Source organism: Ursus americanus, chromosome 32 (assembly GCF_024610735.1).
Source record: "Ursus americanus isolate L20-20 chromosome 32, mUrsAme1.1.p, whole genome shotgun sequence".
In the NCBI taxonomy this organism is placed as follows: Eukaryota; Metazoa; Chordata; class Mammalia; order Carnivora; family Ursidae; genus Ursus; species Ursus americanus.
The window spans coordinates 8,698,581-8,986,938 of NC_142158.1; the positions used below are offsets into that span (position 1 = coordinate 8,698,581).

General features: G+C 41.7%; 4 protein-coding genes and 1 long non-coding RNA gene across 29 annotated transcripts; 3 read left to right on the forward strand and 2 right to left on the reverse strand.

Moving 5' to 3' along the window:
- The first annotated feature begins 11,516 nt into the window (after nucleotides 1–11,516).
- On the forward strand, nucleotides 11,517–49,119 carry PRP4K (pre-mRNA processing factor kinase PRP4K). 17 transcript variants are annotated; one of them, XR_015722510.1, is made up of 17 exons: nucleotides 11,517–11,706; nucleotides 19,299–20,498; nucleotides 23,236–23,412; nucleotides 27,111–27,266; nucleotides 28,654–28,735; nucleotides 30,110–30,320; nucleotides 33,899–33,972; nucleotides 35,501–35,591; nucleotides 36,243–36,390; nucleotides 37,314–37,451; nucleotides 38,069–38,222; nucleotides 41,100–41,214; nucleotides 41,810–41,961; nucleotides 43,317–43,403; nucleotides 44,464–46,757; nucleotides 47,148–47,193; nucleotides 48,937–49,119. XR_015722510.1 is itself a non-coding variant. In XM_045811516.2 (15 exons), the coding sequence occupies exons 1-15, from the start codon at nucleotides 11,570–11,572 to the stop codon at nucleotides 44,665–44,667; spliced, it is 3,126 nt and encodes a 1,041-aa protein (XP_045667472.1). In that variant the 5' UTR covers nucleotides 11,517–11,569; the 3' UTR covers nucleotides 44,668–49,119. The 17 variants fall into 17 exon arrangements, 1 of the variants encoding a protein (XP_045667472.1); XR_015722512.1 differs by having other exon boundaries at nucleotides 44,464–46,694; XR_015722513.1 differs by having other exon boundaries at nucleotides 44,464–46,364; nucleotides 46,622–46,694; nucleotides 47,148–49,119.
- A 3,762-nt stretch (nucleotides 49,120–52,881) lies between these two features.
- FAM217A (family with sequence similarity 217 member A) lies at nucleotides 52,882–66,688 on the reverse strand. Its single transcript, XM_045811602.2, has 9 exons — nucleotides 66,671–66,688; nucleotides 64,857–65,089; nucleotides 60,839–60,964; nucleotides 59,676–59,763; nucleotides 57,752–57,836; nucleotides 57,574–57,587; nucleotides 56,897–56,971; nucleotides 56,743–56,810; nucleotides 52,882–54,304 (listed from the first exon to the last, which is right to left on the reverse strand). The coding sequence occupies exons 1-9, from the start codon at nucleotides 66,686–66,688 to the stop codon at nucleotides 53,086–53,088; spliced, it is 1,926 nt and encodes a 641-aa protein (XP_045667558.2). The 3' UTR covers nucleotides 52,882–53,085.
- Nucleotides 66,689–67,188: 500 nt separating this feature from the next.
- LOC148107311 (testis expressed protein 56-like) lies at nucleotides 67,189–83,182 on the forward strand. The gene is made up of 3 exons (XM_087857898.1): nucleotides 67,189–67,381; nucleotides 76,766–76,964; nucleotides 82,387–83,182. The coding sequence occupies exons 1-3, from the start codon at nucleotides 67,189–67,191 to the stop codon at nucleotides 82,685–82,687; spliced, it is 693 nt and encodes a 230-aa protein (XP_087714024.1). The 3' UTR covers nucleotides 82,688–83,182.
- On the reverse strand, nucleotides 82,233–104,044 carry ECI2 (enoyl-CoA delta isomerase 2). Of its 5 annotated transcripts, XM_045811611.2 has the most exons (12): nucleotides 103,892–104,024; nucleotides 102,798–102,873; nucleotides 101,861–101,941; nucleotides 100,953–101,103; nucleotides 99,055–99,153; nucleotides 98,640–98,828; nucleotides 96,273–96,342; nucleotides 91,008–91,107; nucleotides 89,808–89,928; nucleotides 85,624–85,713; nucleotides 83,859–84,002; nucleotides 82,233–82,969 (listed from the first exon to the last, which is right to left on the reverse strand). In XM_045811611.2, the coding sequence occupies exons 4-12, from the start codon at nucleotides 101,073–101,075 to the stop codon at nucleotides 82,814–82,816; spliced, it is 1,092 nt and encodes a 363-aa protein (XP_045667567.1). In that variant the 5' UTR covers nucleotides 101,076–101,103; nucleotides 101,861–101,941; nucleotides 102,798–102,873; nucleotides 103,892–104,024; the 3' UTR covers nucleotides 82,233–82,813. The 5 variants fall into 5 exon arrangements, with proteins under 5 accessions (XP_045667567.1, XP_045667569.1, XP_045667570.1 ...); XM_045811613.2 differs by lacking the exon at nucleotides 101,861–101,941; XM_045811614.2 differs by lacking the exon at nucleotides 101,861–101,941 and having other exon boundaries at nucleotides 102,798–102,952; nucleotides 103,892–104,018.
- Nucleotides 104,045–104,126: 82 nt separating this feature from the next.
- LOC123801481 (uncharacterized) lies at nucleotides 104,127–228,654 on the forward strand. 5 transcript variants are annotated; one of them, XR_015722522.1, is made up of 9 exons: nucleotides 104,127–104,297; nucleotides 107,939–108,026; nucleotides 108,436–108,604; nucleotides 146,764–146,856; nucleotides 210,940–213,934; nucleotides 214,136–214,200; nucleotides 214,850–214,990; nucleotides 215,205–215,371; nucleotides 222,682–228,654. It is a non-coding gene; the product is annotated as an uncharacterized LOC123801481 (long non-coding RNA). The 5 variants fall into 5 exon arrangements; XR_015722521.1 differs by lacking the exon at nucleotides 222,682–228,654 and adding an exon at nucleotides 215,517–216,842; XR_015722520.1 differs by lacking the exon at nucleotides 222,682–228,654 and having other exon boundaries at nucleotides 215,205–216,842.
- Nucleotides 228,655–288,358: the final 59,704 nt, after the last annotated feature.

Here is a 288,358-nt window from a genome sequence, read left to right on the forward strand (position 1 = left end):
CATAGCAGAGGAGCCTGATGTGGGGCTTGATCCCACAACGCCGGGATCACGCCCTGAGCCGAAGGCAGACGCTTAACCGCTGTGCCACTCAGGCACCCCGCAAACATCTATATAATTACATTTTATAATAATTTCAACAAGAAAACATTACAGAATACATTAAAGCAAAATGATTTAACAGAAAATAAAGTAAAGCACATAGCATAGACTACTAAAGAGAAGCAGCAGGGAAGACATAAGCATTGGGAAGGCAGTCTCATGCCCACAGTCCTTCCACCCCACTCAGCCACATAAGAACAGGCCTTGGGCGGGAACATTTCCTTACCAAGGCAAAGAGTCCACATAGCCTGTGTTGATCTTAGCACCTTGTGTAGGAATATATACCTCTGTTTCAGGCTCAGTGTGTGCTCCTTTGTTCTGCTGAAGTGGGCACCTCAAAGGCCCTCAGACATGCCCCCAGCTTTCAGTATTTCCGTCTCCACAGGGGAGGTGTCAGTGTCCTTCTCCCGCAGCACACGAGGGGTTGGTGCAGGCCATTTGTCCTGCATTGGCTGCCAGGGGACCCACTGGCCAGGCAGAACCAAAGCACACTATTAAAGCTGATCTTGTTCTGCCTCTTCTATACGTGAATCAAAGGATTGTTCCATCCAGTGCTTGACTGTGTTGTGTTTTCCTTGGCGACTCTGATACTAAGATGCAGCAGGCAGAAGTGTTTGGACTTCTATTCCTGGTGGCTGGCAGAATGATGAGCTTTGTTATGCTCCATATAGTTGGAGTCTTCTCCTGGCATTGGCAACCAGTACACAGTGTTCTGCTTAACAGTAATGGCAAAAGTAATCCTTTCCTATTTTGTCTATTTGATTAACTTTTCTAACTACCATTGTTGTTCTCAAAGTATGGTCCATGAATCATTAAGGGTTCCCAAAAGTTTTCTGTGGGGTTGACAATGTCAAAACTACTTTCATAATACAGGTTTCCCTCATTATCTGAAAGCAGAACGTTCCTATGAAACCTTCCATTAGGCAAAATGGGGCAAGCAGAAGTGATTACCATTAATTAAAAAAAAAATGTTTTAAGCGTTCCCAGACCCAATAAAACCCTCTTAGCCTTTTCTGATGCTTTACAACACATCTTGCTAATGGGTGCACAAAATAAATTGAGATACAGCACAGGTGCTCACAGACACAGTTCAAAGCTATAGCGGCTCTGCAGAGAAATGGTCAGTGTAGTTCCTGGAGAAAGGGCTTGGCGGTGCTACCCTTCCTACTTGGGGTGCACAGCCTCTAAACTGCTTGCTGCAAAACAGATGCTGACCACTATTTTTGCTTTACATAAAAGTGGAAATCCTCTATGGCTTTTTTTCGGTTAGTAAGGAAAGAATAGAACCTAGGTTTTTTCATAAATGCAAGGTGGCTTAATGCAAACTTTCAAAAATAAAGGAATACCTGATACCAAGATGCTGTTTGCTTTTGGCTGTGCTGACATTGTACTGATGGCACAAAATCAAAGGTGGAAAAACTGCTGGCACCTTAGTACAAATCAAGGCAGTGGCACCAAACTATACAAGCAATTCTTGGATTCTTCACCAGTTTTAATTCACTATAAACAGACTGTAACTCTATTGAGATATGTCTTTAACTCTACAAAATCAGGGACATATATACAAACATAGATTAAAAGGAGACAGTGTAATACATACACTAGAAAATCATTTTCTACTCCCACGTACTTTGATTATACCTAATTGTATCAAACTGCCTGAAATTATGCAAACGACAAGTGGCTAATCATACAGTTGCACTAAGACAGGCAGGTGCCATGACTGTTCATGTCTAAAATACAATTTGCCAAATATCATCCAAGATAAATAAGAACAGCAACAACAAAAAGAAATGTTCTAAACTTACCAGTAAAATTACTGTGCAGATTTAAATAGGTTATCATAATGAGAAGTCTCCCAAGATTACTTACATGCTCCGCTTCACAGAAAGCTAAACATTCTGGACACTAAAAAATACTATGATGACTGATTTCTTTTCTTGGTAACTGATTCCTATGCAACCCCCCCCCCAATCCTTTTGTGTTAAGAAAACTTTTTCCATATCTAGCACTCTTACTAGCATGTGAAATTTTAAGTGTCTTCCCTTTGAGTTCTATTCAGTCTTTTGTCAATTAAAATAGAAATGTACAAATCCAAAAAGTCTCTTTTGACATTCACAGTGTAAGTACAACTTCAGTCTAAGATATCAGGCTACATAGAATGCTTCTTTCATCATAACATTTTAACAGGTGAACTCTTGTCATTTCTTCCTTCTTTTCTGCCTTTTACTAATTCTCTGTTTTGAAACTACTTTGGACACTTAAGTGTACCAAGGTTTTGAGATAGTATACTATAGACTCATCATAAACCAACAGTTGTAAAGCACTCAGACTAGGTCTTTTATCTTTCCAACCTGATTTTAGCTCAGAGGATATTAGCCACAAGACAGAAAAGCCCTTAAGCAGGAATTGTCCAGCTTCTGCAAACAGTGTGCTTGCTTCACGTGTGTGGGGTACATGAGGACTGTTGTTCTGACCACCTGGGGTTAGAATCTGCACACAGAATTCAGGTTTGGGTGTACTCTACATTGATAACAGAAAAGGTCTCTTTCTCAAGTTTTCTTTGTTTTCTGACTAATCTACACTCTGAAATTGTTGATATTTCATGTGAGTCAAAATTCATTTCTAGTTCAAAACAGTAATGCCACCTATTCTCTAGAAGAAAATTAAAATGTGGTTCTTGAGGTTTTTCTTTGTGCTGCTGGTAAACGGGCAAAGCTTACACCTTATATCTAATGAAAGTATTTCAACCAGTTGCAACTTGAGCTTCAAAATCCTTCCCTAGGGAAGAAAAAGGATTGGGCATTATGTGTCCTCTGATAAGTGTCAGGATCACATGAAATTTACTAGAATTTAAATTTTAATTCATTAATTTAACAACACAGACCTACAAATTAAAAAAACAAAGCAATGAATGTATGGTAAGGCATTTTAAAAGACTGGTGTTAAATTCTTTTGTTCTCACAGATTTGTTGAGATATAATTAACATACAAAAGGGCTAATGTTAAATCTTCACTACAAGGCATAAAATTTAAAAAATAATCTATCATGTGGCTCAGTCCATTAAGCGTCGAACTCTTTGATTTCAGCTCAGGTCATGATCTCAGAGTCATGAGATTGAGCCCCCTGTTGGGCTCTGCACTCAGTGCAGAGTCTGCTTGAGATTCTCTCCTTCTCCCTCTCCCCTCCCCTGCTCTTCTTTTGCTCTCAAATAAATAAACAAATAAAATCTTTTAAAAATAATCTATTATGAATGTGAAGGGAATAATGTTGCTGAAATGACATCTAGTTATCTGTGATTCTACCCACTAACCCAATGATACACTTATAACATATACAGGTCTACCTCACCATTTGCTAGCTGGGTTGTTTTTTTTTTTAATAGATTTATTTTTTAGAGCATTTTAGAATTACAGAAAAATTGAACAGAAAGTACAGTTTCACCATATACAGTAGTCTCTCCTTACCTGCAAAGAATACATTCCAAGACCAACAGTGGATGTCTGTAACCTCAGATAGTACTGAACCCTGAATATACTGTTTTTCTCCTACACATACATACATACCTATGGTAAAATTTAATTAATAAATTAGACACAGTAAGAAACTAACAATAACTATAATAAAAGCTATGTGAATGCGGTCTCTCTCTCAAAATATCTTATTGTATTGTACTCACCCTTCTTCTTGTGATGATGTTTGATGATCAAATATCCATGTGATGAGTGAATGATGTAGGCATTGTGACATAGTGCTAGGTTACTACTGACCTTTTGAAGATACATCAGAAGGAGGATCGTCTGTTTCTGAACCATGACTGACCACAGGTACCTGAAACTGTAGAAAGTGAAACCATGAATGGGGGCAGGGAGGACTACTGTGTTCTCTCTTCACACCCACCCTCAGTTTCCCCTATTATTAACATCTTGCATTGGTGTGGTACAGTCTTTACAATTAATGAACCAATATTGATGAATTATTACTAACTAAAGTCCATAGTTTACATTAGGCTTCACTCTCAGTGGTGTACATTCTTATAGGTATGGACAAACGTATAATGATGTGTATCCATCACTATAGTATCATACTATGCTATGACTTCTTTCACATACTAAGACTTCTTTCACTTAGCACACTTAGCAATGTGCACGTAAGATTCTTCCATGTCTTTTCATGGCTTCATAGTTCATTTCTTTCTATCACTAGTTTCATTTCAGTAGTATTCCATTGTATGGATGTACCACAGTTTCTTTATCCATTTACCTACCTAAGAACATAGCCAAAGAAGAACATAGCCTATTGAGAGCATAGCATACAGTACATACAGATGTCTATTTCAAAAATTGGTGCAATTAAAAAATTTTTAAATACAAAGTACTTTAAATTCTAGGCAGATTTATTAAATTTTAAAAATTTTAGTGAAATGAAATTTATTGAATGAATGAAATGAATTTAATGAAAAAGTAAATCATAATGTATTGTTGAGCCTATAACACATGGAAATATAACATATTTGCTAAAGGAGGTGGGTAGGAGCAAAGCTGTACTGGGCTAAAGAAATTACTCCAAATGGTAACATGAACTCAGAAGGACAAGAAATGAAGAGAACCAGAAATCATAAATAAGAAGGTCAAGGTCAGGGGTGCCTGGTTGGCTCAGTTGGTAGAGCGTGTGACTCTTGATCTTGGAGTTGTTAAGTTTGAGCCCCAAGCTGGGTAGAGGTAACTTAAAAATAAAATCTTAAAAAAAAAAGTCAAGGTCAATATAACAAAAGCTATAAATATGTACTTGCTCTCCTTTCAGCTTCTTTAAAAGATATAAAGTAATCATTATAACAAGTATTGTTGGGTTCGTAACATCTATATATACAATATGTATAACAATTCTGCCACACACAAAAAAAGAGGGCGATATGGAATAAAACCACATTAGAGTGAGGTTTTTAATCTCATTGGAATTAAGTTAGCATAAATCTAAAGCTGAGTCTAGAAAATTAAGATGTTTATGGTAAGCCCTAGAGCAACCACTAAAAAAAATGCTTTAAAAAAGTGAAAAAAAAAACCTATTAATAAACCTAGCCAAGGAGGTGAAAGACTTGTACTCTGAAAACTAAAAAACACTGATGAACGAAATTAAAGATGCCACAAATAAAAATAAGGGTATTCCATGCTTATGGACTGTAAGAACCAATACTGTTAAAATATTCATACTACCCAAAGCAATCTATAGACTCAATACAATCCCTAACAAAATACCAACAGTATTTTTCACAGAACTGGAACAAATCATACTAACACCTGTGTGGAAACACAAATGATCCCGAATAGCCACAGCAACCTTGAGAAAGAAGAACAAAGCTGGAGGTATCATCAGTTCAGAATTTCAAGTTATACTACAGAGCTATGTAATCAAAGCAGTATGGAACTATCACAAAAATAGACATATAGATCAATAAAACAAAATAGAGAGCCCAGAAATAAACTCATGCTTATATCATAAATTAATCTATGACAAAGGAGACAAGAATATACCATGGAGAAAAGACAGTCCCTTTAACAAATGGTGCTGGGGAAAACTGGACAGGAAAAAGAATGAAACTGGACTCTCTTACACTACACACAAAAATAAACTCAGAATGGATTAAAGACCTAAATGTGAGACATGAAGCCATAAAACTTCTAGAAGAAAACATAGGCAATAATTTCTTTGACATCGGCCATTACAAAATTTTGCTAAATATGTCTCTTTAGGCAACAGAAATAAAAGTAAAATAAAACTACTGAGACTATACCAAAAGAAACAGCTTTTGCATGGCAAAGGAAACAATCAACAAAATGACAAGGCAACCTAGTGAATGGGAGAAGATATTTGCAAATGATATTTCTGATAAGGACTTAATATCCAAAATATATAAAGAACTCATACAACTCAACACCAAAAAACAAACAATCTGATTAAAAATGGGCAGAGCACCTGAATATTTTTCCAAAAAAGACACTCAAATGGCCGATACATGAAAAGATACTCAACGTCAGTAATCGCTACATAAATGCAAATCAAAACCACAATGAGATATCACCTTACACCTGTTAGAATGGCTAGTATCAAAAAGACAAGAAATAGTAAGTGTTGGCAAGGATGTGGAGAAAAGAAACCTCTGTACATTGCTGGTGAGGATGTATATTGTTGCATCCACTGTAGAAAACATTATGGAGGTTCCTCTTAAGATTAAAAATTATAAATAGAATGATCCAGTAATTCCACTACCAAGTATGTATCCAAAGAAAATTAAAACACTAATTTAAAAAGATATATGGAGGGGCGCCTGGGTGGCTCAGTCAGTTAAGCGTCCAACTCTTGGTTTCAGCTCAGGTCATGATCTCATGGGTGGTGAGATCAAGCCTAGCATCAGGCTCCACACTCAGCAGGGAGTCTGCTTGAAGACTCTCTCCTTCTGCCCCTCCCCCCACATGCATGCTTTCTCTTTTTCTCTCTCTCTAAAATAAATACATCTTTTAAAAAAAAAAGATATATGCACCCCTATGCATTATTTGCAATAGCCAAGATATGGAAGCAATACAAGTGTCCATCCATAGATGAATAAAGACAACGTGGTACATATATACAATGGAATACTATTCAGCCATATAAAAGGATGAGATCTTGCAATTTGCAACATGAAGGGACCTAGAGGATATAATACTAAGTGAAATAAGTCAGACAGACAAAGACAAATACCATATGATTTCATTCATATACAAAATTTAAGAAACAAAACAAATAAAGAAAAAAGAGACAAAGAAAAAAATAGACCCTTAAATAGAAAAACTGATGATTGCCAGAAGGGCGGTGGATAGATGGGTGAAACAAATCAAGGGGATTAAGAGTACACTTATGGTGATGAACACTGAGTAATGTAGAGAATTGCTGAATAATTATGTAGTATGTCTGAAACAAATACAATACTGTATGTTAATTATACTTCAATTACAAAAAAAAGGAAGAGAAAAAATCATTAGGAAATATTCACCTGCTGCAAAATAAAGCAGTAAAAGAGGGACAGAGGAACCAAAAACACATTAGACATATGGGGAACTAAGAAACATGGCAGACATAAATCCAACTTCACCAATAACATTGAATGCAAATGAATTAAGCATTCTAATCAAAAGGCAGAGGTCATCAGATAAGACTAAAAATATAAGATCCAACTATGTGCTGTCTATAGGAGACACTACCACAATGATCTATCATGCAAGCAGCAACCACTGGACAGCTGGAATTGCTGTATAAGACAAAGTAAATTAAAAATTTTTTTAAAGTTACCAGAAGAGTGGTGAAGCCCAGGTTAATTCCCCTCGAATGGTCATGTTCTAAATACTATTCTAAATATTGCTTCATCATAGTCATATATAATAGTGCAAAACTGAAATGACATACACATCCACCAACAAAGGAAAAAGGAGACATCACCTAGTTATAAAAATGTTTACTGAAACTAGAATTATGCAAAAATAGGTGGGTGTGTTACATGAAAAAGCCAACTATCGCATTATACTCATGAGTACAAGAAAACTAATTTCATTTGGAAATAGGTCAAAATAAGCCAATACATTAATGTTGGTTCAGTTTGGACAACAGAACTCTGGGTGGTTTGGTTTTGTTTTCTTTTGCTTTTTGTACTTTCCAGATTTTTATGAATGGATCAGAACTGTTTTTAAAACAACAAAAAACTAAATTTCATGGAACAAAAGTAAAAGTTTTAGTTTAGTGATAAAAGAAAATTCAGTCTCCAGTGTATTCCCAGCTACGGATTCGAAGTCTAGATCTAAACTAGATAAAACCTTGAGTATTATGGAAAAGGCGATCTATATTCTTTTAACTGACATCTGAGAACTCTCCATGGACCAGTAGTTTTCTTCAAAGAATTTTATGATACTCTTTGTTTGTAGCCTCCGTTAAGATAAGCCAATTACGAGCATATCGGGATTGATGACTGTGTAGTTTAGGTGGTCCAAACGTAATAATCTCTTTCCATAGGAGGAATATAATTCAAAAGCACTTTCGAACTACCCCTGGAGTGTGTATCTTGCACGAAAATAATAATACTTAAAAGGAAGCAAAGATGGGGAAAAAGAAAGAGAAAGAAAAAAACTGCGTGCTTGTTCCGAAAACCTTGATTCCGGGCCAAAATACCTTTTTGGTATTGTTTGGTAGTGGGGCTCCAAGCGTTGTGGGTTTTACGCTCCCTGCCTGCAAACCAGAGTCAACGTCCGCTTTTTTTGAATTTGGCTTTCGCGGGAGTCAGCAAAGCGTGCCAGGTCCCCGGAGCCCCAGGCCGCGGCTTTCGGATCTATTGACTAGTCCGGCCGACCCCGCGGCTCCGGAAAACCGCCTCGGATCGAAAGGTGGCAAGAGCCGCGAGGCTGACAAGGGAAAAAGAGCGCAGACTCAGCGCCCGAAGGAGGAAACGCAGAGGCTGGGCGGCTCCTCCAGGCGCGACGAAAAGGCGCTGTTAGAGAAAATCGGCTCTCAGCCTAGAGCCGCAGCTACAGGGCGGGAACTGCCGGGGACCGCGGGCCGGTGCCCCCCTCAAGCACTCCCACCCCTTTCACCAGGCGCGCACACACACACGCACGCACGCACGTACGCACGTACGCACGCACGTACGCACGCACGCGCGCGCTTCCTGGGGCGCGCGAAGAGAGCGCCTAAGGTCGGGAAGCGCGTGCTCAGTGAGGCCCCGCCTCTTCGGGGACTTCCGGCCGGTGGATTCAGCCGCTACGCTGTCACTCCCGCGCGGACCGGGTATAGCTGTGTATGCACCTTTTCGGTGTGCCGGTTTGTGAACTGTGGGAGGAAAAGCGGAAGAGTGAAAACTTGGACTTAAGTTTGTCTCTCAATCAATGTTTGCTGACTTTAATTAAAGTAGTAAGTGATGGTTGCCTTAATTTTAACTCCGCCTTCCCTAAACCCCATTCTTCCAAAACTGCAACACAGTTTTGGGTGAATCCTTGACAAATCCCTCCTAGTGCGGTCCAAACTGGTAGTAACCGTGCAAGGGAAAGCGAGTTGGTGAGAAAATCTTAAAGTTTGCCAGCATCATTTTCTGAAGTGTTTTGTTTTCGTTTTTACTATGTTCTTTTTTAAAAATTTGAAGGATTTGCCCAAGTCTAAATATGAGCCAGTCAAACATGAAGAGCTTAGCGTCTGTTCTCCCCACCTATTCTTACCCACACTCGTACAGCATGGTGGGCATTGTCAAATCACTGTTATACATTTGAAACTAATAAAACATTGCATGTCAATTACACTTCAATTAAGAAATTTTTTAGAATCCTACAGCAGAGGTGACAAGGGAGATAATACTGTGGTTGAGGAAGTTGAGATTTGCCTATGAGCTCTCAGCAATAAGCTACTCAGCAATAAGGAAGAGACTATACAGCCTTTGGATCCAAAGAAAATAGAGTATAATCTGGATGCTCTTCCAGTGCCCTTTCCATTACCTTTAACTCAAAACACATTTGAATATCAAAGACTTGTGTGGGTGGGTGGCTCAACAAGTAGATGCTAAACAAATGGCATTTCTGTGGGAAGTAGCAGGGTAAGGACAGAGCACAGACGGGAGTTAGATTTCATTTCATATCCTGGCTTGGCACTTAGGAACTGAGTCATCCTAAGTTACCTTACCTCCTGGTGCCAGTGTGCTAGGCTTCTTTTGCCTTAATGTATATTCTACTTTATATCCAAGATGAGATGTTACAGGTTTGCACTTATTTCCAAGAATAAATCTGTAATAGGTTTGCACATACATACACTATGTTTATTTTAATTTTAAAATTTATTTTTAAATTTTTTTTAATTTTAATAACATTTGAGCCAATCTGGATACAATAACACATGGCCTTGCCTTCATGGGGGGTGAGGCAGAGAATATAATAAACCATAAATATAAGACTGAATTCACACTACTTTTGAAAAGATATATAGGGATGAGAATCTAGAGGCAGAAAACAGAACTCTGAAATCCCAACCTACACACTATTAGTACATAAATAGATATATGGTTGAAGATATAAACCATCTTTAACATATTTCTGAAAACTTTTTCCTATGAAAAAAGTCTTCCAAGTTATTATACCTGAATCTCATTGTTAAGGAGAAAGAGAAAAATCCTTCGCAAAGAAAATTAAAAACCATAGAAAGAAATGCTATAGTGGAGTTCGGGGAGGAGAGGGAATCCACAAAAATAAGTAATTATCCAAGGATTAGTGTTCCATATAATAGAGTCCACGAAAGTAAAACGTTTAACATTTTTTTTTAAGATTTTATTTATTTATTTATTTGACAGAGAGAGACAGCCAGCGAGAGAGGGAACACAAGCAGGGGGAGTAGGGGAGGAAGAAGCAGGCTCCTAGCAGAGGAGCCTGATGTGGGGCTGGATCCCATAACGCCAGGATCACGCCCTGAGCTGAAGGCAGACGCCTAACTGCTGTGCCACCCAGGCGCCACAAAACGTTTAACATTTTAAACACGTTTAGGATTAAGCCAACGAAGGACTCATTGTGTAAGAATATTTGTATATTTTCCCCTCTGAAAACCAAGATATGTAACAAGCCCAGATATTCTGAGGTCAAATTTCTATGGTGAAACCAAACTCAGTTGATTACAAGAATGAAAGCGATCGTCACCCTGATTTCAGGTTCCAAAGTATAAAGAAAGATATTTTTGAAAGAATACAAAGAAACCTACGTAGTGTTAAAAGCTCTCCAAGAGCCAGTAAATATTTTCTCATAAAATATTTCATTTAATCGATTACTATAGAATTCATTATAGAAAAACAAAATCACATAAAGTGATTTGGACCAAAAATATTACTGAACCAGCGAACCTAACGACTCCTGAATCAATACCCCTAAATTAAGCAAAAGCTGAAAGGAAATGCAAAAGTTTCAAATAAATGTATTAATAATAACTCCATATTAAAAGACATTTACGTTCTAGATACAGTCCTAACTTCCCAGTATTCTCAAAATGTCTTTCTACAAACTTTCCCTTAATGCTACTTCACATTGGGTTATCTAGCCAGTAATAAGGCATTTACTATGCCTCCCACACAGCCCAGCAGCAAATCATCTTGTTTGCCCTAGTTGGAGAATTAACTCAACTTGTGGGCCCCTCAGTGAAAACTAGTTCTCGGAACCGCACACAGAATACCGTTATCCGACTCCCTCTGTCCCTTCCCTAGCAAGTTTTCAGAACCAAATGTTCGGTGCCAACACTGACTGGCGGGTAAGCCTAAATCACTCACCCCTAAACCCTCAGCAGATGCCGCCTATACCTCCTCACGCCCAACCCCCGTCCCGGAAGTTGCGTCATGGCGCTCGCGCGCCCTGTCCCCGGATGCACTTCTATATCCGGATTCTTAGACCGGACTCAGAGCTCCACGGTTCCCTACGCGGTTAGCACATGCGCGACGGCTCTGCTCCCTCTTCCTCCACTTCCACTAGCTTCTGCCGTCCGGGAAGCCGCCGCCACCGCCGCGGAGGAGTCAGGAAGTTCAAGATGGCCGCCGCGGAGACTCTGTCGCTGCGGGAACAGCCAGAGTAAGTAGTCTCTGAGCGGTGCGGAAGGCCGGCGCCCAGGAGACTGCCGAGTGGGAAACCGCGGAGACCTGCACGGGCGGGCGGGAAAGTTCAGGCCTAACGGCGGGAGCCAAACTTTGCCTTTCCCCGCGCGATACGTTGCTGGGCGGGAGGCGTAGGGGGAGTGCGGCCTTCGAGCTTCGCTCTCCCGGAGGCCGTGGCTGTTGGGTCGAAGGCGGCCGCGGCCTGCCGCGCGTCGTTGCCCTGGGAGGCGTACGCGCGAGCGGCCTCTACAGGTCCCGTGCGCGAGGTGGCTGCCGCGACTGTGCGGTCGCGCCTTCGTATTCCTCCCTCTGGGACCGAGCGGAGCTCCCTAGCTGCAGCTCTCAGTGGCATCGGTGTTGGGCACCCAAGGAGCAGTGGTGGGAGGGGGGCAAGCCATAAGACTTTGTAAGTCGTAAGACTTCTTGCCGTCCTGCTGCCGGTGTCAGTTTTAGGACCTGAAAGCAGGGAGGAGAAGGGATGCTAGAGCCACCCTCATTGACGATCCCAGAGCTATATAACAGTTTGTCGCTAGCGGGGTACTTCATCTCCCCACCCCTGTGCTCTTACTCCAGCATCATTCGATATATTTCCCCCCTCTGCCTTTTGGCAGCTTATTTGCCAACTTGCAAACTTGAGGCAAAGTAAGATCAAGTTCTTGGTTTTGAGACCTGACGTTTTTGGCCTGAGTTTGTAGGGCTTCTTTGGAAGTACAAGGGGAAGTAGTAGTAGCTACTTCCAAACCCAAGCACTTTATGTCTATAATTAAGCTAACGTAAGAATCGATGCGGCCAAGTGAAAACATAACTTGTATATGCTGCAAATTCTAATTGTTGTATAAAAGCAGTATTTTGTTCTTCTGTTCTTGTTGGGAAAACTCAAACAAGAATCCAAAATAGAGTGGATTTTAAAACAATTCATAGAGCGATCGTTTTGTGCATCAGCATTATCTGATTTTTTTAAAAATCCATTTTAGTTAAGAGGTAGATACAGTCTCCCAGCAACTAACGACTGAGAGGAGAGATTTTTACTACTAGGGGCCCCAGCACTTCATTGCTGTGCATTCAGTTCTGGGCTTCTCAATCATTTGCTCTATTCAGAGAATTATATTAAGTTTTTCATTAAGGGCTTTTGAAGGCTGCTCTTTTATCTTCACAATTTGACTTAGAAGAGAGCAGATGGATTCTAAAGTTTTAGCTAGACTTCATCTCTTTTTGTTTCTCATCAAGTTCACAGTGTGGCATGTTCCAGTATTTATGCCAGTACAGTACAAATATTATGCAGCTGTTTTTTTCTAGCAATCTCTTCAACGTTCTGTAGTATCGTGTCCATTTATTTGATTTCAGGGACCGTTCAGATTAATTTTGAGGAGTGCTTGGGTCATATTTTATATGTATATTCAAATACTAGACTTAATAATTAGCATTTATTTATGCTTCTGCAATATGAATGCCCCTGAAAGAAATAGCCCTTAATTCCACCTCGCCTCCCCACAGAACTCTTGGTATAAATGGAGTATTTAAGTTCCCTGAAGGGTTTTTAGTGGATTTTGCACTTGTCCATCTCTTTAGCTCAGCCTCTTTGAGGCTTTTAAACATTAAAATTTTTATCTGCATTCACTTATTTGCACTTACCAAGTACCAGGTACTGTTCAAAGCACCGAACAAATATTTTATCCTTATAACGACCCTATGAAGGTAGATCCTGTTATTTCCTATATTTTACAAATGATCAAATTGAAGCACAGAGAAGTTAACTTGCTCAAGGTCACACTAAGTGACAGGCCCAGGATTTAAACCCAGGTAGTCTAATTCCAGAGCCCTGCTCCTAACTATTGTACTGTCTAGTCGCCCACTATACAATGTGGCTCCTTTTAAAAATAGCCTTTAAGGTTTGAAATCCTTTTTATTGACTTCCAGTGTCCCAGAAAGGTCCATTTTTTTGATGTGACGGTTCTAATTCTTTGAAGCTTAATTTTCCACACCCGATCTAGAAAAGGATGGGTGGAGGAGTTCATTTTAAGACTAGTTGGTCTTTTGAATCCATTCTTATTTTTACATCTCCATTAATTCTGTATTAAGGTAGTTGAAGTTGTCAGAGAAACGGCTTAATTACTTTCTTTGTAAAGAAGTAATGGCATTCACTTTGCTCACCATTCTCTGTTTCCAGAGCATACATTGAATTCCTCCCAAATAAGATGTCATTAAGAGTAATCTTTTTTAAAAATTTGAAGAGGAAGTTAAAATAACACTAGTGGTTTGTAATTAGTCTTTATTTTAAAGTTGTTTCATTGTGCCAGATGCCCAGAGACCCTTATTTGAAGGATGTAACTACACATTGCATTTAACAAAATAAATGGTAAAAGCACTCTTAACACTTCCATATAGTCTGCACTTCAAATCAGCTTCGTTTCCAAATATTGTGATTTGAAGGATATTACTCAATTCTCAGTAAGTACTGTTTTATGACAAACTTGTTGTAGACCACGTTGGTTTAAACGTAGACCTGCTAAATGTGTACATTGCAAAAGTGTTAAATTGCAAAACGTAAATGTTAAAATGTAAATTTACATATATGGAACTTAAATACCTGTATTTATTGTAAATGTGAACTATGCAAAAAGACTGTCAGGTTTCTTATCAGGGTACCTTTCCCTAAAGTTTTAGAAGAAAGTTGTTGAAGATGAACCTTAATTAGCTGCTTTAACACAATCTTGTTATGTGTAATATGCCACCCAATCATTGAGTTCACGTTTTCCTGATTTACCTAGTCAGACTTCAATTGGTATTTTCTATGGAATTTGCATTGAGAGAGCAACTTGGGAGGGTGAATGTCTACTAACCGCAGTGTAGGAGAACTCTAGAATTATTAAGGTTAGACTAATAGGCCCTAAGTGCTTATAGCATCTTTATCAGTAATGTCATTTCTTCAGATAACATTCATTAAGTTACATTAGAAACTAGGGTCACTCCTGGAAATAACTCTTAAGTGACTCTGGACATAATGATGTAGCTTCTGATTCTTAGAAGCTTTAAGAGGTAGATTTTCTTCTGAAGGAAATTACTTCCTCTGTGGGTAAATTCTTAAGAATTTTGATTTGCAACTCCTTGAAGACTTGTAAATTGTAGAAAGCACTAGAAAAGGGTTCAAAAAGTAGATTTTTCTTGGGAAGGGAGGTAATTAAATTTAAATCATTTCGGGGTATTGCATTCACTAGATAGGCGTGTGAACTGTGCGAGGCACTGGAGATATAACGGAGCAAAAACAAAATGTTTCCTGTCAAGAGATGAGTGTAGTATAGCCAGTATAAGCCCAGCTATAGTCTAGTGAATATAATTTTTATGTGTTATTCTATACAAATCATTTCATTGACACAACAAATTACTTTTTGAGTACCTGCTTAGTATAGGTTAGAAAGTTTACTAGGCCTTAGAGATAGAACAGTGAACTAAATAAATAAAAATTTTGCTCTCATAGGGCATATGTTACAATACGGAGAGACAAACAAGAATTAAGTCATGGCACCAATTTTTTTCTCTTTAGAGAAAAAAAAAAGAGAAAGGGGTATGTGGGTGGTAAGGTGAGGGTTGTGATTAAAATGAATTGGTGAGGAAAACTTGACTGAGAAAGTAATTTAAGCAAAGACCTGATTAGGGAAAGGAACCAGCAATGTATATGTCTGGGGAAAGTATTCCAGGTGGAGAAACAGCAAGTACAAGTACCAAGGCACTGAGGTACGGGTTTATCTATTGTTTAAGGGGAGCGGTGGCTGAAGTACAGTGAGTGTGGGCGGAAGGTAGTAGGATCAATGTGTTGGGGATGTTGGGCAGATAGTATGGGGCATTGTAAACAATTTTTATTTTTACTCTGAATGTGATAGGAAGCAATAATCAAGTTTCACACGGAGTAGTGATATGATCTGACATATTCAAAGCATCTTCAGTCAAATGGAACAGCCCTTGACTGACTTGGAATGTAATACTAGCCTTCTCACTAGCTTGATGTGTGTTTGACCGAAGGCAGGACCCTTAGCTTCCTTGAAACTTAGTCTCCTTTATCCTGGAGACTTACACAGTATTTCGTCAATACTTTGTGTGGTAGCCTTTTATATATGAACTTATCGCTACAACAAGCCTATCAGAACTGTTATTTCCCCAGTTCGTCGTTGAGGAAACTGAGGCATGGAGGAGCGACTTGCCTAAGGTTACACTAGGTGTGTCATGTTGGAAACACCATTTGAACAAGGTAGTTTGACTTAATCCATGCTCTTTGACCATGTTACTGAAAATAACATTCTTAGTATCAGCCCTGACAGCTCCACAGTCTCATGGTGAGTAAATCTATTTATCCAGTCTCTGAGGAAGAATGATCTCTTACTTTTGAGGGACTTGGTTTGTGCTAGGCACTATTACGAGCCTTACTAACATCTGTTAACAAACATGCAATCCTCACAGCTTGCTTTGAGGTAGGACTATTTTCTCCATTTTGTAGATGAGGTGCCTGCAGACCAGAGATCTTAAAATTTGCCTGAAGCTACACAACTTGTAAGTATTGGAATCAGGATTTGAACCCAGATAGTCTGGCTCTGGAGACTGGTTCACATTAGAGGATCTTTAGATAGTTTGAGTTTTAGCTTATTGACTAGAATTTTGTACTTGGGGCACTGAGATTTTATATACCTGAAAATCATTGTCATCCTTTAAACAGGTTCTCCATACTTGTCTCCGTATCTTGATTTAGCCTAATTCAGTTTTTCTCACACGTTTCCCCGTGAGTCAAGTTTCAGGAAAAAAAGACATATACCACCACTTTCTAGGTTGTGTGATGGGAGATTTCAGGGGAAGGGATGTGGTTACTTATATGAGAATATAGCCTATATAAGGAACAAAATTGAAATGTCTTTGTATTGGGGCACCTGTGTGGCTCAGTCGGTTAAGTGTCTGACTCTTGGTTTCAGCTCAGGTCCTGATCTCAGGGTCCTGGGACGAGCCTGTGTAGGGCTCCGTGCTCATCGGGGAGTCTGTTTAAGGATTCCCTCTCCACCTCCTGCTGTCCCTCCCGCTGCTCATGCGCGCATGCTCACGCTCCCTCCATGTCTCTCTCAAAAACTTTTAAAAAAAAGAAATGTCTTTGTGTCTTCTACTTAAATCTGTGATTTCCCCTCCCCTCCCCCCATAATGGAACCATGTTGGTTTGTTTTTTGTTTTTTTCACATTAAGATATTACACTTTCTTTTTCTAAGTCTTTGAGAAAATTTGATGACCCAGAGAACCCTGCTGTATTTATTCTGTCATCTCTGTTCCCCGTTAGAGAGAAGTCAGTCCAAACCAAAACCTCTCAACCAGAAGATATAGCTTTCTCTGCAGCTTTCTTCAGTACTTTCTTCTTTCTCACAGTCCACAGTACCAGAATGGAGATTGGCAGTCTGACAAAAATTTAAAGTTCTTGCCATGTAGTAGTTGTATGTTTTTCATGTTCTCCACACCACCTCATTGTTACTAACTAACAACTTCAAGCATACCTCTGGTATGTCCCCTCCCTCCTCCAACCCTTCTAAGTTTACTGAAGACTGAGACCTGGCCGGAGGACCAGACTCTTCTCTGACTCCTGCTGTAATGGCAGTGTCCTTACAGACCACTGTCTAGCAACCCAACCCTGCAGTTCCTGGGCCTCTGACCACAGTGAGCTTCTGTCTCAACCACTCACTCCCAGAACCTCCTGCAATATCTTTTCATCTCCTGAAATTGGTCCATTTGAGATCTTAACCATTAGACCAGTTTCTTCACAAGTTTGATGCTCTGGCAACACTGATTTGCTTATAGTTTGCTGTTTATAATTGTACCTTTTGTCACCTTTTTTTTTTTCCCCCTATCTAAAGTAGTGTTTTCCCTTCTGGTCAATTTCTTATTCATTCTCTAGGAAATTTTTAGCCTTTATTTTATAATCCAGTACCTTGTCAAACATTCCTTCTCCCCTTTCAACCTCTCTGCTTAACAAATATTTTGGGTTTTTCTGTGATCTTGACCATTTTCGGAATGATTTTAGGTGGTCCTTCAGTGTTCCCATAATGCCCTTATTTGTGTCTTTGTCATTGCATTCTTCCAGTGTTTCATATGACTTTCTTTTCCTTTGGACCAAAATTTCCTTGAGGGTGGCAGATACTGGTCTTGTACATCTTTGTTTTCCTGCTACCTTTCTTAATGCCTGCATTAGGTGTAGTGATTTAAAAAAATATTAAATTGAATTCCGGAGCACCTGGGTGGCTCAGTCAGTTAAGGGTCTCACTCTTGATTTTTGCTGAGGTCATGATCTCAGGGTCATGAGATTGAGCTCCACGTCTGGCTCCACGCTGGGTATGGAACCTACTTAAGATTCTCTCTCTCCCTTTCCCCTCTCTCCCCTCTCTCCCCTTCCTTCTGTTAAAAAAAAAAAAAATTGAATTCCTTAGTTCTTTGGCACAAATAATAAATTTACTAAAAGTACAGGAGCACATAACTTGAAGGACTTGGACAAAATAATCCATATCTTCCTCCAAAAACAATGTGATGGTCTGAATCCAGATGATTTAAACTCTGGTGTTAGTCTCATATTCTGGGATGTGATGTTTTAGTATAGAATGATTTTAAAGGAGAAGGTTAAAGTTACTGTAGTCTGTGTTTAATCTGTGATTAATGAACAGCAAGGATTTAGCAAAATAATTTAGAATCATAAATTCTTTCAGCATAGTCTAAACATTTAAGCACAAAAGCTACCATTTGGTGTAATTAATTTTATTAATATTTTTTTTGAATGGCAGCAACCAATATGAGCATATTCTGGGAAACTAATCTTTCATTTGAAATTTAAAGAGATTAAATAACCCAGTGAACAAATATTGGTTGAAGCATAGGCTTTTGCTGATATTGGACTATTCTTGACCTGCAGGAGACCCTTTGATGTGATTCAGTCTAATACTGCATGGTTATTCAGTGGCCACTACAGGCTGAGCATCCTTACTCCTGGTCAGCTCACTTTGAAGTTTTAACCCTTGAGGGTGTGTTACACTCAACATCAGCCACCAGTGCACATTAATAGAGTGCTTATTTTGGCGATAGCTGAATATTGGTTGTAAAGATTTTAAAAAGAAAAAGTATACTTCTTAATTTAAAGTGGAGAAAGAGATTAGTCTCCCAATATATGGCAGTATGTTTTATGGAAAAAGAAAATGGGGGTGGCTTTGGTGTTAAGGCTATGTGGGAAATTATGGTTTAAAAACAAGTTGCTGAGTGACTTTAAATCAATATTAACATTTTACTGATTAGTTTTGGATTTTTTTAAATTAAGTGTGATTATTTTAACCTCCCTCATAATGTATGTATTCTGTGTATTGGAGTTCAACCATTAGAAACAAAATAAAGTTAAATCACTAAGTTTTTGCCAGATATCTTTGCAATAAAATGTCTGAGGCTATTCTGAAAATATTTCAGTGACTAACTTCATGTATTACATTGAGATGTATTTTATCATTATTTTATTGTGACTAAATGCTTGATAAGTGATATAATTTTGAAATGTGTTTGATACATTAATAGGATGGAAGATGCTGATAATTCCGAAAAGAGTGTAAATGAAGAAAATGGAGAAGTATCAGAAGACCAGTCTCAAAATAAGCACAGTCGTCACAAAAAAAAGAAGCATAAACACAGAAGTAAACATAAGAAACATAAACATTCCTCAGAAGAAGACAAGGATAAAAAACATAAACATAAGCATAAACATAAGAAACACAAAAGAAAAGAAGTTGTTGATGCTTCTGACAAAGAAGGTATGTCTCCAGCAAAAAGAACTAAACTCGATGATTTAGCTTTGCTGGAAGACTTGGAGAAACAGAGAGCCTTGATTAAAGCTGAACTTGATAATGAGTTAATGGAAGGAAAGGTCCAATCTGGGATGGGGCTCATATTGCAAGGTTATGAGTCTGGCTCTGAAGAAGAGGGGGAGATTCATGAAAAAGCAAGAAATGGAAATAGGTCTAGTACCAGATCCTCAAGTACAAAGGGGAAACTTGAACTAATGGATAATAAAAATAGTACGAAAAAGCGAAGTAAAAGCAGATCCAAAGAACGGACTAGACATAGGAGTGATAAAAAGAAAAGTAAGGGAGGTGTTGAAATAGTTAAAGAGAAGCCAACTAGGAGCAAGTCAAAGGAGAGGAAAAAGTCCAAAAGTCCATCCAAGAGAAGTAAGTCTCAAGATCAAGCAAGGAAATCAAAATCTCCTACCCTTAGAAGGCGATCTCAAGAGAAAATTGGGAAGGCCAGATCTCCTACTGACGACAAGGTTAAAATTGAAGATAAAAGTAGGTCAAAAGATAGAAAAAAATCCCCAATTATAAATGAAAGTAGAAGTCGTGATCGAGGCAAAAAATCCAGATCCCCAATTGACTTAAGAGGTAAATCCAAAGACAGAAGATCACGGTCCAAAGAGAGAAAATCAAAACGGTCTGACATGGATAAAGAAAAGAAGCCAATTAAATCTCCTTCTAAAGATGCTTCTTCTGGGAAGGAAAATCGGTCACCCAGTAGAAGACCTGGTCGAAGTCCTAAAAGAAGAAGTTTGTCTCCAAAACAACGGGATAAGTCAAGGAGAAGTAGATCTCCACTTGTAAATGATAGAAGGTCTAAACAAAGCAAATCACCTTCCCGAACTCTGTCTCCTGGTAGAAGAGCCAAGAGCCGATCCTTGGAAAGAAAACGAAGAGAACCAGAAAGGAGACGACTTTCTTCTCCAAGGTAACTTGTTTTCAAAATGTTAATGCTTTTTACCAATCCACCAGATTTTTAAAAGGAGAAACTAGAACTTGTGGACAATAAAAAATGAGATAGTGTAATCAGTCTTAATGGTTTTAAGTAGTTTTATGGGTTTAGTTTTTTTTTTAAGTTTTTATTTATTTGTCAGAGATTGAGCACGCAAGCAGGGGGAGCAGCAGGCAGAGGGAGAAGCAAGCAGAGGGAGAAGCACGCTCCCATCTGAACAAGGAGCCCAATGTGGGGCTTGAACCCAGGACCCTGGGATCATGACCTGAGCCAAAGGCAGATGCTTAACCAGTTTTATGGTTTTAAGTAGATCCTGTCCACTAACTATATTAATACTTGTACTTTTTTCAATGAGGAACTTGACTAAAAGATTTACAAATATTGAACTTGGTGACAATCAAGTTGTTTTTTTTTTCAAGTTCTTAGTTTAGTATCAAATTTGCAGAATCACTCCTTTAAATCAAGTAATTTGGCTGATAAATCTATGTATACCCATTTATGGGAAGTGAGGGGAATTTCTAGAGCAAGGATTACTTCATTGAACAGTATAGGCTGAAATTTTTAACTTCAAAAAAGGAGGTATCAATTTAAGGATTGTGATGTGTCCATTCTTTTGAATTGGCATGATTTTGAATTCTAACAATGTACATTGGATCTATGAAATTTTTTTTGCCCGAAAAATAAAGTTAAATTGAAAGTAGACATTTTTTTGTTACTAATTCATATACCTATAATCTCATTATTTTAAAAAATAGTATGTCTTAAGTTTAGGAAGAATAGTATAAGAAATGTTTTTTTTTTTTTACCAATAAAAATGAAAATAATTCATATTTGTATAATACTTTTAGCCCATCGGTTTTTTCCTCAAATTCTCGTGATTATCTCACCTCATAAAGTGGAGTGACTCTCCTTCAATTTATAAATGAGAAAATAGATTGAGAGATTATTCAATTTACCTAGTATCCTAGAACTAATAGGTAATTAAGGCATATGAAGGATTTTAGCAGAGTGGGTGGGGATTGTTTAGTCTAAACTACTTCAGAAATTGATTTTTTAGTATCTTTATATTGAGTAATTGGATTTGAAGTTATCAGCCAAGTTTAGCTTAAAAGAAGGTTGGCTTATACTATGTATATAAATTCCTAGCTACGTGTCGTGTGTGAGTATAAATACAAACTGACCTTGAAGTTTAAATCATTTTCTGAAAAACTTCAAGAATGCTATTTTCACCAAGTGCTGTATCTTAGATACTCTTAATTCTTCCAAGTGGCATTGTAATTAAATGGCCCCCCTCTTCCTTTAGCTTTCTAAATTGAGACAGTTGTTAGTGTTGCTGATTATGTCCTCTAAAATGTCCCTAAATGATCTTTGTATCTTTGAATTTGTCTTCCATTTGAAAAGGAAATTCTGAGCAGTTTATTAAGGACTAGAGTTGAATATTTGAAACATAATTTTTTAATTACAGAAAAGATACTAATTAAAGAGATTCAGATAAGGCAGAAGCCTGTAAAGTCTCCCTTTTCATCTCTCCACTATCAGTCATAAGAATGTCCTTCTAGTTCTTTTTTTATGTACATAAAATTATATGAATGTTCTTTCTTACAGAAATGGAGTCCTACATGTTAAAATGTGATTTGCTTTCTTCATAAGACATTTCTGTGACAGTAAAGATCTCTTTTAGCTCTTTATATAGCAGTACCATATTTCGCAGTATAGATAGACAAAGTTGAACTTTGAACAACACAGGGGTTATGGGTACCAAGTCCCCCACACAGTCAAAAATGAGCATACAACTTTTGACTCTCCCAAAACTTAATTACCTATAGCCTGTTGCTAACTGGAATCCTTACCAATAACTTAACACATATTTCATATGCTCTAATATCACATATACTGTATTGTTATAATAAAGTAAGTTAGAGGTAAGAAAATCCTAAGGAAGACTAAATACATTCACAGTACTGTACTGTAAAAACAATTTGCATGTAAGTGGACCTGTGCCGTTCAAACCCATGTTCAAGGGTCACCTCTAATCATTCCCTTACTGAAACATGAAAATTTTGGTTGGTTCCAGTTTTTCAGGATTGTATGCAAAGATGTCCACTGGTTATGTGTGAAGTTTTTTGTAGGATAGAGTCACAGAAGTAAAATTACAAAGTGTAAGGTAATGTATGTTTACATTTGATAAAGTGTTGTCAAAAGTCTTTCCAGGAAAGTTATACCAGTATGACCAGTATGTATTTCCTTGACTAGATGAACTGTCCCTTTCTCTAAACCCTTACTTACATTTCCTTTGTTCTAAGGTCAACAGTTACTGTAAGATGCTGTTATATGTAATATATTAAAAATAAGATTCTGTATTACAAAAGTGCCAAAACTTAGAATGAAAAGTCTTCAAACTGAGGAGATGCAATACTGTTACTTAGAAAAGTTTTATTTGAGTTGTTTATCTGGAATTAGAATTAGTGGCTTAACAGCGTGAATAACCTTTGTAATTTTTCAAATTGTGAGACCAGAGGTGGTCTGTCTGTGAGCGTGCCATAACCCCAAAACGTCATTGTGATTTTCTGAATTCGTGTTTTGTTGCAAAACATGTTAATCTGTGTGTACTGTCTTCAGGTTAGTGTGCCCTTTCTTAAGACGTTTTTTATATGCAAAACAAATTCATTAATTTAATGTATTTTTCTGTTAACCTGTATTTGGTCCCCTTAAGAACACGACCTCGAGATGATATCCTCAGTAGACGTGAAAGATCAAAAGATGCCAGCCCGATCAATAGGTGGTCTCCAACCCGAAGAAGAGCAAGTAGATCTCCCATTAGAAGACGGTCTCGTTCCCCACTCAGACGTAGTAGGTCACCCAGGAGAAGAAGCAGGTCTCCTCGGAGGAGGTAGAGATAATGTTACATATGTTGACCTTTTTAAAAAATTCATTAAACTCTGTGTGCTTCTGAAGTTTCGTATTAGCTCATTTGGTGGGTTTTCTTAAAGACCATTTTTCTCTGTGAAGAATCGTAGCTGTGATCCCATATAGTTTCTTTTGTACCAGCATGTGATATAGTTCACACACACTGATTTTTCTTTATCTTTTTTTCAAATTTAAATCAGTGGTTCAGTAAAAACTCAGTCTTTGGAAAGGGAGATGCTTTTTTTTCCTACTTCTTAAGAAAGATAAATACTACATGTGCTATGCCTGCTGATTTGTTCTGTTTTAAACAGAATAGATCATAAGGTAATAAAAGTAGCCCAGTTTTCAGTCATTATGTAATTGCAGTTCTCTATTTTTCTATTAACTTGTATTTTGTCCCCTTAGAACATGACCTCAAGATGATATTCTTAGTTGTTGTGAAAGACTCCCTGGGCAAACACTTGTTTAATTCACAGTAGTAGAAACCATTTTATGTGAAGCATATTTAGTGAGTTGGTTAATCAAAATGTTGGTTTGTAAAGCAGGAATCATTTTAAAATATATGCATTAAGTATTTTTTTAAAGGTGTATCTATTTTAGAGAGAGCATGCAAGTAGTGGGGAGGGCGGAGGGAAAGAATCTCAAGCAGATTCCCTGCTGAGCTCAGAGCCAGCCTCAAGCTCCATGAGATCATGACCTGAGCTGAAACCAAGAAACCAACTAACCGACTGAGCCACTCAGGCAGCCCTATGTGTTAAACTTTTTAACTCAAACATAAGTGGACTTCCGTTTGCCAATTTTTTAACATGTTTAATTGAACTAATACATGAATGTAGTTTAAAAAGACAGTGCACCAAAGGCTTATGTTCCAACCAGTGAATGCACCTGTACATTATCTGTGAGTATTTTTGTATACTAGATTTCTTGAAGTAGAAGTGCTTTGTCTGAGGTTGTGTATGCTGAAATTGTTTAAGTTATTGCCATATTATCTATTGATTTCTTACTTTGGACAATTATGTTTCTCTTTCTTTCTTTCTTTCTTTCTTTTTTTTTTTTTTAAGTAGACTCCACGCTCATAGTGGAGCAGTGTGGGGTTTAAACTGAAAACCCTGAGATCAGCACCTGAGCTGATATCAAGAGTTGGACGCTTAACAAACTGAGCTACCCAGGCACCCCAAAAATTACTTTTTTTACTTCCACCCATCACACTTTCTCTTCTAATAGTGTTACATTTCTGTATAATGTTACGGTCATTATGCTCTTCTCCATATTGCTCATTGCTGACCAAGTAGTCAGGGGAAGGGAGCAAGGAAAGATCTTCCTCCTAATGCCTCTAGCCTCTGGCTCCAAACTGACTAATAGGCCTGCTTATACAGTTACTGGAGAATTTGTTTTCCCTTTTCTGTGCTCTGGAGATTCTCTCGTTTCGGTCTTACTTTGTGCTTCCCTTTCCTGTATTCAGCATCTTCAGGTTTTACTTCCTGGCTTTGTTAATGCATCTCCAATAGCTTCCTATGAAAAGGACATTTTTGGGGACCTTTGTTTCTTAAAAGCCTTTTTTTTTAATCCCCATTGCTAATTTGATTTGTCAAGGAGTAGAATTGCAAGTTGAAATAATTTTTTCTTAAGAATTTTGTAATTGTTATTCCATGGATTTCTAGTTTCCAAATTGCTATTGAGAAATCCTGTTCTGATCCCTGGGCATTTCTTAGAGGACTTGCTTTTTCTCTCACCCTCTCTTTTTATAAAAAAATGTCCTGCGTTCTGGAATTCCACTATAACATGCCATGGTGCATGCCTCTTTTCTTTTCATTGATTTTGCTGGGCACTAAATAGGCCCTTTAAAGCAGGAATATTATGGCTGCCTATTATGGGAAATTTTCTCTCTTTTGTTTTGGTTTTGGTTTGCTTTCTTGCCCATTGTTCTTCCCCACCATTGGACCCTTCTGTATTGTTCACTAATTGCCCCCACAACACAGGCATCTTTTGTGTTTGTCGTTTTGTTCTACTTTCAGTCTAGGAGATTTTACCGTTCTCCCTTCTTACCTTTCTGTTGATTTTTTTCCCCCTCTGCTCTTGTATATTTATTTTTATTTCTAAAACTTGCTGGCTGTTTAATTTTTTATGCCATTTTATTCATGTTTTATAGAAATAGCATCTCTTAAGTCAGAGATGATAATGAGTTTATTTTATGGAGTTTTTGTTCTTGATAGTTTTCTTACCTATGCTTTGTTTCTTCCCAGATTCCTTTTGTTGTTTCTTTACCTTTTTCATTTGAGAACTTTACTCATAAACAGCTGGATCCTTCTTGTTGCCTATTCTCATTTCAAACTTAGCCACTGTGAAAGCTGAATGGAAGCTTTCTTCCCTTCTGAGAATGTAGAATTTGTGGATTAGTGGGTATCATTTCAGTGTAACTAAATCTCTTTAGCGTATCAATGACTGTAGCCCTATTCTTTTGGGCTAGTGATTTTCTAGAATCCTCTTATCTGCTGGAGAATATTGACATGGCTGCCAGGAGAGTTGTGGTTCTTCATAATGTAGACTTCCCCTTAATCCTTTAATGTTCAGTACTATGCCTCCCTGCTACCTTGGGTCAGTTTTTATAACACCCAACACCTCTCCATAAAATAAATTTTAAGTATTATGCCAGAATGTGAAGGGGGATCGTTGGCATTTTCTACTGAGTCAGGAAGGGGACTTTACAGAGTCAGGCTGTTCCTAAGACTTTCAACCAGTTCTTTTTAGCTTTTACCTCACACCACATCCAACAGAACATGGGGTCTCCAAGTCTTGAGGCTTTCTTGGGTTCTGTGGCATGCATTTACTTGTTTCTTACTTACCTTGTCTGTTCCTGTTGGACTAAAATTTAGATTTGATTTGTTACTATTCTGTCCAATTTGCACATCAAGATTTTGTTGACATTTCTGTATAATTCTTTGCATTCTCTTTGCCTGAGGATTTTCTTTTCAATTGTTCATTTCATGTTATTTTAGTAAGGTTTCTTGAGAAATGTGACATAAGCATGGTAGTTAGATGTGACATTAACTGGGAGTTTGCCAATTCTTTGTAGCCTTTTCTGTTTGGAGTTCCACAGCATCTTTCTAACATAAACTTCACCTTTAATGCTTGAGCTATAATAGCAGTTTTTGTTACACGTGAGGCAAGACCTTTATGCACTTATAACAATGTCTGAGGGCCATATTAATTAGACTGGGAATTTTTGTCACATTGTCTTTCCTATACCTTATTAGCAGTGATCTGTTTTTAAACTTGGTTTTATTGAAACATATTTACATAAAGTAAATTCACCCTTTTTGGTGTAAAGTTAAATGAGTTTTGACAAACAGATAATCACATAATCACCATAATCAAGAACATTTCCATTCCCCCAAAGTTCTTTTGTGCCCCTTTGCAGTCCAGTAAGAACAATAGCTGTGTTTTAGTTATCGTCAATTAAGCTGGTTGCTCCAATCTTTCTGATGTTACTTTACTTCAAATTTTTAATTAACCCCTTTTTAAATGATTTCATTTTTAGAACAGTTTTAGATTCCCAGCAAAATGAGCTTTTGAAAAGTACAGAGAGTTCCTGTGTACTCCTGCCCCCAAAACACCCACAGCTTCTCTACCTTTAGTTGACCTTTAAAATGTGTGTATCTATAATTTTTCCTCCCCAAATAGGGACAGAGGTCGGAGGAGCCGGTCACGCTTGAGAAGGCGGTCTCGATCACGGGGTGGTCGTAGACGTAGGAGTAGGAGCAAAGTAAAGGAAGATAAATTTAAAGGAAGTCTTTCTGAAGGAATGAAAGTTGAACAAGAATCTTCATCTGATGATAAGTAAGAATGAAATTTCCCATAATTTCCTTTTTCCAATTTAGACAAGTACTGTTTGACCTGGAAATCTTTTAATTTCCACCTGGACATTGTAAGTGAATCTATTAATTAGGTCCTGAATTTAAAAGTTAATTTTTTGTGCATATATTATAGGTTATGTGGCAGAGGTCATCGTTTTCTGAATTTAGAGGTTTCAGTTTTGGCTGGAGTGAATATCCTGAGCCTTCCCTTTTTCATTTTTGTTAGAGACAACAGGTCTGTTAGATAGCTGCACTAATCTTGATTACCAGTTTTGTGTGGTTGAGTGTGGGGGTTTAGTAATTTTTAAACTTTTCAGTTCATATAAAATGGTACATATTTTGCAGTTGAGGCTAACTGGTGTTAGGTATGTCTGTTATAGTGTGAAAAATACGGAAACATTTCAGTGTCCAGTGGACAAAATTTTTTTAATGTGAATCTAGTTGTCTGGATGGAATGTCTCAAAAAATAAGATAATTTAGAGCTGTGGTCCTCAGCCGGGGTAATTTGCCTTTCTGAGGACATTTTGGCAATATCTAAAGATATTTTTGGTTGTCATCTTGTGGCTAGAGACCAGAGATACTGTTCACCATCTGCTAATGCACAAGACAACGCCCTCTTCCATAATGAAGAATTGTCAAAATGTCAGTAGTGCCTAGGTCAAGAAAGCCCAATCAGAGCTAGGTGATATGCAAGTAAGTGAGGGTGTTAAACGTAGATCCTGATACCTTGAGAATGCAGTTTGCTTTCTGGTCTGCACTGAAAATTCAGCAGATCATAAAAGAGGCTGTGTGGGGAGGAATTGTAAAGATTTGGAGTTCTTTGGGAGGAAATTGGGACCAGTCAGGGGCAGTGTCTGGAGGTGGAGCCACATTCCCCGTCAGATTGTATGCGAATATTTACATGTGCATTTTTGATAGGGAAAGGATCCATAGCTTTCCAAGAACCTATAGCTTTCCGTGACCCGGAGAAGGTACTAGTTTTCTTATATGTCTCACTCTTGTTCTGTAGGGATTAAAACTGAGGCTGGCTAGGTGACATGATTTTAGTAATACCAAAGTCATGGTAGAGCCAGGGGTCACTTTTTTGAACTTAAGAATCTTTCTTTTGTTCCCTAGTTTGGTGCCATGAAACAAGTGAGGAGAAAAATGGGACACACAGGGTTAAATTACTTGCCAGGATTCCAAACCAGGCAACTGAGAGTTCAGAAACAGGATAAAGAGAGTAAGATGGCTTAAGACTTTTGCTGGAACTGGCAGATGACCGACGTTTTCTAGCTTTTATTTTTAAACTGTGTAATAGTTATGGCTTGTGACTCTCTAAGTATATGTGAAATTATTAATGTTTATATATGTGTAATTTTTTTTTTAAGCCTTGAAGACTTTGATGTAGAGGAAGAAGATGAAGAAGCCCTAATAGAACAGAGAAGAATACAGAGACAGGCAATTGTTCAGGTATGTGATATTAGTAAGGGTTTATGCAATCCTTTTTAAATATTTACTCTTAGTGAAAGGGTTTTTACTTTAATAAAGAATCGATGGGTAGTAGCATTTGAGTAAGTCTTAAAGAAGCATATATGTGAAATTATCTTTATGAGATTTGAAAAGATAATAGTTTCTTAAGTTGAAATGGTTGCCCTTTTTTTGTTTTATATAGGATTCAGATATAAACCTTTTATAAGATAAAATTTGAAGGTGTTTTTTTTTTTTTAAGAAAAGCCTCATAAATGAGTATAGAATAAATTAGAGGAATTTCATTCAAAAAAAATTATGCAATTATACCTGTTTCTATATAGGGGGAAAAACCATTTTAATGTCTAAAAAATAGCAGATTTTCTTGTGTAAATGTGATTGCTTAAATGCAACATCTCAAAAATAATTTAAAGTAGTTTAGAGGTAGGTGACTAAGAAAATGGGGTGGGGAGAGGGTGTTGTACATAGGTCTTTGTATAGTCGTTTAATGATAAGATTACCTGCCTTGGAAGATTGTCCGGTATGCCTTGGCCATCCTGAGATAAAGCCATGGCCATTAGACCTTTGTGGATGGCAGTCCCTGTAAAGTGTAACGTTTTCTCCTAATAATGGGAAGGTGAGTGATGGAGTTGAGAACACATTCTGGAAGAAGCGAAAAATTACTTAGATGCTGTTAAGAAAGACAGCAGGCAAAAGGAAAGAGCAGTTGTGCTAGCTTACCTGCACGTACAGAGCAAATCATAAATCAGGCACTGGTAGGTCAGAGCAAAGGAAAGAAGTTGAATCACCAGAGGATGTAGGGCAAAACTGGAATTCCAGGGAAACTTTTCTGGGGCACTGATGAAATTGTTGTTATTAAACTGATATCCCTAGAGACTTGGTTGAATCTTTTTTTGTTCTTGCCCAGGTCCACAATCCCTTATCTCCAGCCCTTGGGGCCAGATGTGCTTCAGAACTCAGAACTATTTGAATTTAGAAAGGTAATATGGTGCATCTATGTATATTATATAGCCCCCATCAGTGGGGTCTAGAACAGTACCCCACTATCAAACACATTAGTATTTCTGCAGTGAGACATATTATGTTCACACTGGGGGAGATAAAAATAAGACTACAAATAGTATCACATCTGTTCGGGTGAGGTTTTGTCACCTAATGAATGTGCACCAAACATAGAACACCTTTTTTCAGAGTTTTGTGGATTTTAGAAATATATGTAAGGGATTGTGGATCTGATTCAATCAAGACATCAATACCTTTTTAAAATTTTTAACATTGACAGTCTTTTCAGTGCAATACCTGTTAGCAGATATGCATCCGATTTTATGAAAATAATACGTTGTATCGTTGTTACAGAAATATAAATATCTTGCTGAAGATAGCAATATGTCTGTGCCATCTGAACCAAGCAGCCCCCAGAGCAGTACTTGTACACGGTCACCTTCTCCAGATGACATTCTGGAAAGGGTAGCTGCTGATGTGAAAGAGTATGAACGGGAAAATGTTGATACATTTGAGGCTTCAGTAAAAGCCAAGCATAATCTAATGACCGTTGAACAGAATAATGGTAAGTTAAATTTTTGTTTTGACACGCTTTCTCTGAATTCTTAGCTCTGTAAATAATGAAAGAGATTGTTATGGGATGGGTAAAAGTGAAAGGGATAGAAATGTTGCCCCTGCTAAATCTTAGGGTAATACAATATTAAATGTGTCCCAGTGAATGTCCTTTATAAATGTTTTTGATTAGTTCACATAACCTAAACAGTATTATACTGAATCTCATTTATTTATTACCTTCTGTTTGGGGCACCTGGCTGGTTCAGTTGATAGAGCATATGACTCTTGATCTTGGGTTTGTTAGTTCAAGCCCAGTGTTGGGCATAGAGCTTATTTAAAAAAAATAAAAAAAAATATTGTCATTACCTTCTGTTTTGCCTGCTAGAGTAATTTAAAGCAAATCCCAGCCATGATTCCATTTCATCTGTAAATACTTGTGTATCTCTTCTAGATAAGGACTTTTTAAAAGAAACATTACTTGGGTGCCTGAGTGGCTCAGTTAAGTGGCCAGCCCATGATTTAGGTTCAGGTCATGATCTAAGGGTCCTGGGATTGAGCCCAGTTTGGGCTCCACGCTCAGCAGGGAGTCTGCTTGAAGTTTCTCTCTTTTCCTCTCCCCCTCCCCCTGCTTGTGCTTTCTAAGTAAACAAATACAATCTTTAAAAAATAAAAATTAAAAAACATATCTTTTTTTTTTTTTTTTAAAGATTTTATTTATTTATTTGACAGAGATAGAGACAGCCAGCGAGAGAGGGAACACAAGCAGGGGGAGTGGGAGAGGAAGAAGCAGGCTCATAGCGGAGGAGCCTGATGTGGGACTCGATCCCATAACGACGGGATCACGCCCTGAGCCGAAGGCAGACGCTTAACCGCTGTGCCACCCAGGCGCCCCTTAAAAAACATATCTAAAGAATTGATCATTTTAAATATCTTTCTAATTATAGTTGATTGTTTTGAATCAAAATCCAAATAAGATGCACGTATGTCTTAATCTCCCAGAATCTTTAATAGTTATTCTCATCCTTCTCTCTCCCCCTTTCCATTTTCTTGTGAAGATACTGAGGCCATGTGTCCTATAAACTTTTCTTTCCATTCTGATTTTGCCACATCATTCTTGTTTCATTTATTTCCTCTATCCTCCATGTTTCTTGAAAACTAATATAAGTGTTAGAGACCTGAGTAGATTTAAGGTAATTTTTTTTGGCAAGAACACTGCCTAAGTGGTGGGTGTTCTTGTATCACATCAGGTGGCATGTGGTGTGTGCTTGTCCTATTTTTATTGATACTGAGATTGTGTGTTGAGATAAGATGATCACATCTGTCCACCATGAAGTTGTCCTTCAGCTGTTCATCTGGCAGTTTCATCAGCCATTGGTGATCATTAGTTAGATCCACTATTTCATGGGGAGTAGGGACAGGCGGTGGGCACAGTCCAAAGTGGTGATTCTTAAATTTCCATAATTCTTTTTGTATTAGGTATAATTCCATAAGAGAAGAGGTTTCCATTCTTTGGTTATCCAAGAAATACAGTTTGTACAGGAAAGTCAGGATAAATGCTTGGCTATTTTCTTTTACTGACTAATACTTAGCATAGAATAGAATTGGCACATTAACAACCTCTGGAGATGACCAGTGAGGTTCGGGTTGTTTTTGTCAGGCTTTTATTATTTGGTATCATTATGTACTTAAATTCTCTCTGCAGCTAGATGGGGAAAGAGGAAGCATTTTTGAGTTGGTTTTCAGTGTCTTTTTGATCCAAACCCTACAGGATTTATTGGTATTAATATATTTATTAACATGTTTCTTTCTAGGAGAGGTTGGCAACTGTCTTTTTAAGGTCAGGTAGTCAATATTTTAGGCTTTTGTAATTTATGCATTTTTTTCTCTGCTCCAACTACTGAACTCTGTTGTAACGCAGAGGCAGCTGTGTTCTCAAAAAAACTGTGTGGACACAAATTTAAATTTCGTATAATTTTCATATGTCACAAAATATTCTTCTGTTTTTCCCTAAAACCTTTCAAAATGTAAAAACGGGCCATATAAAAGCAATCAGGGGACCAAATTTACCCCACTGTTTTGTTTGCAAGCTCCGTTCTACCACATTGTAAGATATCCCAGGCTCACCTTGTGCATATCTTGCCCCAGAGCAGAAGCAGCTGTTGCTTCAGGGAACCGTAGTTCCATTTAATAGGAAGTGCCATTTAGATTTCACAAAGCACTTAGGAGTGCCCGTTATTCATGGGACTTTTCAGTGGACAAAGCTAGGACGTACATACATTTTTGGAGAGGGGAGGTTCATACTGAAAAATCGCCAAATCAGACTTGAGATTACGGGTTTTTATTAACGTCTTTGACTTTCTATTTGTTTCTTTTATAGTGAAAAACGTGATTCCTAATAACGTGATTATTTAGGTTATTTTGAAGCTTTTATTTACTTAGTTATCACCAATATTGAATGTAGTGAATGCAAATTGAAAATTTAATGACTCTTTTTATCCTTGGAATACATTCCAAGGTTTCGTGAAGTCATTTGAAATACTTCTGTGTGGTATACCCCTCATTTGATAGATTAGGCTTATTTTATTTGCTTTTGATTTTTAGGAATTTTCTGTTTGATTATTAAAATGTCTTTCATGTGTGTGTATTTGTATTCTGCCTACACAGGCAAACACAAAAATAGACACACACATTGGTATGAAAAGATCTTCATTCCTTTTTACAGCTCTGTGCTATTGCAGTGTAATGAATGTGGTAAGGTTTATTCACTGTGTCTTCTAATGGTGGATGTTTGGGTTGTATCCAGTTGTTGATTATTCATTGAAGGCTTAATTATAATGACGTTGCGCATTAAGTCCTTTTTTTAATGCTTACCACTGCGTCTTTGAAATTATTTCCTAGAGAAGTAGGGTTGCTGGGCCAGAAGAGTATAATTGTGCTGTGTTTCCAAATTTTAGTCTGTAAGGCTTGCACCGTTTTGCCTCTCGCAAGTAATGTCTGAGTACTTGCTTATCAGGGCCTTGTTACCAGGATGTTGTCATACTTTTGTTTTTTTTAGCCCGTCTCAAAAGAGAGAGGGTATTTCATTGTAATTTTAATTTGTATTTCCCTTACTGTAAGTGAGATCGGGTGTATGTTCATATGCTTAAAGCCATCGCATTCTTTTTTTCTTTCTTTCTTTAAGGAACTCCTTTTATTTCTGAGGTTATTGGACTTTTTAGGGGAGAAATACATAGAGATCTAGATCTATAGTGGGGCTAGTAATCTTTTGAGATTTAAGTTGCAATTTGGAAATAGAATTTTTTAAAGAGGCACTTTTTATTTTAATACATAATCGGTATTTAAAGGTAGCGTATTAATTTAACAATGGAGAAAGTACTGACGTTAGGTCTTCCAACTTTCTAAAATGCATCCTTTTTTTAAAAAATGTATAGCTTTATATATCTTAAGTGTTACAAAGTGACTTTAAGTTGGGTATTAATGAAAAACTCATGTGCAAGTTTAATTGCTAGTGATATTACATTGATGACTTATTTGTGTTTTAATTTGTATCCCTTCGTTTTTCAAATATTACTGTTAATTTCCATTAAGGTTCATCTCAGAAAAAGCTCTTGGCACCTGATATGTTTACAGAATCTGATGATATGTTTGCTGCCTATTTTGATGTAAGTAATTTTAAGTCATAAAAACATAACTGTTAAAATATATATAGGGGCGCCTGGGTGGCTCAGTCAGTTAAGCATCTCCCTTTGGCTCAGGTCATGATCCCAGGGTCCTGGGATCAAGCCCCACATCGGGCTCCTTCCTCAGTGGGAGGCTGCTTCTCCCCTGCCTGTTGCTCCCCCTGCTTGTCCTTGCTCTCTCCTCCTCTCTCTGTGTCAAATAAATAAAATATTTATTTAAAAAAAAATATATATATATATACAAAATTATGTCTGTGTTGTATAGAGAGAGAGAAAAGGATAGAGCAAATGAGTAAATGGTAATATTTGGATAGTCTGAGTGAAGGGTATCTGGAAACTCTTTGTACTAGTGTTGCAACATTTCTCTGAGTCTAAAATTAGGTCAAGATTTTAAAAACAAGTATGGCAGAACAAGCTGAGAGCTTCAAAAAAGTTAAACACCAAATGACTTAAACATGTAGTTATTTTTTTGAAACATTTTTTTGGATTTACACACCGGGGCGGTGGTGCTTAGTGAGTTGAAACAAGATGATGATAATTTCCAGGTCCATATTAGGACAGAGTCCACTTAAGGCTTTGATATTGTGGGTGATTGAGAACTTAGGACTTGGATCATTCACTGAAGAGTTGGGAATGTTAATTACAAGGAAGAGGTTAAGAAATTTTCGTTTTTTAGCTATTAGTGACTTTTCTTGAAAAAGTCTTAAAAACATGTTTAAAAGTATGAGACCATTTTCATTATAAATTCAAGAGAACATGAGAAGTAAGGAGGCTTTGGCAAGGGAAAGCGGAGGGGTAAACATAAAAATAGAGTAAAATTAAGCAGTCTGTGTCCAGGACCCTGAAGACATTGGTCATTGGCTTAAGTAATGTATCTGTATTTTGCAACAGGAAGAGGAAAACAAAGCTAGGTTAAGAGAGGATGAAATGATGATTAAGCCAGTGAAAGTATCAGCACCTGTCATTTGCTTGGACAATAGTGAAGGGTCTTCCAGGTATCATGGAAAGCGAGGTGTCGTACTCTTCAGAAGTGCCAAATACTCTTAATTTCCCACACAAACTGTTAGTGCAGCGTATATAAGAAGAGAAATTAAAGGGTGTTCCATGGACAAAGCAGTAAAAGTGAAAATTGGTAGGAGAGAGAATTGAACACTGTTAACTGAGTGCCCATCTGTAATTTTTGTCCTCCTTTGTCTGTTAATAGCTATAGAAAATCAAATCTGGTTTTGAGTTTTTGTTTTCATTTATAATCCCCTAGTCATATTCTTAAGAGTTTTTGAAGATAACTTTGTTAATTTTTTTTCTGAGCATTATTGTGGTATGAGCCTTTGGTAATCATGTTTCCAGCTGTATTGCATTTACAAAGGTGACAATAAGAGTTGACTTAATTTGGCTAAAATGTTTTTATTAAATTATAGCTGGTTTTCCCCATTTTGGCTTTAAAGGAAGTGCTTTAAATGTCTGCCTGATCAGTAAGTCAGTGGCTGTCTTGTTGCCTCCTTCATTTCAGAGTGCTCGTCTTCGGGCTGCTGGCATTGGAAAAGATTTCAAAGAGAATCCCAACCTCAGGGATAACTGGACAGATGCAGAAGGCTATTATCGTAAGTTCACAGTTCTGATTAATTTTAGAGTTCATTACAACATCTTGTGGATGTTGCTTGATGCAGTCACACGTTGGAGATCTCTGAAAGTCACATCACAGTGCCATCACTTAAAATGTGTGGCACATCTAATAGCTGCATGAACCCATGTTGTATTCTAGTAAGCAGCTCAGGAGCTTCGTGAAAGAAGTGAGGTAAAGACTTGATGTGCAACTTAAATCTATTCAAAGTTGTTTTCAGCCATGAGATAATCCTCCAGGAGGAAGGGGGAACGTCACTTGCTCGTCTTGATCTGAAACCAAGAAAAACGACATACAAGGAACTTGGGATGCCAGTCATGCAGTATTTGTCATGCAGGACTACAGTTGGAAACACTTCAGTGAGCACATTTCTTCCCTACTCAATGTTAAAATCCTCAGCAGTTGATAGGAAATGGGCATGCAGCTTGAACCACATTATGAAAGAATGACTGATGGAAGCTCGTCTTTGATTCTCCGTGGCGTCTAGAGAACCAGGCACACAGTAGAGATTTGACACATTTTTTTACGTGACTGCACCGTGTTTCTTTTGCTTTATTACGTGTATCTCATCATTTTGTTAAGTGAGTATTAATTATAGTCAGAATTCCCATTTCTTAATTTACTTTTTTAGGTGTGAACATAGGTGAAGTCCTAGATAAGCGTTACAATGTGTATGGCTACACTGGCCAGGGTGTCTTCAGTAATGTTGTACGAGCCAGAGATAATGCAAGAGCCAACCAAGAAGTGGCTGTAAAAATCATCAGAAACAATGAACTCATGTAAGTTCAGAAGACTTATGTAATGAAACCTAAAAACACAGGTATTCACAAATGAACATTTTTAAAAAGTAACACAATCTGTAAAAGTATTGCAGTTATAAAATCACAGAAGGCTGGTAGCGAATCTGTTGCCTTTTTTCCTTTTATGTAATAGAGGTAATTGCCATACCCATAGGTTTTAATAAGCACAGTCTATACCACACACTGAGCTGATGTTAAAGTCAACTTGCCATCGGCTTTAAAACACTGGAAGGAACTGTTACAGATGTATATTAACATCTTCAGCTGCCCTAGGCTTAGAAAATATTTCAAAGCCATTTTAAAAATATGACCTATTGACAAATTGTAACTAGAATTTTAGAGGAAAACCAAATGTTAATATTTGGTAAGACATCCATGTAGTGTGGTTCCATTTTTGTTAAAATCCGATTTACATCAAGACGTTTTTGAAATAAAAATGTACAAGATTGGGGGCACCCACGTGGCTCAGTTAAGCGTCCAACTCTTGATTCCGGCTCAGGTCATGATCTCAGGGTTGTGAGATTGAGCCCTATGTCTGGGTCAGCGCTGGGCGTGGAATCTGCTTAGGATTCTCCCGCTCCCTCTGCCCCTCCCCCCTCCCTGGAAAGAAAAAAGAAAATGTGCAAGATTGCATTCCCTTCAAGCAAAGTGTGTTTGTTCCTGCAGTGTTTCTTTCTGTTAATTGTTGTGGAAATAAGCTCCATGGAAACAATATTTGACTAAATATAATGTATTGTGTGAGTTACATACAGATTTGTCATTCCTCAGCAGATTTATCATTAGTAATTTAAAAATCCAAACTAGTTATCATATATGATACATCAGACTGGAACTAGTAAATATTGTTTAGTTTTCTTAAATTTCTCTATTCAGTTTTGAACTAATTTTCTTTTTCTTTTCAGGCAGAAAACTGGCTTAAAAGAACTAGAATTCCTGAAAAAACTCAATGATGCTGATCCTGATGACAAATTTCATTGTTTGCGACTTTTCAGACACTTTTACCACAAACAGCATCTCTGTCTCGTATTTGAACCTCTAAGGTATGCTGTCAAACTTTTACATTACTAAAAATTTAGATAAACACCATGACAAATTTCTGTGTGTTAATTTTTTCCGGTTAGCTCTGGTTTTGTTTTTTACTTTGATTCAGAACTAGCTTCGTGACAATCATTAATGTAAAGACAGTGATTAACCACATCCCATGTCAGACACTAACCTCATATAGCCTTCGGCTCAACAGAGATTCTCTGAAAGTTAAATACTTCCAGGAAGAATCACAGTGTAATAAAATGAAATGAGAGTAATGGAGTAGAAATACAGTTTTGATCTTCAAAAGTATGGCTTCAGTTTTGGGCTTTCAAATGTAAACCCATTCTAAAATCAATAGGAATTTTACCATTGTATGTCTTCCCTTCCATTTATTTTGAAAATTGAGTTTTATTGGAAAACTGTCTTATATACTCATGTTCCTGTGCTCTCATTTCCATGTAGAATAATTTATTAAACATCTGGGGGTGCTCACGAACAGATACTTTCCTTTTAGTTAATATTTTGGATTTGATTTTACTTTATGCTTGAACATGTTTTTACCTTTTTTATTTCCATTTTGCATTGTAACCCCTAATTTTGTGGGCTTTTTTTTTCTCTCTCCTAAAAGTATGAATTTACGAGAGGTGTTAAAAAAATATGGTAAGGATGTTGGTCTTCATATTAAAGCTGTAAGATCCTACAGTCAGCAGTTATTCTTGGCATTAAAACTCCTTAAAAGATGCAATATCCTTCATGCAGATATCAAGCCAGACAATATCCTGGTAAGTCAAACAATCAGGGTGCCTTGCACATCCATATAAGTTCTTACCAGTAATGTGATAACCACTGTATTATTCTAGAAATGATGTCGTAATAACTCAGCATATTAATTACCCATTACAAAAGACTTAACCAGTGTTTACTTTTTTGGAAGTTGGTCCATGAAATTTTATAGTAAAGTATGAAGAAAGAGAGAATAGGTTATTGTCTTAATTTTTTCCTTTAGATTGATGGATTTAGAGTACACACAAATCCCAAGAGTGCCTTAATGTATTAACACTGGGCTTCCTCTGGTATCTAAACAGAAAAAATGCGCATGTTGCTGTTTCGAAATAGTGTTTACAGCTCTTTGTTCTCTGATTTGTGGTCTGACAGGCTAGGAGACATTTAAAGGAACTATCTCTTAAATAGATGTATGGAGTAGTGTTTTTTAGGTGCTCGGGAGGGACCCAAAGACAGCAGAGCTCAGTTGTGATTAGGTGTTACGTTGAAAGGCTTTCCTTCCACATTCTTCATCTCTTAACTAAAGACTTCTGGCTAGGTAATACGCAGCTTTCATAGGGTTTGTTTGTGTTATTTAAATTTAGAAGTAATACGTTCTCATAGGGGAGCGATAAATGCACACATAACGCTTCCTTCCCTGGCCCTATTTCTTCACCCCTGTTCTGAGGTATTCAGAGTTGGGAGTGTGTTCACAGCTTGGGGAATTCCTAGCTTGTCTACTAATAACATTCTACACTTTTTTTCTTTTTTTAAGATTTTATTTATTGAAGACCGTGAGAGAGAGCATAAGCAAGGGGGGAGGGGCAGAGGGAGAGGGAGAAGCAGACTCTCCATTGAGCAGGGAGCTCAACTCGGGGCTTGATCCCAGGACCCTGAGATCATGACCTGAGCCAAAGGCAGATGCTTAACTGACTTGAGGCACCCAGGTACCCTATATTCTACACTTTTAGAAGATTATGATCTCATTAAAGTTTGTTAAGGACTCCTCATCAGTAGCTTAGCTCTTGGTTCAGATTTTTCTTCTTTTTTAATATCTTAAAGTATTTCCTTCCAGACAACCACGTTAATGATGAGACATTCCATCGTAATAGGTTTTGACTTTACAATGTGTTACATATGTTATATAACCTGGGGTTAGAGGAGCTAAGTAATTACAGTGAAATAAATGAATTATAGACTTCATGTTAGGAATGAATTGTAGACTTGTCAACTTCATAGTTAATTTTTACCTCAGTTTTGTTTCTCTTTTTTAAATTGTGAAATACACCATCTGTATCAAAGAATGTATAAAATATGTAAAATTTAATGGTAACTATGCAGTGAACATCTGTGTAACCACCGTAGAAGTTAAAGAATAAGACATTTACCAGTGTCTTAGGAGCTCTTGTCTTTAAAACTTCATTTTCATTGAGTTCCTGCTACTGTAGTGTAGGTTTACACATGGACTTCAGACATTGGCTGTTGTCTCCTTCCTGAGAAAGGAGGAAGTAGACATCAGAAACTAGAGCAAGCTGTTTGTGAATGAAAATCCAAAGCTTTTAGCCCAGGATCTCAACCATCAGTGTGGTAGGAGTACCACGTTCCTCATGGAGGACAGACGTTGTGTAGCCAAACTGGAGAAGTGCGCATAAGTGTGGATACCCTGTGACTGTTGAAGGCATTTTAGCCAGCCCGAGTCCTACTGATAGGTTCTCATTTTAAAATTGTTTTGGGATTTCTCTGGGTTTTAAACTGCATCTTAAGTAGCTAAGTGCAGTTCAGACTTTAAAAAGCTTCAGAAATACTTTTGCATTTGAAGATCCTGATTTTCCTGATCCCCCCAGGTGAAGAGAATGGTTATGGATATGGCAGTGTAAAATAATCATTTCCATTAATAGCTTAATTCTGTGGATATCATCTGTAATGGGCCAATTGGTAACACTGACCAAGCTTTATGATATCCCAGTAGAAAGTTCCTAGGACTATTTATTTAAAGTATTATGTTACTTTGGGGTGGGAACTATAGGCCAAGTTCAAGTCCCAACTCGGAATTTGTGTGTGTCTCTTTTGAAGGGGGGAAGGGACTCTGGAATATGAATTATCTTCACTTGTTAATCCTGAACATGCTTCTGACTCATGAGTGGCAGCAGCCATGGGAGCAACTCCAGCCTTTCTCAGCAGATGTCACTGTTACTGTGTATGTTGAAGTATTTACAAAGGAAAAAAGAAACAAATAACTAATATAGAGTTCATATTTATCAGTTGTGCCAAATATATTTAACATTTTGTTGACTAATACCTTCTTTATATTTAAGGGATTTAATATTTTTTAGACTTGAGGTGAATGCTAAATTTGGGATGGTCTAGCAGCTTCGGATGAAGAATGTTTTCATTCTGTTTTTGTCCAGATTCGGTCTGAATCATCCTCTGCTTTCATTGCTATCATAATTTTCTGGCAACTGAAAGTTAATATCAGTCAACTGAAAGTTAATCTAGGTCTGATCCCTTATTAATGAGTTGTCTTCATGTTCCTTTAAATAGTAACTTGACATTATTCAGGTATTCTGGGGATTTTTTAGAAGATGCTTTGCTTCAAAGAGATTTTTCTCTTACTACCCCTCCCTTTTCAAAGTAGCATTGGTTAAAATTAAATGTACTTGGTATTATCCCATATTTCCTCACTGAAAAAAGTTCTTTTACTAATTATAATCAAATATTTGATAGCTCTTAATTTTTTATAATTAGGAAATTGAGTTATAATTAGAAAAGGAATTATAAAATGGGTAACTTTGTTTTCAGTATTGGAAGTAACTTCTCAAAGCCAATTATTTTTATCTGATTACTTGTTTTAATTATTTCTGGCATGAATTAAACTTCCATGATAAAATGTTTTGCAGGTTAATGAATCAAAAACTATTTTAAAGCTCTGCGATTTTGGGTCAGCTTCACATGTTGCGGATAATGACATAACACCTTATCTTGTCAGTAGATTTTATCGTGCTCCTGAAATCAGTAAGTTTCTTCAAATGTTCTTTGACCTGGGCCATCCTATGCAGTGGAAACAGCATATTTAATGTCTAAGTACCGTTTTCCATCGCACTTCAGCAGCTGCACGAGGTCATTGATGAGGAAGGGAACCGTAGCAAGTTCATCCTCCTCAGGTGGAATGGTGGTAGTTGTGACAGGAGTCTTGATCATGTCTGGCAAGAGTAGCAAAACAGTTGTGGAAAATCCTCGGCTTTAGAAGACTGCTCTTGATTACTCAAGGTCTGATTATCACATTTATGGATTGTATGGGGCCTTTGTTTTTGCTCTTCCTGTTGCCTTGGTTGAGGCTGGTTAGCACCTCCACCAAAGGTGAAATGAGAAAAGACGTACACATTTCCTTTTGCCCCCTCCTTCAGTTCCTTCCACATTCCCTCATTTTTTTAAGGTTTTTAAGTTTAAGAGTCTGTTAAGAATTAATGGGGAAAAAACCTGAAGCTAATGCCAAAGTGAGGAATTAAGATTGCAGTTATGTAGGCCAAGCTAAATTAATCCCCTATTAACGAGAATAAGTAGTTGATTGTTTCTGTCATCCTGTATTAAGCTTCCATTTTGTTTTCAGTTATAGGTAAAAGCTATGATTATGGTATAGATATGTGGTCTGTAGGTTGTACCTTATATGAACTCTACACTGGAAAAATTTTATTTCCTGGCAAAACCAATAACCATATGTTGAAGCTCGCCATGGATCTCAAAGGAAAGATGCCAAATAAGGTAGGACATTAACGTGAGCTGGTTTTTTTTCAAGGTCTTAGCCATAGTTTACAGTAGACCAGTGGATTGCTGACACTTCACTCATCACTAGTGGCTATAAAACCATTTCAGAAAGGCAGGTATATGGCTCCTGTGATTCCTTAGCTCTTTTTCATTTCTGCTGTTTAAAAACAGTGGTTCCAACCAGCCAAGAGCTATCAGAAGTGAATAAAAGAACTCCATTTTCCTGTTCCCCTCTGATGTCCCTCTTTGCTTTTCTTTATTCTCTTAAATTAAGCAGGAGGGTAGGGGCCTATAATTTAGAATAGAATTGGAATTTAGGAAAAGGGATTGATCAGCATAAATTTGTTAAGCACCATACTTGTATATATGACTGTTTCATATCTTTGTTCTTCCCTTGTTCCATTTATTATCCTTTAATGATGGGCAGAGAAGCAGCCTTGGGAGCACACCGTTATTGGTAACAGCACCAAACATGCTTGAGAGGTGGAATGAAAAAAGATGCAGGTCAGGTTAGTTCAGATGTGAAGAAGGGCTCAGTTGTCAGAGAATGACGGGTGAATACTGGAAAAGGAACTTGATGGCCATCAGTTTATTAAAGATTGGAAGTTGTTTGGGAAAGGAAGGTACCAAGAAAAACTCACTTAAAATTGACCTCTTTCTAACATAAAACTCACCCTTAATGCTTCAGCTACAATAATTAGTTTCAGAAATGAAGCAGAAACTTTAGGCATTTATAAACCTGAGGGCCGTATCTTAAACTTTGATGATTTCCGCTTATTTGCTGAATTTCTGAGAGATTACAGATTTCTCACCTTATAGGTCAGAAGCCATTATGTTTTTTAGGTACTGTCCAAATTCTTTCATGTTGGACTTCTTTAGAATAAGTTACACAGAAATCGGTACTTGTTGGTACTTGTTTTAATGAGATCTGACCTGTATCATTTCAGGGCTATTGGAACGTAATTTGTAAAATGTCGTCGGGTCTCTTAAACTGCCAAGAGAAAAGGCCCCAAATGTGTATTATTTTTCCTGTCTAAGAACAAATGATTTTGTCTTTGAGTCTCAATTTTGAATAGTAAAAGCACAACGTGATATTATCATTGGTTAAGTCACTGCCTGGGAAAATATGATTTCAAGTTATTAAGTAGTTTCAGGCACAGCGTTTATATTAGCTTTTTCAAAGATGTTGAGCTCTCCAGAGCAAGGAATCTAAGAGATTCCTTAAACGAGAAGACAAACCCAGAGAGACTGACTAAATAAGTCTTATTTGTGACTTGTTATGTTAAATTGTTGGTAGGCCAGACTGTTTCATAATAGTTCAAAACCCAAGTTTTATTTTGCTTTATTGCCAGATGATTCGGAAAGGCGTATTCAAAGACCAACATTTTGATCAAAACCTCAACTTCATGTATATAGAAGTTGACAAAGTAACAGAGAGGGTAAGTCTCTTTTAACTGCTACGTTAAATGATTGTCTTATTGTGAATGAGCTGAATACTGGGTGGTACTAGGAGGTGTGAATAGTTAAAACACTAAAAATAATTCCTTTTTCCTGGTGGCCAATTCCTGAATAAAACACAATGAGGTTATGAGAAAGAGGAAAGGATTTAAAAATGTTTGTCTAGTATAATGAGTCTATTTTTATCATAGGTCATGCTTAGGCCCTCTTCCTCTGTTCTTTAGATCATTTTCTTTCTCTGGCCTCCCATCCAGCTTCTGGACTGCTTACCAGAGTGATCTTCTTGAAAACAAATCTGATCATGTTATTCTCTATTCATTGGGTTCCTCTCTGAACTCTGCCGTCTTGAGCAGTTTGCACACCCCCTCATGGTACTCTGTAAACCCCCTCCGTCCACACTTGGCAGTCAGCTGAAGGGCGTGCTGTGTCATACCTCTCTGCCTTTGTTCACAGACCATCCTGACCTTATTTGCCTCCTCTACTTCCTCATCCCCTAAAAATAATTTATCCAACTTCAGGCCTCAGGGGAAATACACATTCTATATGAGCCTTTCCAAATCCTCCAGGTTGAAGTAAGGACTTCTCTGTTTTTGCCCCATTATATTGTCTGTTCCTAACTTCGTCAGAGCACTTAACAACAAACACTTCCATGTCTGTCTGTCACGATTTCGGGGTAGGGAGAGGACAGTTCAAACAATAAGTGCTTACTGTGAATTATTATTACTTACTTAACAGTGTGGGGATTTTCGTAGACTTCCTTTCTGTTAGCATTTTGATCTTTTTACAAACTTATAGTATGTTTTTTAAAAACTATCATAGCTAACTTGGGGTTGATTTTTTTTTTTTTAATTCAAGTTTTTTGGTTGCTTCTTAAAAAGATGTGGAGAATAGAGGAAGCCTTGTAGAAGTTTGAAATGAGTAGATGATGATATATATATGTGATATATATATTAGAAGTTCTGATAAACCAGGCAGTCTGATTTAAGGTACATATGCTTAGTAACTCATGTAGACGTACACGTTTTTAAAAATTATTTTTAGGAGAAAGTTACTGTCATGAGCACCATTAATCCAACCAAGGACCTGTTGGCTGACTTGATTGGGTGCCAGCGACTTCCTGAAGACCAACGTAAAAAAGTACACCAGCTAAAGGACTTGTTGGACCAGATCCTAATGTTGGACCCAGCTAAACGAATTAGCATCAACCAGGCCCTACAGCATGCCTTCATCCAGGAAAAAATTTAAATGAGATGAAGAAGCTCCAAGGGTTTGAGTAATTAAATACAAAGACTGAAGAAATTTCACAGCAGTTTATTAATGTATATAAACTTATAAATATTTCTCCAGCAAATTTGAGGAAGCATGATATATTTGAATTAACACCAAGGGTGATATTTCTTTTAGAAATGTTAGTTAATCTGTTTTGTGTCTTATGTGAAATTTCACTGTAGAACTGTTTTAATTGCCAAGACTGCACAAAATTACAGTGCTAATGTATATGGTTGCAGTTCACATAAAAGACAAAAGCATCTGTTATAAAATGAGTAGTAAGACTGGGTGGTTGATTTATTTTTAGCAAACTTGGCTTCATTTTGGTCTTCAGATAAAATGGCCAGCATAAATGCTGTTTATATTCACGTTTTCCTAGGTGTGTGTGTGCAGGCCACAGCAGCATGCCCTTGGTGTAGTCAGTGCCGAAAGGGGTCTGTTCCTTCTTGAGCCTGCCTGCAGGGATGGTCTCCTCTTTTAAAGCAGGTTGTGTACAACATTCAGTACACTGAAGGTAAGCTAAACCATCAACATCACTGGTGTTTTAAGATGTTATTTTATTGGAACAGTTGACAAATGAGGGATATTAGCTTTGTGGCGGAATTCCCTGCATGTGTGATAACTGATCTTGTTTTATTTTTTGGCATTGCAACTGTGGCATAGTTACAGTTTCTGTTGTGTTCATCACATTTAAAATTGGAAGAGCGTGCGCTTGATGGATAGAGCGCCTTCAGTGTACTGTTTCTTATTAACTTTAATTTTTTAAAATCAACTTGCTATAGACTTTATATACATTTTGTTAAATACAGTTCGTAGTGACGTAGAAAAAAGGCATAGTTTTCCTTTACTAATTACACATGTTGAGGCCTAATTCTGAAAGTCCTCATATTTAAAAGTTAGACAACATAATGAAATTTTTAACTATTTGTATGTCATTTTGAAAGTGTACTGCTTTATGGTAAAAGTGTTTTTCATTTGTTCATTGTTTTCATTATTTGTGATCATGTTGTCTTTCAATACAGGCATAAACCTTCCACTCTTGAACAAAGCAGCTGCTTTTTAAAAGCGGTAATTGCTTCTTTACCTTTTATTTCTTTTGTAAATGAAGCTTTTCTTTAAGAATGTGACTTTAAAGTGTTGTCTATTGCATAAAACAGTTGACACTCACTTACTGTAAAGTGAAGATTGTGCTCCTGCATGTGAAGTGGACCATGCAGATTTCTGTATGTTCTCAGTATGCATCACTAGATAATAAAGTCTTTTGTGAACAAGGCATTTGTAGCCATTTTTAAAAGTTTTTGTCTTCAGTGCTGGTAAGTCAGGTAAACCATAAATAGTTTAAAAGCAACCTTTCATTTCTTCCTTTAAGTCTTTGAAAGATTTATTTGTTAAAGCTGTAAGCTTGGCCACAAGTTGATTATTTTATTAATAGTCAGGATCCTAACTATTTCATCAAAAAAAAAAAATCCTACAAATAGTGTCAGCTTTCAGTATAGTGAGATAATTCCTGTAGGTTGCAGGGTGTAATTCAGGATTTAACTAATGTTTCTGCTATTTTCTCACTTTTCCTTTTGATGGTGCGGAAAGAGAAAAGGAAAACGGGGCACAGGCCACTCACCGCCTTCTCCAAGGGGTCTGATTTGCTGAGACACCAGCTTCACCTTCTTAACAAGGTTATTTCTGACAGCATGTGTAGATAAACATTTAGCAACGATTTAAAACAAAATCATGTAAATCAGCTTGGTTTTGCAACACAAAGGAATTTGTATTTTTAACATGGTAGGAGAGAATTTTCAGAAATGTATGTACATCTTTTCTGTTTGGGTGGTAAAATTAATGCTTATCTTCCTGAGCATTGTGGAAAATAACCAGATTTTGGGGGTTTAAATAAGATTTTTAAATTGTAAATGGGATTTTTTTATTCACCCAGGCACCTAATTACAACAAGCATGCACATTTTGGTGCGTTCAAGAATGGAAAATCAGAATAGCAGCATTCTTCTGGTGGGTTTTGCTCCATTTAAAGACATGAAATGAACTACAGCCAGGAAGGTGATAGATGATATAGTAAGCCAACTTTGAGTCTACACCCGTCCCTTCATGATTTAGACTTACTAAAAATAAATAAAAGGTGGTTTCCATCTTCAGGTAGAGTGAAGCCTTTTAAATAAGGCATCACAGGTGCAGCTTGTCTACCTTACCAAAATGGGTAGTGATTTTCCCACCATGACTTACTTTATTTTGGTGATAATATGCTGCATATTCAAGTCTTTTGTAGTTATTTTCACTCAAAATAGTTTACATTTTGATGCTTCTGGTGATTTTCATGGCTTCATTTTGTATAATTATTTAATAAGTAAGTTAACTTCCACTAGAAACAGTTCATCTTATGCCTTCAAAACTATTACCTATTATTTAAAAAACAAAGTTGCTTGTTACTTGTTCTTTGTGTTTTAGGTGCAGTTCAGTGGAAGATGATGACAGCCAGAAGACATGAGCTAAGGTTTCTGTCCTATAAAAGATTTAAAAAAAAAAAAAAAGAAAAAGAAAGAAAAAGAAAAAAAAAGGAATTCTCCATTTAATTTTTTGTCTACTTTTAGTTTTCAGCATTATGATTTGGATTTTGTTAATGTTTGGCACTTAGAGTAGTAGTGCTATTGTGCTGTTTGTAAAAGTGCTTGTTTTATCATGCTTCCTGCCTCCCCTCCCCCAGTATAAACAGTGGTCAAATTTAGTGATACTATGAAAGATTCTTGAATGGTGAGATTCCACATAACACATGGCCATCAAAATTGGTTCCTAGGGGTTACTAGGAAAATAGAAACCACCAAAATTACACACATCAAAAAGTAGTCTTTAGGTATCTTATCTCCTTGCAGATGCAAAAGACTAGAAAGGGAAACTTTAAGAACACTTTTATTCAACTCCTTTAATACTCTATTCCCCGACTTTCCCTTTTAGTAACTGTTTTTGCAAGTGCTCCAGTCATGGTCCTAAGATAGGCAGAATATTTAGACCCACAGTCAGTTTTTCTTCTTAAGTGAGAGAAGTAGATTTTGTTCCCAAATTTAGAATTCTAGATTTGTCTACTGGAAAGGAACCCTGTAAACATTCTTTATATACATATACATGATTTTATTTGAATTAGTAATTTTGCTGAGGCAGAAATTTGGAACTTTGTAAGACCTCTGTTAGATGATGGTCATAATTTAGTGAATTTCTTTAGCCTGCATTCATATTTCAAAGTAGCTGTATAGTTTTCAAATAAGTTAATCTCTGATGAAGTATTTGTTTTATTATACTTCAAAATACCACGTGGTTGTCAGATGTCAGCATTCCTAAGTCTTAGGACATAACCCTCAAAAAGGTCATAGTTCTTTCTGTAATCAGGGTAGGTGAGATCTGGAAAACAGATACACTGTAGACCCTTTTCTCTATATGGACCTTATTCTTGAAAGTATCAGACATCAGGTTGTGAAGTATCGAGGTTTTGAAGGAGGGGAGCATCTTGTCATAAATTTTAAAGACCCCCCCCCCAAAAAGACCTTCCCAGTATTCATATTCGTCCCCTAGTCCTTATTAGTTGCATCCTGTTTATTCCCCAGTATATAATTCATTCCACTCCACTACTTTCAAAATAAGTTGATTTTTTTTACTGTAATTTCTTTTCTATTACAATAACCAGCTTTTTTCTCCAAAACAAATACTCAGGACATTTCTACAATACAAAAAATGTATGTTTTATGGTATGTGGTAGAGGCAGAGAAATGTAGTGTTCTCAGGTCTGTTTCATATTTGCATTCCTCCTATGCTTTACCTGTTCTTTGTCATCATTTTGTAACGCTAGATGGCTAGGTAAAAATACAATCTCTGGAATGAAACAGAGGAATCCCATATCTTCAAATTTAGGCCAAGTAGTTAAAGAATACCCTTTTAAATGTTGGAGATAGGAAAGAAGTATATACTCAAGTAATTTCCTTTGATTAGTTATGATGACATCATTAGAAATTGGGCTTCATAGAAAGTTTCTTGTAGTATCCTAGTTCAAGCATATATTCAACATGAGTTTTATCATCCTCCTAGATGGAATGTCTTCTTTATGGAAATGTTTACTACAAATTCATTTGTGTTTTTTTACATGTCAATAATGTACACTAAATTGACTTTTAAAATGTTTTCCAGTTATTTGATAGGTATCATCATGGCATCTTTAATTTTTTTTTTTTTTTTCTCCTTCTGTATGTAGGGTAAGGGACTGTTCTTCTGAAGAATCTTTCCATTTAGTGATCAAGATTTGGAAGCTGGTCTCTGAAAATACTCAATATGTATCCCAGTTACTCATGGTATCATTTGAATTGTAACTTGCAATTTAGCAGTAATGTTTCCAGTTATTGGGAAAACTTAATAAAATATGCCTCTTGTTACCGTATTGTTTCCTGATTTTTCCTTTCTGGAGTTTGCTATTTTACATTTAGTTTTAAGTTAAAACACCCATTTCCTACCTAAAGTTTCTTAGATGCTATTTCACTGGTGTTCATAGAAGTGCTTTGAAAGGTATTCCGTGCCCAAATATGATTGGCAGCTGCCAGACTAAAGTTAGATATTTATGTTAAAACTTCTCAGAAGATACCTGATGTGTGTTTGTGAATCTTGGTGAAGGAGAAAGGTGTAGAGAGAAGCGGAACCTGCTGCATGGAAACGGCCAGTTTCCATGATCGTCCTTACAGAAACATCAAAGTGCTTCCTAGCAACTAAGTGCAGAGCGCATGCCCAAGGGTGGGGTGTTCCTGTTGTCGTATGTGTATTTCTGATTTGGTTATCCTAATAATAGAAACATCATAAGTAATGAGATAACTCCCATAACTCCCTTTTCTGTAATGATTGAAATCAATTGGTTCATTGTAGATGGGGAAGCCTGACAAATATTGGACTACATCCTTAGTCTGTCCACACCTCATTTTCTTTTAAGGAAGTGTTCTCACTTAAAAAACTGTAAAATACTTGAGGGATGGGGAGATTGAGGGAATCTTTAATGCAAAGCAGGACTGGAGGAGGCAGGGCCAGTGTCCGGCCGTGTGGGATACACCTGACCTAGCAGGTGCTACCTTCACGTAGTGGTCGAGTCCTGGCTTTTGTAAGAAATAACGGCAGTGGCTCTGGACAGCTGCCTTGCAAAGGCCCCAGTTGTAGTTCTCTACTTGGGCTGACAGAGTGTTAAGACCTACATATTCCTCTGTCTAAAGCAACTGACCAGGGTCGTGAGATCCTGTTTATTAGGGAAGGTAGTATGCAGGGTGCATTGGGTTTAGGAGGGGGTTATGGCAAATTTTGAAGAGAACTTTTCTACGTGTGCTTTCTTTTATGAGAAAGAATCTGCCTTGGGTAAGATCCAAAAAGGAGCTAAGAAAAGGTGTCAGTACTGGACAGCCAAAACATGGGGAATTTATGAGCAAGCCAGAAAGCCAAATTCAACTAAAATTTTCTGAACAGAATTACTTCAATTTATATGTGTCTGTTAGAGCTGCCAAGTGTTTCTTCAAAAATAGTGGTAGAAGTTTGCTTCCAACAGGTTTGAAAGATAGCCAAGTCTTTCGAGTTTGTTGGTAACTACAGTGCCCACCCCCAATGATAAGTTTTTCTCTTAGCCAAATATTGCCTGTTTTACTCCCATCACTTTACAAGACGAACTTAAGATGGCTACATATACTTCCTATGTATGTGCTGCTTCTGGCCTCATTTTAGGGACTCCATTTAAATAAAAAATTTCGACTATTTTTACTAATGATCATAACGTTAAAATAAGTACCTTTGCGTCATAATTGAAGTCAGCATTGCTGCTAATGCATTTTTTACATAGTTATATTTAAAGCAATTTGGGACTAATTGAGAACTCTGATAGGTGTTGCAGTAACTAGCTCCTTTTTTAGGTCTAATGGCATCCTAAATAAAGTAGCATGGTTATGCTTCCAGTAAGAAATTTGCCCTACCTCTCTCGAAGACCTCAAAGCCCAGAATCTGTCTCCTCCCACCCCACAAAGCGGTCCTTCCATACAGGCATCTGTTTCTTGGAACTGCTGACACACGGATCTTCTATTAACTCTACCTCTAAAATACTCCTTCCTGCATCGTTTCCCATCTCCCATGTCCACTCCCACTCCTGGTCTTCCTGGAAACCAGGGCTTGTGTCTTCATCACTCCATGGCATGTTCCTGGCGCCGGGCACATGCCTTACAAGGAGAGGCAGCTCATTCCATCCAGTGTGCCCTCCTGTGTCATTCCTGTTTCCCCCTGATCTATTTTTGTAATTTGCCAGGCACTTGACTCAATCCTGACATGAGTATATGAGAGAAAAGATCGTCTGCCCACCTGACACATTAGGAAAGTGAAGAACCGAGGTTAAGGCACCCGCCTGAGGTGCAGATCCGTTAAGTGGCAGAGCCCGGCTGTGGGGCCAGTGCTTGTCGCTGCTGTGTCACATAACGTCCCAAGGCTGGGCCACGTCCTTTCCTTCGTCGAATACTTTGAAGGGTATCTACGTGCCAGGCAATGATTGTTCAGGACAGAGTGAACAGAACAGGCATGTCCCTTTCCTGAAGCTTTTACAGATAAAAATTACATCATTACAACCCTAAAGGTGAGGGGATAAAATCCAAGCAGGTAAGGAAGGTAGAAATGAGAATGGGTACAAGGGCTGCCAAATAAGGCTCAGGACTCAAGTTAGAATTGTTAAGAATGAGAGGAAAGGTGGTTGACAGGGGAAACGAGAGACCATTATAAGCTGGGATGGAGTGAAAGCGTGAGTCCATTTTTACATTCTGTTCTGTGAAAGGAATGTTCTACCACTTTGTATAATGATACCAACTGTATGGGATTTAGGTAAAATTCTGTTCTATGATAAGTTATCCTGAACAGCTAAGTTTATTATTCTATTGCCGTGTTGATGCAGTTCCAGAAAATTCTTTGAAATTTATCTAAAAACTAAGCCTATTCTCTTTGACCTCTGCTGCTAAGAAAATTCTTTGAGCCTTATTCTTTTACTAAAAATAGAGGAAACTGAAGTCACAGTTGCTCTCTTCAACATGTATTTGAATTGTCTTTTAATTGATTTCCCCCATCCCCATCTCGAATATTTCATCTTGCTTGTGGCAGGGAAGACAATACACAATATTGACCATGCCTTGGCAGGGGGCTGGGCTTTTACTTCTCGTTTTCGTTTGGGCAACGCTTTAAGTTTTCATTGTGTTATTTTTTTTTTTAATGTTTAAGAAAAACTCAGTTGAATTCACCAACCATCCACTGAAACCAAAGTACACTATCCCCTCCGCCGAACATCCAAACTCTGAGCTATGCATCTTACATCAACTCTTTCCTCGACAATGTTTTTCCAAGTGCGATCCAAGAACCACCTGCTTTAAAATCCCCTGGGACGTTTGTTACAATGCAGGTCCCTGAGCCCTACTCTCGTGTTCCGTGTCCAGGGGTCTGCGACAGAACCCCGGACTCAACTTTTTTGTTTCCCTGATTCTTAGGTGCAGTAAGGTGTGTCAGTCAGATAGGCTCCCCTACACGCACACACACTTTTTTTTTTAAATGAGTTAAGCAGCTTTAGCTGTTCGCGTTTCAACTAACTGGGGTTAAGGCTTGCAGCAACAGAGAACTTTGGGAAAATGTTACATTCACATGAGATTTTAGCTGCTCTATGGACAGCAACCTTTTCTCATTTTTTCCTTTGACATTCTAAAACCGTTAGGTCTGCATGGAAGAGGGTTGTTTCATGCCTACATCTACCATCAGGCCCCAAGAGAACTGATCTCACTTTCATGGAGATGACAAAAAGGACCCAGGAAAGGAAAAATTCTTAAGATTCACTAGACGATCTGGAGGATCTTGCATATTAATTCAACAAAATCACAAGTATTTTAGCTTTGAATGGTCAAGCAAATACTCAAAAGATAGGGGAAGATGACAAAGGAGATTTTAGAGATAGTAAAGGAAAGAAAAAAAGGTACCAGAGTGGGAAGAACTAAAAAAATTAATTTGCTAACAGAGGTAATGTAGTCTTAAGACTGTAACAGAACACAAAATACACCAGCGATCGGTCGATTACAGCATTTACTGATGATGGAATTCTACTGGGAAACACAACAAAAGAATAATCTTTTGAATAGTTTACTAAGTGAAACATTCTTTTGAAACACGACATGCAAAAGATTGTCAAATACGTCAGGATGGAAACCCCTGGATTTAGATATAGACATCTCAGCAGTGCCACTCACAAGTTCCACTCCACATCACATCACATGTGTGTAATACCTGTGTCTCAGCATGATGAACCGTATCTTAGCCAAGCTTCTTGGAAATAGATTTGCTCACATTGAGATGTAGGAGACAGAAGTTATTTTTGGTCAATGGATGAACACTTATCCTTCCCTACAAAGGAAGGTGACAAGCAGTTTAACTTCTGAATATAGAATGGTTTGTTCAATTCTATGTTTTTTTGATAAGGTTTCTTTTTGGTCCTTGGTGCCTTAATGTCTTCTCTCTGATTTTCGGGAAAAGACAGAGGTATAGGTGAAACTGGTATTGGGGACCTTGGTGGCAGACATCTTGTTGAGACCATTTTAACCAACGATTGAGTTGTCTGCGAAGTAGTGGGCTTGGCTGAGAGTTCTTGGCATGGATTTAAAATGGAGCTTTTGAGGTTCCTAGTGTCATCACAAGTTGTAATCAATTGTTTGGTGGTGGATGGACTTTTTAGAGACGGTGGTCTAGAAGTCCATCTGTATGTGCTGCCAGCATTGCTCCAATTCCATTTTGAAGCGTTTTGTTCCAGCTTGCAAGATCCAGAACTGCTTTTTCTTTTTTCGCGACTTTTATCTACACAAGTTGTCTGAAGACTCAAAGAGTCTGAAAGTTTTGGCTGTCTCATTTTGGGGATAGCTTTGGAGGAAAAGGGTCGTTCAGCAGCTGCTGGAGCACAGAAGGTAGTTTGTAGTCTGGGCCTCTCTTTTTGTACAGTCATATGTTGTAATCTTTCCATTTCCAGTAAACGAGTTATCAAGTGTTCGACAGGGCTTTCTGGAGGTTCCACGGTCGCTTTCCAGTTTTCAGATTTTGAGAGGGCTAATTTGTGCAGGTCCAGAGTGTTGAAAGGAGAAGGGAGAAAATCAGGATATGGAGATACTGCACTTGGTTCCTCTGTGAAAGATTCCTCAACATTTTCTATTGTTTCTGGCTTTAAGTTCAGGTCCATCTTTTTAAAATAGCTAAGCAAACTATCATTTGCTTTTTCATTTTCTGATAAATCACTTTCATCTGTTAAGTTTTCTTCCACCCTGCTGTTTCCATATTTCAGATTCCAGTTTGGGGCAGATAACGTTTCACCATTATTGTTTTCCACAGCTGAACATAAATTAATATAAGGCTCATTTCTGTCCTTAAAAAAGTCTCCATCAGCATAGGGCCAGCAGAGACCCGATGGCATCTGTAGTCCAGGGTGAGAACCAACTTGCTTATCAACCGAAGCACTTGTCAGTGAGTGGTTCAGAGTGAAGAGCCTCATGGGATTCGTGCTTACATTAAAGCCAGTTTCCACTGCAGACTTCTTGAAATCCCTTTAAAAAAATGATTTGATTAGTGAATGGTTTGTCGACTAGAATTAAAATGCTGTTAAAGTGATAATCAATAAGCAAAACTATCAAAGACTTCCTAATGGCCTACGTGTATCTATCTGTAACAGATATATGTTCATTTCCAAATATGCTCAATTATATAAAACTATATACATTTTTTAAAGTATAGATTAGAATATTAACTGGACACCCCCTTGGGCATGCACAGGTGACTAGATCATTCTACCCACAAACGGCTAGCTATGTCTATGAATGGCTGCTAGGTTAAAAATGGCTAATTATATCTATTTGCCTATGAATATATTGTACATGAGTGATGATGTCTGAGAAGGGGGCTCTCCAACTCAAACTGAAATTATAGTGAAACATTTATGGACCCAAGATTAGATAAAAGGAAACTGATAGAATATAATTAGGTTACTCAATAAAGCTTTCTACTTCAGCCATTGTGGTTTTAAAAAATTATGTTAACATAAAAGGAAGCAAAACAATGTTTACCAAATATTATCCCATAGTAAAAAGAAAGAAAGTATACAATTAAAAAAATTATCCCATAATAATTTTCATCCGATGGTCTTTCATTTTATGAGTAATATTTCCAGGTAGTGTATTAGAATGAAAACTGCAAAAGAGCCACGCCATAGAATACTGAGTTTATACTTTGTTTTTTTTAAAGCTTATTAGAAATACTGACATTGGAGGAGCTGAAGCATTAATTAACATATACAGTCTCATTATCTTCTTGCTTCCTTTAATGCCAGTTTACAGTAAAGAGAATGAAGTATTCTTGAAGGATTTTGAAAAATACTTTTATTTCTATAGAAAACGTAAAAAATTATTGATTTAGCTAAATATTAAACTCACTTATCTTTGTAAAACCAGGGAAAAGTCACTTTAAATCTACAATTGATAAGAGACACAATCCATGTTGTTTAGTGAAAATAGCATGGAATCTGGGGGTGAGGACCTAGGTTTGAACTCCTTTGCCACCAGTGTGCAGAATGGTAATGACAGTACCGACCTTGGGGTAGTCTGAGAAGCCAGATGATTACATGAACGTACTTTATAAAATGTTCAACACTAAATGAAAGGTATCACTTTTATTCTCTTTGCTTCTTGATGGCATACCGAGGAGAAAAATTTCAGTAATAGAATATTTCACTGATACTGGACCTCTAATACTGCAACAGACTTAGGCTTCCCCAGTATTAATAACAAATACCTATCAAACACATTATTCTGGTTAGTCCTCACAACGACCTCATAAGATAGGCACTTTCATTTTCTACCTTTTATGGGTAAGGGAACTGAGGCACAGCGTGGTTGAGGTCACACATCCAGTAAGTGGTGGGGCTGGGATTTAAACCTGCGGAGTGGCACCCCACGTTGGCAATCCCAGCCACTGCCCTCCACTGACTCAGTTTACGTTTGTTGTGTGTTAGTACGATAAAATTCAATTCATTTCCTTTGACCTCTTACCTTGAAATCCTTGTTCCCAGCGGCGTTTTCGTTGTAGTAAAAGTAGCCCTTCCTATGCCCCTCACACTGACATTCCCTTGGGACATTAGTCACTACGGTCCCTGTAGCACTTCTTGGATTCACGCCTCGAATTTCAGCATTAGGGTCAGTTTTGTCCTGAGCCTCACCGAGGTCAAGTCCTCTGACTGGGAGACGGCTATCAGTGAGCCACCCTACCGTCAAACGTGGGCACAAAACTGAGCAACTAATTCTAGTTCTGATCCAGAACTCGGGATTTCCGTGAAACAACACACTGTGTGTAGAAGTGACACGGTGTCCAATAAATGGAAACTTCACGTAGTAGTGACCTGTGTTTGTGAGAAGCGTTCCAGCTGATTCTAACACACACTAAAGTTTAAGAACCAAAACATAAGCATTTAAACCCAAGTAAGGCCTTAGAAGCAGCACACTGTTGAGCTTAAGACCATGAATCTGGTCCCACCATTCATTCATTGTAGGACTTTGGGCAAGTTACATACTTTGTCACCCTGACTCAACGTCCTCATCTGTAAAACAGGGATGCTGACAACAGTGCCTTCTAAGATTGTTGTGATGGTTAAATGAATTAATATACACAAGGGACAGAAATCATTCCTACCCCATGGACTATTATTTTTCTATTACAGTTCCTTTTCCCTTTGACAAGAAGCCCAACTCTTTCCATGGAAACTCTCACTGTAAGGGCACAGGAAACTCTGAATTCTTCATATACTGATGATCTCTGTGGTATATGCCAGCCACTTCCTATTTCAGGGTGAATTTCCATAATTTCCCACAAGTGGCACACAATACTTTTTCTTCCAGTTGTTTTTTCTCCTTGTATTTCAGACGAGTTGTTAACTCATTTGTATTTAAATGTATTTCACTAATTTAGGGGCTTATGAAAATAAATATTCTCTCACCTGTTCTCCATGGTACTTCCTTCGTTAAGAGGATAACTCCATAGCTGAAATATCCCTTGTTTACTATTCTGATAACAGAAAAACCATGGACAACATTTTAGTAACTGCATGCGTTAAAAAAAAAAATACTTTGAATATGATGAATAAAATTCACCTGTGTTCTTTTGTGAGCGTGCTCCGACAAATTTAGTTCTAGCATCAGTTGCTGTACTGGAATTTCCAAATGGTTCTATAAAGCAGCAGAAGACTTTTAAACACAATACATCTCTATTCCCTGTTATTGTTCTAAGAATGTATAGTTCTTGTTCTAACTGAGAAATATATAGTAAAGGCATATAATACTCCCTTTTATACATACAGATATCATTTGTTTTTACTGCCTTTAGCAGGGACTAGCAAAATCGGTTACAAATACCAACAGCGTCAACAAATGAGCCTCGACTATTACTAAGATCATTTTACTAACAGTTAAGTGTTTTATATTTTGATTAAAAAAAAGTAGGTGAAAGGTTAATTTCCTCACTACTTCAAAACAAAATATTAACCATTTTAACTGCCTCAATATATCTTTTTGGCGATGACTACAAAACACAGTAGTCACTACAATGTTAATTTCCATTTCTGGTATTGTTGTATTGAAAAAATATACAATAAAATATTAACTCAATGACCAGTTTGCAGCCCTGTAGAACAGACAAGGCTTTGACTTGTTTGAAGAACTCTACAGAAATGAAATTGGAATTTTTAAGGAAAGAATTTTTTTTAATGAACGCGCATATAATTTTTAAATAACGTTTTGTGAATTATTTAAAACCAAACATTTATCCTTACCTTGTTAATTTTGCCTGAAAGAACGTATGCAGAAAAAATGACAATTAATAGTTACATAAAACTGGTTGTATTAAAAACAAGCCCCCTTTAATATGAGTGGTTATTCATATTATAAATATGAATGAACATAAATTTGCAATATTTATAAAGATAAACACACACATCTAGGATTTCTTACCACCTGCTGCACTATCCTTTCCAGGTGGGAGATTTTTATTTTCGGGAGCAGGTACTTCTGAATCCAAATTCCAGTGAGACAAGTTCTAAAACAATATTTGTTTTAGGATAAACTTAACATTAAGAAAACTTTAAAAGTTCAAGTACATACTTTTTCATGTCTGTGGCTGAAGTACGAGAAAGGCACAGAGTTTCATGACCCACCCTCCTTCCTATAAGGACACAACCAGCATTTTTGAGAAGAATGCCGTGTTCTCTTATCAAACTATTATCAGCTTGGTAACACCGATTAGGAGACAGAAAGGCTTTCACAATAATTTAGAGTTTCGTTCTCATTTTGTTAAAAATAATGACACACAGGTTTTCAAAATTGATTTTAAAAATATAATAAGATATCCAGTTCAGTGTGTCCCTGGTACCCAATGGCACATTCACCCAATTTTCTGGAGCTGAACACCAGAAGTGATAGCCTATAAAAATTCCCTAATCTTCACATTGTACTCAACACTGACCTACCCCACTACTCATTCTAGACTCCAAACATTGAAACACACTCAGGAAATATTCAAAAGCAAGCCAAAAAATGGATAGGGAAAGGTACTGATATGTACTGAGTGTGTATGTTCCAGACGTTGTGCTGAATGCTGTGGGGGAAAAATGTGGGATGCGTGCAGGAGAAGATTGTAAGAATTTATCCTGGAATAGGGAAAGTGAAGAAGTGAGGAGTTTATTTAAAAAAAAAAAGAAGTAATTTTTTTTAAGAGCAAACTCTGTTGTTTTCTGTCTCAAAAGAGAAAATCCTTTGTAAGTTAAACTCTAAGCAGCACACAAATAAAATGTTAAGTATTATCCCCCAAACTAAAGGAGGCGCAGGGAGAATAAGCTTAAATACACTATGAGGATTTAACTGGCCCACAAGAAAAGTATGTCCTGCTGGGAAGGGTAGTTGAACATTGGAAGGTAGGCTGCAGATTATCCGTCTCTGGAGGTTAATTCCCCGCTCCCCGAGATGACACGTAATTAGGTCTAGTCTCTACGTGAGAATCACCTGGGGAGCGTTTTAAAAATGATACTTGAGGGGCGCCTGGGTGGCTCAGTCAGTTAAGCATCTGACCCTTGATTTCGGTTCAGGTCATGATCTCAGGGCTGTGGGATCGAACCCTGGTTTGGGCTCCGCACACAGTGGGGAGTCCGGTCAAGATTCTCTCTCCCTCTGGCCCTCCCCCGACTTGGGCGCGCTCTCTCTCTAAAATAAAATAAATACATCGTTAAAAAATAACACTTGAAAAAAATTACAAGATCTGACTCCGTGGGATGAAGGTAAGTCTCAGTTATTTATATTTCTAAAACATCCCTGACAGATTTACCAGGCTTCTTTCAGCTCTCTGACCCTGGTCCGCTAACATACAAAATAACGTGACAGAAATCCCCTTACAGGGACATGTAAAGGCAAGCTGATGAAAACTGCAGTTGAGATCATATAATAAGATTAATATAACCAAATCTGTCGACTGGTGAGGGAGGCTATCAACTACACACGTAGTCTGCTAGATTGCAAACTCCTTACAGCTTGGGAATTGATTACGCTTTCTGATGTCCCCCCTGCCTTACCAACGTTTTCCACAGACTGTGTGTGAGAGAATAAAAGAGGTGAGCACAGCCGGAGGGAGCAAGGTCGCACCTTTCAGGAGCTCCAGTTGCAGTAAGAACCGCTTTGAGATTTGGAGAGAAGCTGGTTAATGTTTCCTTTGTTCAAAGAAAGAAAAAACTTCCCATCTGATATTCCAAATGTGCCAAGAGGAAAACTCAGTTCAAAATGCTCAAAAAGAGAGAGAGCAGCAGGGATCTGGGCAGTCAGATTCAGTGCGAGTGAGGTCTTGGCCAGGGGAGACGCCCGAATGCTCAAGGGAATGCATCAGCCTTACCTCATGGGAGATGTTGGACGCTCGTGGGTTGGTACCACTGTTCTCACCATTTCTTCTCCCCAGTTTGCTCCTCTGTTTCCTTAAAATCCTATATAGGTTGTGGGATAGGCACATTTATGGGTAAGGTACAACAACGATTGTTTTAAAAGCTTGAGCTTTGGCTCCTTGTCTAAAAGAGGTCCAACAAGGCTTGGAGCACAGGAGAACGGGACTGTGAGGGCAGAGGAGGGCTAACAATATGAAATCAACCAGAAACAAGGGGCAAGCCAGCCCCAAAAACCCAAACAACAACAACGACAACAACAAAAAAGCACTAAGAAAAGCAAATTGTTAAGATCTGACTGATGGAAGATTAGGAACTTAAGGTCTTTGGTGAGAACAGAGACATTATCAGACAGAAAGATGAAAAACACAAATTAGAAAAAACATGATGAATTATCTGGAATTTATAAAGCAGGGCCATAAACTCTGCTTTTCACTATTCAAAACAGGTGCTCCGTTTGAAAGCAGGGTCAACCTTACAGGCAGCGCAGGCACCCCATAGGTGTTTCAGGGACACTAAAAGGCCCAACGGGCCAAGCGCTACTTTCCACGCCAAATTATCATGGTATCTAAGCCCACTACTGTTTAAGGTAGAAGTATCAGAGAACTATCAGATAACAGGTAAAACAAGCATTGGGTTAAGGGAGGGCTATCCGGAATCACAAATGAAAACCACCTCAGGAATCAGTATATTTGCGAATCGTTTACAATGTATTGCCTCCTAGAGGGCAAAGTGTATCCCGAATAGAAAATACAGTTCAGGGAAGTTTGGAATCAGTAGGTATCGCTCCACCTGTTCTATGCCGGGCCTGGGATGCAACAATGAAGGAGGAAGGAGTTTGCTGGATAGGTGGCGCTGCCTGGGGGACACCCCAGTGTGCGCCACGGAGCAGGGCGCCTGGAAAAGGCCGCCGCACCTGGAGGAGGGGCCGAGGACAAGGGAGCCTTCGGGACAAAGCGTTGGGAAAGCAGCCTCGGGGCAGGGGAGCAGGGGGGTGCAGGTGGGCGGCCCAAAGCCCGCGGACGAGCAACCCCTCCTTCCCCTCCCTCCGGGGCCCGGGCAGCTCGGGAGCGCAGGGCAGGGGGGGCTCGCGGGGGCGCCCCGGGCCCCGGCCTCTTACCCCACGGCGCCGCAGGCCCACGTGTCGTCCTCGGCGTCGTCTCCGAGGGCGCTGCCGCCCCGAGGCCCCTGCCCCTCCGCGTGCGGGGCGAACGGCTTGACGGGCGCCCCCTCGGACTCGGCCTTCCTGCAGCGGGAGGACAGGGAGGGCAGCGGGCGGCGGGCGGCCGGGAGCACGGCCTCTGCGGCGCCGGGCCGCCTGCGGGCCGCGGGGACCCAGGCCGGGCCCAGGGAGGCCAGCCTCGGCTGGGGCTGCGGCTCCGCGGGCCTCCCCCGCGGCCGGGTCGCCCGGCAACTACCATAGAGCGCGGGCGCCCCCGACGGCCTCGCGTTCCACCGGGGCCACCGGTATTCGGGGGTCGCCAGGCCGCCAGGCTCGCAGAGTGGGCCGGGCCGCCGGAGCCCGGGCCCCTGAGCCCCTCCGCGCCTCCTCAGCGGCGGCCCGGCCCACTCGGCCATCGCGGGTGCAGGGGCCGCCCGGGGGCTCCGCACGGGCAGGGGTCACGGCCACTGGGCCTTCCCAGGCCTTCTCCCGCCCTGGCGCTGGCCCTGACCCTGACCCCGAGCCGAGAGCTCTGCGTGGCGCCCAGCGGGTCCCTGGCACCTGTTCGAATAAAGCCAGGCGCTTGGGCGTGTAGCGCGCTAGACAGAGCTAGCCGTATGCACTTGCACGGATATATGTACAGTTCTAGCTGTGCTTATAGTACCAATACTTAAATGATTAAAATGGAAGAAGGAAGTATCCCAGCGGAAAGCAAGCCCAGCTCCGGCCGTTCCAGATCAGTTATTGGTGTGACAATAAGAACAAAAGCTGATTTTTTTTTTTCTATCTGGGATACATGTAGATGATAGGAGGCCAATTTTGCCTTCCAAATGCCTATCTCTTACTTCAGTTCCCTGAAATAAGTGTGTGGGGTGGGAGGGGAAGGAATATATATACACATATATAATATGGATATATTATTATATACACATTATTATGTACATACATATATAACATAAGTAAATAGGTTTTATGACTGATATATGTGTATAAGTAAGTAAACGAATACAAAAAATGTCAGAGATATTCTTTATAATAAAGGGTGGCTCAGTCGGCTAAGCATTTGCCTTCAGCTCAGGTCATGATCCCAGGGTCCTGCATGAGGCTCCTTGCTCATTGGGGAGCCTGCTTCTACCTCTGCCTGCAACTCCCCCTGCTTGTGCTGTCTCTTTGACAAATAAAATCGTTTTAAAAAACTGTGCTAGGCACATAGTAGGAGCACAGTAAATATAGGAGAATGATTATAAGATTAGCATAGGCCTCCTTGGAGGTCTCCCCCCTAGGCGCTCTCCTCATTCAGATTGTTTTCCATTCTGCTGATAAAAAACACAGGTCTGCTCTAATGCCCTCCTATTCCCAAAGAAGGAGCCAGGCTTTAAGTGTCTGCGTATCATTTTCAGTGCCTGTATGTCCAACGCCTCAGATATTTTGCAATTTTTCTAAACACTCTGTCTCCTCCAGGACATACATCATTTTTCTTTTCCTATAATAGCTCCTCCTTTTTTTCCTCCCTCCTCCTTTTACCCACCTAGTTAAGTCCTATCCATATAAATCTAGCTCACAAATCATCTTCTCTGACCCCTCAAAGAAGAATAAATTGCTACCTCTTCCAAGATCCCTCAGTCAGGTTATTATTATGTACTTGATTACAATTCCCTTCTCACGGCTACCTTATAATGATTCATTTACACTATCTCACTATCTTTTCCAATACCTTCAAGGCAAGACCTGGCCTTATTCTATCTGGTCTGGCACCTGGCATATAGTAGGCACTCAATAAATGTTTGAATTAATTACTCCAATAAATAACACATGCTAGAAATAACATTTGCTATGATATGGTTACCATGTGGCAGGCACAACGCTGAACATTTTATAGAGATTAACCAATATTATACTTTGAACCACACAATGAAGTTGGTCCTACTAGTTATTCCTATTTTATAAATGAGCACCCTGAGCCTTCAATATATTATTTTCCCAACTTACAGTTACTTGAAAAATAGGGAATTGGGTAAATATGGGGGGTTCACGTACTCCCAGCTAACACTTTCTACAAGTGTATGTAGCTGGGAAATTTTTTCCCTGTCCTCTGGATAGGAGACAGAAGTGACATGTGTATATGTGTATGCGAGCATGTCTTATTTAGCGCCCGCACCTCCCACCTTCCTCGCTTTATGCTGGTTTCTGCGTTTTCCTTTTGTTTCAGAACAGGAACTGATCCCTGATCCCTTAAAGTCCCTCTGAGATTTGTCATCCATAAACACATCCTCTAAGATTTTCTCTCTCTCTTTTTTTTCCTTGACAGAACATATTCCTAAAAAACCTTCTTTATCAATTTGACTCTTCTCCTTTTCTCTGGAGACTTTCTGAATGCTTTCACATCAGCATAAAAATCACGCCCCCCCCATCACTTGTCGAATTTAAAGTTGTTAGTATTGCAGGTTTAAAACTATAGTGACAGCCTAGTCCCTGTAGAGAGTTCGACAAGAGAGCACGCAGACTAGGCGGTGGGGAGACAAGGCTGAGAGAGAGGAAAAGTAAGCGTGAGATGGTGTGGTCGTGGGAAATACAAGGGCAACAAGGAAGAGAATCATACCTGCTCCAAGCCTCTGAGTCTGGGTTGGTCGTCATCCAGCCTTGAGGGGAGCCATTGGACAGGGAGCTGTTCTCCATAGTAGCTCGGGGGCAACTCTAATATCAGTCCTTAGCCCAACAGACCCCACCTTCGTGTCAGGCCACCCCAAGACCCCTCTGGGAATTCAGCTTTTAGAGGTAGCATCAGGCTTGTCTTACTTTAAATCTGTACCTCTTTAGCTAACCCAGTGAGGTAAGGTGAGGTAGATGTCCTGTCTCGTGGCATTTAACAAGCTCTTACATCCTTTACCACGAGGTGGTCTGAATTGGTGGAAAGAAGGAAAGCCTTGGGCCAGTCCCTTGGTAGGTAAGCGTGCCTGCTGCTCACCTCTGTTTCCCCTACTCTGAGAGAGGTGACAATGTGGGCCCACAGGAGACTCTTTTGGAAAGCACCTGATAGACATTCCTTTTTGTACCCCAAGGTGATGCAAAGAAATGTCATGACGACCGCACTTAGCTTCTAATTAACCTTCGGGGAAATCCTTCTATTTTGGTCCATCTCTTTCAAAACCTTTCGTATTTTTATATTATCCGCGCGTTTGCCTCCGCTTCCCTTTTTTGGCCCTTCTGTGTTATCAATGTCACGGCTGGCTATTTACTGCAATGGAATCTTGTTCAGTGTAATTATGTAAAGATTTTCAGAAGGTCAAGGCCATATTTTCTAATTAATAACATGCATTTCTGTTCTCAAGTAAATAAGATGTTATTCAGTGGGAAACATTTCAGTCCGGTTCTGGGCGGTTTGTACTTCCTGTGTGGTTAGATAACTAGTCCTGGGCCTCCTCTGCTTCCAGCTTTTCTTTTCTCTCTCACTCGTGACCGATTACATTTATTGTAATTGTAATTAGGACTCCATTTCTGTGAGCATTTACCGGAAATGTCCTAACTTTCTTGGGTGTGTACAATTTTTTTTTAGGAAATATGTTTAAAAATATTTTTTTTAGTTAGAAGTTGTGTTTCTCTTTGAAAAATTAACCTTGAACACTGTGCTCCCTTGTTTGGGAGACTCCCATTTTGTTGCAAAAATGTAACAAATCTTGTTTAAAATCTATTCATTCCTAGAAGGAACGTGATAGCCCTGGCTAGGAATATCTTTCCAAAAGAGAAACAGACGCATCAGCAAATTCTATACCTGGAGAAGTTGCAGCCAATAGTTTCGGATAAATTCTCAATCGTATACGTCCACCTCTATCTAGATTTTTCTGCAGGGCTTGATGCCTGCAGTTGGAATAGCTTTATGGCTTCCTGTCCTTCATACGCCTACGCTCCACAGTCGTGTTTTCTTAGCCTTCCATCACCAAAGTATTTGGAAGTTTTAAGTTGCAGGATCAGGACTTACTTTCTGGTGCCAGGAAAGGTGTGGCCTGGGTCCTCCTTCTGGCGGCCGGAACCCTCCCACCTCATCTGCTTTGAACGGAACACTCTCTTCAGAACGCTTTCTTTAAGGAACTTGGAGATGATCTTTTCCCTTTGAACATTACTGAATACTTTGCCTTCTGAAACCCAGCTGGTCTTGTCACAGCCACCGTGGCAGAGGGGAAGGGGAAGGTGTTCGGGAGACACGACAGCCCTCTTTGGAACAAAAAAAGGAATTGCCGTTTACCTAAAAGTCGTGAATAAGAGATCAGCCTGACTAGAAAAACAACCCCGCGTCCTGCAGGTGCTATGCCGTGGGATCAATTTAGCTAATAACACAGAGCTCCTGCCGGAGCCGCGTGGCTGGCCCCTCCTAGCAACTCCCTGTCGCAATAAGAAAGGGAGCGCGGGCTTAGGAGGATTCTCTCTCGTCTTTTCTTTGAGAAAATAACAATATATTACCACTGTGCTTGTGGAACTGTAAATGTATTGATCATGCAAGAACAGAATTGGAAATAAGCTGAATTCCAAACAAGATAGAAACTAGAAGGCTCTGTTTTGTGAGAGCACATCATTAGTAGGCTGAGACCTGACCAAGGTCTCACAGCTAGTTAGCAGCAGGGGGTCGCCAGCGTCCGAGGGCCAACGCTGGTCCTGAACGGTGTTTTTCCCACTGCAGCACGATTAGAGAGAACATGAAGGAGATGGATTCCTTGGAGACGTCTTATCCATTGCAAAAGACATTTATCCATCAGATAGTTGATTTACAAATAAAATATAATTGTGGCCTACTTCTGATTTCAGCCAAGGTCAATAAACCAGGTAACTAGAAACATTCCATCAGTTGCTACTTAGATGATTAAGAACGTACGGTGGGGATGAAAGGCACAGTATAGGGAATATAGTCAATGGTATTGTAATAGCATTATATATATATATATATCTTATATATATATCAGTTTATATATATATGTATTGATACGTCTCTCTCTCTCTATATATATCAATTTACATGCAGTGTAAAAAATCAATTTAAATGTATCACTTCCTTGGCCTGTTGAATGGCTTAAAACATGGTTTGTTCTTTTCGATTTATATAAATATTTAGAGTAACACACTCAAGTTTGCTTGGAAGAAAGAAGTCACCGTCTATCAACGTATTCTACCCCCCTCACTTCCACCAGTTCCCTTCTCTTTCTAAAAACATCCATGACATGATGAGACTCACATTCTATTCAAGCAGTTCTGATTCTATAACATATTTTAAATATGTTTAAAGTATACCTTTTTGTGTATTTTTAAAAGTCTTACCTTTTAAGCTTGCAAATGGAAAATGAACTTGAAAGTTACGGAGTGAAAGTTGGTATCTTCTGCTCTGGGCGCTAATGTAGCCTACAGTATAATCCTGAAGTTTTTATACTCTTGGCCAGGGGTTTTTTAAGTTTGGTAAAAAGCTGGCAAACACTCCCAGCTGTGCCCTGGCATGCCTGGCGCCCATTCCCAGCCAGCTCTTGGGACAGAGCGATGACGGTGACCCTGGCTCCTTGGGTGGAGCATGCTGAAGAAGTAGCTAGAACAACCCTGATTATTTGCATGTTTGCCCCAAATCTGGGAGTAGCTCTCGGCACCTTCTATCTTGCTCAGGGCTGTGCCGTCGAGTGTGGCGGCTTAAGATGATTGAGTACTTCTGCTCGGGGTCCACCGTGAAGAATGGCTTCGGCCAGTGGAGCTGGAAGTGAGCATTTTGTTTTCCTTGTCGGATTGGATAAGAGAATAAGGACCAGGTCGGCTTCTTACCTGTGTTAATCTGGACATTTCCTCAGTTTGGAACGATGGAGCTCTTTCCTCGGTTCTGCTCGAGAACTGTGTTGATGTAACCGCTCTCCCTCAGGGCCCTGGTGGCCTTGATGACATGCGCCCAGGGAGCATGGCCCGTGCGGAGTGCCAGGCGAGGAACAGCGCCGGAGGCGTGCGCACTGGCTTCCCCTCTTCCCTTCGGGAAAGCACCCTGTTTTCGTCAGGTACGGCTCATGTTCAGACAGGAAACCGGAGTTTCTGCCTGAAATCCCTGTAAGACTTGGCAAGGTGTTTTGGACTGGCTGATTTCCTCTGGTTTGAAGGTAGGCTGAGCACTCAGGGTTCCAGGCGAAGGTCCGGGCCATTGTGACTCTCAGAACGCTAAGCGATCAGAGAGCAGAAAAGGGGTTCCATGGCATCTCCTCAGAGATGGAGAAAAGCATGGAGGAAGAGCAACCGGGAGGGGCTTCAGCCTCCCAATTCTTTGTTCGTTCTTCTCTCTAACTCAGCGGGTCGTCATGGGGACAGCCAAGAACAAACACTGCATGCTGAAACTTCCTCTCCTAGACAAACCCAAGACACCGAAAAACTACGCACAGCCTGAGGTCCTGCGTCACACCTTTGAGACTCTGTCCAGCCTTCACAGACTGCTGCCAAACCATCTGATGGAGACACTTCATTCCTACAAGAGGGAAGAGGACAAACAAAATTGTATGTGGGCAGAGGGTGGTGTGAACTCTTTTAACAAGCACACGCTTTATATTGGTGCAAACTGCTTCTTTTAGCCACAAGTAAGAACTGGACTTTTTTTTTCGAGAGAGAGAGAGAGCAGGGGAAGAGGCAGAGGAAGAGAGAGAATCCCAAGCACACACCCCCGCCCCCACTGAGCATGGAGCCCTACAGGGGGATCGATCTCATGACCTTGAGATCATGATCTGAACCGAAATCAAGAGTTGGTTGTTCAACCGATTGAGCCACCCAGGTGCCCCAAGAACTGACTCTCTACATGGAGGGTGTGGCCCTTCCTTGAGACCCATGGCCCCGTGCCTACTGATGATGCTGTAGGGGCCCCGGGCTCTCAGAGCATGCCCAGTGATGGACTCCACCATCACTCCTTCACATTCCTTTTCTTTCACTGGTCTTTTATGAATGGAGATAAGGAGATAGGTCTGTCACTCTTCTTTTAGCAAAAGCTGATCTGTGGAATGATGGAAAGTGGACTAAGTGGGAAATGACCACTAAATTTACAGGAGTAGATGTGATTTTGAGATGAGTGAGAGAATTTCCAAGTTGAAGGTCAGGTTTCAAGTTTATTCCTTTGCTCTATTTCCTGTTGCTGCTTCTTCCATTTGTACCACCCTAGAGAGAAGCCGGATATTCCCCCCGAGTATTACAAATGACCTTCCCTGTCTGGAGTTTGGAGTGGCCCACCACTTCTGAAATTCTGTCAGGACAGTTGATAACTGGACTGATTTGCAAAATTGGGTGGAGCCTGCCTCCTGATTTATTCATGCTTCAATGAAGGACAAAGGTAGCTGGTAACCCCTTGTGCCCATGAACTTAGAAAGCAAAGTAGCAGTTGCCACAGTGATTAATACACAAGTCATGGGTAGGAAGGTTTGATGAGAAATTTGTCCATTTGTATTCTGGTTGGTCCCTAGTCCTTGAATGCACAGTATTATGAATTGACCCCAATATCCAGATTACACTAACAATTACATAAAAATAGTCAGGGAAACTATGAAGAATCTTCTACAAGTGATACATGTCATAGACAGGCAATTCACAAGATGAAAAGCAAACTATCAATAAGCACGAAAGATGTTCAAACACTCTGGTAATCAAGGAAGTAGAAGATAAATCAAGGTAATATTTTTTTAGGCCAACATACTGGTCAAATCTTGAAAGATCAATAAAGATGAACATGTGGGGAAATTAATACCCTCACAATCATTATTAGCGTGCTTATTGATTCAGGCTTTTTCAAAGATAATTTGAAAGTCTTTGTCAAAATTTAAAATGTATGTTACTGGCCTATTAAATGAGTTGATCCTGGCAAAGAGTAAGTAGAAACTAATTTTCTTTTTTCTCACAACTTCCCCCTTTGGCCCATTCTGTTGCTCTTTGCTCATCATCTTTGGGTGAAATTACAAGCAAATCTCATAGCTTTCCTGGTCATATTCATTCAGATAACAAAAAATCCACTCTAATGTCCAAATTCCAAACCCTCATCCAGAGTAAAAACCTCCTTGCTCCCCACCGCTCAGGCCTGATGTAGACTCAGAGACTGGGAGTCGGCCTGTGATTTGGTGGTTTTTTTTTTTAATCATTCGATCCCTGCTCACTGGCTGCTGTTGGGTCGACAAGGGTGAGTGTAGGAAGAACTGAAAAGATGTCCTTGACTGTGAAATATCAGATTGTGACCTGTCATTCGGGCCTTCTAGGGGTGGCAGCTTTCCAAAGTTGGCCTCTTCTTTCCCGGGGATTTGGTGGGTTCCCTTGCTGGAGATCTCTCATTCACTCAGCCTCTTGCTGACATCTCCCCTCCCCCAACCCCACCCCTACGCCAGCTTCTGTAGGCTATGCTCCCAACGTATTGTAGTGGAAATTGCATCACTGGTTGATGGAAGCCCTCTTGGGAGCTTATTCAAGATGACTCAAAACTAACCCCTTTCCAGGGGGTTTGCAGATAGCATGTAGAAAACTTGACCCCCTGTCCTTCATACCTTCACCCAGCTGGTGAAAATACAACTGGCTTCCAACACGGACCTTTTGTCTCTGTGGCCACAGGCAGCTGTGGTCCTAGCCAATTATACTTTCTGAGGTATTAGGGCTGAACTGTGTCCCCCAAAATGATATGTTGAAGTCTTAACCCCTAGTATTCCAGGATGTGCATTTATTTGGAAATAGGATCTTGAGAGAGGTGCAGGTGTAATTAAGCTGAGGTCAGACGGGAGTGGGGTGGGTTCCTAATGCAATATGACTCTCCTTGTAAGAGGACAGAGACACGGAGGGAGGGGATGGCCATATGACAATAGAGGCAAAGATTGCACTGATGCATCTGTAAGTTGGGATAACACCAGGGATTGCCTGCAAGTAGTGAAACCTCAGAAGAGGCAAGAAAGAATTTTGTTTATTTTATATAGAGAGATTGAGAGTAAGCAAGCCCGTGCAGGGGCAGAGGGGGGAAGGACAGGGACAAGCAGACTCCATTCTGAACAGGGAGCCTGACAAGAGGCTTGATCCCAAAACCCTGAGATCATGACCTGAGCTGAAATCAAGAGTGGGGCACTCAACCTACTGAGCCACCCAGGCACCCCTCCCTCTCTGTTTTTATCTTATTTTATTTTTCCTTCCCTTCCTCTATGTTCATCTGTTTTGTTTCTTAAATTCCACATATGAGTGAAATCATATGGTATTTGTCTTCTCTGACTGACTTATTTCTCTTAGCATTATACTCTCTAGTTCTGCCCACATTGTTGCAAATGGCCAGATTTCATTCCTTTTCATATATATATATATATATATATATATATATATATATATATATATATATATATAAGCTATATGCCATATCTTCTTTATCCATTGTTGATAATGCTGCTGTAAACATTGGGATGCATGTGCCCCTTCGAATCAGCACTTTTGTATCTTTTGGGTAAATACCTAGTAGTGCAATTGCTGGATTATAGTGTAGTTTTATTTTTAACTTTTTGAGGAACCTCCATACTGTTTTCCACAGTGGCTGCACCAGTCTGCATTCCCACCAACGGTGCAAGATGGTTTCCCTTTCTCCACATTCTCGCCAACAGCTGTTGTTTCTTGTGTGTTGATTTTTACCCATTCTGACTGGTGTGAGGTGGTATCCTATTGTGGTTTTTTGTATGATTTTTGTATTTTTGTGTGATTTGTATTTCCCTGACGCCCAGTGATGTTGAGCCTTTTTTCATGTGTCTGTTGGCCATTTGAACGTCTTCTTTGGAGAAATGTCTGTTCATGTCTTCTGCCCATTTCTTTTTTTTTTTTTTTTTAAAGATTTTATTTATTTATGTGACAGAGAGACAGCCAGCGAGAGAGGGAACACAGCAGGCGAGTGAGAGAGGAAGAAGCAGGCTCCCAGCGGAGGAGCCCGACGTGGGACTCGATCCCGGAACGCCGGGATCATGCCCTGAGCCGAAGGCAGACGCTTTAACGACTGTGCCACCCAGGCGCCCCTTCTGCCCATTTCTTGACTGGATTTTTTGTTTCTTGGGTGTTGATTTTGATAAATTCTTTGTAGATTCTGGTTACCAGCCCTTTATCTGACATGTCATTTGCAAATATCGTCTCCCATTCGGTAGGTTGCCTTTCAGTTTTATTGACTGTTCCCTTCGCTGTGCAAGAGCCTTTTATCTTGATGAAGTCCCAATAGCTCGTTTTTGCTTTTGTTTCCCTTGCCTCTGGAGACATGTCTAAGCAAGAAGTTGCTGCCTGTTTTTCATCTCTTGTTTTTTGATGGGTTCCCGTCTTACATTTAGGTGTTTCATCCATTTTGAGTTTATTTTGGTGTATGGTGTAAGAAAGTGGGCCAGTTTCATTCTGCATGTTGCCATCCAGTTTTCCCAACACCATTTGTTGAAAAGACTGTCTTTTTTCATTGGATATTCTTTCCTGCTTTGTTGAAGAGTAGTTGACCACAGAGTTGTGGGGCCCAGGGAGTTCTCCTGGCGTACCTTCAATTGCCAGGGGGAGGAGAAATGCTACAGTGCACAGTGTTACAACTCGGCCTAAGGAAATCCCTTCATGCCTTAAAGAATGCTTGGTTTTTCCTTGTTTTTTTCTCAAGATTTTATTTATTTATTTGTCAGAGAGAAAGAGAGAGTGCATAAGCAGGAGGAGTGGCGCGCAGAGGGAGAAGCTGGCTCCTGGTTGAACTGGGAGCCCAGCGTGGGACTTGATCCCAGGACCCTAGGATCACGACCTGAACCAAAGGCAGATGCTTCACCGACTGAGCCACCAGACGTCCCATGTTCAGCTTTCTCTTGTATAGATAGGTATGTTGTACGTAGGTGGGTAACTGCCACCTACCAGATTTTTCTCAGACCGTGTGGCCTTAGGACAAAACTGAGAAGCACAGAAAAACTCACATTTTAACATCCCATTACATATGCATGCCTTTCGGCTTAGGAATTCCACTTCTAGTTAGTGTCCTAGGGAAATTCTTGCACCTGTGCCCACAGATGCAGGAAAGAGTGTGTGCGCTGAAGCGTTGTTTATCATGGTGACAAACTGTAAACAGCCTCATGTCATTCAACAGCAGAACAATTAAATAAACAGATACATCCATATTGTGAAATATTATTAAAAAGGAAGTGATGTTAAAATATTTACAAAACGCCCTGTAGAATATTAATAAATAAGCTGCAAAGTAAGAAACACTGATTCCATTTATACCAAAAGAAGACCGTCTACCTGTACGTACAGACATGTACATACATGCAGAGGAAAGAGTTCTGGAAGGAGACACCTCACGTTCAGGCCAGCGGCTGGCTACCGCTGGAGAAAGAGGAGTGAAGACCTTCCCTTGAACTATGTATACTACTTTACGTTGTCTGATTTTCCTTATTCCCATGGAAATCCTTTCATGTATTTTTGTAATTAAAATACAATTTTACCACTGAAAATGCATTCAGTGCTTATGTGAGTTTGGAGAAGTAGGTTTTGATTTTCTAGTGATATTCCAATTCTATGTGGATTTCAGCTTTGTTCCCTTAGCCTCCCAGTGTAGACACTGATAGGTATTGATACACCTTTAGCCAGTGGTGGTGTTCCTGCCAGATAAAACCTGTGCCCTTGGTCACTGAAGTCCCTTTGCCTGAGAGGGGGTGGGCTGCAGGGCTCTTGGCTGTGGTTGGACATCAGCTGGAAGTACATGACAGAACTGAGGGGAACCGCGTTCCGAGGAAGAAATGTTTCCTCAGAGTCCTGTGTCTGAGCCTTGAAGGACCTGCGCCTGAGGCAGAATCCAGTCATTGAGGGGACATTAGCCTCCGAGACCCTGAATTCTTCACTCAAAGGCTGTTTCATTTCCGGAATGCCATTTCCGGGGCTTGCCTTGAAGGTGCATCTGCAAGACATGACCCTACTTCTCACTCTTTCATCCGTCAGATCACGAATTCAGTCATGGATACCAACGGCTCACTGCTGCGTGTCTGAAGCCTTCTGTCTCGTCGAAATTTCACCTGACCTTAAAAATGGGTTTTATTTCTCCTAGCACCACCCCCATCTGCACCTGCAGGGAAGCTTTGCCTGCATTAGACTCTATTTGTTATCCAGAGCCATCAGAAGAAGAAAGAAGAAAGACGAACTGAATATTTATAGTTAGAAACACAGGGGTTTTTTCCCCCCTGAATTTTAAATAGGAAGTGAAATCATACGAGCAACATAAAATGAGGGATGAGACTCCGTTATACTATGTACCTTTGGATCATCCGTGCCGATAACTGTCCCCCAAACACCACAAGCCTCTGCGAGCGACCCTCTTCCTCTTCCCACCCCACATCCCAGCACAGCTGTATAGGCGCTCTCCTGAGATCGCATTAGTATTGGTTTTATGATGTTTAATACATTGTCCAAACCAGTACTTTCAATGACTGGCATCAACCCAAAAACTAGGAAGTGGGAGGAAGTTTAAAGCTTTTGTATGGGGCGCCTGGGTGGCTCAGCCGTTAAGCGTCTGCCTTCGGCTCAGGGCGTGATCCCAGGGTCCTGGGATCGAGCCCCACATCGGGCTCCTCCACTGGGAAGCCTGCTTCTCCCTCATCCACTCCCCCTGCTTGTGTTCCCTCTCTCGCTGGCTGTCTCTCTCTCTGTGTCAAATAAATAAAATCTTCAAAAAAATAAATAAATAAAGCTTTTGTATATTGTTTTTAATGCTTAAGAAGATGCCTCTCAGTTAATTCACTGCTTCCCCCCTGCACTAGATACTTCGGGAGCTTGCTTCATTGGATGCATGGAGAGACAAAGCAGGTAGGAGGAGTGGTTTCCACAGAGTGAGTGGGCTCAGGGAGGAGACCAGTGACGCAAGTCTCGAAGCAGTGTGTGTGTGTGTGTGTGTGTGTGTGTGTGTGTGTGTGTGCGCTGTTCACGTGCAGGCCGGCCACTGATGGCCACCAAATCCGTGACTTCTGTGTGCAGGTTAGAGAAGACAATTATGAGGTGTGAAAGCCACACATCATTTTAGAGCCTGAAGTTCTGAGTTACCTATTTTTATTGCCCCTGGTAAACACACACACACACACACACACACACACGCACGCGCACACACACACGCGCGCGTGCACACACACGCACATACACACGCACGCGCGCGCGCGCGCACACACACACACACACACACGCGCTGGCTAGTGTACTTGGCTCAGGTACTTGTGTACCTGACCTGTGATTTGTCTTGTGATTGCTAAGTCATGTGCCCATTTTTCCGTCCATCTATCCACCCAGGTAACATGTGTTGCGTTCCATACATTAAAATAAGAAATACAAAAACCACCCAAGCAGCTCACTGTCCAATATACCTAAAATTTCATCTATAAATTGATAATCCATATTATTACACTTCCAATAATTTCTTTTTAAAAAAGATTTTATTTACACCCCACGTAGAGCTCACACTTACGACCCTGAGATCAAGAGTCACATGCTCTGACTGAGCCACCCAGGCACCTCTCCTTCCAATAATTTCTTGAGGCATCCTTGTACTTTTTTCAAAACCAGGAAACTTGCTTATAATTTCAAAGAAGGCCAGCAGTAAGACCTAAATATTCAGGGGGCGCCTGGGTGGCACGGTGGTTAAGCGTCTGCCTTCGGCTCAGGGCGTGATCCCGGCGTTCTGGGATCGAGTCCCACATCAGGCTCCTCTGCTGGGAGCCTGCTTCTTCCTTGTGTTCCCTCTCTCACTGGCTGTCTCTATCTCTGTCAAATAAATAAATAAAATCTTAAAAAAAAAAAAAAGACCTAGTTAAATATTCAAAGTGAGTTCCAAGTTTTTATCTCATTTTGGTGTGCAGTACTAAATACTGGAGGATATGAGAAGTTGTAGTATTTGCTAAATGCTATTCTCTCTGATTTATTCCTGTTTACTTACATAAAGGATTTGAGGCAATTTACAATACGAAAGTAGGTGTGTACAAGAAAATAAAAAATAATTCATTTGAGGCAAAAAAAAATGTTTTTAGCTGGATGTCATCAAATAGCTGAATTGGGTTAATTAATTCAGTTTAGTATTAAGTTTAGCTTTGAAATTCTGACAACCAAAGCAAACCATATGCTATTTCTATTATTGCAGTGCCTGGGAGAGCTTCTGGGTGCCCCGCTGTGGGGTCCTGAGCGAAGACACCGCTTCTAAGAGCCGTATGTGGAAGCTGTCTGGGCCAGGCCTGACACTACTGGGCAGGAGTCCCAGATTCCAGCCCTGTTTCTGACTCACTTGGAAGGATTTTCAGGCCTCTAAGGATCGATCTATTAATCATTACATCAGTTAGTCAGATTGCCGAGCGATGGCCCCTTGGGCCAATTCTTGGCTCTTGGGGTCTGTGCCAATGACTGTGTGGTTCAGTCTGAGAAACAAGGGAGGCTGGGCGAGTTCTGATCTAAATTCTATGCAGGGTCACCCTGCATCTCTGGGGCTCAGCTCCTCTTCCTGCACCGGGTTGATGAAGGTGTCTCAGTTTCTCATACACCTAGATGGTTGCAGAGCCCGGCACAGAGCAGACCGCACGCTGGCTTTTGATTCTCAAATTGTTACACTATAGTGTAAGACAGTCATGTCATGTCATGTCACTAAATCCACGATGCAATTCTACTGACTCCCTTTCCTTCCCTCCATCCGTCCCTCTCTTCCTTCCTTTTACTAACGGGACTGCTTTTTTTTTTTTTTAATGTTTTTTTATTATATTATGTTAGTCACCATACAGTACATCCCCGGTTTCCGATGTAAAGTTTGGTGATTCATTAGTTGCGTATAACACCCAGTGCACCATGCAATACGTGCCCTCCTTACTACCCATCACCAGTCTATCCCATTCCCCCACTCCCCTTCCCTCTGAAGCCCTCAGTTTGTTTCTCATAGTCCATAGTCTCTCATGTTTCATTCCCCCTTCTGATTACCCCCCTTTCTTTATCCCTTTCTTCTCCTACCGATCTTCCTAGTTCTTATGTTCCATAGATGAGAGAAATCATATGATAATTGTCTTTCTCTGCTTGACTTATTTCACTTAGCATTATCTCCTCCAGTGCTGTCCATGTTGCAGCAAATGTTGAGAACTCGTTCTTTCTGATAGCTGAGTAATATTCCATTGTATATATGGACCACAACTTCTTAATCCAGTCATCTGTTGAAGGGCATCTCGGCTCCTTCCACAATTTGGCTATTGTGGACAATGCTGCTATGAACATTGGGGTGCATATGGCCCTTCTCTTCACTCCGTCTGTATCTTTGGGGTAAATACCCAGTAGTGCAATGGCTGGGTCATAGGGTAGCTCAATTTTTAACTTTTTAAGGGACCTCCACACTGTTTTCCAGAGTGGCTGTACCAACTTGCATTAGCGGGACTGTTTTGATGAAGGGTGCAGTGTCTTGAACTACATTCTGCCACAAGCTCTTTGTCGCATGGAGATGAGCCATTTGGTTAGGGGCCAGACGGGGTCCACGTGAAGCAGTGCATGTGATGTAAATGCAGAGTGTGGCTAACATCTCCGGAGATAAAAATAATTGTGCAGTCAATGCCATTAATTTGAGATCAGGCACAAATTACACAGGCTTAAATAGGCTTCAGTATTTGTGGTGGTGCCAGCATTGGTTTGTGTGTTCATTCATTCATTCATTCATTCATTCATTCATTCATTCATTCATTTGCTGTGGGTCTGTTAGATGTCCAGGACCAGGCTAGGGTGTAAGTATGTTGCTCAGGAATATTTTTGCCGTGGAGGAAGGGCAGAGCTCGATAGCAATTGTGAAGTGGCAAAAACATTCTTTCCACGGGAGTGCCGTGTTAGTCTTGCTATGCGAAGATGGAAAGGCATGCTGAATCGCATTCATGTTTCTTCTATTACCAGGTCAGAATTCTGAATTCTCTGGCTTAGAAAGGATCCTAGCAAGACATCAGTTTCCAGAAGAGATTAATGCAACCCCAAAGCCAAGTAGCATGCCCCTGTGGAAAAGAAAATCCATCAATAATGCAAATCGTGGGTGGAAGACATGCCACTTGGGGAATAAAAACGTGGAGGAACCTCCAATGTCGACCATAGTGGTCAGGTAGGTGTCTAATTTGTGTCTGCCGCCGATGTATTTAGAGATATGCCTTAGCTAAAAAATGACTTGATGTGGCCTTTGGTATACATGGTAAGCCTGAAAACAAGTACGGCTATGTACTAAAGCACATAAGCTCCATTTTCACACACCCCAGTGTCTGGAGGAGTCCTCACTGAGAGAGAACTCAGGGAGACAGAAGCAGGTGTGTGGGTCCCCGAGGAGCCATTGCATTGCAGGTTGGTGACCAGAGATCTAGCAGGGCTGGAATGGGATTCTTGAAGAGGGACCAACCACTGAGCTGTGGCGCCAGTTCACCCCCAGCATGACCAGCGGCCTCGGATCCCATAGCAGAAATAGGAGAAACTTGGCTTTATCTGTAGTCTGCCAGATTTTGCACGGACAGAAGTAGGAGCCATTTCAGGGTCTTAAAAAGAGGGGTGGCGTGCTCTGATCCGAAACCTCCCTGGCCTGGAGGGGTGTAAGCAAGTGTGGAAGCAATAGAGGGGTGGTGGGCCTCAGACTGGGTGGTGACAGTGGGGATGTGAAATTGCTTGGATTCTGACACTGAAACTTATAAGCTTTGGGGGCGCCTGGGTGGCTCAGTTTGGTAAGCGTCTGACTCTTGATGTTGGCTGGGGTCATGATCTCGGGGTCCTGGGATCGAGCCCCGTGTTGGGCTCCGCGCTGGCTGTGGAGCCTGCTTGGGATTTTCGCTCTCCCTCTCCCTCTGCCCCTTCTCCCTCTCTCACACACACTGTCCCAAAACAAACAAACAAAAAAACCCCAAACAAGTTATAAGCTTTGGTTCCTTGGCAAATTATCTTTGTTGGTCTACTTCCTTCCCAAATTATGCCAGACAGATGATGTTTCCATATTCGCTTCTTTGGTATTGCTACATGTGTTTCTGTACAATACCTAATAAAGGATTTCTACTTAGTAGGTATTCCAAAAATGTAGCCAGCCTGACAGGAGACATATACAGTTTGCTATAAAAACAGCGTTCTCTCTGCTGTGAAGGTAACAGACACAGGGAGAGACTTCCAGCTCATGAATTTGCCTGTACTGGACGCTCCCACTGGGATCATTGTTCTATGAAAATAATTTCCTTGTCTACTTTTGCCCCCGTATCCTCAGTGGCATGACTTGACAATTTGACTTAAAAGTCCGTATTCAAAGAGGGCGAAGATATGTTATAGAAGAATTAGAAGGGTGGTATTTTCTTCTTGGACAATACAAGGCACTAAATTTGCATCCCGATTAAGGATAGAAGTTATTTTAAGTGATGATTCCTCATTACTTGAGTTAAGATTATTTGACCATACTTTGGAGGCCTATAAAAAAAAGAAAAAAAATACACAATCACGGAAAGTTTATACACCTCAATTTCAGGCCACAATGTCTTGACATGAACTAATATATTTTAATTTACATCCTAGTTTGCTTGGTTTCTGAAAAGATAGCTCAATTGTGAGAACATAAGGAACGACATATTTATCCACATTTCCTTCTAAGAACATTCATTTGTTTTCCTTAAAAGCTAGGACTGGCAAACGCGGGCATCTTTTACTTGCTCTTAATGTCAGGGGAAAATAATTCAGTATTTTGTTGGCTATTGGTTTTTGCAGGTTCCTTTGATCAGTTTGAAGAAGTTCATGACTGTGGCTGGTTTGCTTAGCTTTTATCATAATGGATGCTGAATTTTGTCACGTGCTTTCTCTGTATCCATCAAGTTGACCGTATTTATCTTTTCTATTAATATGGTATTAATATTGTATTGTTTTTAAAAATATTTTTATCGTGGGAGGATATACATAACACAAAATTCCCTATTTTTCCCACTTTCTAAAAGTGCACGTTCAGCGGCATTTAGGACATGCTTGTTGTATAAACCGTCAACACCATCCGTCTCCAGAACGTTTTCATCTTCCCAGACTAAAGCTCTGTCCCCATTGAACACTAACTCCCCTTTCCCTCATCCCTCCAGCACCTGCCAAACACTATTTCACTTTCTGTCTCTATGGATTTGCCGAATCTAGTCACCTCAAATAAGTAAGACCGCACGGTATTTGTACTTCTGTGTCTGCTTAGTTCACTGAGCATGTTTTCAAGGCTCATCCATATTGCAGCCTGTGTCAGAACTTCCTTCTAAAGGCTGAGTAACATTCCATTGTCTGTAGAGAGCACATTTTGTTTTATCCAAACAAAACCCCCCCACCATTTACTGAAAAGATCATCCTTTCCCTATTAAATGGTCTTGGCACCCTTGTCAAATCATATGATCATCAAAAACAACATTTGACCATATACGCAAAGGTTTATTCTGAGATCTCTATTCTATTCCATTCTTTATAGGTTTGCCTTATGCCATACCACACATTGTGTGTGTGTGTGTGTGTGTTATATATTATTAATACATATTGGAGGTCTAATATTTGACATGTAAATGTTTATGATTGTTGTATCTTCTTGCTGTATTGACCCTTTTACCATTATGTCTTTATCTCTTGTAAGAGTTTTTTAGTCTTCTTTGATATTAGTATAGCCAACTCTGTTCTCCTTTGCTTACTATTTGCAAGGAATATTTTTTTTCATCCTTTCATTTCTAACCCATGCATGTCCTTAAATCTAAAGTAAGACTCTTATAGGCAGTATATAATTGAATACTGACTGGTTTTATTATCCATTCTATCAGCCTACGGTTTTTAGAGAGTTTAATCCATTTACATTTGAAGTAATTTCTAATAGGGAAGTACTTACTTCTGCCATATTGTTTTCTGTATGTTCTACGTATTTTTTTTTTTTTGTCCCTCATTTCCTCCATTACTGCTTCCCTTTGTGCTTAGTTGATTTCTTGTACCAACACATTTTGATTCTCTTTCTTTTTGTGTATCTTCTATGGGTATTTGTGTGTGTGTGGTTACCATGGGGATTACATATAACATCCTAAAGTTATAACAATCTATATTCTAGATTATTAACTATATATTATATGTAGTTCTAACAATCTATAACAATATATCTGTTACCAACTTAACTTCAATTGCTACTCTGTCCCTCCACTTATGTTATTGATTCACAAATTACTTTAAACCCATTAACATAGATATATAATTACATCTTACATCTTCTAAATCCTATAGAAAATTAAAAGTGGAATTGAGGGACGCCTGGGTGGCTCAGTTAGTTAAGCATCTGCCTTCGGCTCAGGTTATGATCCCAGGTCCTGAGATCGAGTCCGTCATTGGGCTCCTTGCTCAGCAGGGAGCCTGCTTCTCTCTCTGCCTGACACTCCCCCTGCTTGTGCTCTCCCTCTCCCTCACTCTGACAAATAAATAAAATTTAAAAAAATGTTCTTTAGAAAAAAAAACGGAGTTGCAAACCAAAATTATAAAAATACTATTTTTATATTTGTGCATGTATTTACCTTTATCTTTACTGGAGAACTTTATATTTTCATGTGGCTTTGAGTTACTATCTAGCATCCTTTCATTTCAACTTGGACACCGTTCAGTATGTTTTGTGGGGGTAGATTTCGTGGTAATGAACATCCCCAGTTTTTGTATAGTAATGTCTTAAATTTCTCCCTCATCTTTGAAGGGCAATTTTGCCAGATGTAATCAGTTGACATTTTTTTTTTCTTTCAGCATTTTAAATATGGCATCCTAACTGCCTTCTGGACTGTAAGGTTTCTGGTGAGAAATCTGCTAAAAATCTTATTGGAGATCACTTTCTGTGATGAGTGGCTTTTCTCTTGCTGCTTTCAAGGTTCACTCTTTGTCTCTGACAGGTCTGATTATAATGCGTCTCACTGTAGGTCTCTGTGTTTATCCTACTTAAAGTTCATTGAACTTCTTGGATTTGTATATCCACATCTTTCCTCAAATTTAGTCATTCTTTTTTTCTGGTAATCACCCTGTCCCTTTCACCCCTCCTCTCACCTCACTCCGTCTCTGCCTAGGACTCCCACTGTGCGTCCATTGGTTGGCTTGATGGAGTCTGTCCCCTAAGTCTTTGAGGCTTTATTCACTTTTCTTCATTCTTTCTTCTCTTTGCTCCTAGAACTCGATCACTTCAAATGACTTCTAAGTTTGCGGATTTTTCTTCTCCTTGTTCAAGCCTGCCTTTGAACCCCCTCTAGTGAATTTTTCCATGCAGTTATTATAATTTTCAGCCCCAGGATTTGTTTGGTTTAAAAAAATGACAATGTGCCCTTTGTCAACACTCTTATTTTCTTCACATGCTGTTTTCCTGGTGTCCTTTGGTTCTTTGCCCATCTTTGCCTTTAGCTCTTTGGAGGTATTCAACATTTGTTTTAAAGTCCTTATCTAGTAAATCTGGTGACTTTTTTTTTTTTTTTTGGAATTGTTTCTGGAATTTTTCCTCCTTTGAGTGGGCTATGTTTTTCTGTTTCTTTGCACATCTTCTGACCCTTTGTTGAAAATTGGGCATTTTTGCAAACAAGCCCCTTACACTGATCTGTGAGACCTCTCATGAGCAGGCCTGTGAGTCTTCACATCAGCCCAGGCCTTCTCAGATCTTTTCTGGGCATGCTTCCTGTCTAGGCCTGTATGTTTATCTGTTTCTTTTTTTTTCTTTTCAATTTTCCCTCGGCTGCTTTTAAATGACTTCATTTCCTGAAGAGACTCCAGCTTCTTCTCAGGGCCTTAAGTGCTCTAGGATTCCTGTTTTGGGATCTCCTTCCTAGTATCCGAGGGTCTGTAGTCAGCTTGTACCTTTCATGTGTTTCATTGTGTGCCACTCCCTCTCATGGTTTCTTATCTCACAATCAAACTATGCCAGCGTTTCCCTTCTGAACCGTGAGTCACGCAAGATAGCAACCAGTCCCTCAGGCAGCCCACATACAGGCCAGAAGGTTGCAAACAAGCTCCACTCTGCTCCTTCCATCCCGAGGGAGGGAGCTGGGAATTCGGTGAATTTCTTCCAACCACACCATGCAGTGTAGTGGGGGGTGGGAGTGGTGGGGGCAAGTAAGAACTCCACAGAATTTCCTATAGTTTTCAATGTGATTTTTCTTTATTGGACATTTGCTTGTTTGCTGTAGATGTTTCTTTAGTTTATTTGATGGTTCTGTGGAGAAATGAGGGATTTAGAAGAGCAAAATAGTCCACGCCAGTTTGGTAGCCACTGGAATCACGCCCCCATCCTTGTCAACAGATATGGCACTAATCAAAACAGAAAGTTGCAAGGACAGTTCCGGCAGCTTGCAGGTGAAACAAGAATGAAGACTATGTAATAAATAAGTACATAATAACTGATTCAGACACTTTTATTTCCAGTGAAATAACCCAATTTTCCCTTCATGACATTTTATTAAATTATGGGGAAAAAATGGAACTAAGATTGTTGTTTCTTTTGTGTGTGTGTGTATTTTCTAATACTACTGCTCCATCTGCTCCCTTGCTAGGTGGTTGAAAAAGAACATGCAACCCACCGAAGACCTTCAGTCAGTGATCCAGAGGCTGTCTGTGTTTGGGCCAATTAAGTCAGTCACCCTCTGTGGACGGCAGAGCGCTATCGTGGTGTTCAAAGACATGACGTCAGCTTGTAATGCTGTAAATGCTTTTCAAAGCAGGACCCCAGGCACAATGTTTCAGTGCTCCTGGCAACAGAGATTCATGTCGAAAGACGTAAGACTCCCTATGAACCAAATCCTATGTAAATTCTTAAAGCTTGTGGTACGTAATTTGTCATCAGGGCTCGAGTGAAATATGATAATCATAAATGATATGTTAGCACTGAGAAAAGGCACAGTTTATTTAGTTCCAGTACTGAAAATCAGAAATGACAGCACATCCCTTCCTTTGAAAAGCGTTACTCTGCTGTAACAGGCATCACAGTTTGGCTTTTCGGGATAGGAAGTTCATGATCGCATTCATGCATTCGTCTGACTGCCATCTTTCCTGGAGGATTCTGCTTTCTTCAGCGTTAATAGCGTGCAGCTTTTCTTTCTCGTGATTTCTGATCATCTGTTTTGAAATACGCAAAGCCTGAAAACACAAGACCAACAATAAGGTTAAGAGGCATTCTAACAGGGGACGCCTGGGTGGTTCAGTCGTTAAGCATCTGCCTTCGGCCCAGGGTGTGATCCCAGCGTTCTGGGATCGAGCCCCACATCAGGCTTCTCCGCTGGGAGCCTGCTTCTTCCTCTCCCACTCCCCCTGCTTGTGTTCCCTCTCTCGCTGGCTGTCTCTCTCTCTCTCTGTCAAATAAATAAATTAAAAAATCTTAAAAAGAAAAAAAAGAGGCATTCTAACGGGAGTGGGATTATTCTATAGAGCTGATTTTTGTGTCTCCATGGTTCACGGAATCTTGTCACGCCTTCAGATGGACGTGTGACATAGGACAGTGCTTCTCAAACTTTAATGTGCATACAAATCATCTTGGTAGACGTGGGAGAGGACCTGGGATCACAAATTTCTAAAAAGCCCCAGAGACTAAAGCTTCTGGTTCTAAGACCACATTTTGAGCAGAAAGATTATAAAAGCAGTCAGTTATGAATTATCATATATAAAAACCACAGTGCTACATTGTAAGAATGTCCTAAAAGTTAAACGATCTGGCTTCTCACCTGGATTCAGGAATAACAGTGCTTGGCAAATACGGCCCATCCTCTTCCTTAAAGTTATCCCCAGAAAGAACTGTCCCTCTGCCTTTATCCGTATCATAGCAATGAAATGCCTATCTGAGAAGTTTTTAAAAAATCAGTACTGCTGACATTATTATGGTTATTTTTAATCTCAAATTTAGATCTGCTTAAAGCCAACCAAGGTGTATCTTGTTTTTTAAAATGCTTATTCTCTTAAGGCAGATAAATTATTTCCGTGGTTTCTACTAGGAAAAAAACAAACAAAAAAACCCCCAAAAGACAATACTAACATTTCGGGGGAGCTTTGAATATGCCTTCAGCCTGGTCCAAACTTCTTTCTGAAAGGTGCTATCAGGAAAAACTTCCGTAACAAGTCCTCGAGCACAGGCTTCTGCGGCAGTTAACTTCTTCCCAAAAATGAGCATCTCTGCGGCCTGAAACAAAAAGCAAGATTAAGACATTAACTTACTGAAACACAGGTCCGTTCACCTCAGAACTAACTGCTTTCAGGAGATAGAGGGCAGTTTTCTCACGGTCTTTTGAGATTGCCAGTACTTCTTGTTAAGGGAAAAACTGAAGACCTCAATCGGCAATGCTTTTGCAAACCGTGCTGAGAGCATCTCAGGCTCTCTAGAAGGTTTGCAAGTATGTTAGCTTCTGTAAGGGTCTGTGCTGGGAAGGCAAGAGCAGGGAGCCCGGGGCAGAAAGGACCTGATGCAGATGCTGATCCGGTAACCCACACAGCTAGAATCTTCTGTTTTATACAGCATAAACAGTTATTAACGAAAAAAGAACAAAAAAAAAAAAAAAAAAGGAAAATCCAGGTCACAGTAATGCCAACCAAACTTTGGACACCCTAACTTTCAAACTTCCCTTCCTTGGAAACTCTATGCAGTGGTCCATCGAGCTCTGACGGTTTTCTTTCCCTGCACAGGCACAACTAATTAGTTCTACCCGACCAAAGGAAAGCAAGGAAGGACTAATACTCAGTTTCTAACAAAACTGAGGTCCCTAAGCGCATATCTTCTATATTTCCAATGGTGCTTCTGGAAAAATAATACTTCATAGTCAAATGCCCTAAGCCTTACAGTTGGTTCTGCCCAACTTTTCAAAATTAAAATCTGTAATAATGACTCAGGGCATGTGACAGAATACTGAGCTTTAAAAACTACGTATTTGCAATGAAAACCTAGCAGTCCATGAAAACAGGCTCCATTCCAACCCCACCCCCTTCAGACCCCCAGAAATTGGCTAAGCCGCCCCCTATCCCGGCTCTCCGCTGTTCAGTCTCATCACGGTCACACTGGAGTCACGCACACTGAGCCTGGGCACCCAGGCTTCCACAGACACGGGGACAGACCTGGGCAGCCACGGAACCCCTCTGGGAGCCTGAACACGTGTCTACACCTACTGAGGAAGAGGCCGCTGTGACTGGGCGCGGCTCTGGAAGGCGTAACCCCCATGAGGACTCGCCTCTGCGGGCCCCTCGCGTGACTCTCGAAGTCGAGATGTCATCTGACAGCTTCCAGGGGATGCCGTCATATACGCAGAAATCAAGCGAGGCCCTGAGTTGGCACAGCCCTGGTCCTCCAAGGACTCACGTGACACAGCAGCGGAGGACACCCAGCTGCAAGAGCAGAGCCTAGTCAGGCGAGTCGTGGAGAGTTTCTAATTTTCCCTCATACCAGACATTTCCCATAGCCTAGCTCTTCTATCTTTGAAACTTTCAGAGTTGAGGAGGAAATAACTCACTTTTCTTCTGTCTATATTATCAAGGAAAAGAAGAGAGTATAGAGTTACTTTTCGAACAGAGGTTACTTTTTTTTTTAAGATTTATTTCTTTATTTGAGAGAAAGAGTGCAAGTGGGGGGAGGGGCAGAGGGAGAGAGAGAGAATCCTCAGGCAGACTCCCCACTGAGCACGGAGCCTGACACAGGACTCGATCCCAGAACCCTGAGATCATGACCTACGCCGAAATCAAGAGTCTGATGCTTAACCGACTGCACCCCCAGAGGCTACTTACTACAACATATTTGCAAGGTTTCCAAGAGTTACCTTGGCTGGGCCCATTAAACTCGGAAAAGTGTAAGAGGAACACGCTTCTGGAGTTTGGCCAAGGTGACTAAAAGGAGTATGAAATGTTGCCTATTTGGAGAAAAAAGAAAAGAAAAATGATTACTTTTTGTATGTGATTTTTAAAAATCACTATTTGTATATATCTTCACAATACTTAATTGACAAAGCTTTTTAAAAATTAGGATTGCTGTGGTACTGTACACACACCAAGTTCACTCTTAGATGCGCGGCTTGGTTAGTTTTAACGAAGGTAACAGTTACGTAGGCACCGCCACGTGAAGATGGAGAATATCTCCATCACCCCAAAGGGCTCCTTGTGCCCTCTGCAGTCAGTCCATTCCTGTCACCCCCAAACCACCACCGATCTGTTTTCTGTCCCTTGTTTCGCCTTCTCTACAGTGTAATATAAATGGAATCACACATTCTGTAGCCTTTGGTCCTTAGCGTAAGACTTTGAGAGTCACCACGCTGTTGTATTGGTAGCTTGTTCCTTGTTGTTCCTGAGTAGACTCCCACTGTACAGACGTCACAGTTCCTGTGTGCATTCACCAGCGGAAGCCACCGGTGTCATGTCCAGCATTTTGGCTACGATGAGGAAGACCGTTCATGACAATTTGCACACCGGTCTCTGCATGAACGTGTTTTCAGTTCTCTGGGGTAAACAGGGGTGGAATTGCTAGGTTGTGGGGTAAACTGCAGTTTAAGACCAAAAGAATTTCCAAAGTGGTGTATCATGTACCACTCCCCCCAGCAGGGACGAGGCCAGTTGCTCCACGCACTTGCTAAACCTTCCTACCGTCTGTCGTTCTAACTTGAACCATCCTGGTAGGTGTGTAATAGTGTCTTGTGGTTTTAACTTACATTCCTGTAACAACTAATGATGTTGAGCATCTTTATTTATGCTCATTAGCTCTTTTCATATCTTCTTTGGTGAAGTAACTGTTACAATACTTTGCCCCTATTTTTAAGTTAGATTGGTTGTCTTTTTATTATCGACTTGCCGTTCTTTACATATTCTGATTGCAAGTAATTTTCTTAATAGGGTCTTTCTCCTATGTTTTAAGGAGCCATTTATACTTGATTTTCTGTGGGCTATGCATTCCTCTCCATTGCCCATGTTTACATCAAGTCGTTGATCTATCGCTTTATCAATGTATTTTAAAAACTTATTAGAGAGATTAGCTTTTATTATATCAATTGGAAAATTGCTTCCTCAGTCTGTCATCCGTCTTGATTTTACCCCAGAGAGGTTTTTAAATTGCCTTTAAATACTAGAATCCACTTCAATATTGGTTATTTAGACTCTAGAGCCATCTTTAGTTTTAGTTTTGTTTTTAAGTAGATTCCATGCCCAGCATGGATCCCAGTGTGGGGCTTGAACTCATAACCCTGAGATCAAGACCTGAACTGAGATCAAGAGTTGGATGCTTAACTGACTGAGCCACCCGGGTGCCCCTTGTTTTCTTATTTTTTAAAGATTTATTCACCTATTTTAGGTGGGGGGAGGGGGGAGGGACAGAGGCAGAGGGAGAGAGAATCTTAAGCAGACTCCCTGCTGAGCACGGAGCCCGGGATGGGGCTCGATCTCACGACCCCAAGATCATAGCCTAAGCTGAAACCAAAAGTCAGAAGCTCAGCTTACTGTGCCACCTAGGTGCCCCCCCTTTTTTTGATTTAAGAAATATTTCTGTGCATTTCTTGATGAATGAGAAGTCCTTATGAAAGGAAATTAATTTATAATTGACAATATGTACACAGAACATTTAGACTTCACTTCCCATAATCAGATTGGTGCTATTTCTTAATGAATAGTGTGAGAAGACATAAATACATAATATACACAGCATATATGTGAAAAGAAAAATATAAAATAAAAAGTTACTAATGTCACCTATCATCCCCTCCCCCCAAAAGCAAGCTTATTCCAGAAGATGTACTGAGAAGTCACAGCCTAAGGAGTATAAGCAGGAAAGTGAAAGAAAACGCCGACGGTAGCTAAGGGGCCACAAACAGGTACATGCTGAACTGACGGTAAGTGGCATTTAACTTATTTTCAGAAATAGAGGAGTAAATGTGACTAAGGGTCAGGCTCTGGCGTCTGACTGCTTGGTGATTCTAGAAGCTTCTTCACCTCTTTGTGCCACAGTGGACTCCTCTGTAAAATGGAGACCAAAGTACGAATCTCACAGGGCTGGCGTGTGCACTGAGTATGTCTCCTGTGCAGCGACAGAGTGCCTAGGACGTGGTGAGTACTCAAATATTATGTTTATGATTTCTACCCTTTTATTAACTCATAGGGGAAATGTATAATTTGCTGACAAAGAAGCTAATGGGCATTGTTAACTCTTGCCCATAATAAAAAATAATTTGGTTGAATGAGTGTTAAACCCACATTTAATATGGTATTTGTTTATGAAGCCAATAATGATAAATCTCATAAAATGCATTCCTCTTCACAGGTTCTTTCTTGTGTCTTTCTCTGATTTTAGACTGAACCTTGGTTTAATTCAGTTGGGTGAACTCTTAGCAGTGGTCATTATTTGTCAAATATTTTACTCTGGGCCAAATGTTTTAGCATTTAAATCATCTACGTTATGTTTCCTCCTTCCCTCCCTCCCTTCCTCTCTCTCTCTTTCAAGATTTTATTTATTTATTTGACAGAGAGAGAGGCAGCGAGAGAGGGAACACAAGCAGGGGGAGTGGGAGAGGGAGAAGAAGGCTTCCTGCTGAGCAGGGAGCCCGATGTGGGGCTCGATCCCAGAACGCTGAAATCACACCCTGAGCCAAAGACAGACGCTTAACCACTGAGCCACCCAGGTGCCCCAGTATGTTTTCTTTCTATTTCAATTCCAATTTGTATCATAGGACTGAAGTCCTAGAAACCTTGAAAAGATGCTGGATGTGACAGTCCTTTTGAATTCTGAGGGAGAATCAGGAGAATATTCAAATAGGATGATGTATTTGCCTCTAAGTACTGAAGAATGAGATCCCTAAGTTCAGCTCAGGAACTCCTGACCCCACCCCTGGTCAAGACTGGTTGATCAGTCAGTCCTCCCACACACATGATGTGACCACAGGCTACTGATTTCTGCCTTTGAGCAGAAGTTCCTACCGACGAAGGTTAGGGAGCCTAGCACGTAGAATCTCACTATTTTCATGAGACAATTATTAAAAACGATTAGCTCTGACAACATACCCGATCGAATCAAACCGAAGCCAGTAGGAAAAAATGAACTCAAGAGATAAGGATCTTTAAAATATGGTCATGTCTATTAGTAGGGAAAATACCTCCAAACAAAACTAGGAATCTCTTCAGTGGTAAAAACTGAATGTTTCCCGCAAGGCTGGAGAGCAGGAAATTGTACCACTGCCTAAGCAAAAATTACTCTAAGAATCTAATAACCCCCCATGTGGTTACTAGTTCCACAGTAAAAGTTCTAAGATCTTCGCATCTTTGTTCATAAGGAGAGAGCCTAGGGTTCCAGCAGTCAGGGACTGGTTATCTCTGAGTGGTGAGCTAAGAAGTGATTTTTAATTTAACCCTTTATGCAGATTTTTCAAAATTTTATTTTCTACTATGACCTACGTTAATACTGTAGTAAGAGCAGAAATTAACATCAGTGCAGTTCAGTGATGAACACAAGGCTAAACTGTCTTGGCAAGTAGCTTAAACTTCAGTTTACTTATTTGCAAAGAAGGGAGTGAGGGTAGAGCGTGCTTCAAAGTTCCTTCTTATTCAAAAATTCTAATATTCTGAAATTCTAAAGTCCAGAATTTGTTTACTTGGAAAAAAAGTGTCAAATTATCCACTTGCAGGACATGCCAAAATGCAGCTCCCCCCCGCCCAGCAAGCTTTCACGATCTCCTATTTTAGATTAATTGGAAAATCAAAAGTTGAGTAACTGTTATGTAATTTTTTTAGACAATAGCACCAAAATAGTTGGGACAATGTTCACAACAATACTGGTGTTTAGGAAAACCAAAATTAATAATGAAGGGCAAATAAGTCAAATTAAATTAGAGTAATTCTTTGGGAAAAAGTGAAATTTAAGCCATTCTACCATAAATCATGCAATCCATTTACTACCAGCCAACAATAAAAGAGAATTCAGAGGACCTCATTTTTACTTCATGACTTTCTATGTTTCTGGGGGCTGACTTACCCTGTCAGACGCATACACAAGATCAAATAGCCTAAGAATGGTGACAGAGATTCCCACAGCTGGACCATTGACCACTGCGACCAGAGGCTTAGGAAAATCTATGAAACAGCCCACAAAATCCCTACAGAAATGGAAATACAAAAGCATAGTTAAATGAGCTGGAGGAGATTATGCTAAGTGAAATAAGTCAAGCAGAGAAAGACAATGATCGTATGGTTTCACTCCTATGTGGAACATAAGAAGAGCGGGAGGACCACAGGGACGGAGGGAACACTGAACGGGAAGAAATCAGAGAGGGAGACAGACCATGAAAGACTCTGGACCCCGGGAAACAAACTGAGGGTTACAGAAGGGAGGGGGGTGGGGGAACGGGGTGACCGGGTGATGGGTATTAAGGAGGGCACGCGTGGTGATGAGCACTGGGTGTTATATGCCACTAATGAATTGCTGAACCCTGCATCAAAAACTAATGATGTCCTATATGCTGGCTAAGTGAACATAATAATAATAATAATAATAATAATAAAAAATGTCCCAACGCAGCATGAATGAAGTACAATACGGAAGACAACTTGAGTCTGAAAAGAACTCTGGCCGGCCTGAACACCCATCTGGATGGCATCTGATGGAAACTGCTCGACTGCGTCCTCTACGCTTGACCTTGGTTCCGCTGTGTATTCTAGGCCAGGGCAGGGCTGTACGCCAGCTGCAGACTTAGAGCTTAGGGTGCTTGGCCGAGCAGCATAGGCTGCAATATTATAGCTCCGCAGGAATGAGGAACCCGGCAGGGATACGTGAGTTGGGAAGAGAGAGGCCTTCATGTCCTCTGTGCTGAGACTACTTCACGTGCCCCATGACCAGCAGTCATGGAAATCAGGCATTCCTCTGGCCGAATGAGAATTGGCTAAATCTCTCTGCTTCAATGTGAGAGAACTTTTTTTTTTTTTTTTAACAACTGCAGTTGACTTCTCTGCTTTCTAATCAAATCTCATGCAGAGCAGCAGAATGAGCAGGTAACAGAAGTTAAAGTGACAGGATAAATGCCCACATCTCGATCGAGGCGGTCTGGAGAAATACACTTGTCCAAAGCCACATGAACGACACTGACACAAAGAAGCATCTATCTTACTTCTGCTGCACTAAGTAACACTCTGATGACTATGAATGAGTCCACGGGGATCAGACACATGTCAGTCTTACCTCAGTAAAATGGCACCCCTTCTAGCTCTCTCCTCTAGTTCATCAGGGGAAATAACGAAATTAGTCAGATCATTTCCACTGGAGAAATAACTACCATTTCCTGTAAATAAAATCAACAGAGTCACCATTCATTCATTCTGTAATTACTGAGTATCTGCTTTTGTGCCAGGCTCCACGGCAAGCACTGGAAATACACTGGTGAGCCAGCCATGGCTCTTGCCCTAATTTACAGACAGGTGAGTAAGCTGACATCGATTCAAAAACATACTAACAAATGCAGGCAATGCAACTCTGATACAAAGGAGAAGTACTTGATGATAATATGAGAGTGTGTCACAGGGGATTTATTCTAACCTGGAGGTTTAAGGAGGGATGTTTCTAAGGAAGGAACAACTGAATTGAGATCCCTGGAAAAAGAAGGGTAGGAAGAATTCATGCAGAGGGAAGCATGTGCAAAGGTCCTGTGAAGGGGGTAACTCTGGCCACTGTGCCAGAGCAGAAAATCCCAGAGGGCAAGCTGGTGTAGGATGAGGACAGGCAGGATGGGCCATGCAGGTCTTTGCTGATCTGTTAAGATGTTTTGACTTTTATTCTAAGAGCCACTGAAAGTGTTTTGTGTTAAAGCATAATTTACATATAAGAACACCGATTTTATTTTTTTTAATTTTTTTTAAAGAATTTATTTATTTATTTGACGGAGAGAGAGAGACAGCCAGTGACAGAGGGAACACAGGCAGGTGGAGTGGGAGAAGAAGAAGCAGGCTCCCAGTGGAGCAGGGAGCCTGATGCGGGGCTCAATCCCAGGACCCTGGGATCAGGCCCTAGGCCGAAGGCAGACGCTTAATGACTGAGCCACCCAGGCGCCCCAAGAACACCAATTTTAAACACGCAGTTCAATGATTTTGATGACCACAAATACCTGCGTGATCACCTCCTGAAACAAGATGCGGGACATTTCTACCATCCCACAAAGGTCCCCTAAGCTCCTTTCCAGCCATCCCACCCACCCTGCCCCAACACAACCACTTTCTGACTTCAATCACCATAGAATACTTTGGCCTATTTTAGAAATTTTATCAACAAAATCCCATAATATGTACTCTTGGGTCTGTGTTCTCCTCACTGAACTATGTCTTAAAGATTCGCCTATATTCTCATATCGGTTCTTCAATCCTTTATACTGCTGAGTAGTTTTCCACGTAGGACTAGTCAACAATCTGTTTACTCATCTGTTGGTGGGCATGAGTTGTTTTTGGCTCCTGTGAATTGGATCACAAATCATTCTGTGGATACAGGCTTAATTTATCTGAAGTCACTGCTGAGGAGTGGGCTGACGTGCCGCTGAGCTGGTATGTGTTTCGGTCCATAAGAAGCTGACAGTTTCCTGAAGTGATCTCGTAGCAGAAATGCGGAGACGTTCTAGTTCTTCCGCATCATCACCAATATTTCACATCGTCTTTTAGACTTTAGTCATTCTAGTGGGTGAAATACCGCACTGCGATTTTAATTTGCATTTCTTTGAAGGCTAATGAGATTAAGCACATTTTCATGTATTTATTGGCAATCTGTGTATCTTTTATGAAGTGTCCAAGTCGTTTATCTAGTTTTAAAGTCTGGTGGTGGTTGTTGTTGTTAATTTCTAAGGAGTTCTTTATATATCCTGGATATTAATCCTTAATCAGATTTATGTTTGGCAAATATTCCCCCTCCCCCAGCCTGTAGTACTTGTATGTTCATTTTCTTACTATTGTCTTTGATAAGCCGGTATTTTAAATTCTGATGAAGTCTAAGTTGTAAATAGTTTCTTTTATGGTTAATGCTTTTTGTGCCCTGTCCAAGAAATCTCTGTCTACTTCGAGGTCACAAAGATACTGTTTTCTTCTAGAAGCTTTATGTTTCTGGGTTTTATGCTTACATGACTTTTAAATTAGTTTTTGTATAGGGTGTAAGATGGGGTTGAAGTTCATTTTCCCCCATATGGATAGTTAGTTGTTCTGGCACCATTTGTCAAAGGAGTTTTCTTTTTCCACTAACTTGTCTTGGTGCTGAAGAAGTTTTAAATGGGGGAGGAATAAGATTTGTATTTGGAAGAAGATTCCACTGGATGTAGTGAGACTGGACAAGGCATGGGAGAGAGGAGGACAAAAGGAAATCAGAAAGATGAGACAGGCCTTATTTCAGCTCAGACAAGAGTCCACGGTGGCTTGGACTAGTGCGGAGGAGACAGACAAAAGGGCCGACTCCAGAGCTACTGAGGAAGTGAAATAGGATCAGACAGGACATGGGAGGGGAGAGAGCGACAAGGTCAATGACGTATGTTAGGGTTCTGGTCGACGTGACAGGGTAGACGTGGAGCCACCCAGTGTGATTTGGAACACGGGAAAAGCTCCGGAGAGAAAGACGCAGGAGGTGACACCTCTGAAGAAGTGCCAGGTGGGTACACCGGTCGGGAGCCCTGGGGAGTGTCCTGACCAAAGACACCAAGGCGGGGAGGCACCAGCATCTGGATTTCCGTTGGAGAGTGGGCATGGATGCGGGGTCCAGGGAGAGCAAGAAGCGAGAAGAGAACACTGCCCAGAACTAAGCCTTCAGGAACTCTCCCTCCCTTTTGCTGGCCACACAGAGGATGAACCTACAAAGATCTGGGCCAGCAGATCGGAGGGGCAGGCTGTGCCACTGAAGCCGAGGGCAGACAGACGTTTAAGAAGGAGGGAAAGTCAGATGAAGCCTGAAAAAGGTCCCAAGGATTTAATGATACAAAGGTCAGGGTGGGGATCTAAGCGAAAGGTAGAGACCACACTGGAATGGGCTCAAGGGCAAGTTTCAAAGGAAAAATTCGGAAGACATGTTTGTTTTGTATTGGGCTTTGGACAGTTATATCTGGGGAACTGAGAAACAGCTATACTTGTTATCGGCAGTATTTTTACATAATAAATGTTCTTTGATTTTTTCTTACATTACTATCAGGAGTCAATGGTGTCATAAATAGTATTTTTAATACTTCCATGGGTAATAAAACTTCTTTTCCAAGCACATTGTTATGCTGGTCCTCAATGTATGTATAAAAAATAAACAGCGGAGCTTTTCTATGGACTCAAAATGGAAGTGATAGACAAGAGAAAGAAAAGAAAAGTGCCTGGGAGTGTTCAGGAAAAAAGCTAGAGAGAAAACCACAACCACTGAAGAATGATGCCATTAGAGGCTGTAAAAAGGACAGACATTGCTAAAAATGCAACCGGAGTATAAGATTGAGACTAGTGAGCAAAGCAACAGAAGACAAGAGTTAAGAATTCAGAGAAAATAAAAGACAACAGTCCCAGCAGACCAGACATTCTCTTCTATAACTAGGTTTCTTTCAGAAAGAACAGACCAATTGGAACAAAAACATTCGGAGACATTATCAAAGAAAACTTAAAACAAGGCCTTACTAATCAGTTTTAACATGGTACATATGTTCTATGGAAAAGTAATAAAGAATGGGAAAGTATCTCCCGGTCATCTAGGGGGAAAAGAAAGATCTTATAAAAACAAAATTAATGTCAGCCTTGAACTTCTTCATAACAGACTATAGACTCGGAAGAGAGGTTCTGTGGGGTGTTGAGAAACGCATGCTCCCTTCCTCGCCTCTCGTAGGGACAACCACAGACCCTGTCCGAGGGGAATAGTGCAAGCTAGAGATATTGATGGGTACCACACAAAGCTATCAAAGCAATTACTAAAAGCAGGAAAAATAACTTTCAAACCATGAGCAGTAAAACACATCCCAAGGAAAAAACAGACCATGAAGTAAAAAACAACAGTGAAAGGAAGCATTACAAGTAGTACGCATGGAAGGTGCCAGAACGAAAATGTAACAATCTGTCCTATACATAAATCTCAACAGGTAAAGGGGCCTTTATGAAAAAAAAAATTCAGACTGGATCAAAGAGGGAAAAATCTAACAATGTGTGTTATAAGACACAGACTGCAAAAAGGAATTCAGAAAGACAGAAAGCTGAAAGGACGTTCATATTTGACAAGGTGGACTTGAAGTGAGACCAAAGATGACCATTTTATAATAACGGATAACTCTCCTCAAGTGTTCTAGTGTCAATAAGATAAAAAAACACGCTTTAGAGCAAATTTGTTTTTGACATGAAGGAGAAGCTGAAAGAAACATAATAGCAATAAATGCCTTTAATTTACTTTTTTTTTTTAAAGATTTTATTTATTTATTTGACAGAGACAGCCAGCAAGAGAGGGAACACAAGCAGGGGGAGTGGGAGAGGAAGAAGCAGGCTCCCAGTGGAGGAGCCCGATGTGGGACTCGATCCCAGAACGCCGGGATCACGCCCTGAGCCGAAGGCAGACACTTTAACGACTGTGCTACCCAGGCGCCCCTAATTTACTTTTTTCAGTCTGAGATTAATTAGAAGACAAAAACAGAATTGGGGGAATCTAACCTAAATTAGAAAGGTCAGTCTAACTGATAGATTTTTAATTCTATACCTTAAAAGAATGAACTTATTTTTGAATTCCTGGATGATACAAAAATTGGCCATTTTCCAGTTATTTATTTTCAAGGTAGAGAGTTCAATATAGAGCAATATACACAAAATTTAATAGATTTTTAAAAAGTAAATCTAGTGGGGCGCCTGGGTGGCTCAGTCAGTTAAGCCTCCAACTCCTGATTACGGCTCAGGTCATGATCTCAGGGCCGTGAGATCGAGCCCTGTGTCAGGCTCTGCGCTGCGTACAGAGCCTGCTTATGATTCGTTCTTTCCCTCCTCCTCTACCTACCACCCCATGCCCAAAATAAATAAATAAATAGTAAATCTAGTAAAACTGATCATCTCTGATTATAATTTACTGAAGCCAGGAATCAATAATAGAAATGGAAAACTAAAAACTAACCAACCAAATAAACAACAACAAAAAAAACCTTTCAGGACATTTAAGGAACTATCATTATTATGTAACGCTTGGATCAAAGAGGAAATAGAAACCAAAAGTGAAGAATATATAGAAAATAACTATAGGAAAAGCAGTATTTATCAAAACTTAACTTTTCAGCGTTCCCATCTATAGAATAAGGGTAATTATAGGGCCTAACTCACTGGGTTTGTTGCAAGGAAGGTTATAAAAAGTTAAAAATAATAAAAATAAAACCTTAAAAAGAATAGAGTACTAGAAAAGGCCTCAGAGCTATTTACTCAATTTCCTATTTGGTAGGAAATCCCCCCAAATAGAAATTTAATTATTAAGAAATCCAAGAAAATGTCTTACCTGTTAAAACAGTTATGGTAGAGTCATCCTTGCTTGCGGCTTCAAGTGCAAGCATGATTTCCTGATACATCTATGTGAAAGGGGGAGACAAGAAAAAGAAAGAACTCTGAAAATGACAACTATCACGTGGGATTCACTAAAAGTCAGTCTGTAAGCCTGTCCTCTGCAAAGCGCCAACTGTTGCGTTGGTTGTATTTACATAACCAAAAAGGCGGCCCAAAACAGTCAAAAGGATTGTCATTCCTTTTACAGTTACTTGGCGTGTATTATGTACCATGTGCTCTCGTGGACACTGGGGGATATAGCCGCCTTTCCCCAAAAGTGAACAGTAAGACCTAGTCCTTGAGCTTTTGGAATTGACAGAGAGGGGGAGCTCTAAAATGGTGGACAGTACAACACGGCAGACAGCTTGGAGGAAGCACTGGTGTCGAGCATGGGTAGCACGGGAGGCAGCCAGAGGCAGATTTCCATGAAGCAGTTTTTCAGCTGGGACCTCAAAAAAGAGCATGTGTGTCCCAGGCAGTCTGGAAAGTCTTCAAGGCTGGGATTTCAAGACACTGTAATGGTAGCCAAAGACAATGGGTCCAATATTTTAAATCAGCAATGTCTCTGAAAATCCTGGAGGTGTCGTTAATAGCTTTCAGTGCCATTTTTACCTCAGATAAGACGTTAGTGTGAGAGAATGATGAAGAGGTTGATATTTATGGACACACAGACACTGAAAAAAAATTACGGACTTGACATAATAGTTGAGTAAAGGTGAAATCGTATTCACTGAGGGAGGGAACGAGGAAATAACTCCATTATTATTATGGTTATGATGATGCACCATGACAGGGCAATTGGCCAGAGCTGGGATTAGGAGATGGATATATTAGGGTTTCAATTTAGGTTTTCCAGCTTATTAGTTATGTGAATTTGAGCAAGTTACTACTTAACCTAATTATTTTATTGTTAAATAGTATTAAAAGTAGGCTCCTTGTGGGATTTAAAGAAACCTCTGTGTGGAAAGTGCTGACACACACTAGGCACTCTGTAAAGATAGCTGCTGTTACTAACCTCATCATCATCACCATCATCACCACCACCATCACCACCACCATCATCACCATCATCATCACCATCACCACCATCATCATCACCATCATCACCACCATCATCACCATCATCACCATCATCATCACCATCATCATCACCATCACCACCATCATCACCACCATCACCACCACCATCATCACCATCATCATCACCATCACCACCATCATCACCACCACCATCACCACCATCACCACCACCATCATCACCACCATCACCACCACCATCATCACCATCATCATCACCATCACCACCATCATCACCACCATCATCACCACCATCACCACCATCATCATCACCACCATCATCACCACCATCACCACCACCATCATCACCATCACCACCATCATCACCACCATCATCACCACCATCACCACCACCATCATCACCATCATAATCATCACCATCATCACCGTCATCATCACCATCATCACCACCACCACCACCACCATCATCACCATCATCATCACCACCATCATCATCACCATGATTACACAGAAATGAGGCAAAGGCAATTAAATTTTGAGGATCAAATGTTTTACTAAGTCAATGGCACATATCCAACTTCATGGAATTCTTATTTAACACTGTTTTAAGTGAGCAGGCTCTTTCTGCTACAATGTAGATGATAAACCCAATGAAAAGGGTTATAGCCCCTCAAATTTTACTTGCAGTTCAACACCAAGCAGCCAATTAATTCCCTATAATTTTTTCAAGAGGAAGTGGGGGAAGAGGTTATTTTTATTATCATTCTAGTTTGATGAAAGACTCAAAAATCAAAGGAGCTCTTGTGAGGCAGCTCATTTGAGGCAGAGCTGGGCTATGTTATATTTAAGATGAAGGTCTTCTTTCCTTTCTCCCTCTACGTATATAAAATAAAGGTCCACGCAGCTTGAACAGTACTCACTCTCAAGTCTAGGTGACATGAGCAAAGTCTGGGGACGGTCTACATCAACCTTAGAGAACCTCTAGACATATTCTCCTGTATCAATGTATATTTCATTTTTATTAATTTAATTATTTGTGCTTCCATCATTAGGAAAGTTGCAGTGCTTTTTTGGACACATGGAACCTACCCGACGCCAACCAATTCTAAATAACAAATGTTCAACTCAGCTGTGTGAAGAAGTAGCCACCATTACTAATCTTCCTGCACAAATCAAACAAGAGATCACGAAAATAGCAATGATGCTGAAACATTCTAGTTGTTGAGTGAATCAGACAGAGGGAGGAAAGAAAAGCAGGACAAACGCCAAGGGCAGGTCATGTTACCTGTGTGGTCAACGCATTCATTTTGGTGGGCCGGTTCAACATGATCTTTGTGATGCCGTCTTCAGAGGTCATCACCAGGGTTTCGTAACCAGCTTGTTTCCTGTCTGCTTCAGGCTTCACTTGGCTAGAGGAGTCAGACGAAGAACTCAGACCAGACACCAAATCCACATAGTTCTGCCTAGCAGTTTCCTGAAGAGAAGGTAACAAATAACTTCAGCCCATGGTCAATAAATAAGCACTTCGAGAAACTTATGATGCTAAGAAACACCACCTTGCAATGAAGAAAGAAGTCTGATTCAACAGAATCCAACCAGATCTTGCAGGTTCCACCTCCAATGGTTTAATAATGAGAAGCACCCAACTTCCTTCAGGAATACAGCAAGTAAAATAAAAGCAAAGTAGCAAGTAAATTTACCTTGGGCAGATTGCCAAGAGCATTCCACGCATCCCATTTGGCCTTATTGATCAAGTCAAACACAGCTGGCTTAGGTGTATTACAAGGTCCTTCAGTGGCCTGTGAGAAGGAGAGGGGCAATTATCGGTCAAGTGTCCATGCAAACTAGAGTGTCAAATATTTAAGATCCACAAAATACACAGCTAGGGTGAATGCGCCTTCCCCTCCCGAACACTTTTAGAAGATACGTAAATTCATCTTAATTTTCCCCTTGTGCTCTCTTCGATGCTGCTGCTGAAAATACACAACAGAAAAAAGATGGGAGAACATGTGCCATCAGCTCTCAGTCCCTAAAATAAGTTATAAATGCCTGCGTATGAAAACAACGGAACACAAGGGTGTCGGCAAAGTGCTTTTTAAAAACTTCCTAGAGCTCATTAGTTTTATACTGATGATCCCATTTTTCACAGACAATCAAAATATTCAAGCAAACCATCTTCAAAAGTAACCAGCCAACAAACATTTGGAAACCTACCGTATATTCTGAAAGCCCACTCCAAGGTACAAAAAAAAAAAAATACCACTAATTCAGTGGTGGATTTCTGCCAATTGAACAGAGTCCCTGGGGTAGCAGGAATGGGAGGGTGTCAGAGCCACTGGTCCTCTGGAAACTTAAATGAAGCCCATGCAAATAGGAACCATGAAAACAACTAAATTTTACTTGTTTGAGAGTAGGTGGAGTGAGTGTTTTGAGATGAATATCCCACGCCGCTTACATAGCCACATGTAAAAGCTTGAAATTAATAATTAGCTAAAAGAGGAAAGAAGAAAGAGGTTTTGAAAAACAAAGGCAGTGGAGGAGGCTTAGACTTTCCAAAGACAAAGAGACAAGGGTCACCCTGCAAGAGGGAGACACCTGAGAAGTGAGAGGCAACACGATCCGCAAGTCCCCCTCCCCACACCAGGCCTGGAGTCAGGAAACTCCCAGAACAGATGTCGGATAACGCCCAGGGAGGACTGCCCACTGGGGAAGCTCACTCAAACCTTGGTGTTCAGAGTTTTCGTTTGGGGCTCCATGGCGCCAGCATGAATGAATACGTAGCCAGGAGCCCCCACTCAAAATCACACTGTTAGACTCTCAGGCCGACAAAGACACTCCTTAGCAGGCATGATCTTGGGAGGGCTTAGGGATTACCTCCCAGAAGTCAAGGGCAAAGCCTTGGCCTCTCTCTGAGCAAAGTCAAATTCTTCACTATACACACCTGTAAGACACTAAGGAAGGCTCAGACCGATCGAGGGAAGAGGAAAACAGATCACACACAGGGGCCCCGACCAGCTGACTTCCCAACGTGGTCCTTAGACATCACAATTTACAAATTTCAGTTTTAAATTTTTGTTATGCAAATTTTCAAACATATAGAAAAGTAGAATGTTATAACGAATGCCCAATACTCGACCTAACTCAATAACTATCATTTTTTTGCCATACTTGCTTTGTCCATCCTTTCCTTTCTCATTTTAGCGAATCCCAAACGCCATTCCATTTTACCCTTACATATCGAGTGTGCATCCCTAAAGAACACCAACATTTTCTTATATAACCGTGTTCTTACATAACAACTCCTGGGTGTCAGCTAATACTCAGTCCACATTTAAATTTCCCCAGTGGCTTCGAAAAAACTTTCAGTTGCTTTTTTCTGGTCAGAAGCCAGAGAAGGTCTACACCTGTGATGGTTATCTCTTTTAAGTCTCTCTGACTCCAGAGTGACCCTGACACGTTACTTTTTGCCTTAACAGTACAGCAAAGACTAATATACAAAAACTCTCATGTAGACACTCTTCAGAGGAGCGGCAATACAAGCCCTAAAAACAGGAGCTATCTGCACAGAACATCTCTATGTCAGAGCTCAGGCACCTACCTGCTTATAGTGCGCATAGAGTTTGAGTTTCACTTCATTTCCTGGGTCCTTCTTCAGCAGTTTCATCTGATTCACTGCACTCTCAAAATCCTTCTGACTAGCTCCCATCGCTGTCTTGCTCATGTGCAGCTGTGCTGGGACCTGCAGGGAACTGCAAACAGGCAGACTGATTTCGAATTGCTGCCAATCCTTAGCCACCAAAATGCTCTGTTTCTCCTGAAATATGTTCCCTATGCCTGCCCCTATACAAGCTGGCTGCAAACGGTTAGTGGTGTAGGGGCCAAGGGCAGGCCGCCCCAAGATGGGCCTTTGGCGTGAGCAATATTTTGAGTTAAAAGCAAGCAAAGCCCAGCAGATGCAGGAAAAGCTCTCTGACTGCCCACCACCTGCCTAAGTTTACATTGGAAAGAACAGTCTGTACCAGGAAGAGAGCCATTAACAGAGATTCCTCTTAATCTAAGAAACTTATTTGTGTGATGGGACAATCTTTGTGTTCCCAAGATCTCCTCTCACCTTCCTGCTAATGGTCTTCCTCCACTTTGTATCCTCAGACTCCCAACCCTTCTCCCTAGCTAAGAATGTAAGCTTCAAAATAGAAGTCATGTAAGCCTCATGCTGCCTGTCTTTGGAATTTCATGTCCATGTGGATTCCCTATATATATGAAACCAAATTTGATTTTCTCCCGTTAATCTGTCTCATATCAATTTGATTCTTAATCCACCTAGAAGGACCTTGAAGGGCAGAATAAATTTCTTCTTTCCCAACAGTGGTTTCCAAAATGATCCCTAAAAAGAGAAATCATTACAGAAGCTAACTGTAGTAATCTTAAAATAAAGGAAAAGCTACAATCCAGCACAGCATTTGCAGCAATTCAAATTAAATACTGACAGAAGCAGCTGGAACCCACCTGAATGGCTGTGTAAATTTTGCCACAGGCAAGAAAGTGAATGACAGTCACTGCAAGATGGAAGTGAGCAGAAGACTGAGCCTGAAAAGGTCAAGTGCACAGAATTTAGTCCTTTGTGCCCTCAATAATTAACTAAGTATAAACTAGTATCAGGTCAATTCTTCTGTTCAGCAAAATGTCTGTCCCAACACACAGGTGGGAGTCCTACAGGAAAGAAGCTGGGGTTCAGAGCCAGGGGCCAAGAAAGAATTCTTGACACATCTTTGGTGCAAAAACGTTTTATTAAAGCACAGGGACAGGACCCAGGGGCAGAAAGAGCTGCACTGGGGTCATGAAGAGTGGCCCATTATATACTTTCAAGTTGGGAGGGGGTTAGGGATAGCCTAAATCTCTAAGGAATTTTGGAAGCAAGATTTCCAGGACCTTGAGGGGGCTAGCTGTTGTTGGGAAAATGTCATTTATTACTGTCTCATAAAACCTGAGTCATGAGACCCTTCAGATGGCTATCTGTGGGCCATGAGCTTGGGGCATGATTGTCAACACGTATCTTGGGGGGTAGAGATAAAGGACATAGCCAAAGGAATTTTTATATGTTAAAGTAGATTTACAGGAGCCTGGGGGTTGGGCTAAGATTGCCTTTTGCCCTTAGCAAAGTATTAACAGCAAGGCACTTGGGTTCCTAGAGGAATATCGCTCTGCCTATTTCAAGGACTTGTCAATGCGTTGTAAGTAGTAAGAAAATTTAATTCTTTTGCCTTTGTTTCCCACATCAGAAGGAGAGGAGAATGGGTTAAGATACAGACGAGCTGTGAGCTGTCGTTGGCATTCCAGACAAAGAGCCACTTCTTAGTAGGTGGGGGACCTACCTAGAGGACATCTAACTACTGTCGCTGCTAGTCTGTGAAGCTGTGCTGAACAGACATAACTAAATACTCACCTCAGGAAGTTCAGCCAGCCAACTAGGAGCAGAGCAGAAACAGCAAGCACAATAAGTAGTTTCAACCTGCTAGTTTCTAGTAGGCAGAGGAAGAGAAAATATCGGTGCACAGTACTGAGGCCATAAGCAAAAAACTGATGTTCACAATGATGACCCTGGCATACAGAGTTAAAGTTAATGGGATCATAGATGATTAAAATAATACAGTTTTAATAACACCCACACCTAAGGTATCGCTGCTTCTGCAATAATATGCCTTTCAAAGAATATAAAGAACGGTAGGTTCACATTCTGAAATACTAGTAATTCAACAAAGTCTTCAAAAATTTTAATAGTAAATAACTGAGTTAGTTTCTTTCCAAAAAGGGAAAAACTCTGCATCCCACATGATGCACGTTAAGTTCCAAACAGAAAACGAAAGGAAAACAAAATGTCTATTAGAAAGCCTACATGTGCAAGTTCTCACAAAATAATGGCACAAACTTTAAGTGGTTTTAAAAAATTACAAAACACTACTGTTTAATACATAAAATCGGGAAAATCATAACTCCACCACCTCAAGGCAACCAACCACCATATTCCAGGGTTTTCTGGTTCCTTAGGCGTAGCTTGCTTTTTTTGATTTTTACATAGTTTGCGCATCCCGTCACTTAACATTACAGAAGGGTTCTCCAGAAAGCAGTTCAATCCCACACTGATGGGATTGCTTGCGTTTCTACAGCATTCAGCCAAGCGTGCTCAGATGGTCGACTTCATTTTAGCCAACTATGTTTGCAACCTAGAAGCGGCCAGGGTGGCGGCGCGCGGGCCGAGGGCTGTGCGGCACTCACACCTGCCGGGCGTGTGGCCCGAGGTGAGGGGGGACGCGAACGCGCGGGATGAAGGGTCGCAGCTCAGGCCTCCCCGCGCGTCCATCCGGACCATTTCGGGCCCAGCCGAAGAAGCGGACGCGCGTTTAAGGACACTGGCCATCACGCTCTCCCTGGAAAACCTAAAACCCGGACAAGACTCGACAGGGCCGCTCCCACGGGCGGCGACGGCCTGTGGACGCCGGGATCCCACGGGCGACCTTGGACCCCTGGTTCAGCACTCACCTCCTGACCGCTCTCAGACACCAGCCCCGGACCAGTCGGCCGGTTACCCCCGCCATAGCCACCGCTAACCCCGAAGCTGGGGCGCGGGCGGAATTCGGGGGCGGGATCTAGAACCTGAATGGCCCAGAGACTACGGAGCCGGGAGCGGAGCCGGAGGGATAGGTTAGAGTAGGCGGCGGGGCGGGGCAGGGGCGGTACCAGCGCCCAGGGGGACGCTTCGACCCGGAGCGGGGAGGAGGAGGATGGGGAGAGAGAGAGAGAAGGCGGGGGGTGGGGAGAAGGGGATGGCGTCGCAGGGTTAAGGCGTGCTGTGTGGACGCGCATCCACTCCGGACGGGAACCGGAAAGAGAGAGCTTGGAGGCGCAGGCGGTCCGAGCTCCTCGGGGTGTGTTCCGAGGAGCGAAGGTGTGTAATGGGAACCCTGGAAATCTGCCAGCGCTGGGGCGGTCGCTTCCTCCTTCCCGCCCCCCCACCTCTCCTCAGCCCCCCAGCCACCTAGAAAGGGCTGTGTGTGCGTTAAGGGGGGAAAACAATGAGGGCGTGTTTAAACACACACACACACACACACACACACACACACACACACACACACGCACACCCCTTATTTACTGCCAAAGATAAAAGGTTTGCAGACCTGGTAGAACACCTGGGGATCGGAAATTGTCCGCTGAATATTTTTAAACCCGTCTTTTCATGTCACTAACTTTCTGTGGATATTTTTGAGTTCTGCCAAAGCCTTTAACAAAGTATTTTCTTTGGGAAAGAATTCTTAAGAGTTGGGAGGGCCTTTGGCCGTCACCTCCTCCAGTTCAAGAATAAAAAAATAACTGCTTTAAACTGGGCTGAAAAGAAAACCACAGGTGTGAAACAGTCACTTATGGTAAGGCCCCAGAGTCAGCAAGCTAAGACTTAATACCTAACCAAATTTGTTTCATAATCCCCTCCCCCATGTAACCTTTAACCAGATAACAGGAAATTTACTGATAAACCCCTCTGTCCTCTTAGGAGGGTGACCTTGCCAAAAACAATGCATTCTTTGCTAATAATTTCCTTTTTTCTTCTCCCTTTCTGCCTTTGAAAACATTTCCCTTTCTGCATCCCATCAGAGCTCTTTTCTATATGTCAGATGGCTTGGTACTGGATTCACGAGTAAGCCTGGGGCCAAATTTTGAAACTCACACGGGATTACTTATATGTAGTGGGCCAGGCTAATTGTAGTTCTTTCTTTTCTTTTCTTTTCTTTTCTTTTCTTTTCTTTTCTTTTCTTTTCTTTTTAAGATTTTATTTATTCGACAGAGATAGAGACAGCCAGCGAGAGAGGGAACACAAGCAGGGGGAGTGGGAGAGGAAGAAGCAGGCTCCCAGCAGAGGAGCCTGATGTGGGGCTCGATCCCATAACGCTGGGATCACGCCCTGAGCCGAAGGCAGACGCTCAACCGCTGTCCCACCCAGGCGCCCCATAATTCTTTCTGTATTCCTGTAGGAAAAGTGGTGTTGCTCCATTTTGCCATTGTGGAAACAGAGGTCAAGAAAGATTAGTTAGGTGGCTTACCCAAAGGCTTGAGACTTGGAAGTGGTCAGAATCCTGTGTCAACTCAGAGCTCAGTGTTGAAGGCCCCAGTAGTTTTATTATTTCATGCTGATGGCCCATTAGTATTTGTGCCTCATCGGGCAGATGTGGGTAATAGTGCAGGTGGGGGTGAGGCGGAAGGCCAGCGTAGAATAGTTTGGAATTATTCTAAAACTTCAGGTAGTACAAGGTGGTGGCTGGTAGGCTGAGCTGTCTGTCAAAGACCTGGATCTTTTCCTGGGCTGACTTAGGTGACCCTCAAAGGCGACAGAAATACACTAGTCAGAAACTGCAGAAATACTGGGAAATTCTCTGGACTCCAGAAGATGAAACAACTCTCAAAGAAATATTAGTATTTTTAAGAAGTCCCTTAATAGTGAGCATATTTGGATTGTGAAACCTTTCATAATACAAGTGAACTCCTCTCATGCGTAGGCCTACTATATTTCACACAAAAAGCTGGGATTGGGAAATTAGCTATCTTTGCCAAAGTATAATTTAAAAAATATAGAAGGAGCATTTGTCAGAGGTTTACTTAACTCGTTAATTAGGGAACCAACAGGATGGTAAAAAAAAAACAATTTGAAAAGCTGGTTTATGTAGTTAGTATAAAAAAAGAATGCTGGAATAGATTGCAAGGTTAAATACAAAATTTGTTAATGTCTTACAGAGCAATAAAACCATAAACTCTGGGGTGATTTTTTTTTCCCCTGTTGGACAAATCATTGGCATCTCTGCTAGTTGTATTTACTAAAGACCATTAAATGCCAGTGAATGAGTGAGGGGAGATGATTGAGAAGGCAGACATTCCTGACAGTTCATCTTGGATCCACCTTTGGTCTATTAAATTGTTACTAGAAGTTCAGGCCATGCCATTTAAACATGATTACAATGGCCCTATGGGTAGAGAGAACAGTTCTCAGCTAAAGGGAACGGCTGGTTAGATGCCCCATCTGAGCACGAAGATCACTGTATACACACTAAATTGTTTGGATTTTGTGTTGAGAGTAGGGGAAAGCTATTGAAGGTATAACTGGTATGTGTGGTTTTCCAGTTCTTAGTACAATCATATACTCCCACTCTCTGCTCAGGGTGTGATGCTTCTAGATAAGAGTAAGAAATGCAGAAGCCGAGTCAAGTCCTCATCCAAAGTTCTAATCTCCACTCTGTTATATGATCAGGTTTTCCTAGTGCTTAGGAAGAAGGCCTTGGAAGGGGAATGTCCTATCTGATCAGGTCCTAGTTTAGAACATTGATTGTAGGGCAGGGGTTTGCCTAGAAGGGAGTTTGATGCTGTTCTGTGTACAGAGAACCCCCGACTGCCCTGGAGGTCACAGGTGCCCAGGAGGAGCACCTGTGTCCTGCTATAATGACTCTTGGAGCCAGGATGTCCACTGCACAGGGCTGTGCTCAGTGGTGGGCCATTTTTATCTTAAACATGTTTATTTTTTAAGATCACAGAGTACAATCTACCGTTTGTGAGTCTTCTGTCAGTCATAATGATTATTTTTATTTCTGATTTTGAAGCCATCAGTTTCTGTATGACATACAAGAAGGCCGTCACATTCAGTCATGAGGAACTGTGTTTGGTACCATTGTCCCATTAACTGCGTGCTAGGAGCCTGGAAACATCTGGAAATCCCTCTGTCCCACTGATACCTCACTTCTATCGTTGCCAAACCCCAGTGACTCTGACTCATCAGTATTTCTTCACTTCTTTCCCTTTCTCCTCTCTCAGTGTCTTAATTCAGGCCCTCATCGTGTTTGGATTATCATTACTAAGGTTACCATAACAGCCACTTACCAGGTTTGCTGACCTCAGCCCCACATCTGCAGCCCGTTCTCAATCTGCTTCCTAACTGGTCTCCCTAAATTGTAAACCTGACACTACACTCGTCATTCTCCCCAGTCTCCCCTCATGATTGAATATCATGTGGTGGTTCCCCTTTGTCTTCTGAAAAAATTCAAACTTTGCCTGACCTATAGGCCCTCAACGTGTGGCCCTTGCCTACCAGTCTAGTTTATCTCTCACCAACCCCACACTTGAACCTTCCATTTCAGATGAATTTGGGATGCTCTGTTTCTCTGAATCGTCATATAATCATCTTATCCATGAAGTTACCTCTGACCCTCCATTGGGTGTATTCTCTCCTTTTGAGCTCCTGTAACCCCCTTATTTCTCTTTCTCATAGCGCCTGTGTGTGTGGTTAGTAATTTGTCTCATTACTCACCCAAGGGCACACACTGAGAAGAATTCCACATACAGGAAACCCCAGGTCCTCTCTCCTGACACGCTGCTTGACACAACATAGTCCGTAAATGTGTGTCGAACGATGGATGGGCTATTGAAAGTGTCTATCGAGGCCATGTTTTTCCACCTTTGATAATACATTGTGAGTAAATTTCTATGTTTTTATTAAGTTGTCAGAAGGAATTAACATCAATGTTTTTGTGCTTTGAACTATTTCTTTTTCAGGGAGTGGTAGCTCCAGGAGAAGGAATTTGACTATGGCCAGGTTCCTGGATTAAAACAAACTAGAAAATGTGGGGTCAAGGAAACTAAGGTATTATTTAAATCTATAAATTTCGGGGGGGGGTTGGAAATATATTTTCTTCAATTAGTCATTAAAGACCATTAGTTCATGTTCTGTGCTCCATATCATAACTATTTCTTGCTTGACTTCTATGACATTGCTTGCGATCAGTTAAACCTCTGCTGTTATGTTTTCTTTACCAAATTAATCCTCTTTTGTTTCTACGTAGGCTTTGTATCATCTTCCTATACAGTCTTATATGTTATTAAAATATATGATAAATATATGATATTAAAAATAATATTCTGGAATCTTCTGTGCTTTTGCACATTATTTGTCTTTTCAGAGAAGAAAGACATTTTAGAGGTAAACATTTTTTTTAAACAATAGAACATACTACTTTATTTTTTTTTTAAGATTTTATTTATTTATTTGACAGAGACAGCCAGCGAAGAGAGGGAACGCAAGCAGGGGGAGTGGGAGAGGAAGAAGCAGGCTTCCCAATGGAGCAGGGAGCTCGACGTAGGGCTCGATCCCAGGACTCTGGGATCACGCCCTGAGCCGAAGGCAGATGCTTAATGACTGAGCCACCCAGGCGCCTCTCAGAGGTAAACATTTGACTCACTGTATCACCTCTGCCTGAGTGCCCTATGCTTGAATGATTTGTTCATTCACCCACATCTATTTTATCCACCTTTATGTGTGTGTGTGTTGCACAAACATTAAACCGGTTGTGCTGGAGGATTACCTTTCAGCCCCTTTTCTCATGCAAAGAAATCTCCCTCAGGTATTCTGCTCTGAGAATGATTGGAACCAATAGATATTACCATGTGGGAAATGGCTGTTGTTTCCAGAGTAATTCCCAGTTTTTCTTGTTCACACCAAAGTTTAACTGATAGCCTATCCAAATGCATAGAAAAGAACAAGAACGATGGCTATAATAAAAAATGAGCCAAGGGGAGTCACAAAAAGAATCATCAGCGATGCATTCAGCACGACGTTAAATAATTTACTCCGATTCCAGGGCTCAGAAAGAGGTCAGAGGGGGCGCCTGGATGGCGTAGTTGTTAAGCGTCTGCCTTCGGCTCAGGGCGTGATCCCGGCGTTCTGGGATCGAGCCCCACATCAGGCTCCTCTGCTGGGAGCCTGCTTCTTGCTCTCCCACTCCCCCTGCTTGTGTTCCCTCTCTCGCTGGCTGTCTCTGTCAAATAAATTAATAAAAATTAAAAAAAAAAGAAAAAGAAAAAAGAAAGAGGTCAGAGAATGGCATCCCTGGTTGGGGAACCAGATGACATCCTTGTAGACTGGCAAAGGTTGATCTGGCCTCTCCTTTCTGTATAAGGAAGAATTAAATTAAAAGTTCTATCCATAAACCACCCAACTGGTGGTGACTTTAAGAAGACACAATCCTCATTATTCTCACACTTTGTACTTGAGAATTCACTTACTTACTAAAATTTACTTGTAACCTCAAAATCAATACTCCTGGGTCTTTCACAGTTATTCACAGATATGTGCAGAACATCAGAACATTGGCGTTTCCCTACATGCGTGTTCCCAGCTAGGGTGAGCCAGGTGATGTTCTCTCCGCCTTCTTGTTCCAGCTCTCATACTGTAAACGAATGTCCTTTTCATGGTCTATTTAGTATCTTGTTTTCCACATTTGTGTGTGTGTGCGCGTGTGTCCGTGTATTGTCGGTGGTGGTGTTGATCTGCTGTTTAAAATGGCCTCTGAGTGTAGTGCTGAAGTGCTGTCTAGCATATCTAACTGCGAGAAGGCTGTGATGTGTCTTACGGGGAAAATACGTGTGCCTGATAAGCTTCATTTAGACACGAGTACTAGTGCTGTTGGCATGAGTTCCATCTTACAGAAAGTTTCAGTGCATACTAAATAAGTTGTCTTTAAACAGAAACATGCATATAACAAGGTTATGTACTGATTAGTTGATGAAAATGTCGTAACCAGAGGCTCACAGGCACCTAACTGTATTTTCCCTTGGAGCAATGTGGTTCAGTATTTGCTAATTCAGTGTTTGCTGTGACTTTAGAAAATCTCACGTCCACAAATAATGAAACTTGACTGTATATGCAGCTGTGTTAGCTTGGGCTTCCAGAAGCAGACCTCCAGAAAGGAGTTTATTTGGAAGTGATCCCAGGAAACATTGGTGTGGGATTAGGGAAGTGAGACAGAAAAGCAAAAGCAGCCAATAAAGGGTGACTTAATCAAGCAAATGAGTTCTGTGGGCAACTGAAACTCAACCCGGGCACTCTGGGAGCCGATGAAGAACACATGCCATGGAGTTTAATTCCATTATGGTCCAAGAGCAAACTTTGTATGAATTCAATTCTTTTAAATTCATTTTAAATAAGTTTGTCTTAAAGCCCAGCGTATGCTCTATTTTGGTGAATGTTCCATGTGTCTTAGAAAAGAGTGTGTATTCTGTTGTTGTCTGGTAGATATTCTTTAAATGACACTGATTTTCTGTCTACTTGTTCTATAGATGACTAAGGGAGGTATGTTGATGTAACAAAATATATTTGTGAGCTTGTCTGTTTCTCTACTTAGTCCTATCAGTTTTTGCTTCATGCTTTGTTGTTAGTTGCATACAAATTGATGATGGTATGTTGATGTAACAAAGTATATTTGTGAGCTTGTCTGTTTCTCTACTTAGTCCTATCAGTTTTTGCTTCATGCTTTGTTGTTAGTTGCATACAAATTGATGATGGTATGTCTCCTTGATGAATTGCCCATCATTATGTATTGTCCCTTTTTATCCCTGATAACTCGGTAATTTTCCTTGATCTGAAATCTAATTTATTTGGTATTAGTATAAACAATACAGCTTTCTTTTGATCGGGGTTTGTGTGGTTTATTTTCATCCTTTTAACATATGTATATCATCATAGTTTAAGTAGGTTTCTTATAGGTAGAATATAGTTGGGTTGTGGTTTTTTTTAGAATACAGTTGTTTTTTATTTAAATCCAATCTGATGATCTTTTTTTTAACGGTGTTTTTAAATATTTACAATTAATGTGATAACTGATATGGTTGAATTAGGCCTACCACTTTGATATTTTTCTATTTGTCTCCTGTGTTTTTTGTTCTTCTGTTACCTCTTCCTGTCTTCCTCTGAGTATTCCATTTTAATTTATCTATTAGTTTTTTTGACTGTATCTGTTTGTGTTTTTTTCCAGTGGTTGCTGTAGGGATTATAATATACATGACTAAGTTTTCCATCTCCTTAGAGATCATATTTCATAGCTTCAGGTAAAATGTAGGACTTGTAACCATATAGGTCACTTTTATCTTCCCCCCTTTATCTCATGGTCGTCATATGTATCGCATTTACACCTCCCAGACAATGCTGAATTTTTGCTTTCAACCTTTATACGTATTTCAGAGAACTTAAAAAAGAAAAATATCATTTAACCAGACATTTATCACTGCCATTGTTTTTCTTTTATTCCTAAAGTTCCAAGTTTCCCTCTGGGAACATTTTCCTTCAGCCTTAATTCCTTCAGCAATTTCTATTACAGCAGATATATTGGCAATGAATTCTCTATTTTTCTTCATCAAGAATAACCTTATGTTACTTTTATTTCTGGAGGGTATTTTCACTGATTATAGAATTTTGAGTTGACATTTCTTTCGGCACTTTCAAGATGTTACTCCACTGCCTTTATCATTTCTGATGAGGCATCCTTAGTAATTACAGTGACTGTGTTTGAATTGTTGTTCATCTTTATGTAATGCATCATTTTGTTATGACTGCTTTCAAGACTTTTCTTTATCTTTGTTTTCAGCAGTTTGGTTTTGATGTGTGTAAGTATGGTGTTCTTTGAGTTTATTTAGTTTGTGGCTAACTGAACTTTTTGAATTTATAAATTTATATCTTTACCAAAGTTGAGGAGTTTTTAGTAATTATTTCTTCAAATATTTTGTCTGTCACAATATCTCTCTCCTCTTCTTTAGGGACTCCGGTGATATTGATATTATCCCATAGGTCCCTGTGACTGTTTATTTTTTAATCCTTTTTCTGTCTCTTCTTCAGATTGGATCATCTCTATTTTCTTTAAAGATTTGTTTATTTATTTTAGAGAGAGATGGCACACAGGAGTGGAGGGAGGGGCTGAGACAGAGAGTCTTCAAGCAGATTCACCACTGAGCATGGAGCCCTACTTGGGGCTTGATCCCATGACCCATGAGATCATGACCTTAGCCAAAACCAAGAGTCAGATGCTTAACCAACTAAGTCACCCAGGCACCCCTGGATCATTTCTATTGATCTGTTTTCAACTTTACTGATTCTTCTCTCTGTCATCTCTGTTGTTATTGAGACTACCTAGTAAATGTTTTTCTTTCGGACATTCTATTTTTTCTGTTTTTTTCAAGATTTATTTATTTATTCATGAGAGAGTGTGCGAGTGGGGGGAGGGGCGAGGGAGAGGGAAGGCAGACTCCCCGCTGAGTGCAGAGCTCCATGCAGGGCTCTATCCCAGGACTCTGAGATCATGAACTGAGCCAAAACCAGGAGTTGGACTCTCATCCTGACTGAGCCACCCAGGTGCCCCAGACATTCTATTTTTTTCATTCTCAATTTCTATTTGGCTCATTTGACTAGTTTCTCTTTTTCTGCTGACAACACCTATCTTTATTTTCATTTCAGACGTATTCACTTTTACCTCATGGAGGAAGGTAATAGTGAGTGCTTTAAATTATTGATCCTATTGGTTTTATTATGCACTGCCTATGGGTTTGGTCTCTTGCATTTGACCTCTTGGATTTTCTCTGTCTCTGACGCCTTGGCACTCCTGCTTGTCTGATGGGCAACTCTACCCTCATGGCTCAGTCCTGCCTTGGGCAGTCCTGCATTTGAAAGTGCCATGTCAAAGGTATGTCTTGGGCCCTCAGCTAGGCTACTAATAGTGATGATTAGATTAGGACCATTAATTCTTCCCTCAGCAATGTCTTCAGTCATGCTGGACAATTTGAATTAAATTGAAGCGAGTGGATTCATTGATAGAAAATTCACAGTTCCAGGCCAGCCAGTGTAATACTTCATTACAATGTGATTATTATCTTGAAGAACGCTCTTCATTCCAAGTATCTGTGGAATTTCATGGACCAGAAATGTAGTGCACATTCCACACTTCCCAACATTTTCAGCCCAATTATAATTGCAGGCAACCCTCATAAATCTAATTCTGTATTTTACAGACACTTCACAGGTACCCAGGTCAGATGAAATTCATGTCTTAGAGTATTGCTGTCAATCACAGGAAGTTCAGACAAAGCATTCATTAACATAAACTGCCATTCATCTGTCATGCTCACCTGCTTCATTAAGATATTGGCAACATTTAGCAAGGCTGGAAAGTTGATTGATTGATTGGTTCATTCATTCACTCATTCTTCAGTCCTTCCTTTAGCAGACATTTTTTTTGTGTCAGGCAGTAGCAGAGAACTCTGTTGCAGTGGGGCTGAGGCTTTCATGTCGAGCCCTGGGTACCTGTGGAGTGACAGGTTTGTGGAGGAGAAGCTAGGCAATGGCGATCTCCACTCTTTCTGTTGATACAGAGAAGGGAGAGTGAGGCTGCAGCAGAACAAATCCAGGAAGTCACACACCAGGGAGGAAGGATCTCAGGGCCCTCTCTGCCATAACAACAACAGCATCGATAAGAGTTCAGTAACTCTTAAGTTCAACAATATTAATAAGACACAATGTACCACATGTATTATCTGAAATTACCTTAGGGATAGGTACAATTATTTTTGTTATTTTACAGATAAAGAATTAGAAGCAAAGAGAGTCTAAATAGCTTGCCCCAAATCTGAGAGTCAGTAAGTGACTTTCTGATCCGGAAGCTCAAATTCTGAACCATGGTGATCTCTCTGCTGATCACTCCCACAGCGATCAGAGAACCAAGGAAATGATTATTGTGAAAGCACACAGAGTTTCTGCTGAGCAATACATTTTTTTAAAAAGCCAGAAAATACAAATATTGTGTTAAAAGATCAAATACCTGGGGCGCCTGGGTGGCACAGCGGTTAAGCGCCTGCCTTCGGCTCAGGGCGTCATCCCGGCGTTATGGGATTGAGCCCCACATCAGGCTCCTCCGCTATGAGCCTGCTTCTTCCTCTCCCACTCCCCTGCTCTGTTCCCTCTCTCGCTGGCTGTCTCTCTCTCTGTCAAATAAATAAATAAAATCTTAAAAAAAAAAAAGATCAAATACCTTACTGTTTAATCCAATGAATTTAATCGATGCTAAATTGAATTTAGATAAATGAATTGATATGAATGGAAAGGGATTACAGATTAGAGGGGTGTGAGGAAAACTCTGAGGAAAATATATCTAAGGGTCTAAGACCATCCAACACTAATATTTTCAGATTTTTATTTTCTTAAAGGAAACATGAAATTCATGGATTGCAATTATTATTGTTTTTAAAAATTGTGATAAAATACACATAACATAAAATTTATCTTCTTAACCATTTTAGGTGAGCAGTTCAATGCTGTTAAGTACATTTACGTTATTGTGCATCCAATCTCCAAAACCCTTTTCATCTGGCAAAACTCAAACTCTGTACCCATTAAATAATAACTTCTCATTCCTTCCTCCCCGCAGCCCCTGGCAACCACTCTTCTACTTTCTGTCTCTAAATTTGACTACTCTAGGGACCTCATATGAGTGGAATCATACAGTGCTTGTCTTTTTGCAAAAGGGTTAGTTCACTCAGCATAATGTCTTTGAGGTTTATCCATGTTGTTGCCTGTGTCAGAGTTTTCTTCCTTTTTAAGGCTGAGCAATATTCCATTGAATGTGTATACCACACTTTGATTATCCATTCCTCTATCGATGAACACTTGGGTTGCTTCCACCTGTTGGCTATTGTGAATAATGTTGTTAGGAACACAGGTGTACTCTGTGTTCAATTCTTTTAAGTATATACCCAGTTGTTGATTATTTTTAACCAAGGATCTCCAAATATTTTGTGACTGTCTTTCCTAAACGATAAGTTCTATGTTGTAGTAAGTGGGGAGAATAGGTAATTTCTGCAAATTTTCTGGGAAAAGAATACTCTTGGTTTATAAATTGTATGAGTTAGCTTTCCATTTTCTACAGAAAAATAAGACTAGAAAGCAATTATACTAGAAAACAGCTCAATTGTTGAACCAATTGAGTTAAGAGAGGTTTGGTTGAATCACCTGAGTTATGATAATGATCACCACTGGTCCATAACTTATGTCCCAGAGCAAGTCAAAAGACTATGAGTAACTCCCTGCTTTGGAGGATGTCCCAACAGGATAAAGACATTCAGCTGGAAAACATGGTGCTCCCTTGGTCATCAATCTTCAGTTAAATGAGGAGTGAGGACCATCCAGACGACCGAAGGAGCAAGATAGGCAATATCTGAATTTTTCCCAGCACTGCATCTGTTTGGGAATGAAGGGACCATAAAAACCCTTTGGGCCAGTCTCTGACCACGCATATCCTGCAATTTCCATCTCTTTTCAATGAAAAAAATAAAAGTTTTGTCTAAGAGGAGAGACCACCTCCTTGTTTTACAGGTCTTAGGAGAGTTGAAGAATCTTGTTTTTCTTCTCTTAAGAAGAAGAACAAGGTCAATATTAATCCACATAGCACATTTTTATTTGAAATAGAAGGGATAAGTCAGTTGGGCATATGCAGCCCCATGAACACATAGTTTAGGCAGCACCTGGCTTGGGAAATTGGGCTGGCTGGGTTTCAGCCCCTATTTGTCTCTTTGCCCTGACACTACAGATAATGAACATTCTTGTACAACTGTGCTTCTTTAAATCTTGTTCTGGTGGCCTCACTTTCCAGTTACACCATGAGGCTGAGTAAATATTTGTTTACACAACGTGCTTGTTATGTGTTTCAGCAAGCAGTAAGGAACAATTTGAACAGACAGACTGAAGAGTTGGAGGTGGGAGCAGCCACTGTGGGTGGGGGTGGTCAGGGAAGGCCTTCGGAATGTGGCAAGAATGTGGATACATGACAACTGGGGAAAGATACTCGATCTTCAGAAGATTTTTATCTACTTTCATTTAGGAGTCAAAGCCCACCCTGCATGGCAAATAGCAGGCTTTTAGATCAGTAGTAGGCACTGTTGTAGCATATACACTACGCTATGCACTCTGGATCTTTAAGAACTCCGTAGAAGGTAGAGAGTGCGAAAGTTAAGCATCTTTCAGGGAATTCTACTATGTAATATATTCAAGGGAATAAGCACTCCGTAAAAGCGTGTATTTTTAAAGAGAAATAGTAGCTAAGATATGAGATGATCCATGGGCTGTTTTCTGTTGCTGATGCTGGGTATTTAACGACAATAAATTCCTTCTTAACTCAAATAAAGTAGTGACAGATAAACCAAAGTTCACAAATCTTAATTGTAGCTTTTTAAATCCTTAATTGTGGATTTCAAGGCAATGATTTCTTAAAGTTTGTACTCACTTTTATTAATTTTCAGGAGTGAGGATCAACTTGTCTCTTGCTACTATATTTTTTGAATTCTATTAAATTATTTTTTTTAAAGATTTTATTTATTCATTTGACAGAGAGAGAGAGCATGAGCAGGGAGAGTGGCAGCAGAGGGAGAGGGAGAAGCAGGCTCCCCACCGAACAGGGAGCCCAATGCGGGGCTTGATCCCAGAACCCTGGGATCATGACCTGAGCCGACGGCAGATTCTTAACTGACTGAGCCACCCAGGTACCCTGAGTTCATATTAATTTCTAATTGTTGATTTTAAGACCGTTTAAAAACATATATTCTGGATATATTCCAGATATTCTGGATAACTTTGTTCCTTTTTATTGAAAATTTCCACAGAAATATGTTAAGTTTTTTTGATGAATCACAGATATTGAAAATTGGAATTTATTCCATTATATCTTCAAGAGATGCTTATTGAAGAATTATCGTATACCAGGCCTGTCCTAGGCACCAGGGAGATGGTGGTAAACCAGACAGATAGGGTCTTGCTTTCATAGAGTTCATATTCTAGTGGAGGGAAGCAAAAGACAACAGGCAGAAAAATAAAAAAAATTTTCAGGTATTGTGTAGGAAATAAAACAGGGTACTGATTTTATTTTTTTTAAAATAATCTCTACACCTAACATGGAGGTCAAACTCACAACCCTGGGATTAGGAGTCACATGTTCTATTGACTGAGCTAACAAGGCACCCCAAACAGGATACTGATTTTAAAAGGTGCTAGAAAGGAGTTTGACAAAAAGACTTCTCGGAGGAGGTCAGGTTTGAGTTGAAACCCTGGCAAGAAGCTACACGTGTGAATATCTGAGGGAAGAATGTTCTGAGCAGAGGAAACAAGTTTCAAGGCCCTGAGGCAGGAAGAAACTTGGGAAATTCAAGGAACAGAGGAAAGACTCATGTGGTGTGAATCTGGCAAGGGACTGGAGAACAGACAAAGTCAAAGAGGAAAGTAGGAGATGACAAAGCATTTAGGACCTTGTAGGTTATGTTCAGATTTCAGATTTTATCCTAAAATTCAAGAGAAGTCATTGGAAATTTTAAGTAGGAGGATGTTTTATAAAGACCAGTCCAGCTGTAGTGTTGGAAAATGGATCAAGGAGGGAAAGAGTAGTTAGGGGGTCAATGTGGTAGTTCAGATAAGAAATAAACCTGAACCAAATGGAGCAGAAAAGATGAAGAGAAGTAGTTCGATTTGATATGTATTTTGGAGGGAGAACATAAAGGGCCTTAGGATGAATGGATGGATATGGGAGATGAAGGAAAGATAAGAATTATGGATAAATTCTAGGCATTTGGCTTGATTTGGTGGTACAATTCAGATAACAGTTAAAGCCTAGGACAGGAACAGTTGAGTGTGGTGGGAATGAAGAGTGTTTCGTCTTGGGTAATATGCCTCTTAAGATAATGTAATAATTATATAAAAATATAATGTGATACAACTGCTATAAAAGTGAGTATTAGACTTCTGAATGGAGGTGTTAAGTCGCAGTTAAGACAATTAGATTCAACCACAGTTCTTGAGCACCCAATTGTGGTTGGGACTCAGAGAGACCAAAGAGAACAACACAGTGCCTCCAGCCTCAAGCTTCCCGCCTGCTGTGAGATTCAGATAACTAGGTAAGTCCACTTGGAAAGTTAATTTGGTAGTCACAGATTTAACTACTAGCAAGCAGCCCTGAAAGCCCTGTGTCTTGTAGGAATGGGCCAGAGAGGTAACGTCTCCTTTCCAGGGCTGCCGTGAAGACATAGAGCCATGGCTGACTTTGGTCGCAGGGGCTGCAGGACTGGGCTGTGGCAGGGAGTCCCCCACATGGGCTTTGCCAGGGAACCAGCTGCTTCACACCTTATCTGCATCTTGGCAGCGTTTCTGGTTTTAAGGTTTTCACTAAGCTCAGGTGGATTTCTGTCGAAGGTCCAGGCAGTTATTTGTGCTATCATCGTGGTGCAATCAAGGAGAAGTGGGAAAGAGAATCCCTCAAAACTGAGGAGGGGTTCTGAGAAGCTGAGAGCAGATCAGAGTTGAGCAGACTTTCAGAGGTGGAGATGGGTAATGTGCGGGCGTGGTGGAGGTCAATGCGTAACCAGACTTCCAGCTGAAGGAGAGTAGGGTGTATTCCAGGATGGTATGATCTTTGTCTAATTAGAAGAAAGCATTCTTACTGCAAATATAATCAGAGGGCAAAACTCTTAGCCTTAAAAGACCCATCTTTGAATCAACTCTTTGCAAAATATTAAAGTGACGTTTAAAATTATCGTCATATCAGGGAAGTTGTATGGAGAGAATGGGTGAGATCCGACCTAATCGAATGGAGGTCTTCAGGAAGGACGTGGGCAGCCGTCACTTACATTGCAGAGTTCAATGCCTTCAGTTTTTGGAAAACCCAGAACAAACCAACATTTGTTTTCAAATCCCCTGGTCAACTTGCTCAAGGACAGATTACTTAAACTGACTACTATTTTCTAACTAATTATTTTCATTGGAAAGTGTAAAGTATGATTCACCTTGTCCACTGCAGTTATCTTTGGTCCTGTTCTCCCCCCCTTTCCTGTAAATCTTGTTTTTACCTTTGTTGACCAGACTACGGACTGTGTTTCCCTCATATCAATAAATTGCATGCAGATAACTATGTCTCTCAGTTTTCCCTTTGGCACCTGTCAGGCCCCTCTGGCTGCAGTAGACTGGAATCCAATGCATGTTGGTGTCAACATGCAAACATTCTGGTCTGGCGAGGGGGTAGTGTGGTGGCAAGAATAGCCTGAATCCTTCCTTCAGATATTCTAGAAAGCACCCCAAGCAAGATTTTTAGGTATTTTCTCTCTCTCTAAAAAAAAAGGTAGCTTTTGATCTATTTTTTTAAATTATAAAACTTCCTGTTTCTTCATTTATTTAATGAATGAGAAAAACCTGATTTACGTGTTACAAAAATCACTCTGGTGTAGAGGATTGGTTGGAGAGAGAGAAAGTATAGAGGTGGAGAGCCAGTGGGGCCACCCTTTTGGTGTTCGTGGAGATGGTTGCACCTGGCTGGTAGAATAGCGGAGGGGAGCGAAGTGGGCAGATTTGGGGTGTATTTTGGGAGTGAAATGTTGTTGATGGGCTATTGGGGGAAGTCAAGAAAGGGGAAGAGTTAGGGTTGGCTTTACGTTTTTCTGGGCTGAGGAAGACTGAGGGCTGGGTTGGGAGCATTCTGAGAGAATGGAAAACATGTTTGGTAGATTTTAAATCAAAGGTTTAATTTTGAATGTAGTAAGTGTAAAATGATTGTAAGAAATACAAATTACTATATTAAATAGGGAGTTGGAAAAATAGGTTTGGAGTTCAAAAGTCAGATCTGAGTTAGAGTTGTTTTCTGATCGTTGCTGGTATTTAGGAAAGGCATCAATATTTATGCATAATGACTCCTGCTTATATATACACACATACATATATATGCATATATATATTTACGATTTTATTTAGAGAGAACACACGAGTGGGGGGAGGGGCAAAGGGAGAGGGAGAGAGAGGATCTCAAGCATCCTCCACACTGAGTATGAAGCCAGATTTGGGGCTTATTTTAAGACCCGGAAATCATGACCTGAGCTGAAATCCAGAGTCAGACACTTAACCAGTTGAGCCACCCAGGTGCCCCCTGTTTTAATATTTTTTATGAATTTCCAAGAAAATTTGAAATATCAAAAATTATGTTATAAAACTATTTCGGTGAGAAAAACACCAGAGCAGAAAGTTTCCGACATGCAATAGCATTTTTTTTTTTTCTGGCAGCCATCTCTATGAAATTTATACTTGCAAATTGTATTCCCTAATGATAAATCACATGCCATTAACAACTCATATAGAAAAGTCTAATTCATCTTGTATCCAGATATCTTTCTAATATTTAAAAAATATTTAATAGGTCTGACTCTTCTGTTGCTGGAAATTCTATCCTAAAGCCACTACTAGGCTGGTAGAGCAAGGTCAATATCTGCGTCGTGGGGAGGTGGAGGTTTTTACAGTTATATTGTTTTTATGTTGGGAAATGTCCTTGTTTATAAGAAATATTTGCCACTGTATTCAGAGGTGAGGATTATCGTAACTACAAATATTCTCAAATGGCTTAGGAAAAAAGTTTTTTGTACTGTGCTTGCAGCCTTTTTGTAAGTTTGATATTATTTCAAAATTTAAAAAAGAAATGAATATTTTTCAGCTGATTCACGGAAACTTTCTAGGTGCACGAATTAAAACATTTTCTGATGCAAGTGACAGAAATAGCATTTGAATTAGCATAAAAAAAAGGAAAACGTACTGTAAGGATTTAAGAATGCTCCATGGAGTCTAAGAACAAGAGAACATCTCAGGTATGCGCAGGAACCATGGACTGAAGGTGATCAGAATACTCTTTGTCTTCACTTCTCTCTGTCTGTCTTCTTTGTTCTTCTCTCTGCAGACCATTCTTTCCTCAGTCAAGTATGGCTACCGCCGACTTCAGGGTTTCACATACCACAGTTTAGGTATTCGGAGAAAGACTAAGGCAGGGTCAAGTCCAAACATCTGTGGAAGGGGCTTTGCTTAGCCCAGCTCAGGCTAAGGGTTTTCCTACGTCAGTCAGCTGTTGCCAGACGGTGGAGTCCATTGTACTAACCTGGACACTCTTTAAGTGACCACCGGGACATGATGGTAGGGCACGGGGACAGTTTCCAGAAAAGGGGAGAAGTTTCCAAAAATGAAGAGAACTCTACAGACTCTGAAATAAACTTGCAGATGACTAGGAATATAATTATATTGTCCACAGATCATGACATGTGTTCTGTTCCCTCCTATTAATATAATTATTTCTGTTTCATCTTCCTTTTTGTATTTGCTACCCTTTCCAAATATTATAAAATAGTAATGGTTGTAGAGCCATCCTTGAGGGGTTTATGTATGAAATTGGCTTTTGGTTTAGGAGAGGGAATCTTTTTCCACATTAATGAATTATCATTCTGGGTCTAGTTTCTGAAGAGTGTTCAACAGAAATGGCTGATGGATTTTATTGAAGATATTCTTGGTATTAATGAAAGAATTATTTTTTCCCCTGACGCCTTTTGTAAAACTAATATATGTCTTAATATTCAACCATTCTTGAATTCATAGGTCAAACCGGGATTGGCAAACTGCAGCTGCTGGGCCACTCCAGGGGACCTGCATTTGTGCTGTCCTGGAGCTAAGCACGGTTTTTTACATTTGTAAAGGTTTCGAAAGAAGGAAGGAAGGAAGGAAGGAAGGAAGGAAGGAAGGAAGGAAGGAAGGAAGGAAGGAAGGAAGGAAAGGAAGGAAGGAAGGAAGGAAGGAAGGAAGGAAGGAAGGAAGGAAGGAAGGAAGGAAGAAAGAAGAAAAAAGTAAAGAAGGGAAGGAAAGAAGAAAAGTGAAAGAAAAATATGTGACAGAAAACTTCCATTCTTATTCACATTTTTTCCCTCATTTTAGCGTTTTGTTTATTTTCCTCTTACAACACAAATAACTAGGACATATTTGGATTTTTTTTTTTTTTTTTTTTGTCTGTTCTACAAATGTTCTGCTTTCTCATTCATTAACTGCAACTTTGGCCTTTTTTTTTTTTTTTCCTTTTGTTTTTCTCGAGGATCCTCTTGGTGTTGTTTCCTTTTGTTTTTCTTGCCTTTTTGAGTTGTTATTTATTTTCTTCCTTTTAAACTAATGAAAGTAGTTAAATCTAAGACTTCTTCTTTGAGTAGAGTTTTGAACATATTCCATATGTTTTGAATGTAGTTTGTAAATAGTAATTTTAATTTCCCCTTTGTCCCAGGAAGAGAGTTCTTTTAGTCTCTGTGTGTGTGTGTGTGTGTGTGTGTGTGTGTGTGTGTGTGTGTGAGCATGGCCAGTCTCATTTCTTTTGCTCTCTTTTCCCTCGGTCCCTCCCCGCCTTCCTCCTTGTCCTCTTTTGTATGCACACTATATTTTGGGGTTTTTTTTTTTTTCATCTTTTGTGATGATTTCAGTAAATGATGTTTATTTTTGTTTGTTACATATATAATTAAACATGCACTTCTTGATTTATAAAATCAAGAATGAAACCACGCTTTAAACTCATCCCCATGCGTGGAAACACATTTATCGTGCTTTTATTTCTCTAATCCTTTCTTTTTCAATTTCTAGTCTTTTAAAATGTAATCAGGGACTGCAAACACAGGTTTCTCTTTCTGTCTGGATGTATAGTTTTTTAAAAAGAATTTTTTGGGGGTGAAATACACCATAATTATAGAAAAGTATGTAAAATCTATGTTCAACTTATCAAATATTTATTACCAATTTTCATTATTAAAATACTTTTTTAAGAATGGTTTTGTCCTTTGTGGTCAATTTAGTATCATCTCTACGATGACTATTTTAACTTACTGTTACATTTTATTTTTTTTTATTTTTTATTTTTTTTATTTATTTATTTTTTTTAAAGATTTTGTTTATTTATTTGACAGAGATAGAGACAGCCAGCGAGAGAGGGAACACAAGCAGGGGGAGTGGGAGAGGAAGAAACAGGCTCATAGCAGAGGAGCCTGATGTGGGGCTCGATCCCATAACGCCGGGATCACGCCCTGAGCTGAAGGCAGACGCTTAACCGCTGTGCCACCCAGGCGCCCCCCTTACTGTTACATTTTAAATTAGTTTTAATACTCAGTGTAATTATTTTTATATTTTGCCAGTAATTCTCAATCTATGTAGAGTAATGGAATGAGAATCTAATAAAATCGTCAAGGCTATGATACATCTTTGAAAGATAATGCATGATTCACATGTACAGTTTGCCTACCCTTTTCATGGGATTTAAGGGTACCATTCAGCACAGTGAGGAAGTAGGGGCTTTGGTCTCTTATTTAATGAGTTCCTATTTTTCCTTTATCTCATAGTCTGTTGGAGTACAACTGAAGCCATGTAAAGCTACCTTCGTGGTGTCATTCGGGGTCTTGGATCCTCTTTGTGGTCAATTAGCACAGAAAAAAGAAGTTTGATGATTTAGCTGGAACTTTTGTTCACCTTTTTTTTTTTTTTTTTGGATTAGGGAGAAAATTTCGAATGCTTCATTTCTTATTCATCTGTGTGTGTTTAAATAAATATCTATATAACCTCCTTTGTGAAATTGTTCTTATTAGATAAATTCTAGTTAACAGTGGCCTTTCAGTAAATAACTTTGCAGCATAAGCGAGGACAGATCACTGATACTCCTGCTGGTTTTAATTGACAAGAAAGAAGCCTATACATTTAGAGAGAGATGCTCAGTGAGCCCGAAAGGTAGTAAAAAAGAAACGTACACAATGCAGGCGACAGAAAGTGGCAATTATGGCTTTTTCCTCTTAAAAGGGTGTGTGTGCAAACTATAACAAGTAGGGAGGTTAATTTAGGGAGAAAAAAAATTTAGTGTTCTGAAGAATGAGTGAAGCTGAATAAGGTAAATTTTTAACTGAAATATGACTGACTTTTAATGTGATGGTAGAACAGAACATGGGGAAAATGCAAAGGTTGAAAATGGAAAGAGGACTTATAAATGTAGCAGCAAGAATGGGGATAAGTAGATGTAAATTACAAGGAGAACGAAGCCTGGTATTTCGTGTGAAATTGATCATATTCATGCGCCAGTTGTACAGGCTGATGTGTCAAAGTTGTCCAGCCTTTCGCCTTACCTTCACCCTCTCGTTTCCTCTCCCCTCCACCTTCCCTTTCCTGTTAGTGGATCCTTAAATTTGTTTACCAGAGTATTCCCCAACAGGTAGTAATGGCCTATTTTTAATAAGGCTTTTATTTTATTTTATTATTTATTTATTTTTTAAAAAGATTTTATTTATTTGACATGGAAAGAGAGAGAGAGAGAGCGCAAACAGGGGGAGCAGCAGGCAGAGGAAGAGGGGGAAGCCGACTCCCCACTGAGCAGGGAGCCCGATGTGGGACTCCATCCCAGGACCCTGAGATCATGACCTGAGCCAAAGGCAGATGCTTAACCAACTGAGCCACCCAGATGGCCCACTTAACAAGCTTTTTAAATAGAAAACATGTAATAGGATATATCTAATAAATCTAATAAAAGAACCGATAATGTTGTGAGGTTACGATATTTTATATTGCTGTAGTTATGTATGGCTTAATAACATAGGCTATTAGTCAATATATGGCGATTTAAAAAGTTAGCCAATTCGCACAGACCCTCAAAATCATTGACTAGCTAAATTATTGAGGCTTCATGCTGGAATTTTAATTTTAATATATATAAAAACTGTATTCAAGTTGAACCCTCATAAAAGATATAAATGAGAGCCAACCATATGTGATTGGCCTCTCGTTGGAAGTTGCTTGCCAGTGTCAACCTTGTAGCAGGAATTCTACCATCGGAATCGACTCCACAAGATATTTATGAGAAATGTACATCATAGTGATCGTTTTTTAGGAGTGGTAGATGTGGTTCACTTTAACATTATAAAGCAGGCAAATAAATAAAAATCCTCAGAAGTTTTTAAATTTTAAGTTTTTTTTTAAAGATTTTATTTTATTTATTTGACAGAGAGACAGCCAGCGAGAGAGGGAACACAAGCAGGGGGAGTGGGAGAGGAAGAAGCAGGCTCATCGTGGAGGAGCCTGATGTGGGGCTCGATCACATAACGCCGGGATCACACCCTGAGCCGAAGGCAGACGCTTAACGACTGAGCCACCCAGGCGCCCCTAAATTTTAAGTTTTTATTCAAGTTTTACATGCATATGATTTAAAGAGCCCGCTGATATTATAAGATTTGTCAAGGCAAAGAGCAATCTTCAACATATCTCCCCTGCCATGTCAGGTACTTTCAACTCTTTTAGCTGATTTTGGTATATTGCCTTCCATACTTCTAAATAATATACTTATATACTTTTTAATATGAAATTTTTGAATTTTAGATATTTGCCTATTGACTTCCCACTCTTGAAGATGAGGATTTATCTTACTTCCTTCCCCCTGCCTTCCCTTCCATCCAATTTACCCGATCCCTTCATCCTAATATAGTCATGTTGTAATTCTAAGTGGATTAATATTCAGAGCTTAATTATTCTGATTCTTTTTGCTATTAAGATCCAAACTATGTAGTAGTTGTGATTATTTTTCTCTCCTGTACAGCTTTTTGTTTTTCCTAGAGATTATGAGGTTCTTGTTGTTTGCTTGGTGAGTTTTCCATGTACTTATTACTAACTCAACCCTAAATTCTTCACCATTTGTCTAAATCTCTCAACACATTCATCTGCATGAAGTAGTTTATCATCTTATCTTCCAAAAGAAGTCTCTCCTGAAACCTTTTATCTGTTTTAGTCTTGACCTGTTGCTTTCTGTTGGTGCCAGATGTCATCCAAATTCTCCCTTCACCATTGTGGCAGATATTCCCTTTGCCTCTCTCTAGTGTTGGAAATCTTGTTTCCTATGTTATGTGTCATTCTCTTTCTTGGTTTACTTACTTGTTTTTGTAAAGCATCTCTTCCAGTGGCTTTCTGAACATTGCGTGTAGAAAGTAAATTTTTGAGATGGTGCGCATCTCGGTTATCTTCTGGCTACCGGTGTTACTATTAAGAAAGCAGGGATATTCTGATATCTGACCTTTTCATATGGGGCCTGTTTATTTTGTCTTGCTTTCTTCTCTGAAAGCCTGTAAGATCTCCTCTCTGTGTCCAGTGTTCTGAAACTTCACAATGAATCATCACCCTTATGCTGGGTAAATCTTCACCATTACATTGGGCCTCAATAAAGAGTTATCGTGATGGACCAACTGAACATTCTCCCCAGCTCAGATCTTCTTTAGAAAACAGAGGGGAGGGGGATGGGGGAATGGGATAAGCTGGTGATGGGTAGTAAGGAGGACACATATTGCATGGTGCACTGGGTATTATACGCAAGTAATGAATCATGGAACTTTACATAAAAAGCCAGGGATGTACTGTATGGTGACAAACATAATATCATAAAAAATATTATTATAAAAAAAAGAAAATGGTTCTGGGCCCATCCAGCATGAGGCCCTGAAGATCAATTCCATGCATCATGCAACATGCATAATAGAACACGTATGATGCGTCCTATCCCAAAAGTATTTGTGAATGTCTTCTACCACCTATATATAACATATAAAAGAAAGTTTCCCTAAAGTCAGGCACTCGAAGGAAAATGAGAACAGCAGCTTGTGTGTATGTTGGCACCATTTAATATTTGCAAAATTGAGTCCCAAGAAGTAATTACGGTACTATGGTTCTCAAATTTTGCTATGCATTGGAATCACCTTGCGATCTTTAAAATGTACTGACGCCTAACTCCCACACTCTAACATTCTTATTTAATTGCGATGGTGTGAAATCTGGGCATTGGGATCATTTAAAACTCCCCAGGTGATTCTAATGTACAGCACAGTTTGGAAGCCTGTAAAGAGAATGGCTGATTGGGAATCCTGGATTGTGGTCTACATAGTTGTATGGGCATTTTTAACATTATTTTAGGGGAAATCCATCTCTAAAACTGTTAATTAAAGTGGGATCTGAACATTTTTCATTGGGATCTGAAACTTTTCACCTGTGCAAATTTTTGATTTCACTACACGAGTTCTCATTTATTTCAGGAATTGAAATAAACTCCACCAACCACCACCACCACCACCAACAAAACAGAAGAGAGCCTATATTGAGTAATAGCATTTTGAATCATTTCAGCACTTAAATAATCTGTGTTCATCGCTGTACAGGCCACTGAACACATAGCTATCTCAAGCTTAATTTTTGTTCCTGATGATATTATTTCTTTCAATCCTAAGTTCTTTTTTTTTTTTTTAAGATATTATTTATTTAACAGCAAGAGAGAGAACACAAGCAGGGGGAGTGGGAGAGAAAGAAGCAGGCTCCTACCAGAGGAGCCTGATGTGGGGCTGGATCCCAGACCGCTGGGATCACACCCTGAGCTGAAGGCAGAAGCTTAACAACTGAGCCACCCAGGTGCCCCCTTTCAATCCTAAGTTCTTACTGTTCCTGTAGCATCCTATAGCATACTTATGTTGCTGTAACAATTGCTACATCCTTTTAAAATTTCTCAACTACCTGATTTCACACATCAGCGGCTGTGGCCTGTTCACTTTGAAATGCCCAGTACAAGCCTCAGTCCATGGGGAATGCTCAGTACATTGTTGTTAAATAAATAACAAGAGTAAAGATAGATCCCCTGAACAATAGAATTTTCAGTTTTGCTATCACACAAGACACCAGCTTTTTAGTCCTGGAGTCTTTAGTTCTGGGACATGAATTTCTGCTTATGGCTCTGGCCCTGTGAATAATAAAATGATAGAACACCTTTGGTCTTATTCCTGCCCAGGCTGCTAGTGGTCAGGACACTAGTCAGTTTTTTCCTAGGCTGATAATTGGTAGTGACGGCTCTGATTGAAAAGAAATAAGGGGAGAAGCACAGACTGCCTTTTGGAAATGTAATGTCTCCAGCAGGAAGACACCTTTGACAGAAAACTGCCCTGCTTCCCCCAAGAAGCACACACCTGCTTGGGGGTGAACACACATGGAGTGGGAGGGTTGAGTGGGCCTCTGTAGTTTTAGCCAGATTAGTTGCTCCTCAGTGATTAATAAAATATTGTATATTGATGACGGCTGCTTTCCCTGCTACTCTGGGGAAATACACTGATTTAAAGAAGGTACAAGTTATCTATTACTGCTGTGCTTTTAAAATGGGAATAGAAGTATGTTATTTAATTTCCAAATATTTGAGGGTTTTTTTTGTTTTGTTTTTGTTTTTTGCAGAGAGCTTTCTGCTGTTGATGTTTCATTGTGGTCAGAGAATGTACTTTGTATGACCTAAATCCTTTAGAATGTGTCGAGACCTGTTTTATGGCCCAGAATGTGGTCTGTCTGGTAAATGTTATATGTACACTTAAAAAAAATGTGTATTTTCCAATTGTGGCATGAAGTGTTCTATAAGTGAATTCAGTTAGGTTGATTTGGCTGATAGTATTGTTCAGGTCTTCCCTGGTCTTACTGATTTTCTGTTTATTTGTTCTAGCACTTTTTGAGAGAAGGATATTGACATGTCTCACTATTGCTGGGAATTTTTCTACCTATCTTTGTAGTTCTATCAGCTGTGGCTTGAATGCATAAATTTCAGGATTCTTATATTCTCTTAGTCATTATCTTGTCTCCTTTATTATTACACACTTTATCTCCTGTAATATTCATTGCTCTGAAATCTACCTCGTCTGATTTTAAGATAGGCACGGCAGCTTTCTTTTGATTAGTGTTAGCATGATATATCTTTTTTCTGTCCTTTTACTCCTAACTTATTTGTGTCTCTTAGTGAGTTTCTTGAAAGCAGCATAGTTGGACACATTATTCATCTTTAATCCAATCTCTGCCATTTAATGTGATTATTGATATGTGTGGGCACAAAACCATCACCTCGCAATTTTTTTCCTTTTTTTCCCCCATCTGTCACTGTCTATTTACCGTCTTCCTCTTTTTTTTTTTTCTTTTTGGAGTTATGACTATATTTTATCTCACCTTTTATTACATTTTCCCTTTTATTGGCTTTTATTAGCTCCAGCTTTTTTGTTGTGTTATTTTAGTGCCTGCTTTAGAGTTGATAGTATACATCTTTAACTTTTATCATTCTCTACATTCAAGTGATATTGTACCACTTCACATATTACATCAGAACCCCACGACTGTAGGGGCGTCTGGGTAGCTCAGTCAGTTAAGCATCCAACTCTTGTTTTTGGCTCCGGTCATGATCTCAGTGTCCTGGGATCGAGCCCCACATTGGGCTCCCCACTCAGCGGGGAGTCTGCTTGTCTCCCTCACTCTCTGCCCCTCCCCGCCCCACATACACTCTCTCTAAAATAAATAAATAAATTTAGAAAAAGAGGGGGCACCTGGGTGGCTCAGATGGTTAAGCGTCTGCCTTCAGCTCAGATCATGATCCCAGGGTCCTGGGATTGAGTCCCACATGGGGCTCCCTGAGCAGGGAGCCTGCTTCTCCCTTTCCCTCTGCCTACTGCTCCCCCTGCTTATTCTCTCTCTCTCTCTCTCTCTGTGTCAAGTAAATAAAATCTTTAAAAAAAAATTAAAAAAAAGAACCTTGCTATTGTATCCTTCCGTTTCTCTTCCCCCTTCTGACTTCTGTGCTATGATTGTCCTTTTACTTCTCCATGTGTTACAAACTCAACAATACATCGTTATTGTTAATATCTCCTAAAGAGATATAAAGAATCGGAAAAGAGTCATGACATTCACGTACATAGTTACCATTCTGGTGCTTTTAGTTCCTCTGTTTCGCCCCAGGTGTCCACGTGGCGTCACGCGCTGCTGGCGGAGAGACCTCCTTTAACCCCTCTTGTGCTGCAGGTCTGCTGGCGGTGCTGTCTCCGCTTTTGTATATTTGAAAAGTCTTCATTTCACTTGAATTTTTAAATTTTAGAATAATTTTAGATTTACAGAAAAGTTATAAAAACAGTAGAGAGAGTTCCTTTATGCCCCTTACGGTTTCCTGGCGTTCATAGCTTACCTTGTCGTGGAACACTTGGAAAACGTAGGAATGAACGTTGACGCATTACTAATAACTGCGCTCGAGATTTTATCCAGATTTCACTTGTTTTCCACTAACAGTTTTTTCCTATTCCAGGATCCCATCCTGGGTACTACATGGCACTTAGTCCTCACATATCCTTAGTCTCCCCTGGTCTGTGACAGTTTGAGATTGTCTGATTTTTTTTTTTCTTCTGTGACGAGACCAAGAATACCACAGAGAAAGTGCCCTTCTTAATGTCATGTCAGGGGTACATTCTACCATCATGAATTCTCACTGGTGATGTTCACACTCATCACTCTGTTAAATTAGTCTTTGTTGCCAGGTTTCTGGACTGTAAAGTTACTGTTTTTTGTTTTTCATACTCTGTCCTTTGAAGCAAGTTACTAAGTCCAGCCCACACTCAAGAGAACAGGAGGTTATCAGGGCGCCTGGGTGGCTCAGTCGGTTAAGTGTCTGCCTTTGGCTCAGGTCATGATCTTGGGGTCCTTGGATCAAGCCCCACTTCGGGTTCCTGCTCAGTAGGGAGTCTGCTTCTCCCTCTCCCTCTGCACACCCCCCCCACCCCAGCTCATGTGCTCTCTCATGCTCTCTTGCTCTCTCTCAAATAAATAAATAAAATCTGAAAAAAAAAAAAAAAAAAAAAGCAGGAGGTTATGGTCCACATCCTAGAAAAGGAGTATCTACTTAAATTACTTGAAATTCTTCTATAAGGAAGATTTATCTATTCTCCCCAATTTAAAACTTTATGCTATTATTTATTCATATCAATGTGTAGGCTGAAAGCAGCCTCCCAAAGTTGTCCATGTCCTAACCCCTAAGCCTGTAACTATGTTACCTTGTATGGCAAAAGGGATTTTGCAGATGTGACTTGGGCACCTTGAAATGAAAGATTATCCTTGATTATTTGGGTGTTCCCTATGTCATTAAGTGTTCGTTTAAGAGAGAGGCAGAGAGGCAGAGAAAGAGACGATGGAAACAGACTGGAGTAGTAAAGACAGCTTCTGGAAGCTGACAATGCTGAGGACTTCCCCCTGTCTTCCAGAGGGAACACAACCTTGATTTTAGCCCAGCGAGACTGGTTTTAGACTTCCAACATCCGGAACTATAAGACAATGAATTTCTGTCATTTTTTTTTAAAGATTTTATTTATTTATTTGACAGAGATAGAGACAGCCAGCGAGAGAGGGAACACAAGCAGGGGGAGTGGGAGAGGAAGAAGCAGGCTCCCAGCGGAGGAGCCTGATGTGGGGCTCAATCCTACAATGCCGGGATCACGCCCTGAGCCGAAGGCAGACGCTTAACCACTGTGCCATCCAGGCGCCCCGAATTTCTGTCATTTTAACTGCTAAATGTATGGTAATTGTTAAAATAGCAATGGGAAACAGATACAATTAGTATGGACTCGTGTACGTTTATTTGGGTCACTATTTTTGAAAAATATTTTTGTTGGGTAGCGAATTATAGAGGGCTGCCTGGGTGGCTCATTCAGCTGAGCCTCTGACTCTTGATTTCAGCTCAGGTCATGATCTCAGGGTCGTGAGATCGAGTTCTGAGTCGGGCTCTGTACTGGGCATGGAGCCTGCTTGGGATTCTCCCTCCCATTCTCTCCCTCTACCCCCCCCCTTGCTTGTGTGCACTCTCTCTCGCTCTCTAAAAAGAGAAGGAAAGAAAGAAAGGAAGGAAGGAAGGAAGGAAGGAAGGAAGGAAGGAAGGAAGGAAGGAAAGAAAGAAAGAAAGAAAGAAAGAAAGAAAGAAAGAAAGAAAGAAAGGAAGGAAGAAAAAGAAAAAAATTATAGATTGACAGCATTTTTTTCTTTCAGCAGCTTAAAGGTATTATTTCACTGTCTTCTAGCTTACATTGCTTCTGGTGAGAAATCTGCCATCATCATCCTCTTTGTTCATCTGTATATAATGTGTCTTTTTCTTTCCAGCTACTTCTAACATATTGACCTTATCCCTAGTATTAGCTAATCTGACTATGATACACTGTGGTATAATTTTCTTCATGTTTCTATGCTCAAAGTTTATCGAGCTTCTTGGATATGTGGATTTATAGTTCTCAACAATTTTTTTTTAAATCTTCAAGTGTTTCTTTGAATATTTTTTCCTGTCACCCTTCTTTTCTCTTTTGGAGACCACAATTTCATATACATTAATCTCTCGAAGTTGTCCCACAGCCTACTGGTACTCTGTACATTTTCTTCAGCCTCTTTCCTCTCTATGTGCTTTATTTTTGGTAGTTTATATTATTTTGTCTTCAATTTCACTTATCTTTTCTTCTGCAGTGTCTAAATTGCTGTTGGTTCCATCTGGTGAATCTTTCATCTCAAACATTGTATTGTTATCTGTAGAAGTTTGATTTGGGTCTTCCCATGTTCAGTCTTTTCTCTAGTCACATGAACATATGGAATACAGTCATAATTACTGTTTTAGTATCTTTGTCTACTAAGTTCATTGTATGTGTCTTTTCTGGGTCACTTTGGATGGGTTGCTTTTTTTTCTTCATAATGAGTTACATTTTCTTGCTTCTTTGCATGCCTGGTAATTATTAATTGGATGCTAGACCTTGTGAATTTTATCTTGATGGGTGCTAGATATTTTTATATTCCATAAATATTATTGAGCTTTGTTCTGGAATGTGGTTAAGTTATCAAAGAAACAGATTGCTTCTTTTGGGTGCTGTTTCTAGGCTTGATCAGAGCAGGGTTAGTCTAGCATTGATTTTCCTCACTATTTAGGCAAAACTCATCTGAGTACCATACTCATTTTCTGTGAATTATAATGTTCTCCACTCTTCCTAGTGGGAGCATGCACTGTTCCTGACCCAGTGTGTCACTGGTGATAGTTTCTTCTAATACTTTTGAGTAGTTTTCTCCTTGCCCTTGGGTAATTTTCTCATGATCGTGTGCCTGGGGAGGACCACCTGCATGTCTCTGGAATTGTCTCATTGTTCGGCTCTCTCTTTTTGATACTCAGCCTTGTGAACTTTAGCTGCCTTGAACTCCCTGAACTCCCCTGTCCATCTCGTCAACTCAGAAAGATCAATGGGCTCTGACCAAGGTCCTCCTTTCTGTGCCATAGTCTGGAATATTTCTCCAGGCAATAAGTTGGAGGTAACTGTAGGCATCACTTTATTTGTTTCTCTTCTCTCTGGGATGACTAGCTTGTGCTGTTATCCATTGTCTGAAAACCATTGTTTCATGTATTTTGTTCATTTTTTTCAGTTGTGTCAGATGAGAGAGTAAACCTGGTCTCCTTCACTTCCTCTTGTCTGAAAGTAGAAGACTTCTTATTCTTCCCACAAATCATTTTTTAATTGGATGGCTGAACTGTAATTTATTTGAGAATCCTTTGTTGTTTATTTATAATTACTAAATAATATAATTACTAAATTATATTACTAAATATAATTACTAAATAATATTTTATTTTATTGATGTGCTACACCAATCATTTAATAAGGAACCTATTATTTGACACTTGGGCTGAGATTAGTTTTCCTTTTTATAAACAGCCACATATTTGTGACTTGCATAGTTTAACTCCCTACAATATATTTCTGGGTATGGATGACTGACTGTATGGAAAGGGCCAGGTGGCTAGTTTGCCCCTAATGCCCCTATTAATTATTATTTTGAGAGTGTATAGATTCTGTCCTCTGCCTGTCATTTCCCACAAGCAAGACATGCAGAAATGTTCATTCCAGGTCAGAGTTTCCAGAAGTGACCAACCTGGACCACCTCCTTAGTAAAGCAGTTGTCCAGACTTTGATCTCCTTGGAATGTTGGCCATCCAAGGAGGGGCAAAGCTACAGATAGCAGCTCAACTCGTTGCAACAGTATAACAGGTTACTGCGTGTAGATTCCAGCAGTGGGTGCTTTGTCTGTTCTGCGGCTCCTAGACTCCCCGTACATGAGTTGCCCCAATAAGCATATGTCTTGATTGCTGGCTTTGGGTTGTTTCTTGGGTCTCTCTGGGTCATCACCCTCCCTCGGCTTAGAGTCAGCTTGAGTGTGGCTACATACTGGCTCACTGGCTCACATCTCAGTCAGTCACTATGTGTTGCCAGGTTGGGCTCCAGAGAGATGGAGCCAACTTACATGTTGCCCCCACATGTAACTTTTTGGATGTCAAGTCTTCCTCAAAATCACCTATTCTCTTGACTCTTTTATGTCATCTTCTTTGGTACATATCTCCTCATTTTGATGGGACCCTCTGTCATTCCAGGTTCCAGAATTATCGGCACATCTGGCACTCTGGAAAGATGAACATTTAGGCCATTCTGTGGGCGAGACTAGTCTTAATTAATATGGTCTTCTTTCAGCTTTAGCACTCCCCATACTATGTTGCTTAATAACATTCTTCTTCTTCAGCTCATTTGGTTTATCTGTACTCATATTCTCACACCAAAAAACATTTATTTTTCTACTGTAAAACACAAAGCTTTGCATTAGTCTTACCTATTGTAATCATAGCACTCAGAAATCACCATTAGCTCAGTTCTACCATGCGTAGGCGTGGAGAAAGGTGTAGCAACAGACAAAACGTTACACCTGACTCATGAGGCGTTGTTATTGCACTAAGATTTTAGAGCTCTCTTTGTGTAGCCGAGAAACAAAGAACTTGATGAGTTCTTTGCCTCCAGACTCTTCAGTCTGGATGGACCTGCTCCATCAGTACTTTTCAGGAGAATTAAACCAAGCTGGGACTCATGACGGCACCTACAGCCTAATTTTTCATAAGAGGAACCTCTTCGTGCTCAGTGGTATTTATACATAAGTCTCGCATAAAGGGCCACAAGTAATGAGGCAGAAGGAATTTTCTTCATATGTTTTTAACTATGGGGACTCCAGATTTGAGATAAGATTTGCAGTTAGAACAGTGGAATTGTTTTACGAAGTTTTGTTTTTTATTTTTCACTCATAAGATTATTTCTAGAGACAGACACCCAGTATAAATAATCAGGTAGGAAAGTCCAGAAGCGTCAGGAGTCAGATGTGGTAGAGTCAGAGCCCTATCACAGGCCTTTTGACTCTTGATAATATACTTCCACCGTGAACTGGTTTGCCTGTTCAGAAGAATCAATGATAGCTCAAATGCCCAGTATTGCTCTAAGGCATTCTTTCTAAAGTGTTTATTTACTTTGCCTCGAATAAGTTCTTTGCTCATTGTATGTACATATTGAAGAGCATTAAATCATCATGGTGATAGAAGAAATCTAAGTGAGCACTTAGTCCTTTTTTAGATGAGAAATTTAGAGCCAATAGAGGAGGAAGGGCCTTGCCCACAGACGCACAGCCAGCCACGACTGAAGCAGGATCTCATCAAGTAGACTGACCCCTCAACCAAGGACGTTCTTATTTCCTTAAATAAATAAATAAATAAATAAATAAATAAATAAATAAAACCAGGAACAGCTGACCAGAGTGAGCATCTATGTGTATACGTGATAAGCAGGATGGGGAGGCAGGTAGAAATTAGTAAAATTATAGTTAAAATATGAACTAACAAATCTGAAATGACATGACCACACTAGGTTTGGGTACATGTGCTAGACAACTTATTTTTGAAATGAAACACACACACAGAGCTATATATATTTCTTCAAGCCCCTTAACATTGAGACCTAACCTTGTAATCATTGCACTACATACTTGTGTGAAAATATGTGATCTAGGCTCTGAAGGAAAAACAACGTGTATAGCTCTTAACACCTCAGTGGGTGCCGTATAGACTGATTGTCCTCGCCGAGTTCTAATGTTGAAACTTAATCCCTAATGTGTTGGTATTTGGGGGTAGGGGCCGTGGGAGGTGATTAAGTCATGAGAATGGAACCTTCATGAATAGGACTAGTGTCCTTGTGGAAGAGACTCCAGAGAGCTCCTTCACTCCTTTCTGCCAGGTGAGGGCACAGGGAGAAGATGGCTGTCTGTGAATCAGCAAGAGGGTTCTCGCTAGACACTAAATCTGCCAGCACCTTGATCTTAGACATCCCGGCCTACAGGGCTGTGAATACATGTTTAAGTCTCCCAGCGTAAGGTATTTTTATTAGCAGACTGTGGGGATTAAGGCCCTAGGCCTTCAAATTAGAAACATACACAAAGTGGGGCGCCTGGGTGGCTCAGTCGTTAAGCGTCTGCCTTCGGCTCAGGGCGTGATCCTGGCGTTCTGGGATCGAGCCCCACATCAGGCTTCTCCACTGGGAGCCTGCTTCTTCCTCTCCCACTCCCCCTGCTTGTGTTCCCTCTCTCGCTGGCTGTCTCTCTCTGTCAAATAAATAAATAAAAATCTTAAAAAAAAAAAAAAAAAGAAACATACACAAAGATAAGCAAACCAAACAACAGAGAAAGGAGGCTTCATTTCCTGTCTCTCTGATCACTGGCCAGTACACGAATGCACCAGGCCATGAAATTCCAGAAAGAACATGTGACCTCAGAGTGACGACAGGTAAATCAAAGTCTTCAACACCAAAAAGGAGCCCATCACCCTTCCTGCTCTTGAGGGTCGTGGGGCAAACAGAAGCTCTCTGCAGCCTTCGTACAGGAACAGTGCTTCCTTAGAATGCTAAAAAATGCTTGGCTCTGGCTTGGAGTTACTATTTTTCTTTAAAAAACAATTCAGCAACTTACTCCTGCCAGCTTACTCTGTGCGCGCGCTAGAGTAGACCTGCAAATTCCATGGTCAGTAAGGTAGACATACGCCCACCCCAATGAGTTTATGATCTGCGGGGGTAAGCGAGGTATTATTTTAATACAATTGGTTATATGTATAGATATATGTATCTATAATATGTGTGCATACATGTGTATATCTGTGTTTGTGTATTCCTTGAACTGAAAATTTATGATTATTGCTTTTTGCTCTTGGAAATACAGGAATAGTGTCTATTAGATACCAAATATCTTCCTTTCCTATTTTCCTTCTTCTCCTCCTCCTCTCCGTCTTTTTTCCTTTCTTGTGTTTCCTTTTTCTCTCCTCCTCCTGCCCTGGGGAATTGGTGGATGAGAAGAGGAACAAGATGGTGCCCACTGATGAATGGAACAGCATTCCCTTCCTCAGCACTGACATCAAGGGGATTTTGGTTACATATAGGCATCCATTGTCTCTCCACAGGGCTCAGTTCAATGTTAAGTGTTACCTTCTTCTCTTCCTCTGCCTGGCCCCCAAGGGCCATGACAGTGGGGTCCCACTTTGCTTCTCTAGCATTACTTCTTCCATGTCTGACCAGTACCGATATGAATGTTAGAAAGCTCTTTTGGGCTTTTTTTTTTTTTTAAGCAAGTTTTTATTAGAACTAATACAAGAGTATGAAAAGAGGAGGGTGAAAGTGGGGAGAGAATAGGGCCTGAATTGGATGTTAGTTGTGGAAACACATCAATGTCTACATTGAAAATTTACATTTAAAGAGTGAAAATATATATATATTATTTGTCCTTTAAAAAAAAAACAGACATGTTTGGTGGAAATAAAACTAAGAAACCCAAACAAAACTCCCCCATAAACCGAAAATCTCCTTTTTCAAAACTTCTAGACAGCTGAGGCTGTGGCTTTGGAAGAGTGGAGAAATGGTGTTATTGACCTTGTTTTGGGGTTTAGGTGGCAGTCCTATGATGTTCCCTATAACAGAGATATCATGTGTAAACTTTACAGCACTCAACATTGACCTTGTGACAAAAACAGCAGATTGCCTTTCTGGGCAGTACCCGGTGCGACCGCTCATCGCCAGCACTGGGACTCTCGTCTAGTGAAGACTGTAGAGAATTCGGTTTTCCATGCAGAAATCCTCCAGAGTCAAAATCTGCCTCCTTCTCAATTCCAGTCATTGGTTCGACTTTGACCCGCATGGAAGGTGGTCCTCCCAGTATTTGATGATGGCTTCATTTGTCTAAAACTTTCTTTTCCAACCATTTCCTCAACTGGCAGTTTTTGAGTATCACCAGAATTTTGGCTGCTCTCCAGTGTTGGCTCTGCAGTCGGACAGAAGCCTTAAGCCCTTAGCTCTGTCACTTACCGTACTGGTTAAATGGGTTTCTAAATTTGTAAGATGGCGTTAAGGGTCATGTAATGTAAGGTAAGGCAATGGAAGATAATGGCATAAGTGCTTAGGAGAGAGCCTAGCGCATGGCAAATGGTAGCTACTACTATAATCATTACAAGGGTTATTTTTAGCTATCTTTGTCAGTGCCCCTAGCCGCAACACTCCAGATGTGGTCCTACAGCTCAAAGTAAAAATGACCTATTAGTTCCACTCCCTTGTTCTCTGCAGGGTGCTTCTATTAGTGCGGTCTACATGGTTGTGCTCTAAGAAGACTCACATTTCTTAATCTTTAAATATGAACTTAAATTCAACCTAAATTCCATTTAAAGCTCCCGTCCCATCTAAGGCAAAATTTCAACACCATTTCCATCTCCGGGGTCACAAGCTTATGTGACAGGGAAAAGATGAGGGTGCAGCCTCTGATCCGCAGGATCACCTAGTTTCTGCTGGCAGCTGCATTGATCGAGCCTGCATGATGTTCAAAGTCCTCCGTAGTTACTGCAGAGGTGGGACTACCTTTTCAGTGCCTCGGAGGCCTGCCATCTTCCCAAAGGGGCCACCAAGGAATATGGTCTGGCTGTCCTTCTCTTGAATCCGAAGTCCCTTGTTTTTACTTAGCCGAGGGGAAAATATCTTTTGCATGCCTCCAGCCACCCTGAAACTTTTTTTTCAATTCTTCCTCTTCCTCATCAACCCTTGAAATGACCATTGCAAAGTCCTTGGACTTTTACAGAGGACTTTGACTTTTTTTTTTAAAAGACTTTATTTATTCATTTGCTAGAGAGAGAGAGACAGAACACAAATGGGGGAGAGGGAGAAGCAGACTCCTTGCTGAGCTGGGAGCCTGACATGGGGCTCGATTCCAGGACCCTGAGATTATGATCTGAGCTGAAAGCAGATGGTTAACCATCTGAGCCACCCAGGCACCCAGAGGACTTTGACTTTAAGCCACAAACTTAAACTGGGCAGTTCAGTTGGTTAAGCAATCCAACTCTTGATTGCGGCTCAGGTCATGATCTCACTGTTGTGACACTGAGCCCCACATCGGACTCCGTGCTGGGTATGGAGCCTGCTTTAGATTCTCTCTCTCCTTCTGCCCCTCCCCCCATTTGCATGCACTTGCTCGCTCTCTCTCTCTTTCTAAAATAAATAAATACAATCTTTGAAAAAAATACATGCTGAGATCCCTCCCCAGGACAATTGTTAAAACTCCCCAGATGACTCTATTGTGCAGGCAGGGTGAGAAAGTCCTGGCCTCCCGCCCAGGGCTCTCAGGTTTTACCATGTATCAGATGCACTCAGACATTTTGTTAGAACCCAGGTTGCTGAGTTTCTGTCTCAGTTCGTTGGAGATGGCGAATGTGCATTTGTATTTCCAGGAAGTTACCAGGTGATGTGGATGCATGGGGGCTACACTTTGAAAACCACTGACCTCTCACCCATAAGAATGGGGATGGGGGCATCAGAATCACCTGGGAAGGGCTATCAAATCATACCCATCCCCTTATGTTATGCTCTGGTTGGAAGAGGTGGCATCTGTATTTTAGAAAACTTCCCAGCTCATTTTACTCACCCTCCTCTTCTCCCACTTGCAATTGAGAATCACTGTTTTAGTTTCCACATCTTTCTGGATAGAGCTTCTGCCACTCGGACGGTTACCTACCTCTATAAGCCTTCATTCTTATACTCACATCGTTTCTCACAGCTAAAATGCCTTTCTCGGCATCCAGATTGGCAAGGAAGAAGTCAAACTTTCACTATTTGCAGATGACATGATACTCTGTGGAAACCAGAAAGACTCCACCAAAAAATTTCTAGAACCCCAAATATGAATGCAGCAAAGTCACGGGTTATAAAATCAATGTGCATTTCTATATACCAATAACAAAGCAGCAGAAAAAGAAATCAAAGAATAGATCCCATTTGCAGCTGCACCCAAAACAATAAGATACCCAGGAATAAACCTAACTAAAGAAGTAAAAGATCTCTACTCTGAAAACTGTACAACACTTAATGAGAGAAATTGAAGAGGACGCAAAGAAATGGAAAAGTGTTCCATGCTCCTGGACTGGAAGAACAAACATTGTTAAGATGTCTATACTGCCCAGAGCAGTCTACACATTTAATGCAATCCCTATTAAAATACCATGAGCATTTTTCACAAAGCCAGGACAAACAATCCTAAAACTTGTATAGAACCACAAAAGACTCCGAAAAGCCAAAGCAATCCTGGAAAAGAAAAACAAAACTGGAGGCATCACGATTCCAGATTTCAAACTATGTTTCAAAGCTGTAGTTATCAAGACAGTATGGTAGTGGCACAAAAACAGACACATAGATCAATGGGAGAGAAGAGAGAACCCAGAAATGGACCCTCAACTCTCTGGTCAACTAATCTTCAACAGCAGGAAAGAACATCCAATGGAAAAAAGACTTAACAAACGGTGTTGGGAAAATTGGACAGCAACATGCACAAGAATGAAGCCAGACCACTTTCTTACACCATACAGAAAAATAAATTCAAAATGGATGAAAGACGTCAATGTGAGACAGGAAACCAACAAAATCCTTGAGGAGAACAGAAGCAATAAGCTCTTTGACAATGGCCATAGAAACTTCTTACTAGGTATGTCTCCTGAGGCAAGAGAAACAAAAGCAAAAATGAACTATTGGGACTTCATCAGATAAAAAGCTTCTGCACAGTGAAGGAAACAATCAACAAAACTAAAAGGCAGCCTATGGAATGGGAGAAGATATTTGCAAACGACATATTTGATAAAGGGTTGGTATTCAAAATCTATAAAGAACTCACCAAACTCAACACCCAAAAGCCAAATAATCCACTTAAGAAATGGGCAGAAGGCATGAATAGACACTTTTCCAGAGAAGACATCCATATAGCTAATAGACACATGAAAAGATGTTCAACGTCACTCATCATCAGGGAAATACAAATCAAAACCACAATGAGATACCACCTCACACCTGCCAGAATGGCTAAAATTAACAACATAGGAACAACAGGTGTTGGTGTGGATGTGGAGAGAGGGGAAGCCTCTTACACTGCTGGTGAAATGCAAACTGCTGCAGCCACTATGAAGAAGGCGGTTCCTCAAAAAGTTTAACATAGAACTACCCTATGATCCAGCAATTGCACTACTAGGTATTTATCCAAAGGATACAAAAATACAGATTTGAAGGGGTACATGCACCCCAATGTTTATAGCAGCATTATCCGCAATAGCCAAATTATGGAGAGAGCCCAAATGCCCATCCACTGATGAGTGGATAAAGAAGAAGTGGTATATATACAATGGAATATTACTCAGCCATCAAAAAGAATGAAATCTTGCCATTTGCAATGATGGGGATGGAGCTAGAGGGTACTATACTAAGTGAAATAAGTCAGGCAGAGAAAGACAAATACCATGTGATGTCATTCACCTGTGGAATTTAAGAAAGAAAACAAATGAATATATAGGAAGAGAGAAAAGAAAAAAAGGGGAGAGGGAAATAAGTCACCACAGACTCTTAATGATAGAGAACAAACTGAAGGTTGATGGGGGGATGTGGGTAGGGATGGGCTAGAGGGGTGATGGGTATTAAGGAGGGCACTTGCTGTGATGAGCACTGGGTGTTGTATGTTAAATGATGAATCACTGAATTCTACTCCAGAAACCAATATTGCACTGTATGGTAACTAACAAAATTTAAATCAAGAAAATAGAAAAACATAAAACCGTGGAAAGTGAAACTGCAGATAAGGAGGAACTACTGTATTACTGGGTTTATTTATGAATGTATTCCAGTATAAGCACAATTAAAATCTCAGTCTCAGATGAAACACTAAAAAAATTAAAAACTAAAATAAAGTGCCTTTCTCCTTCCACTGCCAAAGCCCCAGCCATCTTTCACTAACTAAGACCCTTATATTTTCTCTGATGTGGGCTCTGATCTTTTTTTTTTTTTTAATATTCAAATTTTTGTTTTTAAGGGGGTGTGAGGGACAGAAGGAGAGGGAGAGAGAGAGAAGCTTAAGCAGGCTCTGTGCCCAGTGTGGAGACTGATGCGGGGCTTGATCTCAGGACTCTGAGATCATGACCTGAGCTGAAATCAAGAGTCGGATGCTTAACAAACTAAGCCACCCAGGTACCCCAGTCTCTGATCTTTTTATCTATCCTCTGAATTCTCGTTGTATCTACAAAGTTGTGAGGCACTAGGGTGTAGAATGTAGTGCTTAATGATGTACTGTGGTTTTTTGGTAAAGATTTTATTTTTTTATTTGAGAGAGAGAGAGAGTGAGTGGCGGGGGGAGAGGGAGAGGAGAGACAGAATCTCAAACAGCCTCCCCGCTGAGCTCAGAGCCCAACGCAGGGCTCAACCCCACAACCCTGAGATCATGACTTGAGCCGAAACTAAGAGTTGGTCGTTTAAAAGACTGAGCCACCCAGGTGCCCCTGATGTGCTGGTTTTAATTATTCCTGGGTCGTTTCATCTGAATTATGAGTAGCCATGGTTGTGTTCCCTTCATATTTTCCTTGGTGCCTTTTGTGCTATGTGTTGATTAGGACCTCAGTAAAAAGAATCATAAAATGTTAGAGTATTTGCCTAGGAGAGCAAATAAATCAGACTCTTAATGATAGTCAACCTGTTACACAGACAAAGATTGCAGAGTAAAGAATCTTGAACTCTACCCAAGGGACATTCCAGAGCCCAGGGGCCAGCTGGCAGTGATTTTGTGGTGATAGGCTCTAGTACTTGGTGTGCTTTCTGATACACAAACCGTTGTAATTACTAATTAGAAAATGAAACAACTTAGAATTATTATTTTCCTTGCAAACCACACAATATCTCCACAAGTACAATTAAGAGGAAAATCTGTTTTTTCCAGAAGCAAATTAGATACAGAATAGCGTCAGGTGTCATAATACCCAAAGCCTTGAACTTGCTCTGACTTGTGTTTTCGTCCACTCACTGGGCCTGTCCTCATTTATAGTTTCACACGCTGCATAATTAATGCTCACAAGGGATGCCATGCGTCGAGACAGATCAGGGATTGACGAACTGCGGTGCCTGGGTCAAATCTGGCTCCCACCATTTTTGTAAAGAAAGTTTTATCGGAGCAGTAACACCCACTTGTTTACCTGTCCCCTGTGGTGCCTTTCACTCTACAATGGTAGAGTCGGGTAGTGACAATGGAGGCTGTATCAGTCTGCTAGGGCTGCCGTGACAAATAGCACAGACTGAGGAGCTTAACCGTAGAAATGTATTTTGTCACAGTGCAGGAGGCAAGAAGCCCAAGATCAAGGTGTCAGTAGGGCTGGTTTCCACTGAGACCTCTCTCCTTGGCTTGCAGATGGCCGTCGTCTTCTCCTTGCATCTTTATGTGGCTGCCCGTTGGTTTATGTGTGCCTGCGTCCTGATCTTTTCTTCTAAGAACACCAGTCAGATTGGATTAGGGTCCATCTGAATGACCTCACTTTAACTTAATCACCTCTTTTAAAACCCTGTCTCCCAAATACAGCCATATTCTCAGGGGTTCAGGACTTCAACGTGTGAATTTGGTGGTGGCGGGGGCCAGGGGTGGAATTCAGCCCATAATAAACCAAATGGCCACCAAGCCTAAAATATCTCCTATCTTGTCCTTTATGGAAAAAAGCTTGTTGACCTCTGTTATATACTGTAATTTCTCGCACAGATAGAGTAAAACACAACTCCAGAATTGAACCACCTCCTCCCATGAGCAGCTTTGGCCCTGGCTGGAACTCTCATTGCACGAGTGTCCTGCACCATGCTGCCACACTCCTAAGCAGAACTGTAGTGGGTCCATTCCCTTCAGAGACCACAGCCACGACCATTCCATAATTAACTAAAACTTCCACTTTCAGGAAGAATCACTATCTTGTCACCCCATCCCCTCTTTTTTGCAACTTCCATCACCAGTGAAAGCACTTGGTCCTCTTTTGAGGCTGTGTTTATCAAAGAAGCAAACTTTTTATCACTTTGTGATGGTTGCTAAGTATGTTAAGGGAGCAGGGAAAGCATGGTCACCTCTACGTATGGAGGCAGAGGCAGGCTGGCCCACGTACGGGACAAGCGTCTTGCTTCGTAGCAGCTGCTACTCAAATGGGGCCCCAGAGACACTACCCGTGGTTCCACATCATGTAGACCTTTGGCAGTGCTTCGGGAAATTCAAAATGCAGATGGTCAATAAAGAAATGACAAGGGTCCACTCGATTGTTACCAATTGGAGAAGTTATTCAACTAGGCCATGGTCAACATGCATCCATAAGACTCAGCCACGGCATTTTAAGGAGAACTTTAAGAATCTAGGCAAAAGCTCCCAGAATTTTCTATTATCTTTGGAGATTCAGATATGTCTACTATTTAGGTCTCCAACTGGTATTTCCAAAAACAGGCTCAGCAAGTAACTTCACCTGGAGTGGGGTTGCTCCCAGAGCCTACGTCCCTGGCATAATAAGAAATTTATAGGAGCAGCAGAGATTCAATTTGTCCAAACCTTGTCTATTTACTGAAGAGGAAACTAAAACCAACAAATGGAGAATCAATTGGAAGTTACATGAGGTCATGGCCTAACTGTAGTTTGGCACGCTCCCCTCTGCGCTTGTCCAGTGTCCTAGTAAATATTTTCCATCCTGCTATCCCCTGCAGCTATAAGGGTAAATGCAGTTTCTCAGGGAAAACTACCCGTTGCAGGAATTTGGAAGCATTACCAGAATGGTGGTGCTGTGGTGGATTTTGATAAAAGATGGTGAGGTTTGTGTCATTTGCAGACATAAAGATTTCCCTCCTGAATGCAGGCAGCAGCCCTAGCACTGATGTCACAGTGTGATAGAAGAGGCCCAAGAGAAGTCTTTGTCTTGGCAGGTCAAAAAGTATAAAATTTGTGGGTAGGAAGTTTGCTTAAGGAGATTATGGCTGCCCCAGAGATCCCAATCTCTCCTGTGAGTGTTAAGCAGCATCTGGGACCAGCTCACTGGACTGAGAACTGGGCACAAAGAAGTAGGCCTGCAGATGGCTTTCACACAGGAAAAGTGATGAGCCCGAGGTGGACATTCATGTGGTCATTCACTGAACCACTGAGCTCCTACTGGGTGCAAAATCCTGGGTATATCAGACCAGCACAGCTAGACCTGATCTTAGCTCTTTGTAGCTTTCAGGAAAGGAAAGGGGGCAGCCATAAGCTACACAAATAAACATAAAATCCTGGCAGCCATACAGGCCTTGGCGGAAGGGTGGATGCAGGGAGGAAGGGGCCGATAAGCAGCTACTCCAGTCTAAGGCGAGTGGTATAAACTGTACTTAGGGCTTGGCCTGAGCCTGCCCTGCAGGGGTGTATCCCCAAGGAAGGCTCGCGGCGAGGCACTAGGGGGCGCTGGCTCTTGCGGTTGCCAAGTGTATGAGCGATGGACCTAGACTTAGCCTTCTACCCGCGGAACCAGCTCTACAGCATCCCTAGCAGGGGATTGTCCAGTAGCCTCCAGGCCTAGGGGACAGAAGCTGTGTCGCTGTCTCTTTAGTAAGACTTCTTGGGATACAAATCTGGGAGTTGGGGACAATATACTTGGCTGTACAAAAGCAGTCTCAGAAGATGAGAAGCGGATACTCTTGGACCTAGGGGTGTCTGGGACAATGGGGGATGAAAAAGCCCATTAGCTGAAAAAGGTATCACTACCATTCAGAAACGCCAAGAAAATGCCACGTGAGACAAAGTGCGTTTGGGATCTAGCAGGATCCCCTGCCCCCCACCCCAACTCCAGCCCACGTGTTAACTTGATAACGCTGTATTCAAATCAATTCTACACCGTGGGGTACTTGTTTTTGATATAAGTAGGCACTGTGGGGGGTTGACATATTTGACGCCAACAGGGAAAGCACGACAATCACCTACAGAGGTCTGGAATTCCGCTCACTGCCTTCCCCTTCCCTCGCAAGTCAATGGACAGAAATCACAGGAGTCCCTCTGCTGCCACCTACTGGCAACAGTGGGTACAACTACACATTTGTACGGCGTCTTCCGGGAATGCAGTTTTGAACCGTGGTTATCTCACCAAAATGAAGCCCGAATTCCGTCGTCATGCTGCGTTTTGACTAAAACTAAAAATAGCTTTCTTTAAACTTCAAAAAGTCTTACACGTGTTAAAAAAAACCCTGCACCAGGAGGGATTAATCCTCACTTTCAAGAACCTAAAAGTTTTGCCAGTAATACAGGGAGTAGACGGAAGAGGCGTTTAACAGCAGCCTCTAAACATGCTTCTGTATTTATCTGAAGATAAGTGCCTCTGGTTCTTCAGCACTTAAATTCCCTTATGCCCCTGGGTATAGTCACCTGGGTTGTCCAAATCTGGCCCCCAGTTGGTGATCGACGGCTTTTCCTTCTAAAGCTTCTCCTTTAAGTGGTTTCTGAAAGGATTAAAAAAAACAGTTGAAATTCTAATGTCTGGACGATGTTTTCTGTTATGAAGAAAAATAAAAGAAACTGGACATGTGACTCTGATCCCTGGGGGACAGGCCGTGTTTTATTACTGTTTGTGCCCCTTGTTCCAGCACCAGCTGGGTCACAGTAGGTGCTCAATAAATGTTTACAAATGTGGGAGGGGCAAGGGGCTGATGCATTCACTGGTCCCTTACAGATGGCGTGGGCTGGACTGGAACTTTTTGCTATGGCCCCTTCCCGTCATTCTCATATGAAATCCAGCATGGTTGGAAGCCCTCAGTTCTCAGAGGTGAGTTGAGATGGGCACTGATGTTAGAAAAAGGTCACAGAAAACCTGAGGGAGGGGCTTGCTGTTGCCACCCAACTGCTTCCCCACCTTTCCTTCTGCTCTATGTAGTGGCAGGTTCCAGAAGCCATGTGGGATTTACGGCAGTAGGCACTGACTGTCAGTTCTGGGGGGAATGTCCGGACAGCACTGTGGAAGACATGCCAAGTGTATTAGGGTTCTCTAGAGAAACAGAACTAACAGGGTGTGTGTGTGTGTGTGTGTGTGTGTGTGTGTGTGTGTGTGAGAGAGAGAGAGAGAGAGAGAGAGAGAGAGACGGGGTGGGAAAGGGATTTTGAGGAATTGGCTCATGTGATTGTGAAGGCTTGGTAAATCCAATTATCTGCAGGGTGGACCAGAAGCCGGAGGCCTAGGAAAGAGGTGTGGTCCAAAGACAGAGGTGGTCTGTGGGAAGAATTCCTTTGGGAGAGATTAGTCTTTGTGCTATTAAGGCCTTCAACTGATTAGATGAGGCCCACCCACATTATGAAGACTAATCTGCTTTACCTAAAAGTCTACTGATTTACATGTTAATCTCATTCACAGGGGCGCCTGGGTGGCTCAGTTGGCTAAGTGTCCGACTCTTGGTTTCTGCTCAGATCGTGATCTCATGGGTCATGGGATTGAGCCCCCTGTCAGGCTCTGTGCTCAGCAGGGAGTCTGCTTGAAGATTCGCTCCCTCTGTCCCTCTGCCCACTTTCTCTCCCTCCCTCTAAAATACATAAATAAATCTTTAAAAAAATTTTAAAAAACCTCATTCCCAAAAACATCCAGAATAATATTTGACCCAATATCTGGGCACTGTGGCCCAGCCATGGTGACGTAAAATTAACCGTACAGTAAGGCACCAGGGAAACATTTAGCCGATGTGTTTAGTGAACACTAGTTAGACACCAGGGAGAGAGTAGCAAGCGGCCAATGCAAAGCATGTACCACTCCTGAGTCCAGGACAGCTAGAAAGGCTTTCCCCTCACCTCTGCTTTCTACTCTTCACAACACACCTCATATTTTTGAAGACATTTTCAGAGTGCATTATCCAGGATGAGTTTGGCACCACCATTTTTTGAAAATGCAGGGATCTGTGTATCTCTGAAGATGAAATAAATTACCCTCTGGGTCCAGGACTGGGAATAGCAAGAGGCAGGAGTTTCCAGATTTCCTGCCTTCAATATACTCCCAGGGCTGCTCTGGGGTTAGCGGGTATGGCAGTCATGGGAATGACTGGGGTTCGTTTCACAGCTTGGCTTTCTATCAGGTTAGGTTTTCATCAATTTGTTGCTTATTGCAGCCGTTCACAAACTCCCTGCAGTTACTGGGTGTTCAGTAATGTGATATATATTCATGTAGGAAAATAGATTTATTTAATTGAAACAAACTAAAATGAATTATGGAGGAAGAATTTTTTTGGTAATTTTGTGTCTTACTGTGAAAACTGAAGATCTCTGGAAAGTTGAAAACATAAGCTTTAGGGATCACAAGAAAATGACACCAGGAGTATATTGAAAATCATGTCTAATCTTTCTTCCATTTAGGTCTGGCTTTCGGCCAGATTGTAATAGTAAATGCGGACGTTTGCTGTAGTCTCCTTACGATATACTTAAGTAATAGCACAATATCTCAGCACGCTGTATTCCTTTGTTAGCTTATCTCTACTACCTGGTGTGTCCTTAAAGATAGGGCTTGTGTTAAGTGCTTTATTCCCAACACCTGACTCAACATGTCCCAAACTGCACTCACTTTTTTTTTTGTCCTCTTCCCAAGCTACTTCTCTGTCTTTGTCCCCTGGTTACTACACATTGAGTCATCAAGCCAGAATCCTGCCATCCTTGATTCCCTGCCTCCATTTCCTATGTCCAGCCATCAAGTTCTAGAATTCCATCCCGACAGGCGTTCCTGGTTCCCCCTCCTCTCTCCCCTCCCCTCCCGCCTTGCTCCTTACCACTGTTCACCTGGACCCTATAATAGCTTCCAAACCGGTCTGCCTCCTTCCAGGTGGCCCCCTCCCGGCCAGTTCCATCTCTGCCAGGGGACAGTTCCATCTTTTTAAAGTACAAACCCATCATGTCACTTCCCTGCCTCACACCTTCCAGTGGTTCTCCAGGCTGTTGAGAGAAAGCCCAGACTGTAACTTGACCAGAAAATTCTTTGCAGCCGGTCCCCACATATTCCTCTTGCTCAGTCTTGACATTGGCCTTTTGTTCCAATCACAGAAACAATGGCATCTCCGGGACATTGCCAGGATCTCCCCTTTCGCCTCGCTTAGCTAGTTTCTGCCATACTTACTCTCCTTTTATTGTCAGCATCTCTTCCTCCTTATTCTTTAGGGGACATTTTCTCTCCACCAGTATGAGCAAGACTGGATCTGCCAGTTGGAGGTTTTAGCTCCCCTGGTGAAGGGGAAGGTGTGGGCCTTAGGTTGGGCCCCTGGATCCTCATCTCAGGATTTGGAAATACGGCTGAAGGAAGGACGAGAAGTGCTAGGAGCTCTTCCACCCATCTCTGACAGATGATCGGCAGTCCCTCGCTGGCTGGACCCCTGGATCCCTGAGTCTGCTCTGATCCTGCCTTTTCTGAGTCTGTCTTCACTGGGGTCTTTCTACTATGATCTCATTTTGCTTGAGTCGGCCAGAGTTGAATTCTGTGCTTGCGACCAAAAAACCCAAATCGCCCCTTCTTGCTGTCTATATTGCAGCCCCTGGAAGCTTCCAGATCCCCCAGCCTGACCAAGAACATTCTATCCTCTGCTCCTAAAGACCCCGCCTGGCCTCAGCAGGCTGTGAAAACTTTATGATAGCTCGCACTGTCTTTGTCCCATAACTGGCAAGTGGTAAGTGCTTGTTGTGTGCCTTCATTAAAAATAAACAGAGAAGGGAATCAGGATGGCACAATTTCATAGAAATCAAGGAAATGGATATTTATTTTTTCATTATTTTAAATAAAAACCTTAAAAAATATATACATTCTCTGCTTTAAACAACGTAAACTAAACACAGTCTAGCCCTTTATGACTCTGTGAATACCCTTGGTTGCTGTGGGCTGGCCTGTGATGCTGCCCTCAGGATCTTCTGAAGTATCTTATCTTCTGCACCATTGGCCCAAGAGCTGCTTAATAGCCGGTGGGTCTGCAGCCTCTCTCCCATCACCTCTGTATTGGCCCTTAGTTTTCAATGTTTCTTTGTTTCTGTCAACAAATTTTTACGAAAAGCATGTCATGTGCCAGGCCCTGGGTTAGGTATTAGAAATTCAAAGAGGTATGGCCACCACTGTATCCTCAAGGAGAGCACAATTTCGGGTAGAGGGCCAGGCAATTGACCAGAAACTCAGTATGGGGATAAATGTATGTGTTGGGTGCTGGGAAGTGCATAGGCAGGACGCCAGGCAGGACTGGTGGTCAGAGAAGGTTTTCTTGAGGTAAGCCTTGAGGGAAAATGGGAGACATCCAGGTGAAGGGTTTTCTGAACTTGTGGTGGACATCTGTGTTAGGGGACACCTAGCCTCTTCCCTTCTTCTGGGAATGGCTGCTACTCCACTCCATCTCTGTGGTTCTCCTGGGAGCTGCCATATTCATGGAGTGCTCTACTGTATCTCCCCCTGCCCCCCCGGGAATTGGTATTATGGGTGAGCTAAGTGGAGCCCCACATCCCTTTGACTACAAGTGACTGCTCAGTTGGGCGCTGCCTCACGGAGCCTTTGAGAGTCCTCCCCTGGAATGCTTTGAATTGTCAATGAAACACAGTCTTTCTGGAGCTAAGAGCAGCAAGATGGGGGACTCAGGAGTTGGCCTTTGTATTGCTTGCCCTGTGGAGAGAGCTATCCAGCAGTGGGGGGGGAGGGGGAGGACTGAAGGAAGGCACAGAAAGAGATGAAGAGTCCTGGGGCATCCAGACTCTGACTCCAATTATTCCTGAGGCCCAAACACATCCCTAATTAGGGCTTGCTGGCTGACCCTTCCTTGGATCACATGATGCATTCTCATACCTTCCAATAAATTCTTAATTATTTAATAATTTATGATAAATAACTAAATTCCTAAGAGCTTACTAAAAAAGTACTGGCAAACGCAGTGTCCTAATTTCTGGGGCCCTCAGTGTCCATGGGTCCATGAGAACTGTAAGACACGCCCTCTCCCTTAGAAAAGGGGCCGGCATGATGGAGGAATGGTGTCCTGTGCATGCTGGGTATTGTACTCCGACAGTACTTGAGGTTTCTAAGCAGATGGTTTACAAGTCTGATTTATTAGAGCCACGTCGGAGGCTTCAGTCTCATCCAGGCTAGATTACTGAAAGGCCGTCAAAGGAGGGACTGGCAGGTGCTCAGTTCAGAGACCCGTGCCTTCTGGACACGTGCACACCCCCTTTCCTCCCCTGCCTCTTCTCGAGCCTCGTTACCTCGATCTCAGATTGCTCTTAGCCTTAGATGATCACGGCATTCAGATTAGAGCTGCCTGCCGTTAACTCAGTCCTTGACATCAGCCTGCGCCTTATAGCACAGCCTTTGATGTTGTACTTCCTGTTTTCTGGTTGGTTGGTTTGTTCGTTTGAGCTTATGACCACTCTCTGAGTTTGTTCTTAGTTTTGGCTTTTTACGTCCAAGCTGGAGAGTATGGAGCTTTGAACCAGAGAGGGCCCCAGGCCTCTTCACTGTCTGCCCAGAGGCCAGCCATAGGCTCATTGGCTAGAAGATGCATAATAATTGAAGCAGCCCTTCTTGAAGTCGAGGAAGAGCAGAGCACAAGGGATTATCAGGAAACCTCTGAGAAGTGAAAAGCAAAAACAGTAACAAGGAGAAACATCTGGGTTCTATGAGCAGAGAGTGGGAAGGATAACTGGGGGAATGAGGCTACTGGGGCCAAACCCTCGTGGGACTGTCATCCAAGTCCTTGATTGTTCCCAGAAAGCAGCACGTCGAACAGGTTTTCAATGGTCACATTCACCTAGATGGAAATACTGCCACACCAGGGATGTGCATTTAGGCTCTCGTCGTAAGACATAAAGAGTTTTCTTGCCCCCTGGAAAGGTGTTCTGGAAAGGAGGAAGTGGACAAAGTGAGGAATGACAGAGACAGACCCCATAACATGCCCTCCAGCTTCCTCAGTGCAGTTGGGCTGCGGGGGCTCCCACCTGACTCGGGTACCATGCCACCGTCATTCTCTTCCTGCTCTAGGACATTTGGAGGAGGGGTCAGACATAGGATATGTTGATGAAATAACTTTAAACAGAGACTCAGCTGTCCCTTCTCTGAAGTGAGCAGGGAGTGGGGGCACAGGGGCCGCTGCCTGGTCTCCCTGCAGCGGAGGGGGGCAGCCGCCAAGAGGCCCAGCAGGGAAGAAGTGGAACAGCCTGGCACGTTCTCAGAAGGAATCGAACCCTGAATTAATAACACTCTGGTGTTAGATACTTTGTCAAAAGTTTGTAAAATGTTGAATGATGAAGGACCTGCCATGAAAGAAGTCAGTAGTACAGGTTCCAAGCGTCTCCGCAGAGGCTCGGAGAGGATGGCCAAGCAGTGGGAGCTGCCCTCCCCGAGGGGCTCACGCCAGCCCCCCGACTCACATGGAATGGGTCCCCGTGCAGCTCAGACCGCAGGAAGCCTTCTAGCTGCTCCACGGCTCCCACTGACCAAGGCTTCTCAGGTCCGAGGGAGTGGGGCAGTGTTGGCAGCAAGCTGGGAGAAAATCTGCGACTCTCTTTCCCACGCCAAGTGAAGACATATTTCAAAATTACTGTTTAAATTAGACACAGGTATTTCAGGAAAGACTATGACTTGCCAGGTGAAGCAGCAGCCAAGCTCTCCGTCATTGTTTGCCTCGATGTGTCAGGTCTAAAACTCCCAGTCTTCCTTAATTTTAGTTCTTAATCTTTCAGGTTCTGAGCAGGAAGGGGTATAGAGAGGGGCCCGTTTCAACGTACTTAATTAGCCGGTGGGCTGAGAGCGGGCAGCGCTTTCTTACTGCTACAGTGTTGCTGACACGTGATCACACACCAGGGGGTTGGGCATTCTCGCCATACAGCCCGGTGCTGAGTCTGCAGCTCCTTACTAGGGAAGTTAAAGTTTGAATGTAACCACTTTCTTTACAAGAGGTTTTTTTTTTAATTTAAATGAAGTGAGGTTGAGGTGAACATGAGTTCATTGACCATGTTGGTGAGTTACACATGCGTCAGGAGACGTGGGTGATGGTCTTTCGTGCTACTCGATTTGTACATATCCCAGTCTCTGTATGTATCTGCAAAGACAAAGAGAAACAAGCTCCCGCTTTCTTTTATTGAAGGGTCTCCAGGACTGCCTGTCTGCTCCTGAGCTGTTCTGAGTGTCTCCTTTGTTTGTATTTTCTATTAAAAAAAACCTAAAAAAAACAAAAAACTAAGAAAAGGGCACCTGGGTGGCTCAGTTGGTTAAGTGTCTGACTTCAGCTCAGGTTATGATCTCAGGGTCCTCGGATCAAGCCCCAAGTTGAGGGGGGATGCGCTCTGCGCTCAGTGGGAAGCCTGCTTCTCCCTCTCCTTCTGCTCCCCCCCACCGTTCATACTCTTTCTCGCTCTCAAATAAATTAAAAAGAAAGAAAGAAAGAAAGAAAAAGAACCCTTTATTGTTGAGCTTGTTGGCATTGTCTCCTTTATTATTTTCTCTTTTTGGGACAGATGAAGCAAGTTATTCTTTTTCTGTATCTTTTTTTCTTTTGTAACTTTTGTTTTGTTTAAAAATGGCTTTATAAAAGGGTTTTTATAACACCACCCACAATAAATTATATACAGGTTTATCCCTTGCAATGTTGAGATTATGTAAAGGAGTGGAAGGTAGAGGGTGGTAGCAATATGGGAATGAGATATCCAGCAAAGGGGAACCCTCATCAGGGGTCACATCTTTAAGACAAGAGGCTGAGATGTAAGATCCCCAAATCCTTGGACTCACAGCCAGTGGCGTCTCCAGGCTTTGGGGACAGCTGTGCAGGGAAGATGAAGGGACACCAAGCAAAATCTGTTTATTACTCCACAGCTCTGGCCCCTGTCCCTGGGGAGAGGCCCTCGGCTTGGATCGTTGGACCCCAATCAATAATTCGTGAGCCCCAATCAACAACTCAGCACATTGGCTTTTGGTGAATCAGCCTTTCAGTGAATTTGGTCATTTGGTGAATTAGTTTTTGAAGAATTGATTTTTGGAGAAATGAACGAGAACTCTCCAGGGCCTGTCTCACAGTCGGGCAGACAGGTCAGAAAGTTTAAACAGCTCAGCTTCTAGGTTAAGTCGAAGCTTAAAAGGGATACGTCTGTTGCAGGTGGGGCAGAATTGTCCCGAGGCCCCTGTGCCCTCCATGCCTCGTGAGCTGGGCTAGGGCAGAACTGGGTGCTGCAGGAGTCAGCGGGCCAAATGTGCAGGAGAGAAGCGTCTCTGGGAAATGACACGAAGTGAAGGAGCTTGGGACCAGAAGGAAGGAAAGGACTGCTTTGAACCGCTGTTGTGGGTGGGAGGGATCAGACAGAACATACTATGTCTTCACCGCGGGGCGGGCTGTGTGGGGATAGCTTTCTCATTTCCCTGAGCCGGCTGTGCTCTGTTCGCCAAGACCATCCTTACCGAGACAGCCTGGCTGCCCGAACCTCCCCCGAAGGACAAGGCTTCTCTGGTCAGGCAGGCCTGTCGGGGGTCCCAGGCTCTGTGATGACTGCCTGCGCTCCTCAGCTGCCTCTGGTCGGCCTCAGCCTCGACTCTGTGTATTCCTGCCCCCTCCACCGCTGGCTCTGCCCTGCTGTACCAGGGCCATTCGATCGCCCTGGGCTTTGTGCCGTCCTTTCTTTGCAAAGGTATGCTTTCCACTCCTGAGATGCCTACCCTTTCGTTCTCACTCCTGTTTCCATTAAACGAAGCTCAGAGACTTCCAGTTCAAACTTCTTGCATTTACACAGCCTCTGAGTTGACTCAGGGGCTCGCTGCTGCCTCCACACCCCAACCCCCAACACACCTGGGGGGAAAGATGGCTTCCTCCTTTCCTTTTCTTTCTCTTCTGTACAATGATGGGGGTGGATTTAAATACTTTTATATTCTCTCTTTTTGTGTTTTGAAACATCCTGATGGAGGTAAGATGGAGTGTGAACCCTATTACCTTGAGTAAGGTATGGGGAGAGCAGATGTGGATCAAGAGAAAGACATCAGAGAGTTTTACGGTTTAGTGGCACTCCCAGCTCCCTGGGGAAAGCACACCGGGCCATGCCGGGCCCCACGGGAAGCAGTAGGGTCAGTGGTGGGGAGGGAAACCGTGGGCAAGCCTTTCTATTGTGGTTTCTGCAGGTAGGAGCAGGTGAGGCAGGGTAAGAAGGCTTAGGATTGGCCAGTTGGGATAATTCAGTGGGCTCTGGGGTACAGGTACCACTTGTCTGTACCTGGCCCTGGGCTGATGGGGCACATGGACAGTAGCCTGGAGTGTGAGACTGTGATAAGGGTGGGGGTTGTGGGCTTAATTAGCTACTCACAAAGGGACCCACCACCCACCCCTCGCCAGGGTCTCAACTGGGTCAAGACAGCATTTAAAAGAAAAACATATTATATTGACATAAAATAAATCGCATATACTTAAAGTGTACTGTTAGCTGTTTTGGGTATCTGTAAACACCTGTAGAACCATCACCGCAATCAAGATAGTGAACATATCCATCCCTTCCAAAGGTTTCTTTGTGCCCTTTGGGGATCTTTTCTCCCCAGGCAACCATTGATCTTCCTGCCACTATAATTGAATTTGCATTTTCTAGAATATTACATAAATGGAATCATATAGTATGTACCCTCTCTTCTCTGCTATCTTTTACTCAGCAATATGATTTTGAGATTCAGCCATATTTTTTGCATATGTCAACAGTTTGTTCCTTTTTATTGGTGGGTGGTATTTGTTATATAATGTATCATTCACCTGTCGATGAACATTTGGGTTATTTTCAGTTTGGGCTGTTGTTACAAATGAATCTTCTATGAACACTCGGGCTCATTTGTAATCTATATATACTCTTATTTCTCTTGGGTAAATACCTAGGGGTTGAATGGCTGAATTGTATGCTATGTGTATTTTGGCCTTTTAAGAAAAAGCTGTTTTCCAAAGTGGCTTTACCATTGCATGTTCTCACCCACCGAGTATGAGAGCTCCAGGGGCACCACCACGTGGGATGCCAGCACGTGGTATGGTCAGTCTTTCACATTTTATTCATTCTAGTGGGAGTGTGGTAGTATCATATTGTAGTTCTAATATGCATTTATCCAGTGACTTTTGATGGCCAGCATCTATTTGCTGTCAGCGTATCTCCGTTGGTAATGTGTGCTTTCAGATCTCTTGGGTATTATTTTTTTTAACTGCTTTCGTTGAATTCTTGTTGTGGAACTGTGAGGGTTCTTTATGTAACCTAGATACAAGTCTTTGGTTGCGTAAAAGTTTTGTATGTCCTCTCACAATTTGTGTCTTACCTTTTATTTTCATATTCCTTTCTTTTTGAAAGGCAAAATTCAGATTTTGAAAACATTAAATGTTAAATTTATTTGTCTATTTGTTTTTTTCTTATTCAACTTTGTGCTTTTTGTATTTCCAAATCGAAAGTCAGTAAGATTTTCTTTTCCGTTTTTCCTAGAAATGTTATAGTTTCAACTCTTAGGTTTAGGTCTCTGTCCATTTCAGTTAACTTTTTTATGTGATGTTGAGTAAGGGTTCAGGGTGATTCTCTTGCATATGGATACCTAATCATTCTAGGACCGTATGTTGTAAAGGTTATGCTTTCCGCATTGAGTGGCCTTGGTACTGTTGTCAAAAATCAACTGACTCTGGGTCTGTTTCTGAGTTCTTCTGTTCTATCCATCAATCTGTCTACCTTTCCACTAAAGCTGCAGGGTCTGGTTTATCGCAGGTTTAGAATAAGTCTTGAAATCAGGTAGAGTTAGTCCTTCAACTTGGTTCTTCCTTTTCGGTGTTGTGGTTTTGGCCATTCTGTATCATTTCTTTGGCCTATGCCAATACCCCTGCGTGAATTACTGAGGGGGTGTAACATGCCTTGGTGTTTATTAGGGCTTCTTCCTTCGGGGTGTGCTCTTAAGCAGTGGGAATCAGACACAGACCCCCACCTCCATCTTCCTGCTCACAGATTGCCTCCATTCTCCTGCACTCCAAGAGTGTCTTAGGGGAGCAGCCCTTGGTACACAGTAGAGCCTGTGGGAGAGAGGAGGACAAAAGCAGCCTGCCCTTTGCTCATGGGGAGTTTTTGACCAAAGAATGGCTGCTGTGGAGTGAAGGAGCCCACTTCCAAATGGACAGATAGGGTCAGATTCTGCCCGGCGTTCTCAAGGTCTGAATAGTTCAGACATAAAGACACATTTATTTGGAGAATTATGGTGAATCACAGGGGGAAAGGGTGGGATAAGTTCCCATGGCTTTTCTCCTAAATGCGTTCACAGCGGCATGCCGGATTTGTATAAAGAGATTATTGGCTGGCTCTGAAAGAGAGAGAGAGATGCGGTGACTCTTTCAGGCTGGCAAGGACCTTACATGTATATGGTGTCTTTTCTTCAAGGATTACAAAATACCTTACAAATGTCAAATTGGCAGACAGTCATTAATCCTTCTAGCACCCCCGAGAAATGAAGAATACAGTTGAATAGTTGAGATGAATGCAAATGACCTCCCACCTATGGTCACCCCTCCCAAACTGAATGATGAATGATGGAGGAACTCCTTCCTATGTGCCAGTGGGATATTGATGGGATATTGAGAGCTCCTACCCAGGGAACACCCACGATTTACATTATGCTGAATGCTAGTTATCCACGAGGCTCTTGCTAACAGCTGGACAGATATTTCTCTGACAAACTTCCTTCTCTTTTGGGTAAGAAATCCTGTAATCTTGCTGGATAATCCTGCTCAGATAGAAATACGTGCTCTTTTTTTTCTATAAAATCTTTATATTTTCTTTTTTTTTTTAAGATTTTAGTTATTTATGTGACAGAGAGACAGCCAGCGAGAGAGGAAACACAGCAGGGGAGTGGGAGAGGAAGAAGCAGGCTCCCAGCGGAGGAGCCCGATGTGGGACTCGATCCCAAAACGCGGGGATCACGCCCTGAGCCGAAGGCAGACGCTTAACGACTGTGCTACCCAGGCGCCCCAATATATTTTCTATACAAATAGGCACATACGTATAAATTTACACATTTACAAACTGTTCTTCAGGAGACAGGAAGAGTAAATATATCATTTTCTTTATAGAAACCACAGAATTTTAGGACACGTAGGGGAATTTTAAATCATCTCACTGTTTTTGTTTTATGGGTGAGGCCGTTGATACACAGACAGCTGAGTGACGCCTGCAGCCCATAGAAGGAGCAGAGCAAGGCCTAGAACCCAGCTTGCTGGACTCCCTGTTCAGTGCTCTTTCCATTGGGGTGGAATAGACCCAGCACAAACACAGCACATGTGTCCTAAACCCCCACCCCCAAGTCCATGGCAGACGTGGACAGTCAATGGCGGTTTGATTCCCACTGAACCTCATGATCTTCTTCCAGAGACCCAGGCTGTGAGAGTCGGCACAGGCAGAGCTATTAAGGGGACCACAGACTTCAGAGTCAGGCAGACCGGGAATGAATCCTGGGCCATTTCACTAATTGCTGGGATCTTAGACAAAACTAGTTAATCCTTCTCAGCCTCAGTTTCCTCATTTATAAAATGCAGAGAGGGGCGCCTGGGTGGCTCAGTTGGTTAAGTGTCTGACCTCAGCTCAGGTCATGATCTCAGGGTCCTGGGATCGAGCCCCATATCAGGTTCCCTGCTCAGTGTGGAGTCTGCTTCTCCCTCTGCCTCTGACCGTCCCCCCCAGGTTATGCATGTGCGCTCTCTCTCTCTTTGAAATAAATATATAAAATCTTAAAAAAAATAAAATGGGAGAAGAGTCACACCTACCCCATTGGTCTGGTTGAGGACTGACTGTGTTGAGTCATGTAAAAAGGCGCACTTTGGTAAGTGCTCAGCACAGGGCCATTGTGAGTTTTCACGAGATGATCACAATAGTGATGGTGACGATGACTTCTCTGTACCATCGCCCTGTGCCATACTCCTGTCACATCCAAAATCAGATGAGTAAGGCCATTCCCTCCTCCAGCCTCATACACGCATCGGAGAGTGGTGTGGCCTTGCTCGTCTATCTTTCCTCTGCTTTCCTCGGCAACCTGACATTGGCTGCTCTGGTGTGCCCCACTGCTGGTTGAGGCTGAATCCAGAACCTACCATCCATGTCCATCTGGGGCTGTGGTGTGGGATGCATTATGTCCTCCCCCTTATTCATATGTTGGAATCCTAACTTCCATGATCTCAGAAATGTGGCCTTATTTCGAAATTGGATCCTTGAGAAGGTAATTAGTTAAGATGAGGTATCTTGGAGTAGGGTGTGTCCTAAAGCCAATATGACTGGTGTCTGTATAAAAAGACCCAACGCCATGGGAAGATCAGAATTCTGCTGTCCGCACCAAGGACAACCAGAGCTGGGAGAGAGGCCTGGAACAGATCCTTCTCTAGCACCTTTAGTGGGAACATGACCCCACCATCACCTTGATGTTGGATTTCTGGCCTCCGGAACTGTGAGACAATAAATTCCTGGGATTTAAGCCACTCAATTTGTGGTGCGTTGCTATGGTAGCCCGAGGACACGAACACAGGCTGTAAATGAATTAACTCCCTCCTGGGGGCTCAGTCATAATGACTGGGTTCCCCGCTGAGCTGCTCCCAAGCGTCTCCCACCTTCAGGAAGCCAGGGTTTGGAGTCTGGGGAGAACCCTCTCTGTGTTGACTTTTTCTGACCTCATGGAGTATAGAACGGTTGCTTGCCTAATTCTCTAGTTTCCTCTTTAAGGATTGAGGCCTCACCTATACCTAGCTTCGGGGACTGTCTATGAAACCAGATCCTGCTTGGGCAGTAAAGCCCAGAAGACAGGGCCTCTGGAATGATAGATCTTTTGAAACAATGGCAGCCTGCCACGGGAGCCCTGAGTGCACAACCTCTGCCCGGCTTCCATGCCTCACCATCCCCTCTCCTGGCCCCTGCCTCCCCTTCAGACTTGCACGCTGCCAGATTCAGGAATTAGAACTGTGCGTGGTGCCCCATGGGTCCTTGGTCGCTCTCTCCTGGCCAGTGCCAGGCCTCAGCTGGGCTCCTGAGCTCTGACTCTACTGCCAAGCAACCTGTACTGGCTCCCTTGGGAGTTTCTGGAGGTAGGACAATTATGACCTCAGATAAATCCAATATTCTGCCTGAGGATTCATTGTATCTTTTTATTGTTAAAAATGTCCATTGTAGAAAAATGAAAGGAGCAAAAAAAGGAAAAAATAACCTCTAAGCACATGACAGACACACACGGTTAATATTTTGGTTTATGTTCTTTTCGGCTTTTTTTTTTTTCCCTCACTTCCTTCTGTCTTTGTTTAATTACATAATTTTTATTTTATCAAAGGAATAGGAGCACAGAATTGTAAAAGAATTAAATGGTTCTAAAAGGTTTATGAAAATGCAGTGAATCCCTGTCTCCCTCTGGATTCTTACACCAGAGATGATCCCTTACAGTTCTCATCTGCCTCTTCTGGCCTTGCACAGCTTAATTGTTTCTAAATTTAGAGCTTCTCTGTTCGTTACCTATTGTGGTGAGTAAGGGTTTATCTTTCTCACAAGGTCTTTATCTCTGAATGCCCCTTTCCCGTGCCTGTATAGTGACTCCAGTTTGGTGAAAACAGTATGCAGAATATTGCACACGTAGACAGATAATGTTCACAGCTGAAAGTTGTCATGAACTATGATCATTGTCTTTTTTCCCCCTGAAAGTTGAAGTCACCTGTGTCTTATTTGCTCAGTTTTCTTTGCATGTATCTATAATTCTTCACACACATCACAACATCCCACGGCCTCCCTGGACAATTTTCCTCAAGGGGATTCATATCAAATAATCCATTGGTTCTATTTTTCCTTCCTAAGACCCCCCTCTGGAGACCTCCCTTTACCTTCTCCCTTTGCCTTCTGGGCCCACTGTAAGATGTCGTCCTCTCACTCCTGGAATCCGCCTTGTCTTTTTCCTGGGCCCCACTCCTACTTTCCTGGATGTCGTGCCTTTCTCTTTCTTGTTGTACAAAGAATGCTGTTGGAAACACTAACGTTCATATGTGTAGCATACATTTTTGTGCATTTTCATAGGCAGCTATGCAGAAATGGGATTTGTGGTCTTAGGGAATGTGTTCAGTTTTCTTTGATTCTGCCAAGTTCCACAATAAATGTACCAACTTATTATACTCTTGCTAGCAATTTTCAGAGGAAACTGAAGCCCAGTTGTTCCACATTCTTACCGGTACTGGAAGTTGTCAGTTTTAAAATTTGAACCATTTTGCTGTTTCATTAATTTTAATTTGCATATGCCTAATGACTAACTTAATGATGTTCGATATCTTTAGGTCATTTATATATTTTCTTTCACTGTGTGCCTATTTGAGTTTTTGCCTGTTTTTCTATTGGGTTATCTGTCTTTTTCTTACAGATTTGTTATAGTTCATTTTTATTCCAGATATGATTTTTTAAAAGATTTTATTTATTTATTTGACAGACAGAGAGAGAGCACAAGCAGGGGGAGCAGCAGGCAGTGGGAGAAGCAGGCTCTCTGCTGAGCAGGGAGCCCAATGCAGGGCTCGATCCCAGCGCCCGGGGATCATGACCCGAGCTGAAGGCAGACGATTAATCCACTGAGCCACTCAGGTGCCCCCAGATGTGAATCTTCTATCAGATATATGGTTATGTCTTTTGGTGAATTGCTTTCACGAGGTACAGAACTTCTTCAATTTTTAAATTAATCAATCTTCCCCTTTAAGGTTGATTTTTAAAAATGTACTATTTAAGAAATCTTCACCTACTCAAGAGTCGTGAAGACTCTTCCCTTGAAGTCGACCTATTTTATTTTTAAGAAGTTTTATTATGTTACCTCTCAAATTTATTGAGACTTAAAAAAATTTCCCTGGACCAGGTTTTTGTATATGGTGTGAAGTGGAGGCTGGGGTTTATTTTTCCCATAAAAGATAGCCGATTGTCCCTGAACCATTTATTGAAAAGACCATTCTTTCTCTGTTGCAATATATGAGTGGGTCTGTTCCTGAACTCTCTATACTATCCCATTGGCCTATTTGTCTACCCTTCCCTCAATAGCATGTGATTTTAATTATTGTAATAGACCTTGATATCTATTGGTATATGTCTTCTATTTTTAAGATTGTTTTGGCAGTTGTAGGCGCTGACATTTCCACGTGTATTTAGAATCAGCGTGAATCTTTCCATACTAAACCAAACCAGTCAACACCAAAACAAAACCACAAAACTCTGCTGGGATTTTGATTTGGATCTCATTGAATCTGCAGTTCAGTTTAGTGAGAATGACATATTCACCACATTCTTTCAATCTGTGGACATGGAAATGCTATTTCTTTAGGCTTTTACAATTTTTTCTCTGCAATATTTTATAGTTTTCTGCATAGAGTCATTACAAATCTGTTAGATTTATTCTACATATTTATTCTAATGCTATTTTATAGTATTTCTAAAATGTCATTTTTTATTGAAATGTAATTGACATATATAACATTATATTAGTTTCAGGTATACAATATAATGATTTGATATTTGTATATATTGTGAAATGATCACCACAATAAATATGGTTAACATTAGTCATCATATATAGTCATGAAATTTTTTTCCTTATTTTTCAAATATTTTATTTATTTATTTATTTATTTATTTATTTATTTATTTATTTATTGTCAGAGAGAGAGAGCACAAACAGGGAGAGAGGAAGGCAGAGGGAGAAGCAGGCTCCCCACTGAGCAAGGAGCCCGATGCAGGCTCGATCCCAGGACCGTGGAATCATGACCTGAGCTGAAGTTCTATTTCTTTAGCAACTTCCAAATATACAATACAGTTTTATTAGCTGTAGTCACTGTGTTGTACATTACATCCCCATGACTTAATTATTTTATAACTGGGAGTACTTTTTGACCCCCTTCACCCATTTCTCCCACCTCCATTCCCTGCCTCTGGCAACCACCAGTCTGTTCTATCTATGAGCTCATTGTTTTTGTTTTATTTTTGTTTGTATATTGCACATGTAAGTGAGACAATATGGTATTTTTCTTTCTCTCTCTGACTTATTTCACTTAGTGTAATACCCTCAAGATCTATCCATGTTGTCCCAAATGACAAGATTTCTTTCTTTTTAATGAGTGAATAATAATTCCATTATCAATCTATTGATAGATCGACAGGTAGATACAATTGTCCTTATTCATCTGTCTATGGACATGAGGGTTGTTGCCATATCTTGGCTACTGTAAATACTGCTGTGATGAATTTAGGGGTGCAGATACCTTTTCCAGTTAGTGTTTTTGTTTTTTTCAGATAAATACCCAGAGTGCAATTACTGGGTCATATGTTATTTCTTTTTTTTACTTTTTGAGGAACCTCCATACAGTTTTCCACAGTGGCTCCACCAGTTTGCATTCCCACCAACAGTGCAAGAGGATTCTTTTCTCTACAAATCCTCACCAACATTTGTTTCTTGTCTTTTTGTTAGTAGCCACTCTAACAGGTGTGAGGTGATATCTCTGTGTTTTGATTTGCATTTCCCTGATGATGAGTGAGGTTGAGTATATTTTCATGCGTCTGTTGGCCATCTGTATGCTTTCTTTGGAAAAATGTCTATTCGGATGAAAATGTCATTGTCTAAAATTTGTCTGGTAGTATATAGAAATTAAATTAATTTTTGCACATTGTCTTCAGAGTCTATAGCAATACTAAATTTACTTCTTTTTAATAATAAATTTTAAAATAATAATATAAATAGTAAATAAAAATGGTAAAATTTTCCTTTGGATTTTATATGTACCCAAATTTGTTGCAAATCATGGTAGTTTTACTTCTTCTTTTTCAACCTCACACCCTTGACCCCCACTTCTTGCCCTCTTGCAGGACCTTCTTGCAAGCTAAGACCCCCATACAATGCTGAACAAAAGTGTTAAGAGCAGACATCTGGCAAATGTTGATAGCCTCGAGGCTGAGAAACCCTGGTTACTCCCCAGCCTTTGCAGTGAAGGTACCAGGTTCATGACGGGTCTAAAACCTGGGGGCTCGAGGGACACCTGGGTGGCTCAGTTGGTTAAGCATCTGCATTTGGCTCAGGTCATGATCCCAGGGTCCTGGGTTTGAGTCCCGCATCCGGGCTTCTTGCTCAGCTGGGAGCCTGCTTCTCCCTCTGCCTGCTGCTCCCCGTGCTCTCTCTCTCTCTTTCTCGCTGACAAATAAATAAAATCTTAAAAAACAAAAACCCCGGGGGCTCGGATTTGGCTGCGTCTTCGCATCTCACTAACTTTGCCATCCTGGAGGCAAACATTATTTACAGAACACCAAGCGCCTGCTGTCATTTCCATCATATGTTGAAGCACGGTCCAGCCGGGATGTCTGTCTAACTGCAGCGGCACAATGAGCGGGAGAGTTTAGAATCCAGGATTGGGTCCTGTCTTTGCCCTCCGGCTGCGCTGAGAGGGCAGAAGCTACTACAGGCCCTGCAAGAGAATCCGGCTGTAGAAACAAGACAGAATTCAAGGGTGTGGAGACAGAGTAGAAGTATCCTGAAGGCCTCCCGGGGGTTAGAAGGGCCTTCCAGGTGGACGGGACGGGGCAGGGGGGAATCTGGGACACAGTCTATGCAGAAGTCTGAGGAGCACACGGAGGGCCAGCTGGCGCTCCAGGTAACTCCCGTGTAGCCGTTGTTGCGCTGAGTGCGCCCCCTAGCGGCAGGCAGCGCACTAAGACGCACCTTTCATCTCTCTCTGCTCCTCACCATGAATCTATGAAATAGCTATTATTATTATTATTATTATTATTATTATTATTATTATTATTATTATTATTATTATTATTATCTCTATTCCTGATGAGGAAACTGAGGCCCAGAAAAACAAAGTAACACGCTCAGAAGGCACAGAGCTCGTCTGTGGGAAGAGGAGGTGAGATCACATAAAACCTGGAGGCTTTCTCTCCCAAGCCTGGGCTTGTGAGCAGCGACCAGCGGGACCCCTGAACAGATGGCGACCCCACTGCAGGACGTCGGCGCCGGGTGCCCGGCAGGTGCTCCAGTAGTACCAGACAGCTTCCGGGCTTGGGGTGTGAGGGTGGGGCCGTGGCAGCCGCAAGGCGGACTTGATGTTGATGCTGTGGTGTTGGACCACTTGGGGTGAGGGTTGTCTCAGAGCGTGGAGGAGCCCTGAGCTGTGAGGGGAGCAAACATGGGGGAACATAGGGAAAGGAGGGACGATTAGAGCAGGAGGTGACAGTTTACACACCCCTTGTAATGAGGTCCTGTGTCCAAATCGGACTTTCCTCGTATTGAGAGTTGTGGTAGCTCCAGGTCCGGGGGCAGGAGCACCACCGTTGGACCGGCACCTGCTTTACAGATATGCTGCCAGCTGAGAATGAGGCCGATCACCAGTGATGCCTCCAACTTCTCCCCAAATGCTCTTCCCTTTCGAAGAAAGGGAACTCTGGCTTTGGAGAAAGATGGACTTCAGTCCAAACTCCAAATCTACCCTACGACCCAGCAATTGCACTACTGGCTATTTACCCCAAAGATACATATGGAGTGACGCGATGTTTATAGCAGCAATTCTACAATAGCCAAACTATGGAAAGAGCCCTGATGTCCATCGACAGATGAATGGATAAAGAATGTGGTATGCATATACAATGGAACATTCTGCAGCCATCAAAAAACAGAATCTTGCCATTTGCAACGACGTGGGTGGAACTAGAGGGTATTATGCTAAGTGAAGTAAGTCAATCGGAGAAAGACAATTATGATCTCACTGATATGTGGAATTTGAGAAACAAGGCAAAGGATCATAGGGAAAGAGAGGAAAAAATGAAACAAGATGAAACCAGAGAGGGAGACAAACCATTAAGAGACTCTTAATCTCAGGAAACAAAATGAGGGTTGCTGGAGTGGAGGAGTGTGGGAGAGATGGGGTGGTTAAGTGATGGACATTGGGGAGGGTATGTGTTGTAGTGAGCGCTGGGTGTTGCGTAAGACTGGGGAATCACAGACCTGTACCCCTGAAACAAATAATACGTTATAGGTTGATAAAAGAAAAATAAAAAATAAATAAACTCCAGCTCTGCTGCCCAGTACTGGTGAGAAGCTGCCCAGGCTCTGTCACCCCCTGGCATCAGTTTCTTACCTATAACAGAGGGCTAGGAATAATTACGATAATTATATATAAGTGTATAATTAAAGACATGAAATTATAAAGTACGCATTATAACGTACAAAGTTAGAAATATGATTACATTATAAATAACACAAGTATAAAACAAAATGTTACATAATATACATATCAATATAAATAAAATCATTGCCGAGGGGAGTTATATTAGCTTTTTATTCGGTTATTTATTAATGAAAGACTATTGTAAGCCACAAGGCTGGCTTGTCCTGAGTTTAGCTATCAATCTGATTTGTATTGATGACTTATGGGGGAAAAGAACACTGTGTGGTGAGGTGTGGGAGATGCAGATCAGGGGCCATGGCGGGCGGTGGTCGAGATGTTCTGGAGCATAATGACTATCAAGTGTGGGAAGAGCCCCAGGGTGGGGCCTCTAGTGTGAGTGCTATTCTTCTGACTGTAATGCTTTCACATTTTCAATTAGGAAATACTCCGAACATCCCCCAAAGTATAAGAATACTACAACGAGAACTTAGGTACCCTCCACTGACGTTGAATGTAAGCTAAGACTTTGCCATATTTGCTTAGATCTTTTCAGGAAGCGTTAGAGCACGCCTGAGCAGCCATCTCCCCCTTGGGACCTCCCTTGCGACCCGTTTCCAGAGGTCATCGGCATTCCATCACGTGGTTTGGCTCTTTTGTATCCATACACAATTACACAGTTCTTTGTTTGTTTAAAAACTTTGCATAGATAGTATCATGATATAATCTAAGTATTCCTTGCAAATTTCCTTCCCGCGCCACCGAACAATATGCTTTTTGAGATTTAACCATGTTCATACGCATGTACTTAGCTCAGCCATTTTAACTGCTGAACAGTATTTCCTATATAATGTAAAATAGTTTATTTATATATTCCTCCTACTCAGGAACATTTCGATCCTTCCTTCTTCCCTCCCACCCTCTCTTCTTTCCTCTTTCTAGTTTCTATTACACACAGCAGCAGACATCCTTTTGGATGTGTCCTGGGTTATGAGTGGGAGAGTTTTTCTAGGGTGTATCCTTAGAAATGGAATCGCTCAGTTGTAGAGTACACGCATCCTTCCCTCACTATTGCAAAATTGCTTTCTCCCTCCCCCAAGTGATGTATGGAAGTTCCTGCCTCTTCACATCCTTGCTAATACTTGGGGTTACCAGACAGAAATTTCCACCCATCTGATGTGTACGACACATTATCTTATTGTTTTCATTTGCATTTCCCTGAGTTTTATCAAGATTGACCGTTTTTTCATATGATTATTGGACACTGGTTTCCCTCTCTGTGAATTCCTATTTATAGCTTTTGTTCATTTATCAACTGGGCTGTCTTTTCCATGTCAGTTGAAAGGATAGCTTTGTATATTGTAGATATTCATCTTTTATCGTATTTGTTGGCTACCAATAATTTCTTTAAACCTGTAGATTGGTTTTTCATGTTGTTTGTGGTTCTTTTGTGATGCAGATGTTTTAATTTTTAAGAAAATCAAGTACATATATATTCTTCATTTGTGACTTTCACATCTTAACAAATCTTTCCATATCCGGATGTCATGAAGATATTTGCCCATGATTTTTTACATATTTTTTCTTTTTTTAACATCTAGGTCTTTAATCCATCTGGACTTTATTTTTGTGTAGAGTGTGAGTTAGGGAACTAACTTTATCTGTGCCATATGGATAGTCATTAGTCCCGACATCATTTATTGAATAGTCCATTTTTCCCTCACTCACATGTATGGTTACCTCTTTTATCTACTAAATGTAACACATATGTTAGGACTTTTACAGAACCACAGAAGCTGAAAGTGCTGGGGAATTAGCACCCTATGGAAACAGTTCACAGCCAAAGTCTAAAAGGACTTGGTTCATCCCGGTTCCCTCCCTCACTCTTCAGGTGAGATAATCCTGAAACATGGTTTATACCTTTTCATGGAGCTTCTGCAAGGAAATAGTTCCACAGTGCACTGTTGTAGCTGACTTACCTCCCTTAGCTTCCCCCTCCACCCCGTAGGGACCACCTCTCTCCCTATCTCACTGCCCCACGCCTCCCAAATAAACAGCATGCGCTCAAATTCTTGTCCAGAGTTTGCTTCTAGAGGAACTAACCTGACACGTGTGGACATCCTTCCAGGCTCTCTGTTTTGTCGCACCTATCTGTCCATTTATCTGTCATTGTCCCACTCAGCTTCTTAAGCTGTTAAACTCGCCCCGTGTCACACAGCAGGTGGGCATCCTGTTATCCTCTGCTGTGCACACTCACCTGTTGGCCTTGGCATTCTGCATTGATTTGGGGTCTCCTGGCTCTTGTTCTATGATTTATCTCACCTGGTTCCTTACCCTGTTAACTCAGCACAGTGCCAGTTCTCTGCTGTGACTTTAGACTTGCTTCACTTAAAATAATTTGGACTTTCCTTCAGGCGATGGCCTTTGACTTATGTGGATATCCCACAGTCTTTCATGAACAAAGAAAACAAAACTAGCAAAGGAGAAGGGCGCAGATAATTGGTCGTAATCAACATGGTATCCCTTGGGGTTCTTCTTGGGTCTTTCTGTTGTACCTGGAAGAAAAAGTTACAGTTTCACTGTGTAAGAGTAAATAGAATCATGCACAGATTTCACAATTTACTTTGTTAATCTTATGCATTTTTTATTCTTTGTTAGGCTTTGAAAGGCTTTTTGTACCTTTCACCTTCTACTCCTATACTTCACTGAAGCAATGTGGCCTAGAACTTTCTCCTCTGTCTCAACTTTCTCCAAATCAGAGCACTTAGGAATAATGTGGGGCACCCAGGGGAGGGCTCAGTCTAATTATCTGTAATTTCCTTGGAGGAACTAGGAAATCGATTTCAGAATGCAGTGTATCTCCTTTATAACCATATGTTGTGCTTTGAACATAATTCTTGTTATGCAATGAGTGTCGTCATTCTCAACGAACACTTCAGTTGTCTGTTTAAAGTCTTGAGTTTTTTTTTAAAGCAAGCTGCTGTAATTATTGTACATAAATACCTGGATCCTGCAGACCCTACCTCAACAATCATATTTAAAAATCTAAAGTCCAAGGTGAGCAAAACCAGGAAAAGAGCCCTCGCGTAGAGTTCCTAATGCTTTTATTTCTGCTGGGGGAAACTGCACATCACTACAAAAAGGTGGAAAAATCTAAAAAAAAGGAAATGGCCATACAATGATCGGAAGCATTACTGATATCAGGGAAGGGACGTAGTACAGTGAAGGTGAGAAAAATTAGAGGTCAAGAACCACCTGAGTCACACTTACATTCCTGAGTCAAGTTTGAGAGCACCGGAAAGTGCTAATCCCCCAAGAACGTGAACTCTGCCCAATTTCCGTTTTCAGTTTTTTGGGGTTTTTTCTATCTGGGCACTAGCACCTGATCCTTCTTAGCCCTGAGTACCACTTAGTTAAGCTACAGAAAGTACCAGAAATATAAGCTAAGAATCCAAATCGCGTGGTAAACTTGGCAGAACCGGTCTGGGGCTTTTTTGTTAACTGTGGCCATGCTCTTGTTGATCTTTAATAACCATTATTCTCATGCCACAGTCATGGGAGTTTTACTAATTTTACGTGTATGTTTGCCAAGTTAGCTTAGGGCAGTTTCTTCTTTCCTTTTTTTGTAAATTTTGCTGGAGTTACCATTCCGTTTAGTCCGTCTTCTCACCGTCCTTTTCGGATTTTCAGATGCTTTCGTTTACTTCTGCTCTGAGGCTCTTGGTACAGGATTTGGACTGTTATTTACAGCAAAACAGCAAACCGGCCAGCATCCTCCTCTTTTGCTGATTCACCCCTAGTTTCCTCTGTGGGGAGCTGGCGGCTTCCGGACTAGACTTCTGTGCCCATGGGCACAGTGGCCAGCGCCAGAAGGGTGCAGCCATGGCCCGGCTGGGACGTGAGGGCTTGTCCTAGCTCCTTTCCTAGTCCTGCTGCTTTGGGACACTCCTATCTGCGGGAAGGGCCCCTGCTTCCAACCATGTGATATGCTTATTTCTGAAAGCCCGATGGACTCCAGAAAACTGTAATTAAGGAGCAAGAGGTTCCTTTGCAGATAATTGAAAGATGGTGGCAGAGACCCGTGAGTTAAGTACTTTCTAGACCACATTTATCTGCACAGTTTCCTCTTTAAATTCATGTTCCTCGCCTTGAGTACTTCTCTGGAGGACCAAGGGCAGTTCCATTAAGGGTTTAAAGCAATCGGTTTGGATCCACCTAAGGGTCTCTGCATGCCTTTGATCAGTCCCATGGTGTCCCCCCTCCCGCCCTGGGCACCTGCCCCGCCTGATTCAGTCAGGCCCCCCAGCCCCCCCAGCCCCCTGCGGCTCCACAAGGCTGACAGGAGCAATCGCTATCAAATGCAAAGTTCATTCCTTTCTTGCTCTCTTTCCCCTGAGGACAAGAAAGATACTTCTCTGTGCTCCCACACGACCTTGTTCCCGCCTCTATTAATAGCACTCACCACCCTGTGCTGTAATTACCTAGGTGTCTCCAGTTTCCCTCAGCCATGTGGGCACCCTCGAGAATAACTGTGGCACCAAGCTCTGCCGAGCTGCCCCTTCTCTGAACCCTCTCTTATCCTTTCTTTGACTCTGGGTTCTGATTGTGCTCCATCTCTGCAGGCTTCCAACATGTTCTTGCGGTACCATCATTGGCTTTCTGCTTCCCTCTGTCCCCACCAGCCCCAAGTAACAGTTCTCCCACCCTCAGTGCCTGTCCAGTGCCCGGGCATAGGAGACACCTGCCTCAAATATAATGGATGAAGTGAAAGAGCTCTGGTATTACCTTTGCTATCTTTCCCCCTCTTTTTTTGCTACAGTTATGACCACTGGGGTAATTGGGTGGAGGGCAGAATTTCACCCCAAATTAATCAGTGCAACTCTTCCAGGAAAATCTTAGGTAGTAACAACTTTTGTCGAGAACAGTTCCCCCAAGGTAGTCTGTTCTTTCATTGATGCAGCCTGTAGTGAATTCCTACAGGATGAATTTGGGGGGACATGTCATTAACATCACCCAAGGTCACTCCCCGGACTGTCCCTTTGATCAGGGAATAGAAGGCAAGCTGAGGACAAAGCAGAAACTCACACCCGGCAACCCTCCCCCCCCCCATGGGATGTAGGTGACATTCCTCGGGTACCCCTGGCTGCCCTAAAGCTAAGGAAAGGAAAAACAAATAGTTAACTAACAGAGATCACAATCCTGCAAGACCTGAGTCTCCCTCAGTTTACATGTGTCCTAGTGATTTACAAGGAAGAAGCTTTCTTATCAATAGCCTAACTTCCAGAGACCCATAATTCAGTTTCCTGAAGCCCTAACATGACCATCCCCTCCATAAAATTGAGGGAGGCTGAGGCAGAAGGAAATGTAAATAAAATGGAATTTCTTTTAAACCTGCAGCCTGTTGGTGAGGACATGTGATAGGAGGAAAGTAACATTCTCCCAGGAAGCCCCCAACTACCTTACTGTTAACACCTTTACAGGGGGAAACACCCTTAACTTGACAATAGCAAGGCCTCCAGTCTCCTGTGAGTCTTCTTTCTCAACCTCCCTTTTTCCTTACCTCCCCCAACCCCATCGTATATAACCAGCCACCCCTCACAACCCGGGGCAGCAGCTCTTTCTGCCCACGGGTCCTGTCCCCGTGCTTTCATAAACCACCATTTTGCACCAAAGACATCTCAAGAATTCTTTCTTGGTCGTCGGCTCAGGACTCCACCCCACTGAACCTCACCTGTATCCCACAACCTCCTCACCTTCATGCCACTGTCAAGGTTTTTGACTTGAGGATCCTCACGAATGTGTTATACAGACAGGTTCATGACCACGAAACAAAGGTCTTCGAGGAGGGCTTCCCCTAACACACGTTGGTAAGTGCTTATCTCTAGAAGATTTCAATTTTCTTCCATAAAACACGATACTCAGCCGCTCTTCGGACTTACTGGATCCCAGCGATGGATGAACTAGCCTTGGGTGGGCGAGCGAAGAGCCTAGGAGCTTACTGTATCCAAACTACGCAGGTGTGCTTTAGCGTCACCATGGAAACATCTCACCAGTCAAATAACAAGACGGTAATGAAGAGATGGGATCGGAAAAACTAAAATAGTCAGGGTTTCTACTGGAAGAGAAGGGCAGAAGGGTCAGTGGAAGGAGGCAGCAAGAGGGGAGGGTCAAAGAGAGGCAGGGTCAATTATATTAAAAGCTAGTATCAGCACCTAGAGTTTGACTGTTACGCGTTTTGAACCTATCTGTGATGCCCTGTAAACTGAGTTGATTTCTAAACTTTAGCCTCTTGACTTGCTGCAGTGCTCAGGTCTCAACTGGTACATGGGGCTCAAAGCTCGAGGCTTACCTGATTGGGTTTCTGGGGCCCTAAGTCTCGGCTTGCGGGGCGGACCGCCGGAATACTGCCGGAACAGTGACAACTATGGGGGAGCAGCACAACCCCGTGTCAGAGTGGAGCCTATGAATCCCCACCTCACTTAAAGGCCAGTGTGTTTTCCTCCTGGGACTACTTACCCCAAACAAGAGCATCTCCTTTTGCCCCCTGTTTTAGAGTAAATACTAACTAGTGCTCAAAATCCCCAACACGGGCTCCCCCAGGAAATAGAGATAATGCCCGATAGCTGAGTGGTCCACCACCACCACCATCTTTGGTTATAAAACTATCTCCTGGGGCGCCTGGTGGCTCAGTCGTTAAGCGTCTGCCTTCGGCTCAGGGCGTGATCCCAGCGTTCTGGGATCGAGCCCCACATCAGGCTCCTCCGATGGGAGCCCGCTTCTTCCTCTCCCACGCCCCCTGCTTGTGTTTCCTCTCTCGCTGGCTGTCTCTCTCTGTCAAACAAATAAATAAAATCTTTAAAAAAAATAAAATAAAACTATCTCCACACCTAGATCTTGAGTTCGTGGAGAGGAGGTCCCCAATATTATTTATCTTGGATTTCTCAGCAATTCCACATTGCATGTGTATAGTGAGGTGGAAGCTCATGGAAGCTCAAAGTATTTATTAAATGATTAAGCAGAGGAGACAGGGAAAATATCTCTGTGTAGTTGGAGTGGTTTATTGTGAAGTTTGCTATTGTGGCCAAGGCAACAGGGGGGCTCAGAGACGGACGTCTCTACCTGGGATCTGGAATGATTTCTAAGCATTCTGAAATATAGCTGGGCAAGTACTTTTACTAACCCCACCTCCTCTGACAGTTTATTTCCAAATGTTCCTGACTACCTGGTTAAAAAAAAAAAGTTATTAGGTTCAAGGATAGTTTTAAGTGTATGCATATTTAAAAACCTAAATGAAAGCATTTAAAAATTAAGGCATCTCTTACAATCTCTCTACCAGTCACTGTTCCTATCAGTAATGAATGTGAAACCCATCTTTGGTGCTGTATCTTAAACTGTGGGTCCTATGGAACGGTAAGTGTGTTCTCCGTGGACTGGGGGGCTCTGTGTGTGCATGGCCTCTGTCCCTGCTGCCATAGCTTCCTTGTCAATGTACCAACATTCCTGGATTTTCTGAGATTCTCCTTGCATCTTTGAAGACTACTAGCTAGCTATTAGGCAGTTACTTTTTTTTTTCTCATAAAGGTGAAGAATAACCTTCTACAGAATCACTGTGACACCTTGTGGGCATGGCTAGGGATTGCATCCCTGGCTTCAGTTCCAAATGACAGCCCTGACTTCCTTCCTTCCTGCTCACTGTTCTCCGCCAAAAGCCTCATTGTGTCTCCTTCCACTTCTTTCCACATCATTCCCTGAAGAGCAAGCATAAACAGGAATATGAGAAATTGGCCTTGTTAAAAACAAGACAGCGGACCCAAAATGAAGTCACTTATGCTAAGCTCCATGTCACCAAACCAAGACCTAATACTTCATGACAGTTTCGTTCTCTCCCTGGAATGGGAATCTTGACTCAATCAGGAATTACCTGGTCAGCACTAGTGAAGTAATCTGTCTAATAGACCTGCTTTTGCTAGAATAATTTTCTTGTCTTGCTCCTTTACGCCTACAAAAGTCTTTCATTTTGTACAGCTCCTCAGAGCTCCTTTCTGTTTGTCCAAAAGGATGCTGCTCAATTTGGGAATCTTTGAATAAAGTCAGTAAGATCTTTAAAGTTTATTCGGTTGAATTTTGTTTTTTAAGAGTATTCGTGATTCTGTGTGATGAGGCAACTGTTAATTTGCTTCTGTCTTGAGTTGAGCTTTCAGGAAAATCTCTGCCCTGTCGATGGGGATGGAACCAGCATGAAGAGCATCCTTCCCACTGGAGTTGGTGCCAACTCTTTGCCAATCTCTCTCTCCTCCTATGGTGACTTCATTACGCCAGGAGGCAACGGGCTTTGATGGTTCCTCAGCAGATACATTTTCTTCCCCCAGAGATAGATTTCCATGGAAACCAAACCCAGAAGGAACATTCTGGAAAGGCAGGGTGTGGCAAAAACCACCAGAGACGTGAGGGGAGAAGGCATTTATCACAGAATTGCATTAGAAATGTGTGCAAAAATATGGTCAGAGGCAGCAGAAAAGGGAGTTACATTTTATAGTGTTTTTCATTGTTTCTATTTAATGGGAGTGGAAGACCCTAGAAAAATCAGAAGGCCATACATAGAGCACCTATTGTGTGCAAGGCATGATGCCAAGTGCTGGGAAGGGCCAGGTGTCAAATGTGACCCTGCCCTTAGGGAGTTTGCGGCTTCTATGCACACAGATAATCACACCAAACAATAGCACATTAGAGGGCTAGATGAATCGGACCCACATAAGTGGCAAGAGGCAGGGATGCCTCTCTTTAGGCCAAGGTCGATCTCTCAAAATAAGCAGTGAGAACAAAGCCGTGTCAGGGTGAACCTAAGGGACCTGCAGCCCTGTTTCTCAACCCCGGTCAAAGGAGGAGTTTAAAAATATAAGGGAGAGTAAGGCATGATTTTACAGTACTGGTTGATGAGGTTGTGGGATATAGGTGAGGCTCAGTGGGGTGGAGTCAGAGCGGACGACCAAGAAAGAATTCTTGAGACGTCTTTGGTGCAAAATGGTGGTTTATGAAAGCACGGGGACAGGGCCCGTGGGCAGAAAGAGCTGCTGCCCCAGGTTGTGAGGGGTGGCTGATTATATACCATGGGGTTGGGGGAGGTGAGGAAACAGGGAGGTTGAGAAAGTACTTTCATATGTTAAAGAAGATTCACAGGATACCCGAGGCCTTGCCATTGTCAAGTTAAGGTTGTTTACCCCTCTAGTAAGACATTAACATGAAGATGGTTGGGAACTTCCTGGAGGCTGCAGATTATAAGGACAATTTAATTGTATCTACATTTCCTTCCTGAAGCTAGGTTATTGATAGAAATGCTTTGTTCTTGTAAACTGCTAAGACATTTGCAAACTGAGGGAGACTCAAGTCTTGCAGGATTGTGGTTTCTATAGGTTGACTATTTCTTTGTCCTTTAGGGCAGCCAGGAATGCCTGAGGAATATCACGTACATCCCATGGGGGGGGGGTGCGGGGTGTCAGTTTCTGCTTTGTCCTCAGCTTGCCTTCTGTTCCCTCATCACTGGTGATGGTCCACGAGAAAGGCAGTGTTCAGTGACTTGCGGGAGAGGACAGTGATTCACAATGCTGGCTACGCAGGTGAATCCCCTGGGGGCTTTTAAAAAATACTGACGCTGGGAGATTCTGATGAACTTGGTTTGGGGAGGAGGCAAGAGCCTGTGCACTGGGATTTAAAAAATTTCCCCAAATGATTCTAATGTACAGCCAAGTTTTAGAACTACTGGAAGATCCTTTTCCTAACACTGTCTCCTCTAGTTACTGCTACACGCACACACACACATGCACACACACGCACACACATACACTCACACATGCACACACACAGACACGCTTGCTCTTGCTGTTGTAATTTTCAGCTTTGCAGAAAATGGATTAAATATTAAGCGGAATGGGATAGAGATTTCAGGATACCTGAATTCAGCGGGCACTTGATTACCTGCTTACTATGCTAATGAAGAGAGGGGTGTGGCCTTGGGGGTGGACTGCTGGGAAGGATTAGGAAAAGGGCTTATAGTGAGTAGTTGCTTAATATGTGCCTCTGACCCTTGACATAACTTTCCTTCGGCCAGCTGTGATTCTGACTCTGTGTCAGTATTAGTGAAGTGATGCGTCTTGCCAAGGGATGGGGACAATGTACCATGGTGTTCAGGGTCATGTATAATACAGCACATGTCCCTGATGTCCCCTGTCCCTGTGGCTGTCTTCTCTGGGCATGCTGTTTATACCTATGTTCTTCCTTCCAAATCTCTTAAAAAAAATCAAGATGTGACAACAAGGAGAAGTAGTTTTATTTTCTAATAACAGTAAACTATTGCCCACACAGGAGAATTGTATTTATTTCACATTTGCCACGATACATAACACATTACTGGTTTTCCTTTATTTGAACGATAGTTTGTTAGAGTTGGTGAGGAATTACTTATTTGGTGTGATTTTAGGAATGTTAAGAAAATCCTGCTTTCCCCTTACAATCAAAATAACTGCTCTGGAAGAGCAGAATGGAATGGACCAGAAAGTTGTTGCAATAAGACTGCAGGGGGGCGGGCGTGAGGTGGGGTGGGGTTAATAAGAGATCCTACACTGGGGAAGTAGGAGAAATGGAAGACGTTGGTTGTTGGTTCACGAGACATTCTGAGGGCAGACTTTATGGGACAGGGCACTTTTTAGAAAGGAAGGAGAAGGAAAAGCCTGGATGATCACAAGATCTCAAACTCGTGTGAAAGAAAGCATGGTGACCATGTCTATAGATTCCAGGGAGGCCCGAGGAGATGATGGTTGGGAGCTGACTGACTTGGTTTCCTAGATATTGGCTTTGGAGTGCCAGTGGGAGTCCTCGTGGGAATATTCAACAAGCAGTTGGAGCTAAAGAGAAAGTTTAGAACTAGAGACAGAGATTTACTACCTTAGATGTGACAATAAAGTCATGAGAGCATTAGAAATTGGCACAGGAGAATGCCTAAAAAGGGAAAAGAAAATAACGCCAGGACTTTGGAAGAAATCCAACATTTACGGTATCTGAAAAGGAAAATGTCCCAGTAAGGATCCAGGCACAGTGAGAATGGGAACGAGAGCATGACCTAAGCCAGGGAAAGAGAGCTTCTCAAGATGTGGGTGGTGCATCCTGTGAGATGCCACTCTGAGATCATATAGGATATCGGCGGTCTTTGGGAGAACCACCCTTATTACACTTGGTCTCCACTTGGCTCATGCCTTCCCTCTTGTCCTTTGGGTTCTAGACCACTTTATTCTGGTTTTCTTCCAGATCTTTGCCCCCTCCTTTTCCATCCCCTGGCTTCCTTTCCTTTGTCTTCTCTTGCCCCAAGTATTAATTCTCTTGCCAGCATTCTTCGTCTGCCCTCTTCTTTCTCAAGCCACACGCTCTCTTCTATATTGTAACCACCATCCTGGTCAAGTAATGGGACCTCGGCAGATGTGTTTCCCTGATCTGTCCCAAACCTCTCACTGTAACTCTCTGATCTTTACCACTTACTTAATTTTCTTTATACTTTTATCACCCACATGCTATCACTTTACACTAGAGTTTAGGTCTGCCTGTTTGCTTTATTTCAAAACGGGTCTCCTACGTCTGTTTTAATTCCTGGTGTCCCCCTAGGTGGCGCTTTGTTCTTCATGGACAGGCTTACAATGCCTAACTCTGTGCTGTTAGAAGCCACCAATAATCAAGGCCTAGACCCTTCACTTGTTTAGATATTGCAAAATGGTGATCGTTCTAGTCATCACTTCTTCTTTATTTATTAGCTGGAATACTTTTCAAAAGAGGGACTTTCCCTCGTTTACAATTTGATTACCCAAGTGGAAGAGTTTTCAAAGGAAAGGCAACATGATAGCTTGAAATTTTCCTTTTATTTACTGCCTTTCAAAATAGTCCATTCCCTAGCATCCTCCAAAGGTAACTGATTAGGGTTAGCGTATATTTTTTAGGGGGTTGATGGTTACACTTTATAAACCCAGAGAACAAACAATATTTGGTGTGTTTTAACTGACGGCAGCGATTACCTTTGTTGACGGTCACGTCGTTCTACCTTTGGTCAGTAGGAGTCTTTTCAAGTTGGTTCCTGCATTCTTTGATCAGCCCTAATAGTCTTTGGTAGCTTTTTTGCTGTATGACATGATTTTCCAGGCCCATCTTGTACATTTGCTGCACCATGCCTGGAATCAGCCATTTCTCCAAGACTACAAGCTGGAAACTAAGTGACGCTCATGCTACAGGTTAGGTTATCATTTCAGGGCTTTTCAATGGACAGAACTAGGGTATTTGAAGATTATAAAAAACACCTCATGAATTTAGGATGTTACTTCCTTTTCACATTCAGGAGTATAGGATGATAAACCTTTTCTGTTTTACATTTATAGCCATTTGCTCCCAAACTAGGAATCCTGGTTCTCGAGGACACACTGATGATAGAATTAGATATCACAAAGTTGTTAACTTGCTTTTCCAAAACATTTTCAGAATAACAATCCCGACACCTTACCAGTACAATTATTAAAGGCAATCAAAATTAAAGATTTTTTGACATGTGCTTTCCTCCTTTTCCACAGTTGTACCATAATCTACACTGTCAGAGCACAGAGCTCTTTTATACTTTTGCTTTCATATCTTTCATTTAAATATATTGTACATTTAAACTGTACATTTAGGGGTGCCTGGCTAGCTCGGTTGGTAGAGCATGAAACTCTTGATCTTGGAGTTGTGAGTTTGAGCCCCACATTGGGTATAATGATTATTTAAAATTTAAACAAACAAATTGTACTTTTATTTTTTATTTATTTATTTTTTATTTTTTTAAAGGATTTTATTTATTTATTCGACAGAGATAGAGACAGCCAGTGAGAGAGGGAACACAAGCAGGGGAAGTGGGAGAGGAAGAAGCAGGCTCATAGCGGAGGAGCCTGATGTGGGGCTTGATCCCATAACGCCAGAATCACGCCCTGAGCCGAAGGCAGACTCTTAACCGCTATGCCACCCAGGCGCCCCAACAAATTGTACTTTTAAATACATGTTTATGGTACCTTTAAACATGTATTCAGTACTAACTGTACATTTAAATATATATTTAATGCTCACTGCCTGCATTTAAGTTGATGTCTCTTGAAGACATTTTGGTTGATGAAAGCTCTTTCTCTGGTAATTTCTAAAGAAGGACTCCTGAGAACAATATTCTCTTAGTTCTGTCATGCTGGTGACAGTTTGCCTGCTGCCTTTATACTTGAAAATAAGTTTTGCCTGGATATAAAGTCCTTGGCTCACATTTTCTTCCTCTGGGTACCTTAAATACGTTATTCCATTTTCTTCTCAGAAAAAAGTATTGCCATCAAAAAGTCTGGTAGTAATCACATTTTCTTTCCCTTTTATGTAACTTATTTTTACCCGGATATCTAATATTTTTTCCTTTTTCTTCAATGTCTAATAATTTTGCTGGAATATACTTGATATTGATGAATCTGAGTCAGTTTTCCCAGGCATGTGAAGTACCCTATCACTATGTAGGTAGATTAAAATCTCTTTTTATTTCAGAAAAGTTTTTCTGAATTATAGTTTTTAGTGTTTGTTCTGTTTTCTCACTTTAATTTTCTTTCGCAGGGCCTCCTATTATTCATTTCTTGCATTTTCTTTGCCTGTCTTCTGTATTACTCACTTTCTACCTAATCCAATTTATCTTTCTCTTCATTTTTTATTTTAATTTTTAATGTTCTGTTTCCATATTGTTGTGTTTATGTGTGTTCGTTCTAATTTAGTTTTCACTTCTGAACTGGTTTTTATGTATTTCTAATTCTTTGATGGTTTTATGCCTTTCTGAGATTGCTGATTCAGATATATATTTTCCTTTCATATACTTTACCATTTTTGATGTCTTCTTGCTCATTTTGAAATGCTCTGTTATACTGTTCTGTCTTTGTGGGATTCTCTCTGAGGGGCGCTATTCTGCTTCTTTACCTCTTTCACCTCAATCATTTCTATTGATCATATTAATGTGAAATTAGTTTAACTGAACTTTTAGAGCAAGCTGGGTTCAAAAGAGCTCTCCTGACTTCACAGACCTCCCTCTTCTATTGATTTACTCTGTTTTAAAAAAATACAGCAATTTGCTTCCTTATATGTCCTGGTTCCATTCCCCTCCCCCACACCGAGCTGCACTTTCTTCTTCCTTTGTGCCAATTGTCCTTGCCCTGCTCCATTTGGATTCTGTGTTCAGCAGTTTCTCCTCAGTGTGGGACACTTGGAGGGGGGTTTTGGCTCTTTTGTTCTGAGGAGAGTTCATAGACCACTTCAGCCCCTGCACACCTCCCTCAGGACCCCTCCTACTCATATGTTATTGGGATGTGCAAACCCCTTGCAGCTTCGTCCGTCTGCTGTTCTCTACTTTGGCCTGATGAGCTTTTCAAAGTGGCCACCGATAGTTATTTTGGAGTTTATTTTGCCCCGTTGCTTCCCTCAGCTTCCTCTGGTACAGATGCTAATGCCGTGCAGATCTTGTAGCTGCCAACATTTGTCTGCACCTGCTTGGGTTTTGAAATCTGTGGAACATCTTGTCAACCTAATTATATTGTCGATATTGTCAATGGGCCCTTGTTTTGGCCATCCTAAATTTCTTTTATTGCTTTTATGGAGGAGTTTGAGGAAATTAAAAGTATGCTACCACCACTGCTATCTTTCCCATCCCCATTTCTTAAATGATAATTTCCCCCAGACTTCAGTCTTTGACCATGTAGTCCTTTTACATACATATTTTTAAGTAAACGCATCACATCCTTTGCCTTCAGCTTTGCGCCCTCAGCTTCTAGAGCCATATCTCTGGTCTCAACCTCTCCCTTGTGTGTAAGTCCTTTATTTTCTGCTGCCACTGGGCATCTTTACTTGGAAGCCCCATGAGCACCTTAAACGTTCATCTTTGCTATTGTGCTTTCTCTGTAATTCTCGCACCTGTTTCTCTTTCCTTGGGAAAAATATTTTTGTGGAAAGAATTTATTTTCTAACCAATTCTGTATTGCTGGCAAGATATTTTCTCATTGTCCCCAAATCTCTGGAACAGAAATTACTTGTGATATTGGTCTAAAGAACACAAATAAGCTTTATTAAAATAGGATTCTTTCAAGAAAGTTGCTTTTTTGCTTTCCTTTCTTTTGTCAATATAATATTTAAAAGTTTTAGGGACTCCTGGGTGGCTCAGTCGGTTAAGCAGCTGCCTTCGGCTCAGGTCGTGATCCCAGAGTCCTGCATCGGGCTTCTTGATCAGTGAGGAGCCTGCTTCTCCCGCTGCCTGCTGCTCATCCTGCTTGTGCTTTCTCTCTCTCTCTCCGACAAATAAATAAAATAATAAAACCTTAAAAAAAAAGAAAGTCTTATAACATGTATCTTTTATTATAAAATAATATAGGTTTATTATAGAAAATTTGGAAAAGATACAGAAGTCTCACAATCCCACCACCCAAAGATAATCACTATTAACATTTTGGATTTTTCCCTTAAATTTTTTTCTGTTTGGATATATATTTATTACAGTTTTTGGTGAGTGTTTTCCTATGTCATTTAGAAATCATTGAAAACACGATTTTTTGAAATGATACTGTTGTATTCCATTATATGGATGCACCGCAATTTATTTATATTCTATTTAAGTATTTAAATTGTTTTCCAGCCATTTTGCTATTACAAATAGCACCAGGAAAATGATGATTGTATATAAAACAATTATTTTCCTTTAGGATTACTTGCTAGAAGTGATATTGTTGAACTAAGTGATACTTATATTTTTAGCTCTTTTGATACATATCACTACATTTTTCTCTAAGAATTGCACACCAATTTACTATCCTATCAGTGCATAAAATTCAAAATTTCTTCATGCTGCTGTTAAAAAAAGTCTTTACCAATCTGCTAGACCACAAAGGCATTTAACTGTTGTTTTAATTTGAATATGTTAGATTGCTAAAATGGCTCGATATGTTATCATATACATAATAGCCATATGTATTTCTTTTTGTAATACCTCCCTGCACATGATTATAATGGGTGGGAAGAGCCTATTCTGCCCAGGTGTCCACATGCTAAAATGCTTGAAGGACTTCTTCAGCTGCAATCTCTATGTCATCATCAAAATGATTTGTTGAAATGATATGGATAAGTACATATATATAGCTATATAGATATATAGCTATATATATGTATACACAGACATATTTGTGTGTGTATATAAGAGTACATATATAGGTGTGTACATATATGAGTGCATGTATATGGGTGTTATTGTGATACACACACACACACACACACACCATACACACATATATCTCTGGTAGGATTTTTTTTTTATGTTTTTTTATTATATTATGTTAGTCACCATACAGCACATTCCTGGTTTCTGACGTAAAGTTCGATGATTCATTAGTTGCGTATAACACCCAGTGCACCATGCAATACGTGCCCTCCTTACTACCCATCACCAGTCTATCCCATTCCCCCACCCCCTCCCCTCTGAAGCCCTCAATTTGTTTCCCAGAGTCCATAGTCTGTCATGCTTTATTCCCCCTTCTGATTACCCCCCCTTTCTTTATCCCTTTCCTCCCCTACCGATCTTCCTAGTTCTTATGTTCCATAGATGAGAGAAATCATTCTGGTAGGATTTTAATATTAGTGTTTAACAAGTTCTTTTTATATAAAAAGATTATTGAAAATATTGTTAAATAATCAATGGTTATCAATGGAGACCAGCAGGTCTCTCTCACACCTGCCAATAATAATAATAATAGCCATCATTTATCCTACACTTGCTAAGCACTTTACAACAGTGCCTCACGTAACCAGCTTCATGACTAGGCATTTGCTTCTGTGTTTTACATGACTACGTGAGTCTTAGACATCCTAGGCACAATGGCTGAGGTCACATAACTATTGGGTGACAAAATTGGAACTGAAGCTCACTTCAGAGCTGGTTTTAAAGTCCACTTTCTGAACCATTATGCTCTGGGACTTCTGTCACTCCGTGGTTTGTAGCCCTGCTGCACATTAAGATCACTGGAGAACTTTTAAAAAGTACTGATGCCAAATCCTATAATGCGGACAAATTGCATCAGAATCTCTGGGGGTGGTACCCAATCATTTGTATGTTACAAAGCCTTCCTAAGTAATTGTAATATGAAGCCAGGGTTGAGAGCCACTGCTAGTAATTATTAACCAGTGTGGCTAAGGGAATAGTCTTAATTTGTCAAGTTCGAATTCTCAATGTTCCATGCTATTCATATCCCATCTGTGTGTTGGAACAAATCCCTTTCTCTCAACTCAATTCAGTGTTCTTATTACTTCTCTCTTCTCCCCCATCCCCCCATCTCTCTCTCTTTCTCTCTCTCTCACACACACACTCACACACTCACAGAGGCACAAACATGCTCTATCTCAGAATCTCTGTTATACAAGTGATAGTAGGGATGCCAGACCCAAATTGGGGTGTATTCTCTGGATACCAAGGTCAAACAGAGGTAGAACATTGCTCAATGCAATGGATTAAGCCAAGAAAAATGATTTGAAAGGCAAATCTTAGGAGAGCCTAAATCAAAAGTTTGGCAGGGAGTTTTCCATCCAAAGAAGCAAGTCAGAAAGAGAGAATCTGAGGATGAGGCATCCGGGGAAGGAGATCGGATGGTCTGAAAGAGGGATTTGTAGAGGGCGCCAGCGATATTGGATATGAGAAGAAGGGCAGCCATCAATGCAGAGGTTGCAGAGTGTTGGCTCGTAGATGCACTTTGTCAGCCTTTCACGACATTTCAAAAGAACTGAGTCAAAGGTAAAACTAGCAGATTGCCCATACAAATTGAGATTCCAGCTGAAAAACACTCTGAAGACTTGGCAACACGAGGCCATCGTTCTCATGTGGCAGCAGTCCTCGGCTCTGGCAAGTGGCTGCCCGCCTTCAGTGGAATAGGGAGTGTAGTTCCCCGCAGCCCCCACAGGGCTCGTGACACTTACGTAGGTGATGTGACTGCCAATGCTGATGTGTTAGCATTTGTGGCTTCAGATTGAAAATTCCAAACCAGCCTGGACATGAAGTAGTCATTGAACGTCAACTTTCATTTGTTGCTTTTTATGGTAACCTTCGCTTCCTTCCAAATATCTCTACAAGATGTTATGGCTGCCTGTTTCAAGGGTTAACGGGACCGGCTGCATAGTGCTTTGGCTCCTTATCTCTCCGATTCCTTGAAGTGCTGCGTTCTGCCCTGGTGTGTTCTCTTCTGCTTGTGATCTTCCTGTGTAGTTGGCATTCAGTGTTCAGATCCCCTTTCTACCCAAGTCTGAGCAAGGAATGGAGCCCCCGTGTACTTCATGGTGGAACTTCCCATGTAACTGCCCCCTCACTCCTGTAGCAGCAGACGATGACTGAAGCATGCTCACATCCCCAGGGCTATCCCAGCATTTGTTTTCATTTTCATAACTACTTTTCCTAGTAAATTTTGATAGGTAAATTCCTACAGAAAGTCAAATGAACTTCTAACTATTCCTTTCAAGAATAAGCATTTTCCCCCTTCCTTTCCCTTCCCTTCCTTTGCCTTGCCTTGCCTTTTTTTTCTGAGTTGGCCTAACCTCTTTTCCTGAAGTTTCGTTCCTCTGTTTTTTTTAAGGACATAATAATCAAGTTCTTTAAATCTGGCTTTCCAGTTTAGGGAAAGGTCTGAATGTTCTGAACTCTGTACTCTTTCTGGCAGGGTGTTTCCTCCCTAAAGACATCAGTAATAGCAAAGGAAAGAAGATCAGATATTTTCATAAAGAGCGTTTCCTCTGGGGAGAGCAAGAGCCTTGGAGTCTCTGCTTTTTGCAAAAATAAATAAGCGATCAAACAAACACACCAATAAAAACATAAATCCCAGTGAAACTTGTTGCCATTTATAGGTTGAAAAGGCTAAATTCTTGCAACCATGTACTTCAAGTTTATTTTATTCATTCTATTATGAATGTAAGTGTTGAGGAAAAAATACACCAACTTGGATATAAAGGATGACCACTTGCCTTTGTTGTCACACTCAAGTACTGTCTAGGGGAGTTGTACCTTTGTTTCGCTTCTATTTCGTATTGCTTAGGGCTCAAATTCTGTGCAATCAGATGTTAACCTGTAGACTTATACGGTGGAAGTGAATTTTTCCCAGTAGAGATGCACATGATTTTTCTCCTTTAGAAAAGATAATGACAAATGTTATGGTTTTATTGCCCTAGTAACCGGCTTTATATCTAACTTAACAATCTTTTTTTTTTTTTTTTTTTAGCAAATGATTCTTTCTTTCTCTTTCTTTCTTTCTTCCTTCCTTCCTTCCTTCCTTCCTTCCTTCCTTCCTTCCTTCCTTTTTCTTTCTTTCTTTCTTTCTTTCTTTCTTTCTTTCTTTCTTTCTTTCTTTCTTTCTTTCTTTCTTTGACAGCCAGCGAGAGAGGGAACACAAGCAGGGGGAGTGAGAGAGGAAGAAGCAGGCTCCCAGCGGAGGAGCCTGATGTGGGGCTCGATCCCAGTTTGTCGGGATCACGCCCTGAGCTGAAGGCAGACACTTAACGACTGCGCTACCCAGGCGCCCCTAACTTAACAATCTTATTACAGCATTATTTCCTTCAATACCTGTATTTGCTCAGTGTCTACAATTCTCTTTGAACCAGCTTTATTTACCATTCTGCTAGTTCCTTCATTAATGAGTAAATTTTTGAAGCATGTTCATTTGTTACTTGCATCAGAGTCACGTTCTTTAACTTTTAAAAAAGAATACTTTGACACTAGCCTTATCCCAGAAAAAATTTTTAGAGGGCCCCAATCTTCTGTTCACCTACGGAACTTTTTTCCTTCGCTGCTGTGGGCTGCATCAGGAAAACTTTGAAAGGTCTTTTGTAGTTAATGTGGAAGATGAAGACTTTGTTGAGGCAGAGAGAACCGAGCGGTTCGCTTCAGTTGAGGGGAAGAAAAACCAGATGAGGTTACTCACTGATAAAGCAAATGCCACTTAATGGTGTCTCTGCTCATCACGAACGCGCCCTCCATTGCTGCCGTGGAGGTCACGGCTTCACATCTGCTGGGGAAAGTGGGAGACTTGCTGCAGTTCTCTTTGGGCACAGGAGTCTTTCTGAGCTTCTCTTTCTTCACTCTATTCCACTCCCACACACTGTAGGATCTGAGAGGAGGAGGCTCAGACCATCTGGCCTATGCCACTAGAGAGTATCAGCAAGAGTCTCTGATAAAGATGTTCCTGAAAGATTGGGGATAAATTCAATTTAACAAAAAACTTATTTCAAATGACCTGAGACATTTGCTTTATTGCAGAGAGAATGAATTATTTAATAATTGTAAATAAATCACTGTACAGCTCTATTTTAAAATGGTGTCAGGTCCTGTTTGAATATCATTAGGTATATTATTTAAGAAAAAATATATTGGCTCTTCCAAATACGAGGATAGGTTTGGAAAGTAAAACAGTAATGAATTACCTGTGAAATAATATAATAAAAAAGTGAAAATGCTTTGCAGACCAGGTCATGTTATATCTTCACACAAATGTTATTTATTATTGATACAGTAATAAAGTATAACCTGAATGTCCTTGATTTTACAAATAACTGAGGGGGTCACCATTTTTTGGCTATCCAAATAAAATAACCTGAGTCCATATCCCATATTTGGTGCTAATAAACCCAGTCCCCTCCTAAATATTTCTGAGAATTCCCAGAGAGTGTGTGTGTCAATTGGAAACCCCAGTTATTGGCTTCTTCCAGACCACTTCTGGCTCTTGGCTTGGTTCTCTCCCTGGTCTCCTCCCTATACCTCTTTATTGCCTTCTGTCTTTCTGTGGTCCAGCTGACTCACCAACAGATCACAGCCCTTCCTTTATTTCCCAAGAAAGTGCTAAAATAAATCTGACTAATTGAGTAGTTACTAAAGGTTTGCTGAAGCCATTGGAGGAGAATGGAGAGGAATTAAGATATGGAATTGGAAACAACTCGAAATACTCTCTCTTCAAGGCCTGTGTCTCACCATACTTGTGGAGTCTACTTTCCCTACCCTGGGTCATTTCTACTATCTTTTTTGCCCTTTTTCCAGAAAGAACTGAAAATCATTTAAAATTAAATCATACTCCACTTCATAGAAACTAGCCTTTTATATTACTATAAAGAGAACTTAAGTTCACTTTTACCGCATCTCCCCATTGTGGCCAATACCTTGGGTCTGATCTCTCTTAACAAACAGCGCTCTAAATATTTATTCCTCTAAACCAAAGACTGTTCCCCCTTTGGGAGCACCCTTCATACTCCTCCAAGGAATGTGGAAGTTGCTTTAGCCATTTTTTCTCCCATCTGTTCTAAGGACATTGCCTGAATGGAGCAAAATACATTGCCCAGTGTAGGAAGACTCCAAGACAAGTTTTAGAATATTGACGCTACTTCCGAGATAATTTAATTTTTCTGGATTAATCATGTGTCTAATAACCTTGCTGAATTCAGCCATTATTCTAAATTTATAGATTGTTTTGACTACTTTATGTATACAAATATTATTTTCAAATGAGAATTTTGCATTTTTCTATGGAAACTTTCTACCTTTATTTTTCTAGCCACATTACAGAGACTAACCACTGACAGAAAGTTGACAGAAGTGACAGTTGTGGACATCCTTGTCCGGTTCAGTCTGAAAGTCAGACTTTATGTGTACTGTTAGTGGGAGGTTTGCAGATCACCCCTTTATCAGAATGAGGAAGTATCCTTCTAGTTCTAGTCCCCTCAGGGTCTTTTATTATAAATGGGTAGGGAATTTTATCAAATACTTTTTCTGAATCTACAGAGTTGATTATACATTTATGCTTTATTCTGTTAATGTGGCGAATTGCATAGATTGATTTTGAATGCATCAATCTTGCATTCCTGGGACAAACAACACTTGCTGGATTTGATTTGTTATTTTGTTTTGAATTTTTTGTCTTAGTCTCACAGAAAAATCAGCCTATAGTTTAACCTTCTTGTAATCTCATTGACAGATTATGGTCCTAGGGCCTCATAAAACAAGTTGGAAAGTGTGGCCTCACCCCTGGGTTCTCTATAGAGTTTGTATGAGAGGGGTATGAGTTCTTCCGTAAATGTGTGGAAGAATTCACCAGTGATGCCATCTGGGACTGGAGTTTTCTTTGTGGAAAGGTTTTAAACTATGGATTCAATTACTTTGACAGATATAGGACTTCTTCAATTTGCTTTTATGTGTGTGTGACTGTTGCAGTGTTGTGCTTTTCAAGGAATCTGTCCATTTCCTCTAAGTGGTCAAATGTCCTGGCATAAAATTGTTCATAATATTCTTTTGTTACCTTTTTAGTATATATTCAATCTCGATAGTCACAGTTTATCTTCTCTTTCTCTATCTTTTTCCCTCTTTTTTCTCGATAAGTCTTGCTAGGGACCATCAGTTTTATTAAGTCTTTCCAAAGAACTTATTTTTGACTCTGTGGATTTTCTCTCTCTTGCTCATGTGCTTTCTATTTCATGGCCTCCTGCTCTTACCTTTATTATTTCCTTCCTTTATTTTATTTGTGCTTATTCTCCAGCGTTCTTCTAGCATCTTGTATGGATACTTGGCTTATTGATTTTTCAACCTTTCTTCTTTTCCAGTATAAGCTGGGGCAGACATGGAGATTGCCCTTCAAGAAAGAACCTGCCCCATTGCTCTGAGTAAGGTCATCTGCCAGCTGCCAGCTGTTACCTCCCTTAGGGTCTACTCTGGTTTTTAAGCCAGGGTCATACTGTTCTTGGAGAAACTTCCTGGCCAATGTCTGAGCAAAGCAGTGGTAACTGATTGCATGCTTTTCTTAGGGTAGCTCCCAGCCAGTGACTGAAATAGATAGTGGGACAAGGGCTCTTCTAAAGGGCAGTCTTTGCTCTGGTACTCCTTTTGGGACACAGGGCATTGGGGTCAAATGGCTGTTGTAGTGTGATGCAGGATAAATTCCTGAGGAAGTTATGGAGATGTTAATAAAACATGGCATTCTTAGGGACAAAATAGCCGGTAGCCAGCAAAGGTATATGTATTATGATCTCTTGTCATTTTGGGGTATTTTCTAATGACCTTAAAAAAACTTGATTTCTAGTTTAATTCCATATTTTGTGTGATTTCAGTCCTTTGAAATTTGTTGAGACGTGTTTTACGGCCTAGCGTGCAGTCCATCCCGCTCAATGTTCCATGTGCTCTTGAAGAGAATCCATAGTTTATAGCTGCTGGATTTTGTGTACCACGCAGTCAATTTGATCAACTTGCTTAATCATATTGTTTAAATTTACTATATTCTTGTTGACATTTTTACTTGTTTGGTCTGTCAGGCAGTGAGAGAGTGCTAAAACCCCCACTCATTCTACCCAAATACCTGCACATTAAGTTCATAGCAGCTTTATTAAAAATTTCCAAAACTTAGAAGAAATCAAGATGTCCTTCAAGAGGTGAATGAATAAATAAATGTTGGTACATCTAGATAATGGAATATTTTTCAGTGCTAAAAAGAAATGAGCTATTGACCAACCAAAGACATGAAGGAAACTTAAATGTATATTACTAAGTGAAAGAAGTCAATATGAAAAGGCTACATACTGTATGATCCCAACTCTATGACATTCGGGGAAAGGCAAAATAATGAAGACAGTAAAAAACAATGGAGCAGTGATTTCTAGGAGTTAGATGGGAGAGGGGGATGAATGGGCAGAGCACAGAGGATTTTAGGGACAGTGAAATTATTCTGTATGATTCTATAATGGTGGATACATGCCATCATACATTTATCCATACCTGCAGAACCAAGAGTGAATCCCTAGCTAGGTTAATTATGGACTTTGGGTGATAATGATGTATTAATTAATTAAGGTTTATTGATTGTAACAAATGTATCACTCTGGGGGGTGGGGAATGTTGATAATGAATGTATTATGAATGTGTGGGGCGAGGAGGTATATTGGAAATCTCTGTACCTTCCCTTAAATTTTGCTGTGAATCTAAAATTGCTCTAAGAAATAATGTCCATTAAAAAAAGTCAAGGGAGAGAGAGTTGACTGGGAAGGGATTTTAGAGGAGCTTCTGTGGTACAAGTACTTTTCTTTTTTTGAACTGGGTGTGTTCACTGTGTGTAAATCCATTAAACTGTATACTCATAAAAGCGATTCCCAATTATGACTGGAAAAGAAAATCTATTTCTCTTTTTAGCTCTGTCATTTACTTTTTATATTTTGAAGTTGTTAGGTGTATATCAATTTCTGATTTCTACGTCGTCCTATTGAATTTACCCTTTTATGATTATGAAATGTCCTTATTTATGTAGTAATACTTCTTGCCCTAAATACCACTTTTTTTAATATCAACATAACCTCTCCAGCTCCCTGTGGTTAATGTTTCCATGGTATATATTTTTTATCCTTTTATTTCCAACTTTGTAAATAGTATGTCATTGTGTCTTGTTTGTATCATTCATTTACAGTTTAAGTACACTGTAGTCATTAAATTTGGGCAGTATGATATACCAAATCTTTAAAAAGCATTGAAGTCCAACATATAATAAATTTTTGTAAATGCTTAATGTGTATTTGAATGTTACGTGCTGTCCATTTAGAACAATGGACATTATTTATTGTGCTGTTCCAATATTCTATATCTTTCCTGATTTTATTGTTTGTTTCCTTAATTTGCCAAGGAGTGACAGAAAAGTAAAATTTCCTACTATAAATGTGGACTTGTCAGTTTCTCTTTGTAGATCTGTCAATATCTGCTTCATATACTTTGAGGCTGGCTGTGTTATTAACTGCACACAAATTTAGAATTGTGGTTGAACTGAGACTTTTTATCATTTTTAAGTGTCATTCTTTATGGCTAGTAATGTCTTTTGCCTTAAGGTCTGTATTTTGTGATATTGATATAACTACTCAGATTTTTTGTTAGTGTTTATTTGATTTATTGTTTTTCACACTTGACTTTCAGGTATTCTTAAATCATTTACCCTTCTTTTGAATAATACAGGGACCTTGAAATGCATTAACCATAATCACCTCCATTCCAACCCATATGCTACAGTTTTCCAGTATTTTACTTGTAGCCTATTTCCCAACTTTTTATAACGATCGTTTGACAGAGTCAACGTTTGCTTGAATTTACCTACATGCTCACCAGAATCTTTCCTCACCATTCCTTCTTGGATCTCATACCCTCTATCTGTGATCACCTTTATTCTGCCTGAAGTACAACCTTTGGAGTTTAATTTACTGAGAATATTTTGGTGAAAACCCTTTAATTTTTGTTTGTCACAATAGTTTGTTCTCCCTCTTCTTTGAAAGTTAGTATTCTGGTTATGAAATTCTATGCTGACAATTATTTTTTCTTTCAGCTTATTGAGGATATTCCATTGTTTTCTTATTTCCATTGTTGCTATGAGAGATTAGCAGTCAGTCTAATTGTTATTTATTTGTTGACAATGTCTTTGGCTTCCTGTTAAGATCTCTTACTATCAATGTTCTGAAATTACACTATAATAAGTCCGATATTGATTTGGGGGTATATTTTTTAGGCTTATACCTGAGCCTTGGTGTATTTCAATAATTCTGGAAAATTCTTAGCTTTTACCTGTAGAACATTTTCCACCCCCCTATTGTCTTATTCTTAAACTCTGAATAGATAGATGATAAGATCTTTAATTGTTTTGTGTTCATTAACCTCTATCCCAAGATACAGATTTTAGATATCTTGATAATACCTTGCATTCTTGTCAAATCTTTTATGCCTTTACAAACATTTTTTAAGAACCAAATCAGACTGTGCTGTAATTTTTGCTCCAACCATCAAACATAATTTAGAAAACTCAATAGGAAGAGAGCCTCTTGTATTTACCCATATTTTGGCTTATTATGTTCTTTTTTTTGCATCCTGATATGCCAAGGTTTCTTCTTTTATAATTTCCTTCCTGTTTATAGAACACCTTTTAGCCATTCTTTAGGGTAGGTGTGCTGTTGACAAATTTGCTTTGTTTCCCTTCTGAGAATGTCTTGATTTTCCCTTTATTCCTAAAGGACATTTTCCCTGGGTATAGGATTCTGAGTTCACAGGTTTTTACTTTTTCTTTCAGATCTTGAAAAATATTGTGCCAAATTCTTTTGGCTTCCATATTTTCTTTATACCCTCAAATTCTACAGCCATATCTCTGGCCCCAGCCTCTCCCCTGAGCTTTAGTCCCTTATTTCCTGCTGCCACTGGACATTTTCACTTGAATGCTCCACAAGCATCTTAAACATACATTCTAATTATCGCACCTCATCTATACCCTCCAAACTGTTTCTCTTTTCTTGGGAAAAATACTTTTGTGGGGAGGATTCATTTTTCTAACCACTTCTGTGTTGTTGGCAAGAGATTATCCCCCATGTTTTTTAAGCCAGAATTTTTGCTCTTTCTTACTTGGGAAGATGTGTTCATAAAACTAACTCATTCTTGAAGGGCCTTAGAATGTGCCTTACTTTCTTGTATTTTGTTATTTTTTACTGTGAACTGTTCGTTTTTACTAGAAATTTATCTATGGAGATTGTTTGAGGCCTGGGTTGAAGCTGAAGACCTGCGTTTTTTTCAGCCAATCACCTTGGAGCAATACCAACCAATAACCCCCTCAAATTAACTTTTCCTTTTGGGGTTTTTCAGACTACATAGGTAATAGGGACCCAAATCCATGTGAAGTTCAATCTGTGGTTATGAATTCCCAAGGGATTACTTTACTTTTTTTCCTTCTAACCCTAGAACTGAGAGTCAGTTTCCCTGCTATGCCCTCTGCACAGTGGGGCTCCACTGTGACCCCAAGCTTTTTCCACTGTGAGTGCAAGCTTTTTATGAGAATCTCAATTTCAGTCCCTATCTGGGGTGTGCTCCAGACTTTACCTTCTGTCCCCTGTACTGGTGCAATCATTAAACCATAAGCTCAAGGATTCTGGGTTTTGCCAAAATTTTCCAGGAAGAATGCTGGCTTTGGCACTTCAAGTTCCTGGTTTCACTTCACTTTGGAGATTGGCATGTACTTTACACAAGCTTAATGTTCAAAAAAGACTTTAAAAGATTTCTTATCCAGTATATGAGTTATTTTATTTGGGTGAGTTATTCAGGGTATCCAATCTGCCATACTGCTGGAAAAAGAGATTTCTCACAATATATGATTTTCTGTTACAAACTCTTATCTTTTTAGCATATATCTCTTAGCTGAATATGTTGCAGCCATAAATATTTAATGATTAAACATTTTTTTAAATCATTACTAGGGTACGTTTTTCTGAATAGTTTAAAATTTCTACTTCCAATTTACTATCAGCTTTCTGTCTTCCTCTTAACCCTATAATATAAAACAGGCAATTGAAAAATGACCCTCTAAAAAGCAGTGCAGTCAGCCTGATATGATTAGATGTCATGACAGTGATGTAGCTTAATTTTTTTTTTTTCTGCATAATCATCTTGAGTTCTTTGCCTCTGGGTTGAGAAGTCGGAGGTCAATGGTGATTTATTTTCTTATTTACACATAAAGCGAAGGAGAAAACCATTCTACACTTAGCTGGAAATGTTCATGAGAAATATAGTCTCTCGAAAATCAAGTGGGTGTGCGGATTAGAAATGAGTCTGGAATGGCTTCAGAAAGGTTATTTTAGGGGCGCCTGGGTGGCACAGCGGTTAAGCATCTGCCTTCGGCTCAGGGCGTGATCCCGGTGTTGTGGGATCCAGCCCCATATCAGGCTCCTCTGCTGTGAGCCTGCTTCTTCCTCTCCCACTCCCCCTGCTGTGTTCCCTCTCTCGCTGGCTGTCTCTCTCTGTCAAATAAATAAATAAAATCTTTAAAAAAAAAAGAAAGAAAGGTTATTTTAGCCAATTTAACAGAATTCAAGGGAATATGTTCAAGTGGAAGAAGGTTGCCTTTCTCCGGATCTACTGAGCATTATTCTGGGATCAGGCTCAGGAGATGGTTCAGGGAGATACACATGCTCACACACACTTGCGTACTTACAGACATACACAGTACAAACACACACGGGTAATTATGTAGTTATATAAGCAGGGGAATTCTGACGAGTGAATCACTGGATTTTGTTTTTTATTTTATCCTTTTGTCCTAATTCTCCAAGTGATATGTGTTTGTTAGAAAAGCATTGGAAAGTCCACAAAAATAACCCATAATGCTATTTCTTAGTAAAAACAATGGCAACATTTTGAAACATTTCTTTTTTGCATTTATTAAATATAGGTCAGCTTGTACATGCAATTACACTTGATTCTGATTTTCTCTTCCACTGAACAATTTTATATTAGATACCTCCCCATGTTTCTATATAGTGTTTTCATCGTAATAAAATATACTTTCATGTGAGCTTACGATTTCCTCTCATTAGACATTGAAGTTGTTATAATTTCTTCAGTAATAAAATGAGTCACTGTTGTATCACCCTATGGCCTCTGTCTTGGTCCTAGAAAAATAATTAGAGGTTGCTGTCAGTTTCAAGGGTCAGTGAAATCCCTGAGAGGTTCAAGTTTAGCTGTCAATCTGTTATTACCCCAACATTCTCCATGGGGGTTTCCCACTTTCATCCCTTACCCTCATCCTGGCCACAGTATGCTTTTCAAAGTATTTCCCTCAACCACATGTGGTATGTGTTCCCCTTGGGGGGAGTTTTGTAAATTAAAAAAAAAAAATTCTCCATCTCATTACAATTCAAGTGCTAATATTTTAGCCCCTGTTGTATAACGTGATGCATTGGTGCCTGGGCACCATTTGATGACCTGTGAAAGTCCTGGATTATTCTAGATTCACCCTGTAGATGAGCATTGAAAATATGACTAGTTACACTGAACTTTACATCAGAAACCAGGGATGTACTGTATGGTGACTAACATCATATCATAAAAAAAATTAAAATTAAAAAAAACCCTGAGATATTCTGTAAGTATAAAATACACAATCAATTTCAAAGGCATAGTATGATAAAAAGAACACAAATTATTTTATTGATAATACTATTAGTGTTGATTGCATGTTAAAATGATAATATTTCAGGTATGTTGAATTTAATGAAACATTTTGTTAAAATTATTTATTTTCATGTGTTTTTAATGTAGGTACTAGAAAATTTAAAATTACATATGTGGTTTGTGTTTGTGGCTGGTATTGCATTTCTGTTGGAAAGGCCAATTTAGAGCCAAGAGTTAGAGCCTGGGGCATTGTACTCACATTCCCTCTCTGGAAAGCACCTCATCCCCCTGCTCTCTGCTCAAGCCTCCAGAGTCCTGGGTAAGGGGAAAAAATGTCAGCGGAGCTCTTCCTGACTCACTCTCACAAAATCCAACCCCACCACAAAGCTTGAATTACAGCACGTAGAAACAGAGGGTTAGGTAGTGGGTAAGAGAACTAACTTGGTTGGCTGGTTATGCTATTTTAGTAATTGTAAGGTCCATTCTGCATTAAGTTGGTTGAATGACAGATACTCCCGGTGGAATAGATGCAGCAGTAAAGTGCTCACAAAATGCTCTGTGTCTCTGGGCTTCAGCTGCAGCTTTGAGCCATTTTCTTCTTCTCCACCCGACTTCAATCACTCCTTTTGCGAAAGCCCCAAAGCTCCCCTGTGCCTACTTTTGGGGACTCAGAGCTGAGACTCCACACACTTTTTTGCCATTTCAGCTGCCAGGCGGATAAAAAACGGTGCACAGCAGAGCTCCCTGCTCTGAGCAGCTCGAGAGGAGGAGGCTAAAGCTGGCACATTTGGATTCAGAAGAAGCCTGAGATAACTGAGCCAGTTCCTTTAGATCCAGGAGTTTCCTAGGTCTGCCAAGACACTTCGGCCTCCCAGACAGCTCAAGGACTTAGACAGGAAAAGTTGAGTTAATGAGTGGTGGTTGACACACAGTTCTGAACCCTGCAGCACCAATGTGTCTGTGCTCAGGCCTTCATCGGGCAATGGCCCAGCAACAGCACAGAACTCCTTGGCTGGGAGCCACCCCTGGCTGTGGCTGCATGTGGCTCCTGGTTTCTGCACTGCTAGGGCTGTGACTTCAAGGGCAGCTGAGGTTTACTAGTTACCCTAAACCATTTATAAAACTGGTCAAGCTCCCATCCAACCAAATGTCCTTCCTGCTTTCAATTACTTTGGTGGGGAACCTCTGTTTGCACACAGAGTCATATTTCTTGCCATGTTTGTTTAGTTTCTTTTTCCGCTGGCCGCTTTCCTTCAGACGGATAGAGGCAGTCTTCCTTGTGGCTTGATGCCAGCTGAGTCTCTGCCAGGTATGGCTGGAAGGGGCCTGGAAGATTCCCCTCTGAAGTGGGAAATTTCAGGCTGCTTAATTCCTAGGAACTGAAGTCTGGGAGGAGAGACAGACATTGGGTATTCACCACTCATGCATATAACAAATACGTGAGTACCCTCTTCTGTGGCCTAAGCTTCAGGCTGGCCTCTGAGAACTCAGAAAAATCAGGTGTAAATCCACCCTTGTAGACACTTATAGCCCATGAAAAGCGATGAGTGTCACTAATGAGTTACACACGGGGGAAATGGGAATTCAACTGGGCCAGCAGATAACTTTGAGCAAACAGGAATGGAAGAAGGAATTGTGGGTATTTTGTGAAAAAGAGATTTGAGCCGACATTGAAGGATGGGTAAAACTTGGCTCTACCTAGAGCGTGTTTCTCAACCTCAACGCATTGACATTTTGGGCCAGGTAACTCTCTATACTCTCTAGGATATTCGCTATTCTAATTCTCAGGGGACTGTCCTGTGCATTGTAAGATTTTTTAGCAGTATTGCAGGCTTCTACTCATGAGGTACTAGTAAGTCCCCACCCTGTTGTGACAAACAAAAAATGTCTCCAGACATTGCCAAATGTCCCCTACAGGAAAAAAAAAAAAGTCACTTGGTTGAGAACCACAGCTATAAAGGAATAGGCAGAAGAATATTGAACAAAGGAGAAGCCTGGGACAGATAGCAGGTGAATCAGTCTGCGTGGAATGAAGGGTATGTGAAGAGAACTCTCAAAACAGTGGAAAAATAGAATGTCAGCTCCACAGAGTGTGTGTGTGTGTGTGTGTGTGTGTGTGTGTGTGTGTGTATCTGTTTTGTTCCATTGTGGACCCCAAACACCTAGAATAGAGTCTGGCACATACTTGAAACTCAATGGTGCTTATAGAGTGGAAGAGTCTACGATCATTTAATAGAGAGCTGAGCACTGGGTTAGAAGTATTGGTTTTCTTCTGTAAGTAACATGGAGATATTTGAATGTTTTGGAGTAAGAGAAAGAGGTGACCCATTCTAGATATCGAGAATCAGACAGTCATATGTCAGGAAGATTGGAGAAGAGTATGACCCCAGAAAACAGCCAAAAAACTGTTGCAGGAGTCTAGGCAAGAGATAATAGGGGTTTGGCCACAGATAACACGTGGAGGGAGATGAGGAGAAGCCATCAGTGACAGATTGGGAAATGGGAATGGGGTGGAGAAAGAATGGCAGTGCATAAAAGTAGGAAACAAAGAAGGAATGTGGGAAATAATTTAATTATTTGCCTTTAAAGAAGAATCAACACTCATCTTTCTCAAACTCTTCCTAAAAGTTGAAGAGAAGGGAATTCTTCCAAAATCATTTTATGAGGGCCGCATTATTAAATACTGAAGCCAGATAAAGCCACTATAGGAAAAGAAAATTACAGGCCAATATTCTTTATGTGCATACATGCAAAAATCTTCAACAAAATATCAACAAAATTAAACAGCACATTAAAAGTAGCATATACCATGATCAGTTAGGATTTATCCTGGGATGCAAGGATGGTATGATATATACAAATCGATAAATGTGATAGATACGTCACATAGAATGAAGGATAAAAAATCATATGATCATCTCAATAGATGCAAGAAAAAGCATTTGATAAAAATTCAACACCTTTTCATCATAAACATTCTCAACAATTTTGTGTAGAAGGAATATACATAATAAAGTCTATATATGACAAGCCCACAACCAATATTCTATTCAGTTGTACAGAGCTGAAGGCTTTTCCTCCAAGATCAAGAACAGGACAAGAATGTCCACTTCTGTTACTTATATTCAGTACAGTACTGGAAGTCCTAGTGAGAGCAACTGGGCAAGAAAAAGAAACACAGGTACACCTCAGAGAGCTTGTGGATTTGCTTCCAGACCGTCACATCACGTGAATATCACAATAAGCAAGTCAAATGAACTTTTTGCTTTCCCAGTGCACATAAGTTATTTTTACACTTTACTGTAGTCTGTTTAGTGTACAATATCATTGTGTCTAAAAAAACCATGTACACTCCTTAATTAAAAATACTTTATTCATAAAAAATACTAACCTTTCTCTGAGCTTTCGGCGAGTCTTGGTCTTTTTGCTGGTGGAGGGTCTTGCCTTCTATGTTGCTGGCTACTGACTGATCAGGTTGGTGGTTGCTGGAGGTTGGGTGGCTGTGGCAATTTCTTAAAATAAAACAACGATGGAGTTTGCTACATCCAACAGATTCTTCCTTTCATGATTTTTACTGTAGCATGAAATGTTGTTTGATAGCATTTTACCCACAGTACAACATCTTTCAGAATTGGAGTCAAGCCTGTCAAACCCTGCCACTGTTTTATCAACTAAGGCTGGGTAATTTTCTGAATCCTTTGTTGTCATTTCAACAATCTTCACAGCATCTTCACTGGAAGTAGATTCTATCTCAAGAAACCCATTTCTTTGCTCATCCATTAGAAGCAATTACTCATACGTTCAAATTTTATCATGAGATGGCAGCAATTCAGTCCCATCTTCAGGCTCCACTTCTGATTCGAGTTCTCTTGCTGTCTCCACCACATCTGCAATTCCTTCCTCCATGGATGTCCTGAGCTTCTCAAAGTCATCCATGAGGGTTGGAATCAACTTCTTCCAAATTCCCATTAACACTGATATTTTGACCTCTTCCCCTGCATCACAAATGTTCTTAAAGTCATCAAGAATAGAAAATTCTTTCCAGGAGGTTTTCAATTGACTTTGCCCAGATCCATCAAAGGAATCACTATCTCTGGCAGCTGTAGCCTTATGAAATGCATTTCTGAAATAATAAGACTTGAAAGTCAAAACTACTCCTTGACCCAGGGGCTGCGGAATGGATATTATGTTAGCAGGGATTAAAAAAAAACCATTAATCTCATTGTTCATTTCCATCAGAGTTCTTGCATGACCAGAAGCATGGTCAATGAGCAGGAATACTTTGAAAGGAATTTTTCCGCCCCCCCCCCCCCCCGAGCAGTAGGTCTCAACAGTGGGCTTAAACTACTCAGTAAACCATGTTGTAAATAGATGTGTTGTCATCCAGGCTTTGTTTTTCCATTTGTAGAGCACAGGCAGAGTAGACTTAGCATAATTCTTAAGGGTCCTAGAATTTTTGGAACAATAAATGAGCCAACTTCAAGCCACCAGCTGCATTAGCCCTTAAGGAGAGACTCAGCCTATCCTTTGAAGCTTTGAAGGCAGGCATTGGCACCTCCTCTCTAGCTATGAAAGTCCTAGATGGCATCTTCTTCCAATAGAAGGCTGTTTCATTTCCATTGAAAATCTATTGTTCTGTGCAGCCACCTTTATTAATTACCTTAGCTAGATCTTCTGGAAAATTTGCTACAGTTTCTATATCAGCACTTGCTGCTTCACCTGGCACTTTGAGCTTATGGAGATGGGTTCTTGCCTTAAACCTCATGAACCAACCTCTACTAGCTTCAGACTTTCCTTCTGCAGCTTTCTCCCCTCTCTCAGCCTTCACAGAATTGGAGAGAGTTAGGGACGTGGTCAGGATTAGGCTTTGGCTTAAGGGAATGTTGCGGATGGTTTGATTTTCTATCCAGACCACTTAAACTTTCCCCATATCAGCAATAAAGCTGTTTCTTTTTCTTATCATTCATGTGTTCGTTGGAGTAGCACTTTAAATTTCCTTCAAGAACTTTTCCTTTGCATTCACAACTTGGGTAACTGTTTAGCACAAGAGGCCTAGCTTTTGGCCTCTCTTGGCTTTCAACACACATTCCTCACTCAGCTTAATAATTTCTAGCTTTTGATTTATGGTGAGAGACATGTGACTCTTCCTTTCACTTAAACATTTAAGGGCCATTGCAGGATTATTAATTGACCTAATTTCAATATTGTTATGTTCAGGGAATAGCAAGACCTGAGGAGGGGGAGAGAGAAATGGGGAACAGCTGGCCAATGGAGTATCGGAACACATAAAACCTTTACGGATTAAGTTTGCTGTCTTACTTGGGCATATGGGGTTCATGGCAACCCCCCAAAATTACAATAGTAACATCAAAGATCACTGATCATAGATCATCATAACAAATATAATAATCATGAGAAAAGTTTGAAATATGGTGGAATTACCAAAACGTGACATAGAGACATGAAGTGTGCAAATGCTGTGCGAAATGATGCCAATAGACTTGCTGGATGCAGGGTTCCCACAAACCTTTGATTTGTAAAAAAAAAAAAAAAAAAAAAAATGCATTATCTATGAAGTGCAAGAAAGTAAATTTCAATAAAACAAGATACACCTGTAAAAAGCATCCAAATAAGAAAGGAAGAAGGAAAATTTTCTCTGTGGATGACATGATCTTATAGATAAACTTCTGACTTCACAAAACAAAACAAAACAAAAAAACAAAAGACAACCCCAACCTGTTAGAAATAATAAACACATTCATGAAAGTTGCAGGATGCAAAGTTAGCATATAATAATAATTTGCATTTCTATACCCTATCAACCAACTATCTGAAAAAATTAAGAAATCAATCCCATTTACAGTAGCATCAAAACAATAAAATACTTAGAAACAAATGTAACCAAAACCCATAAGATATTGATGAAAGAAATTGAAGAAAACACAAATAAATGAAAAGATAATTTGTGTTCTTGGTTTGGAAGAGTTAATATTGTTAAAATAGCCTTATTACCCAATGGAATCTATATATTCAATACAAACTTCCAAAAGGTATCAAAATTTCAAAGGCATTTTCCACAGAAATAGAAAAAACAATCCTAAAATTCATATGGAACAAAAAAAGACTTTGAATAGCCAAAGCAATTTTTGAGGAAGAAGAACAAAGCTGATTTCAAACTACATTACAAAGTCACAGTAATCAAAACAGTATAGTAATGACATAAAAAACAGGCACATATACCAATGGTACAAAATAGAGAGCCCAGAAAAAAACCCCACACGTATGTGGTCAACTAATCTTTGACAAGGGCACCAAGAACACACAATGGGGTAGGGATAATCTTCTCAGTAAATGGTGTTGGGACACCTCAAAAGATGGACACTGGACCCCTATCTTATACCACTCATAAAAAATTCACTTGAAATGGATTAAAGACTTAAGTGTAAGACTGGAAGCCATCAAACCTCTAGGAAAAAAACATAAGAAAAAGCTCCTTGACAGTGGTCTTCACAATCTTTTTTTAGACATGACACCGAAAGCATAGCCAACAACAGCAAAAATAAACAAGCAGGACTATATCAAACTAAAAAGCTACTGCACAGCAAAGGAAACTATCAACAAAATGAAAAGGCAGCCTATGGAATAAGAGAAAATATTTGCAAGCCATGTATCTAATAAGGGGTTAAGATTCAAAATATAGAAGGAACTTGTACAACTCACAAAGAAAACTCCAAATAACCCAATGAAAAAAATTGACAGAGGCTCTGGATAGACATTTCTCCAGAGGTGATACAAATGGCGAACAGGTACATAAAGGGGTACTCCATATCACCAGTCATCAGCAAAATGCAATCAAAGGTACCGTGAGATACTACCTCACATCTCTTAGGATGGCTATTATCAAAAAGATAAAAAATAAATGTTGATGAGGATTTGGAGGAAAGAGAGCTCTTGTACACTGTTGGGGAGAATATAAACTGGTACAGTCACTCTAAAAAATAATATGGTATTTCCTCCAAAAATTAAAAGTAGAACCACTATACGAGCAATACCACTTCTGGGTATATATCTAAGGGAAATAAAATCAGTATCTTGAAGAACTATCTGCATTCCGTGTTCATTGCAGCATTATTCATAGTAGCCAAGATAATGGGAACAACTTAACTGTCCATCAGTGGATGAATGGACAAAGAAAATGTGGTGTATATATACACGATGGAATTTTATTCAGCCATAAAAAGAGGAAATCCTGCAATTTTCAACAACATGGATAAACCTTGAGGCATTATGCTAAATGAAATAGGCCAGACACAGAAAGACAAATACGGTATGGTATTACTTATATGTAGAATTAAAAAAAATGTTCAACGGGCAAGTGTGGGGCTATAAAGGAAAAGGACCAAGTCAGAATCTCTCATGGTGTCAACAGCTATGGTCTGAACAGAGACGAGAGGTTGTCCATTATTATCCATTCTCACCTACTTTTTAGTTGGGTATAGGATTATTTATTATTATATTATTATTTATTATTATTACTATAAAGACTGTACATCCTAGCTTCCCTTGTCACTAGGTGTTGCCACAAGACTCAGTTTTGCCCAAGAAATTTTAGAATCATTGTCATGTAATTGCTTTCAGGAACCTGTCCTAATAGACATTTGGCATGTCCCTATTGTCTTCTTATTTATTGTCCCATGTTCTGTCTTGCTTCCTGGAATTCTGATGAGAAAGCCTGGAGTTACAGCAGCCTCCTTGCATCGCAAGAACGGGTGCTGCATTCTGAGGATGGAACAGTAGGCGCTGGCGTGGGGCTAGGGCTGTAGATGCTTTGTGGATGTACCATATCAGCCCTGAACGGCTGATCCTCAGACTTTGACGTAAGGGAGAGATGAACTTCTATCTTGTTCAAGCCACTGTTATTATAGGTCTAGTTGTTTGCAGCCAAATCTAGTCCCAACCGAAGGAACAACAGACAGGGAAGAACTGGCCAGAGAGTTTGAACAAGAGCAATTCAATGTCATGGAAACCATGGAAGTCAGAATTTCAGAGCAGTGACCGACACTGTGGAGGAGGGAGAAGCCTGAAGACAAAGATACTTTATTTGACAGCTTAAAGGTCACTGGTAGTTTAAAGTAAACACTGTCCAGGGTTAACTGCAAACCAAGCCATATAAAAAGCCTCTTCACATTATCTGCAAATGCTCAGGACCTGCCAACTGACCTACCTCTTGGGATCTGGAAGGTGCCTATGTATTATGAAGAGAACAAAATATTTGCAGACTCACCTTATCCGCACAGACTGTATCAGCCTTCAGGGAATTGGCTAGAGACCATAGTCACCGTGAGAAAAGGTTGTCAAGATAATCAAAGAAGTGTTTCCAGCAACGAAGTTGGAGAATAAATGAAGGGCAAGGGTCTTCCCAATGGCACCCCCTTGTGATTTGGCTAATGCTCTCCGCTCCTTCGGATGTCAGCCTAGAGCCACTTTCTCCGACACAGTCTTTGGATCCCCTGTTGTAGCCTCTTACAGCTCCCTCAACTTGTCCTCCGTATCTCCCCTTGTTTATTATCTGCCTTCCTCAATGGCGTATTAGTCCCACGAGGCCTTGGGCCCTGTCTGGTTCATTCATCACTGTGTCTTCAGGGCCCAGCTGAGTGTCTGGCAAAGAACAGCAGCTCAGTTTAGCGCATGAAGTTTCTCCTTGCAGGGCTTCGTGGTTCGCTTGTGCGTGTTTGTCCCTTGTGTTTGTTCCTTTGTAGTTGTTCCTTGTACATGAGGAAAGACTTTTGGCATTGCTTCCTCTCTTGGCTTCTCATCGTTTTCATCCTGAGAACTGATGAAGAGAGCGGGGAAAGTGCAACTCCTAGTTACTGTCTACCTATGTTGGGGGAGGATGGTGTCTTACTTAATTTTCCATTCCCTCACCAAAGGCACCAGGGAGCCAATTAGTATACTAAGACTGTGTGGCACCCAAGGGTCTCTCAGAAGCTGGAAGAGTGAAGGCGGTCTTGAAGATCCCCCCACGGTACCTTCCAGGGTGAAGGTATTCTAAAAAGTACTCTAGACCAGTGTCTATTAGAACATTACTTCAGCTACAGAGAAAGAATTGCATTCCAGTTCCTCCCATTCTGGCCTCTACCTTCCCTCACCTTATCTCCTCATCCCCTTTGTCCCCAGTGAGAGCCATCACTCTTCCCCTTGGGTACCTCCAGTGCCGTTCCTTGGCTCAGGTGGTTTCCCCTCCTGAATGTCTTCTTTCTCCCTGTCCCTTGTTCTCAAGACTCATATTAAATGCCGTCGTCTCTGGGGAGCCTTCCCAGTCGAGGCACACATCTTTGTCCCCTGAACGCCAACAACTCCTACTGTCTGATATTCCTTTGAAAATTGGCACATTCTGTCTTGTGCTGTTAGCCTGATTTTTAGATGAGTACTCAGCTTTCTGAAAGGGCGTTACCTTGAACTTCTGCATGGCCCTTGGGTATAGCCTCGTACAAAGTAGATAGATATCAGCAAATTGCTATTGGTTGACTATCACAGTGTCCTGTTCCTTAGCTATGCTCTCTGTTTGCTGACGTGGAGAAGAAAACGCGCGCGCACACACACACACACACACACCTACACAGACACACATGACAACAGCAACCCTTGCCTGTCCCTGCTTTCATGGCTTCTCATCTTGGACTGTCAGACAATACTACAAGTTGTGGGGACCCTAATTTAATATTTTCCTATCTTAAAAAAACCCCACGACCTGTTGTGGCTAGTGACTCATAAACTGTAGTCGATGATTATAAGTAAGACGTATGTAATTGTTTACCAGCAAGCTTTAAATAAACACATAAATTTCAGTGTCTCTTCTTATTGGATTTTCTGACATGTTGGAATTGATCTGAGATCTCATTGAAATGTAAACTACAAACTAGCCTCTGAGGCTCTTAAATCAGATGGGAGTAGAGAGAATAGGATGGTTAGCACCTTTGAGAAGCGTATCTATTTGGTAAAATGGTTAACCGGTTATATTTTATCAGCCAAAAGAATGACAGCTGCATTTGCACCAGGCTGCAGACATTGCCTCTAAGCTGTTCCTCCTTTGTCTCCTTTCCAAAGGAGAGGCCTTTGGCTGGGAACAGTGGGGATAGGCCACGGTCAGACCAGTAACCCCTTCTTGTGACATAACTAAGATTCTCACTATCAAGTGCTCCCTTTGCAACCGTTCCTCACAGCGACAGTATCAAACAGGAGTCTCCAGAGAAACAGAAGACATAGAGGAGATTTATGATAGGAACTGGCTCACACGATTGTGGAGGCTGAGAAGTCCCCCAATCGGCTGTTTGCAAGCTGGACAGCCAGGAAAGCCCATGGCAGAATTCAGTGCAAGTCCGAAGTCCTGAGAACGGGTGGTGTAACTCCCAGTCGCAGGGCAAACTCCTGAGAACCAGGGGGTTGCTGCCCTAAGTCCTGGTGCCCAAAGGCCCAGAAGCTTCAATGTCCATAGGCAGGAGAAGATGGACATCCCATCTCAAGAAGAGGGAGTGAATTCACCCTTCCTTTACCCTTTTATTCCATTGGGTCGCCCAGTGGATTGGAGATGCCCAGCCATGCTGGTGAGAGCAGATCTCTTTACTCAGTCTGCTTCTGGAAACACCCTCACAGACACATCCAGAAATACTGTTTTATCAGCTATCTGGGCATCCCTTAGCTCAGCCAAGCTCATACATAAAATTAACCATCATAGTGACAGTCCGAATATCCCATTTTGATTGTATAAAGGCTCATTTTAAGCAACTTGACTAAGTCAGAAACACGGTCTCCTATGTAGAGCCCCAGCTTATTCAGAGGTTAGAGAAACACAGATTTAGTGATGGCAGAGGTAATACAGGCAAAGGTGTCTCTAATGAAGGTCTTGGGACGCACCTTACAACGGTGTCAGTGTCCTAACGTGTGCTAGTCCACCAGCCGTGATTGCTCAGGTAGTGTCCTAAAAGGCAGCCCTCTTCTCTCCAGCTTGCAAGCTTGAACTTGGGCGGGGCCACACCTCTTCCATGTTTTAAGCTGTTACGTTTAAGGGTGTTATAATGGATTATGGACTGATAATCTCACACTGTTGTTGAAAGCTTTCTTGCTGAAGCAAGTCGAGTCAGCAATTCCTGATGATTCCTAAGGGACAGATATTAGAACCAGTCTAAACGACAACTTCACAGGACAAATGGCCCAGGTTAAAAGAAGAGGAAAAGACTATGGACTCTGGGAAACAAACTGAGGGCTTCAGAGGGGAGGGGGTGGGGGAATGGGATAGGCTGGTGATGGGTAGTAAGGAGGGCACGTATTGCATGGTGCACTGGGTGTTAGACGCAACTAATGAATCATCGAACTTTACATCAGAAACCAGGGACGTACTGTATGGTGACATAATATAAAATAAATAAATAAATAAATAAAAATAAATAAAAGGCAAAAAAAAAAAAAAGAAGAGGAAATGACTCCCTTCTGACAGGAAGAATGATCCTAACACAGAAATCACTGAATTTCCTGATAGCACGTATCTAAATAGACAGTGGAATCATGTTTCGCTTTTTTTATCTGCATATAAAATAAAAAAATTTCAAAAACACTTGGTTGTCAAAAAAATGATGGGTAATCCTAAACAGGCAACACAACACACTTTATTCGGAAAGAGTCAGTAGGCTTTGCTTGTTTAAAAAAACAAAAAGTTCTAAGACGGACAGAAAGCTGTTTGCAAGGGTTTTTGCCACAGAAAGTCACAAACAGGTCCAATAAGAAGAAAAATTTGACGTGATTTAGATAGTCGCACCCTCCTCAAATCAACAAGAGATAAATTAAGCCGTGATTGATGGTGGTTAGTGGTTTTCTTTCTTTTTTTTTTTTTTAAGTTGTACAAGGTGATGTTTTTCATTAAGGTGTACAACGTGATGATTTATACATATACGTTGTGAAATAATTACCACAATCAAGTTAATTAACGCATCCATCACTTTACATAGTTACCTTTTTTGGGTGGTGAGAACAGGTAAGATCTACTCCCTTAGCAAACATCGAGTATACGGTACAGTTCTGTTGACTGTAGTCACCATGCTGTGCATTTTGAGATCCCCAGAAGTTTTCATCTTATAGCTGAAAGTTTATACCCTTTGACCCACATCGCCCCACTTCCCCCAACCCCCCAGCCCTTGCCAACCAGCATTCTACTCTGTTTTTATGAGCTCAACTTGTTTCTTTTTGATTCCACATGTGATGATGCCATGCAGTATTTTTGTGTGTCTGGCTTGTTTTACTTACCGGGTTAAGGAAGAAAGTGAAGTCTCAACAGAGTGACGGGCTGGATAAAACTGTAAGGTTCTCCTGCTCTTGAGAACTGGACTTCAAATTTTTTTGATCGCCTGGGGGGCAGGGGTTGGGGGGTTGTTGAGAAACCAGGTACCCGCTCTAACATTTCTAAGTAACACTTCACTTTCTTTCCCTTAAATTCAGGTAGGAGCAAAGAATGTCATTTCTAGTATATTATATTTACATTTGAAAATAAAATGGCTACTTTTCTGACTTAAATGTGTCCCATCTAATGCCATACGGCTCCAGCATAGCTGTTCTCTAACAAAGATTTTTTCAACATTCCTTTTCCTCCTTTTCATATTTTTATCCCACTCTCCCTGAAGAATTTTATTCCATTGTAGATTCTTGTGCTTGAAAGTCTTTTATTGTTGACCCTATCATGGTTCCTCATAACAAAAGTATTTAACTGAAATAAGATGTTGAAATATTTCCTCTGAACATTAAGCGGGGAACGTTCACCCTTTTTCCTGGATTAGACCTAGGGCACCATTGTTTGAACCACACGCAACCCTCCACCTGTCTTTGGGAGGAAGTACACTTGTGAGAAAGAAGGGCTGCTGGAATCAGGGCCCTCCATTCTGAAGGAGGCGTACTGTGGTAGGTGGATGGCTCCTACTCTCCACTGCCCCGTAATACCATCAAGCAGCCACACCCTCACCATGGCCGCCTGGCGGGTGGAGTGTGCTTTTCATCATGGCCTTGAGCATGGTTCAGTGACTTACCTCAGTGGACAAGTGTGAGCAGAGGCTTGAAAAGGGCTTGTGCAGTCTGGTTTGGGTTCTAGTGCTTCTGCCATTGCTATGAGAAGACCGTGCTCTGGGTAGCTGCTGCCTTTCCCTGGGTCCCAAATTAAATATGGCCCAGCCAGGACCCATTGCAAAATGAAAATGTAGGGCATGAGGATTCAATCCCTCTTTCTCCTGGCTCACCACCTCAATCCATTGTGGATGGGCAACACCCAAAGGGTAGAAACCTCCATGCAGGGATGTACTTGTTGCTTGGATTGGGAGTGAACAAGAAGTCCCTGCCCATTGCCCACCAATTGTGCCCTGACTCTACCAGTCTAAATAGCCACTACCTTGTCCCACCTCAAGACACTGCAGAGCACACGCCTGACTGGCCCTCCCTGTGCTCATGTCCAGAACCCTAATGGGACGGAGGGCAGCAGTGGTCACTGGGTATGAACAGAGAGATGATGGCTGAGTACCCACCCTGGAGGGCCGGGAGATGAGAGAAACACCATGTGTGAATTGAGGCTTTCAGTCCTTGGTGCGTGTTTCACTGGACTTTACTCATAAAACTTGAATGTCTCGGTCCATCTCAGAGTATTAAAGCCCACGTGCAAGGTCCTCCTGAGTGTAGAGCTCCGTAAAATTGCACTGATCACAGAACATGGAGCCAACCCCGGGCGCAGCAAACTGCAGACCTGAGGCCGAAATTGGGGCATCCCACCTGACCCACACTTGCCTGAGTATGAACGATCGCTGTTTCAAGTCACTGTGTGTTGGCGGGTGGCGGAGGGGGGGGAGTGGTCCCGCAGCATCACTGCGGCAATGGCTGAATGACACAAGTTGTGGGGAAAATTCAGGTTCTAAAATATGGCTCCCTAAAACCACTCGTGCCTTTTTGCTTCTTAAAAGTCTTCGCATGCTTGCATGGACACCGGTAGTCCACTTTGAGGTCTGCTGACCTAGAGATCAAAGGTGGAGTGGGAGGGAGTGTGTGAGACACCTAAAAGGTGGAGGGTTGTGGTCAGCAAGGGGGATCCTGCAGCTGGTAAGTCAGGGGAAGAGCAAGTCTGGGGATGGCCCTGCTGGAGGACGGAGGCTGTGAGCTGGAGCATTAGGGGGTGGAGGTGTGGCAGAGCCAGTGGCACTGTAGGTCCCAGTGGACTCCATGTCACCCGCTACGGGCAATGTCATGGAGTGGTGATGCACAGAGGTTGTAGTCTGACAGGTAATTTGCCTCTGCTAGTCCCTTGTACTTGCCTGTGTGACAGTGGGCATGCTCTTACCTCCTGAGGGCTTTCACTTCCTTATCTGTACCTGTGCTCCAGCGTCATTCTGGGAATTCCACACATAATCCATGAAAGGGCTTCAGCACAATACCCAACACTTGGTAAGAACTCAGTAAATATTCACTGTTTATTATTATGCAAGATGATGGGAGTTAGGTAACCTGGCCCTCCCTGTGGTTGTTTCCTGGGATTTTTGCAACAAACGACCGTGAACTGGGTGGCTTGAGACAACAGAAATGTGGTCTTTCACAGTTCTGGAGGCTGGAGGTCCGTGGTTAAGGTGTCATCAGGGCTGCACTTCCTCCACGTGCTCTAGGGGAGATTCCAGTCCTTGCCTCTTCCTCCCTCTGGTGGCTGCAGCCTTCCTTCCTTCACTTGGCGCCCCATCACGCTAACTTCCCTCCCCCTCTTCCGTCTCTCTGCAGGCCTCTAATAATGACCCTTGTCATTAGATTTCAGGCCGACCAGGATAACTCAGGATGATCTCCTCCTCTCATGATCCTTAACTTCATTACATCTGCAAAGACTCTTTTCCCAAATAACTTCACATTCACAGGTTCCAGGGATTAGGATGTGGTCTTATCTTTTGGGGGGGCCACTATGCAGCCCATGGCAATGTCCGTATCTCTAATGAATGTACTAGAAGCATCACCTGGCAAGAAAAGGCAGAGGGTGGCAGAGGCAGGTGACATGGGCCTATGAGAGGAAGGATTTCATAATAATTAATGAATAACAGTGGGGGAGTGGAGAGGCTGGCTCCACCTCCCAGCAGGGTATAGATAATCTACATCTTTGGGCATAGGGCTTCAGTGGAGCCACCACTCATGGGAAATGTCAGGCTTCAATAGAGTCAGAGGGAGGGGGTCTGTAACCCAAAGAGTAACCCCAAAATATAGTAGATTCTTGATGGGACACAGTGTATGCCATGTTCAGAAAATGGACCGGTTCAGGGGAGCAGAAGATATTCAGGCAAATTGAGTGAGAAAATGCCAGGGAATGTGTGTTAAGGCTGGGAGTCTGGAAAGATGTCAAAGCCAACTCTGGTGAACTAGCAGCCAGCAAACCCTACCATCCTTGGCAGAACCCCCTCCCAACTTCCAGTCACCTCACCACTCCAGCCCCTCACCTTGAACACCAAATCTGTTCTTAGAAAGCTTTATGTGCCTTTAAGTCCCCATAAGCAGTGGGGTTGGTCTGCTCTGGTGTCTGGGAAATGAGTGGCTGAACTTCTACTGATTTCATGTTTTCATCGAGAATATCATTATGTAATCTTTACAGTAAGAGGATGATTTTCTCTAATAATTGATACCATATCTGTATCAATGTAGTTAAATATATCTCACTCGGCTCTTTCCACCCTTTATCTCATAGGAAGCATTGTGCTAATGAAAAGCTTCAGATCAACCCTGAAGGGAATGATTCAGGTTTACAAATCATTGTGCTCCCAGTTGGGGTAAGTTACCACATATTATTTGCTTATGTACAGGCCACCCTAGGAATACTCTGACTTCTCCCTTTTTTGAATTACTATTTGGAGAGAAGGAAACAATTAAATTATATTAGAAAGGGAGATCTGGAGAGCCTGTCGTTGGTTCTATGTTCTGAAGAGAAATTATGAAGTGTAGATAGGTCAAGAGAGTGGAGAGATTTGGTGAAAGAAAAGCAGTGTATAAAATTAATTTTTGACTTTTGGTGTTGGGGGATGCCATTGACTTCTTTGAAGATCTGATGAAACCTGTGGATTCTTTCCCTAGACAGACTCACATAAGCATATCCACACGAAATCCCACAGGCAGCCTTGCTAAGTACTCAGTCACCCCAAAGCCCACTCACCACCTCCTAGGGATGGATCCCAGGGGTCCAGTTAAGGCCTTCTGGAGCATAGTAAGCTCAGAGAGTGATAGAAACACCAGCTCCACTGAAACTATGGTTGAGATGGGAGAAGAGAAGAAGAGGTTGGAAAGCTAGGTAGAGAGGCTCAAAGGGCAAGATTTAAGGAATATAACTGCATTCTGGAGTTGGCATGCTAAATATTTTGGGCAGGATATACACCAAAGACTGGGGATCCCAGGTGGCAGACCAGTCACCTTCTTGGCTTTAATGGCCTCATCTGTAAAATGGGAATGTTCTCAGGGTCAGCATGAGAACAAAGTGAGATAACAAAATGAAGGTGTTTTGTAAATCTTTTGGTTACAAAGCATCAAATGGAGGTTCAGGAAGATTAACCAGGTGATGACCTACTGGGTATATGCCCTCAGAGCCCTCTACTAGGGAGCCGGAAACATGTAATGTGGCTTCAGACTATTAGTCAGGGCAAGAGAATGAGAACATTCATGGACATATTATACAGTAAGCCAGGTGGAATGAACTTATCATTTTTGAAGCAAGGAGTAATATACCAGACAGATTATTACTTTTCAGTGTGAATGGATAGGTCTTGAGTGAGATCAGGAAGAAGATAAGAAATGTTAATCCTGAAAGCCCCTGAATTTTTCCAGAGGTCCTTCTTCCAAAACCAGATGGTACATGAATTAGATTTTCTGTGAATTATAGAATATTACATTTTATAACCAAACCAAATTGATGTCTTATGCCTGGAACCAATGCACTATTGAATCTATTGGGAACAGCTTAGATGATCTTAACTATTGATTCATGAAAAAGGTTTTGGCAAAAGGTCTCAGACAAGGAATCAAGCCAGAAGCAGCATTTGTCATACCAGATGGGTTGACTCACCCTTTGGACTGAAAAATTCACCTGTCTTTTTGTGAAAACTGCCTATTGGTCTATTAAATGGAACAGGGACATTTGTTATATCATATATCAACGGATGAGTCTTGATTATCCAATGTATATGAGCTTCTGGGATGCTTCAGTTTGGTGCTAAATATTATCTATAAAGCTGGTCTTTTAGAGGAACTTAATAAAAACCCATTTGGACATCCAAAGGTCAGCTATTTGGAAGAAGGGATGGGAAATTGGCTCATAGCCACTTTGGGAGAAAGAAGTCATATTAGAAGTTGAGAAGCTACTACATGCAAGAGACAAGTGAGGTCATCTACTCTACACGATAGTAAATAAGAGATTGTCCCTTTTTGGGGGGCCACAGTGAGACCTTGGTTCTTAATGCCAAAAGGTAACTCCCTAAAAAAGTTATTTGGATTCAAAGTTGTGAAGATGACTTTTCCTTCAACTTTCCGCCGGAGGTCTTATGCTCATCATTTAAAGTTTGGCCAAAATATCATCTACCTGAGTAGTTTCCCGACCTTCCCTACCCGTCCTGCCCCCTGGACACAGGGTCAAATTACCCTATTCCTCCCCCCCCTTGTTTCTGTACTGGGTTACTTGTTTCAGGTCTGCCTCCCTCCTGCAAAGGATTTTGTCTATCTTGCTCACTGCAGTATTTTCAGCCCCTAGCACGCATCTGGTCCATATTTGTCAAACAGATGAATTTGCGGAGCTTTTAAAACCTTGAGGCAAACCCTGATTTGCTTACCTGTTCTTAGAATCCCTCTTGTATGACTTATTCTGACCAGTCTTCTGGATTCTACACATATAAGATAGCTCTCTGTTTCTGCTGTTGCTGTCCTAAATTCAGAATTTCCTTACATGTGGACCACTGCAATGACCCTTGAAGCATTCTGCCTGTCTTCGGTCTCTCCATCCACTCCAGGGCATTCTGTAAACTCTGTGCTGGGTCAATTTTCAATTTCCTACCCAAAAAACAAGTCATCAGTCTGACTTTCAAGTACCCTCCAATCTGTCTCTCTTTCCCATCTTGTTTTTGTACCCTTTGACTCAGTGACGTCAAAGTACTCTTCCCTTTCCACACACAGCCTGCATTTTCCTGCCTCCAAGCCTCTGCTCTAGTGGTTCTCTTCACTTGACCGGATATTAGCCAACTTTAAGACCCAACTCAAATATTCAGTCCTGCAAGGAGTTTTCCCAGGTTTCACTAAACTGAAAGTAACCCCTGCTTCTTTCAACTTTTCCTGCACTGTACTTGTTCCTTTCCTAAAGTATGAAACTCTTGGGTAAATGTCTGGACTCCTCCACTAGACAGAGAAGTAGTTGGGGATAGGAGTACATTTTATCTCAGTGCATGAAAGCAGAAAGCCGCCCACATAGGAGACACTCAACAAAAACTGCAGATCGCGGGACCATGTCTGCATTCTTGTTTGGGTTCAGTTTTATTTTAAGCACAGGAAAATGCAAAACATCCTGGAATATATTACTCACGATTATTGCCAAGGGAAAGAAATCTGTCTCCTATTTGAAGAACCGCCTGGCGATAGATTTTGGCAATCACACAGAACTTTGCAATTTGCAACGGGCTCCACTTCATTTGATCCCAGGAGCTTGTGAGGTAAGTCGGTGTATCACAGGTGTCTCCAGTTCATAGCTAAGGAACCTGAGACTTGGGCAGGAGAAATCACATGGGGTGCCGTAGCTAGCAGGTGGTGGGGCTGGTACTCGGTCTTGTGATTTCTTGCCTTTGTCTGCTGCCCTCCTCCAGCCCTCATCAGAAGGTGGGTGGAGACTCCGATAAATTCTTATTGCATTTTAGAGAGATGACTCCAGAAACTCCAGTATTTCCAGATGAGCATTCATCCTGGGAGAGAAAGATTAATGGTAAATGAGCTAAGCTTTCCATTCCAGACCTTGGAATAAAGAACAATGTAAAAAGTGGTAGAGTTTGCATAGACAGTGATTGAGACATTTTATTTTTATTTTATTTTTAAAAAGATTTATTATATCTAAAATAGAGAGAGAGAGAGCACGAGCAGGAGAGGCAGAGGGAGAGAGAGAATCCCAAGCAGACTCCCTGCTGAGTGTGGAGCCCGACGTGGAGCCCGATCTCACGAATTTGAGATCATGACCTGAGCTGAAACCAAGAGTGGGATGCTTAACCAGCCGCATCACCCAAGCGCCCCAAGACACTTTATAAATTAAATGGAAAGGACGCTTACCTGTGAACTATAGGCTGGTCAAGTGTAAGCATCTTTGTGCCTGAGTCTTTGTGTCTCCTAGAATATCGAAGGCAGCAAGAGCTAAGGGAAAAAGTTCAGGCATTAGACCTAGAGAACCCTGGGCTCAAGCCCCAGCCTCACTACTTCTGGCTGGCTTTGAGAAAATGACTACCTTTCCTTATCTGTAAATGAATTCGTCGTCCTAATCATGTGTCAATCCTATGAATCTATTATCCCGTTCAGTTCTCCCTAGACTCTGAGATGTAGTCATTTTATTTGTTTGTTTACTATTTTCCATTCCTTTCTTCTAGATAAGGAAATGGGTCAGAGGGATTAAAAGCCAGAGCAAGAGATTGCCGAGAAGATGAACCGCAGCCCACTCACTCCCCTGTGTCCACTTCCATCTACAGAAGCTGGATGGGAAGTCCCGTCCCAGCAGGGCTCCTGTGAAGGTTAGATAAGAAAATGTGTTCGAAGTGTCAAGATGATATTAATTAGATCCCTTCTCATTTTTTTTAAACAAATGTTTGTGAATAAATATCTTCAGGTATCTGTATTTCTTTAAATCATGTTTGAATTATAAGCCCTTTGTTTAATGATAATGATTAGTCCATCAAGTTCATGTTTATACTCAGCTTCTTTTTTTTCTTTTTTTCCTTTTTCCAGTCGTGGGGAAAGCTCACCATCAGAACCTGAGGCAGAGCCAGGCACCGCCCTCCACCGGCGGCAGCAGAGCTCACGGCTGGGAAAGGCCCGCAGAAGCGGGGAAGAGCCTTTGAAGTCCTGCTCTTGCAGAAACAAGCCTATAAATGATGGCGTCTGTCATAAGCACGGTAATGAATTGCCTCAAAACGGGTGTCTACTTCACTTTAGTGCTTTTCTTTTTTTTTTTATAGCAGTGTTTTTCTTTTTCTTTTCTTCTATTTTAAAAAAGTTTTCATTTTAATTCCAGCTAGCTAACATACAAGGTTATATTAGTTTCAGGTGTACGATAGAGTGATTCAACACTTCCATCCATCAGCCTCCCATTCATGTTTCATGGGGAGTTACGGAAGTCAATCAAGAAAAAAAAAACCTGGGAAGAGAATATTGTATAAGAATTGCTGATGGGTCTAGAAAGGCTCCAACTCTGTTTAACATAAATGTTTTCATCAGACTTTCTTACCCTCCCTAATGACGAGTCTAGCATCCATGGACTAGAGAACATTCCAGAGGGGAGGGGATGTCGGGACCTGGAAGAGGTCCAAACCACAAGATGGACAAGACCAAGACTCAGCCCCGATTCTGAGCCTTTGCTCCAACTTCTCAGCTGTGTAGTCTTCCGCCGATGCCTGCACACTCTTGCAACCCTGGGACCGAGGTTGCCCGTGGTTCCTCAAATCATTTCCTTTTCTCCGGGCACACAGGAGAAACAAGCAGTGGGCCCGGGACGGATTCTGGCCAATGGAATGTACATAGTACATCCAAGGCTGTGTGAAAATTCTTCTGTTTTGCACCTGGAATTTCTCCCCCAAATAATTATTTTTTCCAGTAAAGAAATATGACATACTTACTGTGGAAAATTTGAAAAGAAAATTAAGAATGAAATATCTTCCCGTGAAAACGATCACTATTAATATCACGGGCTATTTCTTAAGTATATTTTTACCAGAGTTGAGAACATGGTGCCCATGCAATTCTGTATCCGGTGTAGTTTTTGCTCGCCAGTGTCATAAGCGTTTCCCTATATCACTAAACATTAGACATTAGACATTACTTTCCGGAGTTAATATTCCATTGTAAGGACATACCGTATCTTCCTAACCAATTCCTTATTGTCGGATAGTTAGATTATTTCCAGTTTTTCAGGGTTACACAACATACTGCAATGGCCATATTTGTAAACTTTGGATTGTTTCCTTTGCAGTGTGAATTCTTTAAGGTGATTGAGGTTTTAGACTTGGGTAATACATGGGAAACCATTACATGTGTTAGAAACAACCTGATTTCTGGAATGTGAGAGCATAGGGAGGTCAACTGTGGGAACTGGGCTGTAAGAGGCCCTGGGAGGGTAGTTGAGATTCTTGCAAGAGATCGGAGGGAAATTCTTTTCTGCACCAGCTCTAGGGAGAGGTGCTCAGCTGTCTGAGCATGAGGGACAATGGAGGGTCCTCCCTCCAGGTTTCTTTGAGGGTCAGGCAAGCCCTTCTTCTTGGGAGACTCTAGGCTCACATTTCATGAGCTTGTGGTCACCATAGCTCCTGATTGTTATTTCTTTTTGCTTATTTATTTTTTTGACCCACACCTGAGTTTTTTTTTTTAAATGAGCTATAATTAACATGCCATAACATTCACTCTCTTAAAGCGCATAATTCAGTGGTTTTAATATAACCGCAAGCTTGTGCAACATCACCCTTATCTCACTCCAGAACATTTTCGTCACCCCAGAAAGAAATGCATACTCATCAACAGTCCTTCTCTCACTTCTCAAACCCTCGGTTCCTTGCAACACTCATTTACTTTCCTGTCTCTGTGGATTTGCTTATTCGAACTTCATAGAAGTGGGGTCTGTAATACGTGGCCTTTTACATCTGGCGTCCTTCACGAAGCACAGTGTTGTCAAGGACCATCCATGTTCTAGCAGGTACCACTACGTCTATTTTCAAGGCTAAATAATATTCCACTGTATGGACATATCACCTTCGTTTATCCACTGAGCAGGTGATAGACATGTGGGTTGTTTCCATTTTTTGGCAATTATGAGTAATGCTGCTACGAACACTTAATTCCTTTTTCTTAAAATTAATTTTTAGAGAAAGAGTGTGTGTGTGCGTGCGCGCTGTGCGGGGGGGGGCGGGGGCAGCAGGGAGAGGGAGAGAGAATCTTAAGCAGGCTCGATCTCGGGGCTCGATCTCACAACCCTGAGATTATGTCCTGAGCTGAAGTCAAGAATCAGATGCTTAACTGACTGAGCCACCGAGGCGCCCCGCGAACGTTTGATTTCTATGTAACTCGTGTACAAGTTATTGTGTGGATACTTAGTTCCAGTCCTCTTGCGTATATACCTAGGACTAGAACTCCTGTTTGACTCCATGTTTAACTTATTAAAGAACTGCCAAACTGTTTTCCAGAAGGGAAACCCATTTTTCATGTCCTCCAACAATGTATAAGGGTTCCAATGTCTCCACATCTTCCCCAACACCTGTAATTGGTCCATCTTATTTATTATAGGCCATGCTGGTAGGTGTGAAGGGAGATCTCACTCAGGCTTGGTTTGCATTTCTCTTTAATGGTTAGTGATGATAAACATCTCTTCACATTCTTACTGGGTATTGGTACATCTTCTTAAAATAAAGGTGTATGCAAATCCTTTGCCCATTTTTAAATTTGGTTATTTATCTTTTTGTTGTAGAGTTTAAGAGTTTTTTTAAATATTCTGAATATAGATTCTTATGAATAAGATTTGCAAATATAGTTGCTTTTTTTTTTATTTTGTGGGTTGTCTTTTCACTTCCTTGGTGGTGTCCTTTTAAACACAAATGTTTTTATTTTTGATAAAGTTTGATTTATCTATTGTTTCTTTTGTTGTGCTTTCAGTGTCATGTCTAACTCAAGGCCACAAAGATTCACTCCTGTTTTCTTCTAAGAGTTTCATAGTTTTAGCATTTGCATTTAAGTCTCTGATTCATATTGAGTTACTTTTGTATATGGCGCAAGGTACAGATCCAATTTCTTTCTTTTCTCTTTTCTTTCCCTTTCTTTCTTTCTTTCTTTCTTTCTTTCTTTCTTTCTTTCTTTCTTTCTTTCTTTCTTTCTTTCTTTCTTTCTCTCTTCCTTCCTTCCTTCCTTCCTTCCTTCCTTCCTTCCTTCCTTCCTTCCTTCTTTTTTTTCATGTGGATATGCAGTTATCCCAACACTATTTGTTGAAAAAATTATTCTTCTCCCAGTGGATTGTCTTGGCACCCTTGTTGAAAACCAATTATCTATAAATATATGAGTTTATTTTTGGACTTTCAATATATGTCTATCCTTATACCAGTAGCACACTGTCTTATGATTAGTGTAGGTTTGTCATAGGTTTTGAAATTGGGAAGCCTGTGTCTTCCAACTTCGATTTTTTTCAAAATTGTTTTGTCTACTTTGGGTCCCTTGCATTTCTGTATGAATTTAGGACCCATTTGTCAATTTATGTAAAAGAGGCTGCTGAGACTTTGACAGGGATTGTGTCGAATCTGTAGGCCAATCTGGGGAGTATTGCCATCTTAACATTATTTAGTCTTCTCCGGTGTTATTCTTAAAAAACAAAACAAACCACAAACCTCAACAGTTACTTAACTCACATAACCACAATTACTGTTTTTCTGCAGTGTGGATAGCTCCTATTTCCTCCAACTACCTTTTAAAATGGAACGCTTTGCCTTGTAAGTGAATTATTTTCTTTTACCAGACAAGCTCAGCTATGTATATTTCCGTATTAGACTGTAATGATTCTTTTTAGTGAATTATTGGGAGTGAATACAGTACAAATTTCACTAAAAGGTAGAAATGCCAAGGCAAAAAACAGACATTCAAATGATTGACCAATTTGCCAGAAAAGAATAGGTGGGTGTGTGATGAAAAGGGAAGGTTGGGGGTTTGCATACTCCAATGCTCTCCCAGAGTATTAGCAAGAGCTGATTCTCCATTCCTCTCCCTTGCATGTCATTCTTTGCTGTGCAGTTTTTAAAAAGTACTTAATTTCTCCGAAAGTGGTGTGATCCAGGTATTCCAGGTGACTTCATGGGCTTGTGTCTATGAGGCAGGTCACATTTGTTTTGTTTTTTTAAGATTTTATTTTTAAGTAATCTCTACCCCCAACCTGGGGCTCGAACCCACAACCCTGAGACCAAGAGTCGCACACTCCACTAATGGAGCCAGCCAGGCGCCCCAAGTCACACTTACTTTTAATGACAAATTATAGTTGCCTGAGTTCCCCCAGGCCTGGCTGCCAGAAACGAACCCCTTTGGAGTGTCTGGGACTTGTCGCTATGAGTCCCCAGAGGGTGCCTCAGGTGCGCAAAGACAGTCTGTCGGCCACAGCTACCTGCTCATTAGATCTGCCCCCTGTTGCCTCTTCTGCGCTTGGCCCCCACCCCCACCCCGCCTTGTGTCTGCCAGGCCTCCAGGAGACACTCATGATCGCATTGCCAAAACCACGCAGGAGTGCTATTTGGGGATTCATTTAAATCTCCCCAGGGGGCAGAGATTGGGCACCAGAGTAATGCCATTTCTGTATAGACAAAGAGAATGGTCTTCTCTGCTCTAAATGTAAGCAAGCAGCTCTGCTCAGTCCTGAGTCTCTCTGAGCCATTCTTGAAAAATCCAAAAAACCATGGGCCCTTTTATCCCTAACGGTACTGCAACTGGATGGAAGCACCTACAGGGGGGAAAGGCGTCTCCTCTACATCATTTTCTTTTTCTTACTCCCACCTCACCCCAGCCTTCTCCTTCCTCCTGGTGGCCAAACAGAAGCTGAATGCATGTAAGAAAAAGAGGGCTGGGGGCCACCTTCCTAACTCAGTGGGGTGTCAGCTCTCCAGGACAAATGTGACTTTCCGTTGGTTGAAAATGGTACCTACCCCTAAGAAGACTTATGAGGAGTAACTGAAGTTGTGTAAATAAAAATACATGAAAATAATGCAAAATAAAATAATGCAAAAAAAAAAAAAAAAGTCCCTGGCACACAGAAGACATTTTCTCCTGGGGTTAATTTCTTTCTTTTTTTTTTTTTTTAGGGAGGTGGGGGAAGGGCAGGGGGAGAGGGAGAATCTCGTGCAGACTCCCTGCTGAGTGGAGATCCTGACTCCGGGGCTCTATCTCACGACCCTGAGACCTGAGCTGAAATCAAGAGTCGGATGCTTAACTGACTGAGCCACCCGGGGAGGCCCCTCTCCTGGGTTTTAAAATATCAAAAGTGACAAGATTCCTTTTCTGGTTAAAGGCACCTTTTCCAAATATTTCTCACTGCCCCTAGGGAAACTTCCCGATGGCCTGTGAGTCCAGAAAAGACTGCTGGGGTAGCGCCCCTCCTTCCTATGGACTTTATATGGCTCCATCCAGTCCAGAGCACAGTCCAAACTTAGAATTTTTTCCTTTCCTGCTCACTTGCCAGGCACTTGGGGATGATGGACTCCCCGTCTGTGGATTTGGCCAGCTGGTGCCAGAACATGGGGGCATGGTGTCTCTTCTGAGCTTTTTGCCCAGGGCAAGAAAGGACAGAGGGTGTCCCAGCCCACCCTCCTGCCCACGAGGCCAGGGCATTTCAGTACACTCACTGCCCTTGGCTTGGACAAAAATAGAAGCTTGTTTCATCCACCCCATGCAAGGTCTTTTCCGTGACTCCTCCTCCCCAGAAATCCCCACCAGCTATTAGGAAGCTGGTCCTCCTCCTCTACCCCATGGGCCCCTGCCACTTTCCAGAACCGCTTCCTAGGCAAGCACTGGTCAGCCGCTGCATTCCCTTTCCTTTTGCCCCAATTTCAGCACAGGTGCTGCATCCAGGCACCCTGACAAAGCTGTCCCTTCTCCAATCTGGCCAGACGCGGCTCTGCATAATTGTGCTCTGCTGTCCACCTGCTCCCCCGCGGCTGTCCCCGACCCCACAGCAGGTGCGGCCCATTGCAAAACCTCCCAGGCCGAGTGAGGAATCAGAAATGCCAAACTGGGTTACATAAGTGGGTTAGGCAGGTGGCGGGTGAGGTACATTCTATAAGGAAGTTGTGAGTCAGGAGCCTGGCAACGTGAATTCTCAGTTCTCAGTTTGGTTTCATTTCAACTAGCAGTTACTGAATGTCTGGTGTGTTCTCAGAAGTGTGAGAGATGATTCTAGATGTTGGAATACAGAAGTGGAAGGAAGGCTCTGTGAACCAAGCCCCGAGGACACAAATACCACAAGACACGGGCTCCAACTCAGATAGTCCTCAGTCCACGGGGGAGTCAGACACAGGAAGCAATACGTACACTACATTGTGACCGGATGATAGCGACAACACATGCAGGGTACAGAAGGAAAAGGAAGTAATTCTTTCTGGAGAGTTTTGAGTGAGGAAGAGGTGATGTTTAAGTGGGGTTTTGAAAAATGAATACAAGTTGGCCAGGTGGATAAGAGCACTGAAGAACATCCTGTTAGAGGAAACAGGGTCTTTGAACTCCCAGAGGGTGAACTAGAGGGGACAGTGCACCAGGAAGGAACCCGAGGGGGTCTTGGTACCCCCCGTAATCTCTTTCAGCACCCTTCGAGGCCATCTGTACTAAGCAACCTGAGCAAAAATGGTGGCCTTGCTCTGTGAACTCCACTTCAGTCCAAGTCTGTACCCTCCCCTTTCAGTTCTGTGTATTAACTTGAGTTGCCCCTGGGGCATGTGGGGCTTCGGGGACAAAGAAAGTGACAGATCGTTCCAGACAACTGGGACAGAAACAAGAATCGATAAGACCTTAGAAGGCATTGGATGCCATGTGAAAGGGCTTACATCTCATCCCGAGGGCTGGAGCTTACAAACTAGTGGCCGTGAGATGATTTTTTTTTTTTTTAATCCTAAGGACTTGTTTTGCTATGCTCTTACAAAGCTTTACAAGTCAGTACCTTCCTGGCATCCCTTGGGAGAATCAGATCTGACATCACTGGATTCATGGTCTTGTACTGAGCTGGCCCAGGTCACAGCTGCCTCCTCTAAACCAGGTGGGGGCTCCTGTTGGCCCCCGTCCCGGCTGTTTCCTCAGGCTTCCAGGCAACCTTCTGGGCCCTGTGGGCATTACTAGTTTTAAGTAGGAGAGTCCAATGGTAGGATTTGGATTGATAAGATTGGTGGGTGATTGGATTTGAGAGGAGGGCATCGGAAACCGGGAGACCTGTCAGTCAGCATTAGGAAGGACGGGACAGATTCAAGTAACATCGGAAACATGCCCCTCATGGGTCCAGGTGCAGATGTATACCCACACTCTCTAAATATGGCAAAATAGCTCCTGCTTCCTCAATGCCTCTGAGTTCTTGGATTTCTTACGATTTCTTTACCCTTTCTAGATTTATGTTCAATTTAAAGATGATTTCTTTTGACAGAAGAGGGAAGTACAAATATTATTTTTTCTAGGGCTCACTGGGCCTCTCTGTCCCCTTCTCTCTCCTCAGATATGAAGCCGGGTTGTGGCCAAAAGAGAACATCAAATCCTGGATCATCGATTTTCTGACCTTAGAGGCCCCTTTCAGGATGAAGCCTCATAATTTTCAAGCTTCTCCAGTGTTCATCCCCCAGGGAAATGTGCCCTATTCTTCCCATAATCCAGCAAACACCTATTAATTAACTGGAGGGGGAAAAAAAAGAGAATTGTAGGGGAAGTATGATGGGGCAGTAAAACAGTAGGTACCCTCACTGACCCCAGGGCAGTATGTAATCCACCGCAAATCTCCTCCCAAATTACAGCAATGGCTTGTAGAGGAGAGGAAGAAGAGAAACCCTAAATTTTATTCCTACTTCCAACATCTGCTCCCTCTCCATTGTTGGGTGACCCGCTTAGAGTGGCTCTTGGTCTCCATTCCTGCAGCAGGTTGGAAAAAAGATTGTGTAATGTCAGTCAAGTACCAAGCAATTGAAAAGCAAGTGGTATTATTCATCTGGAAATTGATCTAGCTAGTCTTTGTCTCGGCTGCTAGAGCTAATTTCATTCACAGGTGCCATGTTATTTACTGATTTAACCATCTCCTTCAGTACCACTTCTCAGCATTGCACTTTTAAGTAAAATAATGTTCTTGTGTGTGTGTCTTGATTACACATGTCACTGGAGACAGAAATGAAGGTTTAAAATTTCCTGCTAGGTGTTTGCTCTTCCTGGCTCGGATCCGGCATGGCTGCCGGCTATCAGGTTCCATACACCAGCTGTGGTGTGGTGAGTGGGGGGCAGGGACTAGAACAGAAGCTCCCTCGTTCATTCAACAAACATTCTGTCGTAGGATGGGTTCTCAAGGAAGCAGATCCCAAGTCAAGGACTTGAGAGCAAGTCCTTTACTGGAGAACCAAAGAAAATGACAGTTGTGAGGTGAGGAAGTAAGACAAAGAAAGGAAGGCAGTCAATCAAGGGTGCATTGTTGGGTCATCTGGGAAATTTGGGATCTGGGGTAGAACACATGCCTCAGAGTTATCTGACCCAAGCGCTGAAGGAACTGGGATATTTGTACATCAACTCCCATTAATCATTGACTGAGAACTGCTCCCGGGGAGCATGAATTCCCTGGAAGTTCAGCCCGGCTATTGGAGTAGGCAAAGCAGGCTTTGGTGGCCAGAGAACGTGCTCAGCCAAAGGAGTGCAAATACTGGCAGCTGGAACTGGGACCAGCCTGGGCTAAAATGATAAGGACAAGAAGCTGTGGGTGGGGCAATGACAGCATCTGCTCCATATTCTTTGAAGACTTCCTGTGTGTCAAGCAAAATCAAATAATGACTACTAAGATGGACTTTGTTTCTGTCTTCACAGAGTGTGCAGCTTAGGGGACGAGATAAACAAGCAGGCAGTACCCAAAAGATGGGACGTTTTGTGATGGTAGAAAAGAGAAGTGTGTCAGGGAAGGCCTCCTGGAGAAGGTGTCATCTAAGCTAGATCAGCATTAGGACTAGAAATAGTCTCATTTGGGAGGATTAGCATGTGCAAAGGTCCTGAGGAGAGTGAGTTTGTGGCAAGCTTTCAGAAACCACAGAAATTTGGTATAGACAGAATTCAAGGTGAAGATTCTGGAGGAAGAGCAGATGATGGAGAACTTGGGAAACTGTTTGGACAGTTCCTAGAGCCAGTTTCTTCCTAAGACCAAATCTACTTCCAAAGACTATTTCAAGTCCTCAAGTGGTTGTCCCTAGAATCTTCTTCTCTATTTCAATCGTATGTAACCATTTCTTTTATGCATGTTCTAACAGAACAGAAACTTTTAAACACTTTAAACAGAAAACCTAACAAAGGTTTGTTTGATCTTGTTACCGATTAAATTAACATATAATTGGCAAATTATTCCTATTCTTAGATTCAATGGCTGCATCAAGTAGTATTTATAAAGAGCTCTGGCCCTTGAGAGACTCAAAATAAGTAATGGAGTGTGGCATATTGTATTTCCGAAAGATGGTTACCGTGATACTTCCTAACCCACACTCTTTACCATATGATTGGGTACTCCTCGCATTGAGAGGTGGGCCCTCTGTTTCTTCCTCTGGAACGTGATGGGCTTGTGACTACTGTGGCAGTGACACTGTGTGACTTTTGAGGCTAGTTCATAAAAGGTAAGCCCCACCTTGGTTTTCTAGGGGTACTTGTCCTTGGAGCTCTGAGCCCCCATGTAAGAGGTCGGAGGCCGCCATGCTGTGAGGTCACAGGAAGAGGTCGTGTTTGGTATTTCTGGCCCATTGTCCCAGCTGCGGTTCCAGCTGCGGTTCAACTGCCAGATATACGAGTGAGGACACCTCCAGATGACTCCTGCCCCCAGCCGTTGAGTCACTCTCAGGCTTTGAACTCTCCTAGAAAGTAAAGCTTCATGTCTTTTGCTTAGAGGATATCAGAATACACTCAGTATGATATGAGGCAGTAGGACAACCTTTCCTCTACTTCAAAGGGGGAACCCGGGGCAGGATGTGGGCACAGGGAGGAAGCCTCACCATGGAATGCAAACAGAAGACAGAGGGGAGCCAGGGAGAAACGAGGCCACTGGTGACATCATTTGATTTGCTACATAAACCCTTGCTGGAAACTAGTCCTAGCTCTAGACTTCTCAGAGTCCTTGATTATGCGAACGAGTTTTATTTAGATTTTCTGTGACTTGCAACAAAAAGAGTCCTAACTGATAGCAAGGGAGAGGATTTGTTATCTGTCAAGGAGATGAAGCATTTCAGGCAAAGGGAAAGAGAAACATCTTCCAAGTGTCTATCATGGTGGGCAGCACCTGTTGTGTAAGGGAGAAAAGTTCTCAAGCCAAAATCATGCGTTTGCTGTAAGTTTCCCAAAGTTACATTTTTTTCTTTAGTTGGTGGACGATGTGTATAAGCCCACTGCATGACAGGCACTGTGCTGTGTGTTGGGGATAAGACAACAAATAAGACACTGGGGGTCCCTGCCTTTGTGGAAGTTGCATTCCAGCTGGAAACACAGACATACGGTGGTTACAAATAGGACGAGTGGGTTGCAGGAGGAACGGAAGATGATCTAGAAGCTGTAATGGAACCTCCCCTGGGTTGAGAGGAGGGGTGAAGACAGGCTTCCCTGAGAAAATGACATTCAAGAAGGGCCTCAAAAATGAGTGAAGATTTAGTCAGTCGAGGGTTGGGGGAATATTCGAGGTAGAAAGAATAGCACATATTTTGCTATAGGACTTCTAAAGACTTAGAAAGTATAAATGTGCATTGTGAACCCCAAGAGGGGCTGAGGTATGCAGTGTCCCCCAGGCTTGTTGACATGGTGCTGTGATTTAAAGAGCATCCCTTAGTACTTAGAAAAAAAGAGGTGTGGCTTCAGGAAGGAACAGAAGTGTTCTGGGGGCAGAGGGGACATGGTCCTGATTCAGGTAAAGACCTATGTATGAGAATAGAGGGTGATGATAGATGATAGATAGATAGATGATAGATAGATAGATGATAGATAGATAGATAGATATGAATGAGATGGATGGATGGTGGGTGGATGGATGGTTGGATGGATGAAGTGTGGCTGGATGGATGGAGGGGTAGATGGTTGGATGGATGGTTGGATGGTAGATGTGCGGAGAGAGAAATATTAGATAGAGGGGTCAGCATAGACAGGACTTTGAATGTCAGGATACATAGTGTGTTGGTGTCTGAGTGTTGAGTCATGGCTGAGGTTGTATGTGAGAAATCTGGGAGCAGGAAGGAGGGGTGCAGCGATTCAGGCATGAGGCAATGAAATTCTAATGGGACAGTTGGGGTGGAGGGGTAGAGAGAAAGGGATAAATTTAAGAGACACTGCAGTGGAGGAACATGCAATTAATAGATATCAAGTGAAAAGAAGGACAAGAGGAAGCACAGTTTAGAGGCTAGTTTTTGGGAGGAAGAAGATCTCTAGAAAGAAATGGAAAACGTCTTTCTCTCTAGCGATTAATAGTTCACCGTGCAAGGCAGAATAATCTCGAGTCACCAGGTTCCTAGGCACTTGCCGGATCATTGGCGGAGCTGGTGAACCTGGGAAGCAGGGAGAGAAGACAAGCGTTATGGTAAATAGAAGCTTGGAGATTTCCAGTGGGTTTGAATCATCTGTGTCATCTATTACCTTGGCCCCTGAGAGCTGCCTCTATTTTTGTTCACAATGGTCCGCATGAGTGACATGTCTACCTCAAACCTGTGCAGCCCCGTTTCAGTAAGAGGAGAGAGTGATAGAAATTTCCTTTCAGGTCAGGATGTTATAACAGATAAAAAAAGAGAAGATATTTAAGAGAAAAATAACCCAGCAGTACACCATTCATCAATTTCTCCCTCTCTCTCCCTCTTTCATCTTGCCTGACCTAATACCCTGAAACATCCATGATAAGAAATGTAGGCGCAGATAACTTTCTATGGAACAGGATTCTCACAGAGCACAACCATGATTAATCTAGCCCCGCACACAGGTGATGTTTTTATTCCTTACCTGCCACTCGTTCCTCTAGGGAATCGGCGCGCTTCTCTCGGCCAGAGTCAGGATCCGCCGTGCGGGCTCCCTGGAGATCACGGCCGGATGCACAGTGCTGCCTGTTGAGAACTCTTTGAAAGAGTCTTCCAGAAACCCATGACCCCGAATCCTTCTGCCATTCCCTAATAATTACATTTGAGGTTGAGTGCCACCCTTGACACAAACATTTCTTTTGGTCTCCCTTTGACCTCCTCTACAAGGAGCTGTCGTCAAATCGCTGTCACCTGGAGTCCTGACTCATGACTCAGAAATGTCCAGTAGGGCTTTGCTGGGGTTGGAGTGAGCATTCACATTCCATCGGATTCAGGGAAAGTCCCCCGAGCATCTCTTCTGCACCAGACACAGTGCTCAATGCTGGGCTAGACTAGTGACAGGGACAGACGTGGGACAATTAACACAGAAACGAAACAGCCTGTGACCAGGCCTACGGAGACTGGAACTAGGGGCTGAAGACACAGGAAGGGGATTAAGCCACATGTGAGGAGGAAGTGACACTTGACCTTGCAAAGCGAGGAGGATTTTGGCGGGTGCAGAAAGATATCCAAGCAGAGAGACCAGCAAGAATCTCTGACCTTATTAGAGGCAAAAATAACAAGAGTAGGCCGAGTCTCCGACATCAGGGAGCAGAGGGAGTGGTGTGGCCTAAAGATGAGGCTCTGGAAATGTCATGCTCACTTCTTTACATAACGATACAATAGCAGCGGGATTTTTTTCGTTTTGTTTACTTGTTTTTATTTTAAAATGCATTGTAAACATTCCTCTTTAGAGCCGTATCAGATACAATAAACATTTAGAGAGGTTACCTGTTACAAAGGCAAGCAATTATCTCTGGAATCTGCTCATCTAAATTCTCTTCTAAATTGTGTGTCCAAAATCTCTGTTCCTTAATTACTAGTTATCTTGTTTAATCAGCAGACACCCTGCCTCTTCCTTCTGTCCCTCGGCTAGAAGCTGCAATAGATACCAGGTTTCCCCAGTAAAGTAAAATTTGGTATCAAAAAGACTCAGTTTCCATTCATTTTCGTGCCTGACTAAATCTAACGCGATTTATTTTTTTTATTATTATATTATGTTAGTCACCATACAGTACAGCGTTAGTTTTCGATGTAGCGTTCCATGATTCATTGTTTGCGTAAAACACCCAGTGCTCGTTGCAATACGTGTCCTCCTTAACACCCCTAACAGCAGAATCCTAAGGGGTGTTTATACTGTGTGCTGGGCACACTGCTCTGTGCGGTATTGGAATTTTCTTTCAATTCTATACAGCCTACGGAGGCAGTGAACAGTATGACTTTCCATTTACGGGCAAGGAAGCTGAGACTTGGAGAGTTTCCGTAAGGTGTCTGAGGTCACAGAGCTGGCAGCCCTCACCCCAGCTCTGCCTGCCCCCCAGCCCAGGCCCCACTCCCTCTGGCTTGCAAGCTGGGAGGGGGGTTGGTTATGTGCTAGAGTCTCCAAACCGGGGGGCCCCTGGGTGGCTCAGTTGGTCAAGTATCTGACTCTTGATTTCAGCTCAGGTCATGATCTCGGGGTTGGGAGATCGAGCCCCATGTGGGGCTCCATGCTCAGCAGGAAGTCTGCTTGAGATTCTCTCTCTTCCTCTTCCAATGCCCCCCCACCTCTCTCTCTAAAATAAAAAATAAATAAATCTTAAAAAAAAAAAAAAAAGAGGTTCCAAACCTGGCTGAGCTCCTAAAGTACACAGATTCTCTGACTCCGTTCCCAGAAATGTGATTCAGTGGGTCTCAGGGTGAGCCCAATGCTCTGTACTTGAAGAGACTTCCCCGGGTGATTCTGATGGAAAACAACATAGTGCCTGTGAACCTTGCAGGGCGGCTTCTGTCCAAACCTGCCTCTGGAGCTTGGCTGCCTTTTCAGTTCCCATCTCAGTGGGAAGGATGTTTGACACAACTTAAAAGTCGGGTCTTCTATACCTTGCCCTGCTGCCACCAGCTTTCTGATTTTGGATGAGTCACGTGGCCTTTGGGGTTTTCATTCTTTGCATGTCAGAGATGGGGGTGGACCAGATGACTCCTGATATTACCTCAGACTTCATCATTCAACAATTCTGCTGAGCAATGACACAGTCCCTGCTATTAAGTTATGACAAATTCAGTAACTGGATTTCAGAAATCTATATTAGTTTTCTAAGGTTCCTATCATAAAAGATCATAGACCGAGTGGCTTGAACAACACATTTACTGTCACACGGTTCCAGAGGATGGAATTACAGAATCCAGGTGTCAGCAGGCTGGTTCCTTCCGAGGCTGTGAGGGAGCATCTGTTCTAGACTTCTCCTCCGGCTTCTGGTTGTTTGCTGGCCATCTTTGGGATTCCTTGGTTTGTAGAAGAATCACCCCAACCTCTGCCCCAATCTTTATATGATGTTCTTCCTCTGTGTGAGTGTGTGTGTGTGTGTGTGTGTGTGTGTGTCCAATTTTCCCCTTTTCATCAGGGTACCGGTCATATTGGAGTAGGACCCACCCTAGTCCAGTATGATTTCGTCTTAACTAATTATATTGAAAACGACTCTATTTCCAAATAAAGTCATATCCTGGGATACTGGGAGTTAGGAATTCAACACAAGAATTTTTAGAGGACCCAATTCAAAACACAACGAAGTCCAAGTGAAAAACACCACTAAAAAACCACCACAGTCACTTGATATCCAGTTGGACCTCTACGTCGGTCAACAATATCTGTTGCACACAATAGAATCCACGCATGCCAATTTGAGGCGGGGAGGAATTTAATAAAGGATGCTTGCTAACTGCAGAGGGGCTGCTGGGTAGGAAGGACACCCACATTGCACTGTGGTCCTGCTGTAGGGCCTACTGCTAGACAGACACACAGCTCCCGGGGCATCTGGATGCAGGATCTGGGCCACCGCCGCCCACCACAGCCAAGGAACGAGCCCCGTGCGGGGCCTGCTGCCTTGCATGGCTTCCTTCATAGCAGAATCCCACGCAAGCGTGTCCTATATTCTCTTAGTGAGATTCTTCGGCAAAACTATATTGAAATGAAAAATGTACACACCCTTGACTCAGCAATTCCACTCTTGTGAATTTCGTCAGTGCCCAGAGATATATTTATGAATATGCTTTGAGTGTTGCTTATATAAACCCAAACACCTCAATATCCATCAGTGGTAAATGGTTAAATAAACCATGATAAAAGTATGCTCAGGAGTGAGGCTACGTTAAATGTAATGATATAAATCAGTGGTTCTGAGCTTGGTCATACCCCCTGACCCGTTTTTATAATAAAGGTTTATAATGCTCCCTTTACTATCCTGAAATAGAATTCATAGATAATATAACCTACCCACATGCTTCTTTAAAAATCAATATAATGGCACAATGAATCACACACGTAAGTTTCAAAGATCAATATATTGCCTTCACTGTAACAGAAAAGAGAAATGGAAGGAGGGGAAACGACAGTGAAATGTTTCACTATATAAACGTACAGACAGGTGCCTGTAGGAGACATACGGAAGTCAGGGTTGGCTCCTATGTGTGGAATCACCGTGACTGTCCCAGGCACAAATGTAGACCCTTCAGCTGTGTGAGCTGGGAGTTCGGGTCTCATCAGCTGCTTTGCTATTGATGATGGGATTGTCCAAAATGGACAAAGCCAGGTACAGCCCTCCCTAGATATCCCTCTACATTTCTGGAATATGTAATGTAGGTTAAAACCTTGCAAAAATTATTCGTGTCTAAATTAAAACGAACTTTGGATCTTAGCTCAAATTATTCTAAACAGGCTTTTCAACTTCACAAATGTCCGGGTTGATATTTTAAAATTATGAGGGTTACCTCTTCATGTGAAGGACTGACTTATAGGACATAGAATGCTCAGCTTCACTGGGCCCCCACCAAATTCCAAGAACCCCCCCACCCAAATCGACAGCCCCCACATATCTCCAACATACTTCTGAGGTGGAGGAGAATGCCTGTTTTGAAAACCAATTACCACTGATCTGTGTTCATTGACAAGGAAAAAAGTCTACAATAGGTATTTTTATTACAATGGACGGTTAAGTAAAAATGTTGGCATAAGGATCAGTGTGTACAATGTGATTCCGTTTTTGAAAAAGGAAAACCATATATAAAGCAAGCCGATGAAAGAAAAATGTGTGCGTGCCCTTGTACACCCACACAGGAACAAATCTCAACGTCTATAAACGAACCTGAACAGTAGTTATCTCTGGCGATGAGATTCCAGGTAATTTTCACATTCTAATGTCTTTTTCTGAAATGACTGATTTTTTAAATAATGATATATTATTTTTATAATCAGAAAAATGAAACTATTTCCATTTGGCAAACAAAAGAAAAAGTCTGGTCTCTCAGCTTCAGCGCTATTGATATTTGGAGCTGGATAATTCTTTGCTGTCCTGTGTACTGTGGGATGTCCAGTAGCAACCCCAGCCTTGACCTGTCAGCCACTCCTAGCACACACCACCCCCACCCCCAGACGCGAACAAGAATCTTTCCAGACATGCCGACTGTCGTCCTATGTTGAGAATCATTACTGGGGAGGAATCTGAGCTCAGACTCTGGAACCCTGCCGCCTTGGTTCTAATCCATTCGTACCATACGTATGAATGGTTCGCACCATTCGTAATCTGGGCAAGTCATGGGATAAGTCTGCTCAGTTTCCTCATCTGTAAAACAGGTGATGGTACATCATAGGGTCGCTTGAGAATTAAATTAGAAAATGACATTTGAATGATTAGCGCGGTTCCTGGGATATAGTAATTAGCACAAAAATGTAAGCTTTGATTATGAAAAGAAAAGGTCTCCTTCTAGTTATGGGGGGGGAAACATTCTGAATAGATAAATGTACCAGGTATAAGGAAGGAGCCGAACCCCACACCCCACTGTCCTCAAGAAACTGGACTCTTCCCACTGGGTCCTGGAAGTCCCTCTCTGGCCTGGTTCTTTCCCGGGACCCGAAAAAAGTCTGAGCAATGTCCCAAGCCTTTTCTGATGCCCCAGCTCCCAGAACAGTCTCATTTCCATAATTAAAATGTTTAATCTTAGGGCGCCTGGGTGGCTCAGTCAGTTAAGCATCTGCCTTGGGCTCAGGTCATGACCCCAGGGTCCTGGGATCGAGCCCCATGTCGCACTCCCTGCTCAGTGGGGAATCTGCTTCTCCCTCTGCCCCTCCACCCTTGTGCTCCTTCTCTCTCTCTCTCTCATGCATGAGCCTGCGTGTGTACTCAAATAAATATATAAAATCTTTTTAAAAAGTGTTTAGTCTTATGTGTAAAACTCCAAACTTAATTCGAAGGTGATATTCCCCCCTCCCAAGCTGCATGGGGGAGGGGAACTGGGGGGCTTCTCTTATTCACCTGTTCCCCTCAAGGCTGCCCCGGGGACCCCTCCAGGTTCTGCTTATGTGAGGAGGGACAAAGCCTTCTGTGACTGGCCCTGCATGCTCTGCTTTGAAGTCCTCTGGCCTTGGCAGATGTTCAAAGCCATGTTTTTTGGAGGAGGGGGTGTTCCTTTGTTTCTCAGGGACCCTCCCACGGCCGATCCTGCTGCAGGTTCCAGGACGCAGGTGACACGCTCCCCCCTTGCTGGCGGCCTGAAGCTCCTTCTGCGCCAGGGTGCTCACCCTCTGGGAGCTCCCCACTCCAGCAGTCGACGTCCAGTCGCTTCAAATCTAACCTTCCAGAAGGAGGACCAGCAGCCCCGCTTTCTCTGGTGGGTAAATTGCGTCCTGGGCTCAGGGCCTCAGGGCAGTGTGGGTACTAGTGCAGAGATGTCCCTCCGCACCCTACCCTGAGGGAAGCCCCTGGAGCTCGGCCATTTGGCTTCATGTGAGAAGGAGCAGCCTGCCACTTAGGCCGTGGAGCAAGTGGGGAGCGATGAGGGGTGAGGGTGAAGACTCTATCACTTCTTCCCCGAGGAGTCGCTGGCTCTTGGCTGCCCTCGCCTCGCAGGGGACCGTTAATGCTGGTGGGACCCCGGTGGGGGTGGGCAGCCAGACTCGCATCGCTCAGGGCATGCGGGATGTGGTCTTGGAGGCCTCAGCCAAAGCACAGAGAAAGGGCTCATCTGAGCATTCTGATGGCCTCACCTCCTGGGTCACCTCGATCACAGATGGCTTCTTTGTGGCCTGAGGGGTCCCCCCTCACAGTCTCTGCTTCTTCTCAGCAAGGCAGCAGCATTTCTGGGAGGCAGGCCCCAGCGAATATCCAGCTCATCTGGAACTTCGTGTTTCACTGGTGACAGGCTCCTTAACCGAGCAGGAGGGATTTCTCTAGAAACTAGGCTGCCCGGGCACCATGCCAAATGCCGCCAGTAATGACTCCCCGGCTACAAGTCTCCTTGGGAAGTCACATTCAATCCCCAAGCCCACACATTTAATGTGAGCTGGGCCAGCGCCAGACTCGGAAATGTACGAAATAACCGCACAGTCAGGTGATGAATCAGATCCCGCCGGGCCTGAAAAAGCCACCTCAGCTCCAGAGCGGCTTAGCTGATGGCCAAGAAACACTTCCAGAGCAGAGGGGTCTGGTTTGCTGTAGGCTGAGGCATTTAGATGTTCTCAAGTACAAAAGTGATTTATAAATGCGGTGGAGGGAACTTGAGGACAACTGAGGCTTCTAACGGGCCCCTGGCGTCAAGTGAGAGCAGAGGTTCTCCAGGGGGGTCTCCAGACCAGCCGCCTTAGCACGGCATCGCCTGGGAACTTGTTAGAGGTACAAATTTGAGGGCATCACCCCAGACCTACCCTGGACACCCTGGGGTTGGGACCGAGCATCCCCTGTTTTAATAAGCCCTCTAGGCGAGTGTGAGGCCCCTAGAGTCTAAGAAGCATGCATCGGAGATATTCAGGGGGTGCTCTAACCACACCCGGTGCTTTGCCTGGGATCAGGACCCCCCAAGATGGAAATCTGAGCTTGGTCCACAAGTGGGGTTTAGCAAGCTGTATGAGTAGTGGCGGAGTAAGAAGCTGTGTTTAATTCACCATGACCAACTTCCCCTGGAGTTCTCGTGAGCCCAGAGAGGAAAAGGAGTATGTGATAAAAAACAAAACAAAACAAAAAACAAAGCAGAAAAAGTCTATTTTTCTGGAGCCCAAACAATCCAACAGGAGTAGCTTCTGGAATCGCCGGGAAACAGAAGTTGAGTGTTGCATGGTGCACTGGGTGTTATATGTAAGTAATGAATCATGGAACTTTACGTCAAAAACTAGGGATGTACTGTATGGTGACTAACATAACATAATAAAAAATTATTATTAAAAAAAAAAAAGTTGAGTGGTGAGAGCAGTAGCAGAGTCGCTGGCCAGATCTAGCCTGGGTGGTACAGCCCCCACTCTGGGGACTCCTGTCATTCATCAGATGTAAATCGGGCACTGCTTAGGGGTCACTTACTGTGTGCACAGCCTGAGAAATTAGGCTATAGAATCAGCATTTGCATTTAGGAGCAAATGTACCACGTGAGGTGAAAAGAGAGGCGACTAGCTCACACCTAGAAAATATCTGTGGGCACAGGGAGCTTTCAGCGTGCAGCCCTCTGCTCGCACGTGGGGCAGAAACCTCACTTCCCATCACCATTGCGTGCCTTCTAATCTCCTCTCAGATAAGAGTTTTTTTGAACTTGCCTGTGGGATGCTAAAATTAAACAAAAGATTGAATGTCTTGATTCAGGTGTCACTATTCGGATTATAGCTGTCATTTCTTTCTCCACAGGGGAAAAATAATTAGTCCCCTCGTAACATTCCTATTTGTGCTGAGATTATGACAGCTCTAGAAACAAGAGGACATCTCAATGTGTTCCCTCCTATTTCCTCTGCATCGTAATTTCCAGATCACTTCAAATCTCTGCTTAACCATCACCACCCTCAATTAAAAAAAATTGTCGGGAGTTTAATAGGGCCTTCAAAATCCATTTAGCTTAAATAACGCATTATTGAAGGGCTGACCCTTAACCACTGACAGGGACTCCGTAAGAGATTTTGCTGAAGGCCCCAGGGTAAGTGCATTGCATTTAAGCAGTCTTTCATTTGTGACAGGATTATCATAATGAGATGGGGAATTCTCTGAAATAAGGCTTGCTTCAAATACAGTCAATTCATTTTCAATTTTTGTGCAAAAATAAAGGTGTTTGTCCGAAAAACGAAGTTCTCTTTGAGGGTTGGTCTCTCCCACTTTTGTTTGGCAATTATTTCTGAGGTCTTGAATGTATTTCAGACTCGAGCCCTTGACAAATGAGCAATCTCTCCCAACATTCACAACTGCATTGTATGGGAAATCCCGAGATCCTTGGGCCTACAAGACAATGAAATTCACAAAGATAACTCCTTTCTTGGTCCCATCTACCCTTCCAGGACAGGCACGCATGCTGTTTCTCTTCATGCGTACTTGTCCTTTTCATCAGGGTGTGAGGTTTGGCCAAGATATTCATATTTATTTAATTTCAGGAGCTCAATCTTTCTATCAGCAAAGGTCTTGAGATAAGAAGATCCAGGTTTGAGTGCCACTTACTCTCTGTCAGCCATGTCACGGTACCTAAATGATGTTACACTTAAAAATCCAAAGTCTCTCTCATGTGTATCCTATTATGGCACGTAATAGAATAAGAAAATCCTTTCTCATTGTATTTGAGGCTTGCATTCAAGGCCATTCAAGTACCAGTTAAAGATGACAGCAGCAACAATTTTCCATTCTTCCTAGGCTCTAGATGTCTACCTAAGCTGACTTCACAAAGATGAAATGTAGGAGAGGAGGGGGAGATTGGGCCCTGGGGCTCATTGGTACAGAACCTCGCATGTCAGGAAGGACAACGGTTACTCTCTCAGTGGAATCTAGCTTAACCCCCTTTGGAAGAGCATGGACAGGGTTCTGGGGCAAGGATGGGCTCGGAGGTGAGTCGTGGTCGAGAAGGAATTGCAAAAGTGGTGACTCCAAGCTCCACTGGGCAGTTGCTACATCCTGCCAGAGTATGTCTCCGTCTAGTTGGATTGCTCCCCGGAGTGATAGACGTTTGCACTCTCACATCCTGGGATTTTGGCAAACTAGAGAAAGCCACCAAGTTTGTACAGATATCGGAACCAGGTTACGTAGGATACTGTGCAGAAAACAGTCTGGGGGAGAGAAGACATCCCTGACATATCACAAAGGACCTCACTAAATAGGACTCAGTAAATACATGTTGAAATAGTCAGTCTAAGGACATACAGAGAGAAGTCATATCTGACTCCAGTTGGTCACTGTATTCGGCCCCACCCCTCAGGAGCCCAGGCCAAGCCTGGTCCAGCTGGTCATCACCATTCCACACCCGGATATTTACAGCTCCGAGGGGGCACACCCACCACTGCCTGTCATCCCACCACAGCATTTTTGAAGCTTTGGGACATCCAAAGGCCCCTGGGAGTTATAACTATTATGAGCAAGCTGCCAGGAAGAATAGTTCACCATCGCTCAATGCAAGTGGGGGGATTTCGCAGCTCTATGCCTCTTGGTGGGGAAACTGAAAAGTGACTACTCCTTTGCATTGTTTTTCTTGACTCCTGCATTTCCTTACAGAGAGCTCCATGCTGATTCATTGCATTCCCCTCTGTCTTAGAATATTTTGCCTGAATTGCATTAGTCACCGGATCTGTTCATTTTTAATGTCACTTTTGGGGCTCACATGATATCGCTGGTACCCAGTGTCCGAGGGGATTCAGATTCCATCAGAGTTTGTGGCTGGAGGGCCTCCCAAGGGCAACTACCCGTGAGGAGAAGGTATGAGAGGAGATCCGAGAATAAACCCCTAAGGAAGTTTATTGGGACTGAATGGCTTCTCTCACGTCTCCTCAGAAAAATGTGCCCCAGGCCGTGTATCGTGCAGGCCCTTCTGTCGTTGGGAGGGGGGTGAAACCGGAAGGCAGTGTGAGGTGGGAGAGTTTGTGTTCTTGATCCAGCCTGGGGATCATCCATTTGCAGAAAGAAAGGTGAGCAATGCTTGGCTTGAAGGTTGCACTGAGCTGTTCAGACTGTCCTTACAGGGTAGCCCCTGCTCCCAGTTCCACATACGGGCTGTCTGGTTCCCAGGAGGACTTTCAACCACGTGTAATCTCATCGCAGCTAAAATAAATCAGCCTGCCTCGCTGCGGTCCTCCACCCCCATGCAGGCACTGGTTTACTGCAGCAACTGCACTGGTGAGGAAGGGCGGGCGGGAGAACGGCAGCGACCTTTGCAGGGTGTCCGTTGTCCTTTCTAGAGTATGAATAGCTCCGTTCCCAGAGGGCAGACTTCTCAAGTTCATCCTTTACAGCTAAACCTTGGTTAAGATGGGAAAGTTATTCTGAGTAATAACTATTTCCTTCCCCCTAAGCCCCCACAATGAAAAAGTGATACTTCCTACTTAGGACTTCACGTTCAGTAAACATAACTCTCAGTTCTGGAAAAAAATATAAATTGCTTTCTAAAGGGCAATGGGATTTTTGCTGCCTGCATTGATCGTACAGTCTTTCAGTCCTGGGTGGTTTTCGTTGACCTCTATGAGGACTGGACACCCCCAAAGACATGACAGGACCTGAACTTTTAAAACATTAGTGACGTTCCAGGCAGGCTGTGAAATTTTGCAGTAAATCTGAAACAACATTTTCGACTAAATGACGAGGTAGGTGCTATTTTGAACACAGAGGGACACTGGTGCCTAAAGGCTATTTTGTCCACGGCCTGACTGCACCTCTTAGAGTTTCAAGTTCCTTCTAAGTGAGTTGCCATCTGCCACCGTGTGCCCCTTACCCCACCTAGAGTGTCCTGAGTTACAAAGGACTGGGCAGGAATGGTTGGGGAACGTATTTTCAATTTTCCTGATCACCTCTCACTGGAGACCTACTGCAATCCGAGCCTTTGGTGTCATAGTGCGTTCCAACGATCAAGACATTAATAGTCCAGGGACTTAAGAATGGTGTGAACAAGAAGCAGCAACATTGCAGTTCTGCCAGAAGTATTCTTTTGCTATTATCACCAGCAGGCCTTGCTGAAAGCTCTGGGTCTGAAGGTGATCATAGAGGAAGGCTCTGGTCAGAGAGCCCAGTCTCCTTCCTGCAGTTCACCAGCTGGACAATTCCAGGAACATGCTTAATCTTCCCCATTTATGAAACAAGAAGGCCAGCCTAGATCAGCGGTTCTCAAACCAGAGAGTTTGCAAGAACCATCTGGGCAACATATTAAAAACAAGGGCCTCTAGGGCAACTCCCAGAAATTCTGATTTTAAAAACTGCCCATGGATGTTGATGGTCTATGGACCACAGTTGGGAAAATGCTGGACCAGAGAGAAATCTTCTGGCCCCCAGAGTCTCTGAGGGGCCCTAGCTGTGATACTAATTTTGATTCTCTCTGGTTGTCTTTGGTGTTCCACTTATTTTCATCTACACAAACTATTTTTTAATTATCGGGGAATTTACAATCTATCACAATTATATTTGGAAACATTTAAGTGAGTAATAGTTCTAGAATGAGTTTCTTTGGGCAAAGGGCTAAGGATACTAAGGAAACAAACGAGGAGTTGGCTCTATTGCAGTTGTTTTACAGAAAATGTTCTAGCAAAGAATTACATGTAGTTATAATTCTCCTTTCTGCATGTTTTTTTCTTCCTCTTTTTCCTTCTCTCCTGCCTCCCTCAATAGACCCTATGCCTTATTTTTAGGCTCCCTTGATTACTTATGGTAAAGGGGATAAGGAAAACCTGCTGCCAGATGTAGAAGTAAGATTTGATCTCAAACTTGACCTGGTTTATGTACAGACCCAACGTCGTTACAAAGCCCCCTTTCTTTGGCTTTTGGGGATTTTTATTAGAACAGGTGGAGCCATCAGAAGTTTTTACCTTGTCTTGACAACAGCGAATCTTGGATCAAAAAACTTGAGAAAAACAAAATCATTTGCTCATTAGGAAAAAAAATTAAGGACCTAGTTTAATCACAATAAAACCAGAATTCCCAGCTGAGACATTTTTGGATCTTTGCATCTGCTGGTTCAAGTACTTCAACAGCAACTACCCTCCTCTCGATTGTACATATCCCCCTATCAGTCGTTCATTCAATGAATGTTCATTGAGGTGCCCTAAAAATATGGTGTGGACTAAAAACGTGGACCCTGGCCCACAAATGCCACTTTGACAAGTGCTACAAACCGAGGGATGATGGCATTCTCTTCTGGGAGGCCAAGGGAAGCCTTCCTAAGGAGATGACAATGAGTTGAGATTTGAAGAACTGTAGGAGAAAACTAAATGAAGAAAGGATGGACGGGTATCCTTGGTGGAGGGAACAGCATGCACAAAACCATATGACAGGGAGGACCCAGTGGGTACAAGCTACTGAAAAATAGCTTTCATGGGGAAATAGCAAATCATATCCACCTTGGACAAAGGAAGAGGGCAAAATCATGACCTGTCTGCTTCACATGGGGATCTCAGAGATGTTCTCTAACCATGCTGCCTGATACATGGTCTAACATGATACTTGTTATTGAATTTTGTGATAGGAACTTTAAAACATATGTTGTTTTATTTAGAAATTCTATTAAATTTTATTAAATTTTCCTTTGACTTGCACTTCCAAATAATAAACCAAATGCTGTTTAGTTTAATTTTCAAGTTGATGAAGCTTCCTTTCCTGTTGTTAATTTAAGTCACTTAAAGTGAATTTTGATTAATCTGGGATAGGAAGTTTTGTCTTTTTAATTGGAAACATTTTGAACCAATAGAACACTACACTAAATTGTGCAGGAAATAGCAAGGCTAGCACGAGGAAATCTTTTTTTCTTTTCCTTTTTTTTTTTTTTTAAATCCCAGTTTTCAAAGGATTAATTTCTCCAAGCTCTTACAACAATCTTACTGAAAAGAGTTATTAAACTCTCAGTTGGCTACAAATGACTTATTTCTGCTAATTAAAAATAAAAATCTTTGTGTCAATGTGCATAATTCCAATAATGATTATATTCTCTCTACACTCAGGGGCTAATTTACCACTTCCATGGATTGCCATATTCTTTAAACTGCTCAATATCCTATAACTGGTGAACGGTGAGGGAGATGATCTCCAAGAAAGCTACAAGAATTTTATTTTAAATTCAAAAATTTAAATTTCTTTTAAACCATAAAATTGTACACAGTGAATCAGAGCTGAGCTACCAGTCGTCTTGAAAGGAGAGCTTGAGCTTCAGGGGTTAGCTCAAGAAAAAGCATCTTGTGTCAATCAGGAGAATGAAGTGGGTCCTGCTGTGGTCTACAGGCTGTCTCTGGAGCGCTCTACCTTCTGCCCAGTCCTCCAGACTGACTTTCTGCATCTCTCTACACACACATCACAGTGTCCTGCTGGCTGTCCCTGGAATACACACAAAGCTGGTTCTTGCCTCAGGGTCTTTGCACTTGCTGTTTTCTCGCCTGGGATGCTCTTCCTCCTGATATTCTCGTGGCTCACTCCCTTGCACTCCCTTCATGTCTCTGCTCAAATGTGCTTTCTCAAAGAGGCCTTCTGGGACTAAACTCTGAAAAAAAGCATTTATCACTTTTTATCTTCTTCTCTGCTTATTATTTTCTATAACACTTACCAACAGCTGACACATTTTACATATAGACACACACACACATATATATGTGTGTGTGTGTATGTGTGTATATATATATGTGTGTGTGTGTGTATATGTGTGTGTGTATGTGTGTGTATATATATGTGTGTGTGTATGTGTGTATATATATGTGTGTGTGTATGTGTGTGTATATATGTGTGTGTGTATATATGTGTGTGTGTATGTGTGTATATATATGTGTGTGTGTATGTGTGTGTATATATGTGTGTGTATATGTATGTGTGTGTATGTGTGTGTATATGTGTGTGTGTATATGTGTGTGTATGTGTGTATATATGTGTGTGTGTATGTGTGTGTATATATGTGTGTGTGTATGTGTGTGTGTATATGTGTGTGTGTATATGTGTGTGTGTGTATGTGTGTGTGTATATATGTGTGTGTGTATGTGTGTGTATATATGTGTGTGTGTATATATGTGTGTGTATGTGTGTGTGTATATATGTGTGTGTGTATGTGTGTGTGTATATATGTGTGCGTGTGTATATATATATATACGCACAGCAAAATTAAGTGTGAAGTGCAGAGATTTCCCATATTCCCCTGCCTCCACACATGCACAGCCTCCCTCATTGTCAACACCCCCACCGGAGTCTACATTTGTTAGAATCAATGAGCCGACACTGACACATCATCATCACCCAAAGCCCATACTTTACATTAGGGTTGGCTCTTGGTGTTGTACATTCTGTGGTTTTGGATAAATGCATAATGATGCATATCCCTGATTATGGTCTCACACAGTGTACTTTCACTGCCCCAAGACTCCTCCACCTACTCATCCCTCCCTCCTCCACCCCCAGCCAATGACTGATCTTTTCACTGCCTCCATAGTTTTGTCTTTTCCAGGATGTCATAGTGTTGGTATCACAGAGTATATGTTCAGATTGGCCTCTTTCACTTAGTAATGAGGATTTCAGTTCCCTTGATCTCTTGTCATAGCTTGATAGCTCATTTCTTTTTAGCATTAAATAATAGTCTATTGTCTGGATGGACCATCTTTATTTATCCATTCACCTACTGAAGGACATCTGAGTTGTCTCCAAGTTTGGGGACATATCTTGCTATTTTTTTGCCTGTCTTACCCTACCCCCCAGCATTCTGAGGGCAGAGATTGTGCCTGTTTGCTCACTCTTATATCCCAATGGCTAGAACTCTGACTGCACGTGATGGGTGCTCAATAAATATTTTATCAAATAAAGAATTGATAAATGAGAGTCAGAACATAGGATAAAGGTCAAATGAATGTGCATTAGAAATAACTGTGAAGTGCTGTTCAGAAGGAGGTCTTCCCTGGTCAAAGGACCCAAACTGTCCAGTGTCTCACAGGAACAGGGCCTAAAGAGGACACTTCATTTAGTGACTGAGTGTGCAGACTGTGGCCAAAGATAGAGACTGAAGGAGAGAAGATACGCACACACACACACAAACACGCGCACACACACACACACACACACACACACACACACACTGGAATATTACTCAGCCATCAAAAAGAATGAAATCTTTCCATTTGCAATGACATGGATGGAACTACAGGGTATGATGCTAAGCAAATTAAGTCAGTCAGAGAAAAACAAATACCATATGATTTCACTCATATGTGGGAATTTAAGAAAGAAAACGGATGAACATGGGGGAAGCAGGAAAAAAAAGAGCGATGCAAACCATAAGAGACTCTGAACTATAGAGGTGCCTGGGTGGCTCAGTAGGTTAAGTGCCAGACTCTTGATTTCATCTCAGGTTGGTCATGATCTCAGGTACTTGGGCTCTGCACTAAGCTTAAGCCTGCTTAAAATTCTCTCTCTCCCTCTTCCTCTGAATCTCTCCCCTCTCTCTCTCTCTCTCTAAAAACAAAACAAAACAAAACAAAAAAACAGAGAGAGAGAGAGAGACTCAAATATAGAGAACAAACTAAAGGTTGATGGAAGGACATGGGTGGGGGATGGGCTAGATGGGGGATGGGTATTAAGGATGAGCACTGGGTATTTTATGGTAAGTGATGAATCACTGAATTCTACTCCTGAAACCAATTTTACCATATATGTTAACTAACTAGAATTTAAATAAAAACTTGAAATAAAAAAAATGAGGGATCTATGTTTCGAATAGCTAGGGCCTTGAGTTGACAAGTAAAGGACAGCAATCACGATGGGGAAAAAAAGGGCAAAAGACATGAACAGCAATTTACAGAAGAGGAATCCCATGGGCTGGCAAGTGTATGACTTGTTTAAAACCTTTACTAATCAGGAAAATGCAAGTAAATTTACAACGAGTGGTAAATTTACAAGATTGGACTTGACAACATTTCACGTGGGATGATGGAGGCTTGAGGTCAATGAACCCACATCCAGTACTGGTGGCATTGTCGATGTATTTACAGCACAGGTGATCATTTCTTCCTCCAAACACACCCGCAGAGTGGGTACTACTATTACTCTTCTCACAGGCAGTCAAATTGGGGCTCATATACATTCTGCAAGAACGTTTTGTTAGGTTTCTTTAAGCAACCTTTACACCCCACGCGGGGCTCGAAACCATGACCCCAAGGTCACCAGCTGCATGCTCTACTGACTGAGCCAACTAGGTGCCCCACATTCTGCGAGAACATGGCCAAATGAAAAGAAACACATTAAGAACATAATGGTGGTTTCCACTGGGGTAAGAAAGGAATGGGATGGAGACGGGGAGGACAGAGAATAAGGGAAATGGAGCCCTGGTATGGACCACAGACAGCAACTGGCCCTGAACTAGGGAGTGCTAAGCTCAGCTTGAAGTTTCAAAAAGAAAGGGGGGAAAGAAGAGAGGGAGGGAGGGAGGGAGGAAGGTGATGGAGGAAGGGAAGAAAAAGTCTGCAGACTCTAGAAGCTGGTTGCCTGGTTTGAATACAGGCTCAGTTACTTATGAGCTGGATTAACAAGAATAAGTTAATTAACTTCTCTGTGCCTCAATACACCTGTCCGTAAAGGTATGCAGTAATGAGGTCTATTTGTGGGCTACACAAAGCTCACAGAACAGTGTTTTGGCCTAAGCTGGCACTCCAGAACGGTTGACTGTTCCTCTTACAGGAGTGGAATAAGGACGCTCATTCGGCTGGTGGGAGAATGGGCAAGATACTGCCAAGTGCAGGTGCCAAGTCCCAGAGGAAGGGGAGCAGCAGAGCTTCCAGGAATGATAAAGAAGCTCAGGGGGAGGAATGGTGCCCTCTATTATTTTTAACAATATTCATGACACTATGTGGTGTTTATTATCATCCCATTACATTACAAGGAAGTCCGGCATCAGAGTTGAGGCAGAAGCTGAATCCTGTACTCCAAAGCTGGTGTCCTTGACAAGTGTTTCCAAGTTCCTGACAGTCATCTTCAGGATTTTGGAATTCCAGAAATCGTGTTATGCTTAAAATAATTCCAACATTCTTCATACTCTTTACTCATTATTATGAATATCTAAAAAATTGTTTTGTAAATTTTAAGTTAGGTTTTGTTGTATCTACGTATAGATCAGCCCTGCCCAATATGCGAGACACATGTATTTTAAATGCTCTCATAGCTATGTTAAAAAGTAAAGAAGAAGCAGGTGAAATTAATTTTAATGATATATTTTATTTAAACCAATATATCCAAAATATTATCATATCAATATATAATCAATATAAAAACTATTAATGAGATACTTTGCTTCTTTTTATTCATATTTATTCTGTGGAGTCCAGCTCCTCTCAATTTGTATGAGCTGCATTTCCAGGGTCTAATGGACGCGAGTGGCCAGCAGCTCCTATATAAGCACAGCTCCAGAGAATTTTCAAACACTGGAAAAATGCCAGCAAATATTGCAAATGGTACTTGAATCACCTAACACTTGGGTCTCCTAGCATGGTTAGTAGCATTACACAGAATCACTTTTGAAATTGCCAGTTGAAGAACTAGTGTTGCTTCTAAAACTTGTTATTGCTTAGAATACCACTTACAGATTTGTAAAGTACACAGTGCACAAGAACTCATCAATATTTATTTTATTTACAAGAGTGACTCATCACTCACAGCAGACAAGCCATGAACACGCCCACAAGGCAACAGCTACAGCAGCTCTGATTGATGAGATCATGACCAATCTGCATTCCTGTCTCAGTTCCTGGAAATGTCAAACTTAACCTTTGCCTTTCAGCGTCAGTTTTTGCTTGATGTCATTGAATTACTTAGAATAGGTATTTACCCCAAAGATACAGACGTAGTGAAGAGAAGGGCCATATGCACCCCAATGTTCATAGCAGCAATGTCCACAATAGCTAAATCGTGGAAGGAGCTGTGATGCCCTTCAACAGATGACTGGATTAAAAAGATGTGGTCCACATATACAATGGCATATTACTCAGCCAACAGAAAGAGCGATTACCCAACATTTGCAGCAACATGGACGGGACTGGAGGAGATTATGCTAAGTGAAACAAGTCAAGCAGAGAAAGACAATTATCATATGGTTTCACTCATTTATGGAGCATAAGAAATAGCAGGAAGATCAGTAGAAGAAGGAAGGGAAGAATGAAGGGGGGGTAAACAGAAGGGGGAATGAACCATGAGAGATTATGGACTCTGGGAAACAAACTGAGGGCTTCAGATGGGAGGGGGGTGGGGGACTGGGATAGGCTGGTGATGGGTAGTAAGGAGGGCACGTATTGCATGGTGCAATGGTGCATGGTGCAATGAATCATGGAACACTACATCAAAAACGAAGGATGTACTGTATGGTGACTAACATAACATAATAAAAAATTATTATTAAAATAAGAAAAAAAAAAGAAAAAGCAACATCTCTAAGTAGATTGTTAAGCATTAATTATTGCAGGAGAACTATACTTTTTCCAGTTTCTCCAACTTCTTTTTTTTTTTTAAAGATTTTATTTATTTATTTGACAGAGATAGAGACAGCCAGCAAGAGAGGGAACACAAGCAGGGGGAGTGGGAGAGGAAGAAGCAGGCTCATAGTGGAAGAGCCTGATGTGGGGCTCGATCCCACAATGCCGGGATCACGCCCTGAGCCAAAGGCAGACACTTAACCGCTGTGCCACCCAGGCGCCCCCAGTTTCTCCAACTTCTTGATTGACTTTTCTTGAGATTCATTAAAACATTAAATTTCCTAAGAAATGCCTGAAAGAGATTTTTGCATGGAATCACCATCCCTAACCTGGCAGCTTTGCTATTTTAATGGCTACAACAAAGATGACCCAGTACCTTTGGATGGCTGTGTGGAGTGGACAAGACTTTGAAGAAGACTACAAGTGACTTGTCTTCTCTCTTTGACATGATTAAAGATTTTCCTTTTTTTCAGTTCAGCCTAGTGATTCTATCAAAAGTACACTACTTTCGTGGTAATAATTTAAATGCTTGAACACTCAGTGATAATTTAATCAGAAGAGGGTGGAAAGAACTGTTCTATGAACAAAGGTTGACTATTGGGAGCTTAAATCAATAAGTAATCTTAATGTCATTATCTTGACCTTGTTGCATAGCAACAAAGGCGCTAAGCTGGGAACAAACATTGTGTGGCTTTCATCCATACGTCTCTCCCAGGACCATATATTCTTGAACAATATTATGCCTTATCCACGGAATCCATTTGCATCAAGGGCATATGGTGTACACCTAAAATGCAAATTTATTTGTCTTAAGATGAAGTGTAAGATGTAACAAAAAAACATTTAGAAAGTTCATTTCAAAATAAAATATTTCCCATGAATAGACTGTTAAATACTTTTAAAAAAGTAAATGATTGCAATAAACCATCCGTAATAAAATTTTTATCCAATGAGCTCATGAGCTAGGTGATTAGTAGAAATTCATAGGGAAGCATAAAAAATTATGATTTTAATTTAAAGTGTGTAAACATGCACTCAGTAATCTTTTGATATAAGGCCAAGATCTTTTCTTTCTGTACGGTCTCCTGACTGGAGTTCCTCATTATCTTTCGTGAATAAATCCTGCTCATAATGTGTCTTCCACGATTATTTCAGCATATTTAAGTGCAGCCAGAATTTAAAACACTTTCAAAACCACCTGAGTGCAGAAATCTTCTAGATATAGAAGATTAGATTTCCTCTACTTTTCTATGATTGTCCTGACCACACCTAATTTTTAACATTTATTTTTTAAGTTATCATACACTACAGTTGACTTCTTGTTTTTGGTGTGCAGTTCTACAAGTCTTAAAACATGTATAGATTCGTGGAACCATCACTATAATCAGGTTACAGAACAGTTCCACCATCCAAGAAAATTCCCGTGTGGGAATCATTCCCTTATAGCAACTCCTTCCCCTAACCTATAATCCCAGGCAACCATTAATCTGATCTCTATCACTATAGTTGTCTTTTTAAGAATGTTATATATATAATGGCATCGTAGAATTTATCAGCTTTTGAGCCTGGCTGCTTTCACTCAGCATAATGCTTTTGAGATTCATCCAAGCTGCTGCTCATGTTAGCAGTTCATTCATTTACATTGCCAGGTAATATTCCATTGTACGAATGTACCACAGTCTTTATTCACTTGTCAAAGGGCATGTGGCTTGTTTCCAGTTTTAGGTATTGTGATTGGAGCTGCTACAAACACTTGTGTTTAGGTTGTCACGTGAACATAAGTTTTCATTTCTCTAGGCAGATACCTAAGAGTGGGTTTGCTGGGCCAGAGAATAAGTATATACCCAACTTTATCAGAAACTGCCAAACTAATTTCCTGAGTGCATTCCTACCAGTAATATAGTGGAGGTCCAGTTGCTCTGATTTAAACCAGCACTTGATATTTTCAATATTTTAACTTTAGCTATTATTAGAGGGGCATACTTGTATCTTGTCACGGTATAAATTTAATGGCATTGCACGTCTTTTCATGTGTTCATTTATACCTTAGAGGCTCTGTGGTGAAGTGTCTGTTCACGTCTTATCTATTTTTAAATTGCATTGTTACTTTCTTATTGTTGAATTTTAAGAGTTCTTTATATATTCTGAATAAAGTCTTGTTGATATGCGATTTGCAAGAATTTTCTCCCTGTTTATGTTAGCTTATGTTTTCATTCTTTTAACAATGTTTTGTGCAAAGTGAATGTTTTTAATTTTGCAAAAGTCCAATTTATCAATATTTTCTTGTATGGATCATACTTTTGGTGTCATGTTCCTTTGCCTAACCTCCGCTCACAAAGATTTTCTCCCATGTTTTCTTCTAGAAGTTTTATAGCTTTACATTGTACGTTTAGATCTCTGATCCCTTTGAGTTAACTTTTGTATGAGATGTGTACACATCAAAATTCATATTTTTGTATATGGATATTCAATTGTTCCAAAACATTTGCTAAAAAGCTGTCCTTCCTCCATTGAACTACTTAAAAAAAATTTTTTTTTATTATATTATGTTAGTCACCATACAGTACATCCCTGGTTTCTGGTGTAATAGTTGCGTATAACACCCAGTGCACCATGCAATACGTGCCCTCCTTACTACCCATCACCAGCCTATCCCATCCCCCCACCCCCTTGCGCTCTGAAGCCCTCAGTTTGTTTCTCAGAGTCCATAATCAGAAGGGGGAATGAAGCATGAGAGTCCATTGAACTACTTTTGTACCTTTGTCAGAAATCAGTTGGCCATGCTTGTGTGGGTCTATTTCTGGACTCTGGTATATTCCACTGATCCATCCCTTCACCCAATTACACTGTCTTGATTACTATAGTAATGTGATTCATCCAACTCTATTCTTTTTCAAAGCTGTTTTAGCTATCTTAATTTCTTTGTTTTCCCATATCAAGTTTAGAATCAGCTTGTCTAGGTATGATACAACTGGAATTTTAATTGGGATTGCGTTAAATCTATAGATCTCTTTGGGGAAAATTGACACTTTTACTATGTTGAGTTCTCCAATCAATGGATATGATATGTCTCTCCTTTTATTTACATTTTCTTTTATTTCTTTCCTTAGTGTTTTATAGTTTTCAACTTACAGATCCTGTACATGTTTTCTTGGATTTATACTTAAACATACCAGTTTTGTGATCTATTCTAAATGCTACTAAAAATAAATTTCATTTGGAATTATAGGTTGCTAGTGCATCGAAATGATTGATTTTTTCCCATACCTATTGTTAAACAAAAGTATTCTAAGCAACTTGCCTTTATAGAGTATTTCCAAGCATTCTCCTTTATAGTCATGGAAATTATCACTCTGTTCACCCTGAGGTTTCATTGGTTTGTATAGTATATAAGAGAGTTGTGTAATTATCATCTGTCCACGCAGCATAGATAGACTAGGGAACAAACTCAACCAACTCTTGGCAAGCATACACATGAGCTGTGAGGGCAGAAGCATGGCCATGTATTTAGCACTCTACTAGCTGCAAGAATTCAGCCTGCCCATGGAAGAATAGAGTAAATGGAGAATTGATTAATCCTAGTGTTTAGGTCATTTATAAGAGAGCTTCTACTAAAAGATCTAAGTAAAAGAGACTAGAAGGAGACAAGAAGGTCAAGTTTCTGGGATTGCATTTAAATCTACAATGGATCGTAAGAGAACATAGACAATATATTTGAGAACATAAACAATATATTTATGCTTATCACACTATTTCCACTGAAGGAATATGAAAAAAGAAAAGAGCTATACCACCATGTTTTTGGAGACTAGTTAATAATAGTGGAAGAAACCTTAGTTGTAATGATACGTAAAAAAAAAGATAGAAAACATTATAGGCAGTATGATCCCAAATGTGTTTTAAAAAGTATATTTATTTATAGGAAAAGAGGAAAAATACATAAAAATGTTAGTAATAATTATCTATGGCTTTTTAAAAAAATATTTTTACTAGTTTTACAATGACCTTGTGTTATTTTTGCATTTAGAAGAAAGATTATTTTTTTGAAGAGGAATTCTTTACCTACATTATTTGCCTCATTTGAATGTCTGACAAGAACACACCCGTTGTTATCTGGGGTTATAATAAAAACTATTACAAGGTTTTGGCATTTTCTACCAATTTCCTGTGCATTTTCAAGAATCAGGAATGCTGCAGAAGTTTCTGCCATTTGGTAAATTACATTAATGATTATGACAGCCTTAATTACAAAGCTTTTACAAAGCTCCTTTAATAGATATTTATTTAATTTAATAATATTAGTAATGGCTCTTTATAGATATTAATACTTATTTAATATTTATTTCATGACTACAACGATTTTAAGGAATTATAGGTAGAGGTCATGTTTGTCCCCTTCACCACCACACAACTCTTCATTTTAGCTGAAAGCATAACCCCATTGTGGAGTGTCAAACTGGAAACCATTAAAAACAGGTATTCCACACTTTCCCCCCATTTCCTGGCGTGGGCCAGAGGTTGAGGGTAGTTGTCAGAGTTACACAGGAAATTCCCAGGTCAACAGCAGGGACATTTAAGAGGAAGCTTCAAAACACCTTACAGTTTCTAAGGCAACACTCTCTCCTGGTTTGTAACTCTTTCCCATGTCAGTTTCCTTACAGCAGTGGTTTTAACCTTTCCTGCATCATAATGTTCCCAGTCATCTGGCTCAGACGTTCAGATTTCCCTAAATTCTTTCATCACCAAACCTGTCACCCACCCACCGATTCTATTTCAGACAACACTTTCACAGATCTGTCTTCTCCTGGTTCTGGTCTTAGCTGAGATCACCATCCTCTCTGACCTTCCCCATGCCCTCAGCCTCCAAACCGGGCTCCCTGACTCCAGTCTCCTAATTATCCTCCATCGTCCATGCCCATGAGCAGGAGTCATTTTGTTGAAAGCAAACCCAATCACGTCCCCACTCACATGAAGACCATTCTTTACAGTGTCCCTCCCTTTATTTTCTGTGGCTGTGGGGAATGTGGTGGGGGTCCAGCAATCTGCCACGGCACAGCCAGGCAGAGAGGGTCAGAGAGAGAGCACAGTCTTACACACTGATAAGTGAGCATGCTTCTTTATTCTTCCCTTTGGAGCAATGTGAGGCTGCTTGGGCTGTGTTTCAAAGAGAAGGACCATTTTCAGGGAGTCATTATGTGTATCTCCAAGGATCACTTTCCCTGTGACAGATCTATCGATCCACTCAGAAGCAGGGCTCAGGCCCAGGAAAGTGAACCACAGTGGTGTGTGGCCGCATCTGTGAATGTGCCCAGGAGCCCCACGGGTGGTAAACATAACTGGAGTTTGACTCTGGACAGTCTGGCAGGTGATAAGAGAAGGACGGAGGAAAGCCCATGCTTTAACAACGGCTTGCAAACTTCAGCGCCCATCAGAATCTCCTGGAGAGCTTCGAGAAATCCCCAGGCCCAGGCCACCCAATGCCACTAAGTCAAAATCTCTGAGGTTGGACCAGGCACCTGCCTTCTTTTTTTTTTTTTTTTTTTTTTAAAGATTTTATTTATTTATTCGACAGAGATAGAGACAGCCAGCGAGAGAGGGAACACAAGCAGGGGGAGTGGGAGAGGAAGAAGCAGGCTCATAGCGGAGGAGCCTGATGTGGGGCTCGATCCCATAACGCCGGGATCACGCCCTGAGCCGAAGGCAGATGCTTAACCGCTGTGCCACCCAGGCGCCCCCCCCCTTTTTTTTTAAAGATTTATTTATTTATTTGACAGAGATAGAGACAGCCAGCGAGAGAGGGAACACAAGCAGGGGGAGTGGGAGAGGATTGCCTTCTTTTTAACCCCCCGGCTGATGGCATTACACAGCAACTCTGACAGCGTTGGTTTTGCCAGGGAAGTTTCTAGATGGAGGGTACTGACCCCTTTACTCTACTGGTAGAATTGACAGGGCCCTCTCCACCCACATTTCTCCTGGAGCTTTTGGTGATTGTTTTTAGAAGGCTCTCTTTGTTCTTCTCCCCATTCAGCACCAGCATTTTCATCCGTTTTGTCTTTGACACCCATTGCATTTTTTAAAAAATCACCAAGTCCTACATGAAACATTCTAAAACAGGTTCCGCTTGCTGTCGCTAGTCAACGGGCTGAGGAGGGAGAGGGAGCAAGCTGCCAGGCCTGGGTTCTTGTTCAAGGGAACAGAAGGGTCAGGTTAGCCCATCTTCAAGGTCCCTTTGTTTCTAGTCCTGGGTGACCCTCTCCCTGGGTTCCTTTGGCTGTACTGAGCTCTCCCTGCTCACTTGTGTCTGGCTCATCTCTAGGCCCACTCGCCTTCGTGCCTTGCTTCCTGCTACCCGTCTGCTGGCTTCGGAGGGAGACTGAGGGATGGAAAGTCAGGATGACCAGGAGCGCCGAATACCCTAGGGGTGGCATTCCTTTATGGTCTTAGCTGAGATCACCATCCTCTCTGACCTTCCCCATGCGTGTCTACACAGGAGCTGAGGAGCAGGGGTTAGTCGGGGGGCAGGTGGTGGCTATGGCCAGCTTCCTCCCTGTGGCAGTCCTGCTGGCAGCTGCTGGAGGCTAGAAGGCAGAGCGCCACGTGCCTCCGATTCAGCCAGTATCTGCCTGCATTTGAGAACACGGAATGGAACACGGAAACATCCCGTACAAGAACCACTTTAATCACATTAGCTTGAGAACCTATCCATCCGGGGTTCAAAGTCACATCTGTGAATACAGCATGTCCAGGCAGCCTGGCTGCCCATGAGAACCCAGAGTTTTTATTTTTTTAAAGATTCTATTTATTTATATGAAAGAGAGAGAAAAATCGCAAGCAGTGGGGAGGGTTCGAGGGAGAAGCAGGCTCCCCTCCCTGAGCAGGGAGCCTGACGCAGGACTCGATCCCAGGACCCTGAGGTCATGACCTGAGCCGAAGGCAGACGTTTCACCAACTGAGCCATCAAGGTGCCTGAGAACCCAGAGTTTTTATATCAGAAGACCAGTCTCTGCAGCTCATCTGCCTGGAAGGAAAACTCACATGGTCCCATGTTCATACAGGCACACATGCACACACATGCACACATATGCACATACATGTGCACACATGCATGGTAAAACCAAGTGAGCTTCATTCATTTTGGCTAGACTGAAGACAAAGTCTTGCAAATATAAAATGGTTAGATTTCTGAGCCAACACTGGTGCAGGAGGTGGTATGTTGGTTAGGACAAGGAAGTGATCCTACCCTGATCATATTTTCTGGTGAGGAAATATTTCTCATGGTTTTTTTTTCTGTACAAAAGACTCCAGTTATTCCCATTTTTAACAATTACATTTAGGCTTACATTTAATGGACTGTCTTTCTGGAGAAGAATACAACGATGTGGAAGTCGGCACTGTCCGGGGAAGTCTGGAACATACAGCACCTTTGGGCCCCCTGACAACGCCTCGGGGTTTTGCTGTGTCTCGTTGGAAGGATTCATGCACTAGGGGGTAGACAGAAGTGGGGATCATGCCCTTTGAAGCATAGGAGGCCCACTTTTAGATGAGGGGGTGTTGGGCAAGGCTTCATTTTAGAGCTATTTGCAGATAGGTGACTATGCCCAGATGGCACCTTGCTAAGAATGGCAGAATGAGCCCCAAGGAAAAGTGAAGCCAAAAGCTTTTAGCTGGCACGGAGGAAGCGGGGAGGGCGTGTGGCTGGCCTGGCGATGCCTTCTCCCCCCGTGGGACACATGGGCACTGGGAGGCCTCCTTTAGCGTTTTAATGATATGTAACTGTTTCACGAGGATTGAGAGGGCAGTTTGCCCATGGGAGATGCTAAAAATATACTTGTGGTAAGAAAGGAGAGAGGGAGAAAAGGAGGAAGGGATGAAAGGAAGGAGAGAAAAAGGGATAATTCAAAGCACTCAAAATAAAAAGTTTGCTCAGCTCAGAGAAAAGTGAAATATAATCCCTACTATAAATAGCAACTGTGTCATAGAGTAAACCAGCAAACACTCTCGACTCGTCCTTTGTAATTGCACTGAGTGAGTTATTTTACCCTTCTAAGCCTCAGTTTCCCCATCTGTAAAATGAGCCTTCCTTCCCAGGAATTGGGTGAGGAACAACCAACAAAGAAGAGCTTTATGTCATTTCGTAGCTTGATATGTGGCAGCTCATCTAGTTTGTACAAGAATCCTATGAAGTCAGTTCCATCCCCATTTGATGGAGGAGAAGACTGAGGCAAGCTCTCTCAGCTAAGCCAATAAGTGGCAGAGCTCGCATTTGAACCCGTGGGAGTCTGGCTTCCTGGTCCGTGTTGGGTCGCTTCCCTTCTTTGCCATCCTATTTTGCAAAGGCTCCTCTTTTGAAAAGGTCACAGGTAAGATGCTAATTCTCACAATTTTTAAGATTTCAGACCACATTTTAAAAAAGTTTGGTTGGCTAAATTTGGGCTTTGTGCAGATTGGGAATTATCACCGGATTTGACGTATCTAGGCTCTGTTCAATATTAATGGACATAATTGAAACATGCCTATACCGGGTAACCCCAGCCCTGAAACTATAAAAATTAAATACATTAGTATTTTCAAAGTTCAAAATTTGCATTAGTAAAACAAGGCAACATAAGTTTGGCTGCAAAAGGGCAACTTCCCAAGAACAAATACTTTCTTCAGTGAGGCAAATTGGCCTTTTGGGTCACTTAACTCTAGCTCTTCAAGGGAGAACAACATATAAAATTGACCTTTTGTTGTGATGTTGAACAGCTGGGCTACAGCACATTTTAAACCAATGTTTAAAAATAACCCCATACAGTGAGAACTGATGAACTCCTAAGAGGAAACAAACCTTGGGGAGTGTCTGGTTTCCTCTGGACTTGGAACAGACAGGTGGACCCCATCAGCTCTGGTTGGTTTTCTAGAATTAAGACATTATCACAGGTGGGAGTGGTTCACTGAAAATATTGTGGCAATCGCGGATTCTTCCAGGTGACTGCCTGAGAATTATTTTCTTACACTGAGGATTTTCCAACTGGGCATAGACTTGTTTGGAAATATGATCCTATCAGTTCTCAGATATTTTTAGAGTATCTACCTAATGACAGCTCTTTGGTAGTCCTACAGTGATGGTGTTTATTCAATGCTTGTAAGTTTCAGGATGTTAAATACAGACCTGGAATTTACTTGAAACACACATCTGGGATTTGCTCCTCATACCTGGTGTCTGCTAAATCAAGTTAGCATGGATTCTGATGAGAATAATCGGAAATAATGTGGTTAACCGTTCTCAGAAGAGTGGTTGTTGGTGAGACACACGGCTCAATGTCTCTGATCATATAGAGATTCATTGCTCTTCCTCTTGCTTCCTCTCTCACTGACACACACATTCACTTACAAGTTCAGACCATCACAGTCTTTTGCCATTTTCTTGCTGTTACCATTCAACCCCTAATGAAACAGTTGATTAGGTAGAATTTCTCTGGAATCAGTGTTGAGCTGAGAATTGACTTAAACACGAATCATGATAATGTGTCTTACTGTTTACGTAGCAATGAAGATTGTCAAGATGAATGGAGAGGAACCAACTACCCTCTGCATTCATCACTGACTCGTTCGGCCATATTATTTCTCATGCTGAGAGATTTATTGGTAATTATTGCAGCCGATAAGCAATCTTGAAGGTAGCAAAACCTTTCAGGAATTGAGGTGCTTCTTTACCAGAGGAAACTAGGATCTGTCGTTAACTCTGATACTGAATTATGTGGAAGAAATGCAAAGACTCATAAGCACTTACAAAACTAGTAATCAGTATGTGTTGATTATCTCAACCGATATGTACATTTTCTTTCCACCACACATTTCCAGGGTGATTTACACTATATTTTCATGTTTCACATGGGGGAAAAGTGTGTTGTGGGTGGTGGGGGCATGGATTAGCATATCTTAACAAAGTACGTTCAGACTTGTTTTGTTTTTTAACCTAATAAACCTAGAGCGCGCACACATAGTACTCATTATACTTCCTGCTTTCACATTAAATTTCATCTTGATTTTGCTAATCAGTCCAAAGATTTGAAACACTCAACATTAAAACTTTGAGTTTAGAGGAGTTTAAAAAAAAAAAAAACCACATCAATATCAAATCAATGAGTAGATAATGGGGATGCTTTTGCTAATGAACGTGAGGAGTTGACCGCCCTCTACAGTTATTCATCAGACGTCTGGCTCAGAATCAAGACACAGACCGGTCCATCTCCAGAATCATTTCTGCAGCAGCTCTGCAGAGACTGAGTTGGTATTCTTGGCCTATCCTATAAATGTTCAATTAATAGAAGTCTATTAAAGGTCTATTATTTGACACTAATGGCCAAGCTGGGAATTTAGTGTATAATTTCTGCAGGCCACAATGAATGATTTGTGATAAGAGGTTGTTGTGTTGGAGGAGAAAGGGCACAATGAAATGTTCCAGAACAATCAGTAGGATAAGTTACTTGAGTAAGCCTTCCACCAGCACAATTTATCGATTGCCAAAAGGTGGGAAGCGTGTATGCTTTGCACACAATTAACTAAAGCTGACACTGAGGAATAGACACAGAGGTTGAGCCAGTGTTTACATATTTCAGGGCTGAAGGGCTGGATGCTCACCTTCTTCTGAGGCAGGAAGCAGACCTGCTTGTGGAAGTGACCAAGCTGATTGTTCACTCTCAAAACCTCTTTGAGAACTTTTTGGAAAGCCACTGAGTGAATCCACTTTATCTGAGAAGCCTCTTCTACACGGTGGATTGCAAAGACCCAACTGTGTTGCCATTTTCCCATCATCTGATCATTTCATAGTCCTTCCTCAACATAGAAATTTCCAGAATAATTTGCTACTTCCTGTCTGCACAACTGTAAAAAGTCCTTGCTGTCATCACAAGTACTGGTCTGAGTGTCAGGAGAAGAGAATTGTGGTCTCATGTCTGCCACTAAGTCACTGTGACACTGGGCAACCCCCACTGTCCTTGTTCTAGTTTCCTTAACTATAAGATGAGGAGGCTGGATTAGGCAAGCAGTAAGGTCTGTTCTTGCTCTGAGCTTCCAGCGTTCCTGCAGTGTCATCTAAAGTGCCCACGAACTAACCCAAACTTGGCTTTCCAATGTTATCTTTTCTCTCCTGCTCTGCCACACTGGCCTGCTTATGTTGCCCTGAGCACATTAAAACCGCTCTGTCCCTGCTCCTTTATTTCTATTACTCTTGGAACCTGGGTGGACTTCTCTTCCTATCTTGATTTTTCTCAACTCTGCCATTGGGGCAGTACTTGGGGACCCAGTCCCACCTCAATTTCCAGAACAGCTGCCATTGGCTGCTTCGTATAATTAAAATCCAAATCCAGGTTTTATTTTTTAAAAAGTCAAGGCAAAAAATTGGTTTGAAATTCACTGACTGCAATGATCATGGCTGAGCATAGATTGCTATTTCTTTCCCTGGAATTCTACCCAATAAGCCAGAGATTGTTTATGGTTCTCAGAATCTAGTACAAAAATCGTGAGTCACCTTTGGGAAGACAGAAATAAAGTGGTCTCAGGTGCAGTGGAAACCCTAGAGTGGGACCAGCCCTTGGTATTGGAGAATGCGTTGTCCTCTCTTTTTTATCCAGCATTACTCACGCTTTGGGAAAGTGAGCATAGGAAAAACAGAAGCAGTGGCTGGAGCCAGTCAAAGGTGATAGGATAAAATCAGTGAAGTCCCAGAGCCTGGCTGGGGTAAGGGATGAATGAGTAACAACAGGTGGAAGGACCAGGAGGCTCCTGAACATTCTTCTGTCCTCCCCACTGGTTGAGATCCCTGGACTGGTCATTGCATTTTATGGGGCAGATCTTGGAAGACAGAAGTGCACAAGGAACAGGTTTACCCATGGCAAATAAGAAAGGGTTGTTGAACCCATCCTATAAAACCTGGAGATCCTTCCAAACTCCTACCCCTTCTAAACATACATAAATTTAGGAAAAGACACAGAAACGAGGGCCCCGGCTTTTTTTTTTTTTCTTCTAATCAGCATTATTGAAGTACAATTTAATACATAAAATAAAATTTACTGACGTTTTGACAGATGGGAACATTTGTGGAACCACTGATACAATTAAGAAATAAAACAATTTCATCATCTCAAAAAGCTTATTAGTGACATTTTATAGAATGTCCCTCCTTTGCCCCCCACTCTGTCCTCTCTCCCCTGCCTCCAGCCCAAAGTTAGATCTGCTCTTTATCATTTTAATTTTGCCTTTTCTAAAATTCTACAATTTTATATAAATAGAACCATGCAGTATGTAGTCTTCTGGGCCTGTCCCCCTCCAAGCATAATGCTTTTGGGTTTCCTCCATGTCATTGAGCGTATCCGTAGTCTGTCACTTTTTATTGCTCTGATATTAACATTATATGGATACAACAAAATTAGCTTAGCCATTCACCAGTTCAGAGACTTTGGAGTTGTTTACAAGTTTGGGCTGTTACAAAGCTGTTGCAAGCCCTTATGCAGTGTTTTCCTTTAGGAGCCAGAGTGCCAGATCATATGGAAAATAAAGGGTTAACCTTATAAAAAACAACTGCCCGACTGCTTTCTAAGGTGACTACCATTTTTCAGTCTCAGCAGCAATATTTGAGAGTCCTACGTGCTCTGTATCCTGGTCAATACTTGATACAGTCAGGTTCTTTTTAACTTTAGACATTGAAATAGTGTGTATTAGTATCTCTGTGGTTTTAATTTGCATTTCTCTAATGACTGATGGTCTACTGTTGTGCATCTTTCTTCTGTTTTTGTCATTGTATATTTTGTTTGGTGAAGTGACTGTTCAAATGTTTTTCCTATTTTTTCATTGCATTGTCTTCTTATTATTGAGTTGCAAGAATTCTTCATATATTCTGAGTACTCGTACTTTATGATGTGTATGTTCTCACATTATTTTCTTAAGATTCAAAGTTTTTGACTTTGATGAAGTCCATTTTTTTCTTTTATTTTTGTGCCTCCTTTTTTTTTTTTTTTTTTTTTGATCATATCTGAGGATTCACTGCCTAATTCAAGATTGCAAAGATTTTCTTCTGGAAATCTTATAGTTTTAGCTTTTACATTTAGGGATATGATCCAATTTGAGTTACTTTTTTACATGGTAAGGTAAGTGTTGAGGTCCATATTTTTCCATATGGATATCCAGTTATCCCAGCACCATTTGTTGAAAAGACTATCCTCTCCCTATTGAAATGTCTATTGAAACACTGAAATATATGTGCATAGTCTATTTTTGGATTCTGTTCTAGTCCATTGATCCATACATTTCTCCTTGAGCAATTGCCATACTGTCTTGATTATTGTAGCTTTGTAGTAGTCTTTTTTTTTTAAGATTTTATTTATTTATTTGACAGAGAGAGAGAGAGAGTGCACAAGCAGGGGGAGCAGCAAGAGAGAGGGAGAAGCAGGCTCCCCGCTGAGCAGGGACACCCCCCCCCCCATGCAGGGCTTGATCCCAGGACCCTGGGATCATGACCTGAGCTGAAGTCAGAAGCTTAACTGACTGAGCCACCCAGGCACCCTCGTAGTAGTTCTTTAGTCTTAAAATTAGGCACTGTTCTTTGTTCTTTCTCAAAATTATTTATTCTAGGTTTTTATTTTTCATATGTATTTTAGAAACGGATTACTAATTTACAGATACATATATATACTAATATATACTATATATATAACATATATACTGGTATATGTATATATATACCAATGTATATATTTGTGTATATACACTAATGTATCTATATGTATATATACACTAACTTATATGTATGTACATATATAATTTATATATACATATATATTTAGAAACAGATTACTAATTTCTACCAAAAAAATTTGTTGTACTTTTGATTGAAATTGTATTGAAGTATATAATCATTTGAGGAGAACTGATACCATAATGACATTGACGTTGTATTATGGGTGAACATGGTGTATCTCTCCATTTAAGTTACCTCTTTAATTTCTCTTAGCAATATTTTATAGTTTTCAGTGTCCAAGTTTTTAACATCCTTTTTCAGATTTATCCCTGAATATTTCATGCTTTTGGATGCTAACATAACTGCTTTCTTAAAATTCATATTTCTAATTTATTGTTGCTAGAAGATAGAAATGCAGGCAAGTAGCCATAAAGACCCTACTTTCAATGTTTGAAGTGACTGAAGGGATGAGCTGCATAAGGTCTGAAGCCTGCATTCTTAATTGGGGTGATAATTTCCTCCAAGGAGACAGAAAAATCTTACTCTTTTAATGCTTAAAGCATAGATATACATACGCATATGCTAGTGTACAAAAAGATACCAGTATAATTGAGGCATTAAAATTTCATGGAGATGGAGAAATTATGAAAAAAATATTTTAAAAAGCCTCCTTAGGGGGACAATAATGAAAAAAACTGCAACGTTGAGAAACACTGCTTTATTTTTTTTATTTATTTTTATTCTTTATTTTTTCCTAGGCCACTAAATCTATGTTTGTTTGTTACAGCAATGCTAGGAAATTATTTTTTTTAATACTATTTTTTATTATATTATGTTAGTCACCATACAGAAACACGGCTTTAGAATGTTGGTCGTATTTCCTAGGACGTATGATACTAAAAATATACAAGTATTGTGCTGAGTATTTTGGTACCTAATCTATCCAAATTTCTTATGTATTGATCAGATTCTAGCATGGGAATTTAGTCTTACTGACTTATAACTCAAGATTGTATGATTTTGAGAAAGTTTAATTGATACAGATTATAAACAAATTTAAAATGTTCAGCAGCAAGAATGTTGTTAGTGAATGCTGGATTTTGTTGTATTCTTTTAAAGAGTGTTGGTCTGTGTTCTGGCTTGCGGTTGGGTTATTTGCAGATCAAGGTGATCCTTTAGAGTTTTGCTTTTCAGGTTTATTAGGGTAAATACAGAGCAGCCTTTACTCTAGAGCTAACTTAGCCTCACTACTGAGGTGTAGCCCTTCTAAGAACTCTATCCAGTGCCCCCTCTACTGAGATCTCTCATAATTGGTAGGGTTGTAAAATTTCCAAGCCCCATAAGAACTCCAGAAATTATTCCGTTTATTGCTTTTCAGTGTTTCCTTCCCTGGTGTTGTGGAGTTTCCACTCATATATACTCAGATCACTATTTAGTGAAAGACTCCAGAGGACTCTTCTGTCCTCTCAGCTCTTGCTCCACGTAGCTCTGCCTCTTCTACAGTCATCTGTCCAGCCAATCCTAGCTGCCCCTGCCTCTCCAAATTCTGATCTTGATCTCCACTGAGCTAGACTACTCAGCTTTTTCGGGTTCCTTCTCCCTGCATTTTAGCCTAGAAACTACCTCCAGACCATAAGCTGGTATAATTGTAAGGCTCAATTCATTTGTTTCCCTTCTCCCTAGGGTCACAGTCTTGTGCTGTTTATTGTCCAATGTCTGAAAACACTCGTTTAATATATTTTGTTTTCCTGTTTTCTAATTATTTAGGAGGAAAAATTATGTAGGAGGAAAATCACTAGCTTTGACAGAATCATGGAAATACGAGTTCAGAGCAAAAAATAATGAGGTATTTAAAGAGCACAAATACCATAAAGTAACCCAAATTACAAAGTAACAACAAATTACACCAGACAAATAGGAATTAATAGACCAAACAGAGCAAAACAATTTAAATAAGCTTGTACGTATCTTCAAGTAGCTAAGAAATGATATTTAAAGCATGAGGTTGGGATAATGAGAACCAATTGAAGTTACTGGGTTTGAAAAATAAAATATTTGACCACTTTTGTAAGTATTGCAGACCAGATATTCTGGAGACCACCCCCTCCCAAGGAAAACATCTTGATAAATTTTTAAGTGTTTTAAAGTATAATTCTGGATCCAGAAGTAAGTCAGTCTAGCCTATACTCCCTCCCTTTTCCAAAAATGAAGACTTGAAACAAGTGTGGTCAGTGAAGGTGGAAATGAAGGCTTCCCTCATTAAAATGTAAGCTCCATGAGGCAGGGATTTCTGATGGTTTTATTTCTGATGGAGCACAAGGTCCGGAACAAAGTCTGGAACAGAATAAGTGCCGAGGACATATATGTTGAACAGCTGGATGAGTGAATGAATGCATGTTCTAGGGCAAATGGTGAACCCAAGAACCAAGAACTTTGAGTATTAGCTAGTCATGCAGAAGTAGGAGACTAGACCTAGGGGACACTGCAAATGTTGGAGGGCCACTGAACCTCTTCCTGTAAAGCTAGGGCTCTCAAGATGGCCATATGTTTAAGGAAGGGGCTGGCTTTTGAAAAAAAAAAAAATTCATTTGCCCAAGAGGAAGGAATTGCCCAAGATCAAGAAATTCATTTGTCTCCAGCATGATGCTAGGAGGAAAAAAAATCCAGTAATAATCCCCTGAGAATTTGCAACCACTGGATTTTCCTCACTTGGATCTGGTGTTGAATTTATACTTCCTGAGTGGTTAAAGAAACATTACTTTATAATTAAATTAGGATAGTTCCAAGTATAGCAAACTTGGGTACCCAGCAGAATCAAACATAAATTTCTTGGTGGAAACCATCCCAGAGTCAAGCCCTTCAGGTCTCCTACAGATTAAATTCAATCAAGTAAGAGCTCACAATTTAAAAATATATAGATATTCCAAAATCATAAAGTTACAAGCTTCCCTAAATGAAAGTCAGAGGAAACAACCCAAAATAGATTTAGAGATCAAAGACTTCAGACACTGGGGTTATCTGAAACAAAGTATAAAACAACTATGAATAATATCTTTAAAAATAAAAGATTGGATCAAAAAATGAGCAGGAAAAAAATAGACTATTAAATATAGTCAGATTTGAGATAGAAGCAAATAGAGCTTCTAAATCTGAAGAGAAAGAACTTCAAATTTAGTATTTTATATGCAGCTAACTAATTCTTTAAATATAAGGATGAAATAAAGATATTCTCAACCATACAAGTCTTCATAATTTTTAACATGCAATAAAAGTATTCCATAAAGAAGTACCCCAGCAAAGAAAAGCAATGCAAAAGGAAGCAATGAGATATAAGAAGAAAGGATGAGTAAATAACTTAGAAAAATCTTACTGTTTTGGATATATTTAGTTAAATAAAATGTATTATTAAAATGAATTTCACCTGAGATCTTTGATTGTTTTAGTTTTTAATGTGACTATTAGAAAATGCAATAGGGCAAAAACAAAAGGAGGTAGAAGCTTAAAGGTTTAAAAGGGAAGAGATAAAACTATCACTATTTCCAGATGATCTTTATATAAAATCTACCAGATTCAACAAACTATTAGCATATTTAGAAAGTTTGGCAAAGTAGCTGAATACAAGATCAATTTATACATACACTTATGCCAGAAATAACCATCTAGAAAATTTACTAGAAAATGAGATACATTTACAACAGCAACAAGAATGAGAAAATATCTAGGAATTAGCTAGGTAATACAAGAAGGTAAAACAATTCATGAAAACATATTTTAAACCTTATTAAATGACATGACACAAGACCTCAATACATGGAAAATCACAGCATATAGAGGTCACAGATTACAATGGTTTTGATGCGCAAGGTAGTGGTGATGAGAAGTAGTTTAATTCTGGACGTATTTTGATGGTAGAGCCAACAAAATTTCCTGATGAATTGGATGTTGAAAGAAAAAAAAAAAGGTTAAGAACAGATCTAAGATTTTTGTTCTGAACAGCAGAATGAATGTAATTGTCCTTTAGGGGGAAGATTATTTGGAGTGCATTTGGAAGAAAAGGTTAGAAGTTTGCTCATGAACATGTTAAGTTTGAGATATCTTTTGGACTTCCAAGAGAAGATATTGAAGATGCAATGGAATATAGGAGTCTAGAGTTCAGGATAAAGGTGCAAGCTGGAGATAAGTGATCAAGGGAGTCATCAGTGAATAAATGGTGTTAGCCATGAGACTGGTGGAGCTCACAGTGGGAGTGAGTATAGATAGAAACGTGACCCACAGATTGAACCTCCAACATGGGCAGAGAGCGGGGAGGAAAACAGGTGCGAGCAACATCAAGTGAAAATGTTTCCTGGAGGAGGGTGAGATCAATCATTTTATTTTTTTCAAATTTCTTCTAGGCTTTAATCATTTTATATTCCCTAGACAAATCCTCCAGATCAGACATTCTTGATTCATGATCTAATATTGTTTACAATATTGCTGTGAGTCTGAGTGTGTGTGTGTGTGTGTGTGTGGCTGTACATTTAATGTGTATGCATTTTCTATACAGTGGCTAACTGAACATAACAAAAAATGTCTTAAAAATGAAAACAAAAAACTCCTTTGAGTATCTAAATAAAATTATGAGATCAATCATTTTAAATGATAGGTAGAGTAAAAGGACTGAAAGTTGGTTGTCGGGTTTAGGAATACGGGAGTCATTGGTGACTTGAAAGGGAGCAATTTACGTGAGCAAATTCTATCAGCTCTACTTTCAAAGTGTATTTGGTTGGGACAAAATCATGATTGGAGTGGGCTTCAAGGGAAATGAAAGGAGACAAATTGGAAAGAGTGAGTATAGACAGCGCTTTGGAGGACTTTTGCTGTAAAAGAAGAAAAGTGAGGATGTAGATTCAAAAGAGAACAAATGATATGCTTGTAGTGTAATGAGTTAGATCTAGAAGAGAGGGAAAAGCTGATGATGGAGGAGAGAGAGGCAGGTATTAAGTAGATGAAGGAGCTAGAATCAAGGGTTAAACTGAACGGGTTCACTTTGATGGGAATATGGATAATTCATTGCAGACCTTCTATTTCTTTCATCATTTATTTTTATTTTTATTTTTTTTTAAAGATTTTATTTATTTATTCGACAGAGATAGAGACAGCCAGCGAGAGAGGGAACACAAGCAGGGAGAGTGGGAGAGGAAGAAGCAGGCTCATAGCGGAAGAGCCTGATGTGGGGCTCGATCCCATAACGCCAGGATCACGCCCTGAGCCGAAGGCAGACGCTTAACTGCTGTGCCACCCAGGCGACCCTATTTCTTTCATCATTTAAACACTCAGAGTTATTCTTGAGTCCTTAGCTTCTCTTCCCCCACCCCATATTTAATCCACTAGCAAACTTTATCGGCTCTATTTCCAAAGTGTATTGGGATCTGACCACTTCTCAGTATATCCATTACTACCATCTGGGACTAAGCCATCATTCTCTCCTATCTGCTCACCTCAATTGTTACTTTACTTTCTCTCCTAGATTCCATTCTTGCTGCCACCTCCCATTCTCTACACGGTATCCAAAGGGTTTAAATTACATAAACTAGATCATATCATTCTCCTGCTCAAAACCCTTCAACATAAAGTCTGAGGATGGATACTACCCAACTTCAAGACTTATTACAAAACCACAGTAATCAAGATAGTGTGGTATTGGTGCAAGAATAGACAAGTAGATAAATGGACCCAAATGGAGAGCACAGTAATAGACCCGCATAAGTATAAACTGATCTTTGACAAAAGAGCAAAGGCAGCACAATGGAGCAAAGATAGTCTTTTCCACACATGTTGCTAGAACAACTGCACATCCACACGCAAAAAAAGTAAATCTAGACGCAAATTATAGCCCTTACAAAATTAACTTACAGCTCACAAAAATTAACTCAAAATGGATCATAAGACCTAAGTGTGAAATGCAAAACTATAAAACTCCAAAAGATATGATAGGAGAAAACCTAGCTGACCTTGGATATGGTGATGACTTTTAGATACAACATCAAAGACATGATCCATGAAAGAAATAATTGATAAGCTGAACATTAAAATTAAAAACATCTGCTCTGCAAAAGACACGTGTCTTTTGACACAATGTCAAGAAAATGAGAAGACAAGCCACAGACTGAGAGAAAATATTCCCAAAAGACACACCTGATAAAGGACTGTTATCCAAAATATACAAACAACCCCCAAACCTCAACAATAAGAACACAAACAACCTGATTTAAAAAAAATGGAGAACCATGGGGCGCCTGGGTGGCACAGCGGTTGGGCGTCTGCCTTCGGCTCAGGGCGTGATCCTGGCGTTATGGGATCGAGCCCCACATCAGGCTCTTCCGCTATGAGCCTGCTTCTTCCTCTCCCACTCCCCCTGCTTGTGTTCCCTCTCTCGCTGGCTGTTTCTATCTCTGTCGAATAAATAAATAAAATCTTAAAAAATAAAAAAAAATTAAAAAAAATAAAAAAAATGGAGAACCTTGACACCTCACCAAAGAAGATTCACAGGTGACAAATAAGCATCCGAAGAGATGCTCTACATCTTATGTCTTCAGGGAAATGCAAATGAAAACAACGAGATACCACTGTCCTCCTATCAGAACGGCTGAAATCCAACACTGACAATACCAAATGCTGGTGAATGTGGAGCAACCCAAATTCTCATTCATTGCTGATGAGAATGCAAAATAGTTCAGTCGCTTTGGAAGATGGTCTGGTGGTTTCTTCCGAAAGAAAACATACTCTTACCATATGATCTAGCAATCATGCTCTTTGGTATTTACCCAAATGAGTTGAAAACTTATGTCTGGTATGGTGACTAACATAATATAATAAAACAAATTATTAAAAAAAAAGAAATGTCATCAATGAAATTGAGAAGGAAAAAAAAAAAAGAAAACGTATGTCTACCCAAAAGCCTGTGCAAGGGTGTTTATAGCAGCTTTATTCATAATTACCAAAACTTGGAAGCAAACGACATGTCTTTCAGTAGGTGAATGGATAAATAAACTTGGTACGTTTAGAAAAGGCTATATACTGTATGACTCAAACTCTATGACATTCTGGAAAAGGCAAAACTATGAAGATAGTAAAAAGAGCAGTGGTTGTCGGGAGTTAGAGAGGACCGAGAGATGAGAAGGCAGAGCACGGAGGAGGTTTAGGGCAGTGGAACTATTCTCTATGATACTAAAGTGGCAAATACACATTGTCATACATTTGTCCAACCCCACTGAATGCACAATGCCAAGAATGAACCCTAATGTAAACTATGGACTTGGATGATAATGATGCATCGGGGTGGGTTCATTCGTTGTAACATATGTACCACTTTGGTGGGGGATGTTGATAAGAGGCTGTGCACGTGTGAAGGCAGGGGGGAATATGGCAACACTGTATTTTCTGTTCAATTTGCTGTGAATTTAAACTACTCTAAAAAATAAAGTCTATAAGAAATAAACGCTCTCATGGATTCCTAGCATTCTTAAAATCAAGCCCGATGTCCTTATGTTGGCCATGATGTGGACCTTGACCTAATTTCCAGTCTTTCACCCCTTCATTTCCTGATTTCCAATCACTCTAGCCTTTTACCTTTTCGAGGAGCATTTTCCTCAACTTAGGGCCAGATAAAACCATGGCTCACTTCATTGGGCAATCTGCTCAAATATCAAGTCCTGGAGACACAATTCCTGACACATTACCTATTTAAATAGTGTCCCCTGTTAAATCTCATTCTGTTTATCTTGTTTTATTTTTCTTTACAGCTCTTACAACTGACCATATGCATTTGTATATATCTGCATGTATTATATATATGTATATGTATAAATACATAAAAATACATATACACATTTATATCCATGTATATGTTTTGGTCAATATTTTCACTAGTTTATAAACTCCACGAGAGTTTTCATCACCACTGTACCACCATTTGTTAAACGATCAATGAATGAGCAGAAAAATAAATGACTAAGTACACCAATGTGGATAGATCTTACAAATATTGTGTTAAGTGAAAAATTAAGAAACATAATGAAAACTGCAGGCCCATAAATTTATGTAAATTATAAACAAAAGCTTCAATGAAATCTAATGGGGGAAAAGAAAGTATTTTCAACAAATGGTGCTAGAACCATTGTAATGGAAAGAAAAATGAATTTCAACCCTCACCTCATACTACACATTAAAATTAACTAGAGGTAGGTCATTTTTAAACACACAGGTTTAAAATATAAATCTTCTAGAAGAAAATACAGGAGAATATCTTCATGAACTTAAGTGAATACAGGCAAAATTTCTTAGATAACACACACAAAAAGCACCAACCATAAAATAAAACAAAAAAAATCCGGATACAATAGATTTCATTAAAATAAAAAAGTCTGTTTATCAAAAGACATCATTAAGAAAATGAAAAGTTAAGCTATATACTAGTAGAAAATATTTACAGTACAAAAATCTATAATATGTATAGAACTTCTAAAAATCAACAATAGAACTATAAACAACCTGAGTTTTTAGATGGGCAAAGGATCTAGACTCTTTATAAAAGAAGAAATACAGATGGCCAATAAGCACATGAAAAAATATCCGATACCATAAGTCATCAGGGAAATGCCAGTCAAAACTACAAGGACGTATTCTTACACACCCACTAGGATAGAATGCTCAGACATCACTGGTGGCAATGTCGGATGGCACCAACAACTTAGAAAGCTGTTTTCCAGCTTCTCGTAAAGTTAAACATATACTTTCCCAGTGACATAGCAATTCTACTCCTGGGTATTTACCCAAAGAAAATGAAAACACATGTGTACACAAAGACTTGTGCACAGATGTTCATAACATTTTTATTTGAAACAGTCAAAAAATGGAACCAACCCATATGTGCATCAACTGATGAATGGATAAAGTATATGCCTTCATAAAATAGAATCCCTCTCAGCAACACAAAGGAGTGAATTAGATGGATGTCTTTTAAAAACATTACATTGCATGAAGGAAGCCAGGCACGAAAGACTGTATATACTGCATGAGTCTGCCTCAAGTCTGCAAAACTCATGTGGGGTATAGAAATTTCCACAGCGGTTGCCTCTGGAGGGTGGGGATTGACTAGAAAGAGGCATAAAGGAACTTACTGGGGAGATGAAAATGTTCTATATCTTGCCTGGGGTGGTGGTTATTTCTCAGGAATACATCAAACTGTATTTAATCAGCGTATTTAATGAAAGAAAATTATACCTACAAAAATGCCTACATATATAATAATCCTGAATAATCCTATATATTTTTCAGGGATTATTACTTAACTAAGAACATCTTTTAAACATTTTAAAATAGGTCCTTTCTGGGGGTGGGGCAGATACTACGATGGCATATAAAATATATTACAAAAATAATAAAATAAAATAAAAACTCAGGAACCGATGAAGTATGTTATGAAATGAGGAGAGTGACGAGACACGAAGTGTGCACCTGGGATGAGACAGGAAGGAAGGGAAGCAGGAAGGCAGGAAAAGGGAGAAGATAGGCAGAGAGGGAAAGAAAGGAAAATGGAAAAGATATGTAGGGAGGGAAGATGATTGAGAGGTAATAGAGAGAGAGAGAAGGGAAGAATGACTCTTTGCATACTCTGCATACTTGTATTGCCTGTTCTTTCTCTCTATTTGTCCTCTCCCCTCAAGCAGATCATAAGGCTTGGGAGGGAGGGATCTCTGTAAGTTCCTGCACCAGGCAGGGTCCAGACGCATTGACTGGCTCGCTGGTTAACAGGCAGCAAGAGGTCGGATCAAACACCAGGTGTGCATTTTGTAGCATAGACCATCCTTTTATTGGGATTTAAGAGAAGAAAACACTGGTAGCATTTTGGGGGAAAACACCGTGAAGGCAGCGGCATCCATGATTTCATGAACCAGGGCTCCCACAGGCCCCGAGGTGACCATTTCATTATCAGGAGGGGCCTCCAGGAGGCCTCAGTCTGACTGACTACTGGGCAGTGGGTACTGCACAGGTGTGGATTTTAAAGACTCCCAGGGTGCACAGGGCTCTGCAGGGCTTCTCATATACTGCCGCCGCCACCACCAGGCCCTCACCCTCCCTGCTCTCATGTGTGGTTGCTGCTCCCTGCTTTGGGCAGTCAGTTGTCTCTCCATGCTGGTAGCTCCATGCTCCTGCTCTGGACCCTCTGGTTCAGTTCAGCTCAGTAAGATCCTTCCTCATGCCGGCTCTGGGAGAGGTCAAAGTGGGGAACCAGGATGACTGAGTCATGGCTTTGCCTTCAAGGGGCTTGGGGTCTTGAGTGAAAGACAGAAATGAAGAGAATTCCAGAGTGAGACAGCAAATGCTAAGACAACCACTGGGGCCCAGCATCGGGCACTGGGTCCACCTGTGATTCCAGGGAAGACTCAGAGGTGCTACCTGGGCTGAATCTCAAAGCTCCTAGACTTCCCTCTTCCTGTAGAGTAGTGCTGAGCTCTGCTGCTCTTCCTCCCTAGGCATTCCCAGGCCTGTAGGGGTCAGCCATGCTTCTAGCAGCCCCTGCTCCTGGCTGTCCACACCGCACATTCATCATAGACTTGAATGTTGGGGGAGAGCATTATCCCCGAGATACTCTAGTCCTCGCTTCAAGCACACCTCACATGAGCTACCATGAGCTACAAGAACCAGGAGAGCAGGGTTCAAGTCTCACCTCTTACTAGCTGGGTGACTTGTGGCAATTGACTTAGCAGCCCTTGGCATCAATTTCCCAGTCTCTAAAATTGGGGCAGTAACACTGTCCTCAGAACATGGTCCTGGGGATTATGTGGGTCATTTTCCAAAAAACATTTACAATCGGTTGACTTTATTATTTTTTTTAATTCCAGTATAGTTAACACATGGTGTTATATTAGTTTCAGGTATACAATATAGTGATTCAACCATTCTATTCATTCCTCAACATAAGTGTACAAGGCAGTCGTGTTTTTACCACTCGTAGCCCCAAGGGTGGCACATGGTGTGTAGTCAACACCATCTTCCCACTTCTCTCTTCTTCAGTGGGTGAAATGAGTTTTCAAACTGGGCTTCACAGAAACCGTCCATAACAGTTGTACCTGGCTTGCTCATGGGCAATCAGAGGGGATTTAGACGGAGAAGCAGGTTTCCATATCTTTGTGAAAGTAGTATCGGAATCTTTTAAGGCAATAGTGGAGACATTATTTATGAATCCAGTTTCTCTTTTTATTCTATCTATAAATTATATCCTTATCATCCTATAGAGAAAAATTTACTGCCAGATATAATCAGAGATTACCAGAAATCAAACAGCACGTGTGTTGTCACCTGTGGATAGGGAATTGATTGCATTTTTTTCAATGACCCAGATATGGTGCAAGAGAGAATGAGTGAGAATGAAGAAGAAGGAGAATGAAGAAGAAGAAAAGAAGAAGAAGAAGAAGAAGAAGAAGAAGAAGAAGAAGAAGAAGAAGAAGAAGAAAAGAGAAGGAGGAGGAGAAGGAGAAGAGGAGGAAGAGGAAGAAGAGGAAGAAGGAGGAGGAGCAGCAGGAGAGGAGGGGCGGGAGGAGGAGCAAAAGGAGGGAGACGGAGACAGAGATATGTCTCCCAAACTTCTATCTCAGCTACTTATTACCTTAATACTTTTTTTTTCAAAGATTTTATTTATTTATTTGACAGAGGTAGAGACAGCCAGCGAGAGAGGGAACACAAGCAGGGGGAGTGGGAGAGGAAGAAGCAGGCTCATAGCGGAGGAGCCTGATGTGGGGCTCGATCCCAGAATGCCAGGATCACGCCCTGAGCCGAAGGCAGACGCTTAACCGCTGTGCCACCCAGGCACCCCCATTACCTTAATACTTATATCAACTCTACCTTATCATATCTCAATTAAAATATTTTCTAATACCTGCTTCTAGGATTTCAAAGTATGAAAACACTCCAGGCATCCCAGCTCTAGGTTATCCATACAAAATCAATTCACTGAAAGTCAGTTTATCTAAGGATTGTTTCCATAAAGACCAATCTATCAAATGTCCCAACTTTATAAAATACATGTTCCTTTCAACTACCCGCGAAGCTTATAGCGACTCATTACAGATGCATTGCCAGGGCCGGAGAGAGCCATCAAGAGAGTCAGGCCTCCCGGGATCTGGGGCCCTGAAACTCTCCTTCCTCCTCAGTCTCCCCTGCTCTGCTCTTCTGTCTCCTCCCCTGTCTGTCTGCATAACCAATCATCCACGAATGTGACAGCTTAAAATAACAATAACCATTATTATCTCCCAGGGTTCCTGTGGGTCAGGGATTCAGGGCGGATTCGCTGGCTGATTCAGGCTTGGGGTTTCCTACAAGGCTGCAGTCAAGATATCCTGCCATCCGAGGGCTGGAGCTGGACCCTCCACTTCCCAGATGGCTAGCTGTAGTAAGTGCCGGACCATTAGCTTTTTTTATTGTAAGTGCCTGACATGAAGCTTCTGATGGCTGAGGCATCCACTTCAAAGACAGCCATCTCCAATAAACACACTGCCAGCAACACAGCTAGATAAAGAGCCAGGCCACCCCACCCATGAATTTCCATTTTTTAGTGACCCTGCTTTTCCCTTCTGGAACTTTAATTCCTGCTCTTAGATTTTCATTGCATCCACGAAAAGTGAACCCTTGAGACCCTAGGCGCTCCACTCTCAATCCCAATAAAGGCAGAACCCCAGGTCCATGCTCACTCTCTCTCCACCCATGACTTTGCTCTGCGGTCCCTGGGGGGACCATGTACCCTCCAGGACCTGTGAAAGATAAACCTTATTTTTGCAAAGTTCTCTGATGGCTGTTGCTGAGGTTAAAACTGTTGCAATTGCAGTAAGAACCTCAGGACTAGCCTGGCCACAACACTGGCCTGGGTTAGGGCAACGTCTGTGCGGGGCCTTATAGGTGAGAGCCCCAGGCATTTCTAGCTCAGAGCATCTCTATGGACAGGCTGGGATCCAAACCCACATTCAGGCATTCACAGCTGTTGGTGGGTGGCCTCAGTTCCTCCCTGGCCACGTACACCGCTCAGGACAGCTCAGGTATCCCACAACATATCATCCGGCTATTCTAGAACTAGTGATCTAAGAGATGGAGGTGGAAGCTGCAGGCTCATTTCTGCAGCATGCTGCTGGTACACAGCTCATCCCCACCCAACATGGATAGGACTATACTGGGTGGTAGTTGGAGGTGGGGCCCGCTGGAGGCTGGCTCCCACACTCCCCCTCCCTCCTGTTCTCAGCCTTAGTCTCACTCTCCTCCCTCTGCCCCTCAGTCTTCCCTCCTCTCTGCTTCTCAGACTCTCCCTTTGTCTCTCCTCCAGCCTCTCCTTTCTCTGGGATCAGCAGCCTGGCAGTGTCTAGCACTCATTTTCTCCAACCCCCGCCCCCCTCCCCCAGGCCCCAGGCCCCCTCCCCACTCAGACCCCTCCCCAGCTACAGCTGCAGGGAGCTGAAGCAACAAAGTGACATTCCTTGAAATAGGAACAAGTCAACCAAAACCTGCTAGAAAAAAACAAATCTCCTGAAGACATTCCAAATCTATTATCATCAGAAATTTTATAAAAAGCTAAAACATTTTTTTTTTTTTGTAAATCAGTAAATTCAGTAGAATTGGGGGAAGGGTCCTTATAATGCTACAATTTTGGCAAAACAGAAAATGGCTATTCAAAGGATTAGAAAGAAATGAGTAAACCCTGAAAGCATGAATAAATGAGTAAAACCGTTCCCATGGAAAGCACTGGAACTTTGGCCATAGGCATTAGAGGACTAGGTTAAAATTCACTGATCATCTTCAGAAAGACTGTTTCTTAAAACAAGCTCATTGTAAGCAGGTCCATGGGGCAATGGTCATCCCAAGAATCTATCCTTTTTATGAATGGCTTTCAGAGAGCTGGCCCACCCCAGAGTCCTCCCCTTTTGGCTGTGAGATCAGCTTCCAGATGTCTTTCTGGTTTAGCACCTTGAACACGCCACCAGCCAGGGGCTTCAGCTCCTGACCCTCCGACAAAGCCCCCCGAAACCTCAGGTATGCAGTAACCCGCCCCCGCAGACCTCAGCCACCAGGTAAAGCAGTTCTGAGATCATGGGCTCCACTGAGACTATCAAAGCAGCTTAATTCTTACAGCTGCCCTATTACATAGACACTGCCATCCTTCACACACAGCACAGACACTGGGTGACTTGTCACACAAGGTCCCACGAGAAGTGGACGAGAGAATATTCAAGATCAAATCGGGCCATCTGGATGCTCCCTCCACTTCTGACCATAAGTGGGAGCCCTGCCTCCTTCCTGCCTTCACTCTATCCTGCTTTCCAGTCCTGGGATTCTGAATCCTGGAGACCCCAAGCACGGGCAGTGTGACACAGAATGAAAACTCCAGGTCGGGTCAGAAGGGGTGGGTCTGCCTGTGAGGGGAGACCTCCTTCCTAACACGCTCCTAGCCGTGTGCACTGTGACTGCTAGTCCCCAGGCCTGTTGCCTGCTGACCGGAAGTGGGTACTAAGTGTGCTGTGGACCTTAGGGGCCAGCTGCTTGCCTAGCTACCGGCAGCATGTTCTTCCCACCTGTTCCAGAGGGTTCTTTCCAGGGCAGCAGAGCCCAGGACTCCCCGCCGTGGCTTTCTCTTCTGACATGGCAAATGGGCATTTCTGATTAACCACGGCAGCTGCTCTCTGCAGAGGAAACAGAGTGAATCACTCTAAAGGAACTTTCAAGCCCCCAGAGAGAAAAAAAGGAAAAAATAATTTTCAGTCTCCTCGCTCCATCATCTCTTTATTCCACTTCTCTCTTCTTCTCTTCACCTTCTTTAGACTTTTCTCCCTCTGTCTCTCTGACTTTCCACCTCGCTGTCGCTCTGTGCACCTCTATTTCTTTCTCCGTTTCTCTTGCATCTCTGCGCCTCTCATTTACATTTTCATTTGAGATCAGGGACGAACTGGGTCCCCAAGGCATAGCCTGGCATCCGGGACCAAGGACAGGCAGTAGCTGAGGAAGGGGAGGTGTCACAGAGGTGACAGCAAACTGCACAGTGTGCTTCTTAGGAAGTCACAGCTGTCTCACGCTCGTCCTGCACCATTGCTTTGCTGACCCCTGGGGACAAAGGTTGTCTGGGGCACAGAGAGAGGAGGGTGAGAGTGAGGCTGACAGGCTGGAGGAACCAACCCTGCTGGGGTTCCTGTTTTGCAGGAAACCACAAGAGTGGGCTTTGCTTTTTCAGCAGACTTAGCTGTTCTGTGGAACCTGACAAGGTTTTGTTAACATCACTGCAGGGCATCTCGGATGGCCATGGTCATTTGTAGGTGGCAACCCAGGGGCTTCTCTCTCTTTACCGCATTGAGAAATGGGCAGAGGAAACCCAGAACATCCCCATAGGTGTATCTCAGGCATCCCTCACACCCAGCTGGGGCTCCAGAGCAGTGGGGTGCTAGGAGTACATTCACTGTGTGCTCCTTTTGTCCATAGGTCCACAGAGGGGTGCCAGGACGGCACCAGGTAGTGAAAAGGGCACCTCTTGAATGTCCTTTGAAAATGCCAAATATATCACGGGAGCAAATAAGGGCAGTTAGGTCAGACACCTATGCCTCCATGACAAATCACGAACACCTAATTTTTATTAAAAATATATCGTTTAAACGTATTTTTCCTATTCATGAAGCTTTATTTTTCCCTCAAGTGCAACTGTCTGCTCTATAATACCCTGACAGTGTATTTTCAGTCACAGTAAATATTTTGAATAAGGCAGTCATCAAATTTCCACTTTGGAGGTTATTTCTAGACTCTGTCTCATGCTTCCATGAAGATGGCTCATTTCTTCCTGAAGTGGCTCTTGCTCCTTTTCATTCCTCTCTTTCTTTTCTTTTCTTTTTCTTAAAGGGAGAATGACTAGCTCGTTATACCCACTTCTGCATAGTTAGGAAGGGTCTACTGCTTTTCCCTTTTAGAGTGATGTATTTCATGGCAATGGTTGAAGCCAGTTGGAGGGAGGTGGGGAGCTGTAGGAAACCTCAGCAGGAGAATAAGTGATCTGTAGAAGAGGAAATAGAATTGACAGAACATTACTTTCAAACTCAGTGACCTGGGATCCGTCTTGGGGCCAGCGCTGTCCCAGGGAAGAATCTTGGAGCTGCAATTTTTGTCTTCGGAATCTTGACGCCTCTCCCACTCTAATTTTGACTTGCTCGCTTTATTTATTCCTGAAGGAATATTGAATATCTACTGTTTACATGTTGCTAGGGCTCTATAAGGGGTCTTAAAGTGGTCTTTATGTTGTGTTGGGTGATAAAGTGTCTCTCGTAAGGTCTGTTCTTGCTATAGCCATTCCACATGTGAATCAGTACTACAGGGTGGAGGAAGAGGAAGGGGAAGAGGAATGCCCAGTTCTCTTCACTGCTGGGTGGCACGGACGTGTGAGATAGGGCGCTGTGTTCTTGGTTGGAGGAGATCCATGCATCAGCCCAGGCATTGGCATTGAACTTGGCGGTCCTATCTGATGAGCCCATTGATATGAGAAAGTTAATTTAATTTGACTAGACTCTACATCAATGCCATCGAGGTGGGAACAGATATGCCATTATGAAACAGCACTGCAGGTGAACGAGGCGTCGCACGGACACTCAGGAGCTGTCTAGTGGAGATGAAGCTCGTACATGTTGAAGACACAAGACACAATGTAGCAGGTGCCATAAGAAAAGTGCAGAGGCTACACAAGTTCAATGAAAGACAGATGACAAAAAGAAAGTTTTAAGCAGGAGGTGGCTTTTGCCTTGAGGGCTACATGGCATTTCAGTGGACACAGGAACCAGGTTATGGATGTTATGGGCTGGCAGACTAAGGAATTTGGCTCTATCTACTGGGTTAAGAGAAGGAATGCCAAATACACTGCTCATCCGCCCCATTCATCTCCCTCCCATACTCACCCCTGCCACATAGAAACACCAGGAGTTGATTGCGGCACTTGGTTCTGACCTGAGAATGGCCTCAGAATCCATGTGCTTCTCAACATACAAACATAAAAATACCCAGCGTCTTGTGGCAGCCATGGAGGTGCCCTTCCGGATCTGTCTTCAAGGGAAACTTTTGCAAGGAACACAGCTGACTGACACCCTCCAGCAGCCACACCTTTGGATCCTTCATGGTGTCCACACCTGGTCAGATTTCTTCCAGCTGCTCCTGGCCAACGACTAGGCATGGCAGGGCTACCGGAACTGGGCCATTTTTGCCCTTGGGATGCCTTTTGTAGGCAGCTTTGGCTCAAGGACTCCCTATCAGTCTGGCCGGGACTCGCTGAGCCCTACTCTGCAGTCTGAAGCTCTTCCCACCCACGTCTCGCATCTTCCTCTGAACAGGTGTCAGACCTGCATTGTGGGAAGGCCTCCCCCTACTTCTGCATCCACCCCCCTACCCTTCTTAGGTATTTCTCCCTTAAATCTCTTACACCTTTTTATTTTTTAAAGATTTTATTTATTTATTTGACAAAGAGAGAGAGAGTGCGCAAGGGGGGGGGAGCAGCAGTCAGAGGGAGGGGGAAAAGCAGGCTCCCTGCCGAGCAGAGAGCCTGACACAGGACTTGATCCCAGGACCCTGAGATCATGATCCCTGAGCCAAAGGCAGATGCCTAAGTGACTGAGCCACCCAGGCACCCCAGATCTCTTACACCTTTAACCCCATCTTGGTGCTTGCTTCTGGGAGGACCCAAACTGACACATGACCACTCCTAATTGATTGAATTGCATTTAGGTCAAAAGCTTTTTTGCCATTTCTGCTGTTGAGAATGGGAATCCATTGACAGTTTGGATACAGGGGAATGATCTGGTTGGAGCTATCTAGTAGCAGTACACGCAGAATGTATCCACTAGAGTCAAGGAGACCAATTAAGGGGCTGTGGCAGTAGTTCAGGTGGTAGAGGCCTGGACTAGGATAGTAGAGTGGGAACTGGGAGGGGGGTACAAGTGACACTGCCACATTTACCTGAACTGACTGCCCTTGTTACCTGTGTCTCTCCTACCCATGTGGAGAAAAATGATACATAGTAGCATTTAGAGGAAAGAGCACTGACGCAGAATTCAGGAAGCCTGGGCTCAGCTCCAGCACTAACTAACCAGGCACCCAGGAAATGATTGCTCTGACCTCAGCTTGTGTCGTCTGCAAATGGACACTGTAGGTGGGATGACCTGATCTTGAAATTCTACTCCTGTCTCACACGCTCCCCTACCTCTTTAACCTTGTGGTAAAAAATACATATAGCATGACGTTTGCCATCTTACCCATGTCTTTTTTTTTTTTTTTAAGATTTTATTTATTTGAGAGAGAGAAAGAGAGAACATGAGCAGGGGGGAGGGGCGGGGGAGAGGGAGAAGCAGACTCCCCACTGAGCAGGGAGACTGACATGGGGCTTGATCCCAGGACCCTGGGATCATGAGCAGGCAGACGCTTAACCAACTGAGCCCCCCAGGTGCCCCCCATCTTACCCATTTCTAAATGTACATTCAGTGGTGTTAAGTACACTCCTGTTGTGTGCAACCATCTGTGTCCAGAAGGATTTTCTTCTTCAAAACGGAAGCTCTGTACCCCTAAAACGTGAACTCCCTATCCTCCTCCCTCCCCTCTCCCGCCAGACCCTGGAAACCACCACTCCACTTTCTTTCTCTATGAATTTCACTCCTCAAGATACCTCACATGAGTAGAATCATACAGTATTTGTCCTTTTGTAACTGGCTTATTTCACTTGGAATGATGTCTTCAAGATTCATCCATCTGGCAACATGTGTCAGACTTTCCTTTCTTTTTAAGGCTAAATAATGTTCCATTGTAAGTCTGTATTGCATTTCGTTTATCTATTCATCCGTTAGTGGACACGGGATTGCTTCCACCTTTTGGCCATTGTGAGTAATGCCGCTGTGAACATGGGTGTGCAAATACCTGTTTGAGTCCCTGCTTTCAATTCTTTTTGGTGTATACTGTGATATTGTGATTTATAATGAGAAATATATATTTGGTCTTCATCCTAGTTCTTGGCACAGAGCTCCAAAAGACATTGGAATTTCCTAAGTGACGAAAGAGAAAAAGGTGTCTTTTGTTATGTTAACGAGCTGACTTTTGGAATGCCTCTAGGTAACAGAAAGAGGAGAGCTGGTTGCCAAGGGAACCAACTGCATTAGAGGGTTGGAACTTTCAGTCCCCTCACACCCCTGCCTCTGGAGTGGGGAGAAGGGCTGGAGGTTTCAATCACCAATGACCAACAATTTAATCAATAATCTCTGTGTGATGAAGCCTGCATAAAACCCCAAAAGGTTAGGGTTTGGAAAGCTTCCAGATTAGTGATCACTTGGAGATTGGGGGAGAGAGGCACACTTAGAAGAACATGGAAGCTCTGAGCCCTTTATCCATACCCTGACCCGTGCATCTCTTCCATTCAGCCATTCCCGAGTTAAATCCCATTGTAATAAACCAGGAATCAAGTAAGCAAAATGGTCCTCTGAGTTCTGTGAGCCACTCTAGCAAATTAATAGAACCCAAAGAAGGGGGTCATGGGAACCTCCAATTTATAGCGGGTAGGTGAGAAGCACAGGTGACAACCTGAACTCATGACTGGTGTTTAAAGTGGGGGCAGAGGGCAGTCTCGTAGGACTGAGACCTTAACCTGTGGGATCTGACACTGTCTCCATGTACATGGAGACAGTGTCAGAAGTGAGTTAATTGCTTCTCGATGTAGGAAAAAAAAAGACAAATCATAATTGGAGTCAAAATTCTAATACCCAGCAGTAGGACTGCTGCAGCACATTTTAAAGCAGTATCTTCCCAAACTTTCCAACAGTGTGCCCACAACAGCCATTATGAGTAAATTCATACACCAGTAGTTGTCGAGAATCGGCCAACAGATCACAATCTTTTAAAAATTCACATAAATGCTGGCATTCTGCGCCACATTGTAGCCTTGTTTGCTTTAATATAAAAGTGATGTTTTCAGTTACACCCCAGTTGAAGGAAAATGTTACTCTGCAGAGCACAGGGAAGTCCCTGTTCCAAGGCGTGCCCATCTCTCCTGTGACTTCCCCGGGCTCTGCCATGACTGCGGCATCCAGTTTGACGAGCACACAGAACTCGGTTGTTTTTAAGACCCCTTCTAGCTCTCACATTCTATGAATGATGTAAAACAGCACCCTCCCAGGGGACTCTTCATGTTAAACAAAGACTAAGTAAGAGGACTCATGTTTTTAGCCAAGGGAATGAGTCACTAGAGATGGGAATTTCAGGCGTTCACGTGGCTGGGATGGAGACTGGAAGTGGAGGGAGGAACATTTCTAGAGCTGAAATGTCAGAGGCGCAGCCCCCGGTGGGTCTGCACAAGAGGAGCATTATATTAGGAGAGGCTGAGTCCTCTCTGGGCTTGTTTCCCAGCTTCCGATGCTCTGAGGGGTTCTAGAAGATTATCCGGGCTATGACTCATCCATATGTTACCATAACAGAGAAGTAGTTAACCCTGTTGCATGGATGCCGTGGGGAATTAGTGAAGAATATCACAGTGGATTCTATGTTGGAGTTCACATTTTCTGAATCGATGGATTCTTCTTTGGGGGTGTTCATGGGCAGAGTGGGAGGTATGTGACAAAGGAGCTGTCATAGATCAGCAAAGCCTCTCTGTGACTCGGTAGCAGCCATGCTGGGGGAGATACTGTAATGATGTGTGCACGCATCTCTAGGTCTTACCCACGGAAACAAGAGCAAGGAGCTGTTGGAAACATTTCCAAATCAACTTGGCCAGTACTGTAGCTGCCACTTCCCATCGATTCTGAGCCTATGGCCAGAGCTGACAATGAACTGGTTTGCATTTCACTGCTTTTGATTTCCCCTGACAGTCTGTGGTCGAAGTGCAAACAAGTGGTGGGGGAAGCAGGAAAAAAAGTGAAGGGAGAACCAGGAAAGGCTTGGGAAATCTCCCCAGTGAGTAAATACTCCTTGAATGAGTGAGCGGTCACTTTGACATGAAGTCTGTTGAGGTAGAGAATGGAACTGAAAATCAAAATGAACATGAATTATTAATTAATTAATATTAATTCAGTATTTCATTACTTTCACGTCCTCAGGGTGTGAGGAAGATCGTAATGGCCTACACTCTCAAGATATTGGCACACAGCTATACTCATGCTCGAGGGACCCCTCCCAGATTCCCTTTCAGGAATGAAAGATCTCTTTCCCCAGCTGCTGGAAGTGTCACCAGCAGACAGTCTTCAGCTGCCAGCTCTCTTCTGGAAATAATACAGCTGAAGAGAGCTGCTTTGCCCAAGGTCATGGCCCCTTCCCAAGGCTGGCTGCATACCCAACACGATACAGGACAAAGCTTGCAAGAGGCAGACAGAGGCAAGACAGATCAGAAATGGCATTGGTTGCTGACTGGCAACTCTAGTTCTGGCTGTGAGGTAGGTGGTATGAGCCACAGACCATTTAGGGATAGGATAGGGAGTGGGGCATGGGTAGCAGCAGGAGAGGCCACCAAGAAAAAGGCTGGTGATCTGCGGGAGGACATCCCCAGTGAAGCCAGGGCAGGACAGTGGACCAGGCATGCCAATTTCCCCTGCTGCCACAAGGACAGGTGAGACCTGGAACATGTGACCCCGGGAAGGGTCAGGAGCAGGAACACTCCGAATTAACTAAGATGACTCTGAATTGGCAGAGAAACCCTGAACAGACAGAGAAACTACTTAATTGCCTAAGAAATCACTGATTTGTTTTCACACACCTGTGGCTATGGACTTCATGCCTGCTCCCTGGTATTTGCAGTGTGGATGGTGCCTTACCCGCTTTCCACCGCTACAGTGCAAGTGTACAAGGGCATGCTTGCTAAACGGGGGGCCAAGGCTGGCAGAGGCCAGCTTGCAGAGGGCCTGCTTCCTTCTGGGGTGGAAGTCAAGTCATGTTCACTGCTGGGAGTCTGACACAGCTCTGTAAGCAACCCAACAAAATTCTATTTGCAAGGGTGCAGCTGCCATGGAGATGCCCTGTTCAAATGTCCCTCCAGGAGAACCTTCTGCAGAGAACACAGCTGACCGACAGCCTCCAGTTGCTGCACGTTCAGGTCCACCATGGCAGTCACGACAGGCCCCACTTCTTCTGGCTGCGCAAGGGGTACTAGAGCCAGGCCGTTCCCTCCCTCTAGGGAAGTCCCCATCTGGGCAGCCCTGGCTCGGCTGGGCCTCACATGACTGCTCGGAGGTCTGAGGCTCCTCTGATGCTCCTTCCCTCACTCCCCTCACAGGTGTCACACCCGTATCACCAGATGAAGGCCCTGTCTGCCTACTCCTGTGCCTTCCCTTCCATCACAAGTGTTTCCTCCAATTAATCTTTTGCATGCTTTAATCTGGGCTTGGCACCTGCTTCTCGGAGGACCTTAACCGACATGAAGGAGAAGGAAGAAATTCTCTGGAAATAGCTATATAGGGAAATAAGAAATGCCATGACTATTTTGATCCAGGAGCAAGGCCTTGCTAGAGAGAAGTAGGGATTCTGAGTGTAGCATGCCATCCCTTATTTGAATCCATCCCTGGCCAAGTTCCCTGGACTCCTGCCTGGGTTCTGAGGTCAGAGACTAGGACACAAAAATCTTTCATTAAACTTGTGACACCCTGGGGGGCCCTCTACCAGAGTATAACCCAATGGGGCAGGGGAGTCATTCTCCCCAACATTGACCATGAACCCAGCTTAGATCCCTAAGATCTCTAGATGTTCCCAGTGGAGATCCATCCCCCAGGCCTGCAGCTGCCATGCTGGGGAGACAGCCATGCCACAGGAGGTACAAATCAATTGAACACTTGTTTGTTTGTTTTATTTCTCTAACTATGTGCCTCCAACTTCAAAATTTCATGATTTTATTCAGTAGAGGCCTTGCTCTCTGACCTGATCGCAAAGTCCTTGATCCCAGGAATCACGTGTGTGTTCTACTCCAGACCTACATTTTGTTGACTTGTATGGCCGTATGCCCGTGGGCATTATAGAAATACTGTTTAGTGATGGCTGTGTTCCCAACTGCTCTTCTTCCTGATAATGAGGGCTGTGTTTGTGACGATCAGAATCAACCCATTCAGAGATTTAGATAGAAACTATTTCTTCAAAGACTAATTTATTGAGTCATAATTACACACCAGACACGACAGTGGTGATAGGGAGAGGCCGGGTGGGGGGATAACGACACAGATGAGTAAGAACTGATCCCTGCCACGAGCTCGGAGCCTGATGGAAGACAGACACGAATCAATAGGTCTGATGCAATCAGATAGGAGCTACAGAAGCTCTGGGACCAGAGTACTTTGACGGCACAGGAAGGGGAATGACTAATTTATCTTGAAGTGCTCGGGAAGGCTTTGGAGAGAAGCAGTAATTGAACTGGATCTTAAAGGCTGAGTAGCTGTTTGCCAGCTGTCTCCGTCCATTCGGGCCGTTATAATAAAATACTACAAACTGGGCGGCTTAAACGGCAGACGTTTATTTCAGGAGGCTGCGAAGTCCCAGATCAAGGTGCCAACTGACTCGGTTCTTGATGAGGCCTCTTTTCCTGGCTTGCAGACAGCTGCCTTCTTGCCCTGTGCTCTTGTGGCCTTTCCTCAGTGCACGCAGGTGGACGGGAGCAAGATTCCTCTGTCTTCTTATAAGGCCACTGGACCCTCAAGACCTCATCAAACCCTAATCACCTCCCAAAGGCTCTACCTTCAAATACCATCATATTGGGGATTAGGGCTTCGACGTACAAATTTTTTGTGCGGGGAGATACAAACATTCAGCCCATAACACTAGCTGACAACAGGGTGTGAGGGGAAGATAGCCAAGACAAGGATAGAAGGATTCTACCAAGGCAGTGATTCTTTCCCAGAATGTGCTAGGGCACAGAAGCTTAGGAGAAGATGGCCAGTCATGGGTAACAAAGCAGCTTAGCCCTAAATTTTTAAGGCCCTTGAACACTGTCCTGAGGAATCTTGACTCTCTTGGAAGTAATGGAGAGCCTGCTAGGGTTTTGTCATATTTTGTATTTTAATTATAAAAGCACCACTGCTTTATTAAATACAGAAACCTCAATTATTGGCTTTTTGTATACCTTACCCATATTCACTCAAAGACTCCAGTTTATAGAGATGGCCAATCACCCTCTGACTTTTGACTTAGAGATGAAATCACCAGTTTGTTCCTCTTAAAAAATATAGTACGTGGAATAGATTTTTTTTTCTGAGAATAAAGGTCTTTTTTTTTTCAAGTTTACAAAGAGCCTTTATTTAAATTGTGTGTGTTTTCTTAGTTTCCCAGGCCTCACATCTAGGGCATAGGAACAGTTTCACAAAATCGAAACAAAACACTATTTCCTTTGCTCTGCTTCCCCTTGCCTAGGGTGGGGTGGGAACCCAGGACCCTCAGATTATTCCCGAGCAGCTTGCAAGTCCCTGGAAGGGATCTCCATGTGCTCAGAGCTCTGCTTCATCAGCCCCTGGCGTGGTCCCCGCTCCGAATGACTGTGCGAGATGGCCTGCTTCGAACATTCAGCTCTGCTACCAACCGCGCGCTGAGCACCACGGAGACCTTATAGGGGGTTCTAAGTGGTGATTTGCAATCGGTCCCCCAGGCCTAGAAAAGGATCTGGCTGGGAACAGGAAATGGGTTGCCGGCAGTGGGGGCAATGTGTGACCACCAGGGTTTGGGTCCACACCCCGAGGCCGCGCATGAACCAATGCAAGCAAAAGCAGACAGATTGATCGCAGACTAAGGTGGGTGGGGTGAGCCCCGCTGGACCGGGAGGTGGGGCTTCGAGGTAGGACGTAGAGAGGTCTCATCCAAAGCCTGAAGCCCCCGCCGGAGGACTCATGAGGATGACAACCAGAGAGGGTGGGAGCCTGGAGTTGAAGAACTGGTTTGGTGAGAAGAGGGAGTGGGGACGTGGGGGAAGGGCACGGGGTCAGTGGTCCAATGTGTCAGTGTTGAGATGACCCTGGATCAGAGGGGAGAATTCCACAGAGGAAGTAATGAGGTTTTCAGATGAGAAGTCAGCAGGTCAATACGCAACTTTTTATCCCCTGAGAAATGTTTGCTCTTGGAGGTGTGCTCTCAAATACGAAAGCCAGCCTCTTAGGGCCGAGGCTGAACCCTGGCTCATCTGAGACCATCCAATCCATATGGCCAAGCCAACATCTTATCTGCAATGCTGTTACTGAAAAGCAAAGCCTCTTCCTGATGTCTGAACCAGGCCTTCTTCTGGATGGGCTCTCGCTCTGCAGGGACGCTGCTGCAGGGCCAGTGGGCTACAGGGTGGTGCGCAGCCGCTGGCCTCCCCGGCCTCTTGGGATTGGCAGGGCCCAAGAAGGCCAGCCCCTGGGGACGGGCCCTGGTTTTCCCAGGACGGCGCCCAAAGCCCGGGACAGGCCCGCGGGAGGGGAAGTTGGTGGCTGTATGAATGCTGAGTCACCCTGGATGCCATGAGCGGTACCCTGAAAGCGTGCTCTGCTGCCTGGAGAGGGGGAGCCCGAGCGTCTCCACTGGCAGGTCTGCAGCCCTGTGCCTGAGCCACGAGGGTCACCGATTCCTACCCGGAGGTATGCGAAGAGCCGGCCGGGTGGCTGCCTCTCCTGGCTCAGGACCGGCCGGGGGTTGGGGCAGGGAAGGAACATGCACCTGTTTCAATCTCATCCTCAGCTCTTCTGTGCCCTTTCTCTCTGTTCCATAATACCCCTGTCTCCCCTTAACATGGTTTCGCAGCTCATCAGGCTTGGATCTTAATGGGCTCTTGTAGCCGCAAGATAAAGTTTCAGCCCTTGAACTGGCATTTAGGGGCCTCTACAATGGGGCCCAACCCCAAAAGCATCATGTACTGGGACAGCCCTGGTCTAAGGACTTGGTCCATTCCCAGGGCGATTTTCCACTGCTGTTCTGCTGGGCCATCTCCTCCAACCGCCCCACACTGTGTCCCCTCCTCCCCTTCCTTCCACTTCCTAAGTCCCTAAGCCTTCCCAGATGCCAGCCCCAGCGTGGGCTCTCTTCAGTCTGCAAAAGTAGAGGGCAAAGAATAGGGACTTTGAGACTTACAAATCTGAACTTAATGTCCAGAGTCCTCTTCCTATAACTAGTCATGGTTCTTATTTCGCCGTCCTTCTACGATTCTAGCTGTATGCCCTTGTACAAGACACACACATCTTTGGCCTTGTTTCTTCTTTTGTGACATCAGTCTCAGGCTCACTGGAGAAAAAGGATGAGTGCCAGGAGCTCATCTTGTTGGTCCCACCCCCTTCTGCCGAAACCCCCCTTTTATTCTATCACTCCTTTGGCTCCCAGTATATCTATATAATCATAATATATTAATATAATTATAATATTTATTATTATTTTATTATGTTTGTGTCCTGACTCCCACTGAATTGATCATATATTTTTCATCCATTCTTCGTAAGAATTTTTGATGGAGGGCCTATTATGTCCCACACGTTGTGCTGGGCACTAGGGATTCAAAGAGAAAAAGCACTGTTCCTAACAGGAAACCTTGCCTTCGACTTCAATTTGTTTGTAAAGTTACCATAAATCGTTTTTAGGGACAGGCAGAGTAAAAATAAAATATTTCTCCACCCAGTGCTATGCTAATAGGTGCCAAATAAATATTTGTTGAGTCCTTAGCTTTGGAGTTTTAGATGAAAAGTGTGAAATGCCTTCATGATATCCTTATTGTTTTATTTCCAAGCTTAATATATACCAGGTGTGACCAAATAGGAAAATCGGGACCTTCAGAACAGAACTGCTGGGAAATGATGGCTCATGGCCTGGAAGGATTTGCCCCAGGCTTCCTGTAAAAGCCATGAGCCTCATATGGCTCTGTGTGTGTGGGTGTGTGTGTGCGCGCGTGCGTGCGTGCCCCCTGTGTGCTACAAGAGAAGTATGGGATGCAGACAGTGCTCCAGCCCCTTCAAAGTGAAAAATCCATCAGAAGCTAATTGACTACAGCCCACAGATTCTAAAGTAAGTCAATAGCGGAAATACGACTCAGTTTACAAAGATTGGAGTTACAAGCAAAGCGTAAGGCACAACCCCGCACCCAAAGCCAGGTTACCTCTTCATTCCCCAGCCTTGTCCCAGTGGAAGCGTGTACTGCCTGAGATTAGAACTGGTTCTGTGACAAGTATCAGATCTCTTTGACCCCCCATTTCTGAATAAAGGCTGGACAATAATGCATTGCTAGTACTTAAAAATGTCCAGCTTCTGTCTCTGCAAGAGCTCCAGTAGCCCCAACAGTGCCCTTCCTCCCTTGTTCCTCAGGCCCCACATTTGTTCAGCTCCCTGGACAGAGACCCACATTGATCTTTCCTGTGTGGATTTTTACGGAGCCTCACGGAAGCACAACAGCCCTATTACTAAGCCACACTGCGTCACCAGCTTTACCGAATAACCCCATATCCATCGGGCAGACTTCATGGGCCTGGAGTTGTAGCTCTGTCCCAGGGGTCTCCCTGCGGCTCCTCCCCATCACATTCTTGGGTCCGCAGTGATGGCCCTTTGTGGATTATCTGCACCTGCAGGCTGGGTGAACTGTCCGAGAGTGATGGCAGCTTACACCCTTGTGCCTATGATCCATGCAACCCGATAACTTTCTGCAATCCTTCGTTCTGTTGTTTCACGGATGCCGTATGTCACCTGCAGCTGTCATTGTAACAACAACAGCAGTAATTAAACCTTACATCTCTGCAGGAGTTTTACAACCTACAAAGGGCTTTCATGTGCATGGTCTCCCTCAGACACCCATGTGACCATGTTATTTCTCTGTCTGTAGACGTTCAGTGGCACCTGCTGCTCGAGGGATGAAGTCCAGGCTTCTTACCGTGCCATTCAAGGCTTTCCTGGCCATGGCCGCTGGTGCTCTTGCTAGCCCCTTGACTGCCTCCCCATCTCGCCGACCACTTCCTGCTCTGGTATGTCCAAGTGCTGGCAGCTTGCAGCCACACATCGCCCTTTCTCTCAACCTTCGTAGCTTGACTTTTGCTGGCCCTCTGGCCTCACGATCTTCCCCACATTGCCTTGCTCTTCCCTTCCCACCCCAGCCTCTGCCAGCCCCCTGCCCCATGCTAGGGCCCCTTCTCAGAGCTCAGAGTATCCTGTGTCCATCTGACAGCAGCCACCTCTGTGGGCGCGTGGTTTCTGCACTGCAGTAAAACACTTGTCATAAACAATTGGCCATTTTGTTCCCTTTAAGTGTACAACTCGGGGGTATTAAAGAATTACATGGTTGTCACTGCTGCACCACTGCTGCTTCTGTAACTTTTTTGTCATCCCAAAGTGAAACTGTACTCATTTGCATTAGCCTTCTAGGGCAGCCATAGCAGAATACCCCAGGCTGGGAGGCTTACGTGACATATTTATTTTCTCACAGTTCCAGAGGCTGAAGTCTAAGATCCAGGTGTTGTTGCGGTTGCTGTCTGGGGAGGACTCTCTCCTGGTTTGTAGACAGCTCCCTTCTCCCTGTGTCCTCACATATTTTCTGTGTTCATGTGTGTAGGAGAGAGGAGGGCGAGGGAGAAGGAGGGAGAGAGCAAGCAGGGTGAGAGGGGAGAGCAAGCTCTGGGGTCTCTTCCTCTTTTTTTTTTTTTTTTTGTCTCTTTCTCTTCTTAAAAGGACACCAGTCTTGTCAGATTAGGGCCCCTAAAAAGCCCCATCGCTAAAAGAGTCTCATCGGGGATAAGAATTTGGGGAGAGGAGACATAACTCAGTCCATAACACCCTTTAGGAATAACTCCCCATTCCATGCTCCCCCAGCCCCTGCCACACTGTTCTGCTTTCTGCACTAGCAATTCGACAGCTTCCAATCTTACAGTATCTGTCCTTTTGTGACTGGCTTATTCAAAGGGTATCACGTCCTCCAGGTTCACCCATGTTATAGCATATGTCATATGTCAGAATTTCCTTCTTTTTTAAGGACAAATCATATTCCATTGTTTGTATG

What these genes read in the sequence shown, in the direction of transcription:
- PRP4K (XM_045811516.2), top strand. Translation starts at nt 11,570, where the DNA reads ATGCGCGACGGCTCTGCTCCCTCTTCCTCCACTTCCACTAGCTTCTGC. An exon ending in GACCGTTGAACAGAATAATG is followed by an intron (nt 30,321 to 33,898) that starts GTAAGTTAAATT and finishes ATTTCCATTAAG; the next exon opens with GTTCATCTCAGAAAAAGCTC. An exon ending in TTGACAAAGTAACAGAGAGG is followed by an intron (nt 43,404 to 44,463) that starts GTAAGTCTCTTT and finishes AATTATTTTTAG; the next exon opens with GAGAAAGTTACTGTCATGAG.
- FAM217A (XM_045811602.2), bottom strand. An exon ending in ACCTTTCCTGGCACCAGAAA is followed by an intron (nt 60,965 to 64,856) that starts GTAAGTCCTGAT and finishes CTCCCGCTGCAG; the next exon opens with GAAGGCCGAGTCCGAGGGGG. An exon ending in GGAAGTACCATGGAGAACAG is followed by an intron (nt 54,305 to 56,742) that starts GTGAGAGAATAT and finishes ATTTTTTTAAAG; the next exon opens with GGATTTCAAGAAGTCTGCAG.
- LOC148107311 (XM_087857898.1), top strand. Translation starts at nt 67,189, where the DNA reads ATGGGGACAGCCAAGAACAAACACTGCATGCTGAAACTTCCTCTCCTA. An exon ending in GGAAGAGGACAAACAAAATT is followed by an intron (nt 67,382 to 76,765) that starts GTATGTGGGCAG and finishes TTCTATTACCAG; the next exon opens with GTCAGAATTCTGAATTCTCT. An exon ending in ATGTCGACCATAGTGGTCAG is followed by an intron (nt 76,965 to 82,386) that starts GTAGGTGTCTAA and finishes CTCCCTTGCTAG; the next exon opens with GTGGTTGAAAAAGAACATGC.
- ECI2 (XM_045811610.2), bottom strand. Translation starts at nt 103,947, where the DNA reads ATGGCGGGGGTAACCGGCCGACTGGTCCGGGGCTGGTGTCTGAGAGCG. An exon ending in TCTATGCGCACTATAAGCAG is followed by an intron (nt 99,154 to 100,952) that starts GTAGGTGCCTGA and finishes TCCTTCTCACAG; the next exon opens with GCCACTGAAGGACCTTGTAA. An exon ending in AGGGGTGCCATTTTACTGAG is followed by an intron (nt 89,929 to 91,007) that starts GTAAGACTGACA and finishes CCATTTCTGTAG; the next exon opens with GGATTTTGTGGGCTGTTTCA.